Source organism: Eublepharis macularius, chromosome 5, assembly GCF_028583425.1.
Source record: "Eublepharis macularius isolate TG4126 chromosome 5, MPM_Emac_v1.0, whole genome shotgun sequence".
NCBI lineage: Eukaryota > Metazoa > Chordata > Lepidosauria > Squamata > Eublepharidae > Eublepharis > Eublepharis macularius.
In genome coordinates, this window is record NC_072794.1 from 26,323,669 (window position 1) to 26,612,026 (window position 288,358).

The 288,358-nt window shown below is 43.0% G+C and overlaps 5 protein-coding genes across 6 annotated transcripts; 2 read left to right on the forward strand and 3 right to left on the reverse strand.

Moving 5' to 3' along the window:
• Nucleotides 1–32,663: 32,663 nt before the first annotated feature.
• CEP350 (centrosomal protein 350) lies at nt 32,664–131,297 on the reverse strand. 2 transcript variants are annotated; one of them, XM_054979579.1, is made up of 39 exons: nt 131,115–131,297; nt 119,396–119,481; nt 118,578–118,621; nt 116,950–117,064; nt 110,229–110,352; nt 107,821–108,428; nt 106,009–106,119; nt 104,022–104,138; nt 103,265–103,411; nt 99,155–99,795; nt 96,947–97,068; nt 93,469–94,469; nt 91,348–91,501; nt 90,500–90,657; nt 87,991–88,180; nt 85,883–86,079; nt 85,456–85,619; nt 84,623–84,733; nt 82,882–83,022; nt 82,065–82,201; nt 75,638–75,754; nt 72,135–72,301; nt 68,168–68,361; nt 66,211–66,395; nt 64,481–64,568; nt 60,785–60,931; nt 60,146–60,297; nt 55,744–55,866; nt 52,920–53,116; nt 51,875–52,089; nt 48,034–48,178; nt 47,203–47,363; nt 45,881–46,017; nt 44,872–44,954; nt 41,389–43,361; nt 40,059–40,460; nt 39,383–39,529; nt 37,959–38,081; nt 32,664–36,769 (listed from the first exon to the last, which is right to left on the reverse strand). In XM_054979579.1, exons 2-39 carry the CDS (start codon nt 119,466–119,468, stop codon nt 36,605–36,607), a joined length of 9,276 nt encoding a protein of 3,091 aa, XP_054835554.1. In that variant the 5' UTR covers nt 119,469–119,481; nt 131,115–131,297; the 3' UTR covers nt 32,664–36,604. The 2 variants fall into 2 exon arrangements, with proteins under 2 accessions (XP_054835554.1, XP_054835555.1); XM_054979580.1 differs by lacking the exon at nt 55,744–55,866.
• An 8,909-nt stretch (nt 131,298–140,206) lies between these two features.
• TOR1AIP1 (torsin 1A interacting protein 1) lies at nt 140,207–155,439 on the reverse strand. The gene is made up of 10 exons (XM_054980333.1): nt 155,433–155,439; nt 154,359–154,844; nt 151,242–151,310; nt 150,432–150,506; nt 149,223–149,267; nt 148,315–148,416; nt 146,341–146,376; nt 144,982–145,044; nt 142,357–143,141; nt 140,207–140,468 (listed from the first exon to the last, which is right to left on the reverse strand). Exons 1-10 carry the CDS (start codon nt 155,437–155,439, stop codon nt 140,454–140,456), a joined length of 1,683 nt encoding a protein of 560 aa, XP_054836308.1. The 3' UTR covers nt 140,207–140,453.
• Nucleotides 155,440–162,269: 6,830 nt separating this feature from the next.
• LOC129331099 (torsin-1A-interacting protein 2-like) lies at nt 162,270–177,020 on the forward strand. Its single transcript, XM_054981444.1, has 5 exons — nt 162,270–162,497; nt 163,347–163,519; nt 165,618–166,175; nt 168,971–169,102; nt 171,244–177,020. The coding sequence occupies exons 2-5, from the start codon at nt 163,486–163,488 to the stop codon at nt 172,026–172,028; spliced, it is 1,509 nt and encodes a 502-aa protein (XP_054837419.1). The 5' UTR covers nt 162,270–162,497; nt 163,347–163,485; the 3' UTR covers nt 172,029–177,020.
• Nucleotides 177,021–192,506: 15,486 nt separating this feature from the next.
• LOC129330299 (ADAMTS-like protein 2) lies at nt 192,507–224,788 on the forward strand. Its single transcript, XM_054980334.1, has 18 exons — nt 192,507–192,593; nt 195,883–196,025; nt 200,192–200,267; nt 201,844–201,946; nt 204,157–204,302; nt 205,360–205,483; nt 206,068–206,148; nt 207,036–207,211; nt 207,721–208,141; nt 210,605–211,028; nt 212,253–212,359; nt 216,622–216,748; nt 217,297–217,510; nt 217,819–217,974; nt 218,717–218,887; nt 221,672–221,848; nt 222,140–222,284; nt 224,670–224,788. Exons 1-18 carry the CDS (start codon nt 192,507–192,509, stop codon nt 224,786–224,788), a joined length of 2,997 nt encoding a protein of 998 aa, XP_054836309.1.
• An 11,204-nt stretch (nt 224,789–235,992) lies between these two features.
• Nucleotides 235,993–240,361, reverse strand: FAM163A (family with sequence similarity 163 member A). Its single transcript, XM_054979299.1, has 2 exons — nt 240,269–240,361; nt 235,993–236,394 (listed from the first exon to the last, which is right to left on the reverse strand). The coding sequence occupies exons 1-2, from the start codon at nt 240,359–240,361 to the stop codon at nt 235,993–235,995; spliced, it is 495 nt and encodes a 164-aa protein (XP_054835274.1).
• Nucleotides 240,362–288,358: the final 47,997 nt, after the last annotated feature.

Genomic DNA, 288,358 nt, shown 5'->3' on the forward strand with positions numbered 1-288,358 from the left:
CCTGGCTGATACTTAGGTCTCTGGTGGAAACCTGTATCAGCTGAGCAAGACCAATCAATGATAACGTGATCTTTATTATTGATTGTGTTGTGTGAAATTTTAATAACAACAACAACAATAATAATAATCGATTTATAGCCCTCCCTTTGCATATTCCATGCAGGGCAGCCTTAGGGATTGTGGATCCTGTAAAAAATCTAGGATAGGGCCCCAGAATCACTTCTGCCCCACTGACTGCAGGGTCCGAGCATAAGTCCCATGTATGAGTGGCTGCTGTTGCCCAGCAAACTGCACCCTCTGCAAAGCCCGGGCAGCTGCCCCATTGGTAGAGACCCCTTGGTTAAGATCGCACCTGCTCTTGTGGTGCTAGAGTAGTTGTTGACAACGGGATCAGCTCGTCCACAAAGGAAGGTCCAGTTGCTAATGATGACTATAGCGCAATATCCAACCTGGACACAGCCCAGGTTAGAGCTCAGTGATGCAAGCCACATGGAGCAGACTTTGAAGACTGGTCAGAAAACTCAGCAAAATGCAACAGCCAGGTTGGTTGCCTGCAGAGGCTGCAGGGAACATAACCTGGCTGCCGAGGCTGGGTGTCAAAGCACTGGCACTTACGTTCAGAGCCCTTGTCGTGGGTGTCTATAGGACCATTTGCTCCCCTATGAACTTGTTCACCACTAAGAACTTCAGAGGGCTAGCCCATGTAGTACATTTTTATACCACCCTTCCTCCAGGGAGCTCCAGGAGGCATACATGGTCTTCTCCCAATTTTACCCTCATAACAACCCTGTGAGGTAGGTTAGGACAAGAGGCAGTTCTGTGCTCCACTGGAGAGGGAGTCTTCTCAGTTGTGACAACTTGCCTTTGAGACTGTCTGTCTGCACTAGGCAGACACATCCCTGTTTTCCCACACATTTTCAGAAAGTTAACTAGAGGGGGAAGTGTTGCTTTTAATGCTTGCTATTTTAGTCTCTGATTTTTTAATTATTTTTTATTATAGTTTTCAGATTCTGCCACAGGAAATGAGTTTTGCTGCCACCAGCAATTTTAATTTTATTTTACTACTTATATTGTTAATGATGCAGACTCCATAATGTTTGTATCTTTAATGTTTGCAGACTCCATATCACCGATTTTATCTAAATCAGAGACAATGGTGGCATTGCATGTTGGCACCTGTAGTGTCTGAAAAACCTCCTTACAGTGATTGCCAACCCGCCTGGAGAGCTCCCAGGATTACAAACGGGGGCGGGGGGTCTGGCCGCAGCCAGCCAGCCCCGTGCCGCTGCCACCACCACACGCCCCCAACTGGGTGCAGCAGCCACGAGCCGCTGCCAGGGCGGTGTGCGGAGCGCGGAGCAGCCTCTGCCCGCCACCCCAGCCATCCGCCGGCGAATGCCCCCGGCTTGCACTGCGCGATGATGTCATCGCGCAGGAGGGTTGCCGCAAGCGCCAGAAACCCTGGCACCGGCAGTGTGTCTGTGGTGTCTGAACTCCAGGTAGTTGCTGGAGATCTGCTTCCATTATGACTGAACTCCATATGACTGGCATTATTTCTCTTGGAGAAAATGGTGTCATTGAAGGTCAGTGCTTGTGGCTTTGAAGCCCCTTCTTACTGTGGTTGCCAACCCTTCTAGAGATCTCCACAAATTACAGGTAATCTACAATTGACAGATTTTAACATAGAGGCTTTTGAGGTCGGCCTCTCTGAAACTATACTCCACTTAGATACCACATTACAATTGTGGGCAACGCACCTAGAGATCTAACTTCAAACTACAAACGTTAATTATCTTAAACACAATGGTGGATTTGGAGTGTGGCCTCTGTAATTATACTCCAATGAGGACCCTCATTCTTAAGGCTGCCAACACCTCCATGTCACACCTGGAGATCTTCTTCCCTTTCAACTGACCTCCAGATGACCGATTTTACCTAAATTGGAGACAATAGTGAGGGTGGGGTAAAAGCATTTCAGATAGATAAATCTGCCACAGTAGTCATCTCATGCACAGGCATTTGTAGCCCAGGCACTCTAAAATAAAAATAAAGCAAAAGTCCAGTTTTTATGGTCCCTGGTAAATCTGCATAGGATTAGGCTCCCTAGCTACAATCCTAGATGCATTTACTGGACATTAGGCCCTCCTGAACCCAATGAAACTGTTCCAAGAAAATGTACACGGTTGGGCAACATAATCTGCACTCCTGCCAAACACAGTAGCAGGGTGTTCTTTACACTGTCCAGTTTATGCCCTTTCAGATATGGTAAGATAATAACTCAGTGGTGAAAGACCATGGCTTTGTTCTTCATTTAACATTTATCCACTTCAGTCCCTGGCAGCTTCAGTTAGTCTAAACTCACAAGTAGACATCGGCACGAACCAAAAAAATTTAATGACTCTGCGGTTTGTGGTTCAGTGCTGACAACAATGCCGAGGTCGTAAACCACAACGAACATTTTCCGTTGCCGAAACGGTTCGCGATTCATGGGGCGCAGAATGGCCCCCTTGGCACTTAGAGAGCCCATATTCCCGGGGAATGTTTTGCAGGCTCTCCTACATCCATCACCCAAGTTTGGACAAGATTGCAAAAGGGATCTTGGAATTATACCCTCTCCAGTCCAAGGCCCCCAGGAAACTCCCACTCAATACAATTAGAGCCATCGGTTGATGTTGGCCCAGTGTACAGAAGGTGGGTGTTGATGGTGGCTGCCGGGCCTGGCGGGCAGGGGGAGGCGGCAGTGAGCCGCCTCCCCCCAAGGGGTGGGGGGTCTGGCCGCTCGCAGGCAGCACCCCCCATATACCCGCCCGCAAGGCCAAAGAGGAGCGCGCTGGTATTCCCAGCGAGGGCAGGAACATGGGTGATGAAGGCAGCCACTGGGCCTGGCGGGCATGGGGAGGCAGCGACGAGCTGCCTCCCCTCAGGGGGCAGGGGGTCTGGCTGCTTGCCGGCAGCACCCCACATGTGCCCACCCGCCAGGCCAAAGAGGAGCGCGCTGGTATTCCCGGCGTGGGTGGGAGAGGACATGACATTCGGACGGGGGCCTGATCCCCCAGCAACTGCGGGTCCTCACCTCAGGGTCCCACTAAGGAAAATTTCGACAGCAGCCAACAGTATCCACCTTCCTGCCTTGCCAGAAAGGATGGGAGGGAGAGGACATGTCATCGTGAGGAGGGGGAGGGGAAGATCCCTCTGCAATTGCGGGTCCTCACCTGAGGGTCCCACTGAGGAACAGTGTGGTGGCAGCAGCAAACAGTACCCACCTTCCTGCCTTGCCGGAAAGGATGGGAGGGAGAGGACTTGTCATGTGGGGAATAAGTGGGAAGATCCCCCTGCAAATGCCAGGCCAAAGAGGAGCATGCTGGTATTCCCGGCATGGGCAGGAGAGGACATGTCATTCGGACCAGGGGCCTGATCCCCCAGCCACCGTGTGTCCTCACCCGAGGGTCCCACTGAGGAACACTGCGGCAGCAGCCACTTCCACCTCGAGGTTCTAAGCGGAGCTGTCCCAGACCCCGAGGGGACACGAGCGCAGCCTGCCGGAGTGCTCTGTTCCCACCAGTGTCACCCTCAGTGCAAAATGACCCTCCCACTGACCCCCGCGCAGAAGAGCTGTTCGCCCCCTTTCTCCCCCCCCCCAATGGATGTTTCACTGGGTGAGGCGGGAGACAGGCTCGGGTGGTGTTTCTTCAGGTGCCAAGTCAGGGCCGTCGAAGACAGGTGCTTCAGGTTTTTGCCCCTGTGCACCAGGACATCACAGGCATGGCACCGCACAACACGGGGGTCATCAGGAAGGGGCTGAAACATCGACCGCTAACTGTCCCAGGGGAAGGAGGACGAACAGTTACAGGCTGCACTGTGGGGCTGGACATGGACGATGGGGTAAGGGGTGGACTGCAGGCGGGGACACCACCAAGAGTTTGGGATGGGGGTGGGAGGGATCTTTCATAACACACATATCATTCCTCCAGGGATCCATCACCCACCCACCCCTCCTCAAAATGTTGAGAGAGATTCTCTCTCCCCTGCGGAAAGACCTCTTTGACCTCCTCCACAGCCCACACAGGTGAATTGGGGGGAGCAGGAGGACTCTCTGCGGCTCCCGAGCCACACTCAATACTGCTTTCCACAACTGAACCAGGAGGACTGCCGTCGCACTTCACCCCACAACCACCCTTGGCAGCCAACACAAGAGGAAGGCTCATTGTGCCACCAAACTAGAATTAAGGAGGACAGGAAAGGAGATGGCTCTGTGTGCCCTCCACTGCAGTGCCCACTGAGCTTGGCCCCAGGGCCTGGCAGCAGCCCTGGAACCAGAGGGAGGGTGGGACTAGAGCCCTAGCCCACCACTCCCACAGACCTAAACAGATCAGATAACAGTAATGCTGTGTGAGCCTTCAGCTGAGGTGCCCACTGAGCTTGGCCCCAGGGCCTGGCAGCAGCACTGGAACCAGAGGCTGGGACTACACCCCTAGCCCAGCAGCACACCCACAAGCCTGACCACCAGATCAGGCAGTGATAATACTGTGAGCCCTCAGCCGAGGTGCCCACTAAGCTTGGCCCCAGGGCCTGGCAGCAGCCCTGGAACCAGAGGAGATAGATCCCTATCCCCCAAATCCAAGCTGAATTATACTCTCAGTCTCTCTTCCCAAAGGCTAGCAAGTGGCAAGCAAGATCTCTGTCCCACTCCACTGCTCACTGAAAGTGAAACCCAGCCTGGGAGCCCACGGCTATTTATAAGCACAGGTCCCATTGAGCAATGCAGGAGGTCTGTGTTTGACCGTCAGAGCTGCCTATCAGGGTTTGCAGGGATGAGATTGGAATGCCCATGGCTACAGAACACCCCCTTCCCCTTTCCTCCCCTGGGTGTCTTCTCCCAACTTGTAACCGCTTTGCAGCTCCATGGTTGGAAGGAAGTCCTGCCGATCAAGGTAAGCTGGGCTTCCATTCGGGTTTCCAGGGCGACAGAAGGAACGCAGACACAGTTCAGGCATTCCCCCGGCTCCGTTTCCAGGGGAATTGATTGCTGGCGTCTGACTGTCTGGCTTCCCGAACCGTGGCCAAAAGCACCGAACCAGGCTTCTTCCAAATGCTGGTTCGTTGGACAAGGACAATCACGAACTGCAGGATTGCGATTGCCAATTTTGTCGGTTTTTGAAGTTCATAATGCGGTTCATGCCCATCTCTACTCACAAGCCTGAGAAAAATCTTTGCAGGGTGTCTTGGAAAACCGCTACCTTGTAACAGTAGGCTATATGGACCTGTGGCCTGACTCCAGCTGCACCCACAGAGCAGCGTTCACATTGGCAATGGAGATTTCCCTAAGCTTTCTTTGCCCCCAGAGCCACCATTCCTCACCAGCTTCACTGGCCGACTTTAGTGCTAAATTCTAGCTATATATCAATTACTGGTTTTAAGAGCAAGATTCAAGCCCAGTTAAACCTTAGTTGGACTCTAAGGTGTAACTGAACTCAAATCTTGCTCTTCTACTGCAGGCCAACATGGCTACCCACTTGAAACTTACTAATTTTGTTATAGTGTCAGGTCAATAATATGGTGGGATCGGGGCTTTTTTTCAGCTGGAACGCAGTGGAACGGAGTTCCGGATCCTCTTGAAAATGGTCACATGGCTGGTGGCTCCACCCCCTGATCTCCAGACAGAGGGGAGTTTAGATTGCCCTCCATGCTGCTCGGTGGCGCGGAGGGCAATCTAAACTCCCCTCTGTCTGGAGATCAGGGGGTGGGGCCACCGGCCATGTGACCATTTTCTCTGAGGGCAACCCACTGAGTTTCACCACCTCTTTTCCCAAAAAAAAAAAAAAAGCCCTGAGTGGGATAATTGACATATCACTGTGGTGGAATTCTTGGGGGTTAGCTATCACTGCCAGTGCCAACAGGAATTTTCCTATTGTCACAAAACAATTTGGCACTTACCTCACTAGGATTCTTGGCTGGAAGTTCAAAGGAGGAAAATGGATTTAAGGAGCTAGGATCTGAGCCTGAGTATAAACCCACCCAAGCTTGCACTGATAACAGGTTAAACTGACAGACATGAAATTGGTTTGGTTTTTAAAGTGAAGAACGAAGCTTATCTCAGAAAAAAAACCCCATGGCTTGAGGTAAATATTAACATCTAACCAGAAGTTGTGGGGCAATAGGTTTTTCGCAGCACATGCCTCAGGAAAAAATGCTCCCTCAGGTATGTTTATAACATATCAAATCAACACAACACTCTGCTCCAACTAAATTACACTCTAGTACCAGCAAAATGCTGCTGGCATGTGGCAACACCTCAATTTGCTAGACAACAAAACTTAACCAAAGATCTGATATCTTCTCAGATCTGTAATTCACACTCGTGTTAGACTAATCCAGGGTTCCTGGAGGTGATGCCCATGGGCACCTGCCAAACTGGTCAGAAAGTAGGCGGGGCCTTTGTAAGGCAGGCCTTGTTAGCGACTGCCCTCATTCAAATGAAAGTGTTTTTCCATGAATGCAATAACAGCAGCAATCACTGTAAGATGAGGAGAACGAGTAAACATCCAGATTGGCAGTTCCATTTCCTTCAGACTTCCCTTCCTTTTAATTTCCCCTTGTTTCTCTCCCTTCCTTCCCCTGGTTTCTTTTATTCCCCTTCCTTCCCCTGGTTTCTTTTATTCCCCTTCTGAGACTCTTTTGCAAAGTGAAGAGGGAGGTATTGCATTTGGCTCCGCCTGCTGAAGCGGACATTTGGGGTTTGGCTCCTCCTCCTGCAACAACCATTTTGAGGTGGTGCTCCCCATCCCCTGTCAGAATTCCAAACGTGCCCACAGGCTCAAAAAGGTTTGGGACCCCCAGGCTAACACTTTTCCCTCAGCCCTCAAAACCTGACTAAACTTGGCCCTGTCGGCTTGCCTTCTCCAGTACATTACTCCTACTGGCTGGTTCAGAGCACTGCTTTGCCTGGCTCCTGTGTCTCTGGGGGACATTTCTGTGCCTTACCTATCACAGTCTCTACATTTTAATATTATAATTCATATCACTGTAGTTTATTGATATAGCAATATAGCAATTACTGATGGCAGGGGGAAGGGGGCAAATGGCCATGGGAAATTGGGCAAGGAAAATGGCACAGATGGGGAACCTGCAAAAATGCACCCCTCCCCATTCACATGGTGTACAAAGTTACTTTGCTGTGATCTTTATCAAACCGGGTTTGGAAATAATCACAGCCAAGCAAGGCAAAACAAGAGATGTGGACAATTAGGGGATGGCATTGGGTAGAGTCTCCAACAAAAGATTCTCCACTCCCAACCGGAGCAAAATCTCTGAGCCAAGCTATAAGTGATGCCTGACACAGGTTGGACACTTGTCAGCTTCCCTCAAGTTTTGATTGGAAATGTAGGTGTCCTGGTCTTACAGCTTGGCTCTCCATTTAATTGAAGTTTACAAAACCCACCCACCCACCCTGCAGAGAGGAAGGGGGGCACCCGGCTAGAGCCCAGCACCTACACTCCCCTCCCGACCGTGTATTCTCCCTCCCATAGACTGCCGCTCTGTAAACTTCAATTAAATGGAGAGCCAAACTGCAAGACCAGGATGCCTACATTTCCCATCAAAACTTGAGGGAAGCTGACAAGTGTCCAACCTGTGTCAGGCGTCACTTGTAGCTTGGCTCTCTGTGTGGAAGCAACTAATGTATGGCAGCTTTGTATGTCCAGATTTGAGGAAAAGATTCACAGCAAAGTTTAAAGGACTGCTGTTGGATACTTTCATCATACTATAAAAAGTATATATAGAGCATTTGTTATCTTTTTTAAAATATCTAATAAATAACTATAGCAATGTTATTATGATCATTAATATTTTTGAAATAAAGGGATAGATTAAATTAGATATGGATGCCAAATTTAGTCTATTTAATTGCTTATAACTCAGTACGTGGGACCAATGTGTGCTCTGTTGCGGCGAATACTTGAATGGGCTCTGAAACACAGGCAGGAAGGAACATTGGTATGTCTACCACCATTATCACGCAATTTCACCTCCAATATGATTGACTTTGTATCAAAACACATGCAGTGTTTTGTTTGCAAGATTCACCGGGCAATCCTAAGTAAACGACAGCATTCTAAGTCCATTGACTTCAAGGGATTTAGAAAGGTGACCCTTCACTTAGTATTGGTCTGTATAGCACATCCTTGGAATCACTCCTTCTGCTCTGCAAGTTGGGGGCGACGTACTAGGAATACATTCCATTGACTATTCCAAGGCTCTTTCCCCTTGATTATGACTCAACATTCATTGTGGAGCAGAATCTTCATATTGTCAATACATACTGGTGCTAACTCATAGCTAGGATTAAACCCCGAGCCACATCCTGCAAAGGTCCTTCCCTAACCATGTGGGAAAAGATCTCCTGAATCTGCCCTAGAATTGTGTTGACCTTATGCAATGGCATGTCGTCATAGCTAGGATGACTTAAGTACGTTCTGATGCAGCAAGGTCTCCAGAACTTTTTCCTGCTCTGCTGCTTGCACCTGCTGACGCCAATTAAGTCATCACCTCCTTGTAACCTAAAAAGCAGCTTCCTACAAGTTCACCCCCACCCTCGCTCCAAAAGGCTTAGTAATTCAGTTCCAGCATGAAGGGCCTTTACAGGGCAGAATGACAGAGTAGAGGGGATATACACATGGAACCCTTAGCCAATGCAACCAGGGGCAGCATAGTCTGCATGGAACCATGGGCATAGTACACTTGTGTTTCTGAAACTTTTCATCGTGGATCGGGAGAGGGGGATTTGGTCAAGGAGAACCGGTGGGAGATAATGGAATGCTTCATTCTTCCTGAAACCATCCGTTCTCCATTTTCTCCTAAATCAGGCTTATTTCTGGTCTAACAGCCCAATTAGGGGGGAAACTATAACCTTTCCCTTTCTGGGCCAATCTTTTGCTGATCGTTCTCCCAGCATTTGCAGGGACAGCCAGAGGGTTTGCTAAGGCTTAAAAGTGCATGCGCGCGCACGCACACACACTCCTTTCTAATTCTCTTTTTCAAATACTACAAGTATTGTTTCAGAGGCCATTTTGCTTATGTAAAGTGACCCAACTCTATGGACAATGACATTTGATTCTACTCCTTCAGTCATATCAGCGGTAACCCCATATTTCAGAAAAATGGTCACGCCAGTCCAGTGTGTTCATGTTTATGCTAGTTTTCAAATTTGCTGCTACCATACCTTATTGTATCTGGAGGAATTAGCCCTGTTAATCTGTAGTAGCAAAATAATAAAGAGTCCAGTAGCACCTTTAAGACTAACCAACTTTACTGTAGCATAAGCTTTCGAGAACTACAGTTCTCTTCGTCAGATGCATCTGACAAAGAGAGCTGTGGTTCTCTAAAGCTTATGCTGCAACAAAGTTGGTTAGTCTTAAAGGTGCTACTGGTCTCTACTATTTTCCTATTGTATCTGTTATCATTGAATGCCCTAACTGTTGATTGTATTTTATTTTTTCTCTGTGAATGTCATAGCTATTGATTATATTGTATTCACTTGCTGTATGTAATGCACCTTGGATCTCAGTGAGAAAGGCAGACTATAAATAAGCAACAATAACACCAACAATCAAGATGGTAAAGAGACCTGCAGCCCTTAAAGTAATTTGTTGATTGTATTAGGAGCTTTGATCAGGACTTAGGGGGACATCTTGGTAACAGATGGTCCGTCGGGCCAGTTAATAACCAAAAAGCAAAAAGAGTGTGTGTGTGTGTGGGGCAAACAGTTGGAGAGAGCCCCTCCCCAAGTCTGATGACTAGCTGATTCATACAAGCCAGCCAAACTCTTTTCTGAACCATCACCTTTACCCTCAGTATAACTTAAAAGGGAGCTTTCTGATTATCCAGGATGATGCTACCTAGGAACTGCATCCTCCTCCAGGCAAGTTCTGGCTAGGATGCCAAAGTAATAGTTGAGTCCAAGTCCTGCTTCAGATTTGTTAAATCGAAAAGAGTCCAGTAGCACCTTTAAGACTAACCAACTGTACTGTAGCATAAGCTCTCGAGAATCACAGTTCTCTTCGTCAGATGCGTCACGCATCTGACGAAGAGAACTGTGATTCTCGAAAGCTTATGCTACAGTAAAGTTGGTTAGTCTTAAAGGTGCTACTGGACTCTTTTCGATTTTGCTACTACAGACTAACACGGCTAACTCCTCTGGATCTTCAGATTTGTTCTCTCTCTAATAAAGTGAGTTTGGTTCAGAAATTCACGTGGGGCTCCTTACCAACTCAGATTTCTCTAAAGAGGATGCAACTTTCATTTAATGAAGGAGGATTTGGCTTTCCTGATCTTACTTTATATCATCGGACATACTCGTCAACTTGTACTAATTATTGAGGCTGCTCTGCCCAGGTGGCTTATCCATCTTGGGCTCTTTTGGAGGCTTCTTGTCGGGTTCTCCTCTTTAAATGGAGAGCATTCGGGTCTACTCATGCCAAAATGGGCCCTATTCTTCCAACAAGTTACGTTCAAGTTAGCCTTTATTGGCATCAAGTCACGTTCAAGTTAGCCTTTATTGGCATATATCAACAATTCAAGTTATCCACTTACAAAAAAAAACAAAATTAAAAGGATACTATATTGCAAATACATAAATACAATTATAGCTTATTTCTGTGATATCCTTTGATGCAACTTCAAAGTGGAATGGAGAAACTTAGCCACCTTCTCGGTGACATCAGGAAAGGAATCGTTCAACAGTCTATAGACTTTGAGTGAGAACAATTTGACCCATTTTCTCATGCTAAATTAACATCATAGACCAATCCAGATTTAAACTTCAAGAGGCAATCCTTTTTATGGAAGACTTGGACAGATAGGAGGATTTTTACTTTGGATCAACTGATAGGCTAAAATACTGAGTTTCTGTCATTTTCTCAGCTGAGGTCTAAATATGATTAATCAACTTTTGCTGAATAGCAATATTTATAACTACAACTGTTAATGGTATCCAAATATGGCCCTACAGCACTGAAAGTTTCAAAGTCTCCCCCACTTTGGGAAATTATTACTTGAATCTGTGCAAAAAAATTAAACCTGTGATATTTGTTTATAAATATTTGACGTTGGTTAATAAATACGAGATGCAGTGTCTCAGAAACAAATGGAGTAAGGAATTAGGTCATCCAATTTTACCAAAGGAATGGGATAAGGCCTTAAACGTTATACCTGCTACTTCTATGGATCTTAAGCTGCAACTTATTCAGCAAAAATATGTTTAGGGAATTCTAAACATCACAGCACCTTTTTAGCAATAGACTAAATACAGTGTCAAATTGCTGGCGCTGTAGCTTACAGGGTATGTTTCTTAAGCATACGCTTTGGACCTGTCCAGTTATATGATCTTTTGGGAAGGAAGTTATTACTTACATTAATTTTGTATTTTATCCACTGAGTTTTAGGATGTTTACGTATTTTTAATCTACCTGCCTGTAACCTGCCCCCTAACTGATGATCAGCCAAAATGGACCCTCTGTACTCTTACTGTAGCTAAAAGACTTAAATTACAGCACTGGGGAGACAGATGCCCACCATTCATAATTCACTGGATGGAGGATCTTACAACTCTTATCTATATACGAATGTTGGCATATAGATGACAACTGAAGATAGACATTTTTAGATATTTGGAAACCTTTTATGGATACTTATGTGTAGATTTCTCACTATTGTTGTCATATTTTTATTTATATTGTGTACGAGGCTTATTTTATCTCCCCCTTTTACTCTTATTTTCAGATTTTTTTTAAAAACCCTCTCCTGTAAGGTCATCCTAGTTGAGATCTAAACTTTAAAAAAAATGGTTCAGTAACCTGTTCAGTTACTTTAAACTGCTTCAGTTATGTTTCATCCTGACCAATGCTTTACATTCTTATGATGGTACGACAGTTTGAACAAAATGAACACTATGGTAAATATTTAACTTGAGAAACCCATTTTGAAGGACACTATTTGCATGCATTACTACTACATCCGGAACCACTCTATCTCATTTGACTACTGAGAGAACAGAACATATCCATTTCCAAATATTCTTTTCACATCCACTAGCTTAGCAGGAACAGAAATTACCATCCTGCATAAACGGTTGACCAACACCACGCAGCTGACTGGGCTCCAGTCCTACAGGACTGGAATATCATCTTGTTAAGTCTTTAAAAAGCTATGAAATTTCAGTTTATTTCAAGGGTATTTTCCCTAGCAATGAAAAAACAGTCAAGTATAAATATGTCACTATTTAAAATATATTTAGAATCAGTTTATAATACTGCATATAATTTTGGTCATCCTGGTACAAAACATAAAAAGGGGGGAAAGAATGGAAAGGATACAGAATATACACACACAAATATATGAAGCTCCCTTATACTGAATCAGACCATTGATCTATCAGGTAAATACGGTCTACCCAGACTGGCAGTCACTCTCCGGGGTCTCAGTTAGAGGTCTTTCACATCACCTACTGCCTGGTTCTTCTAACTGGAGATAACTGGGATTCAAACCTGGGACCTTCGACATGCAAAATGGAGGTCCTTTCACTGAGTCACAGCCCGTCCTCTGTTTTAAAAGGGGCAGAAAGGCTCCCACAATCATCAGGAACATGGAACACCATCCTACAGGAAATCCTTCTCAAGGCTTGATTGAAGGTATTTTGTTGATCCAAGCAAGGCAGGCCCATTTCTTTTGGGGCCCATGGGGCCCCCTGTGACTTTACTTCTGAGGACGTAAAGAAGGCACCGGTGATGTGGCTGAAGGAACCAGGTACAGTAGGCGTCAGCCAGAGAAAACATCTGAAAGGACACACAGAAAAGGTGACAGATGCCAGAGAAAAAGGCCACCAGAGGGCCTAAAACAAGAGGGGGTGTATGACATCGGCAGGAACAGGTGAAGATTAGAAGCAGCTGGTTTGAGGTGGTGCCAATGGGAACTTCTATTATCCAACCTCTGGACACCAATGCTAGGAGGCAACATCAAGTGGAGGCCTTAGCCTCTATGTTGTGTTTGTTGGCCCTCCATGGCAGCTGATTGGCTGTGCAAGACAGGATGCTACATAAAGTGGATTACTGGTCTGATCCAGCAGATCAGACAATGCAGTTATGATGAATATCTGCTCTTCTGCATGAAAATATTGGTCAACAACTGTTGTAATTTTGTGAGTATTCATCATTTACTTGTACCTGTCTAATAGTGAAATCCTTTAAAAAGTCATACCCTTCGAAACCCATCAAAGTCAATGCATATAGAAAGGTGTAACTGTTTGGCTGTTTCCACACGTCCTTATAGGGACGGCCCACTCATGGAATGCTGGCAGCGTTCCCCCATGATTACAGACATCTGTTTGCAAAACAGTTGCAGGTTGCTTGGTTTCTGTTTTTTCGGAGCCTTTTCTGGGAACACACTCTCTCTGGTCTTTTCTTTTGCTACAGGCTGATGGAGTGTTTCTTCTGCATTCCTGGGCATGTGAATGGTTAAAGCGCTCTGAGGAATTGTCTGACCACAGCCCAGCTCCTTCCTTGAAGCTCTCAGCAGGCAATTGCGCATGTGCAGAGCAAAAAAAGACATCTGAAAGGGAGGCCAGCGCCAATGACAAAAGTGCCCAACCTCCCCTCCCAAACTGCTTTTTCTAAGAACTGTGGAGGCCTCAAAGCACAAGGTAAGCACTTTTGGGGACTGTGTGTGGAGGCTGAGTTTACCGAGCGACTCAGCAAAAGCGAGCAACGGGTGAGAACAACCAGCTGTGTGGAAACAGCCTTTGTTAGGATTTGCACTGTAAAGGAGATAGCAATATCAAAATTAGAAGAACTTTTATTTTCTAGGTTTGGGATGTTAAAAGAAGATTACTGTAGTCTAAGAGAGCATCAGACTCACATCCATGGAAACTGATGCTTTAATGCATACGTGACTCCAGGTTGGGTTGTGGCATACATCTCTTACCCATTATTTCTCTGGATTAGCAAATGATATTGTTACCATTGCCTCATTGTTACCGTTGCCTCATTTCCAGATATTAATCATTTCCAGTTCTCTTCCCCATAACTGTAGTAATTAGTCTCAGGGCAAATTCAGGACTTCCCTCTGGTTTCCCCCTTCCTTCGCTTCTTTCCAGGTGTTGCAATCTTATATTCCCTTGCAGGAAGAGAAGAAAGCTAAAGCATGTACTGCGTAGGCCCAAAATGTGTAATTGTGGCCCAGATAAACGTCATGCTGCCAGCCTTACAAAGGGGCTTCCATAGATCCTGAATACTTCCAGAGGTTCCTGAGTCCACCACAAACACATCCAGCTTTTCAGCCCTGCTGATATTACCTCAGGGACATGGACATTTGTGAGATTTATTCAGCCCTTTGGTCAGAGGGCTAGATCCACATCACAGAATAACTGCAAAAGAGGGGTCACTTTCTCAGGTTTTAAAATAGTATGTCTGTAAGGCATCCATCCTAACTTCATGCTGCGAGGCTAACCCCAATATCCACTTCCCCAAGGCCATCCAGGGCAGCCTGACGTGCCATGAGCTGAAGGTACAACGACGAAAATGTCTGCACAGCAAATAGCGCTCAATCGCTTCTGGAAGGCTGCTAAGCCAATTATTGCTGGGGAAGGCAAAATTCCATTTGCCTGGCTGCAATCCAGTGCAGAGTTAGGCGAGTGCTGATACCAATTGGCAATTTGTACTTTGTCAGCTGCCTGGAGCAGCAGTATTAATGAGGCAGCCAACCCGTCTGGTCCCCTGGTTCTGGTCTCTTGTGCTAACCACACAGTAGGGCTAAAGGGATTAGGACTTGTAGAAAGTGGACTAAACTGCATGTTACCTGATTGGATCCTCCCAGCACATTTTTTAAAAAAGAAAATGCAGTTGTGGAGGGTTACCAGTGTGAAGCACCTTGGGGAAGGAATGGTTAGCACACTCTCAGACTGTTCTCATCCTCCAAGCTGCCACCAGCCCAAGTGGCTGCTTTGCCACAGACGAGGCAAAATATCTGCACCCACCATTTCCCCCCTTCCTTTCTTTAGTCTGCATGCCTGTCATTTTGATCAGATAACCGCACCTGCTTGTCATTAAAAGGAACACATCCAGTTACAGATCTTTCACGTAATGTGTTCATTTGGCTCTGGAGAGGAGGGTGGGGGGGCCCTCTGGCTTGGGGCTGCCTTGTTCACTTTTGCCATCCTGGGCAAGGCAGGAAGGAAATAGAGCAAAGTACCTTGGACTCAGTGGCTGCTGCTAATGAGGATATTGAATGCTTACGGCAGATGGATTACTGCACTGGATCTCAGCCCGGTTCAGACCTTGGCATCTGTACACTGTTCGCATTCTCCAGTCCCCAGCCTGCAAATTCAGAAGAGAGATAGGATAAATTAAAGCACTCTTAACTCTTGCCTATGTGGCAGGAGAGAGTCTCTGGATAAGAGATCATTTCAGGTGGGTAGCCATGTTGCTCTGTAATAGAAGAGTAAGATTTGGGTCCAGCAGCCCCTTAAAGAACAACTAGATTTCCAGGGCATGAGCTTTCGAGAGTCAGAGCTGCCTTCATCTTGGAGAATGAAGTTGTGGAGGGCTACTAATGTAAAGCACTCCAGGGAAGGAGAATTTATGGTTCTACCCTCTCAAAATGTGTGAGTGAGTGAGAGAGAGAGAGAGAGCGCACGAGAGAAAAAGCACACGTGTGGTGTGCAAACTCACTCAGCGAGATTTAGGGCAGAGGTCGAACTTGAACCTGGGTCATCCCCATCTTAATCTGGCTCTCTTAATAACACTCGATTTATATACCACCCTTCAGGACAACTTAATGCCCACTCAGAGCGGTTTACAAAGTAGGCCCCACAACAAAACACCCTGTGAGGTGCGTGGGGCTGAGAGAGCTCCAGAAAACTGTAACTAGCCCAAGGTCACCCAGCTGGCTTCAAGTGGAGGAGTGGGGAATCAAACCCAGTCTTCAGATTAGAGTCTCGCAGTCTTAACCACTACACCAAACTGGCTCTCGATCTCTTCACTATACTACTCTCGATCTCTTCATGCGAGCTTAAATGAGGACATTTCCTTGTGGAACTCACCGAGATTCTTATTTTTGGTTTGAGAATGGAAGAGAAGACATATCGGAGAGAAACCCAAGAATGAACTGTTGTGGATCCTAAAGCAAGGATATACACTGTTTATTAATCTTAAAGGGATGCCCAGATCTCTGTCTGGCACACTAGAACCACAAGGGACAGGACAGGAGCATCTAGTGGAGTTGCCACCAATTGCATAAAGTGCTGTCAAGTCACAGCTGACTTCAGGTGATGCCATAAGGATTTCAAGGCAAGAGACAAACAGAGGCGGCTTGCCATTGCCTGTCTCTGCATTAGTGACCCTGGAATTCTTTGGAGGTCTCCCATCCAATTACTAACCAAGGCTGCTCCTGCTTAGCTTCTAGGATCTGATGAAATCAGGCTAGCCTGGGCCATCTACACTGTGTTATATTTCAAACGTTGGCTAGCCTGATGTTTTGCGAATGAATGAACATTATGGCCGCCTCGTAATTACTTACAAGACATCCTATCCTCTGCCTCTGGCCATACAGAGCTTGGGCTGAGGTGCTAGTGGAGAGAAAGTCATCTGAAAGGAACATCCACTGCTTTAGGGAGTTTCGGCGGACAACAGTCTCACGGACAACTCAGCAATGTTGTACCTTCTCTGTGGGACACACCTAACGTTCTCTGGGGATGTGATTTTATGGAGAACTAGCCAGATCATCCACTGACTTTTTAATATACATAATATGTTTGATACTTGTTTTAAATGTCTGTTTATGTTCTTTTATCATCATTATTGTTACTGAATGATAAAATTTAGAATTCTAAGTGGACCATAAACATCTTTTTCAGAGAAGAATGTAGGTACTATAATGAAATAAAAAAAAGGAGTCCTAATATGATCATAAATCAGGCCCTGGTCCGGCATCCCCACCAGACTGCCTCTCTCCCTGTGTTCCTCCATGGCAGCTTCGCTCATCTGGACAGGGTCACCTGCAGGTGCCACCCTGCACATGGGCGAAATCAACAGCTGCGCGTACATGGGCTTTCTCTGTGGTGGCCCCTAGCCTGTGGAATGGCCTGCCTGAGGAGGTCAGGAACCCCGCCCCCCAACTCTCTGAGTTTTCTGCAAACTATGCAAAACTGAATTATTCAAAAGGGATTTTTACTCAGGTAGGAGGGCTACATTGTAGGGAGGGGGGCTCAGATGCTTCACTAAGGAGTTAGGAACCATAAACTTCACCACTATGTTGCCTTACGCCCTATATGGGCTCCTATGTGCTACCCGTGCTTCAAGTATGATCCTACTGGGTAGTTAGATGTTGTTTAATGTCAGTCCTAAAATAGTTTATGCTCAGAATCAGCATTTCTTCAACTCTGTATCGGATTCTTGCTAATGCTATGTCTTTGTAAACTTGTATTTATTTACCCTATGGCACTGTTTATGGAAATGTCCTTGATATTGATTGTATTAATCTCATACTATGTAATCTGCCTTGAGTCTCAGTTAGAAAGGCGGACTATAAATGACATGAATAGATAAAAAATAAAATAAAATTTTCCCTGAGTAGCTGATGGTGGGCTACCCTGAAGATATATGCCTTCTTCTAGAGTTCAGACGAGACATTTTGGCATGAGTTGATCCAGCTCTCACAGTCAAATGTGACCTGCAGGAACGTTCCCAAGCAGGCCAAGGCCTGCTTCAGACTGGGACCATGGCTTAAAGGGAATGGTTCTCCAGCCTTCCTCCCCTTGCGCTGTGGTCCTAATACATATCAGGCCCCAGCCTGGTTGAGCACTCCAATCTCTTTCAAGTCACATTTGACCATGAGATGATCAGAGTTGGGGCTGGAGAACTGAGGCCTGATTCATGTCAAAATATCTCATCTAATCTGAACCAAACCCTTCTACGCATGCCTGCTTCAGCAACTAATGCCACGTAAATTGGAGATGGGAGGCAGTAACTTGCACTAAAAGCTTGCGCATATTTTACATTTAACACACAGGAAATTTTCACGTTTTTGTTTTTTTAGTCTGGTAAATCACCCATCTCTTCAAAGGTGTGTGCTGATGACTATACGTAGACATCATGTGGTACATACCTAGCGACTTGTGGAAGTAGCATTTACGACTACTCAGTGGGACATCACCAGGCCTCCCACCCTGTGACATCACTGGAACTCACCCATGACATCATCAAACCCTGCCCAATGAATCTCAGGATGTAGAGTGATGGGGAATTGGCAACCCTCCCCCTCCCTCCCCAGTGTACTTACGCCTGCTGACTATAAAGTTTCTGTACACAGGATTCAGCTAAAGCAATAGTGTATTTTATATGACTTTGAAACTGGTTTACTGCTCAGCATTCTGGGAATTATAACAAAGAATTGAGAGGGGCTGTGGCTCAGTGGTGAAGCATCTCTTTGGCATGCAAATTCAATCCCGTGCATCTCCAATTAAAAAGATCTGGTACTGGGAACATGAAAAAAGGGTTGCCAACTGCTTAGAGAAAATTTTTTCAGTCCTTTTTAACAGAGGCTTAATACACCATTAGAAACTAAGTGATGTTATTTATTTCCATGCCATGGAAAGCTTCAGCAGCCCATTACCATTCATGAAGCCTGTATTCAAGGGGCAGGACATTTTTCTCCAAGCCAGTCAGCAACCATATGTGAAGGCCTCGACCTGAGAATCCAGCCCGTCAGTAACAGCAGACAATATGGGCAAATCCACATACCCTTGGTGCGTCCCGACGTTGCGCTAAATGTTTGCTAAACATTCGGAAGTATAGCGTCTTTCTAGTGTGATTTTAGAAATTGCGCTAGAAAGATGCTATACTTCCGAGTGTTTAGCGAACATTTAGTGCAATGCCGGGATGCTCCATGGACGTGTGGATTTGCCATACATATCATCTGTCTGACTCAGTATAAAACAGTTTCAGATTTAGAAAAGTGCTCTTTATGCGAGACTTTGGAGAGAGATCCTTTCCAGAGAACTACCATTGTGGAGGCTCCTTGTCTGCTAGCTATTTAGTTATATTATCTATCAAAATTGTGAAATGTTCCAAAATTGTATAAAGAGAGCCAGTTTGGTGTAGTCGTTAAGAGCGGCAGGACCCTAATCTGGAAAACCGGGTTTGATTCCCGGCTCCTGTACTTGAAGCCAGCTGGGTGACCTTGGGTCAGTCACAGCTGTCTCAGAGCTCTCTCAGCCCCACCTACCTCTGAGGGTGATTGTTGTGAGGATAATAATAACATACTTTGTAAACCTCCCTGAGTGGGCGTTAAGTTGCCCTGAAGGGCAGTATATAAATCGAATGTTGTTGTTGTTATTATTTGATGGAGGGCACAGGGCTTGTTTATGGTGACTAATATCATCACTGGATTGGCCCCTATTGCTTGCTTAGCGGACATCTGTCAGCAGCCTTTAGCCACTGTAGAAAAAAGGAAAGGCAGGCTATAACTAATAAATATATAAAATATCAATACCTCGCCTTTCAAAGGTTCTCAAGGTGGGTAGTATAGAAACAGATCTGAAAGTGATTCTCATTTATAGTAAGTGCGCACAGAATGTGGTCCTGCGGTCAATTGATGGCTGGAAAGAGCTGTCTAAATCCTTTTACTTGTTCCCTCTTGACGGAAAATGTCATTTTAATACAAAACATTAAGTAAAAGGGGAAAATGGATCAACTGCTACCAGATTTCTCTCCCGAGACACTGTCTGAGACGAAGCATTTGAAGCCCATGGCTTCTGTCTTACAAAAGAAATCCATTGGCTTAATGTGCGAGGTTTCGTGGGAAACAGGTTTCAAGCTCTTTATTAGGTCTTCAGCAGAATAAAGTTTTCTGCATCTGCTTGATGCTGGAAATGTGAGCAGGGCTTGAAATCAACGTTGCTTTTGCTTCTCCATTGTGTGTGGTACTTGGGTTAACAGGAATGTGCGCGGGATGAGGATTTTGGAAGGTCCGCTCCTTGACAGAGAGTGTCTTAGTTCATCTCGAGCACCATGCTCAGCAGCTTTGCTCATGTGCTGCAGCTGCTTATGCAGAGGGCCAGGCGGGTTATAAATTTCTAATCAGTAACAAACCACGAATTTAAGTGTGCATATTCTCAGTTCATGGAGAAGCTGCACGTGCTGCTGATGCCCAGCCAAGGGGCCCAGCCAGAGAACACCCCCCATATATTCCAGCTATACCCCCAAAACCCAGACTTTATGAATCCCTTGAAATCAGCAGCAACTGTGTGCAATTGGAGTAAAGGGGAAAAGTCCCAGTGACTTTCTTAACAGCCCCCAGGCACTTCCAAGCAGACAACAGAGGAAGAATTGGGTTTAACTGGAGGGGTTCATATCAGCCTCTTCCCCACCTGAAATTTGGGCAATTCTCCAGAATTAGATTCCTGATAGTCTCATAGAGCAATCCTATGCAGACTTACTCCAGTCTAAGCCCATTGATTTCTATGGGCGTAGACTGGAGTAACTCTGTTTAGGATTGCACTGTTCATGCAGTGCGGGATCTTGCAGGTAATCCAGATAAACCCTTCATCCTCCCAGAGACAGGCATCTGTCACTCCCTGTCTTTTGTTCACTTATCACTGTCCCACCTTATGACCAACACATTCCAGATCATGATCCTCTGTACTAGTTGACAGACCCATCCTGAACCTTCTCACTTTAAATCATCCAATAGAATTTAAAATATTTGGCTCCAACCCAATCCTGAGCAGGGAGAAACCTGATCTTAGCCCCTGTAGCATTTTTACAGTATAAATCCCCAATACTTGGCAGCAGTTTTTCTTGATTGCCCAGGTACTGCCCTTGTGTGACTCGGCACAGGCTCCTTGGAGACACGAGTTGGTCTCTGTCTCTACACTCCTCTCTTCCGTACTTCAGATCAGGTCTCTTCAGGATTTCCACACTCTACGGGACAGGTCACATGCTCTCCTCCTCCCCTTTGTTGATTGTTTAGGCGTTAGGTGTTAAATTTAGCATTTTTACTCTGTTTGTACGCACGCATGTGCATATGTGTGTGCACGTGCATGCACACACTTGCAGGCATATTTGGACTCTTGTGTGCCTCATTTTATTCCCCTGTTCTATTAGTTTCTCAATAAAGATTTTAATTTTATGCTGTCTTGCGCATGCTAGTTTCCAGGGATCTCTCCACTCTGATATGAGGTGCTGATCAGATCTGAGACAATGGTATACATAGGCATCGATCCCATAATTTGTCCAGTTACACGTGTGTCCATTCATGACAATGCTAAGAAGTTTAGTTTAGTTTATTCGGTGTTTAACCTGCCCTCCCCACAAGCGGGCTCAGGACAGGGTACAACAAGTAGTCAAGTAGCAGACACATGTAGACTGACACTCCCATGTTCAGAACATTAAAGCAACTTGGTTGCCAAGCCCAGAATCACTTGCAGTCATCCCCTGTTTTGCACCTGTGAATTCAGATGTGTCTTTTAAGTGGCTAACATTGGATACGTTGCATGGAGTCCTTTTTGTGTCCATGTAGTCAGCAGCATCTATTTGTGAAGTGATCAAATGGACTGATTATACAATTAGCAGAGTTCATGGGCAGAGGTTGAAGATACGCAGAGACATCCAAATAGTAAGTTTCAACCAGGGCTTTTTTTCTGGGAAAAGAGGTGGTGGAACTCAGTGGGTTGCCCTTGGAGTAAATGGTCACATGGCTGGTGGCCCTGCCCCCTGATCTCCAGACAGAGGGGAATTTAGATTGCCCTCCGCGCCGCTGAGTGGCGCGGAGGGCAATCTCAACTCCCCTCTGTCTGGAGATCAGGGGGCGGGGCCACCAACCATGTGATCATTTTCAAGAGGTTCCGGAACTCTGTTCCACCACGTTCCTGCTGAAAAAAAGCCCTGATTTCAACTAAAACTTACCAACAACTCTCCCCCTTTAACAAAGTGTTTTTTAACAATTGGAGGCAGCAGCAGCAGGCAGGTGCATCCCAGAGCTATGAGAAAGCATTCTCATCATACAAAGAGAGACATCTGAACAGTCCAGAGAACAATCCTGGATTGCTACCAGCCAGCAGGACGCAAACTGGTGAAGCAATTGAGCATAATGTTAAATCTACCTTTAAAATGTTTCTTGCAAAAATACTCCATCTGACACACACATTCGTAATGCATTTATCTAGTGTCACCAGCCATCCTAATCACAGGTCACTCCCCAAACATCCATAATTCTGTACTTGTAATCATCCTTATGTTTTTTTTTCTCCAAAGAGCACTTGAGAGAAACTTCATGACATACAAGCTGCTGAACTTAGTCATCTGTCAGCAAGTTCTCATTGGTGTCCTCCCAAGCTTTGATCCCTTCCTTATTGTAACCTTTGCTCACTAAGACATGTGCAATTCATACACTTTTTGTTGTCTGTTGAGAACTGCAATGGTCTTGTGCGCTCTAGTGGGCCACTGGAAGCCAATGAGAAACCATGAAACTCTCGGCCACAGACCAAGGGAGGACCTTAGTCACTGCTTCAACATCCCACTCCCTGCCAATGAACTCCCAGGACTCGTTAACTGTTGTTAATGCAGTTTCATCATGGCTTTTGTTATTGGCTGGGCCCATTTTCCATCTTGGTCTCCACCTAGCAATTCAGTACGACAGGTTCTGTGAGCTGTAGGAAAACAGGGCTCTTTAGCAGCAATTAAAATTCCAGAAGTTGATGAGAGGTTACAGCAGACTTCTTTGCCTCCTGCAGTGGCAACAGCTGCTCGACCAAAAATGAATGACGTGTGTCTAATGTACAGCTGGGCTCGTCTCCCAAACGATGCCTCTGGGGCATTCCAGAACTGTTCAATGTTGCAGGCAGAAAAATGCCAAACCTTGCGGAGAGACGAAACAACGGGCAGTGCTGCATGTTGCATGGATTTCTTTTGCAGTAGGAAGCAGCAATGTGTACGGAAGTGGCTAGCAAGGCAAGGGTGGCAAGGGTTCAAATGAGGTCAGGAAACTGTAGCAGACAAAAATCTGCTCACCGATATGATGGCCACAGCTTCCAATTCTCAGTGTTAAAAAAATCGCAGCTTTTCTAGGATATGGGCAGACGTGGTGATCAGAACAAAGAAAATTAGTGCTCCTTGTATATTATACGATATGCAGTTAATGCGCTCTTCCTTTGCATACACTTTCTCAATCTATTTCAGACCTAACATCTGATGTTTTTGAAATGGCTATATGAGGGAGCTACAACACCTCAGCTGTGTTTCCATCTACTTCCAGTTCACAGGTACAAAGCCTGGGTGTGGCCACAACCCAAAGAGCTCTCGGTCCTTGGCTCTTAGCCTATGGGCTGCAGCTTTAAAACCGGTTCAACGTTTTCTTGGGGGCAGGTGAGGAGTCAGATAGGGGCACTGAAGAGGAGACTCAGAGATGTGCTTGATGACCCTGTAAAAAAGGTCAGTTGTATTATGCTCCTCGTGTCGCTGATGGGAGGGGGGGGGGGTGCCACTAAGAAACAGAGGTGTGCCCATGGCCAGCTGACTGAGGAAAGTTTGAACCAATTGGCTCACAGCTCAGTCTCTTCACCATCACATGACCCCCCCCATTCCCCACTGCAACTCTACCTGTGCAAGGATAAAAAATAAATCTTGTATAAATCAGAGAATTTATCAGCTTAACCCTAGAAGACAAGGAGAGCTTTTCTGAATATGTGTAGAGGACATTACCACATGGTACAGGCACCCACTCCGAGAAAGACTTTGCTTCTTCCTCCAGAGTTGCCAGACATGCAGTTGACTTCCCACTATGGTCAGGAATTAGGATTAGCCACCAAAATCCATGTTTCTACTCTTCCTCCCATCCCACTGATTGCCCTGATGCAAGCAAGGCATTAGCCAGCTCCTACTATTTAGCAAGCACCTAACAGTCAGTATAGAATGAGAGCTGCCTCTAAGCCGCTGAGTCAGAAATATGACTGGGTGGAAACACAGAGAAACGTTGATCAGGGATGATGATATGGCACAAAAGTGGGCTACGTTTTCTCATTGGCCAGGGGAGTGTGGCGCTTAATGTGCCAAGCAGAGATTGCAGAGACCCAGGTTTGAATCCCCATTCTGAAGTTCACTGGGTGACCTTGGGACAGTCACTCTCAATCTAACCTATTTCACAGGGTTATTGTGAGAATGACAGATGCTTTGTCATTATGTTTTCTTCTTTACAAAAACCTCTTACAGGCCTTGACAAGAGGACCACGTATACAGAGATGCTCATGCATAATCAATGGCATTATTTTAGTGGCTGATATGTAAGAGAACTTTCCGGAAACCCAGATTTTTTTAACATGGTGCTCCCAGTAGGACATATGGTAAACTCATGGTCAAATTAATGTGTTTTGGAGGTCAGTCAAGTTTTCCGCTTGAGATTCTATAAGCTCTGACATTCTTTGAATATGCTTGGACTTCCTGTCTACATTTTTATCCTCTCATTAGTAGGACTTTCTGTCTACATTTTTATCCTCATATTAGTAGGACTGATCAAGATGTGAATTCTATGCAAACTGCTTTGGAACAATCACTTGAAATGCAAAGTATAACTGTTAAAGACAAGCCACTAATTAATAAATACACTTATGGAACTCACAACCACAAGATAAGATAATGGTTAGTTTAAATGGATTTTGAGGATAAACTCAGTACTTTCAAGTTATGCTGACCCCTGCTGGGACATTCAAAAGAAAAGACTAACAGGGATAGTTTGCCATTGTCTGCCTCTGTCAAATACAAACCGGAGAACAACACAAGCAATGAAAAATATATATAGTAATTTATGCAAAAGTGCAAAAGTGCAATTGTGTGCAAAACAGTTTACAAAAGTTACATGGACACAATAAGGAGGTCTGTCGCCAAGGATAATTACAAAAATTCAAACAATTACAATGGTAGGCTCAACTGGAGGTGGAGAGTGCAAACAGAGGAAAGAACAGTCCATACGTCTGTAGATGTAAACAGAAAGACATAACTAACCGACGGGCTTCAGCTTTCATTTTCAATTCCTGTTTCGGATCTTCTTCTTCCAGGGCTAGTATCTATGGGTATCCGTTGCCATCTCTCCTCACGCACCACAAACAGTTCTGAGCATTGAGTAATCGACAGATTACTCAATCTGTCAATCAAATGAAAGCTGAAGCCCGTCGGCTAGTTATGTCTTTCTGATTACATCTACAGACATATGGACTGTTCTTTCCTCTGTTTGCACTCTCCACCTCCAGTTGAGCCTATCATTGTAATTGTTTGAATTTTTGTAATTATCCTTGGCGACAGACCTCCTTATTGTGTCCATGTAACTTTTGTAAACTGTTTTGCACACAATTGCACTTTTGCACTTTTGCATAAATTACTATATTTTTCATTGCTTGTGTTGTTCTCCGGTTTGTATTTGACGTTTGCCTGTTTCTGGGGGCTTCCCTTTGGTTTTTATTGTCTGTCTCTGGACAGAGGCCCTGATCTTCCTTGGTGGTCTCCCATCCAGTTACTAACCAAGGCTGACCGTGCTTAGTTTCTGAGATCTAACAAGATGGGGCTAGCCTGGGCTACCCAGGTCAGGGCCATTAGCCATTGAAAAAAACATTGAACCTGAATTCAGAGATAGACTACTTCTGCAAAATATCAAGCAACAGAGAGGATATCCCTTTCATACCCTGTGAGTAGACCAAGACATCTGGCTGACTACTGATTTAAATAGATCTTCTGATGCTATAAGGCAATCTTCTGTATCTCTTGGAATATACACTTCAGTTTTGGGGGGGTTTTTTGGTCATACCTTGAATATGTTAAAATAAGGGAGGACAGCCAAGATGGTGGCGAGATAGCATTGCCTCTAAGCAGCTCTGAGGTTTTATTTATTTATACAGGGTTTAATTCCTTTAAAAAGAGTTCTATCAGCCTCAACTGGAATAATTGTTCCAAGAAGCAGAAGAGAGGTAAATTGCTTTGGGAGAGGAGGTAAGGGGGGATTTTCTATGCTTCCTTTCCTCTGCATCCCTTCCCCAAGAAACTGTCTTCAAAGTGGGGTGATGAGTAAGATAGAGGTTGAGGCAAGGAGGCTCAGAGAAGGTATGGGGAAGGTGAAAGGTAAAGGAAGTGAGAAGGGTTGGAATGGTTCACTCCAACCAGTTTGCAATATTATGTAGGTCTGTGCAACATGATAGTTTCATTTATCTTGAGGCTTTTGCCAACTTGGTGCTTAATGAAAGATAATGCACTGTAAGTTCACATATAAATACCAAAAATGAATTTGAGAAAAAGAAAAATGGAAGACAGAGAACAGCGAGCACAGACCAGTAGACAGGTGGATGATTATGGTGTTGTATGGTAGAACTTCTACCCAATGTCTGCCACAGATGGGATGGATGGCATTTAGAAAGTGATTAAACTCTGATTGTCTGATCTGTAAAATGGGTACAGAATTATCTACTTTGCTGGTTTATGACAAGGACACGGAACCTAAAGACTATTTAATAAAACAGTTTGACAAATCAATGGCCTACATAAAACAAGAAAATATATACTTGGGCAATCATTGGTGGATCTTCCGTAAATACTTTTGGCAATTTAGAAGTTGTCAGGTGGTTTTTAAAAGGCAAGACGGAACAAAAGATGAACAGGTGAATTAAGGCAATTAAAGTTTCAACATCCAAGAACTCCCTTAATTGGTTTGAACTTTACCAAGCCGTGGAAGCACTTTTCCACACACTGCTTTGAGGCTGGAATGGTTAGCCTCACTTTTCCAGTTAAGAAAGCTTAAAGAATTCTACTAATGTGATCTGACCAAAAAGTGGGCAGGTTCAAAGGCCACAGCTGGAGTGACAAAATACATTCCAGCTGCCAAAAGCTCCGGTCCTCAGAATCAAACTGGTTCTTTCCATTGTCATTGTAAGATATGGAATCCCTGAAGTCATTTTAAAGGAGAAGCGCCAATCACCCCTTGGTAATGAGATAACTTATAGTGCTGCCAAGACCATGCCTGAGAGGGCTCCTGTACCTCTTTGCACCACATGATCCCAGGATTGCGCAGAAAGTGAATGGTTTAATTCAGGGCTTTTGGGGGTGGGGAGAGGTGGTGGAACTCAGTGGTGGAACTCAGGACTGCGCAATGATGTCACTTTGGGTCAGCTGGAACGAGGGGGGGGAGTTTTTAAAAGTTTAAATCGCCCTCGGCGAAAATGGTCACATGGCCGGTGGCCCCGCCTCCTGATCTCCAGACAGAGGGGAGTTTAGATTGCCCTTGGTGCAGCGGTGTGGAGGGCAATCTAAACTCCCCTCTGTCTGGAGATCAGGGGGCGGGGCCACCAGCCATGTGACCATTTTCAAGAGGTTCCGGAACTTCGTTCCATCGCTTTCCAGCTGAAAAAAAGCCCTGTTTTTATTGAATCTTCCCAAGTAAATTACTATAGTTGCCATTGAATAGCTGGGTCTTGCAGTCTTCCACTATTGTTTTGCTTCCTTCTGCTATTCCCTCCTTCATGCCCAATGTTTTAATCATTTTTATGTCTTTATATGATTTTAAGCTCTGGGGGTAACTGTTTTAATGAAGTGTGTTGGTTGATTTTAATGGTTTTATATGTGATTTTTGCATGTATGTTTTATTTTGTTAACAGTCATGGGGGGGGCCCTACGGGGATGGAAAGGTAGGGTATAAATTTTGTTAAAATAAAATAAATTCTGTATCTCAGTTAGTAAAACTTTACTCTGTCACCCTTTTCCTCTTTTCTTTCCTAGGAGACATTTCATCATTCTGGGAACTGTGTATGCAGCAGACTCAAAATATCCCCTGGAGTTTATGTCCAGTTCTACACATGCAAGGACACTTTTCACATGCGTGCCCCAGCACAGGGGCTGATTTGGGTAACAACCTGGGGGTGTCCCTCCCCGCTTTCATACAAATTCTTAAATGCATATAAAAGTGGCTCTCTTGCTTTTAAATGTTTTTTAAAACGTTATTTGTAAGCGGACCCATTTTACAGTAGAAAGAAGGAATAAAATCTTAATAAAATAATGGATTACACATGAAAGCAGGGATCCTTTGGGGGTACTTCTGGAATGTTGAGAAAAAGAGGGTTCCATTGCAAAATGGCTGCCATGGGGTGGGAAGAATCTCAAAAGGGCAGGGCCAATTTCAAAATGTTAGGGGATTCCAAGAGAAGCATCCTCCTGTGACAGATGCAACTGTTCTTTCTAAATGACTATGGCACTCCCTGCAGATGCAAAGGGAATGCTCTCATATCTTCTGAAGGGAGAATAACTCTGAGGACTGGCTGTTTGCTTTGGGGAAGAAATGGACGCCACACCAGGAAACACTGCCAGCAGGGAGGACTATATTGGGGGAATCCCTGTCCTGCTGTACCTTCAACCCAAAGAATAAACACCATTTTGACTTTTAAATCAATGAATGGTAGGCTATCACACAACAACAGAATACAGCAGACAACGGGTAGAAGGAACCTCCATTAGTGGGCCATTGCGGCATTTTCCAGCAGAGATTATTGTGATGAAAATAGCAGGTACACTGTGTTAACACACATGCTCATTTTCCTCTGCTAAGAGTGGAAAATCCACTCCAATTACCAGGGCTTAACAAAGTGGGCAGGGGAGAAGCAGGGGGAGAACGGCAGAATCAGTGTTGAAGCTCCAGCATTTAAGATGCAAATTCTGCTGTGTAGGTAGCCCGAACAATCCTATACACAATTCAACACAAAATTTATTTTCTCCTACTTGGAAGTCTAAAATGACACTTGTCATGCTGTCCTCTCTCTTTCTCTGCCTGGCCATCTTTGGGTACTGAGGGAAGGCACCGCCGTGTCAGAATGCAGCAAGGAGTAGGTATAGCAGCTGGTCTACTGACTACTGTTGCTTAAAGTCCCCCTCAAGGGATCCAAGCAGCCACACTTTGCTCACAAATTACTTACCTGGCCAGGGAGGCACTAGTACTTTCATTGCCCATCCTGCTTATAGCCTAAGCAAAAGAGAAATGACAGGACGGGTGGAAACACATGGAATGGCATTTCCCCTTTCAAAGTGTTCAAAACCCAAGCTGAGCAGGGGCTTTAGGCCATTCCTGTCATTTCCTTAGAAAAAAGAAGCCATCTGGCTTTTTAGGAACCCCTTCCTCTGAGAGAAAATGGACATATGTGAGAGCTTCTACTAGCTAACAGTGGACTAGATACCATGCAAACCAGGTTTCTGTCTTCTTGGGTTTGGTAAAGTGGCCTGAGCAAAGACATAAGAATGAGTAAGTTTGTGGGTCGTCCATGCTTTGTGATTTCATTTTAGCCAAACAATGAGGAAAGGCATCCCCTCCCTCATGAATTGTGCTACTTTATATAACGTTCTGGGTGCTTCTTCTCTACAAGGAGCTACTTTTTGTTTCAGCAAGTGACTCCAAGTGCCATGCCTAATTACCAAAAAGGAACCCCAAAATTTGTCTGGGGAAGACCGTGTGGCCTCAGGCCTGAAGCCATCTAGTAGCTGCTGTTATAGAAAAGTAGTCCCTGCTAAATGGACTTGGACTGAGAGGTTTATGTTACTACACCTGAGACTTTAAAGGCAGTTTTAAAAAATCTACCAATGGCTGTTGACCATGACAGCCGAACAGAACCTCTATGTTTTGGTGTGGCATACCTGAAGATATTACATACTTGAGGGGATGTCTGTCACCTTCATGTCCTGCTGTTGCGTAAATTCTAAATGATCATTGTAATGATTTTAAGTAAATGTGTGCATGTGTCTTTAAATGCTTGGTGTGATATAGGTGAAGAGTGGGGGTGAAAGAGAGGGAAGAGTGAGTGATACGATTGGCTGATGACTGAGTGTGGGTGGAGTGAATACAGTTTTAGAATGAGAGTGGAGAGCAAAGTTTCAGTCAGAAGAAATCAGGCAAGCTGTGTGTAGCCTGAGTAACTTTAAGCACGTCTGTGAGAAATAGTGAGTCAGAGAAAGAGGCTGTGTATGAAGCCTTAGAAGATATGTGTGAATGAGTTTAAACCAAGTAACTTTAAGAACCAAGAACGACTTTTATGAAACCGATACGCTTCTTGAAAAAATAAGTTTATTTGGGTTTTGTTATATCCCCGAGTAGCTGTCATTGCTATATCCCATTCCTATCCTCAGGGCCACATAGAACCACGAAGGAGCCTGACGCTTAGGCACGTTACAAAAGGGAAAACTTAAATAAAATATCTTGGAATATAATATTCCTGGTGGCAGCAATCTACCCAGAGGGTGTAAGGGAAAGATTAAAGGCAAAATCTATCCTAGAGAAAGTAAGGGTCGTAACAATTATGTTCAAAGTCATGTATATTATTACTTTGTCTAATACCACAAACCAGAAGTTCCAAACATGAATTAAAAATGAGAGGAGAAAGAGGACAACCTTGCTCAGTACCTATTTCAAGGGGAAATGGTACAGAAAAAATACCATTGGTTTGTACCCTAAATCTAGATGAATACAAAATTCTAATCCAATTCAAAAATTCATGAAGGAAGCCAAATTTAGTAAGCATAGAGAGAATAAATTTCTAATGTATTTTGTCAAATGCTTTTTCAGCATCAAGCCAAAGTATAGCAGTTTGATCAGATCTCTTTCCGTTTAATGCAATCAGATCAGCCAATCTAAGATTATCAAATCCTTGCTTACTTTGTATAAATCCTACCTGATCTGCAAAATTATAATAATCTTTTGAAGTCTGATCTAGATGGGTAGCTGTGTTTGTCTGTAGCAGTAGAAAAGAGCAAGCGTTCAGCAGTTGTTTCCAAGAGCAAGAGTCCAATGGCCATTTTGGGCCCATTTTGGCCTGGATTGGGGCTGAAACAACTTTCAATAAATGAAGGCAGATTTAGTGTTCCAGATCTTAATGTTTATCATCAGGCATATTTGTTAGTGTGTACAAATTATTGGAATCCCTCCCCTCAATTGGAGTATCCATGTTGGGCTCTTTTGGAGGCTTCTTTTTTGGAACCACTTTTCAAATGGAATGCATTAGGGTCTTATTATGTTAAATTGGATTTTGTTCTTCCAACATTTTCTGCAGTTAGTGAAGTATGGCACATAATATCACAACAATATCAATTTGACACATTTTCACATGCTAAACTAACATTATGGTCAAATTCATAACATTTCTTACAGAAGGCTTGGACAGATAAGGGACTTTTACCTTTAGATCCATTGATAGGTAATGATGATGAGTTCTTGTCATTTGTCCAACTGAGGTCTAAATATGATTTGCCAACTTCTGCTTAATGGCAATATTTACAATTCCAAGTTTGTTGGTATCTAAATATGGTCCAGCAGCTTTGCGTGTTTCAGAATCTCCACCACTTTTGGAGAGTCTTATTGAATCAATATGGAAAACAATATTCATAATACTTGTATATAAATATTTGAGGTCGGTTAATAAATATGATACACAGAGCCTTAGAGATGAATGGGAGAATGATCTGGAACATCCAATTTTGCTAAAACAGTGGGATAAGGCTTTAAGTCAGTTTGGTGTAGTGGTTAAGAGTGATGGTACTCTAATCTGGAGAACCGGGTTTGATTCCCCACTCCTCCACTTGAAGCGAGCTGGGTGACCTTAGATCAGTCTCACAGCTTCTCAGAGCTCTCTCAGCCCACCCACCTCACACAATGACTGTTGTGGGGATAATAATAACATACTTTTTAAACCGCTCTGAGTGGGTGTTAAGTTACCCTGAAGGGCAGTATATAAATTGAATGTTATTATTATTATTATATTATTATTATTAAGACATATACCTGTTGCTACTATGGATCTTAAGTTATGACTTATTTGATTAATTATGTTTAGGGAATATTGGACACCATGATATCTTTTTACTAAAGATTTAAGCAGTGTCTAACTGTTGGCAGTGTAATTCATAAAATGCATCTCTTAAGCATATGCTTTGGACATGTTTAGTCATTCAGTCCTTTTGCGAGGAAGTTATTAGTCATTAATTTTGTGTTAGAAAACTCATTTATCTTTGAGGACATTAATGTACTGTTAAACTACTTGCCTGTCTTTCGGAATCTAACTGATGGTCAATGGAAATGGACTCTCCATACCCTTACAGTTACTAAAAGACTTATACTTTAACATTGGGAAGACACAGCCCACTTCCAGTACATCACCAGATTGAAGACCTTATAAACTTATCAACATTTGAACATATCGCATATAGAAGGCAATTGCATATGGACTTATTCTTAGATATTTGGAAATCTTTTATAGATACCTATGTATAGATTTGCTAATAGTGTTTTTGTAGCCAGCACTGTTTTCTTTTTTTTTCCCCTCTCCTGTTTTCTTTTTAAAAATTCTGTTTTGCAGTAATAAAAGATGATTAAAAAAGAAAAAAGAAGCGCTGCTGTTTGGTGTTCAGAGGGACTTGGGCTGACTGCTCTTGGGAACAGGATGCTAGACTAGCTAGATTTTGCTCTGAGCCAGCTAGGCCATTCTTATGTTAAGCAGTATTCTATATGTTTTCTAAAAGACAGATGAAAAAGAGACACATGCACAGAATTAACACCCTATGAGCCATTGCATATGATGTCAAGAACAGTGAGGAACTGCATAATTTATAAATCAATTTATTTACAGATTTTATTCTCTTAAAGTACATCTCAAATTAACAAAGATATTTACACTGGTGTACACAGGGACTACCCTGGTTATTTTACAGTTCATAATTACAAGAAAACCTTACACCCTGTAATCTAATGAGCCGTGCTACACAGGGGTGTGTGACTACTGGCTGAAATTTGCCAGGAAACCAGTTTGACAAAGTTATTCTCACACACACACACATGCGTGTGCGTGTGCACACACACATGGTGAGCAACAGAGTCTCTGCACAATACAGTACACAGGGAGGAGGAGTCTCCCCAAGACAGGTTTGCAAATGTGTATCAAAAGTCTCTGCAAAAAAATCAAGAAAAAGTCTTAATTACTCTGGTGTACTACAGTACAGTTTTTCAATCTCTCTTTTTTTGCATTTCTACATGTTAGAATTCAAATAAGTTTGTCAAGAGGTTCGCTTATCAATGTTAAGCATTTTTGTAAACAATAAAAAATCCTACAATTTACAAAGAACATCTTGTAAGTGTCAACTGTTTTTGCTGCTGGAAAATAAGCAATCAAGTCTCTTAAGGTAGCAAAAATGATTTGAAAAAGTCTGTGGTGCAGTTACTTCAATGGTCTCTGAACACTGTGCTACTGAATTTCTTTTGCGATAACACACTTTCATTCAAGTATTGCAAAAATGCTAAGGCCACGTTTTCAAAGAGCATCAAAGAGAACACAGTGGGTTCCCTCTCACCCTCCACCTACCCAATAGGCCACAGATTATGTTGCTATTATGTTGCTTCCTGAAAGGTAAGAGTATTTCAATGTCTACCTGGCACACTCCATCGGGAACCTTTTCTCATCAAGCCACTTTTGAAATAATTGGGAACTGTGCAAAAGCACAGTTGCGTTCCTGTCTAATGCCTACTCATTTTAAGAGGAGACTAGCCAGTAATGTTTCTCGGGGGACAGTGTTCTAAATCCGTAGATCAGAAACAATTGCTCTTTGTATTTGCATCACCCCTTTCTTTTGCATACATAGCACTGATGATCTTTTCCTGGAACTTGGAGTAGAACAATGGTGGTACAAATAATCTAGCTGGACTGTAAATAGTTTCTCACTTTTAGGCTCAGAAACACTATGTCTCCCCCGCCCCTATCATGATCTTCTCCAATGAGACTTCCACATTCACAAGTCTTGTCCATCCGTTTTAATCCAAGGCTCTCGTGTGCTCCCGTCAACAATCCATCCTGCTCTAGGATGAAAATGGGCAATGCCCCAAATCTCCACAGGCTTCCAGGTTAAAATTCTCTTTCTTGCTTGTTAGGTACAGGGATGGCTATTTGCACATCCTCATGCATGTGGAAGGTATTCTGAAAATATGACAGGCGTCTCATTCACTAACAAGCAAGCTCTTAAAATGGAGCTGACAAATCTCTGGGCAACCCAGGCATACGTTAACAGTTAACAAACACTGTATATTTTCACACAGATACAAACATGAGAAGCCTCTCTAAGGGTGGAGCTAAAGGTATCCTACTGCATTCTCACAACGTGTTTTTATACCCTGTGTCTGCAAAATGGATTAGAAGAATATCCCTCCTATCTGACTTCTGCACCATATAACCTGCAATAAGAATAATCCAGTACCTGTACAAAAACTTACGCAAGCTGTTTCTATGTAGGGCGTGAAGAATTCAACTGACCACCAATGTTGCGCTCACTCAAATCAGCTGGAATCAGTAATTTTACAAGAAAGATCTCTCCTGCACTTTCTATGCCTGGAGAGAACGAGACCGCTTTTCTGCAGAACCTTATGCTCAAGGAGACAGCATGCTGCTCACTTTAAAGCTACTATTGCTACTGTTACTGGTAACTTCAGGAATAGCAATATGCTATATACAGTTATCTGTTTAATAACTTGTTCCCTCTGCTTGGATATTCCCCCAATTCAAGCAAGTTGCACCAGGTTATTTACAACCAGGGCTAGCCCAGATTTAGTAAAATGTAAGACACTGTAATAAATGGCATTATGCCTGTTTTTAAAAAGCAGCTCTTCTTCAGGAGTTTTAAACATGCATGAGGTTCAATATGAAAAGATACTCTTAATTTGCAGCAGCAATTTGCTCCACCAGATTGATATTAAAAAAGGAAGGAAAGAAGTTGTTGGCACCTAGCTCTGACACAGTGAGGGGGGGAAATGTTCCCAGGTCAATGTGCTGGGTGTTCTTAAACGCATTAATTCCTCTCTGACTTTGTCCTTTAGCTTTTCTAGCCATTACAAGCCACCAAATGAGATATTAGCAATACCATACTAGAGATTATTTTAGTTTGGTAGGATGCCAACTGCTTTCTCTGCATTGCCCCTATTTGTGAGAACCTAACTTAGTATTATGTCATGATGCAAAAGGCAAATACATCACAAAAAGATTTCAAAGTAAAAGGCTAGGAAAGGAGTACTGGCAGACGGAAACTCAGCTGGAAGCCCAAGGAACTAAAGGAGAAGGGAAGAAAAAGTGCACAACTCTTCCCATGAACATCTCCTGGGTCAGATAGTCTTTGGAGTGCTTCCTTCCATGCTGGAGTTCAGAGTGCTGTGTCCAAACTAAGACAGAACAGGTGATTTTGAAAATACTCTGGTTCCATAGGTCATGTCAAGTAAACCAGATTTCAAATTAAGGCATCAGTGTTCAAGCCTAGGTTACCTGTGTTCATTTGCAGAAAAACAAGGAAGGCCGTCTGCTTGGCCTTCTCCGCATTGTGTCTGACAGTGGCTGTGTCCTAACTGAAGAACCAAAAGTGGGAAATATTGGGGAGGGGGATACGGACAAGAGGCTTCCATGATCTGTTTCAGGTGCTCTCTCTACAAGTCTGTGCACCTCTGCACATCTCTTTTCACCGCACAGTGGAAAACATGCACAACTCTTCACAGCCTTCTCTCTCAGAGATGGATTCCCCCCAACAAAGCCTCTGAATCTCTATGCTCATGGGACAGTGATGGTTGCCTAACACAGATACCCTTCCCAGATTCTAGCATTTTCAGTCATAAGATAGTGCAACCAGTGTAGCACTAGGCATGTATTTCAAACATACAAGTTATAAAATAAGTTAAAAGAAATTCCGCATGCATACAAAACAAACCCCGAGTCAAGCTCTCTTTGGTACACACACTCCTAGCCCTACCAAGTTCAAGTCATGGCTCTGCCAACATGTTACCCTAGGTGGGAAGCAAGGGAGGAAAGGGGTTAAGGGTCTACATGGAACAAGCACGGTTTTCCAATTCCTGCGTGTCCAGGGCCTGAGAAATCCTGAGTACACGCTTACTTAGGGGCAGCTGGTGGCCTATTGGGAGAACTAAAACACTGGAAAAGGAGGAACACTGGCCTCAGATTCATCTTTGGGCCAGCTTTTCATTCTGCCCAGAGGCAGCTGAAACAAATCTTTAGCCAAATCCAGAGCTCAAGACCCACATGCTTTGCTTGCATTGATCCAGCAACCATCTCTAGGTCCACATTTTGAGACTGAAAGATGAAAATGAAGGGAAGAATAGAACAAAACTGGGGGAGGGGAAGAAGGAGACCATTGCAGGTTTTGAATGCAGGATAAATCATCATGATGGTTAAGAAAGTTATTACTTACAAAACCAGGTTAGGACAGAAGTTATTTAAATAGAGAACAATGTTTACTGATGACTAAGTTTCCACTGCTGCCAGTGAATCTGATATGGAGTATCTGGGGCTCCAATCCAGCCTTTAACAAAATGCACAGCACAGTAGCTGTAAACAGACTGTTAAAGGATCAAATGGAGATAAAAACTTTTTCTGGAACAAACCCAGGGAGAAGTCTCTAAAAATCAAAGGTGGGAGGGGGAGATGTCACACCATCTTCTCTCTTCTCAGCCATGTTTAAGATCATATTATGCTCCAATAGCAGCACTGCTATGACAAAGGTACCCATCCTGGAGGTCACATGGGCAGTAACCTCTCTTGTTTCTCGTTGATCTGGTTAAGAACATCAATTGTCTCTCTGATTAAGGCCTCAAAAATCCCATCTGCCAGTTGCATCTTCACATATAGCTCATCTTCATCATAATTCACCCATTGAGCTTCCTCTTCATGCAGTTCCTGAACCTTAAAATTATAGAGAGAGGGAATAGGGGGGAAAGTCACTATGGTTAAATAGACGTTGCTTGGTATGCATTCTGATAATCAGCTATGGCTGCCTTTTCATTCTCTAGGACAAGACACAATGAAATAGGTGAACAACTTACCAAACAAATGAAATCAATTATTTCAACCAGAGATACAGTAATTGTAAATCAAGCTTTGAAAATGGTGATAGAATTCCCACTTATCAATAACACTTCCTTCCACTCCAGTATCTTAGCTCAGCTATAGCATTACCCACACCATGCTGAAATTGTATGACTTGACAACAGATAGAGAATTGTGATTTTAAGAGTTTGCTATCAGTTTTCTTCAAGTACCATTTATAATGTTCGAACAAACAAGGGCTACTGTGAGGTTCTGTCAAGTAACTCTCAAAGACTTCACTGCATGAGTCCAGGAACTGCATGAGTTAAAGCATTTTATCTGATAAGCTACTAGTTCATTCCCTATTACAATCCTTGCCAGGAATGGCAATTCTCTACAAGCACATAATGCATATACAATTCTAAGCCTAGCCCCAGAGTTCTCACCCCCCCTTCAAGAAACAGTTAGCTAAGTCTAATAAATGAGCAGCAGGACATAGCAGAGATGATATGTGAGAAACTCCAAGGCCATGAGGCATGGCTTCTCAGGCAAAGGAGAAACTGCAGGCTAAGAAAGAGATAACAGCAGGCTGTCACATTCCAGGCAGAGAACAGCTTCTAACATCAGAGTCACACAGAATCAGACAGACCTTGCAGAGTATGACAGGAGACATTCTGACAGCTACATAGCATGTTATATGTAGATTCCACAGCCAAGAAAGAGAAAGGTAACACACTCCTTTCCCCATTTCTAGTAGCAATCATTCTGTCCGTATTACTAAAAAACTGTCTTTGTTATTTGCTGGTCATGCTAAGACATTTCATATTCAGTGGTTACAAAGATTCCACTAAGTGCTTAAACATCTCCCACTGATGTGAATGGGACTTCAAGGAACTTAACTTTGGCAGGATCATGTCCATCCTTTGATAAAAAGTGAGGAACAGATTACTGGTAATTACAAACAGATGAACTGTACTTTTTTTTTGGCCCTAGACCTAACCAACATTTCCTGCAGGTACTTATTTCTGAGTATCAACTACAAGTTTTTTTTAAAAAATCTACTGACCAGTATATGATCCACTCTGTCACGTTTTTTACGTCCAAATTTGATCATTTTCTGCCAGTCCATTTTGTTGTTTGGCTCCTTTTTCAAATTTAACAGTTTTAGCACCTCGGTTGCTATGAAGCTCTAAAGTACAGTAGACAAGCACAAAAATAGAATTATGTGAATGAAGCATTTTCTATTCACAGCATACTCTCTAAAATAACTCTCATGTAGAAGGTCCTTATTTAAGGAATTAATGATCTAACACATGCCCAGGTAATATTTTCTAACCATTCTGAGAACACAACATCCACTATGAATATATGTATCCCAAGAGGTGCCAAGGTACTAGTTATCTCTGAGAGCTAAACCACACAAGATGAATTACATGATGCTCAAGTGACAGGAGATGCAATGTTAGCTGGGAAGCAAGTTTGATTTTCACCTCTCTCTACAGAGCTGGCAAAGAACGCTCCTCAGAGGGTTTGTTAATTTCACCTCTCTACAGAGCCTGCAAAGAGAGCTCTTCTGAGGGTTTGTTAATTTCGCCTCTCTACAGAGCCTGCAATGATCACTCTTCAGAGGGTTTGTTAATTTCCTCTTTGCTTCCCTGAAGGGTCTGTCAATTCTTAACAAACCCTCTAAAGAGCAATCTTTGCCTGCTCTGTAGAGAGGTGAAATTAACAAACCCTCTGAGGAGCAATCTAGCCGGCTCTGTACAGAGAGGTGAAATTCAGCCTACAGTTCAGGTTAACATTGCATCTCCCTTCACTTGAGGGTCATCATGTAATTCATTTCATGTGGTTTAGCTCTGAGTAGCTCTTCTCCTCAGAAACCTGAATACAAAGAATATGGAATACCTGGATGTCCCAATTCATTAATAAAATAACTAGTTAACTGCAGAAGTAACAATTTGTATACGTTTCAGTAGGTTCATTAAAAATGTTTCTGCTATCTCCCTAATTGCTACAGAAAACTGATTTAAGATTTTTTTTGCCTACTGGTATTATATTCCTCTCAGGTTGGCCAAAATATGGGAGGGGAGTCCTAACGTATGTTAGAAATGTAGTAGATGCAAGGAGACTCTTGTTCAAGAAAGGCCATTCCCAGGATGACTGCTCCATACTAATGAGGCTCTTCTACTCTTTCTATCTGCAGGAAGACGCAGGGAAACAGCACAGGCTAGTAAGCTCCAAGCTTATGGTACTTCATCTGCGATAAGTAAAGTGGAGCCCAGGGAGTGTTGTCACCCAGGAAGTTTCAGCAAGATCAGTAAGAATCTTCCTACATAAAGTCTACACCTGCAAGAAGAAACAGGGAGATAGGAGGGGTAGAGTGATAAACCACAGATTCTAGATGGGATAACCTGCACTTTCATATAACATTTTACAATCTGTGCATGAAGAATACCAAGTCACTGTTCATACCAACAGCTTCATTCCTACCTTGATTTCCTCAAGGTCACTTGGATCTTTTACTCGACGGAAGTAAGTCGAAGTTACCCTGCAGGGTTTCATCCATATGGGTTGGTTCAAATTTGGATCGTCTGCGAAGATTTCTCCAAAAATCTCTCTTGTTAAGTCAAACACAGCCTTATCAAAGAAAAGTAAAAAGGAATTTAAATTTAATTTTTGCTGATAATTTAGGATAGAAATATTCACCATGCAGACTAGAAATTACAATTCAGTCTGCATAGTGATTACATTGTTTCAGGGCCATGTTTCAATCAGTTTCTCTGATGAGGCACAGAGAATTTCAAGATTTCCTTTCTAAGCTCTCTCTCTCTCAGGCTTATTCTCTTTCACACTCACTTTTGTGAGGCTGGCCCAACATATGCAGCACTGTGACCTGTCATGGGGGGTGGGGGAGGAACAGAGCGGTCCTTGTTTTTCAAAGGAACATGTTTTTCCTCTGTTTGCACATGGGCCTGAAAGCACACTAACTTTCCCCACCCTTTACAGCTGTTTGTCCCCAAGGCCCAGGACATGTGAACACGAGTATAATTATGGTGTCCACCTCCACTATATTGGGGGATGATTCCAGTTCAGATTTCTTCCAGGAGACAGGAAGGTCCAGAATTCTTGACCTAGTGGATGAGAAGAGTGATCTCCAGAGCTATACCTGTTTATAGATTTGTCTGCTGATGGCTTCGATGTCATCCTCTTTAAGGGAATCACTTAGATCTCTGGGAAGGCCAGCAGCCTGGAGACCATGCCCCAGCTCTTTGCACTTCCATAGTTCCTCAGCCGCCTCGTGCACCAAGACCTCTACCTCTTCCGCAGTGTGTGGGACAGCTAAGGGCTCTTCACATGGCTTGGGGGGTACTTTGGGAGGCTCCGTCTTAGGCAGCACTGCTGATTCTTCAGCTTGCTTTGGAGGGAGTTTGCGAGAACTCAAGCCAAAATCTTCATCAAACCAATCCTGGTCATCTCCTAACACACTCAGGAACTCCCGGCTAAGCTCCAACTCTGCCAGCCTCTTGGCAAGCTCTTCCTGCCCACTGGCACCAAACACAGGGCTCTCCTGTGCCATAAGAAAAAGAAGGTTACTGTTTTGGAACATGCGTGTGGTATGCATCATATTTAAATAATCGCCAGAGTTCAACAGGCTGTGATAACAGGCAACATCACCCCACATTTCAACAGTAAGGGAAGCTGAAGAACAGAAGTGTTTGTTAAAGATATTTATGATGAAATTAGAGAAGAGCTCCATGACACATACAGAAAGAGAAAGCAGAAACTCTTTTTAATTTATTTTCTCACTTTCTGACAACACTTTTGAGGCATTGTGTATGTGGAGCAATTACATTAGGAAAGGTTACAGCGGCAGCATGTTGCCCTTGAGCTTGAGTGTGTGGACAGCATTCGCACAGTTACTGCTGCATCTGATTCTGCTGCAGTCAAAAGGAGGAATGTAGATGTGCCCACCACAGAAGAGCCGATTTTTTCTATTAACAGTGGTCTTTTACACACATTCAAAGGATAATATATAAGGATAATAATATACACGAAGAATAAGCAGAAATGCATTTGCTCCTGCTCAACGATCTTCTTTGCTTTTTAACTCTGCTGGCTGGCAAACAAAATAAGAGTCAGCAAATACATGGTATTTTGGTGCCAGCTCGCTCAACCAAACCATAAACCAAATGGTCAGATCTAAGAACTGAGAGGCCGCAGGAGGTTTCAGATGTCTTTCTCAAGCAGCAGCCCCTTATCCTGCATGGCAAGATGGTTCTGAAACAGCGCAGTCCCCAAAACAGTTTATGACATGGCTCATGGGTGTGTGTGTGACATGTGAGGTTCAGTGAAGTCAAAAATTGCACTGAGCCCAGGTCCCTTGGGCACTGAGGGGGAGGCCTGGCAACATTTTCTACTTCTCTGTATATACGTTTTATGGCTGAAGCAGCACCACAATAATTGTTTCTGGAACCATCTGAGGAAACGGTACTTACGGGTCTGGGACACAAGTCTGGAGAGGAAACTTCTTCTCCATCATCCAGTTGAGAACTTATTAAAATGCTCTGCAGGTCCCCAGCTGCCAACTTCTGCTCTTGGCCAGCAGCGAGTTCTTGATTACTACACTGAATTTTCTCATTCCTGACCTTTCTGATTTGCTGCAGCTGATTGACTGTGTCCTTCACAAATGCCTGCAGGAGGCTGTCTGTCAACAACCCAACTTTTTCCTGTTGATCTTTGGATTCTTCTTCCTCGTGGGATGGGAGCCTAAGCTGTGCTTCCAACTGGCTCCTTTCTTTTGTGAGTAAATCCAGGAGTGGAGTTGCAGACTTCTCCAACACTCTCGGGGAAAGGTTTTCTGACTTTTCAGTATATTCCTGCCAAGAAGGCTGCTGTTGCTTCCATTTTTCAGGGAAGATTCCATCCAGGGCCCCTTCAATAGCTGAAGTCTTGCTAACAGCATCAGAAATGGAGGCAGGCAAGAGCCTGTCATCATCTGCTGAGGACTTTAGAGAATTTACAACACTATGTTCTTCAGCAAGCACTTCTTCAACAGCAGCAACAGTTTGACTTTTTTGGACAGTGAGTTCTAAATGATCTCCAGCTGCTATGGAACCCTCTAAGGCAGATGTGCCTCTTTGTGATTTATCCTGGAGAGATTTCTCACTTTCAATTTTCCCCACAGTCTCCTCTTGCTCTTCTCTTGGACTCTGTCTGTCCTTCTGATCTACTTTGTGGTTGTGATCTAGCTGAATCCTGCAGAAAGAGTCCTCATTTATGTCCATGTGGCCACCAGAACTCTCGGAAATCCGTGAGATTTTTTGCGGAGGAGCAAAAATTCCATGTTTTTCTTTGCAAACAAAATATTTTATGCCATCATAAGTGCCATTATTCCTTCCTTCAGGCTTGTCTAATTCCACACCAGCCCAAAAACCTTTAGCAAAATTCGTCAGGCCTTTAAATCTCAGCGTCCCAGGCTGGACATTACTGACAAGAACTCTGTCACCAATGCTGAAATCCTGTAGAGAATTTTCCTCCTCTTCTATCTTGGAAGCCCAAAGTGATGTATCAACATGTGCTGATTCTTCCTCCACATCACTGCGCTCTTTACTTTTCATCTGTTCTGTTGGCGATTTCAGTATTAATAATCTTTCAGAATGAGCGCTAGAAGCCACAGACAGAGCTTTGACGCTGAGACATTCACTTATTTCCTCATCACTTCCAATACTTGCAGATTTGCTCCTGGGAGTCTTTGTATACCATGATTTTTCTCCCTGTGACCTACAGTCTTCTCCAAGAGAGGACGCAGATGTGTCAAAATCATCGTAGTATTCAGTATGAGGTACTTCATCATCTGACTTATGCTTTCTTGAGGATGACCTCTCAAAATCATTAGCATGCAGTGGCTCCTTGCACAGCTGCTCTGAAGGCAAGGTCTTATTTGGCTTACGAGAGGACTGACCTGATGCAGCACATTCATCATCCTTGTAACTTCCCTCCTGCTTTGGTATCTCCTTTCCATCTTGAACACGTACAACAGCCAAGCCAACCTCAGGATAAACACTTGTCTTTAGCGAGACTGGCGGGCAGCTCTTTTGCTCAGTGTCCAAAGCAGAAGCACCAGATCTTTCTGAAAACTTGTGAGTATCATCTGGCTCAGAGTCTTCTGATTTTACAGACTCGATGTCCTCTTGTACCACAGATCTGTTAGTGGAAACTGAAGTATCACAACTTGTCACATCTTCAAAAGTGTTCAATGATACATGGGATGTTTTGTTCAAGTCTCCTAAATCTTTGAAGACAGCCAAGGAGGGAAAACTATCCAGCATATCACCAGATTCTGCTCCAGCTTTTTGTGGGGCCTTGACGATCAGGGATGGAGTTTGGAAATGCTCCTCTGTCCGAATCTCTGCCTCATTAAATGTCTTGGTGTATGAAGAGACAGTTCTCTCAGAATGTGATACTGCATCTAGAGAGAGAGAACAAACACACTGAAATATTTAAATTATTTTACAGAATAATAGCTGCTATTTAATTTTAAGAATGACTGTGTTGCAATAGAAAACAGTAAGCCTCAATAGCAGGTCTAAATAACTGAGCAATCAACTGCATCAACCACAAGCAATATTAAATCAGTATTTTCACAGGTTTTTAAATGGGGTCAAAACACCAAAAGGAACATACCCAAATTTTCCCTGTAATCTGTGTAATTTCATATTTCATTATTTTAGGTTGCTTCCACATGATTACCCTGTTTTTCCCTTGTGGCTCAAGGCACCTTACAATTCCAAGATTAAAAACATAAAATCCCACTAAATCTCCCTTCTCCAAGAAAATGCCTACCACTTAAACCCCATTAAAAGTCCTTGGAAGTAAAATGGCCCTACATTGCCTTCTAAAGTTTTCTAAAGATGGTCTACGTCCCTCACCTGCTCAGGGAGCCCCCCTTCTGCAAGGTGGGAGCCACTACAGAGTAGGAACAGGCTTTAGTGGATGTCAAATGTGCTAGTAGATGTCAATGGGGGAACAACTAGAAGGCAGATCCCAGGAAACTACAGTTGGTACACAGGGATGCATGGGGACAAATTAGGGTTGCCAACAGGCCTGAAGAAAAATGTCCTGCCCCTTTAATAGAGGTTTAATGTGGGAACTGAGCAGCAGAAGCTTTTCACAGCATGGAGGTAAATAACATCACTGGGTAACATTATCCCATCAAGCCTCTATTAAAGAGACAGGACTGCCAGGTAGTCAGCAACTCTAAAAGCAATGGTCCTTTACATGCATACTTATGTTACCGGAAGTACCACGGGAAGGAGTCATAAAAAAAATGAGCATTGTATCCAAGGGCAGTGGCCAGTACCATAATGTAAAGGATCTGCTCTGAACCTTCCCTGTTGGAGACATAGCTAGATGGCTGACTCTTCCAATTCCAGTAAAAGGAATGGACTCCTGAAGCGGCAATTTTTTTTTCATGTAACAGCTTCTCAACGAATTACAGAAAAATGAAAAGGCAAAAGGAAACAGAGAGAAAAGTTAACTGACAAAATGGGATAAATGTTTAAAATTTACATTTTGATTGAACAAACAAAAAAAGGCTTCTTTCTTCATCTTGAGACAAGGGCTGCTGAAATTTCAGAAACTCATTGGGTTGTATCCTACCACTCTATTCAGCTAAAGAGAGCATACTTCGTTGGCACAAGGTGAATACCAGCAATGCAGGAATGACCTGCATTGGTGGGACAGGACATGCTGCCATTAGCTGCGTGGAGTAGCAGGATACAACCCAACATTGGTGAAAAATCAGTGTTAACTCTAAATAATTAATATAAATTAACATTTTTACTTTAGCTTTTAATGGTATTGAAATGTTCTTGTAAAGAAAGTGGAAGAATCTTTTTAGCTTGAGTAAGCCTGAAATTAACAGGCTCTAAACGTTCGTGAAGGATTTAGCTTTTGCAATTGCTTTCTTACTTACATACCGATATGCTCTGCAATGGACTCCAGTGACGCCCTGCAACGTTCAGAGTCCGTTAGTGACTTCCAGTTTTTTGATGTTTCAGATCTAGAGAAAAATCGGTGAAAAACTAGTCATTACAGATGCCAAAATGATACTGTAGTACAGTATACAGGAGGACATCAAGTGGAAGTACAAAAAACTGAGAAGGCTCCTTTTCCAATAGCTACTCGCAGTGCCATCCTAGGAGAATATAACTCTGCTTAGGATGGGACTGTTAACCTTTCAATGCTAGAAGTAGAGATGGCAGCTCTTCTAGCTGACCCAAAGAGTTGGTAGCAGAACAAGAACTGAAAACCAAGCCTTTTTTTATCAAACCAAACCTGCATTGTGTGTCTAAGGGCCCAACGGCATTCCAAGCTTCAGATATCTCAATCTTGCCATCCCCATCTAGAAAATATTCTAGAGTTGGTTTTTTGAGAGGCAGAGGTCTAGACACAAAGGATGCTATCTGACATAGTTTCTCCCTCCTGATTTTCTGGACTGCTGCCTCAATGTGGCCATAGGAAAGTTTCAGTTTGCAGTTGTATGTTAGTTTTCTCTCCCTCTGGAAGCAGGGGAACTCTTTTGAGATAATGGCACACACCTAGGGCTGAATCAGATCATACAGCCTTTGACCACCACCCTAGGCACGGTGGGCAGAGGAGACAAGAGCATGCCGTATCTCCCTATCCACTCCACTAGCACGCCTGCTCTATCTTGGATGCCACCGGCTATACAGAAGGGAACGTAACAGTCCTATGCACATAAGATCCACTGTGTTTAGATCCATTTCCCAGATAAAAAAATGAATCTATGCCTATGCATGTAGGGTATATTCAAATATCACACCCCCATCTAAAGGGCCAGTTGTGATGGAGGTGCAGAAGTCATGCCAGGTGGACATAATGTTGCTCTCCACCACGTCTAGAGGGGTGATGGGGGACCTTATCAGCCCCCAAGAAACAACACATTTAAGTATTCATTCCTTTTACCTATGGAGTGGAGGTGGTTTGATCTTTGGTTTCTCTGTAACAGAAGATGGAGTTTTAATTTGTGGTTTAGCTGTAGGTGTTGCCTCCAGATCTTGACTTAACTCTGCTTCAGTCTTCTTGATGAATTCATCATAAGTCTGATGTATTTAAAAAAAAATGTGAGAGGGTATAAGCTTCTGCTTTCTCAAAGTCTATCCCTGTGGGCAGCTCAGTTGCCTGTGGAAAAGGGCATTCTTGTAAACAGCTTCTGCGGCTTGATTTTTATTTCAAACCACTTTAAATGATGCATCTGAGTCTTGCTATATATCCTAACTCTAAGGAAGGGGATAATTTCTCTCTCCCTCCCTCCCTCTCTCTCTCACACACACACTATTGCAGACACTTGACTCTCATGGATCCAGGTGGGCCCAGTAATCTCCAGCATTCACTGTCTGGGAGACAGAAGGGGTTGCTGGGAGAAGAGAAATGCAGGGAAATTAAGGAACCACCAGAAAAGCAATGCATAGTATACACCCTATTCAGCTTTCAGCTACAGAGAAGAATTGTTATTCCACAAACTATTATTATTATTATTATTATTATTAATTATATTTATATCCCGCCCTCCTTGCAAGCAGGCTCAAGGCAGGTTACAACAGAAGATAAAATATTCAAGATAAAATCACAATAAATTAACACAGCTTTCTAATAAAACACTTGCTCACCGTATAAAAACCATATAACATCTGACAGAGGTGGAAGTGTGGCTTAACCATGTGTGGTCGCTCATATATGGGGGGGGGGGGTAGATGGTCAATACTCTCTACAGCCAGAGAGGAGACCAGGAGAGAGGCTCATTTGGTGGAAACCCTGATGGCCTCAACCATACGCCTGGCGGAACATCTCTGTCTTACAGGCCTGCCTGAAGGAGACAAGATCTTGGCGGGCCTGGGTGTCCTCAGACAGAGAGTTCCACCAGGTCGGGGCCAGGACCAAAAAGCCCTGGCCCTAGTTAAGGCCAATTGAGCCTCCCTGGAGCCAGGGACCACCAGTAGATGTTTACTGGCTGATCTCAGCACCCTCCGGGGATTATATGGGAAGAGACAGTCCCTCAGGTATGCTGGTCCCAGTCCATTTAGGCTTAACAGCTTAACTATATAAACAAAAGCTACCCAGTGTACCCAGTAAATACTCTCTAATGCTAACAAATTAATAGTTCATTGGAATGTGGATTTCAAAGGACACATGACAACACTGACCTCCTGTTACTAAGATGATCTCTCTTACAGAATTCCTCCCAGCCATTCAGCTCCTATTTAATGCCTCTTCCAAATGCTTCTTACCTCTAGCTGCTTGAGCAGGCTTGCCTCCTGGGCTTTCAGCCTCTCCTTGTGCCTCTTTTTTTGCTCCTTCTTCAGCTGGTAGACCACAGATTTTCTCTTCCGAAGCTCATCCTTCAGAGCTCGGATTCGGCTTTCAATGTCGCTTTGATCTGAGGTGGTTTCTGAGAAGAGAAGTTTGACTGTTTTAGAGAAAGGAACTTCCTTACATGCTGTGAAACATGAGAAAATCTCTTACTGGAACCCACGTTTTCTACTGAACCCACCACCAAATAATAACAACTCTTTGCTTATATACTGCTCTTCTGGACAGATTAGTGCCACACTCCAAGAGGTTAACAAAGACAGCATTATTATTATTCCCACAATACAGCTGAGAAGCTGGGGCTGAGAGTGGTGGCTTACCCAAGGCCACCTGCAGAATTCATGGCAATAGTGGGAGTTCAATCAGAAGAGTGCTGGCTCAGAGTCCAGCCACTTAACCATTATGCTACAGAAGCTATAAAAAACTTCTGATCTTCTGCTCCAATCACAGCAAAATTCAAGGACAGGCCTTTACTTATGTCCATCCCTTGTTGGCTTTCCCTGTTCCTCCCGACATTTGCTTGTGGTGTAAAACACCTAAATCCTATTAATACGAATGATGGACTGAAAGTGCAATTTAAACACTTGGGTATTGTTGATTTTTATCCAATTATGATCGTACCCCTTAACTTTCTCAAGACTGTGTCTTTTTAAACAGAATTGTTAATTTAGGCAATCCCATCATATAATGAGTATAATGTGCTAGCTGCCTACACACTTGAGCTAGACATCATGAAGTCTAATCCTTACCTGATTGGGTCATGGATAATGACTCGTCAGACCAACTATAGGATATGTCCTGGGATTTTACTGGTAAATGCTGCTGCCCTCCAGTTCTGTGGGTCCCTTTGCTGGACCCTTGCTTTGATAAGGAAGTGCTGCTTTTAGAAGGAGACTGTCCAAAGGGGGAAGAAAGGGTAATTTGCTTATAAATTTTATATTTTTGTCTTTTTAAAAAAAGCATGCATCACAACCTCACTTTCAGCATGCTAATTACAAATATGTAAAATATTCTTTTTTTCTTATTTCATTTATTTAGTCATTAATCTTATTAATCTTATGTAAAATATTCTGTGCTCATCAATCTCTCTAAGCAAACTGGTAATATTTGTGCATTTTTACAGGAGTTTCACCTGCAACTTTTTATTAGAATGGAATCACCTAAAATAGCTGAAGTTTCACTTTAGCAAGACTACTTGGTATGCTTTGGAGAAAATGTAGAAAGTTCAGAAGCAAGCTGAAACAACGTTTGGCTGTGAATTTGCTACTCTTGTGTGTTTTAAGTCTGAATGCTTTTCAGTTAGTAAACTGTGCGTTTACATGTCGTTAACTGGATTAGAATTTATGTCTTTGCAGCTTGGTCGAAACACTGTTCACCAGCCTGAGTTCAACAAGATAAGGCAGGAAAGAAAATTTTAAATAAAATACAAACAAATAGGGAAGAGGAAGAATGTAGAGAAGGGAATGTAGAGACAGAAGAACAAACCAAGCAGGAAGATGGAGGAGAATGAGAGTGACAGAGAAAAAGCAGAAGATCAGAGAAAATGAGAGTTAGAAAGGTTAGCAAAGTAGAATGGACTAGTGCTTGTCCAAATGTCACAGCCCCTCTACCCTGAAGATGATTCAAATCATCCTTTTGCAGTTATGCTCTCCTACAAATCCCCCTTCCTACCTTGCAAACAGTTCTGCCAGACTCATCCTCTTTTATTACACAAGAATCTTTTACACTCTATAAATATCTATTTATGCAAAGTATCTTACACAAACTCTTAGCTGACATTTTCAAGGCAGCCTACAATCAAGGTTCCATACAGGTCATTTAAAAAAAATAGCACTATTAAAATCACATTAAAACAGTAAAAACTCATTTTCAAGTAAAATTCAGTGGCCAGTCCCCTCCCCCATCATCAAAAGTCAGAACAGCAGAAAACAGTGAGGAGCCACCTCCAGGCAATGACTAGGTCACATCTTGAAACTGCATCATAGGACAATCATCACTCTTTTAAATTCCTCTTCTCACTTTCAGTCTTTCCTCTGACTTCTTCCTTACTACATTTTGATGTAGCACTTGTTCCCCTATTCATAAAAAGTCCAAAAAGCCACCCCCCCCCACTCTGTTTCCCTTTCCCCTATAGCCCAAATTTTCCTTTGGCCTGCAAATTCCTACATTATGCCACTTCCTCCCACTGCCTCAACTTTCTCTTCCCTCCAGGCTCCATCTCTTCTCCTGACCGACTACATTCTGGTTTTTGTACCCCACTGAAACAGCCCTTCAGGACAATCTCCTTAATGTCAAATCTAACCTGTCATCATCTCGTCTTTGATACAACCTTTCTACAACCTTTGCCCCAGATCGTCACTTCCTCTTGCTTGACTCTGTTCACCCTCTGGGCTTCCTCATCACCTTCTTACTTCTTCCTGCCTGTCCAACTGCTTCTTCAGCATTTCCAAAGGGAAACCTCTTCACTAGCTCTCTCTCCATCCTTGCTTTCTATTCTTCTTTTTCTAAACTGTTCCTGGGTGATCTCATCAAAACGTGTAGCATTCAGTACCAGCTCTACACGGATGAAACCCAGATCTGTCTTTCTACTCTTCAACTTTCTCCAGCCAGCTGTCCCAAGTCTCCAGGTGCTGTCCTATATTGCTCCTCGGACATCTCACTGCTGGCTCGAACTCATTATGTCCATATTTTCCCCCAAGTCCTCTCCTTGAACACTCCACATCCATTTCCAAGGTCCACCATCAACCTGGAGTTAAGCCTGGGCTATATTCTTGTCTCCTCTCTCACCTCTGTCCCCACATGCAGTCTGCCCCCAGGTCACACTGCTTCTCTTTACAGCGCTGGAAACAACACACAATACTCTAGGGATGTGCAGTTCGGTTTGGAATTCAGATTAAAATACTGAATTTTGGCTGCTTCAGTAAAATCTGGGTTCTCTGAATCAAAACCAGGCACCCTGAAAGCTTACAGAATTTTTCTAAAAATTCGGTAAAATCCGGTTATTATTTTCTATGGGAAAATCACTTTGGGGGTTATCCGGTGGGTGGGAGGGGTTTCATTTTTCAACCAAACTTCATCAAATTGGGAGGGAACCTATTCCTAACTGTCCTCTAAAGACCCCCAAAGTTTCATGAATATTGGACCCCCAGGGGCCAATTTTATGGGCCCCCAAAGAAGGTGCCTCCACCCACTCTCCATTATTCCAAGCACTAGGTTCAGCCAGTGGGGAATCACCACAGAACAAAATCAAGCAATACCCAGGCACAAACACAAGGCAGTCCCTTGTTTCAGCGTGCTTCTGTTGGGCTACATTGCAATAGTGTCCCTTGCTTCAGTTTGGTTTTGGTGGAATGGATGTGACTCTCTGATGGGATGTCGGTCCCCTTGCTTCACTTTGGTTCTAGGGGATTCCATTCCTGTGCTTCAGTTTGATTCTGTTGGGCTTTCTCTAGGATGAGCTCAGCTTGCATTTGGGAGTGTGCCTTGGTCATGGCAGCCCTGCCCAAGTGTGTTTCTGCAATGGGAGTCATCTTTCACTTTTTTCCTACAGGGACCAATGGAATGGCTGGGGGACCTTTGTTATGGGCCCATAGAATTGGACCCCAGTGTCCAATCTTCCTGAAACTTTGAGAGTCCTTAGGGACAGTCGGTAGTAGGTTCCCTAAAAATTTGGTGGTGGTTTCATAAAAATGCCACCCCCAGTCCCCTGGATAGCCGTCAGATATTTCCTTATGTGATAGTATTGTCTTTGGGGGCCCATAAAATTGGCCCCTGGGGGGTCCAATCGTTATGAAATGTTAGGGGTCTTTAGAGGACAGTTACAAGTAGGTTCTTTCCAAATTTGGTGAAATTCAATTGAAAAGTGACCCAACCGCCCGCCCCCAGCCCACCAGATAGCCCCAAGAGTGATCTTCCCTAGAAAACAATGGCTGAATTTTTCGGAAACAGCCAAACCAAATTAGAGAATCAATTCAGAATTCAGGAAATTCCAAAGTTATTGGATTGTGTAAAAAAATTCAGGTTTACCCAATTTTGGGGGGTGGACACCCCTGCATTACTACCTCTCTGTCCCATCAATCAGGGAATTTCTGCTTCACGCACTAGTCATCTCTCACCTTGATCACTGCAACTTTCTTCTCTCCAGCCTTATACCATCACACCTATTCAGCACTTTACCACCCAAATCATTCACTTCTCATGTTGGTCTGGCAAAGTAATGGCCCAGTTTAGATACTTACATTGGTTTATTGTTCCCTTCTGGACCCAACACAAACTCCCTGTTCTTACCTTTAAAACCCTCCATGGCCTTGCCCCTTTTTTATCTCTTGCACCCAGATACATCCCTGCCTGTGACCGTCACTCTTTTATTACCTTCATTCACCAAATGCCTCCTGCTCTATGCAATGACTTCGCCTTTTGTTGCCCCTTATGCCCGTAACTGCTTCCTGGAACATATGCATGTATGTTCTGCTGTTGTATAAAATATATAATCATAGCAAAATGCCTAACCCAACCCCACATTTCAAGAGCAGCGACTGGAAAACCTTGTTTCTGTGTGGGTTTTAGTACTGTGAAAGCAAGTTCACTCACAAGTTTTCCTGGTGAGGCAGCAGATTCAAGTTCCTGCGTATAAACCATTTCTTCTGTAAGTGTAGTGTGATCTGGGCTTCCCAGCAGTCCTTGGACCTGGGAGACCTTTGATGGGCCAGACTCAACAGCTAGATTGCCCAGTTCCTCTGGGACAGAGCTTTCACTGTTTAAGCGAGAGCAAGGTGGCACAGAAGAATCTTCTTCGCTGGCTGTTTCTAAAAGGAAATAGCAGACTATGGTCAATCAGGCAAGAACAACCTCCTCTTCTTGTGCATCTACAATGGTTCTGACTATGGCTTTTCCCCTTCTAAATTTAACCTCCATTCTTGGATAACACAGACCTAAGTTAATAACAAGTTAATAAAAAGTTACAACACATACACACACACACAGAGTATTTTGACTCAAATGCATTGGAGTACAAGTATGACTACACGTTAACTGTTCATAGCACAAAGGCATAAATATACAGCAATGGCTGTATATATAAAAGCACAGACCCCCAAATACTCATGCATTTTTTTATCTTCTATTTATTCAAACAAAACAAGAAAAGAGTTAACAGTAAGAAGTTACCCTACTCTTGATTTCAAATACTATGTAAACATAAGAGTGCTACTGTAGGGTTACAAGGGAGTTTTCACTACGTTAGGGCCATTTAAACCACTATCACAGATTTTTAATATTTTGCTTTTACTCATCCAGTGTAATACTGAATGGGAAACCATATTTTAGTGAATTTATGAAATTAACACATTGTATGAGGTAGCAAAGATGGGGGTTCATATATTTCAGAAGTTTTTGGCATAGGTAAATCATACCTTGTTTCCTTGGAAACAAGTGACACTGAGAACAACAGAATTTGGCTGCGGGAGCCATTTCTGAGTGGTGTGATCCCATGCAACGGGGTGCCATATACAAAAAAGAGCCACACGAGTAAGGTTAACTGCAGGATCTTTCCCATATAGCCAGCATCCCATTGGCAGAGAAAGTGCTGACCAGGGCCTTAGTCTCCCTCCCTCCCTCCCTCCCCCATTCTTTCTACCTTTCTGATCATTCTGGTCTCCTGCTGCCATTTTGTTTGCTTTCGTTTCGAGAAGTTCTTTGTCCCAAGCAGCCAGGGCCTGTTTCTCTATCTGACGTATCTCTGCTTCTTCAGCATCTAGACGGCGTTTCCACTGCAGCAGTTCTTCAGCATGTTGGCGCCGTTGCATTAGTTTTTGCTCTCGCTTTGTTAAGAACCTGGGAAAAACAAAATATTGAAAAATCATCTACCAACACCAAGAGCAGGATATCCTACCTGTTTTAAAGGTAAGACAAATGCAGTGAAAAGTATTTTTATTATTTCCATGAGCACCCATTGAATACAAGCAAGAGACATGAAAAAATACATTTGGGTGGCTATGACTGAGGTTAATGCACCCCCTTTTTCATGAAGTGAAATTGGTGAATATTAATAAAACTTATTTACTTCCCAGTCTGATCTCTCACGGGATCCCATGAGTACAAAACATAGAATGTCAAGACCCTAAGTTGTAGTAAGTCAAGATAAGAGAGGCCTAAAGCGAGCATGGTGACTACAAAACAACAACAACAACAAGGTGCTGTTCTCATCCAAGATTCCAAATAGTTAAACATTCAAGAGATTTTACTTACCAAAAACTATAATTTAGAAAAGTACATCAACCTTTCATCCATCCTAAGTGCAGTCCACTATTTAGGAAATCATTGTGTAACCCTCTGGGAAAGCAGTTGATGAAATGACATCTACCTGTCTCCATCAACCCATCACCTCCAACTTTCTTTCCACATACCCTAAGCTATAAGAGGTTAAAGTAACCAAAGACATTAGCTCTTTCCAAATATGTTACCACCATAAGAAAAGAGCTTTCTGATAGTAAAGAAATCAAAACAGATCAAGCCTAATGGTACAGTTGCAAAGTTGATACTATAAAAGGGAGAAAAAGCTCAGGGCATTTTGTTTTTGGAAGCAGGGGAAAAAAACCTGCAGCACTTCCTTATGGTGGTAAAATATAATAGTATATAACTGACAATTTGCCATCCTTTAATTTGACACCTGAGGTGGGCCTCTACCTAATAACAGGACAAGATGTGATAAATGGGACACGAGATATTGATTTCAAAAAGGTTATCAATATAGCCAAGGAGATATTTAAGGAACTCTGATTGTGGGCCTTGAGACAAAATGAAATCAATATATGACTGTTTTATTTAGCAGTGACTCCTGAAATGTCTAAGCAACATAACCAAAGTCCTCTGACAAAAGGAAGGCAGGGGGTGGAGGGGTGGGGAACAGATAGAATCTTGTCTCCTTTAATAGACTGATCACTACTTCCCCTTGAAGAAGCCTGAAAAAGAGAAGACCAAAGGGTTCCTAGATCCCTATAACATTTCTCCATGTGTCCCCAAAAAAGAATTCTCATTAAGATCTACTACAGGGTGAGGAAGCTGTCATCATTACCAATGCTAACTGGAAATTGATGGCTTGCCACAGTAGTTCTATATTGGATGAGCTTGGATGTGACTCATTAGAAACCAAGGGGCACACTTCCAAGGGCAGATTATTCCAGGAAGTACTCCTCTATAACCATATGGTACTGCTGGCTGGATTTAAGTGTTTCTGTGTTTAAAATGGAAGCCTCACTGGATGCCCCAAAGATGCATATAGACATCTGAACCCAGACACTGCAGTGGTGATAATTACTGGTGATCACTTACTTTGTTCATTTCTTATTGAAACCCTGTACATTACACTGGAAATGTAATTTCTCAGCCTGGTCTCCTTCATTACCTAAAGTAGTTAACATGCTGGAGACTTGGGACTGGATCTCTGGTTATATTTAGTAGAGTTTCAAAGCAGCCTGGGAGTATGTCTGTGGGAATTTGGATTTGAGCTGCAGTGCTGGGATGAGGGAAGTTTAACCCTTCCCTTGGCCTTTCCTAAGAAACACTGCCCTATCTGGGCTGCTAAAAAGACAGCTTGTCTTTTCCCACCTACCTGAGTTTAAGAGCAGCCTTGGGGAAAACAGCACAGGGGTAGTGGTGGTACAGATTAACCTACATCTTAGCTTCACAGGATCAACTCAAGTCCTTCTTTGTGGAGTTTGTCTTTTAAGCATCTCATCTAGTTGAACCCTACATACTAGTAGTAAGTACAATGACAAAAAACCATTTCCCCCCATTTTTGCTGTTTTTCAATATTAAAAAGATTTTTTCCCCAAGTGTACTTCTTACATATTTACAGGTTAACGCCACTTTTAATCTTCATCAGTAAATCAGTAGTTGGATTCCTATTCCAGGAATCAAGTAAAGTGGTCAAGTCTGCTGAAAAACACCTCACACAGCAACCTGCATAAAAGTACCAAGCCTGTATCCCAAATCAGTGTTTTGCACAAACTAAAATCTAAGATTCACTTTACTAACTTGGAAATGTGTGAAAAAACCTTCTATGACTTAAAATCATGCTAGGACATGCAAAACTTGACAAAATTCAGAAAATACAGTGACTGGAAAAAGAAAACTGCTTCACTGGATTATTAATCTGAAAATATTAATAATTAATCTGAAAAGATCAAGAGAAGCAGCTGAACAACATTTTGCAAATGAATTAAATTCAAAGCCTAAAAGTTCAGCTTCCGATACTGATGTTTGAATTAGTTAGCTAAGAGAGGTTGGAGGCTTCCAACTTCATTTGCACCAATACCTGATTTAAAATTGTAAAGTGGAGGGAAAGATTATTGGGGGACACACACACAAAAACACAACCTGATGAAGAGCCTCCTAATCACATAAAACTGAACAGAGCATGCTCGATCAAAGATTCTAGCACTGAAAAGGTGCAAAGTTACCTGACCAATTGGTTGTAGATATACAGCTGGAATTTGGGATGGAGGTTGGGAAAACAGACACTGAGAGAGGCCCAGTGGTGAGACGTAAAGACAGAGAAGAAGTAGTGAACAGGAGAGCAGTGTCTACAAAATAAGGAGGAAGAGTTTTAAGCCAAGATAGTAAGAAACAGGGAGAAAAGTGAGAGCGGGGGAGCATCTAGCACAGAAGCTTAAATGGGTTCCAAAATATCATCTGTTCACAAGTACAGATCTCCAAACGCAGCAGATCGTAACTGTGCATTAGCGACAAATAGTAATTCACTGTCAAAATCCTGTCATTTCCTATTCTGATAAACTTATCTCGCTTTTAATACAATTGGCGAAGAGCTTTTCTTGTCCTAAGAAGTATGCATTCATATACAATGCCATCTATCCATTTCAGTTCTGAATTTTAAAACTTTTGCTATTCTGGCCCTTTGAACAATGGTTCCAAAATATGTTCTAGACTCATTCACATAAATAAGAACTCTACTCCACTGTGTTAAATGAAACAAATTAGTTTCTCCTGAGGAAAAAAAGCTACAGCTCCCAGGACACTCTGTTGTTGACCTCAACAAAAAGAACAGATGAGGGAAAGAAACTGCTGAATTAGTTTATTAGGACACTTGATGCTGCTCATTTAGAGCTGATTACAATTATGGTCTTAGCAAGTCCACCAAGATTGCATGACACCGATTACTGTTGCTGTAAATGGTCATTTGACTTATCTTACATCACTCTGAGCTTTGCTTTGAAACATCACAGACTGTACCTCTTACATTTCATTACCTGTTGACTGTACTATTTACAACTGTTTTGCCTATATTATACCTATCACTCTCTGCCAATTGAGGATACTTCATGCTTCTGACAGTCTCTTGTCCATGAAAGCTTATGCCATAAATCTATTAGTCTTCAAGATGCCACAAGATGCTATTCTGGCTTTTCTCCGACAACCTAACATGGCAAATTAGCTTTACAACACATTGCACTACCTGGCTAAAAGCTGCAAGCATGATTTGGGAACACATCATGATCACTGGCACATGATACGCAGAATTCCTGAGCCACCTATACTGATGTAATACCTCTCCAAACATAAGCCTTTCACACTCCTTGCCACATAGGCAGGTAAAGGCTGGGAATCTAGCCTCCACTATAGCGGGCAGAGTCCTGACCCAAATCCTCATTAGGTCTCCTCTAGGGTATGCGCTTCGGGTTCCCAGTTCAGAAAAAAACCACAAACTGGGTCCAATTCATAAAGATTTGATATTTCCAAATCGGGGCCAGTATGATGTCCCCGATTCGGAAATACCGAATCAAAGCTTCCTGAAGCGATTCAGGTCGCTTTGGGGCCTTTTTAAAGGGCTCCCTTTCACCACCACCCCACTTACCTCGGACATCATGGCAGTGGTGGAAGCGGCAGCGTGGGCAGCAGAGGTGCTGGTTGTTGCCTTCCCCACTGCCCTGCTGGCCGTCACAGAGGCCAAAGCGGCAGTGCAGGCGACAGAAGCACCGGCTGCAGCCTTCCCTGCCACCCTGCTGACTGTGCTGTGGCGGTGGAGGCGCCTGCTCTGGCCTTCAGGAAAAGTAAGTGGGGTTGGGGGACGGGGGGCTCAGGGGGGAGGTCTCACTTTGGTATGCTGCAAATCATTACAAAGCAAACTGAAGCGATTCAAATAACCTGAACCCGGTTTTGGGTTATTCCGAATCTTTTTCCTGCTTCGGCTAAACCTGAAGCGGGAAAACCGAGTATTTACCCGGTGCACACCCCTAGTCCCCTCTCTTCTATTCCAGAGGCTCCACCAGACAGGCAGCCAGTTCCCTATATGTACCTCCCCTTACCCAGCTACAACCTTGAGGTACTGGGGAAAAATAAACTTTATTTACAAGATGAAACATAGGAGCAAATGGACTTTAAAATAATAAACAAACTGAGAATGTTTCAAAGTATTCAGAACAGATTTGTAATCAGCTATCTTTCTCTGCTGCCTTCCCTAAGCAGACTTAAAACCCTTCTCTGTCAGCAGCTCGTAACAGCCTCCTTTCCCACAAACTCTCATTGACCCAGCATTCCGCCCACTCCCATAAGCTGTCTCTCAGGAGAGGTGGAGCTTGAGTCAGTCCTGTCCATCAAACTGCCAAATATTGGTGGTTTTTACTCTTTTGGTTTCCACTCTGTAAATTTCAAGTATCGCTCTGCAAGAGCCATAGCTCCTTTGATACAAAACATCTGCATACCACACTGTTAGAAACTATATCCTGGTTGAGAAAACGTATTAGAAGGCAAAATCCAAGCTACTCATAGGCAGCATTTATTAAGATAAAGCAATACAAAGGATCTTTTATGTTCTTAGGAGATTCCATATTAGGAGACTGAATATACCAGGATCCCAAGGGGTTAATTCTTTGACAGAGCATGCTCCTGTTCACAAGCATACTACAGCACACTTTTCTTCTGCCTTTCTTTTTCTTTATGAAGAAATCACTCTTGATGCTTCCTTAGGTCAGGAAACCTACAAACACTTCTTTAACTGACAAAATTCATTATTTAGAACATTATATTGAGCCTCCTCAGAAGGGCTACATGTGACAATTATTCTTCAATATGTATTTATCTTTTTGGCATTTCACAAAAGACCTAGGTAACAATGCTTTATTAGCACTAATGCAAAACCTACACGCAGAGCAGGCTCAAGGTATTTTGTCATTTGAAAGCACACCAATTGCCCTCTCCTGCACTGTCACCAGTGAGGCCTAAACTGATGCAGCCACGTAGGTTAAGGAGAATACATTGCTCGTGACTATGAGCAAACTAAGTCAATGCCACCTCCTCATTATACTACTTCAAGTAGTCACGTGAGTGGCCTGGACAGAGAACTAGCCTCACCTAGACATGAAACTAGCGTCTGCATCCGGGACCCCTAACATGATGCTCACAGACACCTTCCTGGAACGCCTAGTGTTTTGAGAAAGTGGGTGGGACCAGGTGGGGCTTTTGTCCAGCAGTTTCTTGTTAGCCACTGAAAATCTCATAGGATAGGCAGATTTTTTTTAAAAGTTGCTTTGACAGCAGCTGCCATCATAGGACAAAGATCTTCACAGCTTGACAGAGAGCAAGCTGTGCATATTCTAGAAAATATTTTTAAACAATATGTTTATTTTCAAATCCATTCTGTCAAATAGAGCTTCTGCATAAAATCTTGAATTACTATTAGTATCACACATGAGCTTACTCCCTGACGTTTTGTGGTTAGCAGCCATGTGGATGCCTCCAGTACTCTGCGTCAGAATTCCAAAGGTGCCTGCAGGCTCAAAAAGTTTGGAGATCCCTAATCCACATGAATACAATGAGTTCATATGCCCTTTATTACAATGGTATATCCAACCATCCACAGACTTAATGGAATATGACTTTCTTGTTTTCCCCTCCTGCTGCAATCCATTAAGCACCCCAAAATTGTGTTCCTGAAGGGGTCAGTAGACCTTTAAGAATTGCATAGGGTGCAAAGTGAGGGGAGAGTGAATCTCTAGAAATTGTTGCCTTTACAACAAACAGAAATGCAATTCTATCAAGTGTACTGTGCGGTTGGAACTGTGCCTTCATAATCCTAGAAAACAGTACTGTAGAAGTAGTCGTTTTTCAAGAAACTGCATTTCTTTTCTTCTACTCTATGACAGGATCCAAACATGATCTGCATGCGTGCGTGCAGGGAGGACCCTCTCATTTCAGCTTACAACTGCAGTCCTAGCATGGCACTGACTACCTCTCCAGGCACTTCCCTAATTTTCAAGAACTGTTGGGCTGAGAAAGGACTGAAAGTTCCAGTGTATGTATGGGAAATCCTGGTGCATGTACCAAATGCAACTTTGGATCTTGGCTGTAATTTTGAAAGAATACAACAAAAAAAGTTTCCTATGCCACAAGAAGAGTCTGTAGTTGTCTGCTACAATTGCTGTCTGCCCGCTTGCCATTATGAGAAGAGTACTGCAATTCCCCATCAATGCAGAGATGTCTGTTATTATACAGGCCAGGATAAAATATTATTCAATTAAAATAATGGATCATCTGCAGTGCTCAATTCAAGAATTATGAATCAACCCCATATCGTATGATATGAATCAATCATTCTCTTCAAGGTTACAGACCTCATTTTGTTTGGGGACAACAAAATCACGTATAAAAGACCATCTCTTTCAGAGTTGTACTTCAATATCATTATATAAAAAGCTTTTCCTTTAACCTTTACAGGCATGTCTAGAAGGAAAGGCAACTTGTCATAGACAGTTTACACCTCTGAGCCACCACAGGGGCTGTCTCTGCAACTGTAGGAAGCAAAAGTAAATGCTGAAGAAAGGAATCTCAACCAATTAAAAAAGTTACTTCTCATCCATCCGGCTTCGCATTTTCTTTAATTTCTGCATGATGCTACTGGTCTCGCTGCTGGAAACAGAAGAAGGGCTACAGGTCTCTGCATCTGTTGGCAGCGGGCTGGAAGAATGAGTTTGTTTTGCATCATCTTCACTGCGAAGCTCCTGTGGAAATCAAGCAACATCAACAATGAGAGGCTGATTCATGGTGGTGACAATTAACCAACTGGAAGAATGCATAAGAAACAGAAACCTTAATTATTTTATGAAAAACTATAGTTTCACAGAGGTGAAGGAACACAATCTTCTGTTAACTGGAAAATATATGGAATTGTTCAATAAGTGTGACGCCTTGCAATCTTTCATACACCAATTATTCCCATGTAATTAATATCTGCATTAAACAACATGTTATCTAGGCTCACAAAGACCTCCAGCAGTCCCAGCAACAATAAACAGTGTCACTGTCATAGAGTTAATTTTGCTAAAAAGATAAGCGAGACAGTTTTCAAGTTTATTTATTTATAAAAATTTATAGCCCTCCTTTGTGTTCCAGGAAATGTTCATTTTTTTCATTTGAGAACTGCAGTGGCACAAAGAATATTAACAGGATACTTCCCAGAGGCAGGATTCCAGTTGCAGTGCACCTTACCAGCTTATTTTCCCCTGCAGATTTCAGTTTTTCTTGCAGTTTCATAGTAGTTTGGCGTATTCGCTCTATCTCTTCCTGCTGCTTAAGGATCAGTTGCCTCTCTTTCCGGGCAGCCTTATTAGCCTCCTGAAGACGCTTAATTTCTGCCTGTATGAGAAAGTACAATACAACAAAGCAAAAAAGGTAGTAATGTTCTCATCTTCACAGGTTTAATTCCACCTTCATTTCCACTTTCTCATATTTGTTCTTCATTCTGCTGCTCAGCAGATTCTTTTCCATCTTCTGCTCCTTTTATTTTCCTCTATCTTCTTTATTTTCTTGTATTCGCTACAAGTAGTACTCCACCAAAGCTTTTGCCAACAGTGAGGATGCTTTTCATCTCTGCAAGTTGCTTTGCAATATTGGGCTCAAAGCTGATTTACACTTTCCTTTTCAGTAGAGGCTCTTTGGTGCCTCAGAAGCAGCTTCTCTTAATGCTACACCTGTCATTGGAGACCCTTTCTGCTTCCTTGTCCTTCTTGATATCTCAGCCAGAAAGAGAGCGACTACTAAGAACAGCACTCCATTTCACTTCTGCTTTTGGGCTAACTAGCTGGTAAGAACCAATAAGTCTTTTCAAAAAATGAAATCAGATTTGCTACTAATTATATGCATACTTACTCAGAAATGTGTCCCACTGGGGTCAACAGTGCTTACTGCCATGCAATTGTATGCAGTATTGCAGCCTTGAACATATGAACCTGCCTAATACCACCATGGACCAGTTCTTCATCTAGCACAGCGCTGTCTACTCTGAGGGTTTTCTCTATGCAATGTTCCCAGCCTTTCTACCACAGATCCTTTTACCCATTTAAAGCATTTACGGAGATGCCAGTGTCTGAAACTGAGGGCTTTCTGTATGCACAGCTATGCAGAGAGAGGCAGGAGGTATGGCACTAGTAACTCTCCTAGTAACAGGTCCTTCCAAAAAGCAGCAGCTATATAGTGGTTTATGATAAAGCAGATGAGGTTCCATGATCGACACATGAGACATGAATCATAGATTGAAGATTATTGCTCTAGATTTAACTGTAGCCCCTCTCCTGATCTGAAAAAAGTATCTAAAAGTAAACTTGCTACCAAAAATGTATTAATCATTATGGTGAACAGTGCTGGAATAGAAATGACTCAACATGGCTAGACACTGGGTGTGTAAGTGTGCATGCTATTTTTCCCTTTACATTAGAAACAGACTGTATATTTGTGTGACGCCTCTCTTTGTCTGATCTGGAAGCTTCTCTTTGACTCCTCCTTCTCTTTCCATGCCTCTGTCCTCTCTCTCTCTCCTTATGGTCTTGCAAGAAGATTCTGTAGAGCTCTCTTGTGCCAGCTTGCAAGAGGCACACATATGCTCCTACTCACATGCAGCTGGATTAGCTGGCCACTTGTAATAGGAAATAGTGTTATTTATATCAGGTTTCTATGGGTTTTTTTCTGCTGCTGCAAAAATGCAAGTGAAAGTGAATCAGCTTCAATAAAAGTAAGTTTTATCTGTTGCAATATACTAGCTTGGACAGTGTTTCACCCCACGTGATTCCCCCCTTTTCTGACTGTGTAACTTCGGTACAACAACTAACAAATAACCAGAATTTACACAACAAATAACCAGAATTTACACAACTTGTTTTTAGAAAACTTGTCAGTCCTCTTCACTTCTGCAATACATTTTTTGGACAGGAACATTAAGTACTGTGCTGACCCATTTCTGGCAGCAAATACATTGTGTTTCTAACCAGTTCAAACACTGTACAGAATGTACATTTTGCTGTACAAATAAAACTCCAAACATAAAGGTTTTATGGATTGGTCTAATTTTTTTTCAAATTTTGCAGAAATGTTGCTTTCATCTAGGTATGCCAGCTGCAGCCAGCACCCTGCCAGGAGAAATTCAGTGGTGGGACAATTTTGTTTGGTGTCTTGTCAATCCACAACATTACTCCCTGAACAAAACCAGAAGTGAAAATCAACATGCCAGGTCGATGCTCTAGGAATCTCCAACTTTATGGTTAAAACACAGAGTTTAGGGTGAATCTTAGAGTGTCACCCTACCATGATGATGTCACTTTCAGTTTTGTGCTAGAAGTGACATTGCGTGTTGGCACGACATCAAAGAGCCCTTCTCATTTCCCCCTCCCACCAGCCTGTAAAGTGGTAGCAGGGAAGCAAGGAATAAGGGGCCAATGCCAGATCTCCTGCTACAGTTGGAAACCTGCCCCCCATCATAACTTGAACTTGTAAAAATTATGATGACAAAAAAGTTAAAATGTGTAAGGTCAAACCAGTCAGATTTACAAAAATAACCATAGCTTAGAAGTAAATATAATATCATACATTCAGTAATTTAAGGAGGTTGGAAGACAGTGAACACTAAAGCCAGCAAGTTTACAGAATTGTTTCCCTGTTATTAACACAATATAAGAACTGATTAGTCTACAAGCTGTTTTATTCTTACAGGTAAAATCACAGTGGGACTAGACTTTATAGCTGACTGGACTTTATAGCTAGCTAGTAGAAAATAACACTTGGCACATACCCCCACCCCTCACTCAGACTCTTTAAGCCGCAAATGGAACAAAGATCCTAGCAGTTTAAAACATCTTGAAATGGGGGAAGCATATCTCCCATCCACAATTCTGCCTCCTTTCCCCAGTCTCATTCTTTACCAAGAGAAGAGATGAAATTACTCTTTCATGTGCTGTACCACTTAAGTGTTAGAATTGTACAATAGGGTAGCTGTGGGATGGTATGCATTTAGCCTAGAGCTCAGCACCTGAAGCCAACTGTGGCACACAGGGGGTATGATTTATTTCTCTTTCAGCTCTTCTCCCTTCCCAATCTGCAATTCCACTGGACTCCAACTGGTAGCTATGATATAATAATTGATGTGAATACTATACATTTTTTAAAACCTGTATATAATCCAGTAGCATCTAATAGGTTTTTTATACAGATATACATTATTGAAAAAGAACTAAGACTAACTGCTCTTTGCAGGCCTGCATATACTTAAAAGAAGGCTTTAGTTCTTCTTTGGCCCCTATCTAGAGCTCTTTCAATTGCTAATTTCACACCAGGTGGCATGAAGACACCAGCAGTGAAAACAAGCACCATGTAACTGTAGAAATGTGCAGCTCATGTTTCTCAGGCAAACCCCTCAGCATCTATCGGAGCTTCTTCAAGCACCACAAGCCTTTCAGCGCTCCTGATATGCCACACTTTGGGATCATACAGCAGAGGCTCAGTTTTGTTTCCCATATGGGCTCAAACAATCAGCAGCAGAATCTCAGTTCTACAGAATTTAGGCTTCAAACAGGGATGCCAAGTCTCCTGCCCTCAACTGGCTGTTCCTGCCACCACTCAGCTGGGTGGTGTGTGTGTGTGAGGTGACCACCAGCAACAACAAGTCATCACTTCCAGTTGCTTGCAACACCCTAGCACTCGGCCAAAACTCTATGGTTAGCCATAGTTTTGCCCAAATGCTAGAGCGTTACCGGTAACACAATAATGTCACTACTGGAAATGCCAGGAGGGACATCAATGAGAGTTTTGGCTGAGAGAGATGCTGGTATGTCACTGGTGAAGACGGCCTCCCTCCCGTGCATCTCCTGCTGGATGCCTTCCTCATGCTGGCAACTCTAGCTTCAAAGCAATTTTTACCTTTTCTTGCTGCAGTTTCAGAATCAAGCCACGTTGCTTCTTTCGGATAGGTGGCATCTTGTCATCTTCTCCTTTGTCTCTCAAACGCCTGGGAAAACCAACAGCAGAAGAGTCTCATATTTTCAACAGAATAACTTGCACCAGTTTTGCATTCTTACATTCCTTTACTGATAATAGAACAGTACCATAGCTTTCTCCCTCTTTGATGATCCCTGAAGTATTATCTGCCCATGATTTAACACTTTTATTTGAATGTGGAGTTTAAAAACCACTCAGACTGAAACTCCAGCTCTAAAATGGTACTCACAGCTCTAAAAGCACATAAAAACTCTGTGCAACAATGCCGTGTGCTGTGGTATCCAGTGCAAGTAAGTGTTTCATGTCCAACCAGCACTTTCTTGTATCTGCAGTAGACCTGTTCTAACAGATTACTACCAAAGATGGAAGGGATGGGGTTTGCAGTGATGTAGATATTCCACAATAAGGTGGCTGACAATTTAATCCTGCATTTAGTAAGCTTCCAGATGGATTGATTCAGTTGTATCTTGTCTTGCCCTTCCTTTCCTTTGTCCTCCCATTTACTTGCCAGGGAAAAGCTGGGTGCAATACCCCTTCTATGCAGCTGACAATATCAGCTGTTATTGGCAGCATACAAACAACATCTCATTGGAAGTAGAGCTCTTACACGACATCCTTCAGGGTTGGACTGCGTATCTATCTGCATTCATAGTAGCTCACAGGGTCAAAGCCTGGAGACTCTTTAAAAGTGGGATAGCCACCTTTATTTGGGTGTGTGTGTGAATTCTATCCCAGAAAGCAGCTGAGGAGCTGGAACTATGACAGGGAACTCCATGACTGATTGTCAGGATCTGTAAATTAATTACATCTATTAGATTTTTATCCCATCCTTCCTTCAAGGACCTCAGGATGCTGTACATGGTTCTCTTTCCTCCTCATTTTATCATCACGATTGTGCTTCCAGGTGTGTTTGCTCACCAAGTGAGCTTTGTGGCAGTGTAGGATTTGAACTTGGGTGTTTTAGGTCTTAGTCCAACACTCTAACCACTATTCTGCACTGGCTCCTAGTCATCATCTGGTAACATGGAGCTTCACAGACACCAAGCACATGCACTTGGAGGCCTTTATATCATCAACTAAGCGGGCTGTAGATGAACGCGTTTCCTAAAAGATTCCCTTCAAGAGTCAGATGGGCTCTTTCAAAATGTACACAATAGCAATATAATACAGTCATCTGAAATGCAGAAGGGAATTCATTGCTTCTTTTTCTTACAAATGAAAACCTGAGGCAAAACTTTTATTTGTATCTCAGTTGAATTTATGTGGCTCTTGCTTTACAAACTATTATCATATATCTAACAGTGATGGGTGGTCCTTTCCTGAGCAAATAAAAAACTCCCTTAACTAAGGTCCTGGACTACCATGAAAGAATGACCAAACAAGGAGCATTTCTTGCAGTTATAGGAAGTGATGTTCTACAGCAGGCTTGGTCATCTCGTAACACATGAACCAGCTCTGGTCCAAAGCAAAGGGCCTTGTTTCTGTGTGTGAATAAATTGTCATAAAAATTGCAAGCAAAAGGGGGAAAAAATGAAAGGCAGAGATTGACTGAGGGGCAGTGCATGACAGAACAGTTGAGGAGGGAGGGAGGAAAAGCGATTCCCCCCCCCCCCCACCAAGTCTCCCACTTCTGTCTTCCAAAATTTCCGTACTTTTTCTGGTGCTCTAGCCAGGCTAGCTCAGCCTTGGTCTTCTCTTTCAGTGCTTTCTCACGTAATCGGAGCAGTGAGGACTGATGAGCTGCCCGCATTTCTTCTTCTTTCATGTACTGCCGCACCATTTCCATTGTGAACTTGGAAAAACTGTCCTGACCTCCTGAGAATGGCAGGCTTAACTCCTGAAACAAGAACACAATTCAAAATATCAGTTCCCACAGGACAACCTGGAATCTCTTTATTTTTTCTGTAAGTTAGAGCAAGGGAAAATGGCTTGCATTAACCTATGTAACATTATTAGACAGGCATTTGATAAAATGCTCTCCCAACTCTGTAAAATGAGAAGCTGGTAAAAAGTCCATTCTCAGGCATTAGTGAGCATGTGTATGCTTTCAAAATGAAGTGTTTGTTGTTGATATTCCTGCTTTCTCTGAAAAACATATTCTAGTTGGCTAATGTGAAAGAAATACTGCTTTTGGGAAAGTTCTGCGGGGCGGGGGCATAAAGATTAGATTCTGTTCTATTCCACCATCACCACCTCCAATTTTATTTCTAGTGATGAAACTGTCTACCTCAGAAGTGACTTATTAAGCCTAATGCAATTTTCACTCAACAGAAAGAGCATATGTTAGGACAAATGTATAGACTCTTACTTCAATATGCTACATAAACAAAACAAGTTAAATTGTCCAGTAGCACCTTTAAGACTAACCAATTTTATTGTAGCATAAGCTTTCGAGTCTTAAAGGTGCTACTGGACTCTTTTTGATTTTGCTACCACAGACTAACACGGATAACTCCTCTGCAAGTTAAATTGTGTATCTTGAAATGGATTCAGAACTTTGGAGAAGCAGGAAAATTAATGGATGAAAGATATAAAATTCACCACGGGTCAATCACTGAGCGAAAATTGGAATAAAATGTTTTATCGATGGTATATTGCCCCAAAAGATATTGAAAGAAATGGTTAAGAAATATATAGGATTGTGGTGGAAGTTAAAGAAGCAGAAGGTCCTTTTTAATCACATGGGGTAGACTTGTAAAATAACAAAAATTTCTGGAAAGATATATATGCTGAGATACAGAAGATTCTAAAAACTGACTTTGCTATAAAACCTGAGACTATGTTGTTGGGTATTTTGCCAGATAATACTGAAAGGACACTACATGAATTGCTTAGATGTATGTTGATGGCAGCCAGAGTAGCAATGGCAACCAAATGGAAAGCAGAAGAATGTCCAAACTGGGAAGATAAAATTGAAGAATATGCTCTAACGGCCAAATTAATTAATTATATAAATAAAAACCCGATCAAAGGATTTTGAAATGAACTGGGTAGCTTATTATTCTTACTATAAACAAAGATGGGATATATATGTCATTTAATTTATCAGTTTAGTGTAATCAGTATTAATAAACTAAATATGATAAAATAACTTTATATTTAATCAGTTATAGAAGTAAAAAAAAACTATCATATCATTCAACAATATTTTAAATGTATCATCTGCTTTTTTTAACCCGTAATCATAAAATATAATGTCACTGTTAGAGTAATATTTTAATATATAATGTTAAATATTTTATAATTTGTAGTAGGTGATGATAAATATTTTTTTTTATTATAATCTAACCTGATTATACAGCTCAACAATATTGGCTGTTTTAAGAATGAGGCAATTAGGATGGGGAGAGGAAATACTGAATTTGTTTGTGTTGTAAAATGTAACATAGTTGTAATATGTATCTTTAATTTTCTTCTAACCTAAACTTTTTGGGGTTTTTTTTGGTATCCCCCTGTTGTTAAAAAATATATTTAAAAAAAAGCTTAATGCGATTTTTGCAAGTCTGTTTAACATGATATTCTTAACGAAATTCTCTGAAAACACCTGGCCATTTTAAACTTTCTGGAAGAGTCCCAAACATGAGAAGTCAACAAATATCAAGAACTTGCTTTGACAGGTGATAAGGAGGGCTTTCCAGGAGAAGCCTCCTCATCAGAATCATCACGGTGGCCTCGTTTCTTCAAGTTGATCCGGCGGTGACTCTCGGAAGGTAACAGGGACCGAAAGGACTTTTCTTCAATCTCATCTTCTGTCATGGACTCATCAAATTTCAGGGAATATTCTGTTGCAACAGAAGTTGAATCTGAAGAGGAAGCCAGCCAGAAAGATTTATTCTCAAGGGAAAAGCCTTCATGATAGAGACAAAAGCTACTTTGGGGGATTTTTGTTTCTATCATGAACCATGGTTTAATCAACAAGCCATGTATATCAGTGGTCTTTAACTCAATGGCTCAAACTGTAAAAGTGCAAGTATGAATCACTACTACACAGCGTAACACTAAATGAGCTGACCTGAGTGCAGATGGCAAAAGCCACACAGTGGGGCCACCCACAGATAATACAGGACCTCTACTAACTAGATGGGACTGCTCAGGCATGCAGAAAATCATACCAAAATAATTTTAAAAAGAGGAAAAAACAGTCTGATGAGACCCAAACGTTCTCCAGAAGGGATGGAATGTTGAGACTTTAGTTAAAGAAAAAGAAGTGAGGAGAGGAGAAGTCAGCCTGCTCAACCCCCCCCCCCCCAACGCCTTCTGGAATTTTCAGGAACAGGATTTTCAAATTATTTCCCTCCTGCAATTCCTTGCTGGATTTAATATCCAACTATTGGCTGTTGATTGATTCATTTTATTATTTATAAACAAGTTTTGCCTGACTTTCTGCCACCAAGGCAGCTAACAAATTTAAACCATACATATTAAAATCTCATCTTAAAAGCCACTAAAACCAACTCATAAATGCATCATTTAATTTAAAACCAGTAGAATAAATACAAAAGCTAAAAACAACAGTTAAAACCCTTGGAGAGGGTGGAGGGATCACTGAGGGAGAGCCAAGTGAAACAAAAAAGTCTTTGCCTGCTGGTGGAAGACAGGTACAGAAGACAGGGAAATCTCCCTAGGGAGAGTGTTAAAGTTTTGGTGCCACGACCAAGAAGGCCTTCTCCTCGGTTGCCACCCGCCTAATTTTGGAAGGCGAGGGCACCTGAAACTGGGCCTCCAAAGATGACCACAATGGTCAAGTAGGTTCATAAAGGAGTAGGCAGTCCTTCAGGCATGTTGTTCCCCAACCATACAGGGTTTTAAATGTCAGTGCCAGCACCTTGAATTATGTCTGAAAACAGATTGAGAGTCAGTGTAGACAGGCCAAGACTGGAGTGACAACCCATTCCAGTCAACACCCTGGCTGCAGCATTCTGCACCAACTGAAGTTTCCGAACACTTTCCAAGGTCATTTTCATGTAGACAGCAATCTAACTTACGTGTAACCAGAGCATGTAACACAGTGGCCAGATCTTCCCTGCCCAGGCAGGAAAACTAACCTGTCAAAACTAACCTGTAAAAGGCACTCCTGGCCACAGCTGCCACCTACTTACCCAGTACTAGGCTTCGGCCCCATAGCACCCCCAAACTATGGACCTGTTCCTTCAAGGGGAGTACAACACCATCCAGAACAGGTGACACCTTAAATCATAGGTCAGGCCTTTTGCTCACCAGTAGCACTTCTGTCTCGTTGGGATTAAGCTTCAATTTGTTAGCCCACATTTACTCCAAAACTGCCTTTAACCACCATTGCACGGTTTCTACACCCTCTCTGTGATCAGCTGGAAACACAGAGCTGGGTGTCATCAGTATATTGGTGACAACCCATCAAATATCTTCAGATGTCCTCAACTAGTGATTTCATGTAGACATTAAAAAGCATAGGGGACAGGCTGGAACCTTGTGGGATCCCCACTAGTCAAAAGGCTTGAGCAGCAGCCCCCCAGCACCACCTTCTAAAACCTACTCTCTAGGTAGAACTGGAACCACTGTACAACAGTGCCTCCCAGTCCCAGCCTGGAAAAGGTGGACCAGAAGGATATCATGACCAATGGTATCAAAATTCAATGAGAAGTCCAGGAGAATCAACTGACTGTCCATCTCCCAGCACAGGTCATCCACCAGGGCGACCAAGGCTGTTTCAGTCCCATTAGAAGGCCTACAACCAAAATGGAAAGGATCTAAACAATTTGCCTCATCCAGGAAAGTTTAAAGTTATCCAGTAACCACTCTTTCAATCACTTTGCTCAAGAATGTAACACTTGAGACTGGTTGATAGTTATTAACATCACCTGGATCCAGGGTAGGCTTCTTTAGAAGTGCGCACGTGACATCCTGTTTCAAGGCTGGTTTTGGGTCAAAGCCCATTCCTGCTTATTCCTTTCAGGTTTATCAAGGACACCACAAGATGAACAGGAGAGGCACAACCCACCCACCCCCACTGCATCCCTCAAGAGCACTTACAGCTTGACCTTTTATGTATTTATTCAGAAGTAAACCCTGCTGAGTTCAGGGGATTTTACTTCCAGGTAAGAAAACAAAAGATTTTGATGCAGCCTGACAACTTCAGTCCTCTGTGGTTCGGCATACCTTCATGTCTAGTTGTGTGTGTAAGCCAATATTCTCCCAGCTACTGCCTAGCATTATATTAGGGATCACTATATTCTGACCTATCCTGCACAGCTGTTGTGAGATTCAATGATGTAAATCAATGAAATGAGGCGCTGCAACCTGCCTGCATGGCATCCCTCACACCCCAAACCAAAAAAACCCAAACTTTACTCCTCAACCACACAACTGCCAACAAGAGACAAGAGTTTTTTCAAGATCCATAAGTATTTATTTATTTAATTTATTTAATTCAATTTATATTCCGCACTCCCCGCATCAGCAGGCTCAGGGCGGATTAGAAACGGTATAGTAATTTAAAATACATGTAACTTTAAAACCAATAAAACCACATAAATATTTAAAACACACAGCAGCATTCTCCAATAACCACCACCCAACCATCTCCAAAGTATTTAACAGGCTGGGTGGGTAGGGGGGCATGTTTTCCTCTAGTCGGCCGGTGGGGAGGCCCAACCAGCGTCAACCATACGCTCATGGAGTGAGAGATATTTAAAACCAATCACCTACCCACATTTTTCATCTCCTTCATCCTCCCTTGCAAGTCACTCACTTCTTATAGTTAACTAGCAAAATACCTATCCTCATTATGGAAAAGGCCATGGCTTGCAAGAAACAATATACAACACACCCATGCCCTTGCAGTAGAGATCAAGATATGTAGAGGCACTGATGGAAGGTAGGTTTTGATACCGTATTGTACCACTTTTCTCTTACAGGTGATGGTTGAAAGTATGGGAGAAAAATAGAAGGTGCCTAGTAAGGAAAATCATACGGTTTGGTGATAAGTGTCTTTCATGACCCAAAGATTTTTTGGGTTGTTGTTGGTGGGGAGCTGGTTTTGCCCAACCTCCCCAACAGTATTACCAATGAAAACGCATTCATTTTGTTGCATAAAACTTAATGAACGTTACCAAGAACCAAACCTGCATGTACTTGCACCTATCTGCCCTACCCTGAGTATGACAAACAGAAGGAACCTAAGATACAGCTTTTTATACTGATGGTACATGCATAACAACTATGTTTAAACATGCATTTAAAAAAAAACTCTACAGTGCTGTAGAGCCTAAATCAGTATTTTAAAGATGATGAGACAATACTTTCCAGAACAATGTGAGAACAACCTGCCAACCAACAGCTCACAGTCAGGGCCCAATGTAGCAAACCAAGTGATATGGTGTAAGATATCAGACGGCAGGTTTCCTAGCAGCTCAAATGTTGCCAAAAGGTCATTCAGGATTAGTTGCATATGCAGACATGCATGAAGCAGCCTGAGTGGTTGCTTGTTATATGTTTGGGCATGTTATATGTTTTCTGCATGATTCAGTCACAGCCACCATTGATCGAGGCAGAGACAGAACACAAATAGTCCTTTAGCAGCACTCATCTGAGTACTCACCTCTCTCATCTGGGATGGATGGAATGCTATTGCTCTGCAGGGAATCATTCACAGCTGTCAGACCCTCTTCCTCAATGGAGCTGTTTGGTTTTTCATGACGGGAAACTTTTTTGGCCTCCTTGGAATATGGAACAGATGGACTTTCCTGGCGACTGCTGCTGCTGCTGCTTCATAAAGAGGTATAACAGAAAGACAGAGATGAATTACTAGGATTGTAAAAGACAAGACTGAAGCAAGCCTTAGAATGATGGTCCAAAAATGCATCTATTTTTACCCCAACAGAGGGCTGTTTGTTTTCTCCTCGCAAGGACTCCATTAAAAACTGCCATTAATTTAAAGTTCTGAGAGTCTGTCAGATTGGCACTAAGACCTCAAAACATAAAGTAGCTTAACTAATGCAATACCCAATATAAGTTAGACAAACTGAAGCAGGGTGCGATTTGGCAGCTACATACCATGGCCTGCCAGATGCTTAAGCTCAGGCACAATTACCATACATGATGTGGGTAGCATCCCAAAATTATACAAAAACGCATTACATCCACAACTCATTGTGAACTTTTTCTGAGTAAAGCTCCATTAAACTGAATGGCTTAGATAATGTTATTAGGTACACAAATTCAGAGGTATTACTGAAAAGTTAGAAGGAAATAATTTGACAGGCTTTATGGAAGACACTGTGAGTGACTTGTTTGTTTTTGTCAATTTGTCATAGAACTTTATTTTGTCGCCTCTATTTGGCTCAGTTGTTCAAATAACCGAGTTTGCCTTGTTTGATAGTTGTGACTACGCTAGATACTGAGCATCAAACAGGATCAAGTCCAAAGTGCAATACCCATGAAAGTTCATGAAAAGAGTGTTAGAAACATTTGGCCAATTTAGTAGCTCAGACAATCTTAAACTGATGCTAATCAAACACTGGTTTCCTTGTTTACAATTATTAGAAGGAAAAACCCAACTTTATGTGGCTAACCAAGGGTATCCAACCCTTTTGAGCATGTGGGCACATTTGGAACTCTGATACAATGTGGAGGGCACAACCACAAAATGGCTGCTACAGCTTAACTTCAGTCACACCGTGAAGATCCTTGTGCTGTGGAAATAGCTTCTGCTAAGCAATGTTTTTAAACATTTCCATAGCCAATCAAATCTCCTACGGCTAATCAGAAGCCATGCTTGGTAAAAGCCCCACCTGGCCCTACCCACTTTCTAAAAACATTTGGCAGGCACCAGGAAAGGTGTTGGCAGGTGCAATGGTGCTCATGGGCTCCCTGTTGCAGACCCATGGGGTAAACTCAAGACAGACACTATCCATCACTGAAGACAGTGATAACAGAAACAGCTTTACTGATTCTCAGGTCTCAAGCATCAGATTAGAATTAAACCGGGGCACTGCAGTCCTGGTTTATTACTAACCACTACTCTCCTTTTACATCCACAAAAGTTTCACCAGAAAACAAATTACAAATCAAGCTGCTTAATTTGCGAAGCAAGCATTTCATGTAGTCACCTACTGGCACTGCTACATAGTCACAGTCCAGGCAAGCATTGAGAGTCCACAAACTGAGACTCTCATACATTTGCAGGAAGGGATTTTATTTATTTAAAACATTTCTATGTTCCATTTCCACCCAAATATTATATTTAAATGCTATTTAAATGCTATTTTAATGTGCCTCAATAAGGCACACAACAACACATCAAAATGTTAAAATAGCATTTAAAACATACAAGAAATACGGCAGCTAGGAAAACAAGAGAGAAAGTCACATGTGAAGGGTGTCATATTTTAACATGAAAATTTTTATACTTTACTATTTTGGCACTGATATCCATGAATTATGTTTTTTCTTCTTCTTTTAGGAATCTTTTAATTCACTGTGTTTTATAGTAATGGCCTTTGGCTATGCAAAATAAACATTTTTGTACCTTGTACTTTTACATATAAAATATTTAAACAAATAAATAAAAACAGACATACAACATAAAACACTACAATGAGGGAGGAGGGCCAGTAAGAGTGTGAATTTTCTTACACACATCCCTTCATATAGTTTACTGTGCTGGCTATACTTTGAGTTGTTGGAATTAGTCATGCTACAAATCTCAAATTATGCTCTAAAGGAATTGAGTTTACCCTACTTGTAATGCCTACTTTTTTTGACTTGATGCCAATACTCTCAAATTGCTGGTATGTTTATAATTTAAAGCAATTTTTGTTTGGATTGTACGTACAGTTTTTGGCACCAGCAGTCACCTGCATTCATTATCACACCAGGCCATTGAATAGTAGCTGCTGTTGTCATATGGGTGTGAAATAGGGAACATGCATCCTGGGGCGTGCTCCCAGACTGCGTGGTGCACTCCCACACTCTGCAGTGGGCTGATTTGGGCCCCAAACAGGCCTGATTCAGTCTGCTATGGAGTGCAAGAGCACTGCCAGGAGGGCCCTGGAGAGCTCCTCCACTTCACAGTGGGCCAATTTAGGCCCAAAACAGGCTGAAATTGACCTCCTGCGGAGTGTGGGAGCATTCCTCGGGGTGACATGAGGCCCTGTGCAATGACGTCACTTCACAGAATTGATGTCATCACACAGCCCAGGAGAGTCCACATGCAAAGACACCAACAGTGTTGAGTGCCAGGAGTCCCATCTCACACCCAGAGGGTGAGGAGACCTGGCAACCCTAGTGCGAAGTATCATGTTACATGAAGAAAGTGTTGTACAATTGTCTAGGCAACACAATACTTTCTCCTGCACATGAATTCCCAAATGGCAGTGAAATAACATGCATGTGCACAGAACACCTGATAAAAAGCAAGCATTGTAAGTGCTCAGGGATGATGCAGGATTTGTATCAAATTTTTGAGCAAAGGATAGTTCACACATCATTGGTTGGAATGTTCATAAGCATTACGTAACTATTCTCTCAGCTACTGAAAAGTTAAGAACTCATTTCTATCAACTCAAGCCAAAGCTCCCACAGCCAATCACAGCAGAGGTTTCAAAGATGGTAGGCTGTGCTTATCTCAAGGTTCTTGCCTTCATCAACTCTACCTGATTTGGGAGGTGGAAAGATTGCAAACAATCCCTAGGCTGAATCCTTCCATTCGATTCAGCAAAGGGGCAGTGCATTCCACCTGTGGAAGGTGTTTTCTACCTCTGCAAGAGTCTCTTGCATCAGCAGAAGGTTCCTTATTCCAAAGGAAAATGCCACCCTTATCTGAACAAAATTACAGGATATAGCCCAACATTCTTCTCTATATCCTGTACTTCATACTTCATTTGTCCCTTAACAGCCATAGAAAACACCCTGAAGGATTTTCACAGTTGGCTTTGACTTTGCCAAATGGTATATAGGTATGAAATTAAAAAAGAGAGAAGGATACAAATATAATCTCACAACCAGCTAGGGAAAGGCAATTTTAAAGCTAGTCAATGTTCCTTGTACTGAATATTGCCCTTTGCTGTATTTATAACCAACTCTTTAAATCTAGCTCCTCACCTCTGGTCATGAGCCTTTGATCTTGATGATTCTGAATAGCTATCAAATGAAGGAGGGTAATGGTGCTTTAAGTCACCCATCTCTTTATTTGGCAAAGGGGTAACAGATTCTGTTTTCCTATCAAAGAAAAATAAGCAAGTTTGAATGATCCAAACATCAAAAGGTAGCTCCAGCTGATTGATTTAGGTACATGAAGAAGAACTAAATCCTGAAAGTCAAGCTACTTAAAGTGAGATAAATGAATTTAAAACATTCAGTGAAATATTATAAGCAATATTTGAGGCCTAGAACCAATCCATCAAGAGGAAAATGTTAAGAATTTTTTTTTTAAATCTACTCATTGATTTTTCTTCAGAATTAAGGTCTTTTTCACATGGGTCTTTTCATTGGTTCTGATTTCTCTTTAGAGTGATGTATGCACAGTCAAAATATCCCAATTCAGTCTCCAAGCTGCTTCCCAGACTTTTGCATTCTGCATGAAGAAAGGCTGCATCTGCTGCAGAATCGATCTTTCCCCAGCTTTTCTCCCTACACACACACCCAAATTTTTATTTTCCAGAAAAGTCAAACTGTAACTTTTTTAGAGCGCAGAAAGCTTTCTTCAGAGCACGGCTTGGATTAATGGAGATCTGAAGCAGCCTCTAACTGGGGCTGTCTGAGACACTGTTTTTGTTGGAAAGTGGGGCGCCCAAACGCCCGTTTCCATCCCAACTTCAGGGAGAAGTTGGGCTTGAACGCTACGCATCCCTGAGAGAGTGTAGATCTTGGTGAAGGAGGGGGTTCTGAATAAAGGACTCCCACCATCACCTTGAGGTCCCCTCGAAGAAGGGAGAGCTAATAGCTCTGCAGTGCCTCAGGAGTCATTAAATTGGCATAAGATCGTCATAACCAAGCTTCAGTAACAACTTTTACCAAAGAATAAGCAAAGGAAACAACACAGACAACCCGCAGAATCGGCAAAGATAACCTAAGCTTTTAAACAATCTACCACGGATTTAAGAAGAAGGGCAGATACGTGGGGAGGCTCAAAACCGAGTCCCACGATGGCAGGAAAAAAAGGAGCGGACAGTAGAAGCAACGATAAGGATTGGGGGGGGGAAAGTGGCAGAGAACCATAAAGAGTTGATACAGAAGATGCAAGAAATGCTGGCAAAGGATTTTAAAAAGATGAGAGATGTTATTCAAGCTGATGTAGCTGCACTGGCAAAAAATATAGAGGGAGTAAAGGAGGACTTGCAAGCAACAACTAGGTAGAACAAAAGACAAATGATATAAAAGCAGAAATGAAACATGAAAACCAAGTGATTCAGACAAGAGTGGCAATGATGGAATGCAAGGCGACGGAGAGGCAGTTAAGATTTCGTGGCATCCAGGAATCTGAGACCCAAACTACACAAGAACAGATGACATATTGTCAGAATTTCTAGGGAAAGAAAAGGAAGAAATAACAGCACATATGGACTTGGCATACAGAATCAACTCGGCTTTTGCACAGCAGAGGAAGTTACCTAAAGATATAATCGTCCAACTAGTGACAAAGAGAATGAAGGAGGAGATTCTTAAAAAGCATTTTGAAAATCCTTTAATAAAAGAGGGCAGTAGAATCAAGATCATGAAAGAAGTGCCAAAACGGATTCTCCAAGAGAGAAAAAAATATAGGGAATTAACCCAGAAACTAAGAGATAAAGATATTAGATATAGATGGGAAATCCCAGAAGGACTAAGCTTTTACTACAAAGCCCTGAGAATTGTTATTAAATCAAAGGAGCAGATGGAAAAGTTTGTACAGGAACATGCAGAGGACTTTCCTGAATTACCAAAAATCTAACAATATGGAGTACAAATTAATATCGTGGAATGTAAATGGACTAAACTCACCCCAAAAGAGAAAAACAGTTTTTCATTGGCTAAAAAAGCAGAACTGCAATATAATATGCCTACAAGAGACACATATCAAAGATAAAGATATAAAATATTTAAAAAATAAATTGGGGAAAGAATATGTATCATCGTCCAAACAAAAGAAGAAAGGAGTAGTGATTTACATAAATGAGACTGTAGAATCAAAATTAATTTTTCAGGATCAAGAGGGAAGATACGTGACTGTAGAAGTAAATGCAAAAAAAATGTTGGTAATAGCCCTCTATGCGTCAAATGGAGCAAAAGACCAATTCTTTAAAGACTTATTGAACAAATTAGATCAGGATGTATTTGACCAGATGATATTGGTTGGAGATTTCAATGGTGTAGTGGATTTGCAACTAGATAAAAAATCCAAAACAACTGTCAAAAAATCAGGGAAGTTACCAAAGACTTTTTTTTTTACTTAGTTCAGCAAGAACAATTGGAAGACGTATGGAGAAAAGAAAATCCAAAAAGTTCAGAATTTACATACTACTCCACAAGGCATTTATCATTTTCACGTATTGATATGATTTGGGCGACTAAGGACTTGACTTTATTGACTAAAAAAGTGGAAATTTTTACCGAGGGTGAGTGCAGACCATAATCCAACATCATGGAAATGGGCAATGTGGCGGAGAAAATTTAAATGGAGATTAAATGAGGATTTATTACAAAATCAGGAAAATTTGAAGTATCTGAAAGAAGAAACTAAGCAATTTTTTTTTGACAAATAACAATAATGAAGTGTCGACACAGATGGTATGGGATGCATATAAAGCTGTAATAAGAGGAAATCTAACACTACTCAATAGTAAAGACAAGAAAAGAAAACAGGAGAAATGGCAAGAAATACAAGAAAAAATTCACAAAAAAGAACAACAATTAAAGAAAAGACCAGGGAAAAAGTCGATTATACAGGAAATTAAAATACTACAAGATCAAATAACAGCTATTAGTAATAAAGAGCTAGAATAGAAACTAAAGACATTAAAGCAGAAGGCTTTTGAAGGAGCAAATAAACCAGGAAAGTATCTAGCCTGGCAATTGAAAAAAAAGAAGGAAAAGAAAATTATTAATAGAATAATAGAGGATGGTATGGAATTGAAAGAGCATCATTCAATCAAGCGTGCATTTTTTAAATCTTATGCAAAGCTATTTCAAAAGAAAACAGTGAATTAACAAGATATAGATGGGTATTTGATGAATGCCCATCTACCAAGGATACCAGAAGAGATGAAACAAGGACTGAACGATCCAATAACAGAAGAAGAAGTCAAACAAGCAATTGAAGCAGCTAAGACTGGGAAAGCACCAGGACCAGATGGGATCACAGCTAAATTTTATAAAGTAATGAAGGAGGACCTAGTACCGATTTTAAAAAATATAATGAATGATATGTTTCAAGGAAAAGGCCTCCCAGATACGTGGAATGAAGCAAGTATCGCTCTGATCCCAAAAGAAAATCAAGACCTGACAGATGTTAAAAATTATAGACCTATATCGCTCATAAACAACGATTATAAAATAATGGCAAGAATATTAGCAGATAGACTTAAAATATGGCTTATGGAGTTCATAGAAGATCAGGCTGGATTCCTACCAAATAGACAACTAAAAGACAATCTGAGAATCGTGATAAATGCCACTGAATATTATGACAAATGCCCAGACAAGGAAGTTGGCCTTTTCTTTGCGGATGCAGAGAAGAAGGCCTTTGACAATTTGAACTGGAATTTTATGTTTGCGACTATGGAGAAGATGGATTTAGGAAATGAATTTATAGAAGCTGTGAAAACAATTTATAAACTACAAAGAGCAACAATTAGTGTTAATGATGACCTGACAGAAAACTTCGAAATAAGGAAAGGAACCAGACAAGGATATCCACTATCGCCCCTTTTGTTTGTGATGGTCTTAGAGGTATTATTGAGAAGGATTAGAGAAGATGACAGTATAAAAGGAATAAAAATAAAAGGATCTTCCTACAAATTGAGAGCTTTTGCAGATGATGTGATGTTTATAGTGGAAGATCCTGTACAAACCCTGCCAAGATTGTTGGATAAAATAAAAGAGTTTGGAGATTTGGCGGGCTTTTATATAAAAAAAAAGAAGTAAAAAATAATAACAAAAAATATGACCAAGAAGAAGCAGCAAGAATTAAGTGAATTAACAAACTGCAAACTGCAAAATCAAATATTTGGGGATAGAGCTCACGGCTAAGAATATAGATTTATTTAAGAATAATTATGAAAAGCTCTGGACTCAAATGGAAAGAGATATGATAAAATGGAATAAACTAAATCTGTCGTGGTTAGGTCGTATTGCTACAATTAAAATGAATGTATTGCCCAGAATGATGTTTTTAATGCAAACAATACCAATTGTGAAAGATAAAAAACAGTTTGAAAAATGGCAGAGGAAAATATCTGAGTTTGTTTGGGCAGCGAAGAAGCCAAGAGTAAAAATGAAAGTCTTATGTGATGCAAAGGAAAGAGGAGGAATGCAGTTACCTGACCTAAGACTTTATCACGAAGCGATATGTTTGGTGTGGATAAAAGAATGGGTGTCCTTGACCAATCATAAGTTATTAATGTTGGAAGGATATAATAAATTATTTGGATGGCATGCATATATGTGGTATGAAAAATATAAAATGGATGCAATGTTTCAGCACCACTACCTAAGAAGAAATTTATTGCTAACTTGGCTTAAATACAAGAAACTCATAGAAGAAAAGAAACCACTTTGGATTATACCAGCTGAAGTAATCAACCCAAATTTGGAATACCAGGGAAAGGAATGGCTTACCCTCAAAGAATTAACAATACTAGAAAAGGATGAGTTGAAGCTTAGACGAAATGAGGATTTGCCATTCAAATATGGCTGGTTACAATACAGGCAAATTAAAGACTTATTTGACTCAGATAAAAGGAAGATAGGCTTTAGAATTAAAAATTCGGACTTGGAAGTTATTCTTGGGAGATAATAATAAAGTAATATCTAAAATGTATAAGTTGTTATTGAAGTGGTTTACAGAAGATGAAACAGTAAAGGTTCAAATGGTAAAGTGGGCTATAAATTGTAATAAAGAAATAACCATGGAAGCATGGGAACAATTATGGAAAAGTACCCTAAAAATATCAACTTGTATTAGTATTAAAGAGAATGGATATAAAATGTTGTATAGATGGTATTTAACACCGAAAAAACTAGCCGTAGCTAACAAACAGTTATCAAAAAAATGTTGGAAATGTAAGGAGCATGAAGGTTCTTTGTTTCATATGTGGTGGACTTGCCAAAAGGCTAGAGACTTCTGGTCTAAAATATGTGCTGAAATGTCTTTGATATTACAATATAATGTTGCTAAAAATCCTGAAATGTTATTATTATCTTTACACTTAGAAGAGGTTAATAGAAAGGATAAGACATTGTTATATTATATGTTAGTAGCAGCAAGAATTCTATATGCTCAATATTGGAAAAAAGAAGAAATACCGAATGTTGAAGAATGGACAAGGAAGCTGTTGTACATGGCCGAAATGGATAAAATAACTAGAAATTTGAATGAGCAAGATCCAGAAACTTTTTTGGAGGATTGGAAGAAACTTAAGAAATATTTGGAAAAGAAATGCGATGTTAAATTGTGGTCTTTGGAGGGATTTTAAATTTTATATAAAAAGACTTTAACGAAAGAAAAACATATTAAGATCTTTACCATGGTAAAAATAATAGCAATATAGTGTAATAATAATAGCTATGAATAAACGGGGGGTTCGAGTGTCGTTGGAAGTCAACAAAGAAAAGGGGGAGGGGTATATATCTATGTAGAAGGGTTAATTTGGATAAGTTTAATGTATTAATCAATTATTGTATATTGCCTCATCCAAAAAAATTATTTAAAAAAAAGAAGAAAGCTTTCTTCAGAGCAAGGTCTGGTTCTTGCCCTACCTTTTGCCTTCCCCTTTATCCCTCTGCATTCTGATTGGCTGAACAGTAACCAGTCCAGTTTTTCCTCTGAATAAAAAAAACAATTAAGCAACAAGGTTGCAATGTTGGTGCCTTTAAAAAAAACAACCTTGCAATTGATGGGGAAAAACCTGCAATACAGCTTACACAAAAACTCTGTAAGAGCCTAAATTCCACTTCATATTTTAAAGTTTTCCTCTGTGTGTCCTGTACTTTTCACAGTCCATTCTATTTTGGCTTTTAATTGTTTTTAAACAACAAACCGTTGCAACTTTGATGCCTTAAAAACAAAAACAAAAAAAACCCTTGCAAGTTTCCTCTGCCAATCAACTAACAGAACTGATGTGTTCCCGAGAGAAAGGGCATTTTTCTAGCGGCGAAAAAATAATAAGACACCACTTCTATTCCACTCCCTCAAGTGTGGAATTACAGAGGCCTAAAATTGATCCAAACCTCATGGATCAAATATCCAGACAACCTGGTGTAAGTACACATGTCGTAAGAGAAAAAATAACATCATGTATTATCTCCAGAGCATAAATGTTTCATAAAATACCTGCTTGTATCAGAGTGAGATTTTAGTTTCTTTACGAAAGTTGAATGATGCTTTCGATCTTGATCCAACAGCATGGTAATCGGAGCTGCAGGAACACTGATTACATCTGAGATCTGGGCACGAGCTAGCTCTGTCATCTAAACAAAGGAAGACAGAGAGAAATAACTTTTACAAACATTGAACTGGCTTCTCATGAATTAGTCTTTGAGAATTCACGAACTATCCATTTTTGAATTCTACCTAGTGATATCAGACAACACCCTGCTCCAATGCTAGTCGTCATTTAAGAGAGATCTATACAAAATGATCATCATGTTATTTCAAGCATAACAGTCAATGAGCATGAGCAAGAGATTCTTCTAACAGTGTTTTCAAAATGCAGAAGTATTTTAAGTATTACATAGCTTCCACCATAGGAGTATAGTAAGAGGTGGTGTTTTTAGACTGGCCCCAGAAAATGACTTATGAAGTTGTGGGCAAGAGAATCTCTTTTCACACTTCAAAATGTCCTCAAGGGAAGTGTGTACCACCCCTTAACACTTCAAACTGACTGATCTTTCTTTTTCAGACATACTTTGTCCCAGACACATCAATACTTAGCACATTAAATAGCAGCATATTAATCATTGTAGGGAAAGCTTTTCACTCCATTCCCCACCCACCCCAAAGAGGGAACAGGCTTTGTTTTTCCAAGTTGCAGGAGCAGGGAAAAAGCTCCACAAAAAGCCATCTGATTGCCATAAGCCAGTGACTCTTAAGCATCAAGCTGTTTTAACGTGTGGCCATGCTCGCTGAGGATTTTGCAGCAAATTCTCACCTCGCGGATCTGCCGAGCAGCATCAGTGGTGAGAAGAGCTGCCTCCACCTGCTGAGCTGCTATCTTACTCGTAGTTTCTTGAAGAGCTTCAGCAGCGTCTTGCCGGGACTGCACCAGCTGCTGCAGTGATTCTGCATGGACCTAGAGAAGGGGAGCCAATAATCTTTTAAATGTTATTTGTTTGTACTGAAGTTGCTGAATTACCTGGCTCAATGAAACCTGAAGGGGGAGTGCAGCCCTCTACATGGGAGCAAGACCCAGTATAGCTGGACACTCAAACAAATTAACACACATTGTTGGGAGACACAGCAAAGAACAGGAGCAAGGGAAGAGTATCATATAGACTGGCATCCAGCAGTGTTTCCCAAACTTTTTTCCAAGGAAGAACCCCTAAATTAATTTTTCAAATCCTGAGGAACTCCAACCTAGAAAAACATTTACAGACTAGAAATAGTTGATGGCATAATTGAATTACTGCTAAATTATTGCCAAGAAAATTTATTTGTAAAGAACTCACACACACACACGAGGCATTTTTGTACTTTTTTAAAAAAAATATCAAATAAAATAAAGTTTACTAAACACCAAAATAAAGTCCACATCCAAGTCAATATAAGGTTTAGTTTCAGTGTACTATTTGGGCTTGTTTATTTTTGCACAAATGCTGATTTTTTCTAAAGGATCTGAGACCTTTTAGTGCTGTGCATCAGAAATATAGGGGAGCCATTGCTGGCTCTGACTGAAAAAATCATGGAGGATGGATGCTTCTGCAGGTCAGACACAGAGCTGGCCTAGTCCCTCAGTTAAACATGCCAAAAGGCAAGTCCAAAGACTCAGAACAGCCTAGAAGAGGGTAAAGAACAAAGAAGTAACAGACTAATCTGGCCTGTAGTAGATTAGAAATAGTATAAGTATCAATAGATACGTGTTGGCCCCCAACAGCAATATGAATCTAAGAATGGTAGAAATGTCCAACTAAATAAAGGTGAAGGTATATTTTAAAGATGGGAAGTATTGGTTAGGGTCTGACAGTAATGTATCTGAGAAAAACTAATAACTTTTTAATATTCTCATTTATGATTAAAAGAAGCAAGAATGTGTTAACACAGCATTTATATATACTTTTTAAAGTACAGATAACTTTGTCTGGTGTTTGATTCAAGTCCAGAAGCACCTTAAAGACCAATAAGATCTTCCAGGGTATAAGTTTTGGACAGTCAAGTCCCTTCATTAGACAGCCAAGAATGTCAGCCCTATCAGGTGGGACAGCCAGCTATTACTGGAAGAGGATTCTGAAAATGTATCATTATGGAGGTCTGTATTAATTATGAGCTTCTTCCTAGAAGGGGCTCCTTGCTTGTGACCTGCTTGCTTAGCTAAGACATTTTAGTAGGCTTTAGTAGTTGCTTTTCTTAAACTATCTATGTAAAATCAATGGATGGGTACTATACCCAAAACAAACCAAAACCATTGTTGAGGTGTGCCTAATTAATCTGATACAGAAAAGCTAACTAGATGCCTAAGGCTTCATCAGAGTCATTTGGAATACTGGGAAGACTCCATCCAGGTACCAAGATCTTGCACTCTTTAAAACAGAATCTCTTCTTCCTGAATCACCTACCAAAATTCTCCAGTTCTGTAACGTAAGAGGCCTCACACAGAAAATTCATTCTAATGGATTTCCCCACAATGTCCAAGCTCTACTTACATAGTCTTCACAGTTTTGGAAAGGTCATATTACCTGAGCTGCTTTCTGCCGTGCCTCTTCCAACTGCCTCTGACTTTCCAATGCCTCTTGCTCTGCTTTGAGCTTCAGAAGAGCCAACTCCCGCTCATGTCGCTGTTGCTGTGCCTACCCAGCAAAGAAATTAACACTTCAATCATTGAATCTGATTTACTGTTTAAAATGCTCAAGTATGTCACCTTCTTCAGCATCTTTTGATATTTAAATTTCACTGACTTCAAAACTTCCTCTCTAGTCATACAAATATATCTGTGGTGTGATGCAATTACATTAGTCACATGGGTACCAGGGGCTGCCAAGAAACAATATGGGGCTCTGTGGCAAAAGCTCCCTTGGGACCATCCTGCAAACCACCCAGACTCAACCCAAACATCATATGAAAACAAGTCACGTGAATTTCCCCTCTCCTTGGACACACAAGCAGGAGTAGAGCCCCGAAACTGTGTTCCACTAGTCTCCCTCACCTCAGTCAATAGTCTGGATGGGTACTTCTGAAAAATGTCATTGACTGATTTTTTTTTTTTTAAGAAACAGAAGAGCTCAAAAATATCCCTTGATAGCACACAAGCAACAGCTTCCTAATAAGTACTGAGTTATCTCTTTGCCAACCACAGCCAGCGGATTGCCATGTATTTAAAACATTCAATACAAAACATTTATATGGAAGTCAACCTGATCGTTATGTGGACTGAAAGAGAATATACACATATTCCTTCACTGGCACTCAAAGAAAATTTTGTTAGCCCAGCAGCAGCTACTCCTATGTGTGGTCAAGACACTTAGAGAATGCAACAACCAATTGAAACAGTAATAAGAACTTCATCAGTTACCTTTAGTATTTGAGCCAGTGAGACACTTTCCTGTTGTGCAAGTGAAATGCCCCGCACACGTTCTATATCTGACAGCTGCCGCACAGATTCCTCAATGGTACATAAGTAGTTTAGCTCGGCTGACATACGCTGGTGGAGACCAGCAGGGGAGAAACGCATGGGGCCTGTAAGACAAATACATGATACTAACATCCAAAGCTGTCTTACACCAAGTCAGAACATTGGTTCATATAGCTTAGTACTGTCTACTCTAACTGGCACTGGTTTTCTGGGTCTCAGACACAAAAAGTCTGCAAGGAAAGCAGATGTGACTATTGAACCACAGAGCCTTCCCCAGATAAGCACCTACAATCATGTGACCAAGTCAAGCTTTCACACACGCCAAGAGCATCATATTCTGCATAGTTTGCTTTTTTAGTCAGCTCACCATTCATAACACCTGGTCCATTCCTGTTGGTTCCAGAAAAAGCAAGGTTTGGTTTGGGTGCAGGAGTGATAGATGCTGGAGAGCTTGAAGAGGATCTGGTCTTTTCTGGAGCAGGATCTGGTTGTTTTGATCCACCTGGAGATTGAGGACAGCTTGCAGAGCTTGCAGTCCTTGGGGATCTTAACTTATCTGGAAGACTAATAGAAGAATAAAGACTTTTTTCTTCTGGTTTGATTTCTTCTAAGTCGAATCATTTCATCAGATAAACAGCAGAAGTCAAGAAATACTTCTTTAGACTACCACGCATTTCAATCCATATAAAATGTTAGTGATACTTGATAAGGCTTCATATAAAACGTGCTCTACAACAATTCAGAAACCTCTGATATCATCAAGCCATTTCACAAATAACTTTAACTAAATCATTTTAGATGTACATATAAAAATGTAATCTTTGAAACGCGTGTTTGCATTCAAACCAATGGATCACACGTGTAGTTATGCCCGAATGCACCTCTATAGATCTTTTAACACATTACCTTTTTAAAAACAAAACGTGGCAAACAGGAGTTGCAAATACAAGCGTCCTACAGGAACATGAGAGTGATTGTACCTCTGAACTGAGTTACACTCTGTAGCAATCCTAGACTTGCCATTGGCCAAAGGAGGACTGCTGACTTCTGAAATCCCAAAGGAGCCAGATTTTTGGTAATGATTTGTTTCAGCACAGCATGCAAATAAATAATATTCCGCTTCTGCTTTGTTGACATCAGTTTCTACCCCTTGACCTGTGATCAACCCACCTCTTCTGCTATACTCAAAAAGGCCTGGCAAGCTCACAGGCACAAAACCCATAGTGTGACTGCAAAAAAAGCCATGAACCACCAGGATATCCCTGACTTGTATCCACAGTATGAAACATGAGCCTCAATAATGTCTCCTCTAAGGTCCATGTGACTGCCCCTGGTACTTGAAGCCATACAACACCTCTGAGTTCCCCATGGGCAACTCGTGCCACAATCCTGATCTGAACTGTGCCCCTGCAGTGCTTCTGAACTGAGTTCCCACAGGGAAACTTGTAGCTGACATCCTACTACAAGTTTCCATGGTGATCATGTGATAAATGTAATGTGTAGTTTGGCCCTAAGAGAGAGAGTTTTCCTATAGTGAGGCGTTTTTGGACATGAAGCAAACATTTCTAAAATTCAGGGGTGTATTGGATATGAATGAAAAAAACTCATCTCTGAATGAAAAACCTCATCTCTGCAACATTCAGCATCCAGAATTATTCTCTAATTTCAAACAGAACGTTAAGATTTCTGTGGAAAAGGAGAAAATGCAAGCATGCTCCTAACTGGTCGTTGTAACATTTCTGAAAATATTCTACTGAAACTAACTTTATTCTGAAGAAGAAACTAGGAATCTGAGGGTGCAGTCACAATAATGCTCTCAAAACATACTACAGTTAGTTACATGGGGAAGTACTTCAGTTTTACACTATCTGAACTGCCAGCTCAGTTTCCTCCTTAACATTAGTAGGGCAAACAGCTTTGGAGTTGATGTACTTCACTGCTAAAAGTTCTGTTTGAGCATAGTGCTGCTATCATCCAGTCATGCCTTTCTTTCTCTATAAAGTTCAGTATTTCCCTAAGAGGAAGTCACTGGCTGAATAGTGAGATCAAGGCTCTACACATCATGGAGGTGACTTCTAAGGCTGCTTGCAGATGTGTCACTAACTCTATTACAATCCTTAGTTTAGATTCTGAGGCACGGGCCCGTATCTGTCACTTGGTTTTACTGTCTATAGAAACACTCTAGAAATAATATTTGTAGCATGTCCAAAATTCCAATAAATGCTAGAATTTATCTTCTGTGCCACAATATTTTGCTAGTCAGAGTACACTACAACAACACACCTTAGTGTTATCAAAAATAATGCACTTAAGAAGAGCTATACAAATGTCAAGTATTATTAGTATCAATTTAGCATTATTCATCAACATACCACTATCTATCTAGAGCAATCAAAAGATTAATAGAATATTACAGTGTGAAGATACCATTTGGCATTAACAGGCAACTGAAGCTCTGTAATCAGCTAACCTTACCTCATCATGGAATGGCCAGATAGCTCTTCTAATGTGTTGTCCGAATCTGGATTCTGCACTTGTTCTCTAGTAGACACTCCATTGCTAGACAATGAGTTCTTTGCCTGTGACAGTCTGTGGTCTGATTCTGCAAAAGTTTTGTTTTCTTCCCGCAAAGAGACATGAGAAACCCCCGTAAAAGATTCCAGCCCTGTAAGACACATTTGGGCAAAGATTTTTTTTAAATAAAAAATAATCAGTGAACATATCCTGGATGTTCTTAGGTTTCAAAGCTATGTAGAAGTTTCCCCACACAAAATCAAGGTTCCAATCCAGGAGAAATACTGTAAATGCAATGCAGGCCATTTCTCCTCAAGTAGATCCTCCTCTCCCAGCTGCAAGCAGGAACCACCACTAAAGGAAAAAAACTAACTGGTAAACCTCAACAATATACACAGGTCTGACATACTTTTTGGCTGATCTTTGTACACTGAAGAAGTATGGGCTAATCAAAGTGAAATATGTCATCAGCAGATTAACATGGTGAGACTTCAAATCAAGAGAGGGGCTGTGACTTAGCCACACAGCACCTGTTCTGGGGCCTGGGATAGTGTAGAAGCTATGAAAAAAGTGCTAAGAGGATCCAGGAAGAACATATAAGACCCTGTACAAGGACTGAGGTCGTTCTCTCCCAGGAGCTAGGCAGCAGAGAGGCTGCTATCAGCGGGAGATGATTTCCTCATTCAAGGACGATGACCTAGAGAAGTCTGGCATCACCGTCAATGTTAAGGAAATGTATTGTTTTCTAGCTGACTTCTTTCCAGGATAGTTTTACCCAGTGTGTTTCTAGTGCACTCTGTGTTAATCTTTTGCTGATCAGTAGAGACCCCCTCACCTCTGCAGGAGTATACCGTATACCCTGCAGCTGTGGACAAGTTTACATCGGGACCACAAAGAGTAGCATCCAGACAAGAATAAAAGAACATGAAAGACACTGCAGACTTGGACAACCTGAAAAATCAGCAGTGGCTGAACATAGCCTAACTCAAACAGGGCACAGTATCTTATTCCAGGACACCAAAATACTGGACAACACTTCCAACTACTTTGTCAGACTGCACAGGGAAGCCATTGAAATTCACAAGCATAAGCAAAACTTCAACAGGAAAGAAGAAACCTTAAGAATGAACAGAGCATGGATTCCAGTTCTGAAAAACACCAGGCTAACAAAACACTCTACACCCAACAATAGCCCTGCAGAGAAGATTAGCACATCAAGCCCCAATCCATATGCAAAAGAACCTCCTCAGGATACAGTGAAGCCTCCCTCCATTAGCATTCCACACCCTGGGAAACTCTTACAGGATCACTCAGCTCAACCCCACCCCTCCTGAGTAGATATAAATGACCTGCCAACATCTTTCCCACACTGTGACACTGAGAGATCTCTGTCTTTTGGTGCTACACCTCTGAAGATGCCAGCCATAGCTGCTGGCGAAACGTCAGGAACTACAATGCCAAGACCACGGCAACACAGCCCGGAAAACCCACAACAACCATCAATAATGACACACTTTGTAAACCACTCTGAGTGGGCATTAAGTTGTCCTGAAGGGCGGTATATAAATCGAATGTTGTTGTTATTAAATATCACCCAGTTTCCTGGCTCCTGTACAAGGGCAATGGGATCAAGCATATGCTGGTATTTTAAGTCAAGACCTTCCTGGAAAGAGTTGCAAATATTTTCAACTCTGGCTAGTCTTATTTCAGGCCTGGCTGGCTGCATTAGCTGCAGAGAGAAATGGATCTGGAGGTTAACAGCTCCCTATTGGGCATCAGCATCTGCAGCTGACACTGTGGAATATAAAACTGTGGACTGTTGTATCAAATGGAAGTTTTCCATCAGACAAAAGGGCACTTCCACTATGAAGAGAGGGCACAATAACTGTCCTCTCTTAACGCCAATTGCCACATTATGGCCAGCGCTGTTCCTAGGAGTTCTTGGATGCCTGGGATTAGGGCTTCAGGAGAGGCAATGGGCAGCAGCAGGAGACAAAGCAGTTACTCTCTCCATGCAGAGTTCTGCTCATGCTTACAAGGATCCAACACTGTTAGGCAATGTAGGACATGGCAAAAGTTTGAAGCAAAGCAGTCCAAACAGCATCAAAATGTCACAATGAAGGGAAGGAGCTCATTAAACTGCTACAAGATAATGTATGGAATTCCAGAAGGCTTTATGTTATTCTCTCCCCCTTTATGCAACATTTATATACAGCCAGAGGTATCAATAAGATAATGATGGTGACAATATCCTGTTATACGTTTATATCTAATCTACGAGCAAAGATCTCAGCTCCATCAGTGTCTAGAGAACACAGATGACAAGATGAAAATAAGGACAGGGTCTTCCCCACAATGCCTGGTACTATTCCAGCATGGTTCCCTGATCCATTCTAGCAGATGATGTCTGTACTTAAAACACCATGAACAGCCAATGAAGATATGCAATCATAATAAATGGCACACTTACTTTCCTTCTTCCCTCTTCTTTTAGAAGATGCAGATGAGCAAGAAGAACTGGCAGATGGAGATCCTGAGGAATGGTGGGTTAATTCTTTAGCTTGGATTTCATAAGGTGATTTCCTGCTGATAAACTCTTCCTTTAGGCTTGGGCTGCTGCTGCGAACACTATGACAGAACAAAAACATAAGCAGCATTTTTCAGCTACACCAGTCCACAACACAGTGACATTCAACTGGCTTTTTGAGGATGAACAAACCCAAGATCAATGACAACGACTCTCCATTACAACTTCTTAAGAAATTAATTTTGGAAATGCTGTATAAAGCAGTGCCAAGTTCAGTACTTTTACCAACCACGTAGGGAATTGCTGAAGATATACATTTGGACTGGATCCGCAAATGTTACTCTGTCATTAATTAAGCTTTAGTTGACTACTTTGTGGCTAAACATTAAAATGACACTGATTTTAAGGCATGTCACTATAACAGGATTCAACAGAAAATATAGATAGCCTTTACTTCTAACAACGCAACAGCATTTGTTCATTAATTGCAAGCTCATAGCTTTAAATACATTCAAGATGGTGCCTGTGTTTGAGTTTATGCAATGTACACATTTAAAATTTAACTGATTAATCTGCTGGTGAATAATCAGTTGCCAGTCCTAATTTAAACCATTTTAACAGATTAAGGAAATTTCAGAACATTTAAATAAATTTTTCTGATCCACACTCTGGGGCAGGTTCAGAATCAGATACACATATAACACTGCAGCACACAACCAAATACTCCTCAGTGCACATCACTTTAAATTAATTCTGTCCTTTTACTAGCTGTACTGTAAGGTTATATGTACCTGGGCTCAACAGCAGACTTTTTGTCTGTCACCGTTCCACTGCCCTGCAATGAGACAAAGTCATCCTCATATGAAATGACGCTAGCTGGAGGGCTCATTACTGGAAGTGAAGGTTGCTGGACTGGTGATCTTGGTCCTGACCATTCCTCAAATACTGTAAAAGAAAAAAAAAGTGAAAACCGTACACACATTTCAGAAAGATGTAACCATCTCAACCAAAGCTAAGAAGAGTTATTCCAGATGAGCAGAAATCCAAGATTACTGGTGTTTCCGTGCTTTTTACATGTCTGCACAAGACCTTGGGAAATATACTTTCTCTAGGAAATTAAATATTGAGAAGTGGTAAGACACATTTACTGAAAACAGTAAATGAATACAATGTAAAACAGTATGTGCCAACATTTAGTAAACACATTAATAGCAGCCGGATAAGAGGTTAAAATGCTGGATTAGGATTTAGATTGTTGTGGGAATAAAATGATGGGAAGACAGCCATGTAAGCCATCCTGAGGACTTTGGTGAGATAAAAATGCATACATAAAAATATGTCACTAGTTCAGAAAAAGCAGCTCGCCAGCTACACACTGAATTTACATTTGAAAAATTAATGTGCACAAAAACTAGTAAAAAAGGTTGGTTATCAATCATTTGTTCATGTTTATTGCATGACTCCTTAGCAGTAAATTGTAGCACTTTTAAGAAACAGGAAAATTCAGTAGATAATGCAATCTCTGAGAAAGAATGATCAACTGCCTTCTTAACAACGGCTGCTTCAGTCATATACATTAGAAGGAAAAGGAATTTTTATAAGACAATACACCAACGGTATCTGACAGCACCACACAGGTGAAACAGAATATACCATACCAATAAGCACAAATGTTGGAAATGCTGGTCAAGAAAATATGTCTACTAGTTAAACAATTCTGGGAAATGATACTTGGTGAAAATACTCAAATAACAGGATATGAAATCATAAAAGATCCAATATGTTTTTGTTTGGAACTTATATTAGGACATCTTCCTAATAAATAATATATATAATAATAAATAAATAATATATATATTATTTATTTTTTACTGCAGCAAGCACGTTAGTTGCACAGAGCTGAAAGAGTGCAAAATATTTTCATATAAGAACTTGGATAAACAAGGTGAAGGAGACAAGATTATCAAAAGGAACTGAATTAGATAACTGAATTAGATAAACTAAGGGACAGATAAGAGCCCCATGGTGCAGAGTGGTAAACTGCAGTGCTGCAGCCCAAGCTCTGCTCACGACCTGAGTTCAATCCTGGCGGAAGCCAGGTTCAGGTAACCAGCTCAAGGCTGACTCAGCCATCCATCCTTCCAAGGTCGGTAAAATGAGTACTGTTTCCTGGGGGTAAAGTGTAGATGACTGGGGAAGGCAATGGCAAACCACCCCATAACAAAAGTATGCCAAGAAAACGTTGTGACGTGACATCCTCCCATGGGTCAGTAATGACTCAGTGCTTGCACAGGGGGCTTTACCTTTAAGGGACAGATGAGTTGACTGAGGTTATATTTCTAAATGTTGGAAACTTTTTAATGATTTTTGGAGGAAGAGTTATATCTGTCTACTGATGACAGACTGGTAAATTTAGAACTGTATAAGTACCTGCAAGATTATATAGCTGGGATTATGCAAGCCCTCAGTAAGCATTTGTTTAATATTTATTATTACCATTACACCAGTTTGGTGTAGTGGTTAAGAGCGCGGGACTCTAATCTGGAGAACCAGGTTTGATTCCCCACTCCTCCATTTGAAGCCAGCTGGGTGACCTTGGGTCACCCACCTCACAGGGTGTTTTGTTAGGGGGATAATAACAACATACTTTGTTAACCGTTCTGAGTGGGTGTTAAATCATCCTGAAGGGCAGTATCTGAATTGAATGTTGTTGTTGCTGTTGTTGTTATTACTGCAAAATCATTCATTAACTATTATATATATCCTTATTTGAACTTCGCTACACTCGAGCAAACTAAACCTCCGGTTCTTCAAGTTATTTATTCAAGTTATTTATATTACAAAAAGCAGATATTCAGGCAGTTGAAATACCAGTGACAGCAATATATTTCTCCTTTATTTATTTTTCTTACCTTTCCCACATAACTGGTAAGATTTTGTAAAGATGTTGATGACACTATGTGGACTTCCTTTGGTCAGTTCTTCCCAAGGTCTTGAAACACTCCTCGTCTGTGTGGAAATGGGTAAATACTTTTCTGCTTCTTTCTGAAATTGTTCTATGGGCTCGTAGCCAGTTCTGTCTGCAATACAGAACTCTTTTTCCTTTAACATCTTGGCTGTCTTCAAAGGCAAGCACTCGTGCAGGTCTCCCTCCTCCTCAGACAAGAGGTGATCACTAAGAGGCCCCTCGCTTATTGAGTCTGCACTATATTCATGCAGAGCTACAACTTTACTTTCAGCCTTAGGAGAGCAGCCTGGCTTCCTGGATAGGTTTCCTACTATTCCTTCAGATCTCTGTTTGCATGGAAGACTGATAGCAGCAGTGTGAGGACTGATGGTCTCTGGGAGCTTTTTAAACTCACTAAGATTTCCCACTCCAGGAAGGTTATCATCAAAAGTTGTCTGGGACACACAGGTACTCAACATTTTCTGAAGCCTGGCTGAGAAAACATCATTCTCTTCTTTCACAGGGGGACTGCTGGCCTTTGCCCAGTAGCTATCACCCTGATTTCCTTGCACCAAATCGTCTCCAGAGTTCCACGCTGTTCCATAATTAATCCCAGTTCCAGCTAACTTCTTGGCTTCACTTTCAATTCTGCTTGACAAAGAAGCTGCTGTTGCTTTCAGAGCTTCAATACGGTCCAGTTTACTTTTATACTGACTAATGGTGGGCTGTATCGTAGATGTTGTAACTGGCTGAGATGTCAAAGGCATTGATCCCACAGATGTGTTGTGGCTCCTTCTGGTTGATAACAAATAGTCAAAGTCCTTTTGCAAGACACTCATGTGATCTAGAGACAAAAGTTGGGAAAAGAGACCTCCACTCAAGACAGCAGAAGGTTGTGGGCAAGGCAGCTGGGATTCTGAAGTCAGTCTATCTGTCTGAATCCATAAAGGCTCCAACAAATTATTCCTAGAAACGACAAGGTTGAATATTTGTAGGTTTGCAAGAACAGTCTAGGAAAACTTGACTATTAAATACTCACACATACAGACATCATTGCAGCCAATAAATCCAGTGATTTGAATTCAGTGATTTTTCCCTAATTCACTTTACGCATGAAGAGGAAGAGAGGAAGAGAGACAAATACAAGGTGTATTTGTCCCATCTTCAGTTCTCCATGTGTCACATCTGAATATGGAACTTATGCATAAAATCCAAACATATGAATGTTACCTGCAAATGCACTGCACTGTTCAGGCCATGTGTTGGATTTTACATTCATATGTCATATTAAAACATTACGGCCATAAATGGATATCTGGTGGGGCAGGCACATCCAGTGGGCAGGATGGGATCTCACTCTTCCGCACTGTGCAAACAAAGAAGACTGGGGAAAGCACTGTGCAATTTGGGCCTCAGTCTTTTAGGGAAAATGTACAAAAATGTACATTTGGATGCACATAATCATGTAAGAACATACAAAATCTTAACTATTATTTATTTTATTTAGAAAATGTGTATGCTGCCTCTCCAGACTTGCTTGAGCATGTCACAACTAAAGGCAGTAAAGCAAAATCAACCAAGCCAATATAAACAAGCACATAAAAAAACCAACAGAACAGTCTAAAATTGTATTTGATAAAACAGCCTTCGGGTTAGATGGAACTCCCTAATTATAAGCCTGGGTAAAGTATTTTGATCTGGCACCTAAAGGAAAGCAATGTAGGTTAGCCTCCAGGGGGAGAGCATTCCAAATCAAAGTGTCATCACCAAAAAAAAAACATATCTCTGGTCGCTGCATGACTCATTTCTACAGGTGGGGGAACAGAAAGTAGGGCTTGAGAAAGGGATCTTAACTGGGAGGCAGGACAATACTGGAAAAGGTGGCCCTTCAAGTTTTGATATTATATGAAGAGATTCTGAACACAGGGCTGTTATGACTCCACATTAACAACAATATTGCACCCAGGTTTCCTAATTCTGCACCAAGAAAATCTGAATTCTACAGTTCACCTAAACTCAGCAGAACTGCTTAATTTTATTATATAAAATGATTAAAATTATAATTTATCACCCACTTTTGCTAGTCATAGACAGACCAAGAAACCACGCAAGGCACCAAACCTTTGTTCCCATCAGCTGGAAATCACATGTAGCCACCGTTCTGGCTTCTGAGGTTTCAGCAGACATTACTCACAGACTTAAAGCATATAATCACAGTAAGTAAGTTAAAAATCTTGCTTTCTCATAAAAATTGAAAAATAGAGTTCTGAAGAAGCTGAATGATGTACCCAATAAAGTATAGTGGATTCTACACTCATGCAGAGTCCCTGCATATACCCAGCCTTGACTATGCAGAACAAAAATCCTTGAGGCCCCCAAACCACTTATCAGTGTTATGGCATGAAATCTTCTCGACACAGGATACTGAACTGCTACATATTCTAAACATTTCAATGAACTTGCAGGAAAATGCTAGTCACCTGTAATACAATAGCTTTTCCTAGCAATACCATAAAGGTGGTTGTTGTGGATTTTCTGGGCTGTACAGCTGTGGTCTTGGCATTGTAGTTCCTGACGTTTCGCCAGCAGCTGTGACTGGCATCTTCAGAGGTGTAGCACCAAAAGCCAGAGATCTCTCAGTGTCACAGTCACTGAGAGTGACTCTGGCCGTGAAAGCCTTCGACAATACATCAATACCATAAAGCTCTAAAGGTACCTTTCCTTTGGTAGCCTTTGAAAAAGACTCCTGCCTCGGGGTGTGCGATTCAGGATTCCGATTCCAATTGGGCCCGAATTGGAAAGATTCTGGATTCTTGAATTGGGCCCAGCATTGAGGGCCCAATTTGGAAATACTGAATCAAAGCTTTCCAAAGTGATTCGGATCGCTTTGGAAAACTTCGGGTCAAGCTGGAGCATTTGCAAACAGCCAGAAAAGTGATGTTTGCTTTCAAACTTCCTGCCCCGCCGCTTTTCACCCCCCATGGGACGGGGAGGAGGGTTCCCTCCTCCCCCTCCCATGGGGGGGAAAAAGCGGCAGGCCTGGAACTTCGAAAGCCACCCTTTATGTGCCTCTTGCAAGTAGTGCAGAAAGGGGCGCTTTGAAATTTGGCGCCGCTTGCTTCAGCTGACAGGCAGAGAAGGAGGCTCCCCCACTCCTCAGCAGAAGCAAGCATGGGAGGGAGAGGAGGGAATCTCCTCCTCTCCCTCACTAGATGGGAGGGGGAGGAGGGAACATCCTCATCCCCCTCCCATCGGATGAAATAAGCAGCAGGGAGGGAAGTCTGTCGGTATGCTCCAAATCTTTACAGAGCATACCAAAGCCGGTCAATAAGCGCAAGCCGCTTTGGAAATCACTTATTTCTGACTCTTTTTCCCGCTTCAGAAACTCTGAAGGGGGAAACTCGAATCTTTTTCTGTTGCACATTCCTACTCCTGCCCCTTACCTAACAAGTGTACGATGAGGTTCAGACAGAGACATGTCGCTACTGGAGGATGCACTAGGTGGACGCTCCTGTGCCTTGTTTTCCTTGTCAGATTCTCCGGATGGCTGATACCCAGGTTTGGGCTAGAAACAAGTGACAATATATTAATAAAATGGAAAAATTTTAAAATGCAACCAACTGTACAGAACAAGTCTAAAAGAAAACTGGCTGAGTCAGTTGGGTTTTTTAAGAGCCAGTGTTGAAAAATGGTTAGTGTCGGACTACGATCTGGGAGACCCAGGTTCAAATAACCAAGGTCACTGGATGACCTTGTGCCAGTCACGATCTCTCAGCCCAACCTACCTCACAGAGTTGCAGTGAGGATAAAAGGGAGCATGAGAGAATGTTGTAACCTGCTTTGGGTACCTACTGGGTAGAAAGGCAGGGTCTAAACAGCTAAACAAACAAGAATAATAAAATTCTAGCACTGGCCTTTTGTTTTGTAAACCCGCATCACTTCCCAATTTAGTCACAATGTCTGAACTTAGCCAAAAGTTACTTTAAATCACAGACTAGAGCTATTATATGAATTTAAACCACGATCATACAGAGAGACGTGGTGTCATAAAAGGGCAATAAGTTTCTGAAGCCACAGATTAGTACTGCGACATCCCACTGCTGCAATGAAAATTGCTCCTCTAGTCTAAACTACAAGGACGCTCAGCTACTTGATTAGGAAGATGAGAACAGAGTTGTTAGCTCAGCGGCAAAAAGCTTGTGCATTCTGCTTGCTGTCACTCAACTGGCAAGAAGAGTGAACTAGAGTTGATCTACAGACTAGAAGATAAAATCCAGTGTTATAAATACTAATTATGGCCTATTCCACACACTTGGCTTATTTTGGATTTTCTAAGCAGTGGATCCCCAAACTTTGGAATCGGTCTCGATATGGTTCTTCTGCATGTCTTCACTGCCTTTGCATTTTTACCACTGTCAGAACAGTTTATTTTGTTCTGTACATGCCTTAAATAACCAGGATTTTCAAGTGAGGGTGCTGTTGTCATTGGTGGCATCATCAGTGATGTTACAGCACACCCTTTTTAATTTTTTTGTGTAAGCATATAATGTTATATCAATATAAAGATCAAAAAGAATGCATGGAGAAGTCTTTGCATGGGGAAGTCTAAAAGGGGAGCAGCTCCACCACGCATATCTAAATCCCCCCCAGTCTAAACTGGAGACTCCTGCCCAGGCTGACTCATAACTGGGAGGCAGAGGCTGGCACCTGTGAGACAAACCAATCTCTGCTGGGATGGAGCCTTTTAAAAACAACAACTCTGGCACCAAAAGGGGCCACCTGCCCCCCTTGGGCTACCATGGCTTTTGCTATTTTTTTATTGTCATTTTCATAGCATTATATCGACCTAGCTTTGTAACAATACTTGCAGCAGATTCTCTGAATTCCCAGCTTTCATTTTTTAAAAGTCTCTATCCCCTTCCCTTACAGAGATACAAGGAAAAAGGCATCTCTCCACAACAGAACAAGCTAGAGACTTTTAAAAACAATGAAACCTGAGAAATCAGAGAATCTGCTGCATGTATTGTTACAACAGTAGGCTGATATAATGCTATGAAAATGATGTTAAAAAGAAGATAGAAAACAAACCCAGGGAGGGGGCAGGTGGGGGGAGCAGTGGTTTGAGGATAATAAACACAATCATCCAAAAGTGTGCGGGGGGGGGGGGTAAATGGGAGTGGGTAGGACAAACAAAACCGAAAACTGACTCAAAACTGGCTTTCAGAAAAAGAAGAGGGTAAAAGTGCTCACAAAAGAACCAGAAAAAAAGGGGGGGAATGTGAAGTGAAAATGAAAGGCAAAAAATATCAGCAGAATCAGGGGATAAATCAAAGCAATATGGTGCCAGAATCAATGGAAAAACCCAATGCAGAAAACCTCGGTCATTGGTTAATTCACATTATTTATAATGTAGAATTGTGCATGTCATCTTCCATGCATTTTTGAGACCTTTCCAAATTAGATACTAAGAGGAGGACTACCTGCTACTGCCACCCACCCTGTATGCTGTTTTGAAGGCAAAAAACCCAAAAATTCAGCTTGGCTACTAACTCACCATCTTCAAAAACTACTATTTCCCCCAGCAATTTCTGTATTGTTCTTTATTACTGTCATCCTACCCTCCCCCACCCCACCAATAATTATACCCGTACCTGCTGTATGAGTGGTGGCTGGGGTTCCTCCAGCAAGGCTTGATCCAGGAATAATTTGGAATAAGTCTCTTGTAGTTGCTTGGGGACTGGCTCAGGAGCCAATGCGTTCTTTGGCTTGTTAGCAAAAGCCTCCCTCTGTTTCTTGTACAGTTCTTGAAGTCTCTTGTTCTTCTGCTCTGTTGCCTCCTTCTGTGCTTTTTTCTGCTCGCTCTGCTTCTTTTTTCTCTCCTGCTGCTGTTTAACAATAAATTGGCGAACTTCATCTGTATCATAGTGGCGTTTCTTAGAGGTGACTTGAGGCTCTTCATTAGTGCCTAGTTTGTCTGGCTTTCTCTTGGTTGGGCTGTGGCCCCTGGCAAATGCAGCAGGCACTTCTGAATTCTGATTTTCTTCATTAACCTCTTGCTTTGTATTCTGAACCATAGAATCCAGTTGAAGGTCATCAAGAATCCCTCGGATCTCCACCGGCAAGAAGTCCTTATTTACATGGTCTTCTTTCTGTTTAGTATTCTGGAGAGCAACATCTCTCTTCCTAAAGCTATTTTCCCGTCTTATTTTACTCCAGGAACGTTTAGGACTCGAGCAGGGTTTTACGGTCACATCCTGCATGGGATCAGATTCTGTCTTCCCAATGTGAGATGCTGGACAGGAGGAAAAAGTGTGAGAAATATCTCACTTGGGATTACCTGAAGGCTGCGTAAGGAGGGCGAAAGCGCAAATATATTTTGTCTTACGACACAAGACAGGAAAACATATGAAAGCTGAAAGTACCATTTTTATTTAAGCTCCCACATAAAAAAGAAAGATATTTAATCCTTCAGTTTCTATACTTTAGAAATACAGGAAAGTTTTGAGGGATTCAAGCAACCCACTGGAAGGAAACCAGCTACAAAAGACAGTAATACATTTTAAAAGCTTCCAATTGGTGATAAATAAAAAAGAATGGGTTGCTAGAGCCTTTAGAAGTTGGGAATCATGGGGAAGAAACCACTGGGAAATTCTCCCTACCTTCAGTAAAACAGCACAAAACTTCAGTGGTTTAGTACTACAGCATCATTACTCTTATAAGGCTAAGGAAGCAAGAAGTTCCTCAAGGAGCTCCAAACTTGAGTAGTACATTACAGGATGGGTACATTTTTCACTCTTCCTATAGAGGGACTTGAACCAGCAGATTGCTGTTTCGCAGCCCAACCACTTAACCACTATGCTACAGCATTTACCTTTAGGGATGCATTTTTCCTAGTCTTGATCAAGCCTTAGAAATGTTACATTCAATCCCCACATAAAGAATTGAGAAATAATCTTGCTGAGGGCACAGACACAGTCATATTGGCTGCTTTGAAAAGGGAGGGGAGGGACAGCTATTTTAGTATTGGGGGAAGGGGGAACATAGATTGCAAACATCTCTTTCCCCCCTTCAAGTTCATGACATGGTGAAACATTGCTATAGAGAGAAGCAAGAGCTGGTTTACTTTTCTGGTGTTTACCCCCCCCCCTCCAGTCCTGCGCTTGCGTGGGACAGTGCAGGAGCACCAGCCTCTGAAATTAAAAGTACGCCGTAGAAAAGATCAGAAAAGACATGTTAGAATTGCACAAAGAAAAAAGTCTGGAAAGACCCTTAGTTGCTAGGTGATCCCTATACGGATGCCACAATAAATAAGATTTACAAAAAAGATCACTATGTATTACATCATGGGTCCTTTTGCTTTTAAAAGGGACCTCTGTCCACATTTGGACATATCTAATATAAAATCTTATAAACTAAACATTAAAATGCATTCAGGGTACATAGAACTCTGACGCACCTCACAAGACTACCTGCTAAGATCAACAGAGACTAGATCAGCTCTTAAAAATATCAACATCCATTGTAGGACAAGACATTGGCAACTGAGTGCTCAGAAGAATGGGGCCAAGGGCCCTACAAAGCAACATCCCAACAATACCAAGGAACCCAGGCCATAGCTGTGGAAGAAGGAGTAGAAAAGTAAACTGGGTAAGTAAGGGAGGTACAATAATTAGGCCTTATTTTTCATGTGTGAGAGAAAAAGTCTTTTCATCTCTGATAGTCCCTTGAGGAGAAATAAGGTTTATTTAGTTCTAGTGCCTCATGGTCACAAGTCATTTCACTTATTAAAAATGAACTAAACAACCTGATGCCAGCTGAGCCCAACAGTTACATTCGCAGCCCATTCCAGCATGCAGAGGGATGAGAAACCAAACTGTTAGACTTTAGTACTGCAATGTTTCAGAAGCCAACTCCCTGATTGAAAGCCTTGGGGAATTATTACCCAAGAGTCTACCACTATTTCAGGATACCTCAACACAGGGTCCATCTGTCCCGGAGTTCCAGTAGAAGGCAGGGCAGAGAGGTGCCTGCCTGGTAGACTGGAAAGCCAGATGGTTTTCGTTACAGGCTGATCTTACAGATTACACAAAACAACACAAATCAGCATGAGTCCCAGTGGAGTGGGCATCCTTTAGGGCTATGTCTTCGGCAAATGAGATCTTTTTAGCTATTCAGAATACCCTTTTCAGAGCATGAAAAGAACAAGTTAGACAAGCAGCAGTCTCAGAAAAGATGCACAAAATATCCTCGAGCCACAGACAAAACTCTTAGAAAGCTACTGGTTTACACAAAATGTGTAATAAAACCAGAAAAAGAAGAAAACAACACAAGCATTTTTTCCAAGTTTAATTGCTTAGTTGGGATTATGTAAGCCCTCAGTAAGCATTTGTTTAATATTTATTATTACCATTACACCAGTTTGGTGTAGCGGTTAAGAGCGCGGGACTCTAACCTGGAGAGCCAGGATTGATTCCCCACTCCTCCACTTGAAGACAGCTGGGTGACCTTGGGCTAGTCACAGCTCTCTGGAGCTCTCTCAGCCCCACCCATCTCACAGGGTGTTTTATTGTGGTGCTAATAATAGCATACTTTGTAAACCGCTCTAAGTGGGTGTTAAGTCATCCTGAAGGTTGATATAGAAATTTAATGTTATTGTTATTGTTAGACTTGCAGCCTGTCCTATCCAAGGGGCTGAGGCTGGGTAGTGGGGACAAAAATCAACAAAATCGAATTAAAATTTCATCTAATTAAATGAAGTTTCTCAAAACTTGTTAAACTCTGATCTTTTATATAATACATGAGACTTGTATCAGTCTGCCTCCCTGCTTTTCTTAGTGTTCCCTTAGATTTTCACTGCCACCAAAGGCTCTCGCCTTAATTCTCTCTCAGTTTTATCTACAGTATAAGAAGGCTTAGTTATATTTGATAGCATGATAGAACGGTCAGTGTGAGGGGATGACTGTGAGGTAAAAAGAGATTCTGTATTCTAGATAAAACAGATGTTTTACTTATAAGTACATAAACATAATGGTTTCAGGATAGTTCCAAAAGCATAATAGTTTAAATAAGATTACTGGCTTCCTAATTGCAAGATAAGTACAGATTTTCTAAACAAACCTAGCCATCAAGGCTTAATTCCCTCAGGTGTCACTTAGGCTACTACCATCTACCTGAAAGAACACACAGACTCCTCAGACTACAGCACCACGCAACCTCTGTCTCTCAGCATCTCTCGGTCTGAACAACTTTCCCTCAGCACCACTCTGTACCTGCAGTTCAATTTTACGGTACAGCTACCATCCAATCACGACACACTTTACTCACCCATATATAGCCCCCTATTTCTTCCCTCAGAGGCCTGCATTTAAACCTAGCAAACACACATTCCAAACCCTACATTAATTCACAGAAATAAAACCCTCAAAAATATTTACATGGCAAAACAATTACAATCCCATTTTAGAAAGCAGAGTCACTCCTCGCAGTACGTGTGAAGGGACTCACTGAATTAAGTCTGCCCTGTCTTAGGAAAAAGAAATACACATTATACTTGTATTTCCTCCAACAAAGATGCTGATATAGCAAAGGTCTGACAACATCTTTTAATTTTTTTGTAAATTGGTAATTTCTTCTAACTGGAAAACAGCAGTGAATTCATGAACTACTTTTTGCAGCACAAGGAGACTTTCCGCAGTTACCTGAGAAGCATACAATACAACACAGAAGTAGAAAAAGAGAATACCACATTTAACTCAACTTACCAGATTTAATCAACCTATCCCTCCCAGATCTATCAATGGAAGATGACTGTTTATCTTCTTGCTCTGTTTTAGGTCCTGGACCCAGAATCTTCTTTGCCAATCTTTGTCCATCCCGCCAGGATGACACATTTATTATATTGATATTTCCTAAATTTGAAAAAAATCAATAATGAGATTTATCGTCATCTTCCCATGCATCTTGGTTTATGAATTATTAGCAAGGTAAGCTAGAGCTGAAAGATACCTATAGTGACATCCTGCAGTGGTATTCTAGCCCAGTGATACTTATTCAGTGGCCTGGGAACCATATGTGAATTTTTGACATGTCACTTGTGACTCTTCTGAGCACTGTTTCCCAACGCAGCACCTGATCCACGTTCAAAGAAAGAAGGCAAGGCCCTTGTCTGGTGGAGCTTGTGAAAACAGGTGGTTTCCTTCTTGAAACTGCCTCTGGCCTCATGGCAGGGATGAAAGCAAATGTGGCTCTTTTGGTTGATGATAATTGAGAACATGGCTATCCATGAGCTGCAGAGTGAGTACACTGTTCAGTCTAAGCTCACTGAAATCAATCAGCTTGGACTGGAGTAACTCTGTATAGGATTGCATTTTTTGTCTTACAAGACAGAGGAGGAAATTAAGAGAAAGGATGAAATCTACCATAGTGGCTGATACAAAAAGAGGAAAAATGTCAACTGGACCTAGTTTAAAAAGAAAGTATAGGCCAAAGTGCTTGTTTAAAAGAAATACTTAAATTCACCTGGCTTGGAGTCAGGACCTGGTAGCTCTGTCACTTTCTGGACTTTGCGCACTGTTTTGGTTACTTTTCGCTCCTTACTTTTTTCAGCAGGTATGTCTTTCACAGCAGAATCTTCTTCTGGAAAACAGACCACATACACATAAACATGATTTACCACCCCATAGTGGGAAGCATGCTTTCCTAGATGATACTGTGACAGACAGGTGTCGTTCTGACAGAATGTTGGAGGGAAGCTGACAGCTGGTAGAGGAGTAACTAACAAAGAGGAGAGATTGAGTCTGGGAGTAAAGGAGAATGAGTTGGAAGCTAACTGGAAGAATGTTAGTTTCTAATGGAGAAGACTGGAAGGATGAGAAGGGTTAGGGATAAAGAGTTCAAGTAGTGAGAAGCAATGTATCAATTTACCTAGACCACTTTAGTGTTGTTTACAGTTTTAAATAAAAGTTAACCTCCATGTGTTTATCCCTAGTGACTGAGAGGAAATTGTCTCAGTGAAGAAACTACACATACACAAATCAATCAAGCCTCGACCTATATAAATATATAGTTATATGGTGGTAGTGTGAAAGGAGAAGCAATACTTAGTTAGTTCCTAACTCCAATAGCTTGGGGAAATATCTAGTTAAGAAGTTGCTAATAAGAGATTTAAGGTGGCCTATCTGGTGGTGTCTCAGAGAAAGAGTGGGGACCTGGTGTGTAAAAGGGTCAGGGCTCTCATCAAAGTAAACAGAGACAAGGGGCAAACCTGAGTCTGCTTAACCAACCTCCTTTCCTGCTTAAAGGAAAGGAGGTTGCATATACTAAACAAATGCCCCCTGTATACCAACAATTTAACATTTATTAGAATTCATTAGTGTGAGCTACGCTGCCAATTTGAATTAAATGCAAAAGTCCTATTCCCCATCTGTCAGACAGCCAGAAAATACTGCTATTATGTGTCCACTTCAAAGTGTGGCATTACGAAGATGTTCAACAACTCTTAGTTTTGCAGGTGTCTAATAATGAACTTAGGCCACGTAAATACTGTTGTGGCTGCACTGAAATGTCAAACAAACCACAAAACATCTATGACAAGAACAAACCGGTCCTCAGGCTCACATGTTTCTTTCCTTTTCTCCCCAACCAATCCCTCTCCAGTGAAGCACTAGAATTGTAAACTTGGAACACATTAATAAACCTCAATTTGTTGTGACATCCAAACCGGACAATTCAACAAACGATAGTTTGTTTCTTGTTGACAGAGTTACCAATTCCAAGCCAAGTGAAATTAGGTCTTACTTTAACACACTCACTTTGCCCTATGCTTTCTTTTCAGAGTTCAGTTTTAATTTTCTGTTCATTATAACAACATTCGATTTATATAACGCCCTTCAGGACAACTTAATGCCCACTCAGAGCGGTTTACAAAGTATGTCATTATTATCCCCACAACAAAACACCCTGTGAGGTGGGTGGGGCACAGAGAGCTCCAGAGAGCCGTGACTAGCCCAAGGTCACCCAGCTGGCTTCAAGTGGAGGAGTGGGGAATCAAACCAGGCTCTCCAGATTAGAGTCCAGCGCTCTTAACCACTACACCAAACTGGCTCCCAGTTATATCACTCACCATGGTAGATGTCATCCCTTCTCTTAAACAATCCCTGCTCTATCTTGAAAGATTAATTATTTAAAAGCTCTGGTTTGCCTTACCTATAAACAAAGATAAAATGGAGGATTGCTAGATATGTCACTAGTGGCTGTTTATTTAGGTAGTGTAAATGTACTAAATGTCATCCTGGCTGGATGGACAAAAAGATACTGGGTCAAGCATCTAAATTAAAACAACAGGATAACCAACCTTTATCCACTGAATATTTCCTGATTAGCAATTTTGGATCTGTGTAGGAGGGTAATTGGCAGGGAAAAGAGGAGAGAAAGCATGTAAGTCCATGGACTTGGTTCATCCTTGCCCCAAACCAACATCTGAACACAGACTAGATCGGCTACTTACCTAACTGGAGTTGCAAGTCTCGGCATAGCTCTCTGCTGAGACTGAGAAATTCTTCTTCACGCCATACCTTTCCATCTGGAGTACGAACCTTGACTTCTGATGGATTGAAACCTAACAGAATAGCATAGTTAAATTGAGCAGACCATTTTAAAAAACAAATTGGTTAACCAAAGAAGTTAACATTTTATCTGACTGAAGTTAACTATACGAGGAGAAAGTACCATCTTAAACATCTCATGCAAGCTAATTCAACACCCCATGTCCATAAATCCAGAGATCAAAATCTGTACTATATAAAAAGATGAATTCAGAAATTTCTGTATAGAAAAATCAACATTTATTATCAAAAATGAACATTTATTATCAGGTATCCAAAAATAAGGTGCAGGAGACATTGCAGGGAAAACTAAACCCCAAAGATATCAACGAAGCTTCAAAGTATTTAAGTGACTCCTATAGAACGAACATTATCTGCTGTACACATACAGCAAGCTAGCAACTTCAAATAAGCTACATAAGAAAAAATCTTTTGGGAGAAACATTTATTCCTATGACAATCACAGACAGCTTAAAATAACCCCAAAATAACTAAGAGCAAATAATTCAAGACTGTGACAAAATCTGTAGCAACCAGGGGTCATTTTGTAGAAAAAGATCTGGAGGAACTAATTAGAATGGCTCATTAGCATAACTCATTAGCATATGCCATTCCCCTTGCCATCACCAGAAGTGTGTCATTGGCATAACTGATTTGCATGTGCCACACCCCCTGACATCACCTATCCTGGCTGTTTTAGACCCAATCGTGGCCATTCAGGGCCAAAATTGGACCCAACATGGCAAAAGGGGGCTGAAAATGGCCGAAAAGGGGCCCAAAATGGGCAGGATCAGGCCGCTGCTGAATGCTCCAAATTTCTACGTAGCATACCGAAGCAATTTAAATACCCAAAGCCAAAGCGGTTGCCACTTCAGCTTTTGGGGCATTACAGATCATTTTCCTGCTTCAGTCAAAATTTTTTCCAAGTGCACACCCCTAGTTGGGAGCACAGCAAGATGAGAGGAAGCATGGACCAGCAGGGAATGACATTTTCCTTCTGACACAAATCCTTGCAGATTCCCTGCTTGTACATCCAAATACAAAATATGTGTATGGGTGGAAAATGAAAGTAGAGCTGGGAAAACAGAAACAATGATAAATGTTAAAATAGCAGAACTTGAGTCCAGTGGCACCTTAGAGACCAACAAGATTTTGAGAGACAGAGCTTCCTTTTTCAGATACAGATAGGAATAGAGATTCCTGAACCTTTATATCCCAGCCAAAAGGTGGGTGGGGTGTTACACGGGACGGCAACAAGACGTAAAGGTACAAGACAGCTTAATTAGACGGAAGGGGCATAGCAAAGGCAGATGCCAGGATGTCAAGGTACAATACAGCTTGATTAGAGCAGAAATTAGCATCTGTAGTGAGATAGGAATCCCAAGTCTCTATTCAGCCTTGGGCAGCGGGAAGTCCACTATTCTGAATTTGTGAATGAACTCCATTTCAGCAACCTCACACTGTAATTTCTCCTTGGCTATCCTCAAACAGAGAAACTCTTGAAAGCTTATACCCTGAAAATCTTGCTGGTCTCAAAGATGCCACTGGACTCAAATCCTGCTGTTCTACAGCAGCCCAACATGGCTACTCACCTAAAAATGTTAAAGTATTTCAACTGAGTAGGGTTCTAATCGCCACCCTAAGCATTGCAATAGAAGCCACTGACTTGATGTAACAAAATATATACACAAAGACTAGAGTCAGAGATTGGGTACCTTTATATGAGGGAGCAGGAGGTGCAGATGTCACTTTTCTGATTTTAGGTGTTACTGTATTCTCAGCAGGTGCAACAATTACTGGATGATCAACATAGTCCCGAAACTGTCCTTTGCTATTCAGTTCATCTGGAAGTTCCCACTGCTTCCTGATCCGTTCCTTCAGCTTCTCCAGCTTAGCATCATGCAGGCGACGCTTGAAGATATCTAGTCTGTGGACACTAGAGGTACTGGCAGAGGAAGCTGAAGATTCAGCCAACTGTGGGTCTTTCAATTCAGCATCTGAGACTGTGGTACTTAGAGAAGTTTTAGCATACTCATCTCTGGATCCCTCAGTTTTTTCCTCCTCTGATCTTGTGGGAGTTACAGCTTTAAAGAAAGAATCTGAGTTCTGCAAGGCATCAATTGCTGGTCGGTCATTCAAATAGCGAACAACAGTTTCATCTGCAGAAGATGGGCTTCTGGGATCTCTGATATGCAAATCAGTTTCACTTTTTTCACAGGCCATATGACTCATTCCTTCAGCCTTATTCGCTACTTCTTTATGCTTCACACTCTTCACCTCCCATCGGCAAGGGCTTTTATGAGATGGGGAGCACTGTGTATCCCTAGCAAGAGAGGCATATGGCACTCTAAAACAAATGTGGGAAGTTGTATGCAATGCAACTCTAATTAAGCTTTATTAGACATAAAAAAGTTACCTTGATCTTTTTAAATAAAGAGCCATTATTATTTAACAAGTATCCAATTTCTAAATGACGTCTTATTTGGCTGAATGTCTTACAATGCAATCTTCATCTTTAAGGGAAACTACAGAGCCCATATTACTCCCTGCTTAAAGTATCTTTAAAAATCTTTCCCCTTTAAAGGACATGTTAATGATTAGCTAGATTATGAAAAAGTAGTAAGCCAGGATAAGCAGTCCAACTTTCCCATTTCCCTCTATCTCTTTCCTTTGACTCTCAACATTTCATGCCTCCTATAGTATACTCAGTCCAAATTAGACTGGTTTGGGGTGGAGAGGGTGCCAGGATATTTTGGTTAATTTATAAAGTCATCTTTTTCTGTATACCAGGAAGCTCCCCATGTAGGATTACACCTGTAATACTACTGCTGCTAAGAGAAACAAGTCTCCTCAGCCTCCAGAATGAGATAAGGAAAAAATGGAGAACAGCAACAGAGATCTTCTCTTAGCAGCAACAAAAGAGATCTGATGGAGAAGTGCCCCTCCTCCTCTTGGTCATGTAATGGCTTTGGTGGGAAAGGGGGGAGGGGCAAAGGGGGGAGGGGCAATTTTAGTCTTCTAGAAAGCTCTGGAATCTTTTCTGTGGCGCACGAGCAGGAATCTTTCCGCAGCACAAGCACAGAACCCAATGTGGGACTGCACAGAAACCCCGATAATGAACAAAACTCTCCTGCTGGATTGCAACGCCTGACAGAGCTGGCATTTTTGCTGCCTTCTGGAAGCACCAGTTGTACAGACAGCAAGGATGTTGTTCCTCCTGTCTCCCTTTGAATGCCTGCTTAGAAGAGCAGAAAGACAGAGTTGAGGTCACTTGCACTGTATTCTTAAGCAGAGGTACAGCCTTCTAAGCTCAAAGACTTCAATGGACTCAGAATGGTGTAATTCTCCTTAGGATTGTACTGTCTTTTTTTTTTTACATTTATATTCAAGATTTTATATTCAATATTTTGAGTTACAGATTTAATAACTTGTCTATTTACGGATGATTGTTCTTAGTTGCCCTTAGTTTTCAGCTACATAATCAAAAAAGGCTTTCAATTTTTCCTGAAATTCTAGGATTGGCCTATTGTTTATATAAGATGTTAATTTGCCCATTGTCACCTATTTGTATAGTTTATTCGTCCGTTCTGTCAAATCTGGACAGGATTCGGACTTCCATTTTGCTGCATATACCTCTTGCTGCTGTCATATATTTAAATAATTCACTGTTTATTTTTATGATATCACTTGTTAATATCATAAAAAGCTCTGGTGTTTGGCTTGCCTTTCTTGTACCCTTTGATTTGCTGTCCATGGTCCTTTCTTTTCACAGGCAAGGTCATAAACTCTGCCTCCATTTTTCCTATCACACACCTGTTAGTTCAATGAGTCCCAAAGACTAAAGATTATTGCTCTACCTTGTCTGTGGACAGCATGGTTTTCTGCTTTCCTACTTGGCACAAACTACCCATTTTGCTATTAATAAGTACCAATAATATATATTTTAAATGAACAGATGCTAAAAAATTAAACCATCCTCAATATAAGAACACAATTAACACAAAGTTGGTCCAAGCAAGGGACTCTGTAACCAATTTGGGAGTTTGGTCAAAGAGAACATGAGGGCAAACACTATTTGGTTCCTTCAACATGGTGGCAAAAAAATTTTTTTGGCCATACAGACCTAAACGAAGTAAGAGGCTCACGAAATTCAACATGTCCGCTCTTTTTCACATTACTATCCAAAGTGGTAGCACGTAGAGGGCAGCGTGGAGACCTCTCCTTTTTTTGACTGGAAGACCTGCAGGCTGAAGTGAAAACCAAGAATCTAGGTATCGACAGTGCTCCAGCGATTCCATTATCACTTTAGGAAGTAAACCAGCACTCACTGACTCACAGAAATAGTCTCAAGCTTTCAGAAATAAGCAATTTGTGGAACCTAGGGAACTTTTTAATGTAAAATTTGCAAAAATTTGTATTAAAAGTATAAGAATTAGCATAACATAGCAATGCTAAAGACCCAGTTTTGTTGTCAGTTTTTTGAAACTCTGGAAGAATAGCTATTCTAAAAACAATAGGGGGGGGAAGAGTTTCCAGAAAAGATTTCAAATCTCTAAGAAAGCCTGGCTAAGTCAACCCAAAAGCTTAGCAGAAGCAATACATTTTTATTGCCCTCCTAAAAGGTCATAAGTGAAGGTGCCAGCCGCGCCTTATAGGGAAGACATCCCACAACTGTAGTGCTGCCACAAGAAAGGCCTTGACATGTTACCACCTGTCAAACCTGCAACAGAAGAGGAACATAAAGAATTGATCTCACAAGACGACCTCAGCATCTAGATAGGTTGATGATGGTGAGTTTCAGGCATCCTGGCCTCAAATAATTTAAGGGCTTTAAATGTCAAAACCAGAATTATGAATTGCATTGAGAAATAAATTAGCCAACTCAGCTGGATCAAAATTTGTGTAATATGTGACCACTGGTTAGCCTCACATATTTCAGGTAATTTTTGTTACAGCAGTCCAGTCAGCAAAGAATGTATTACTGCAGCCCAGGTAAATTTCCCTCTGAAGGGTGGCAGTTGGCATACTAGCCTGAACTAACAATACACACTCCTAGCCCCCACCCCGCCCCCACACATGGCCATCCAGAAGCAAGGCTGGGTTCAGAAGTACTCCCAAACTGTGAAACTGATTCTTCGGGTAATGTACAATGCTGTCAAAAACAGGTTGATTCCCAGCTCCTACACCCAATCACAAAGTAAATATGATGGCAAAGGAAGAAACAGCCTTGTGAGCCATTATACATAGTTCCACATGAAGATGCCTTATACTGACTCAGACCATTGATCTATCAAGGTGAGCACTGTAGACACAGACTGACAATGGCTCTCAAGGATGTCAAAGGGTTTTCGTATCACCTACTGCCTTGAAGTTACTGCCCTGGAGATTGAACTTGAGACCTTCTGCATGCTCTGAGCCACAGCCCCTCAGTTAACTGGAAGGCTTTAAGAGGAACCATTTATGCCACAGACAGAAGCATCAAAAAACAGAACTACTTCTGAGCTCTTCCTCCAAATAAAAAGAACAGGCCTAATGCCTGCTCTTCTTATAGCATACCTCTCAACGCTGTCTTCACTGAATAAGTACTCTGAAACAAGACAATCAGCTCCAAAAGAGGAGCAGGCATACAAACAATACCCATGGGCACGAAGAAAGGTACAAGCCAGGCTATAATCAATTCACTCCACAGCTCATACTGAGGGAAAATCTACAAAAAAATTCTAGAAGGCAGTGACAAAAGAATACAGAACTCAACTGACGCTAGGACTTCAAAAACTTCTGCATACCTGATGGACAGCTTTCCAAGAAGACGTTAAGAGCCCTGCTGAATCATAGCAACAGTCCATTTAATTCAGCATCCACAGTGGATATTCTGGAAGGCCCACAAGTACAGTCACAGAGGTCAAAGCCTCCTCACTGCCCCCCAACAACTGACATTGATGGAAATACCCACTATGATCTTGCTTAAACCCCTTTAACAGCCATGTCATCTAGCAGCATTCGCAACATCGTGTGGCATTGAATTCCATAAGTTAATTATGCATCATGTGAAGAATAATTGTTTTATGAAAAGTAGCACAAATCAATAAGGAACCAGTAAAAAAATTAACCAAATAAATTGAATAAACCATGTATATAAATTGAACGTTATTATTATACTAAATAGTACAAAAATATTATTATAAACAATAACAGTGTGGTTCAAATTATTAGTATCATACCATTGCATATAAAAATGAACAGTTTCCAAATATACAGTTATTATTGTATATTTATCACCATATGTATAGGACAAAACATGTTTCAGCCTAAGGCCTTCCTCAGCAGTATAATCTCATACAATGCACCCCATAAATACCACTCTTTCATACAAAGTGACTGTGTACTGGAGGAGTGGAAAGCAGCACAAGTTATACTGATTTTTAAGAAAAGATCCAGAGACCAGTAAGCCAACATCTTTTTCAGGTAAGTTATGAGAAACTGTGATTAAAAATAGAATTCCTACGGACACTGATGAACAAAGACTGCACAGTGAAAATCAGCATGGTTTCTGCAAAGGGAAGTCCTGCTTCACCAAGTTTTAGGCATTTTTCAACAAAGCTAACAAGCATGTGGTTAAGGGTAATCCAACAGTTATTATGTACTTGAACTTCTAAAATATTTTTATTATGGTCCTTAGCAGACTCTGGAGTAAACTTAGCAATTTGGGGAGGGGAGGGGCTCTCACATAAATTAAAAATTGGTTAAATGACCATAAGGAGAAATTTGGAATAGTCAGTCTTTGCAAAAGAAGCAGGCAAGCAGTGGAGTCCCACAAGGAGTGGTATTTAATTTGTTCATAAATGAATTGGGGGTGAGCAGTGTAGTGGCCAAGGGTGTCAAAGATACCAAATTATTCATGAAGACAATAATCAAAGCAGATTGGGAAGAGTTCCAGGAAGATCTCTCCAAATCTGGAGAGTGGGCAACATAATGGCAAATGAAGTTCACTGTAGGTAAGTGAAAGGTGATACACACCAGAGCAAAACCCCCTAACTTTAAATACCTATGTTGATGGGGTCTGAACTGTCAGAGACTGAGAGATATTGAGGATGAAGTGGACTACTCAATGAATTGTCATTTTGTCAACTCAGTGTGTAGCAGTGATGAATGAGGCAAATTCCATGAGGATGACTGTCAGAAAAGGAACTAGATCCAGAGGAGTTAGCCGTGTTAGTCTGTAGTAGCAAAATCAAAAAGAGTCCAGTAGCACCTTTAAGACTAACCAATTTTATTGTAGCATAAGCTTTCAAGAATCAAGTTCTCTTCGTCAGATGCATGATCAGGATTGGTCAAATACAGAAGAGGAGGGGAGAGAGGGGAGAAAGAAGGGGACATATATCACAAGGAGACAGAATGCAATTAGCGTGGAGGCAGTCAAAACATTCCTTTGCTTGGAAATGTAAACATCTCCTTTTGGTGTGCAGTCAGTTTGCCGTATTAGTTTGTAGCAGTGAAAGTATCCAATTCCTATGTAGTATAAGCCTTCGATGACCACAGCTCTCCCTGCCAGCTGCATCTGACAAAGATGCAGTTCTCTTTGTCAGATGCAGCTGGCAGGGAGAGCTGTGGTCATCGAAGGCTTATACTACATAGGAATTAGATACTTTCACTGCTACAAACTAATACGGCAAACTGACTGCACACCAAAAGGAGATGTTTACATTTCCAAGCAAAGGAATGTTTTGATTGCCTCCATGCTAATTGCATTCTGTCTCCTTGTGATATATGTCCCCTTCTTTCTCCCCTCTCTCCCCTCCTCTTCAGAAAAGGAACTGAAAACAAAAGTGCCAATATAGTATTATCCTTGTGTAGATCTATGATGTAGCTTCTTCAGGAATACTGTGTACAGTTCTGGTCACCATATCTCACAGCTGGAACAAGTGCAGAAGAGAGCAACCAAGACGATTAAAGGATTATAGTATCTCTTCTATAAGGACAGGCTAAAGAGTTTGGAAGTTTTCAGTTTAGAGAAGACAGTTAAGGTGAGTCATGATAGAGGTTTCAAACATTAGGCATGGGGTAGAGAAAATAAACTTTTTCTCCTCTTCCATACTACTACAGCTTAGGGGCATCTAATAAAGTCTATGGGCAAATAAATTCAGGATGAACAAAAGGAAGTACTTCTTCACTCAATGAGTAATTAAAGTCACCGGAATTCACTGCCAGTGGACAACGTGAGGACAATAGCATAAGTGACTTTAAAAGGGGATGAGTCAAATTCATGGAGAATATCCTAAGATGACTCACTGACGACTCACTTTTTATCCTTGCACATGTGAAGTGTGCCATGCATGAGCAGTACACCATGCATGCGCAGTACATGGGGATAAGAAGCGAGAGGGGGCAAAACAGTTTGCCTCCCCACCGCCTCCTCTGAGCCTTCACAGGCCTGGAAAGGCCCAGCGTGAAGGGGAGGAGAGGCTCATCAAGGCTGGGAAGGAGACCTGACGAGGCTTCCGAAAGAGGCATGCGGAGAGCCCCTCAGGAGGAGTCAGCAGGGCAGCGGCAGGAGGATTTTGCGGGGAGTCGGTGGGACAGCTCCATTGAAAAGCATTACAGCACAAAACAAGTTGCAAATAAAATGGGGAATGGATTTTCCATAAAGGTCTCTAGGCCAGAAAGACTGCTCTGGGACTGGTAGTAGTAGAAGCATTCCTGGACTGCAATGACAGGCACCATAATGGAATGACAGCCCCTAGGAGGAGCAGAAGTGTTCTTGGACTGGAATGACAGGTTGCAGAGTAGAACTGCTCCCGAGAATAGGCTTTCCCCTAAATCCACAGTGTGCACAGCAACAAAGCATTTTGTTTTGCTTTTCTATTGGCCTGCCGAGTGTCACTGTTTCATTGCCATAGCAGCGCCCTGCCCATCACTGTCAGCCCTTCCAATCATTGGGGACCACTTAAGAAGGGCTCTTACCACCACACCCAAAGGTGGAGGGAGGACAAATGGGGAGGAGGGAAGAAGCCAGCTGGAGGGGGAGGCAAGCAGAGGGAAGTGCGCGAGTGTGTGCATCTCTCTGTGTGTTAATCTTTGAAACGTTTCATCTTGGCAGCTGCCTACCGACTCCGTTTTCTAGAGCCTGTTGCATTTGTTCACATAACAGTCATTGTTTCTAGTAGTTACTGTGTTGACTAAAAGGAACTGCCACATCCAGAGGCAGTAAACCTCTGAATATTAAGGTCTTGGCCTCTATACCTTGTTCGTTGGCTGTCCAGGGCAACTGGTTGACCACTGTGTGAAACATTATGCTAGCCTAGATGTCCCACTGGTCTGATCCAGCAAGGCACTTATTCTCTTACTAGTAACAAAGCCTGTTGTGGGAAAAAATGGGCTCTAGAAAGTGGAGGGCAGGCAGACAGGCATTGCCTCCTCCTCCATGACTGATCCCAGCCGGTTGAAGGCAGGGGGCAGACATTGCCACCTGCTCTGCTCCTGATCCTGGCCGGGTGAAAGAGAGGCAGGCACTGCCAGCTGCTCTGCTACTGATCCCAGCTGGGTAAAGGGGGTGGGCACTGCCTCCTGCTCCACGCCCGATCCCAGCTGGGTGAAGGGTGGAGCAGGCACTGCCTCTTGCTCCATGCCTGATCCTGGTCGGGTGATGGTGGGAGGTGGGCATTGCCACCTGCTCTGTGCCTGATCCCAGGTGGGTGAAGGCTGGGTGTGGGCACTGCCGCCTTCTCCGTACCTGATCCCGGCCTGGGCTTCCCACCACGGCACATTCTTGGAGGGACAGGCTGCCTCTTCTGGGCTTCCCTCCACAGCAGTGGCCTCTGGAGGCGCACCAGGGTAGGAAGTGAAATGTCTGGAATATGGTTAGCCTTTTATATAGTAGGATGTTCCCAGGTCCCCTTCCTTAACTTACTCTCAGCTGCTATGAATATTCCATGCTTTTTGAAGCATTTTCAGTTCCTCATAAGGATGCAGGGTGTGAAGAAAACATGGTATTTTCAATATGCACAGTCATATTTTTCAGCATGCCAGAAGAATGTGTTGACTCTGTGTGGCCTCATTTTGCAGCTTTCATGCACAAGTCAGCCGCTTCACTATTAGATAAAGTAATACTGTTTTTTTCCAGTACTATCGGGCAATTTCCTCCTACCACTTCTGCTAGATTTGGGTCTTGATCCATTGTTCTTCACCACTGCCACCACATGCTATGGGGAAATTGCCCCAAAGCCTTGAAAAGCTCAGGAGCTGGACATGGCACCTCCGAAATCCCTAATTCTGATCTCTGCACTAAGGATCCCAATAGGGCTGGGGGGCGGCACTGATGAGGATCATAATGCTTACTTCACCTGTAACTCCAATAAAAGCCAGCCCAAGACCTCTCCCCTAGCAATTGGCAAAGGAGTCAATCATGGGGAGACAAAGCTTTGGAAATCTCAAATATTCCAAGATTCTATAAGCTCTCAGAGGCTTGGGCAAGCCAGTTTACCATCGTCCTAATTGGTTTCTTTGATTCTCAATACACATTCTTATTTTTCTGCCTACTCGGGACATTACTATTAGATACAATTATAATAATGACAAAAAGGAAAGAACAGGAAAGAACCATCTGAAATGATCTTTTATTCTTGTTTTTCAGGCTGCTTCTGAGTATCACTGATCAGCACCCAAACAGAATTCCCCAAAGAAAATGTTTCATAGATGGGCTTCCTGTTACAAGATATCATGATTCATGATGGAAGTTTTGGCTCCCACAACAAACCATTTAATCTGCATGAAAGGCATAGATTCAAAGTGCTAACTGCCTACAAACCCTTCTGTGAGGAAGGATTCTTCAACTCTGTAATACATACCTTTTCTACTTATTTTCCTTGTAGTACTGGCAGATGGCTTCTTGGTATCCATGACAGAATCTAAGACAGCTGTGCTGGTAGGAGTGACTTCCAATTTGTTTTCAATGTGTCGCAGCTAAGGTTTTTAAGATATATATTTAATACAATTAAAGTTAGTAAAACACGCATATTAAAACTCTTCTTGCATTCAGCAGATAAACCACAGCTTATAAATTGTGTAATTTGTACCAGGGACGACTGCAAAATTCTCGAGCAAAATAGAACAGAATTGGGCTGAGAATTCTTCAGCCAGCCTTTGTACAATCTAGTAGTCTCACAGCACAGACTGACATTTACATCAAGATCAAGCCACTTGTAATGCAGAGAGATTTCTCCTGTGGGTTTTTAAAATCTTCCGTACAGCTGAAGATGGGGAGAAACAGGACGGGACTGAACTGGGTTAGGGAGACAGTTTGAAGAATGTGAGCATTGGGGATGGACTTCTAAATCTTTAATCTCTTCCTCTCTCCCTTCCACCCTGCTTCAATTCCTGCCCCTTTCCCCTGTGCTCCATCCATTTCTTTGAGATTTTTCTCTCAGCCTGGCTCAGATATTGAAACCAAACCAGGCTAAGAAAAAAAGGGCTCAAAACACTGAATGTAAGACATGGGAAAGGAGCACAGCTACCCGTCAACATACTTTGCTTTTGTGATGTCAAAAGCAGGGGCTCATTTATAAAATATAGGAGGATCTCCCAGAGACACACCAACTTCATGCAGAAGACAGAGGAATTACTGGTAGTTCGACAAGCCTGCCCTCATTTGATCTTAAGTAGACCAGAAAAGTGCTGGCATTGCTTTCCTGCTACATGTGTTGCCTTCCCTATTTTCATTTATATATCATCGTGCTAACTGTACTCATGGACTGGCCTTTTGCCCCTCAGCAAGTGATAATTTTCATTGTCTATGAAATGGGGACCCTTGTCTGTCTATATACCTGAAATGTGGCAGAAGGATCTCTTTGGATGAGGAGGATACTCCTGGAAAATGCCATCCAAATTAGACTGGGAGAGGTAGCTACAGGTGAAAACATGCTTTGGAAATGAAAACCAAAATTGAGTAACTACAGCCAAATTAATTTGTACCAACCCCCCCCCCCCCTGAAAATGATATCCCTGTTGTTCACAGCTTCAGTTCAACACCTCATCCAATGAAACACAAGTATTTTTGGTATGGCATCTTTACACTGAGAGATGTGGCGTATGTTGAAAGCTGCACCCCTTTCTACCACCAAGGGCAGTTCCTGCTTCAACACCATCAGTCCAAATAAGGACACTTATTCATGACTGATTAAGAGAACGGCAAGGCAGTGGACTGAGGTGTTAGAAGCTAAAGGGAGAGAAAAGTGTTAACATGACATTGAGTGTGTGCATGTGCATATAAAGGCATGCATGTATGGGTACGCTTTTCATGTGTTACCTGCACCTCACAAATGCTGGAAGAGACAAACCTGAACTTCCTACTGCTCTCAAATGCCCCCAAATCACTAAAAAAATTATCACTTTTCTTTTAATAAGTTTAGAACTATGGAGAAAGAGTGTAATCAATAAAACTATCAGGGACTTCACGTATTTTAGTGCTAAAACTTACCGCTGCTTTTGTCTGTGAAAAGGCATCCCATGCTGTGGTTAGGTCTGCAGAAAGAATTCCAAACAAGTTCCCTCTTAATTCAAAGATTACCTCCATGACAAACACTTTGTCAATAATTTTGAATAGCCTATACCAGCTAATATGAATTTATTTGTTAAATGGATTTTTGATTATTTTTCATCTGAATAGGATACTAAAATTGCCTTTTTCCCAAGCATAAAGGCCATCAAAAACTTGTGCTTTTTACATGGGTAAATTACACTTTTGTAAGTTACTGCAAATGCTGTCGGGCACTTATCCCCATCAAAACGCACTTTAAAAAGAAAACAGTATATAAAGCAGAAGCTCCTCAATCTTAAAACAGTCCAGCTAATTTTAAAAAGATGCTTATAAAAAGTTCTTAAATAGTCAATCAAAATACGTGCTTCTGCTAGAAGGCTTTAATGTCTCATAGCGCTGACGCGAATAAACAAATACTGGAAATGACTTGTTTTCTCCTCGTAGAAGATGCAGACAGCTTTAAAAAGGGGGTTGTCACAAACCACAGAACTGCAATTAAAAGCTATGCCATTCCCTTGTGATAGAATTGCAGCATTAATACCAACTTGTGTAATCTTTTACTGAAAAGTTTGCAAAAACCAACCTGAAAGGAAATAAAGCCAGCATCCTGTGTTCTGACAGCTATCCCAACACAAATCTGGAAGCCACTGTTCCATACACAGCAAGCTGAGTGAACCAGACACATGCCATGCTGCCAATGTTTAAAGTATCTGGCAAAGCAGTTTATAAATTCAGAACACAACAAAAGAAACCCATACCTCTGATGGAATCCCTGTTGAGGGAGGACCTTGGGTTTTGTAAAGGCACCTCATTTTGTTTGCTGCTCCACATCTTGCCAGTTCACCTATAAAACACACAAAAATTTACTTGGGGGGACGGGTCAAATAAAATCAGAGCATATAAGTACAGCAAAGATGAAAAAACTAACTAGATTTAATCCTGCAAAATGGGTTCAGTTCCAGTGAAGTTCAACATAGTAGATACAAAGTGCAACATAAAATGACAAATTTCCTACCAAACTAGACCAAGATCTATCCAAACCATCATCCCATTCCTAAAAGCAGCATTGATGCAGCTAAAATCTCAGCCATGTAGTTCAGGATTATGATTCCAAACCTCCATTTATCCCCAGCATCTAGTATTCAGAACAACGGAGGTTCCTTTTATCTAGAATGGATCATATAGCTATCCCCCATGAATTTATCTGACCATTTAATTTCTTGCTTTCTTATAAAATAAACAAGAATGCTACACTCTGGAATGTCCTTTGATTATTCTAACGTTTTACCTGCAAAGAAAGTTCGAGCTAATTATAAGAAAGATGTCCAGTCAGGCCCTAAACTCCTGTTAAGAGTGACTGAACTTTGGTTCAGGCAGTAAGTTATTGCAGGCCTGGTTCTGGTCTATCTAGAAAAAATGTGCCAGTTTGTTAATTCTGAACACCTGCAGGCCAGTGCCAGTTCCCTGGAGATTCAGCCTGGAGAGACTGCCTCTCACAGCTCATATCTTCACTCCCCAATTTCACATGGCTAGCAACACCAATTAAGTAAGTGAGCCCTGACTGGCTCTTGGTTGATAGGGTGACGTTGGCAGTCCTGAAAAGATGGCTGCCTACCTCACTCTTCTCCCATCATATGAGAGAGAAGACTGGTTCGATGCCTCTTGTCATCAATATGCCTCATGTCGCATGGCATGGAGATGGACTCCTTTACTAAATCAACGGGTGTGAACCTACTAGCTAAGAAGCTACATTAGAGAAGCTCAAGTAAGCCAGCTTTAAATGTTTTTAGACAGACATCAGTTAGCTAGCAATAGAAAGGTTTATTTGTTTTCTTGTCCATTGTCCATTGTCTGAATTTGAGTGCTTTATGCTCAGAAACACTCTCTGTAACTTTGTAATCAATAAACTAAAGATATTTTATTCAAGCCTATGTCTGGAGTCACAAGTTGCACAACCTCAGGGAACCCAGAGACTGCAAAGTCTCACAAAATTAAATAAGCAGCTTCCTTCCTTCTGCCTAAGGGATTTGGTGTGGCTCTTTTCAGTGCCCAGAATAAGAGTTTGGGAGTAGCCGCCAAGTTTGGGAGTAGCTGCCCTGAGCCCATCTGTGGGGAGGGCGGGGTATAAATTGAATAAAATAAATAAATAAATAGTACCTGGTTCATACACTAATCTATAAACTAAGCATCTAAAGATTTATAGTTCATGTCTACAGAAATATATTCACATGGACGCCATCACATTTTGATCATATAATTATCCTTGGTGACCAAAAGACAAATGAACAGAGTAGTATATCCTAGTGGTTAAGTAGCTGGGCTATGATGCAGCACATCACAGGTTTGAATTGCACGACTGCCAAGAACTCACCAAGTGGCCTTGGGCAAGCCATCCCCAGCTGCACTGTGGGGATAATAACGCTGACTTTGTTCACCACGCTGAGTGGGCAGTAATCTCTCCAGAACAATGGTATACAAATGAACTGTTATTACAGAACCAAACATTAAGATGAAAACAGCACTTAAGCATTCCAAATTTTGTAGCATACCTGTCATATTTCCAAACAGCCCAATTATTCCTGCCAAAACATTTGTGTACATTAAAAACCTGATATAGTATTAGAATATTCCATACATCTAATCCTGGAGAAAGGCATAACTGGTCCAAAAAGAAATGCTAAATATTACCATTACTGCTGATAATGATTACAATGTGTGTATGTTTTAAATGGAGACTGTGACGAACAAGAGCAAGGGACGTATCAAATGAACTTTTAAACAGAGTTCACCGTAGAAAGTAGTCCGCAAAGTCTAATTTAGCCAAGTGGGGGAGAACCAACACACTGCAGCACTGGCAGCCACTTCTGGAGGAGTCACAAAACACTGAATTCATTGTCTTGCATCTCCTCCTTTAATGTTAACCCAGATGCAAAGCTTGGGATCATACCACAATCGCTATCTACAGGGCATTTAAGAGCAACCTGACAAATAGTGTCTTCTAAATTGCAGAAATGTAGGAAGCTTTAAAAAATATTACTTAAAGGCAAGGAAAGAATATTCAAGAACTTTAAATGGTCCAGTATCACATACTGTTCAGATCACTTATCAAAGGAGAATTTTGCAATGAGCAGAAATCGGTAAGTACTTGATTGACTGAACTTTTTGCCCTATCACATTTACAATGGAAAACGCTATCGAGCAGGTAGCAGGATAGATATGGAAGAGTGAAGCTGAAGTCAAAGCTCTGGTCACAATCTCAAAAAAAATGTAAGAGTGCCATGCAAGGTGAGTACAGTCTACTAGTACACCAACATGCTATCAAACAGTAAATTAATGTTTCAGTACTTTTCATTGGTATAGCAATTGTTAAATTGCTCTCATTTCCCCAGTAAGTACTGAAAAAAATAAAACAAAACATTACTGGCATCCTCTCCAAATGTACATATATCTATGAAATTATCAGCCCTAAAACTGTAGAAGGTTCTTCTAAAAATACCAGGCTGCTATATACCAAAAGACCACTGGCTTATCTACCCAAGTATTTCTTATTTATAACCACCAGCTACTCTCCAAGGTCTCAGACAGACCCTGTTAGCCAAGAGCTGACCTAAACATGACCGTGGCAGGCCCAAGTTTGACTACTGTGACTATGTGAAAGGGATCTTGGGGTAAGAGTGGACTGTAAACTGAATATGAGCAGTCAGTGTGATGTGGTGGCAAAAAAGGCTAATTCAATCCTGGGTTGTATCAAAGGGGCCATAACATCGAAATCGCAGGAGGTCATAGCCCCTCTCTATACTGCCTTGGTCAGGCCACACCTTGAGTATTGTGTGCAGTTCTGGAGGCCTCACTTCAAAAAGGATGTGGACAAAATCGAGAGGGTGCAGAGGAGAGCGACGAGGATGATCAGGGGTCTGGAGACTGAGCCCTACGAGGAAAGGCTGAGGGCCTTGGGAATGTTTAGTTTGGAGAAGAGGAGGTTGAGGGGGGACATGATTGCTCTCTTTAAATATTTGAAAGGCTGCCATTGTAGGAGGGCAGGGAGCTGTTCCAGTTGGCAGCAGAGGGTAGGACGCGAAGCAATGGGCTAAAACTACATGCACAAAGGTACCGACTGGATATTAGGAAAAACTTTTTCACCGTCAGAGTAGTCCAAAAGTGGAATCAGCTGCCTAGGGAGGTGGTGAGCTCTCCCTCACTGGCAGTTTTCAAGAAGAGGCTGGATGAATACTTGTCAGAGATGCTTTAGGCTGATCCTGCACTGGGCAGGGGGTTGGACTAGATGGTCTGTATGGCCCCTTCCAACTCTATGATTCTATGACTATCTATCAGTTGTGAGTCTGATTTTAACAACAGAAGTAGGTGAGGAGTGCTAAACCCTCAAATAGGTGAGGAGTGCTAAATCCTCCTCTTCTGTAGCCCTCTCCAAGCTTCATTCCTTCTAGGCTTGAACTATCTGAACTGAGCTGACAACAAGCTTGTCCGAGCAGCTCAGCTCAGATACTGCAAGCCTAGAAGGAATAAAGTTTGGAGAGGTAAGCTATATATATCCATATATCCTCAAACATCTGAAGTACTCAACAGAAAGGTCTAAAGTACACCCAGAAGAGTGAAGCATGTTTATTGTTGGATGATGAAAGTAAGTATCCAAAGATCAGAGGGCATCAAAAGTCATAAAAATGGTTCTAAGCACTTTGCAATTTAAACAAAACCTGAGAAACTATGCAATGGAATAAGAACCACTCTCTTGGTAAAAATGATCAATTTTTTACTCTCTTCCTTTAAACGTTTGTAAGCTCATTCTCCAGACTTCATCCCTACCCTTAGCAGGCTGCAGTTAGGTTGGCAGCAAGGAACAATATGGCTGAGAAATGCTGGAGAATCTCAGCCTTAAAGTATACTGCACTCTCTTGTTCTAAAAGTTTACGTTCCAGACAAGCCTTTCTTGCTTAACTAGCTGGAGATTAGGCCTGTCCCTTAGGGAAGTCAGGAGAGCAGCGAGATCTCAGTAACAGAAGGGGTTTGGAAAAGCTGTTGACTGAATTGCATCCTCACTGCATCTCAAACTGCTAGTGATGCAGGTCACAACAGATCTGAACAAAATGGCAAGCAAACAAATCACAGTAACCTACTGAATTCTCCATATATCAAAAATCAGGAGCAACAAGGAGCTGTCCTCAGACCACAGAAAATAGCTCAAACAAATGACATTGTGTAGATGTAATAGTAGCATAGAAAAATGTTCCCATTACTGCCACAAAAAATCACCATTAACCTGTGTTTTGCATTGGTTATGAATTTTCCTCCACTTATGCTTTGGTTGTCTACTTGTTTCATTTCCCGTAACTGCTCAGTAAACTAAGTAGCAAAATAAGTTATGGAAAACATCAGAGGATGTCTAGGGGCAGTTGTGTCAATCATCCAAGTCATCTCCAAATAACATCACATTTGCACAAATTTGTTTCTTTTTAATAGACCTATTTAGTGTCACAGGAAATCAAACAAACCTGATTTATTCCCATATCTCTTTTCTGGTGGCAGAATGCACCACTTGTTTGTTTATTTAAAAATTATAATCCATACTTCCAGTACTGAAGACAGTTTATGATCAGTCGTAAAACAATTTCAGTATCGGAGAGAACTAAAACACAAACTGAGACTCAGCCAGTCAATAAAAACCTGCAAGCCACTTGGTGCCTTTTGGACTAGCTGATCAAATGATACGGTTAGTAAGGGCTACTGTTGAAACTGAGATGCCCCATTGACCTCTGTGGATGATAGCTAAATTCTGTTGAAATAAATTAATGGACAGCCTCATCCATAGTTATATGGGTATACTAAATTAATGCCAACAGTTGTCAATGACTTTGGGATTTTTTAAAAAATGTATGCAATGTAGGGGATATTCACGCTGTATTCATCGTTAATTTTTCTTAGGTATTGTTCCAATAAAAATAATTTCTAGACAAAGCTTTGAAATTGTGTCAATGTAACTTTTAAGCCACCACCCTCCCCCACAATCAAAAATTCTACTGAGATATAAAATATAGAGTACTTTTTAAAAGTTTGTTTATTCAATATAAAATAAACATGTTGCATCAGATCATGCCCTATTTAAGTCACTGGAAATTTTTCCAGAAAACCTGCATTTATAGATTTATATATTGCTTTTCTAACAAGCCCATCACTGCTCCACACGTCACATTCTTTAATCATATCTATGATCACCGATAGTGTTGGAAAGTATTTTGGTATGATTTTGCTTAAAGGGAAAAAAATCTTTAAAGGAAGGATATTGTCTACTTATAACCATTGTAAGTATGCTTGTTTTTCAGTCAAAAAATTTAATTTTTATTAATAAGTAATGCTAGTTGACAAAACTGCTCAGTCAGTTTGCATCATTAGAAAATCCTAAATTTTGTTACAACAAGGAGAAGAAAGAGGAATAAGAGAGAGGAAACAAGGAAAAAGAGTTATGGTTGAGAAAGTACATTCTCAAAACCACTTGATGTGGATTAGTTGCACTTTAACACCATATATCTGCCTGTAATCAAAGTAGTTATAAAGCAGAAGAAAACATAGGTGGGGTGGGCAGGTGCTTCATCTCATGTGCATGTGCAGGAATTCAGCAGGTATTATTTAACCATGTTGTAATACCATCACACCGTGCATTCCCCCGCTTGTGTGCGCGCGCTCTCTCTCTCCCTCTAACTAAATAGTTTTTGAGGAGGCATGGAAACACTACAGGTAAGTTACACAGAAAGGAGAATTCAACATGGGCTTGCAATGTCTGACAGACACCCTATGTTGAATATCATATATCATTCCATTCACAGAAATCTTGTTACCTGAGATTTTTGTACTTACTACCTCCAAAGATTCAAGCTTTTCTTCAGTTTTGAGTTCATTTCCCCACCACACAACAGTTAAATGTAAGTCCATTTTGTGATTTAGCTTTAGCACCAAAAAATTAGTTTCTAAATGGAAATTAGTATATTAATATTACTTTCCATAAAGAAAAAGTGAGCTCCCTCAGCTAAAGCAACATGAAAAGGCATAGGTCTCGTGGACAAAAGTCCCAGCTTACAGACTGTTGACAACCAGAGGCACTGAAAAAGTTTCCACATCATCTCCAGCAGAACAGTTTTTAAATTCATTTAGAAACCCCAACTGGGCAAGACCAAAGTCTGTGAACATGCAAAAGATTCTCAAAGAAACACAAATATTGCCTAAGACAAATTCAAGCAACATACCCCCTCCCTTTTGCTGAAGGCACAGCTGAATGACTCGTGAACCTTGTTAATCATAAGAATCTTTGCTTTTAGAAAATTTTAATGTAGATACGAAGTCTTATGTCAGTCTGGGAGGGGAGATGAAAGGAACTTGTCCTCATCAGGAATATTCTTGGCTTCTTCCCTCAGTTTTCATGTTTTAGAAAATAAGCCTTTAACCTTTTCACTTATGGAGAGGAGAAAATATGCATCAATACCACCCCTCATCTAACTGTTCACTAAGACATTATCTATACTTTCTTGCCAGAACACTGGAGTGATCAAAGTGCTGGAATGAACTACAAGCACTTGTATACTTCTCACTTATTCAGTTTTATTAAAGTGCAATAAAACAAAACGTAAGACTATTTGTATTGAGCGTTCTGTTTTACATTGATCTATGGTGCTCCACAGTACAATGCCTCATGTCACCCAGCCCATACACCCCAGCATATCTGCCATGATTGTGTTTATGCATAATGCTCTGTTCCTCTGAGAATGTGTAAAGGGAACTTAGTTGCTAGTGTTAACTGTTTATCTTGCAGGTGTTTTGCTTTCGCTTTTCCGGCTGGCTTGAGAACGTGGCCTTGGAGTGCTGGAGGGAGCCAGTCCTCCCTGAGAACTGTGATGAACTCATTCCTCCCTGTTCCCTTCTCTCCCAGGCCTGGACCCTTCCCACCAAAACTCTAACAGTCTCCCATTCCCAGGGGCGGGAACGTTCCCCTATAATTAACACTGCTCACCCACCTTGCGTCACTTCTGCCAATGACCCTGTCTGAGTACCTTGATACTGATATCTCTCTTTAATAAAGTAACTTTAACTCTTACACCTGAGTGTCTGCAGTGAAGTGCTTGAGGGATTTATCTGGCAAGACCTGACAGTCTGTGGCTACAGAAACTGATGCAATCATGCAATGAAAACTCTTTTTGTTTAAAGTATTTTGGCTCAGTCAAGGTACTTCTTAGTGCAAGCGTCCTGTTGTCCTGACACATTCCTTTCTAACAAAAGAGACCCCACAACATCAATATTTTCTTAATAAAGTCTTTAACATTTTGTTTATACTGTCTCTCCTCATTTGATTCTTGGATACATAACCAAGAGCGCCTCTCACACAACTCCTTCCTGTCCCAAGTAGTACTCTGCTTGGACTGTCAGCTATCCAGATGCTTTGAAGCAACCCAGATGATTTTCCCACAAAGAAACTTATAAGGATAGGTGATATATCCCTCTGCTTCCCCCCACCCCCATCTTTCCAATTTACACACCAAACAAGTGTGTGTGGGTGTTGGCATACTTACATTTGTTGGGGCATTTTAGTATTTGCTGCTATATATGTACTCCAGAATTGTTTGAGCTACTTTAACATAGTTTGAATGGAATAAAGTAACTCTTTTCCTACTATATCCAGATGTCAACTTTCTGTCCAAACTTACTCTGGATCCCTGTCACTTAATCATAGATCCCTAAAAATAGAATGAGGTCTAGATTTGGTCCTGTTTCTCTCTAGTTGGGTCTTAAAATGACAGCCAAAGCTCCAGCTAGGATATGAGTGAGAGAGAGTACTAGATAGATTTCTTCCCCATGCTCAGCTATTGTTGTGCAACTCTGGGTCCTGGGAGGAAGATGAGCTTATTCACATAACACATGTATCTTATATATACACATGGCCCTGACCTCAATGATTCACGAGCCTGATCTTGTCAGATCTCAGAAGCTAAGCAGGGTCAGCCTTAGTAACTGAATGGGAGACTGCCAACGAAGACCAGGGTTGCAGAGGCAGGTTCTTGCCATGAAATATCCCACCAGGGTCACCATAAGTCAGCTATGACTTGAGGGCACTCTTCATCAATATATATATACATACATGCTAACAACAGGCTCCAAAACAGCACACACAGCTTGAAACTGAGCAGACTTAAAATATACATGACCTGCTCATACCCTGGGCCATACGTGATCAGAAGAAGCCAGAAAATTGTGAAAATGTGCCAAGAACAGCTACCCAGCCAGCCACCATGCTAAACACCACCATAGCAAAAAAAAAAATTCAGTGTGATCATATAAAGTAATGGACTCAAGAGGAAAATGGGCATTGCCAACAAGGGGTTAGATCCAGACACAGTTTTCTCACCTAGTCTTCTGTCTTACTACAGCCCCTGTCTCACATGGCATTTGTCCATGTAGGCTGCATGATCCTCAGAACTGTCTTTTTGATGCTCAATGGCTGGAACCAACCCAATACATAAGTTGATTTTCAAACTTATTTGCGAAATCAAATCCCCCCATAGCATGCATTCTTACTACTGGGAGCTGGAACAGTGTAGTGTTTAAGAGTGCCACTATTGTCTCAACCTCAGTAGGTATCTGCAACATAAACAAAATGCTAACCTGGGGGAAGGGTTTGGGTGTTTAATAAGAATTACGGTGATAAGAAGACTGTGATTCAAATACGCACAAAAACATCAATATATTAATGCTATTATTCAATCACACGTTAATTCATCTGTAACAACCACCGCCACCTTACACATCTCAACTTACAGTTATTATATAGCATCAGAATCAGATACTTCTCATGTACATATAAATTTAAAGAACAGGAAATAACCCTTAATTCATTTTCTTAGGTGGCTGGAGACATCTGAAGATCAGTAACAGAAGTAAATATCTACACTGCGGGACAGCAGACTAGGAAGCGCTGTCCATAGACAATCCTTGCTCAGACTGTTAGTTCAAGATTTAGACAGGAGAGCAGAGAACACTTTAGAGGTATTGAGAACAATCCTAGGCAGGTCTACTCAAATGTAAGTCCCATATTATTCTATAGGACCTACTCTCAGGAAAGCACTCTTGGGATTGCAGCCATTGTGTTTCAACTGAACAACTTCTATTATTTTCTAGTATGGGAATTTTTACAAGACAGAAATGCAAGCCTGTCCGTTGTGAATGCTCTGCAGTGCACTGGCTAATGAGCTAAATTCAGATCTCTGTTGAAGCAGCATTTTTACTTATACTGCAGCCCTAGGCAAGTCAATAGTCCCCCAAAAGCCTTATAGTTCAGAGGTGAAGGTATAAAAATTATAAGGCTTTCCGCACATTATGAGAAGAGTAAGAAAAACACAGTAGGTGCTAAGAATGAAAATACTTGATTTTTTTTTGAACTGCAAATATGCTTTTCATCCTGAGCCTGTTGCTACATATTTGTAGCAACTGCAATGTTTTATTGTATTTATTGCTAATAATTTTGATTGGCTCATGCCTTAAATTAAGCAATTTAAGGCTGCAGTGCTACACACACTGAATTCACTGAAAGCCATTTCTAAAAAACATGAGGAGGATTGCACTACATACACTCTTTTGCATGCTTATTAGGAAATTAGCCCCATTGGTACTAACTTTTGGCAAACATGCAAAGGATTGCACTGGCCCACTACTATCAATGGAACAGCATACAGCCAGAGGTACAGTCTAATAATGCTAACTGTGATCACTGATGTCACTTATTTGGAGTTTAATGGGCCTTACTCAGAAAGAGGGTGCAGAGAGTTGCAGCCTTAGAAGTGCTTCACTTTGAAGCATGCCCTTATCACAACTTAAGTGTGCATTTGGGGCGGGGGGTATATTAAGACCTGCATTTGGGGCGGGGGGGGGGGTATATTCCTCAGCAAAAGTGTCAAACACGCCAATCACTCTATGTGTAAGTTTTACAAAAACAAAACATAGTTTATAAACTGATCCCAGTTAACTGATCAGTAATAAAGTTACTTCCATAAATTTTTGAAACATCATTATTTCCTGTCTCTCAACAGTGTTGTTTTCAATGTTTTCACACTTACAGTTATTTCTTATATACATACATATGTTTTTAAAAGACAGAGAATGTAAGTGTAGCGATTAGCATGTCAGACAAGGATCAGGGAGACCCAGTTTCAAATGGCTACTTGGCATGAAACTTAGTGGGTGATCTTGACCCAGACACTCTTTCAGCCTAACCTACCTCACAGGGTTGTTGCAAGTATAAAATGGAGATGAGGAGAACCATGTTCACAGCCCTGAGACTCCTTGCCATAGGACTGGGTAACATTGGTCCAATCACTCTTCCTCTACCTAACCTATTCCACGAGTTCACATGAGGATAAGACAGAGGATTGGAGAGTCATGGATCGGATCTGCTGGAGTATTTCTGTAGATGCTTTTCTGCCTGCAGAATGCAACTTTCTCACCTCTGTCCTCACACGGCCACCCAAAATACTCCTTCATTTCACAGAGATGCTCCAGGGGATCCAAGCCCACGTTTGCTTTCCTAAGCCCACTTGCCACAAAGTTCAGTAGGTGACATTGGGCCAGCCACATCTCTGAATCTAACCTACCCCACAAGGCTGTTGTAGCATAGTGGTTAAGTGGTTGGGAGAGACTCAGCTCTCTGTTGGTTTGAATCCCATTACTGCCATTAGCTCAGCAGATGGCTCTGGGTAAGCCACTCTTCTCAGCCCCAGCTTCCCAACTCTATTGGGGAGATAATGATACACTCGCAGCTCTGAGTAGGGCACTAATCTATCTAGAAGAGCAGTATATAAGTGAACTGTTGTCGTTACTGTGGAATAGAGGAAGGGAAAATGTAAGAATTCCTTGAAGGACAAGACAACAAAAATGCACTAAATAAAAAGGCCAATAAGAGTAATGGGTTTTCAAAAAGAAGGAAAAAAGTTATCCATGAGGAAGCATTAAATCATGGCACCGTGGAACAGAGAACGAATTATATTTATAAAAGATATATACAAGATTCTTTCACTGTTCCTGACCATCATAATGGAAACCTATTTTTTCCTCTGGATTTGAGTCCAGAGACCACCAAGATTTTCAGGGAGCTTCTGAGAGTCAAAGCTCCCTTCTCCCTACATGTAGGCATTGGGCAATCCACAGCCAAAGAGAACAGTCCCTTTAAACTAGAAGGAAGCGACTGACAGCCCAGGCTGAGCTGCGGGAGGGAGGGGGGCCAAGGCCAGCTAGGAAGGACGAGGCCGAGCCCGGCCGAGGAAAGGAAGCGACCCGAGACCCACCGACCCTCGTTCGCCTTCCACCTCCCTGAAGGTCCCGCCGCCCCTTCTTCCTGCCTTCCCTCCTCCCTCGACTGCTGGTCTGCCTCCCAGCCCGTCCCCGTCGGCGGCTGCTCGGCCGGCTGAGTGACCGACGGACCCGCCTCACCTGCCCTATCGTCGCCTCCGTTCTTTCCTCCTCCTTCCGGGCGGAGGCGCCCGGCTCATCCCGTAAGCCGGCGGGGTCGTCGAACGCTGAGGGAAGCAGGAGAGGCGGCGGCGGCGGCGGCGACTCCGGACTGTCGTTTCAGCGGCCGCGGCAATACCGCCATCCCGGCGCCATTACCGGCCAACTGACACAGAGGCGGAAGGGGGGGAGAGGAGGGAAGGGGAGGGCAGCGGCGGCGGCGCGCGGCAGGGCGGGAACCGCTTTAGGAAACCTCGCGAGGAACGGGGCGTGAAGTCTTCGACCTTCCCAAGATGGCTGAGGGAAGGATTGGGGGGGGGGGGGTAGGGCCTCTGACGCCATCTTGAAAGCGGCAAAGTACTTGCTCCACCCGCCACCTTAGACAGTTGAGGCAAAGCCGAGCTCGGCAGGTCTGGGAAGCTAAGCAGGGTAAGCCTTGGTTAGTAATTGGATGGGAGACCTGTAGACGGCCAGGGTTGCAGCCAATGGCAAATCACCTCTGTTATTCTCTTGCCTTGAAAATCCTCGCAGGAGTCTCCATAAATCAGCTATGACTTGACGGCGCTTTCCTCCACCACCACCAAGAAATTTGGTACGCTGCATGGGAAGCTTGGCTAGCCCTATTAACAGTCAATATCTTGTGCGTCTGTTTGTAATAGGGTTGCCAGCTCCGGGTTAGGAAATTCCTGGAGATTTGGCAGGGGTGGGGGCGGGGGCGAGCATAGACAGGGCAGGGCTTGAGGAGGGAAGGGGCTTTAGTGAGGTATAGTGCCATATTCACTCTTCAAGGCAGCCATTTTCTCCAGGGATCTGATCTCTGAGGCCTGGAGATCAGTTGTAATTCTGGGAGATCTCCAGCCACTACCTGGAGGCTGGCAACTCTAGTTTGTAAGAGTCCAACATACATTCACTTGCTAAATGAAACTAGGGACCAGCACCCTGGATAAATGTGTGTGTGCAATCACATGTTCAAGTTGTACATGTGTAGGACTTAAGAATGTGTAGGACTTAAGAATAAGAATTACTCAAGACACATAGAAAAAGGTTTGCCAACTCCAGCTTAGGAAATGCATGAAGATTTTGAGGTTGGAGCCTGGGGAAGACAGGGTTTGGGGAGGAGAGTGACCTCAATTGGCTAGAACCCTGTAGAAACCACTCTCCAAAACAGCCATTACTCCAGGGCAAATGGTCTCTGCAGTCTCGAGATCAGCTGCATATAAAAGAAAAAGCAACTGCACTGTACACAGATGGTCCCTGCGTTCACTGTAATTTGTAAACAGGGCTAGTGGCTCCAGCCATTTTTTGGACAATTTGCTATCTATCTTTTGTGGAGCTGCTCACAAGGTAGCATATATCAAACAGCACTCCTGCCTTGGAAATTAACAAGAGTCTAGTAGCAAATGAACACCGTTGGTTTCTTAAGCCTTCCAAGGATACTAACTGCACATTTCTAAGTCTTGGTGAAGTTTAGGAGGGTTTGTCACTCAATTAAATCACTGCTAGTCCATATTTCAGTTGATTTATCAAGGCATACATAGCTTACAAAATACTATTTTACAAATAAACTTTAATGAACATAATTCTTATGTTCTCTGTGAAAAGAAACAGAAGCAGGAACGAGTACTGTAATGACTACAGCTCACTAAACATTAAAAAAAATAGACTAAGATCCACACTACATTCTCAGAGAGGACAGCTACTTTCTGGCTGAGGCATCCATCCATATACATAGATCAGATACCATCATTGCAGGCGTGCAAGGAATTCCAGGAAAGACAGCAGAGGAGGGCTACAAGAACTTCTGGCACGCTTCCTCTAAGAAAGGAATCTGCCCCATGATGTAAAATGCATGCAAGCTGTACAGCATTAATAGCTCTTAGAGAAATATCTAATAATGTGAGTTCAGGATAAGTTATAATTTCTCTTTAGAAAACAACCAGGCACTTAATAGACTAGCAAATATAATAGCTTCAACAGCATCACAGGTATTCTATGGCATATGGCGAAGGGGAAATATGGGGGCTTTCACAAAACTAATCCCGTTTTAATTGTTTATGCAGAGGCAAAATTTCTGTGCCAAATTAACTGGTAATCTGCATGAAGAAAAACTCATTTCTGCAATTGGTGTATATTACATAGAGGTGCATACACCTTGTTTCGTCTGACTTATTTTATTTACATTAATTATAGTCCATGTTTCTCACTGATGCTCAAGTTGAACTACACTTGGACTACACAGTGTAAATCAATACAATCAACATCTTAATTCTCCACCTAATCTGGAGAACCGGGTTTGATTCCCCACTCCTCCACTTGAAGCCAGCAGGGTGATCTTGGGTCAGTCTCAGCTCTCCAGCGCTCTCTCAGCCCCACCCACCTCACAGGGTGTTTATTGTTGTGAAGATAATAATGACATACTTTTAAACCGCTCTGAGTGGGTGTTAAGTCATCCTGAAGGGCGGTATATAAATTGTTATTAGATGTTGATTGTATTGAGCACCGTGACCATTCCCATGCTTCCGGTACAACCATGGAAAGCATGCAATTAAAAACTGATGCGCCGGTCTGAGGGTAGAAGAGTAGGCAAGCTTTCACGTCACACTGAGCTATTTGAAGCAGCATGAAAAGCACAAAAGGAAACTTCCAGCTACTGTGAACACAAAGGTTTGCAAATTATTAAAAGGAAACCTGCACAATAACTTCAAGAAAAGGGTTTAAAATTAATTGCTGTGCCCCCATTTAAGAGGATAGATTCTAATGCAAGCATCTGTTGACTGAAGAATCGTGTATGTGTTTCAAGTGCCAAGCAGTTCAGTTCAACAACCAGTGACCCTTCTGTTACACGCTACAGCAAGTGGCACCATTAGGGCTGAATAAATAGCCAAGGAGGAGTAAAGTATTTGGCTGGGAAACAAAATAGTAAGTAATACGTTTGGATGCCCATTGTCGTTAGTGAGATGCAGATACAGATTCACAGTGAAATCCTGAACAGAGTTACTCCAGTCTATGCCCATTGAAATCAATAGGCTTAGACTGGAGTAACTCTGCTTAGGATTTCACTGTAGCTGTACCGATGCCGGTTTTAGCAGAACATAACAGTACCACAAACTTCTGGGTGGACCTTTAAGCAGCTTTGCCCAGCATTAGTTTCTCTTGAAGTTTATGGGGAAATTATCCCCAAAGAAGCAACATGCCAGCGCGGGAACCCTTAGGGACAAGAGTCACGGTCTTAGGCCCAATTCACAGCTTAGTGCGTCCCTGCAAGAGCTGCTTCCTGTGGTCTAGTTCCAAAATGTGCCAGCAGCACGCATACGTTGGAACTGTACAGTGGGCTGAACCATATGGTTCCTTCCCTACCATTTCTCTTTGTTTGAAAAGAATCTTGGCACCGTGCCCCTGTCCATATCATTTGGAGCCAGGAAGGAGTCATGGCCCAGTGAAAGAAGCATCTTGGCATGGAGGAGATCCCAGGTTAAATCTCTGGCATCTCCAGTTAAAAGACAGTAAGGATGAAAGACCTCTTCCCGAGCCTCGGGAAAGCTGCTGACAGTCACAGTAGACAGAACCGACCTTGACAGTAGACAGTCAAGGGTCTCCGATTCAGAACATGGCAGGTTCCCTTATGCTCCTGTGTACCAGCGCAGCATAGGATCAGAATACAACAAAGTGACTCCTATGCGGTGACAGTAGAGCATGAATTTGGGTTTTATTTCACTAAGACTATTTTAATGAAGGTGTTGTAATTTTTAGCCAAATGATAGAGGATAACTGTAGAGGATAGAGCAATCACTGTACTGAGTTTTTACCTGCTTGTGAGTAGCAGAACTTCCTGCAGAACTTAAAAAGCTGTACAGCTTCGGTCCGAGTGACTCTACCATTTTAAACACACAGAAAAAACTCTACACAACTGTTAATTGTTTAAGGGAAGCAGCAAAGCGCATTAAGCATGATGTGAGCATGTTATGGCATCAGAACCGCTAGCGCACCATTGTAACAAAATGTTAGTACAATCTTTAGTTGAACTACACAAACAAATCTCATTACTTTCCTACAAGATGGATGGATTCAGTTGCGGAGTAGCAACCAAAACTCTTAGTACATGAGATTTTCTTTATAGGGTGCACGGGCTGGATCTCTGAGTTTGGAAGGGAAATTGTCTTATTGAAAGAGAGAAAAACACACATTCATAAGCAATGCTAACAACAATCGCAGTGCCTTCAAACTCCTGCAAAATCAAAACAGATTCCTCTCAAAAATTTACCATTTAAACTGTTGGTCACACCATATTTTCTGTAGCACTATATGTCAATTAAAACTAGAGTTTGAATATACCTACCTCCTTAATTCATCATCAATTTTCTGCAGAACATTTTCCTTCTTTTTCATCCATATCCTCTATAGCATTAACCCCAGTCTACTACTCGCTTTCCACTCCTATTAGAGCAGGACCAAATAAAATAGCAAATCCCCCTTTCCCTCAGCTAGTTTCATCCAGTGTTTTCTCCTTTAAAATGGAGGCTTGTAGGCAAAACATAAGATAATCCTCTGCAAAACTGTGAAAAGTCAGATTATTTTTTTCCCAAGGCAACCTTTTATAAAGTTTAGTATTTTAGAAACTCAAAAGGGTTTTACCTGCTGGAAACAAGCAAAGACAGAAAAGCAAGGAAGAATCCACTATGCTTGCACCCTAGACATTGCAGAGAACTTCAGCCAAGCCTGCAAATTTAGTATTACGACTGGACAGTCCTAAATACTAGAAAATGCTGGCAGGGCAAGAGTAAGGAGCTCTACGTGCTGAGGTCTATCATTTTACATGTCAAAGGATTGTGGCTGGGCAAGGGGCAATGGAAAGTTTTCTACGCCATAGTATTCTTGCACACTCCTCCTAAAAATAGATCGGCAGCTGGGTGTTTTAGCTGAAACCAAAGATGATCCAGTGGCCAGGGTTAAAGGAAGCCTGCTGGTATTTTGGGAAGGCTGGCCTCCACCTGTTGAGGCCAGAGCAAGGGTCACCATAAAGTCACAAAGCCATATGTGATGGCCAAGTGCTCAAGGAAACTGCAGGAAGAGAACCAATGCCAAAGATGCATGACACCAGCAAGAGGTTAAAATCCAAGTGCTCATCTGCTTTTCTACTTGGTTTAAAAGGTTAAAGAGCTTACATGCCAAGAGAGGGGAGGAAAATTATGCTACAAGGGCCCTAATTTAACACGATGTATACAGAAAGAGGGGCAATGCAACTGAGATGTGTACTTCTGGGAGTGCCAGGGCTTTTTTTCAGCTGGAACGCAGTGGAACGGAGTTCCGGAACCTCTTGAAAATGGTCACATGGCTGGAGGCCCCGCCCCCTGATCTCCAGACAGAGGGGAGTTTAGATTGCCCTCTGCGCCGCTCAGTGGTGCAGAGGGCAATCTAAACTCCCCTCTGTCTGGAGATCAGGGGGCGGGGCCTCCAGCCATGTGACCATTTTCTCCAAGGGCAACCCACTGAGTTCCACCACCGCTTTTCCCAGAAAAAAAGCCCTGGGGAGTGCTGCATAGTTGTACCCATCAGACTGCCTTTCTCCTGGATAAAATTAGTTTTTATATTCTGCTTGACAAACTGTGCTCAGAATACCCAAAGTTCCACACTTAAGCCCAGCACATAAGTGATGCAGCAAAAGGTCTCTAGACATTATTCCAACACAGAAGACACAACTCATGCAGTTTCTCTGGGTAGTTCTTTCTACCCCCATCTTTCACACAGTGAAGTTAGGAGGCTCAAACTTTGTGCTTTATTCAGGATCAAGTACTTTGTGCAACAGGTAGAGAGGGAAGAGATCAAGCATGGGTAAACTCTTGAGAAGTGTGTGAAAGCTCAGTGGGGTCCTCAGAGCGCTACCTCCCCTCTAGTTGCTCAGCAAGCTCATACCTATGTAAGTAGGAAAAAAATCTCTTACGGGTTCACACCTGTGTCAAGGCCTCCCCCACTCCCACCTTTCCTTTCACAGCTAGTTATAAAGTATATTTTGTTTTTCTTCCAAGGGCTCATAGGAGTTATGTCTGCCAACCACAGAAATGGACCAAGTACAATTCTATACTGATCTGAAGGTGTCCTGCTATATTTGGGCCCACATATAGGTAAGTAACACGATTCCCTGCTGGACGAATGGATAAAATACACAGCATAAAAGTTCCATTCTGAGAACAGCAAGGATTTTAAGATTTCCAAGCAGAATTACTTGTGCAGGGAATTGTAAAGAACAGGCACAACATATCCATATTTCTGTTCTGGGTAACTTCCCACACTTCTTCCTGAAAAGGATCCGATATTTTGAGCAAGACTCAAATATCGATATCCGATATTTTGAGCAAGACTCTGTACAAGAGTGAACAGGTACTAGAGACTAAGGGAAGTTTCATTACTGTTAACGTTAGGGAAATACTATGGGTAGATTTTGCTTTCACATCCAGGAACCTAACTGCTGTTGGAAAGGTATTTTGCCTAGTCAAATTAGCTAACCAAATCAGAAGTGGGGCAGGTGTCCATTGATGTCACTTATGGATTGTCACTATTCTGAGCTACCTATATTTGGCACCAACTATAGGGTAATTCAGGTTGCTTACTTCTGTACTATTCTGAGGGCACCATAATCCGGACTAAGGTTAAAACATTGGAGGTTGGCGTATGTTAAGCACTCCTTCTCTAGAATTTATTCTCAAAAACTAGTAAGCATAAGTATTCGTGGTTACTAGTGATGGTGGTTTAGGGTCAGAGAACCATCCCCACCACACATGGCTCCCTTAACCAACAGAGGATTGCACTGGCCCACTGCCTCTGTGCTTCCAGGGAATATCTCTGGCCACAACCTAGTGGGTGGGAGAACAAGAACATTTGATTTATATAATGCCCTTCAGGACAACTTAACACCCACTCCTACCTCACCCTGTGAAGTAGGAGGGGCTGAGAGAGCTGTGATTGACTCCAGGTTGCCTAGCTGGCTTCAAGTGGAGGAGTGGAGAATCAAATGATGGGCATGAACCAGGAAAAAACCGAATGCGGTTCGTGGTTCATCGCATTTCACGAACCATGAACTTTCACAAACCTTCCCCAGTCTGCAAACCAGTTTGTTTGGTTCGTGAAAACGTCACATCCAGGTCAGCAAATCATCACTTCTGGGCCAGTAGAAGGTCACTTCCAGATCAGCAGGAGGTCTGCAGAAAGTCCATCCCATTGCCTAGGAAACTGATTGATGCCAGGCTTTCTGCAGTCACGAACTAAAAAACAAACCAAATGAACCAGCCTAAAGTTCATGGCAGTTCATCAGAAATGGGCTCTGGTAAACTGCCGGTTCATGAACCACGAACCGACCTGTTTCGTCATGAACTTTGGTTCGTATTTCAGTTCGTGCCCATCTCTAAATTAAACTTGGCTCTCCAGATTAGAGTCCTGCTACTCTCAACCACTACACCAAACTGGCTCTGAATACCTGAAGGGAAATAAGCAGCAAGCCATAGCCTTCCTTAATTTTTTACAAACCAGCTCAGCTTTCCTCAACTCCAAAGCCATTTCATTGAGTGCCCATGAGTTCTTGTATTGTGAGAAAGGGAGAAAAATACTTGTCTACCTTCTCTATCCCATGCATAATCTTGCAAACCTCTTATCATGATTGATAGCTTGAATGAGCACCCAATAGTATAAAACACAAGAAATTTGCAGTAGAGCAGTTTACATTCAGGATCCAACAATGAAATTTTCTTTTTTAAAATCCTACTTTGCATACAGAACCTTATTTCTACATTGTTTCCAAACCTGAAAAGGCCTAGGTACCCACTCCACAGACTTGTACACAAAAGTATTTTTATAAGAACCACAGAGATCACAGTTCAAAGTACTATGATTGCAAAAACTACTGCTAGCCTTGTTTGGCAGTTTCACACAACACATTTCTCCCACCTCAGTGTGTTTCTGTGCATGTCTAAGGATGAGTTAGGATTTCTAGAAGCTGCGTGTTATGTACAAACTGGCAAAATGCTGTTATCTTCCTTAGGAAAACTTTAAGATCAACTGAGCTTTTTTGTTCTACCTGCAAAGTTTCTTTAGACGCTGAAAAGCATTGCAGGTGTAGCAGCATACTTCTCATGACAGTAACAATAAGCAGCAGCTGACCCATGTACTAGCAATATTCTTTTGACTTGTGCCTGGACAGAAATAACTTGAGCTACCCAGGTCGAAAATCCCACAGCATGAGCACTATGTTCCCCTATAGCTTTTTAATGGCATTGTAATCCAATATTCTGTCCAATATGTTGAACTTATTTGTTCAAGTTGTACAGTCACTTATATTCCAAATTCCCAAGTATAGCCCCACTATCCACATCAAAACAGGCAGCCAGCCAAAAGCAGTGTTCCACGCACACAGAAAATCCCAGCTTTACACAAAAAATCCAAAAAAAGAGTACGGTTCCATTTTCATTATGCCCCATTATTTACATGCATTAAATTTTGTACGTGTGTGTGTGTGTGCGTGCGTGCATGCTTATACAGCTGTCCTTGAAGATTGCTTTACAACTGCAACTACTCCAGAAAGCAGCATTTAGCTATCAATTTTGGGGCTAAACTTAAGCTGCGAGCATTTACCTTTCAAACCCTATATGACAAGCCTAGAATACTTGAATGCCCCCCTCCCACCATGTACTTTGTCTGATAGTTTCATCTTCTATCAAGGGAGTTCCTCTAAATCATGGAACCCATTGCCCAGCAACATCTGCTAGATTTGGGACCTTGGCCCTTTTAAACAGGCTTTAGAGACTTTGTACAAGCTCTTAACAATTACCATGCCCACTTTTTTCTTGCTTATCACACAGACCCCGCCCCAAAGAACAGTAATACTGAAAAGACATGCCATACAATTTGTAAATAAAAGGGAAGCATGGCAAATCTTCTTGCTTGTCAAGACCAGCTGTCTTTTGAGAACTGGGCACCATCATTGCTGTACCATTGAAGTAACTATTTGTTAGCTGCCTTAGGGTTTTCTTTTACAAAAGTGGCGAGCAGAGTATTAACATGAAAAATTATATAGCAAGCAACCTTACTACTATAAAACTACATTTATTTAATGGTTATTAAAATAACTTTTTCAAGTCAGCTGTTCGCTTCAAATGATACATCAGCAATTCAGCATTATTAAAAAGCATTTTTCCGGCATGATTATGACAGGTTTAAAATCTTCTTGTATATATAAAACCATTCATATTTCCATATGCTGCTACCATGGGCTGCTACCACACCCTGATAAAACAGTCTTCAGTGTCTAAGTGGTAAGGTCCAGAGCTCAGATCTTCAAAATGTGAAGGCCTGTTTAAATGTAATCAGAGAAAGCATTTTTATTGGCTATCAGTAAGGAATGTGCAGATAGACTACATGCAAACAACCTCAAGCTAAGAAAAATTCTTCTGAATATAACCATGAGTTTTTCCAGTGTTTGAAACAGATTGAAGTTTTTTTTTTTTTTACTATTAAGCCACATTTACAGCAACCAAATGTAGGGATAAAGAATATCGGGTTGGAGAGCTTTCAAAACGAACGTTAACTGCTCTGACGACGTTTCCAAAATGCAAAGAGCAGCTTTTATAAGCTCCTGAAAATGAAGTAAAATTTGAATATCAAGACTGAACAGCCAAGAAACACAGTCCTAAGGTTTCGTATTACAATTCACATTAAAGTATGTACATTCACATAAGGTTGAAAGCTGATACAGTCTGTGGATACTGCAATGCTGCTTTTAAATGAGGCTCAAAATCTGTTCACTCCATACATCTCTTTTTAATCAGACTAGTAGCAATACGGAAAGCGGCAGGTTTTCAGAAAAAAGCAACAAAAACAAGGAGCAGTGAATCTGGAGGCTTGGCTTCTGCAATAACTAACTCACTCCAACGCAAGCTGACGGTTACAACCAGGGGATCCCTTCCATTAACACTTTCCTCTGGTACAAGGAACCTCCCCGCAACACAAGAGGCTTAAAGATCTTTTTGTTACAGGGAAAAGCACCTTGCAGCAGAGGAAAGCATCACTGCTAACAAAAAGGATCCACAGGCTCCAACCTTCTGCGCTCATCTGAAATAATCTTTGAAGTGTGGTTTTTATCAGCCTTACATATGATGAATTTTGAGAACTAGGGATCTTGTTTTAAAATACACTTAAGCGCTTGTTTTTTTAGCCAACCCTTAATAAAAGTGGGGCACACCCAGGCACTAATTTTCACTTTTAAATAGGGAATGTGAGAAACATAAAACGCTGAATCTCTTTTCTATCTGGATCACCTGTACTGACCAGTCACTTAGACTTTCAATAGCCCAAACAGAGACTAAAGCATGCTGCACTTCTGGTTCTTTTTAGTCCAAAAGTATCAGAACTCTGCACTCAAATCTCAGGCCCTAATGTCTCTACAAGCAGAGTCAAGAGAAAGTCAATCTATCCCTATTGGCTATAGAGATACTGAACAACTGCACTCTAGCTTCAATGGTTAGATTGGTTGGTTAAATTAATTGTCATAACTCAAAATAAGCTAACCACATCAGGGTCAAAACAAACTATTATGGTATCTGCAATTACAGGAAGCACAGTCAATTCAGACTGTGGGAAAAATGAAATAAGACAATGTTCTTAGATACATGAAGCTTTGATTTTGTGGTGTCTTTCAGTCCGTTGCAAGCAGGGAAAGGAGATAGACAAGAACACACGGCTGGCTCTATTAGCCTTCATTATTTTGCTGAGCCTAGTTATATTATCCTTCAAAAGACCTTTGAAGTGATCCAGTCACATAGAAGCAATCTCACCCATAGCTGAAGCCATCTTGCTTTCAAGAATTCTTTCTCTCCACTGAAAAACTACACGCTTTCTAATTACAGGAATGACAACTCACCAGACTCACAGGCATGTATCCTATCACCCAGCTGAGCAAAGTGGGAAGGGAGCCTTCCTCCAACTTCCACGGCTCTCTGCTGACGGAAGAGCCACATTTAAAACAGAGGAAGGCTTCAAATGTTAAGCTGTGGAAGGACACATGCCACAATCTAGGAGTTCTTTACATGTAACTTCCAGCTCCTTTTGAATGAAATAAACACTATTTTGACTTTGAAACTGGCCATTTAGGAGTTCAGATACATGCGCTGACAACACTCTTCCTACTCAGGCAGAAACAGATGCTTATCTGTATTTCTTTCTCCTTGCTTTTTTATTTCACCTGCAAGCAGTTCTCCTGAGGGAGGGTGTTTTCAGGCCACACAGGCAAGACCACGTGTGATATGCGACTCCACAGCCCACTGAGTTTGTCTGTGTCCATATGGTTATAAGAACTTGGCATGTGTGAATTGGTAAACTTAGCAGAGAGGAAATCTTTCACTTTCTCCTCAACTTCCAACAGGGTGAGGCTCTTCCCTAGAGACTCCTCCTCTAGCAGAACAGTTAAGAGTAGAGCAACATCTTTAAATGCTGCATTTTCATGGTCGCAGTACTTGTAAAATATCAAGGTGGAACCTGCGGGCAGTGACTCGAACCGATGCACCACTGCTGCCTTCTTGCCTCCCAAGAACCCGGAACTCAGCTCCTCGTCTACAGCAAATTTTACCACATCACTGTCCAGTGTGGCTTTGCCAGCCCCATCAATTCTGATTGTAGCAGTGCTCTGAGAAGAGGAGAAGGCATCTGCAATCTGGTTGCTTAAACACTTTAGGGCATCTTCAGCTTCTTTTGCAGCAGCGAGCAATAAGATAGCAGGCTCCAAATGAGGCTGTGACGAGTTGAGGCGTTTCTCAAAGGTGGTTTGGATTCTCTTCCAAAGCCTGCTGTCCTGACTAGGGTAACTGCTCATGAGCTTTTTCATCTGGGTCTGGAATGCCTGCACGACGTGGTCAATTTCCGGGGTATGGGCTGATGGATGAAAAATATACCATCCACCAGCAGCAATGCAAGCGCCCACACACACCAGAATCCATAAAACAGAGTGTCCCTCAGACTGTACACTAGAACCTACACAAAGTGATGGGAAGGAAGAACAGAGAAGACATATAGATTAGTAGTAGCAGATTAGTAGCAGCATTATTTCAACACACGAGGACTTGCGCAATCATGAAAAATCAGACTGCCTCAGAGAAAAACAGCAACATATAAGAGCTAGTAGTTAGTTATTCTAGCTCATTAGTAAAGTTTTACAGTAAAACAATTTACACACACTACAATAAGCCTTCGAAACTAAAATACAACAATTCTGAAAATCCAATGGAATATTTATTTGAAGACACGCACCCTGTTTAAGCAGCCAGATTTAAAGCCAATTTGACAATGAAATGCTGTCAAGTAGTAAATTTGTGTTGGCTGAGAATAACTTAAATGCTAAACTCCTCCAGACTCAACTGGTTCCTTACACTGACTTTTGTTTAAATTGTATTTTTTATTAAATTTTCAAACTTTTACAAACTTCAATAAACCATCAACATTAACAGACAGTTATCGCAAAAAACAACAACCATTTAGTACAAAAGTACGTATCCTAGTTTAATTTCCAAAATATAAGAAAAGGAAGGAAAAAGGCGGGGGGGGGGGGAGGTATAACATGCTGTACTGCTATTACATAAGACAAAGTAGTTTCACAAATATGCCAAGGAAAAGTATAGGTCTTCTTTCGCTTTTCCTTTCATTTTAACGTCATTGTTCATTAAAAAAATCAAAAACTGGGAACCATTGTTCTGAAAGATATGATTTGTAATGAGGATTTTCACGTTGGGCAATTTGATCAGAGATCTTATTCATGATAAAGTGATCCCAAATGTGGGAATGCCAATCGGACACCGTAGGAAGACTTTTTTGATTCCATTTGGAAGCTATTACTAATTTTGCAATAGCAATTAGAGAGAGGACCAGATTTCGCTTAGGTCCCTTTCACTGATTTGATTACATTTGTTGGCTGGAAGAAGGGGTAATTTTAATGAGTATCAAGAGAGAGATGCCATCTATCCAATAGCTTCCTTCTATTCATAACTACTAAAAACCTCTTGCTCAGGGGAAAAAATGAGAAAAGTGCTTTCATGATCTTTAATCTTGAGCTTCTTCAGTGTTACCCAGGGTTCTGATCCAGTTTTTATCAGGCAGGACACTGTAATTCCTACTGTGTTTTACTAATCCAGGTATGTGTTTTTAGTGAGTCTTCAGTTTTCTCTGAATTCTACGCTAGCTCCAAAAAGTTCAGGCCCAAAGAAATGAGAAATAATGCAGAACTGATCATCTCCTCATGTTATGAAGAACAAGAAGATCTATTTCTAAGAACAATGCCATCCTTTTTATTGAAAACTAAAGTTTCCAGAGACTGTCTGACTGTATCAGATATGCTGGTGTTTTGAAGAGTACGATTTGCATATCTTGTGCTTTCCCTTTTTCATGCAGTCTTGGTTACATTCCGCTGCTCCTGCACTGGGTTGCCAGACTGAATTGATCTGAAAAACTCCTAGCAAACTTCACCTAGTATGTTTTTCTTCTCACAAGCAGTTTAGGATGGCATACATAGTTCTTGCGTCCTTTTTAATCCTCAGAACAACTGTGTGTGGTAGTTTAGAATGAGCGAGAAAATGTGTGCATGACTAACCCAAGGCCTCTCAGAGAGCTTTAAAGCTGAGCAGAGATCTACAGTAGAATTTCCCTGTTCCTAGTATAAAATACTTCTCACTTTACCGCACTGCTATCTAAGCAAGCAGACGCACCTGTGCAGTTACGATCAACTTCAAGCTTGTGAAACACTAGAGAATCTGATTGATGTCTGGCTGTATGAACAGACCTGGACCCACATACAGAGTCAGTATGGGTATTAAAATCTTACTTTTAGTAGCAGCTTTAGAACGCTTCTTCAATATGCTGGCTTGAACTGGAGGCTCACCTTCATCTGAAAGGAAGTCACAGTACAAATACTTTTGGAGTTTTAATCTCTAGAACAAGCTGCCAATGGTGATCAATTAGTAAATTTAGATACAATTACAGTAATTTAACAAGCTCCCTAGAAAAGCTCTGGAATCTCCAACTTCTTAAGTTTTCAAAAGGAGACTGGCTTCTGTTAAATATACATTCTTTAGAACAGGATACACTGCCTTAAAATGTGACAGTCATATCTTGTATACAGAAATAGGTTAGTAAATTACAGAAATGGCATGTATCCTACCAGTCCACTTGGCAAAATCTGAAACAGTCCTCCAACCTAAGGAACCAGTGAAATGCCACTTGGAAGAAGGCTTCAAGCTTTGCCAAGCAGAATGGTAATATAAATACCAGGGATTCCTTCGACTAAGTTATTGTGAGGAGGGATTCTGTTTTCCAAACTGAGAAAACAAGGCCAAGTAGATATTCAATCTGCAGGGGTTTAATGCTTTCGGAAATATGTCTGAAGAATAAAATCTTGGAACAAAACAAAGTGAGCTAGTTTTGGGTGCCTTCCGTAAGATACCTGGAGTTACAGTGACAGTCTCATCAGTAAATTAAAGCAGATTTGACTTGTGTATTATTTATGTAAATCTAATTCCAATTGCTTAATTTAAATAAATAGTTCCCTGTGCAAGAAGTAGGTTTGGAATACACACTGCACAAGATGCCAAAGGCCTGGCCAGATGGTCTTCGGCAGAGTCTGGTTGACCGTCCATCAATAGATAAAGCTGAGTGTCATCAGTGTACAGGTGACAACCCAACTTGAAACTCTGCACCAGCTGGGTGAAGAGGCACATACAGATGTTGAATAACATCGGGGGGAATATCACCCCCTGCGGCACCCCACACACGAAGGGGTGGCGGGGCGATAACTAGCACCACCCTCTGTCCCCTGCCGTAGAGGAAGGGAATCAGACACTGCAAGGCCCCCATGGATTCCCATGTCAGCAAGGTGGTAGGTCAACAAATCATGGTCAACAGTGTCAAACGCTGCTGTGAGATCTAACAGTATCAGCAGCGCTGGCCCGCCTGGATCCAGATGCCTGTGGAGATTATCTGTGAGGACAACCAATACCATCTCCGTCCCATGGCCAGGGCAGAAGCCAGACTGGAATGGGTCCAGGATAGAGAAGTCATCCAGAAAAACTTGTAGTTGCTCCACCACTAAGTGTCAAATACTAACGCTGTAACGTAAAAAGCAAGCATATTTTCTTATGAGCAGGCATACATACACATGCACACAGAGTAGAAATCATATACTTACTCGGTATTCTCGTTCTCAAGGTTGTCTTTTGATATTCTATTAAAAGAAAGATGGTAAGAAAAAAATGAACACATTAGATTCATGGTGAACAACTGTCTTTCTATTTCTAACTAGGATAGTCACATGCATGGGTAAAACAGAGGACTGGTAGCTACCAAGGAGTTGGTAGAGCAGATCTTTCCTTGTCTTCTCCCACTAGCCTGAATTTTGCCCTGAGAAAGCTCTCCAAGGATCTGGGGGAACCCTCATGAACAAAGTGCACGACAGTACAGGAGGCCAGAGTAAGGATCCTTTGAATTTTCAGAATAAGCAGCAGATTGCTGACAGAAGGAAATGATGGGGAAGAATCCACTCTGCCAATCCTTTTTGCAGGCTTTTTTTTACAAGAGCCAATCTAGACAGTCTCATGCAATGCACCCAGGGCCAACAGTTGTGTATTCCCATCCACAGCATAATGGGAATGTGGCCCACATCAGATGCCTCAGAAGCATCCAGCCTAATGTTGTGGCCAGGAAAATTCTACACTTAATATATGGACAAGTTCAGGGATTCCTAAACGAAGTGGATTGTTTGGAATCAATCCAATATGATTTCTAGTCTGTCACGAAACTGACAAGGTCTTGGTCATCCTGATTGATGATCTGCACCAGGAGATAGATGGGGGAGTACAATCCTGTTAATTCTCCTGGACTTCTTGGTGGCTTTTGATACCATTGATCATGCCATCTTTCTGGACCACCTTTCAAGGCTGAGACTGGGAAGTATGGTTGGGCAATTGCTTCTGTCCTACCTTGAAGGTAGGTTTCAGAGTGTGATGCTGGGGGACTGCTGTTCTGCCCCTTGGTCTCTTACTTATGGGGTTCCATAAAGTTTTAACTTGTCATCCATGCTTTTCAACATCTATGTAAAGTCACTAGGAGAGGTGATCTGGAGATCTGGGTTGAGTTGGCACCAAAACGTGGATGACACTCAGCTCTATCTTGCTCTTCCAGTTGATTCCAGAGAGGGTGTGGAAATCATGAATAAGTGCCTGGAAGCAGTTTTGGAATGGATGAGGACGTATAACTTAATACCGACAAAATGGAGATGCTGCTGTTGGGGGGAAGGTTTGATCCAAGAAAAGGGGTATTTCCTGTTCTAGAGGGGGTTGCACTCCCCCTAAAGGAGCAGTTTCGTAGCCTGGAGATGCTGCTGTACCCAAGCCTCCTGTTGGATGAATAGATGGCTGTGATAACCAGGGGCGTGTTTCACTTGGGCAGGAAAGAACTTGCCACTGTGTAACATCTAGATTAGATTACTGCAATGCACTGTAGGTGGAGCTGCCCTTGAAGACTGTCCAGAAGATGCAACTGGTACAGAATGCTGCACCCATAGTGTTGACTGAGTGGGCTACAAGGACGGTATCATTCCAGTCTTGTTCCATCTATATTGCCTCCCAATTTGCTTCTGGGCCCATGTATTGCGGGTGCGGGTATTGACATTTAAAGTCCTATATGGCTTGTGACCAGCATATTTTAAGGACTGCCTTCTCACATATAAACCTACGTGGCCACCCTAATCATCTTTTGGAGGCCTTGCTTCAGGTGCCCCCATCATTTGAGGCTAAACAGGTGACAATCTGAAAATGGGTCTTCTCAGTCATGGCACCAAGGCTTAGGGACTCCTTACCCAAGAAGATTCACCTGTCTCCCTCTATCATTGTCTTCCACCAGTATGTGAAGACTTTATTTCATTTGGTGTTCTCCCAGTGAACTCTTATCGGCCCTCCCTCATTGTGTATAGGTCTATATTTTACAATATTTATATATACATTTCAAATATTAATGTTTAAAATATCTGAATATTGGTTCACTCCCTTGGGGACCCTATCTAGGTGGAAGGGTAGCATATAAACATTTTACAAAAATAAAATAAATATTTCCATATGCAACTGGTACTATACAATGAAAAAACCACAAATAGGTCAATTATTACCTTTTATTAACTGGTGTCTCTGAGTTGTTTGATAATTATTAGTAGTATTTTTAACGTCTGATTTGCTCTCATTCTCATCTTCCTCTTTAGCTGGTGCTCCTTCTGAAAAGATAAAGGTTTAAAAACATAATTCTAGTGCAGTAAGCAATGTATTTTAGTTAGTCTCAGCTTTAGCTTTCAGCTTCAGTCAGTCATATTATGGTATCTAATAGTAAATTTGGTGGCTTGTGCCAATCTTGTAAGGAGCCAAGACCTGACCCTTGATAGGCATAGTATAGTTTTCCCGCATACTAGTAGGATACTAGTATGGAGTTGGAATGGAGTTTCGGAACCTCTTGAAAATGGTCACATGGCTGGTGGCTTTGCCCCCTGATCTCCAGACAGAGGGGTCGAGCGGCGCAGACGGCAATCTAAACTCCCCTCTGTCTGGAGATAAGGGGCGGGGCCACCAGCCATGTGACCATTTTCTCCGAGGGCAACCCACTGAGTTCCACCACCTCTTTTCCCAGAAAAAAAGCCCTGGCTTAGATTATCATGGAGACTGAGATTTTAAGAAAGTGGAGTGGCATTTCCAAATGTTCCACTGTAAGTCCAGCTAATTTTCAATGCCTATACATTGAAGTCAATTAGAACTCGATGTAACTAAGAAAAATAGTTACAATAAACTGTTTTGTACTTCAAGGAACTTTCTAAAAATTGCAATAAAAATACATATGAAGGCAATTAAACTAAGCTATGACTTGTTCCTGTTTCTAATGGTACCTCTCCATCACCACCGCATGTTGTTTTGCGGCCACTGGAACAATGCAGGATTTAATTATTAATGTTCACAGGAAACTATACTCAATGAAAGTCATAAATGCCCTCTGAACTACAGTGGATAATATCCAAAAGGAAAGTGATCCAACCTGATTTGTTCAGTGTAGAGTCCTTGCCTTGATCATAATAATATCCTATGAGGACAGGAAATATTGCTGAAGTTATTAAGCCAATACAGGAAATCAAAAAGCAAAAGGCAGACTGTTCTCTATGGGGCAGCTCTAGCTTCTATCTTCAAATAAACTTTAATCCCACTCCACAACCCTTTGGAAGTTTAAGTACAAGCCTCTTATAACTATAAATAAAAGTAAAAAATAATAGCTGGGGAGCAGGGCATTCCTTGAGCTGGAACGCCCCGGAATGGTGTTCTGGCACCTCTTTAAAATACCCCGTGACTGGTGTCATGTGGGTATTTTTAAAATGGCTTACTTTGGGCCCAGATTGGGCTGCTGCTGGGTGGGGGAGGGTTTCCCCGCCCAGCAGCGGCTTGTTCCAGGTTGACTCGGGCCCAATCTGGGCTGTTACTGGCCCATTTGGGGCCGATTTAAGGGCTCGAAATGGCCCATATCAGGCCGACTTGGGCTCGATCCAGGCCATTTCTGGCCCATTTGGGCCCATCTAGGGCCTGAAATGGCCTGGATCGGGGCCGAAGCGGGTTCTCCCACCTGGCAGTGGCCCATTTCAGGCCGGCTCCAGCCCAATTCATCCCAGATAAGGTTAAATTCGGCCCTGATCGGGACTGAAATGTCCAGGATTGGGCCTCTTCCTGGCAAGGGAACACTCCCTTGCCTGGCAGCAGCCCAATCCATTTCAGGCCTGTTCTGGTCCAATTTGGGCCCAAAACGGCCCGGATTTGGCTGCTGCTGGGCAGGGGAGTGTGCCCCTGTGGCGCAGAGTCCCGTTCTAGGCCAATTCAGGCCCAAATTTAACCTTGTCCAGGCTGAATTGGGCCTCCCCATGGAGCACGGGAGTGCTCCCGGGGTAGCCATGGCCTGCATGATGACGTCACTTCCTGGAAGTGACATCATCACGCAGACCCAGGATCGCGAGCATGCTGCATGTGCACACATGAAGTGAGAGACGCACCACCTTCTCCTGGGAGTTGCCCCGGGTGAGAGTTCCTCCACCTCTTTCCCCAGAAAAAAGCCTTGCTGGGGAGCAATTATAGTTGCACCAAGAGACTAAATTCATCTTTCTCAATGCTCAAATCCATATTAAGTAGTGTACACATTCAAGCCTTGTGCTAGAACACTAGCCATCCCTGAGAGATTTGATCTGCTGTGGACATTTATATTTACCTATTCTTCCACTTCTTCTAATAGATGGTCGAGTAAGTTCAGAGTCATCTGCAATTCCTAAAATGCTTGTGTGACCTAACAAAGAAAACAAAGCAGAAATCCAAGGCGTTCAGTCATGAAGTACATCCACTAGTACTGCCCACATTCCTCCATAACAGAAAGAAAAATGGATCTAACATAACCAGAAGACTTGAACAGACTATGTAACACTCATAGTGCAGACAGGATAGATCATTTACCCATCCACTGAAGTATTAAAGACCCACTGGCACACACGCCACACTGTGTAGATAGCACGATTGCCTATCCCTCATCATATCATACATAGTGACAAGCCAAAACTTTCATATTTGGTCAGTTATTTTATTCCATAGAGCTGTAACTTTTGCTAACCAGAAGCAATTTCTTCCTATCAGCCTGGGTACATGGCAACAATCAAAAACCAAATAGTACAAACCAAAAGCATTCATTATCTATGGACTTCTAAAGTTTTTTTCTCACTTCCTCCTCATGCTGCAGGTCACTGAACCCCTTGAAGTTCTGTTCCTAGGTTACATGGACCCTCAGAAACAGTGGGAGTATGAGAGGGGGAAGCAGCAGAAATCCCCACCCCCTCTTTCACAAATGGAAATGCCTTTTCATCCAAGGACTGCATGGCTGAATACAGGCCATTCATACCAAGGCAATACCATTCCGCCAAGCACAACTATTATTGTGAATAGCTGTACCGAGATCTGGTACAGTATACGTTATACACAATGATATAAAGCCTTTTCGATAATGTATTTCATTTAATACATCTACAGTTACCTGCTTGTAAATGTGTTCGGCCATTTGAGCTTTTACTAGTTCTTTGGTGTCTGGTTGGGGAAGAGTCATCTGCAAGATATGTGGGGGAAATTCTTTAGACACATTAAGCATACAACTCTACAGCTTAAAACAATGATTCCAGAACCATAAACCAAGTAAAAATAGTGATTAAATTCCTCTAAGTTCCATGAACAGAACCTAGTCTCTGTCCCATAATTTACCTCTCCTTAACAACAATACTTTAAAACCTTTTTGAAGTACAAGCATTTTCCTTCCCTTCTTCCATTGCCACCAGACAATTAGCTGTATATGTGGTTTTTAATTCTGCGTTCAGAAAAGTCATATGACAATGGGGAAGAGGAACTGAAATGAAACTTAGTTAGTTGCCAGTTGCATTATATTAACAGTATGTTAGATCCTAAAGACTGTTAAAGCTTCAGTCCTACACACTTAGCTTGAAGCTAACCCCAGTGAACACTGCAGGATTATTTCTGACTAACCTGAGTTGCATGGTTTAGAACACAGTGACAAAATGGGACATGTTAGGGGTCTTTTTGCAAAGAATTCTAATAATAAGCCAAAACTTTTTGGTTTAAAAGGCCCCATCTCTTTATTGCTGAAAGTTCTACAAAGAATATCATTTTGGAGCTCAAGGGAATCCCTAGCTTGAGGAAGTCACCTAACACCGAAATCTTTCTTAGTAAACACCTACTAAACATTTCTTTGAAGTTTCTGATAAAGTATGACAAGTACAATTAATTTTTCCAAGGTAAATCAGACATAACCTGTGTGCCAGCTTGTTCTTCTCTGTAACCCTTGCTTGTGGCTTAGACTAGAATAACTCTGTTTAGGACTGCACTGTAAGATCTGTTAGGACATTAAGACCTGTAGCAGCCCAAACACAGTTTTTTTCAGTGATAGGAGATCTTGCTTACTTGACTTCAGATTATTTTAAGTTGTGTTATTTAGGAGACTGGTTTTGGGTTTTGTTTTGCTTTTAACAGACAGCTGGGGCTGACGATGGGAGATGGAATTTTTCTGTTGGTATTTGCATTTTGTTGGTAATATTTTGTTCTTTGATTTATTCTGTTGGTATGAAATTATGGGTAAATAAATACATATTAATATATTTTGTTGTTAATCAACATAACTCCATTTTGCAGAGAAGAAGAGTTATTTTATAATGTTCAGATATGCTGTATGAATAACTAAAGAGATGAAACAGCACTGAAGACTGTCTTCAGAACAGCTAGACATTTCAAAGCCGGAGGAAAGGGCTCCAGTCCTCAGGACAGTACAGTACCCACGTGAAAGTAACTGCCTGAAGGACTCATGCCTATTGTTTTAACTTTTAGTTCTATGGCTTTCTATGATGTAAACAACACAGTATTTACCCAAAATGAAGGCTAGGTTCTTATCCAGGCCAGTCATCAAGAAAGAGATGGTCACCTTACATTTCCATTCCAGTTACAATAATAAAAAATGCATACAAATTTGAGGGGGGGGGGAGGGAGAGTCAATCTTACATTCAGGATTTTCTTCCTTTTGGGTACCAGTATTATTGACAAGTAAAAGAGTGTCATATGCTTATACTCTTCTATGCATTCTACCTCACATTGCTTTTATCCACAATGCAAATGCTTTAGCCTGGTTGCTTAAAACATCTGGATTCAATTTCTCTGAACCTCACAATGGCTGTGGCACATTAGTGAGGAATTGTGTGAGGGAGGAGAGCAAAGAACTGCATCCAGTTGGTAAGTGGAATAGATGCCTTTTGTTCTTTTCTATAATCATAAATCTAATGAAGGTGCCAGGCTCAATGTAGTCCTCTGAGACATACTTTCCCTTCCATCACTGAGAGACGGAAGTGGTATCAGTCTGTAGATATTAGAAAAACCTAGAAAACAGCACCATCATTTTTCAGAAATAAAGTACTTTTCATTCATAGGGTCACCCATAGGTCGGAGACGACTGGTCAGCACATAACACAAAGTACTTTTTAAATAACTTAGAAAAATTTTAAGGAGAACATGAATCATAATATTTAATAAAACTTCTGTCAGTAGGAACATGGGATACGAAAACTAATAAAATAGATAGTTTTGATGATCTCTGGAACCTTTAAGCAAGGGTTTTTATTTATAAATTGCCAAACGGCCACTCCAAAAACAAATCTGTTTTTGAAGCTTAGTTGTTTTGCTTACCTAGTGGGCTCCTTTCTCCATTTCACAGATATTCCTGTTTTACTGGAATTCTGACTAGAGGACTCAAATTTACATCAGAGACATCAAGTCAAAGGTTGCAGAGCTGGGCAATACCTTTGAGCTTTTGCAGAAAGAACTCAGCCAGTAATGTATTATTTTTTATGCAGTGCAGCCAATGTACATAGAGTACCAAAAAGAGACCCCTTGCCCCAATACAGGACACAAAATTTCCACAAGACAGAGAAAGAAAGACAAGGATAAAAAGGGGGAGAATGCACATTTGTTCTAGTCACATGCGTCCATGCTCAGTTTCAGCAGGATGCAGAATACACAGAGCCACTCCATGTCTTTTTTTTTTTTAATTTTTTAATTGATGCATCACTTATTACATTTCAATACAGTCATAGTTCTCCTATGATACATCTTTCACTCCATGTCCAGCTAAACTACTGGTCCACCCAGCCCAGGATTGCCTACTCAGACTAGCAGTGGTTCTCCAGCAGAGATCTTGCACATCACCGGCTACCTGACCCTCTCAAGCCTAACCTACTTCAGAGGGATGTTGTGAAGATGAGCACCTTGTGGATAAAAAGTCCTAGAAAACATGAAGTGTGTTTGTGCTGAATATATTCTTATGCTCACATACATATCATGTAAGCATCACAGTACTATAAAATCATATGCCTATCCTATAAGGTATATAGCAAATAATGTTGGGTCGGCATATAGTAGCTGAATCCTACGGATAATTTCTCAGTTCAAGCCCACTGAATTGAACAGGCTTAGACTATCATAACTCCGTCTGACTGTACAAGACCACTGTACAAGACTCCACCCCGGGCCAGCCATTCCCCCTCCGCCCAGCCTACCTCACAAGGCTGTTGTGAGAATAAGGGCGTGGAGAACTCTTTACCTTCCGAAGAACTGGCCGAGTCCAGCCGTCGACGCCGCACCTCATCCCCCTCCGCCGCCGGCTCCTCCATCCTGAACGGCGTCGGGGGATACCGCCGGGTAGAGCGCAGGCTGTACGGCGCCACCCGCGGCGCTTCCTCGCTCGGCTCCGCTTCTCCTTCTTCCGCTTCTGCCCTCATCCCGTCCCTCCTCTGCCTCCTCCTCACCGGCCTGCCGCTCCCCTCGGCCGAGAGCTCCAACACTTCCTCGCTGAACCTCACTTCCCGACGCGGCGGGCGGGGGCGGCTTCCTCCTCCATCGTAATACGGGGTCGAAGGGCGCTGCCGGACGCTGCTGCGGAGGCCGCTGCCGCCATTTTGGGAGGCGGTTTTCCTCAGCGGCGCCCTCGGCGTCACGTGAGCGAAGAGCCCGCTCTCCCCCCTCCCTTCGCCTTCCTCTCCCCCCTGCCGCTGGGCCTCTGAGGCGGCCGCCAGCCTCTCGCCTCGGGCTCAGCCCCACTGAGGGACCGGGGGGGGTGGGGAGCAGTGCCTTCTCTGCGGGGTGAGGGAGCTTCTCCTCACTAGCACAAAGCAGCGCTTTGAACAAGTTCTGTCTCTAAGCTTGACTCCTTTGGGGCATACTCAACCACACACCCTTTTGTATCTCTGCTCTAGCTCAACCCCACTGAGCAAGTCTGGGGGTGGAGGGGAGCAATACCTTGTCTGTGAGGTGAGGAAGCTTCGCCACCCTTTGCCTGGCAAGCACAAAGCAGCTCTTTAGAACAAGTTCCGTCTCTAAGGGTATCTTATACAATCATACACTCTTTTATATCCTTCGAGAAACAAGCCAACAACAACGCGCATGCAAATAAATACCTCTCTCGCTCTTGCCAATGACCTTCTTTTCTTCCCTTGCTCTTTCTCTTACTTTCTCTCCTCCTGCTCCCCTTCCAGCGCAGAAACACCCCCCACCCCCAACACACACCAAATTTCCCCCTCTTGGTAAAAAGCTTAATCTGACCCTCTGCTAGAGGTTAACTTTTGACAGGCAGCTGCTCCCCCCTGGGGCTGTAGCCCTTGCCAGCCCTGCCTCCTACCATCCATCTACTGTAGCTGAGAGAAACGCAAACAAACGAGAAGGAGGGCTGGGTGGAAAAGAAAAAGCATCACACCAGCTGAAAGGGGCCGGTCTCCTCCTAAACCCTGTTTTTAATCCTGGAATAATCAGCGAATGGGAGAGGCCCGGCCCAGCAGCTCTTTATAGGTCACCAGTAGGGGAGAAATATTTAAAGCGCTCTTCAGTGACTGCCACAAGCCCTAGGAATATCCCAAGCCAAAAGTAAACGCCTTAAAATCCCTATGTTCTGGATTAGTAGCTCTGTGAATTGCAAATGTGCTGGGGCTGTAGCAAAATAAAACAAAAATCTAGTGGCATCTTAACCAATTAACATTTATTCCAGCATGGGTTTTTGTGAGTCAGATGCATTGAAGTGTACAAAACTTCTTAGCAAATGCCACTGGGGTGAACGTGGAGACCCCCCACCTGTAGGGTGGCCAACTCTAGCTTGGGCATTTTCTGAAGATTTGGGGGTGGCACCTGAGGCTATTTTTTCCAGGAGAACTAGTTTAGTTTAGAGACCAGTTGTAATTGCAGGACTCCTTGCTCCATTATCTGCCCACCACCCCCATTAATCTGTTACAAACTAAGGTTGGTTTCTGTAGACTATGCAGTGAAATAGTAGGCATGTTTACTCAGAACAGACGCCGGTTCCACTGGGTTCAATGGAACATACTCTTAAGTAAGTGCATGTAACTGAATAGTTGCACAGTACACAAAAACCCTGCAAGGCTTTCTGTGTTCAGTTTTAAATATTTTCACTTTGTTTCTTGTTTCCAACTTCTTTGTTTCCTCAGCTACATTTTCCAGCCAAGGTTAGTAAATTTACTGAAAGCTGAAATTCAAACCCAAATTCCGGCAAACTAAGCTACAAAGATGAAAGCGTTGCCAATTTTGATTTTCCACTGTTGGCTTTAAATTCTAGATTTGTTACAAAAATTATTAGTGTAGAGTAATTATATTGAAAGTGAATGACAATTATCAGAAAAATGTTTTGTTAGCTGTCTTGGGACCTTGAAAGACAGGCTTGGAATAAATATTTTAATGTAAATAAATGTATATAAGATGTCATAAACTGCTCAGACTGAAACAATCACTGATTATACAAACCACCTTTAGTCTCAGCAAGAAAGGTGGACTATAAATAGTGTAAAATAAAAATAAAATAATTATATTTCTTTATAATGCCTGTTTTCTTTCTCACATATGGATTTCAGCCCAAAGTCTTAGTTTGAACTGTAGATGGCCTTCTCTCTACTTCCTCATTTCCACTTGCAAGCTGAGAGCCAGTTTGGTGTAGTGGTTAAGAGTGTGGAACTCTAATCTGGAAAACCACCTCTGATTTCCCACTCCTCTGCTTATAGCTAGCTGGGTGACCTTGGGTCAGTCACAGATAGGGTTGCCAGCTCCAAGTTGGGAAATTCCTGGAGATTTGGGGGGGGGGGGTGAAACCTGGAGAAAGTGGGGTTTGGGGACGGAAAGGACCTTGGCATGGCATAATTCCATACAGCCCAACCCCAAAAGTAGCCATTTTCTCCAGGTGAATTGATCTCTGTGGCCTAGAGACCAGTTGTAATTCCATGAGATCTCCAGCCATTACCTGAAGGCTGGCAACCCTAGTCACAGCTTCTAGGAGCTCTCTCAGCCCCACCCACCTCACAGGGTGTTTTGTTGTGGGGATAATAATAAAATACTTTGTTAACCGCTGAGTGGGCATTGTCTTGAAGGGCGGTCTATAAATTTAATAATAATAATAATAATAATAATAATAATAATATTTTATATTTGTGCATGAAAAGGAGCAATAGGAAACTGTATTAATGTTAAAAACAAATTTTAATTAGCAAAGCAAATCACGTGTTTGAAAATTCATGGGAAAAGTTGTTTGTTTTAATATTTTAAATACCACAGTACAAATTAGACTTTAATATGTATGGTTAAGGGCTTAGGAAGACCCAAGAGAATTTTCTTTGCAACTCTTCATGATATGTGAGTATGAATGCATTAAGTAAGCTTGGAACTTCTGTTCTCCAGGGTTCCTAATGATCCTTTCCAAAATGCTGATATTTCCATTGCAAGTAACTTTGAACATCTAATCTACTTTTATCTGTTTGGAATGCCCCTTTTGCCTTATGAATAAGTTATTGTATTGAATTTCCCGTTCATGTTTCCTAACACAGTTCTTGTCTGATTTATTGGACTGTCTGGAAAACACTTGCCCCTGTTGCATCAAGTTATAATTTAGGAGTCAAGTATCTCATTCTGGATATACAAAAAAGAAAAGAAAAAAGGATACTGTAGGCAGGCCTGTAGCTACAGGGTTCTCCAGATTCCCCGGCACTCCTTTCGCCACTCCAATAAATGTTGCACTACTGCCAGCAAGCTTAAACTGTGCTTGGAAATGATGGCATCATTGCCATGTGGGTTGGGCTGTGATTGTGGGAGGAGGTGCACTAGACATTGCTGTCCCCCTCCACACCATACCCAGTTGGCATTGACCTTGCATCTGGGACTTTGCCCTATGTGGTGGAAGGAATGGAACATGATGTTGTGTATGCTGTTTTCAGAGCAGGCACTTTAATCAAGTTAGTGACTAGTCTTAGCCTTGTATAACCAACTCAGCTCAGGCTCCCTCTTCATGCATCTGATGAAGTGGGTTCTGGCCCAGAATACAGATCAATCTGTGAGTATAGAGAGCCGATGTGGTTAGTGTCAGCTAGTTTAGGAGGACCAGGGAGACCTGAATTTAAATGCTCACTCTGCCATGAAGCTCAGTGTGTGACCTTAAGCACTGAGAGAGCGACCAGCTTAAGGTCACCCTGTGTTCTCCTTCTGTGTGGTACAATGGAGAAAAGGAGAACCTTTTTCAGAGAAAGAGTGGGATAAAAATGTGATAGATATGTAGGCAGGCAGGTGGGGAGAAGTTCCCTTCTCTGTGTTTGTGTAAGGCAGGGAGATTATAGGGTGAAAGGATCCTATGTGTGTTTTCATGAGGGTTGTCTTTGTGAGAGGCTGCGTATGTATCAATGTGGGAGCAGCGGGTAGAGTGGGCACAAATGGTGCATGTTGAGAATTCTTTTGTTTAAAACAAATAATTTCTGGCAACAGCTCTGAATTTAGGTCCTTTTATTTATTTTTGGCCAATGAAATCTGGAATGCAGAAGTAATGGGACGTGCTGGGGGCCAACATCGGTTTTTTCGTGACATTCCGGATGACAGTAAGCGGTGTGGAAATGTCCCTACTTCATTTGCCCCCTCCTAGTCTTCAGCTTTATTATTTACTAACTTCATTTTTATCCCACCTTCTTCCCCATAATTCTCCTCCCTTCCACTTTATCTTCACCATAACCTTGTGAGGTAGATAAGAATGTGAGAGTGACTGGCCAAAGGTCACCTAGCAAGTTTCCATAACAGAGTGGGGACTTGAAACTGGGTCTTCCAGACTGTAGTCTACTACTGTAACCACTATACCGCATTGGCTAGCAGTTTTCCCTCCATCCCACCCCCTAACAATTTCTCTCTGGGAAAGGAGTGATCAAGTTGCAAATGTCATGTGGTAGTAAGTCATTCAAGTCAGTTCTGTTGTGGCCACTTCTAAAGTATTTTTATATATGAATTTATAGTATGAGCTGAATGTGCTAGAATAATAAATACGATAAACAGAATAATAAATACAATGATAAATTCTTCTAGGTAAAGACTCTTCTTGAAATTCTCAATCCTTGAAGGAATACACAGTGGGTGAGAGGATCAAAGGGTTATAGTGATGCTGGAATGAGCCTAATGGGCCTTGCCAGCTTGGAGTATCTCATTTCGTATTCTGCTTCCTCAAAGGCTCATAATATCCACTGTAATTAATTATAAATAAACACCTCTAATATACATTGTCACCAGATGTCTGATAAATCCAATTAAACATAAAAATATATACTTACAAATCCAACAAGTACAGTTCACACATCGCCCAGTTGGGGTGCCTTGAGGAGATGTACTTGGAAACCTCTAATTATAATGCAACACTAATTATTCCTACAGATAGTACTTAAAGGAACAGGAACCTATATTTATAGGAAACAAGAATATTCTATTTCATTATTTTAACCATTTGGAAATACAGTATTGAGTCTGAAGATCCATGCTGATTCTGTTTGCGATAATTTTCTGCGGATGTCAATACTACATGATGACTTAATAACACTTAAAACAGAAAATTTAAAATCCCTGCAGCCAGAGTGAAATTGTGTGAAATGAGAAACTAAAGGTGCATCAATAGTCTTATTTTTAATCCTAGAGACATGTTCCTGAATTCTTACTTTCAAGGGTCTAGACGGGTCTTACTTTCAAGGGTCTACATATCATTTAGGGCACCCACGCTGAATAACATATACCACATTGGAGGTTATGCAAGTGGAAAAATCAGAATCACATAAAGGCTTGTTAGTTTTGGGGTTAATGATGGATGATGCTCTCACAGATAAGTTACAAACACTGCAATAGCCACATGGGAAGTGCCCGCTGGGATGTTTTGATGTGTATCACCTGGCAAGCTGGCAAAGCCCATTAAGCTCATTCCAGCATCACTATAATGCTTTGATCCTCTCACCCATTGTGTAGTCCTTCCAGGATTGAGAATTTCAAGAAGAGTCTTTACCTAGAAGAAACAAATATATACGGTTCATGATTATTATCATTGAAAGATGGTTGAACTTACATGGTATTTACCTACTGGATTTATCTTCACCGATTGGACTGTGCAATATTGGATTCAAATCATTCATCTCATTGTTCATTGTAATAGGAAGGATTTTGGATGCAGTCCAGATTAACATTGTAGTTATTGTATTTATCATTGTATTTATTATTCCATTTATTGTGTTTATTATTGTTCTAGCACATTCAGCACATTGCACTTTCTAAATACTACAAATTGATATATAAAAATTATTCAGCATTGTTTATTCTTATGATACTTCAGGAAGTATCTTTGTACATCTTGGTCCCAGAGGTCGCCCCTTTCTTTTTCTGTGGCCACTGCTAAGCCTGGCCAAGTTGTGCAAAAGCAAATCATGTGGAAGCTGCTGCTGGACACAGGCAAATTGTTTGGCATCAAGTTGTAACAACTGGATGAATTATGCAACTTGCACGGTAGTGAACTACCCGGGCCTAGCCCCAAAGAGTCTTTTCTCTGAGACTGGAGGCAAGTGAGAAGGGAGGCCACAACTGCCCTGGAAAAGGCTCTGCCCCTCCATGAGTGAAACCAAAGTTTGAAGGCTGGCAATATTGTTGTGGCTGCTCTTGCAAACTATTTCCCCCAGGCCATTGAGATCTCAGAGGGCATTCATTTCTTAAAGGTATAGGCACTGCTTCTATTATTTGAGGGGTGGAGATTAAACACCTCTCCATTTAAAAAAATTATTTCAGAATTTTCTACAAAGCTGTGGCCTTTCTCAGATTTGTAGAAAAAGCTGTCTTGTATATTCATTGCTCCAGTCTTAAATATCCACAGAAAAGCCTTCAATGAGAATTAGATATATTGATGTTGACAGGATATTTATGTTCCAAATAAGATGAGGCTGTTGAAAAACCACAGAGATTGCTAAATAGCTCTCAGAAATGGTTTTCTTAATATTAAAATTATTCAACAAGCAGCCACAAACTCCATCATTGGTTTATTCAGTTACATTAATGTAATTAATGTAATATAATTAATTAATTATGGTACAATCCAACCCAATATGAAGTATTTTCCCCATATATTTCAGTGGGAGTAGTAAGATGCTCGATTCCTTCCTGTTGAAATCAGTGAGTAGAGAGTGGCTTAACTGTGACTGGATCGTGTGCAGTTATTATTATTTTTAATTAAATAATTTTTTGCATCCTCAAAGCAGCAAACAAAATAACAACAAAAATGGAAGTGAGGGATGATTGTGGGGCGGAAATGCTTCCTGGATGTTGCTGGCCTCCATTCCATGAATCTCTGTTCCTCTCATGGCAAAACAACAAAACTCTGGCGTATTTCTTCAAACGTTTCTCTCTCTCTCCCTTTCGTAGCTTCTGTGAGTTGCTAGAATGGCTGCACACATGTCATAGGAGCTTTCTTCAAAAAAGGCATAAATACTTTGACCCTGCAACCAAAGCAGACTGTATATAGCTGATCTTTGCACTAGAGATACCATGTTGTTAAAAATTCCAAAAGGGTAGATCTCACTTTGTACGTTTCATGTCCCTTTGACCCAGCTGTTCACATTATTTTCATAACTTCATATAAATCTAACGAAGACCTGCTTCCATGCATGTGATGAAGACGACTCCAGGCTGCAAAAATTTATGCTGGAATAAAATCTTGTTAGTCTACCACAAGATTCCTATTTATCTGTGTGAAGCGACAGAAAACATGGCCAAAAGTTCCAAGTTGAAGAGAACATCGCTCAACTCTAGGATTGCCAACTTCCAGGTAGTGGCTGGAGATCTCCTGGAATTACAACTGATCTCCAGGCCAGAGATCAGTTCCCCTGGAGAAAATGGATGATGCTTTGGAGGGTGGACTCTATGGCATTATGCCCCCATTTTAAATGGGCCATTTAGCTCCCTCCCCTCTCTATGCTCGACCCTCAAAATCTCCAGGAATTTCTCAGCCTCAAGCTATCTCCGACTAGGTATTGCCTCCTGGTTTCGTACTAAAAACTGATGCCCCTTTTACTCATAAACGGGCATTGTAGGGGGAACTACACATCCCAGCATTCCATTGAGAAGCCTTCTACTTCGGGATCAAAGATCATTTTGACGTCGCAAGGAACTGAGGGCACGGGTGGGTGGTTGTGCCTGCGAGTTTTGCTTCTAGTGGAGAAACTGGAGGGATACTCTGGGAGGACTGGAAAACTGTGGATCGAATTAGGATGTTGAAATCTCTATGCAAAAAAGCAACGAAGAGGAACGGGAACATGAGAAAGGTCTGCCTGAACTAACTTTCTGCGAAGGGGAAAAAAAGGGATTTTTCTTTCACTTTTATTTCCTGATCAAACAGAGGACAATCGGTCGGGAGGAGGTAAGAGAGAGAGATTTGGCTTGTCCTGACACTGGTGTTCATATTAAGGAATTAGAGTCCAAATTTAGCACTGTGTTCCCGGAGAAGGAATTGAGTTACAGCATATAAAATGATCCTTTCACTTTTCCTTATGCATAAGATGTTTTTTCTGTGTTTAATAGAAATCTTCCTCTGTAGACTTACGTTAAGTTTATCCGAATGTAAATATGCTTAAAAGAAAAAAAAGCTTAAGGATTGATACAGGGAAAAGGCCACTGTAACTGTTCTCACAAGTCCACTAACAGTGCAATCCTATGGTGAGTTACTCCAGTTTAAGCACATTGGAGTCAATGGACTTAGAACTGAATAATGCACCATAGGGTTGCACTGTAAGTGATATTTTTTTTGTAAGGAATTGCAATTGTAGGGTGTGTTTGTAAGCGAGAGAGAACCCAGGAATTAGCATCAAGGAAACCATATTAAGATATACCTGCTACTTGTAACTGACAAATCTAGGCCACTGCCTGCTTCTTTCCTGAGAATTTTGTTGAAAATAATCCTTTGTTTCCCTCCTCCTAACAATATTTCCTTATACTCAGAGGGAAATTTCTTTCAGTCTGCAAACACTGAGCAACTTACTTTTGCAGTATTTTAAAGTTCAACATTTTTCATATAGATCCATACCTAATTCATTTATTTAGCATGTCACATATGGGTTCCTAAAGCTCTTGTTGAGATATACAACTGTGAATGGGAGCAAAAACTGGTATTAAAAATTTGGGAAGAAAAATCATGACTGTTTATTTAGAAAGAACTCTTGTCTTATTTAAAGAGCCATTTCGGACATTGACTGTAGTTTGTTTCTTTTAGTTGGATCTGTATGTATAAATATTCCAAGACCAAAGGGGGATGCTATGTGCAAACCTTCTGCAACCTGCCCAGCCTTTCAGAATTTATGTAATTCCCAAACTGAAACCAAATAAACTAGGAAATCGAAACTCAGGAGAAGATGTCAGAAGAGCTTACACTCACTGCTCAAGGAGGTATGTTTGGATAACACACATGTTGCAAACTGACTTGTGCAAAAGGGGTGGGGGGAATCTCTATCCAAAAAAAACCCCCTAACAAATGTGTAGAAGGAAAGAAGATTTTAGTTCAGCAGAATCAAATCTTACCTTTGTATTTAATGAGCATCAGATGGTAGATATTTATGAAGTCCTAGACAGCAAAACAGTCTTCCTCTGCTGAACATCTCACTATTCTATTAAAGATGTAGGGTCATTTTTCCAGTTTGGAATAACAATATCCATGAGCTCAAGTAGGAATATAAGGAATGAGCATGTTCTTAGTTTACTTTAGCCCCGGGATCGGCATAACTGGTTAAAGCCATACATTTATTTATTTTATAACCTTCCTTTCTCCCTAATGAGGATCCAATCTCTCTTCCCTTTTATCCTTACAACAGCCCTTTGAGGAAGGTTAGGCTAGAGAGTGTGGCTGGCTCACAGTCCCCCAGTAAGCTTCCATGGCAAAGTAGGGATTTGAAACTGGGTCTCCCAGAACCTAGTCTGACACTTTAACCACTACGCCACTCAGTATTGGGGGGGGGAGGGGTTGCCTCTCTGAATCCTCAGGACCTTGGTCTTCACTACCTTCAAGCTAATTTTTGTGAAGGTGGAGACTAGTAGAAATTTCTGATAGGAAGAAAGTAGAGTGGGAAGAGTTGGAGAGAGAACGCCAGTCAGCTGCAAAATTCACGTTGTCACCGACCCCCATTCATTCTCAGTACAATCCTATACAGAGGACTGCACTGTAAGTCTCATGGCATGAAATGGGATAAAACCACCAGGAGCTCATTGGATTAATGTGATGGGTGCTGAGCTGACTAATGGCAAAACCCAATGGGGACAGACTGTGCTCTGTGGTAGAGCTTTGCATGCAGAAGGTCCCAAGTTCAGTTCCTAGCACCTCCAGTTAAAAGGATCAGGTAGCAGATGATGTGAAAGGCCTCTGGGTGGCTTCTGCCAGCCGAAGCAGAAACTCTACTGATTTTGATAGACCAATGGCCTGACTCAGGATAAGACAGCTTAAATAAGGGCCATGGTTCAAGCATCTGCCTTGCATGCGGAAGATCCCAGGTTCAATCCCCAGCTACTCCAGTTCAAAGGATGAAGTGATAGGCTACATGAAGATCTTTTACCTGAGACTCTAGAGCAGCGATGGCAAACCTATGGCACGCGTGCCGCAGCTGGCATGCAGAGCCCTCTCTGTCGGCACACGAGCCAAGTCCCTGATTGCTAGGTCCAGGGCTCATTTGGAGGGGGAATGCCTGCAACGGCGTTCCAGTAGCTCTGAGCAGAGATCACATGGGTTTTGGCCCTGCCCTCATGATTCCTTTTCCTCAAGGCTGCCTCCCTGCTGCCCGTCTCTTTAGCAGCAGGAAGTGGAGGCAGCAGCGAGGCTGCTGGGGCTGGCTTTCTAAAGAAGAGTAAGCTGCTTTGATTTAACTTGCTTTACTTTCAGTCATGGCTCTTGAGTGAGTGAGAGAGTGCTTGCAAGCAGGGCTGCTGGTCTAAAGAAGGGCAAACTGCTTTGATTTAACTTGTTTTACTTTCAGTTGTGGCTCTTGAGAGAGGGAGAGGGGGAGAGAGAGAGTGCTTGCAAGCAGGGTTGCTGGTCTAAAGAAGGGCAAACTGCTTTGATTTAACTTGCTTTACTTTCAGTCGTGGCTCCTGAGTGAGTGAGTGAGAGAGAGAGAGAAGTTAATTAGTTAGGACAACAGTATGAGTTGTTTTTTCTTAACTAAAACCTCAGTATTCAGGTTTAATTGCAGTGCTGGCGCTTTGAAATAAATAAGTTGGTTCTGTGTTGCAGTTTGGGCACTCGGGCTCAAAAAGGTTCGCCATCACTGCTGCCAATCAAAGTAGAAGATACTGATCTTGATAGACGAATGTTTTGAGAAGTTTTATGCAGGTTTATCCACAGGGCCCGTTTGAAACAGCAACTTGTAAGCATTTACTCTCTGCATTACTGGACCTCCTCAACACGTGACTATAATTCAATTCTTAAGCACATAATTCTTTTGAAGCTTATTTAAAATGATTTTGAAGCCAACCATTTGACATGTTGGTCCTTTTTCAGGTTATCCTGAAGACCAGGAGCTGATGTCACAGAAGAGGATGACTTTCCCACCCCCAGATAGTGACATAAATAATGCCCCCCCAAATGAAACTCAGGAAACCAGCCCGGTGGACTCAGCTAAAGATACAGACACATTGAGTCTTCTCTACCATGAATCAAATAGTTTGACTGAGAATTCCTGTAGGGCAGATGAAGAAGATTCTGTAAAGGAAACACCCGTGGATTCTGATGGAATTTTGGTGACCAGAGAGACCAGTGACCACCCAGAATGCAACACAGAGCTTCTGCCTTATCCAGAAGACTTACCTGATAATTCTGTAGAGAAAGATACAGTAGATTCTTTAGATGAAAGAACTGGACATTCCCAGGATTCTCCCATGGAAGAGACAAACAGCTTATCCCAAACCACCCCTGAAGAACAAGTGAGCCCCGTGAGTCAGCCCAGCCAGAATGCCTCTGAGCATCCTGAAGAATCAAAAGAGGATATGCTGGAAGAGGAAACGGAGAAATTAATTCAAATCCTTGAAGGCACAGAGAAAAAGAGATCCTTGATGGAAGGTGAGGCGATACTTTTCCTTGATAAGGAAGCTCAATAAACTATTCAGCCTTTTTAAAAGAAGTATTGTACTCATCTTATATAGCTGCTAACACACAAGGAGTACGTCGATCTTAAATTTGGCAACAAAGAGCCCAAGTCAGGTCTAGTGAATTTTAATTATGCGCTTGGAATTAGGTATGCAAATTAGAGTTGTTGTGTAAAATGGAGTCCAACTATGGGATTTGTAAAAGATGGTGTTGTATTGAATGTTTGATCCTTGGGTCTTTATTATGAAGTAAAGGAGGAGATAAGGGTCCATAAATTTAAACTGGAAATAAATGTTTCAAACTGGAAGCTAAGGGGATAGGAGTGGAAGGAAAGACATGACTGTCAGTGACCGCTGGGTGCGCCATCAGTTTCTGTGCATACATTTTTTTTCTCCTCAGGTTTTTGTCCGCTACCATAAGAACCAAAACAAAATGGATTAAAGCTTTCCTTTTCCACCCTTAACAGGAAATTGAATGTTCTCTGTTTTAATTGGTGCTCTGCCATACGATGTGTAGTCCTACAGATTTCTAGAACTTTACATGAAGGGCTAAATTACACTGGATAATGGCAAGCTCCTTCCAAGGTGATTTCTCAGAATTGATCCATATGGAATGACTGAGACCCGGTCTGCACATGCGGCAGGATGAGGTGGTAGGATAAACTGTTCCACTTTAGGCTGCAGGTGGGGAACAGTCCCATTTTGAACATTCCCCACATGAAAAATTACTGAGAGTATAAATTATTGGTGAGACAGGTTTTTGCTGGGCTTTTCTCGTGCTGTGCTCGTCTTTCACTCACAGCAACTTCTTAAGGGGGTGGGATGTGTTTCTTTGAGAAATTGTATTATTCCATGCAGTGTTAAGTGGTACAGCCCATTATAACATCTCAAAACTCTGCTGCTGAATTGCCACCTCATTCTGGTGCACGTCCAGACCAGGCATGGGTGTGTCCTTTGTTTGTCAGGCCACTTATCTGGCCTCATAGCTACAGAAGAGAAACACAGATGAGGCCTGGGCGGTTGGGGCTGTTGATTACCTTGCTGCTTAGCCATTTATCTCCTGCCAAGTCCCGGTTGCAATGCTTGAATAGATTTTGCTTAGCTATTTGGATCTTGCAGGACTCCGTTTTTACAAATAAGACGTCCCTCCGTTGTCTGCTTCTTCCTCCCAGAATGCAAGTGCTGGAATATCATCCCTACAGCAATCGAACTATTAGCATCTAACACCAAAGCCTGGCAAGGCAAGATCTTAAGATCTTGACCTGTCAAATCTGCTTTATTTCCTCCTTCATTTTGACATTTTGTAATATTTACAGCAAAATTGGCCTGATGTTATCCTGATGAAAAGTTCTGAAGCTTGCATGCCATGCTGGTTAGCCATAATAAAAGGTATGCATTCAAAATTTTGTAAGCACAGTATAGGTCTACTCTTGCTCCAACCTCTATCAACGAATACTTTTTAGCTACAGAGGCCATCTTCAGGCCTAATCCTCGAAGCCTGTGCATTTAGCAAGAGAAGATGACGGACTATGCAATCCTAAAAACAGTTTCCTGTGAGTAAGCCGCACTGAATAGACCCGAGTAAAATTGTACACCTTATTGAATTCAATGGGACTTCTTCCTAGGTATATGAGTGTAAGGAAGCTGGATCCTAAACATGTTTACTGTGAAGTAAGACCTCCTGCGTTCAGCACTGTTGCTCCAAGCTAATCATGTCTAAGATAGTAGCCTTCAGACCAATTCTAAGCAGGTTTGTTCAGAGGAGAATCTCACTGAATTCAGTAGGGCTTATTTCCAAGTCATCAAGCTCACCTTGCAGTCCGAGTGTCACTGACCAGGAAATTAGTCCGTTGAACTCAGCGGGACTAAATTCTGAGTAAACTTGCTTAGAATCTGGCTTTAGGTTGGGATTGTTTGAGGAAATTTCTTCAGAATGAAAATGTATCCTCTGCAGTAGAGGTGAAGCAGTTCAGATACAGAGGGCAAAGTATGTGTTTGCATCACTTGTTATAATAATCGCTCTGTGGGAAGGCTTCACCTGACAGAAATCTTTGTTCCACCCAGTCATTAAAGTTACAGGAATTCTATCTTCTCTTGTGGCTGGCCACCCTAATTTACACCAGATGATCACACTGCTTGACTCACTCTTGCTTGCTACTAGTCCACAAACGTTTTCAGTAGCTCACTTGCCTGCATATATCTAAGAGTCTCTCTACACAAAACATCTTACATGAGTAGGATCAAGTGAAAGATCTTATATTTGTTCTCCCATTGTGGATACACATGCACCGCTAAGGAGGCAGAGAACAGTGGAATTTAAGACCACACAGAAAGTAAGTCACTTGAGCGTCCCTGTCTAAGATGTCTTGTACAGAGAGACTCTTTGTTAGTCTTTTCTCGTCTAAAAGAGAACCAGTTTATGAAAACTTTTTTGCCAGGTCACCTGGAACTGATTCTTTCTTACCTCAGGATATTTACCAGCCTAGTTTGACACACTCAGTTTGTCATTTACTGTATCCCCAAATTAGTTATCTTTATTCGCATTATTTCTCACTCAGACTCAAGGTGGGTTACACAGTGTGAGCCAATATGATCAATGGCTGGGATATCCAATAAAGGGTTTGGACAGCAGAAATTTGAAAGTAAGCAGAAATACCTTCCTTCTACATGCCATCTGTATGTTGATGAAGCCTGATCACTACCCTCCTTAATTTCAGTAACTAGATGAGTTATTTCCAGGAATGCTGATGTGCTTTTTCTCAAATGCAGGGCAGACTGTAAGCGGATCACAGACTGAACCCTCTCCAGAAGATACCGGCCAGTGTCTTTCACAAGAAGGATGGAAGCAGAGCAGAGTGCAAGAATGGCTGCAGAGTCATTGCCGACCTTTTCAAAGCAGTGGTGAGAACAACCTTGGTCTCTGCAGAACTGATCAAAATAAGCAAAGGACTGGCAAAAAGAAAAAAAGATAAACAATTACATGATTTGCCTGGAAACTGCTAGTTCAAGTCCTTGCACTATTTGAAATGTCGTTCTGATTGTGAGCGTCCAAAGCTTAGTATCCACCATTAGTTATTCAAATTTATTATGGTCAGTTGACCTGCAATGACAATAAAAGGAAAGGATCACAAATACAAACCACAATTCCTATCTACACAAGAGATCTAGTTAAAACTATATTCATACTCTGCAGATAATATATCCTAAAAAATAGAGCTATCTTCAGTCTCTCCTTTTGTTAAAAACTTCCGCTTGTTTATAGTCAAAAAGCAGTATTTTGCTACTGCCGAGGTTACAGTCTTCTTAGTGTCTTCCAGCAAATATTTCAGCAGCACAATAACTGCTTAGTTAGAAGTTACTACTTCAGCAAACAACTGCCGTAATTAGATCAGGAACATAAAAGAAGCAGAGTAACAAAAATAAGCCACCTCTTGGCTGCTGGAGAAAATAATATAGGCACCCTGTACGTTTTGTTCAGAAAGTGTAAAAGGAGTTTGTTTTTTTAATAATTTTTTTTATTTTTAATTTCTAACATAGAAAACTACAAAAAACTACAAAAATATAAAGGAAAAAAGGGGACTGGGGAAAAGGAAAGAGCAACATATAAACAGAAAACACACACTACATCTACATGTCTTGTATTCCCTTCATACTGCAATTTTTCTTTAAAGTTAACTTTCTAATATGCTATCAGATTGGTAGATCTTATAAAATACAGACTACATTCAGGATCAGGTCTTCTCCCCTGCCCCCCCGCGTCTCGGTCTCAGTTCTCTCTGCGCAGCTACAATAGCTGCGCTCGCTCCCTCCTCCCCCCCACTCTCCCCTTCAGACTTTGGACTTTCTTCTTGCTGAAACTCCTGATGGTTAAACAAAAAGTCCCTCAGCTGTACTTCCGATGTTATCTTGTAGGTTTGATCCTTGTATCTGAACCAGATGCCTTCCGGAAACAACCGGAAGTTTATGAGTGGCTATTTCCCGTGAGAAAATGGCAATGGAGGAAGTAGCTAAAGTTTCACATTTTCCTCCCTCCATTTTTCTCCTTTATAAAGTAATTATATTTGCACCCTCCCTTTTTAAATAAACACAGAAGAAATCATAGTTGAACCCTAGGAAATGGTCCAATAAAAGATAGCCATTTTGTGTTTTTTAAAAAAATATTCAAAGATACAAAAATACAAAAGAAAATTTGCCAGTGTGTGGTAGAAAGTGCTGTCAAGTTGTAGCTGACTTATGGCAACCCCATAGCGTTTTCAAGGCAAGAGATGAACAGAGCTGGCCTGCCTCCATGTAGCAACCCTGGACTTTCTTGGTGGTCTCCTATCCAAGTACTTACGAGCGCCAGCCCAGCTTAGCTTCCAAGATCTGATGAGATCAGGCTAGCCATTAGATTGAATATATTATCTCAGTCCATTCACATAATTATGCATATAATAGATTATCTGTTTCCATCCAGCAAACTCTGCAAACTTTTTGAATGCATAAAAGAGGAGATAAATTCAATCATACAAAACAGAGTTTGGCATTTTCCATTTGAATATGGCCATTCAGTTTGTATTCAGAGGGCACTGGAAGAAAAAGCTCAGCTCCAGTTTACTGAGCTGTATAACTTTTCATTTTACATCCACTACCTTGAGAAATCAGTTGTAAGGAGTTTAAATGGGCTCAATTTGGAAAGGGAGCAAGAGGGAGATGTTACAGATAAGGAGGGAGCCTTTTGGCACACACAACAACCTTTGTGCTGTCACAAAGTATGTTTATGAGTGTTTATTCCTGCCCCTTTGCACTGATGCTTTGCAAATGGTCCTGAAGAAACAGGAATGTAAAGGAATGAGCTCAGTTCATCCTATGAGGCCTCCTTCACATTTTGAAGATCATGAGACATTTCTTAAACCATTATGGTATGAGGTATTTTCAGTACAAGATTAAACATGCATGTGTCGTGACCCCCATTGCTATGCTTGTGTTTCAGTTTCCAGGTTGGGACAATAAACTGAATCGTGTTTTTTTGTCTCCACTCCATTCCCCTCCTTCCCACTTAGGCCTTGTCTACTTACTGGCAGTTGGTGTGGCTTTGGTTGCCATTTTCATAAGCTGCAGCGGCTACTACACTTCTCGCCCGCAAAACGTGCCAAAAAACCCAGCTGTGGAGGCCTTCTTGAAAAGGTTTGATCCCCTAAAGAACAGCTTCCCAGGTCAAAGGCCTTACCTGTGGGGGCGGGTACAGAAAGTCCTTCAGAAGCACCTCAATACGTCCCACCACACCGAACCAGCCATCTTAATCTTCACCGCTGCCCAGGAAGGCAAATCAACCTTGAAGTGCCTCAGCATCCAGATTGCCAGTGCTTATTCCTCATCTCTCCAGGGCAGCACAATCCAGGTAGATGGAGCTTCTAAATCCACTCTGAGCAGTGACATTGCTAAATTGGAAGTCGATGAGGAGCTGAGCAGTGGTTTCCATGGAGATGGGAAGACAGCAGTGGTACATCAGTTTGAATCCCTGCCCGCTGGTTCCACCTTGATTTTTTACAAGTACTGTGACCACGAGAGTGCAGCTTTCAAAGATGTGGCACTGATTTTAACTGTTCTTCTGGAGGATGACAAATTGGAAGCTAATGTTGGCATGCAGAGTGTGGAAGAGAAAGTACGAGACTTCCTCTGGGCCAAGTTTACCAACACAGACACTCCCAGCTCCTACAATAGCATGGACACAGATAAGCTGAGTGGGCTGTGGAGCCGCATATCCCACCTTGTCCTGCCAGTTCTTCCAGTACAAGCTATAGAGGATGCTGGCTGCCCTTTGCAAACGAGACTACAAGGTGAATAAGGTGGACTTCAAGGGGAAGCTAGGAAAATCTGAGGGGTTTGCACCAACCAGGAAGCCTTTTTAAAGAGGCTATAAGCCACACAGCAGCATTAAAGTTGTGAGCTTATATTAGACCAGTTATGCATTTGGGGTGTCTGTTTTGATCTTTCTGAACATTAGAGAAGAAATAAGCAGGACCTTCCATGGCTTACTTTTATGACTGTTTTGCTATTTATGTCGCAATCAAAGAGTATTTTTAAAAAATTATGTAGAGGAAAGCAGGTGATACTTTGCACATTGTATATCCAGAAAGTCTTTGCTGCTGAAGGAAAATGGAGAGAGTACTAAAACACGCTATTTTATATTCATTCCAGCCTTGCAGATGCCTTGTCAATCTAAAAGTAATAAATCACGCATCTGTGGCAAGCCATGACAATTCAAAGGCTGTCTGCACTGCGGAGTTGAGCACATCATAGGGTGTTTAAAGTGGAAATTAAGTTTAATGTAGCACAGGAGAAACCTTAACAGCTCTGACTATTGATTCCAGCTGCTATGTTGACAACCAAGGGAGCAGGATAGGCTAAGCATAAGGCATGCGTGGCTTGTGGGAATAGGAAGCACCAAGTTAGCACAAAGGTACGTTCTCCTAAGTCTCATGCAGATGGACTCTTGGCACACTGCAAAACTCTGGCTTTCTTAACTTCGACGTAGGAAATGGATCTACCGTGTGCTTGCTGAGTGAGCTAGGCTTTTGCTTGCTTTGGCAGCACGTGTACTAAAATTGAAGTGAGCCAGGTTGAAGAGCAGGTTAACCCTGTATGTGCTAGAACACATTTGTTAATGAATGATAGTGAGGGAGATGATTTCACCAGAAACAGATAGGGGTGTGATAACCCAGTGATGACGCTGGCACGTAATTGAAGTACAGATGGGAGCATCACATCAGGGAGGTCACATAACATCAATATATGCCAGTGACCCACATGTTCAGGCAGATCTTGAGCATGTGAAGCTGGGTAGAATCTTAATGGAAGAATGCATTGTTAAATGAGAGGCAAAGCCAATCTGGGATGTGGCAGGCAAACCCAGGAAGCAGGAAAGGGGAGATGATAATGAGTGTGGGGATGTGGAATGGAGAGAGATGATAGAAAAGGACTGTGAATATAGCTGGAGTGTGTCATTGTCTAAAGGGAATCTCTCAGGACAAATCCTCTCCAAAGTAGGCAGTGACAAATTGTCTGTGAACAGAGATGTTATTTTTTTGTTGTTAGGACTTTTGTGTCAGAATCTGATCCCTCTGTCTACATGCAGTGTGCTGGTGGGTTACTGTAGTTTGGACTTAACAGCCACAGCCACTACTCAGCATGACAATAATTCCCGTGCATTTTCCATGGAACCCCTGCACATTGCTGTCAGTTCATGTGTGGCCTGGTTAGGCCTCTCAGCCCTTGCTCTTATGCCACACAGACTGAGAGTACAACTTACTCCAGCCAGTGTGGTAGAGCAGTTAGAATGTCAGACTTGGATCTGAGAGTCTTAGGTCTGAATTGTCACTCTGCTGTGGACGCTTGCTGGGTGATCTTGAGCCAGTTGTACACTCAGCTTAACCTACCTCACAGGATTGTTGTGAGGATAAAATAGAAGAGGGGAGAACAATGGCCATTTCCACACATCCTTAAAGGGATGGCCCACTCCCCGAACACTGGCATCTTTTCCCCTTGACTCCCTTTTCTCCAGACCCTGGGAAAGTCCCAGAAAAGGTGCCGAAAAAGCGGAAGCCATACAGTCTGCAACTGTTTTGAAAATGGAGATGTCTGGAGTCAAGGGGAAAAAGCTGCCAGCATTCGGTGAGTGGGCTATCCCTTTCAGGACGTGTGGAAACGGCCAATGTAAGCTGATTTGTGTCCTCATTGGGGGGGAGGCGAGGTATAAATGAAGTAAATAAATAATAAAACATACTCAATACTCAAAACAAATAATAAAACATACTCAATCCTCCCCTGAGTTTCTTTCAGGGAAGGCTGATCCCCGTTACTAATCTGTCATAGAGGCCTAGCTGAAAAAATTCTAAGGAATCCATAGTTTGAAAGCCACTACTTCAAAGGAAGCAAAGAAGTAAAGAAAGATTACAGCTGTTTTCACACAGGGAAACCCTCACAGTAAACAGAAGCATTCAGAAACCTTCATGCCCAATTAAGTCACAATTCTACTAGCTCTAATCCCACCCCCACCCCCATTGAGACCTAATTTTCTTCCACTCAGAGGGGAAACCACTCAGAGGTGGCTATGGTGGAGTGGCCTCTGGATGCTCCGTTCTATCCTCTGCCATAGTATGGACAGAGGCAGAGATCAGCTCTGCTTTAAAATGTCACAGGGAAGCTCACTGCCACACACCATTTTCATCACTTCTGAGCTTTCGTAAAGGTTATCATAGAGAAAAGAGGGAAGAGTGGGAGGTGGGGTCAGCGGCGGCAGATAGTAAAACGAGGAGGCATATGGGCACTGTTTCCGCCTCCTCCTGCCCCATTTGCAGCTGCTGCCATGGGGGGGTGAGTGTTTTTGCACCCCTGTCAAGATGCAGGCAGGGTAAAATCAAGAGAATGGAGGGCCTGTATTTAAAACAAATGAGGGCAAGTAAAATGATATATAAAAATACAGGATTTGAGAGGCAATACATTTAAAGTAAGGTTATGATGGTGAAAGATTTTAAAAGATATTTAAAACAGAAAAAATAACAAAAGATAATTATTCAGACTGTTTATTAGGATGCCTGTTAAAAATGAAATAGAAAAAGCAGGAAAAGAAATAGAAAAAGAGAAATAGGAAAAAATCCTATTAAGAAAAATGAATTACACAGTATCTCAGAAAGAAATAACAGGAGGATTCATACAGTACTACAAGAAACTGAATTATCAAGTCAAACTATTAAAGATATTTTAGGAGCAGGCTCTCCCAGTAATATACAGGACTATTGGAGGTCCAATAACAGGGGAAGTATGGCTGGCATTAGTAATTTATTCTGTTACAAATAATTCTTCTGACTTTACCATTAATGAATGTACGTAGAATTAACTGTATACTGCTAAAAAGTTGGGCCGAGATTAAGCTAAATATAGTAACGAAATCAGGTAAAGGCCATTTCTGAATAGATTCTTGCCATCCCGTTTCACTGTTCTCCCAGGGAATTTTTTTCTGTTCAAGGTTGAAATCAATTACGTACCCTAGTCATGGACTCAGAAAAAGGACATTTGTTGCTTTGAGATGATAACTGGTTACCCCGGATTGATTTTGTGGAGTTTACTAATTAACCCCAATGAAATTTATTTGAATTTGACAACAAGAATATGAATGTTTAACAATACACACTGTATACCACATCTGCTGCAAACACACACATAAATTATTATGACTCACGGTGTATGTTTGTACCCATAAGCGTGTCTGGTAACCAATGACAACTGTATTTTGTTTATAAAATGAAAAAGTGACAGTTCTGTTAAAAACAGAACAAATAATTTTAGCTTAGTCACTAGTGAAACTTAGCTGGTGTAGTTTGTACCCCAATAGTTAACTTTGTACCCCAATAGTTAACATGAGCTGTGTTACAAAGTTACCTCAGTGTGAAAATTCAGGTTTTTCTGTGATAAAGGAAGAAATAAACAATAATTAATTTTTCTTTGGGATGGCCATTAATTTTTAAATTTTTGTAAGGAAAGTGCTCCTGAAGAATGTAATCCAAGACAAGGATTATCAGTACATAACTGATGGGTAAAATAGATCATTATCCTGTAACACGGGGAGGCTGGTTAATATTATACACACATATATACTGTCAATCCTTGAGTGATCTTTGCTATTTATAGATGAAGAGATTTGATCAGATGGACTGGCTTTATCACAATTTTTAGATGCATTTTACACAGGGTATGGTTTCAGAACCCTACTGCAAAAATTATTACAGATTTTAACTTACATGAAAATGTTTGTCTTTTTTGAGGCATAAAACAGGGCTGCCCGAGTGATACAATTTTATTCTGTGGTCTTTGAATCACTGGCCATAATCATGTGCGAGGCAGTAGTGACATTTCTGGAATTGCAGATACACTAAAAATCCTTTTAATCAGATGATATAGATTTAATTAACAGTCTAAAGCATCGGGGTTACAGGCAGTTATATGTATTACAAATACTTGACTCTATCAGGTAAATTTGGGGAAAAAAGCACACCATGAATGACTGCAAAAAAGAATGAAAACCACTTCTTCCAAATTCTTTAATGCACCGAAGGGAGTTTATGTCCGGATTGCAGATTCCTTTAATGAGATTTTAAATATTAATTTGAGGCAATCGTAGAAAAATGCTAAATACAGGATAGGTTGAGATTGAAGGTATAATTGGTTGGACATTTTGTCATCTATTTCCCAGGTATACAAATGTGGCTCATACAGGAATAATCTGACTTTGAGAAATGAGTAGCCAAAACAAATACAGCTAAGGCAACAGCCTAAGCAATGACAACTCTTTCCTTGGTTGGAGCACAGGGTGAGGATGAAAAATAGCGAGGGAGTGCTTAGAAGGGCTATCCGAGTATCTCTGGCCTTGGTTATGGGCAGAATAAGGACTGAGTCCATAGCCCGATGCACACAATACTGTGAAAACGTACATTCTGCATAAATTCGTAGATCTGTCTGTAATAGTAGGTCTTTTCAGGAGCTACATGCACATATATCAGGAGCCCACCACCATAATATAACCCTACTCAATATGCATAGTCACCACATTACGTAAAGAGGGGCAATGCACATCTGACCACAGGATTGATCATGTATCATGTACCAAAAGTGTATTCATATGCAAAATATGGGTGTTGCTCTCTTCACACAAAAGAGTAACTGTGTGTATAAGGACAGGAGCATCATTGGTAGCATGTGCTCCTGACATGTACCCTTACAGGCCACCCAGTATGCATGGATGTAACATCAGAAAAGGCCTAAACAGTTAATGTAAATTCAATGGTTGTTGTGGGTTTTCCGGGCTGTATTGCCGTGGTCTTGGCATTGTAGTTCCTGACGTTTCGCCAGCAGCTGTGGCTGGCATCTTCAGAGGTGTAGCACCAAAAGACAGTGATCTCTCAGTGTCACAGTCGAACACCTCTACGGGGAGGAAACATTCCAACAGACCCGGAGATTGGAAACACTTCGGAACAAGAAAGCACATCTACTCTGTTCTTTAACCTTTCTCCTATGCTGCAGGGACACAAGAACCATTCCATCTTTTCTCACTGTGACACTGAGAGATCTCTGTCTTTTGGTGCTACACCTCTGAAGATGCCAGCCACAGCTGCTGGCGAAACGTCAGGAACTACAATGCCAAGACCACAGCAATACAGCCCGGAAAACCCACAACAACCATCGTTCTTCGGCCGTGAAAGCCTTCGACAATACAATGTAAATTCGCTTTAAAAATAAGACAGAAAATGGTACCTAGATAAATATGGGGTTTTAAATTGCATCTTCTGCTGTGCTCATGTTGAATGAGATGTAAGAAACACTCAACACATATACAGAGAAAAATCATGTGTACTCTGAACATGTATTGTACACGTATTCACTGTAACGGGTGTACAGGGCTTATGTCATCACAAAGGAAAGATATGATCCAGCTTTCTGTTTTCTTCCAGCAATTTTGAAGAATGTGCCTTTCTCATCAGCCGCTGTTGATTATTTTAAGGGGGGAAACATCTCCGGTGGTTATGAGATTAGATTACATGTTGTGCCATTAATACCCCTACCACTCTGAAGCTGGAACAAAGTGTTACGGAGTTCGTGTGGTTGCTGCTGCAAGTAGCAGCTTTGAGTCTCCTCTCAATGTCGTCTTCTACAAAACACGTGCCATGACATTTTATGAGATTTTCTCATCCACACAAACATCTACTGATGAAGTTGGATGAATCCTGTTGATGTCACACGTTTTGTAGTAAGAGGCATTATCTGGGGAGCGTAGAGGGCGTATTGCTGCTGTTTGCAGTGGCAGCCACACTTCCTCCACAATGCCTACTTTCCTGCCGAAGTTTAGTGATGAATGCAGGTTAATGTTTTGTACCTGCCTACTTTAGCCACTGGCATCAGGTTTCTTCCCATGTCATTTTAAAAACTAACATTTCAAACATATTTTGAAAACCCAAAGAGGCCACTTTGCTTAGCAGAAACATATACCTACATTATTCCTGATCTTGCCACTGCTGGCCTCTTGTGCCTTGATTTCTGTGGCTCTGTTCCCCCATCTGTGAAATGGGTCTGGAACTATTAAGCTACAACTCAACAGTTCTCCACCAGCAACTTCAGAAAACATATTTCTCCCACTTGTTTCTGTAACATCTTTAAATTGCAAATATTAAGGGTTTTTCTTTACTTGTTTCATAATTTCAAAATAAAATCTGTTGTCCCTGGTTTTTTGTTTGTTTGTGTGTTTTGGGTTTTTGTTGTTGTTGCTGTTTTATCATGCTGTATTCTGGAAGGGTACCAGAACCTGACTTTTGATTTCCTCTCTTGTGAAAGCCTTCTTACTAACCTTGAAGCTGATAGAATTATATTTTTTCTTTCATGTTAATAAATATGGATAGGTTTACTGTTACCAATTTCACAGATATATTTCACTTGCTCAAAGCTTGAGTCACACTACACCATACTTTTTTAAACAAGTTAGATCCGAATTGTAGTTTATCGAGAAGTTTGGCCCTCTGAAGGTGCTAATTCAACAGACAACTCGAAGAGTGTGTTCTATTTCCCTGGAAGTGCCAAGCCTTTTCTGGGGAATGTGATAAAACCAGCTGTTTCCTCTAAATACTTGAAATGGATTTTCACAAGCTTACCCCAGTAATTTGTATACTACTTTTGAACATTTTATTTATTTTGTTTATTTAAAATTTGTATTCTACCCTCCCCGTGAGCGGGCTCAGGGCGGATAACAATGGAGGTTCCGTTTAGTCATCACAGCTAGTAAGTCATAAATGGATCTGTCCTCTATGGATTAATATAAATAATCCCTTTTAAAACTATGTACCCCAGATGCCATTATCACATTCTGTGGTAATAAATTCTGTATCCATAAATATGCCAATAACTAATTTGAGTCTTCCTTTCTGTCCTGAATATACTGCACGTCTATTTTAGTGGGCACTCATGAGATCTAATATTTTGGAAGAGGCAGAAAGAATTATGGTGGTGTTTTTTTTAAAAAAGTGCCTATATATAAAGGATCCAGAGGAGTTAGCCATGTTAGTCTGTAGTTGCAAAATAGTAAAGAGTCCAGTAGCACCTTTAAGACTAACCAACTTTATTGTAGCATAAGCTTTCGAGAACCACAGCTCTCTTCATCAGATGCATATCTAAAGGATGCACCGATTTTCACCAATTCCTCCTCAGGACTTGGAAAAGCACCCCTCCAAAGATGCTAATACTCAGTAGTAGCAAGTACCATCACAAAAAAATCCCTTAAAAGTTCTATCTATTTTCTCCACATCACAAACAATAAAACTCTTGTGTGTATCCCCCTTCTCTTTTTTCCTGAACTGAAAAGCCTCAAATATTTTAGCATTTCCTTGTGGGGAAGATACTACCACACCCTGATCATTTTGGTTTCTCTCTCCTGCATTTTCCCCCAATGTTACAATATTCTTTTTGAGATATAGTGCCCAGAACTGTACACAGTATTCCAAGCATGGCAGCACTGTAGATTTCTCTAAAGATTCTACAATACTGGATGTTTCATTTTCATTCCTGTCTTAGTAACCCTCCTACCCTGGAACTTTCCTTTATCATTGCTACTGCTGCCTACTAGATTGATGTTTTCATTGGGGTCTCTTTCATGACCCCAAGATCTCTGTTTTACCACAGTGTGCATCCCTTTACCCTTACATTTTTATGCTTATTTACACTGAACCTTGTTTGTTACTCTGTTACCCGCTCATCCAGCTCAGAGAGATCCGTTTTGCATTCTGCTTAAGTGTTCACCATTCTGAAGACTGGGTGTAGCTGTCCCCTTATCCTAAGATTGCTAAATTTACTCTGAGCCTTTGGTGAGGGACTTTATCAAAGGCTTTTGGGGGAAGTTCAGGTACTTAATATCTGCCAGATCAATTCTACTCATACGTTTGCTGACGCTCTCAAAGAACTCTCCAAAGCAGGACTTTGAATTCTACCTTTAGAAGCTGCATAAAAGGGGAAAGAGAGCCTTGCGTGTGCAGTTTCAAAGACACCTATTGTCCATACTAAGGATTTTGGCATCATTAAGAATTACAGTTTCTGTGTTCCAGGATACCCAGAGCACAAAATCTAGTCTCTTTCCTCACTGTCTGAGATCTCCTTGCTTGCATTAACAGTTCACACATGAGAACAGAGACTGACAAAGTCAGATATAACTGGCCAGGCAAGGAAGCAATCTAATGCCAAACAGACTTTGCATGCGCTCTCTATGACCTCTGCTGTTGCTCTAAAGTCCATTTCCATATTTCCCAGGCAACTGAAATCTACAATGTGCATGTATGCACTAAGCATTTTCCAGTTTTTTAACATACGGCACACCAAAGAGGCAGAGAAGTTGCCAACCATACAGTTCACCAGGAGCTGCGAATACTTAAGACGGGGGCCACAATCTGCTCATGTGCTGTGCAGGTCTCAAAAAACAGGCTGAGAATTAGGTATAAATTTTAAAAAATAAGTTGTTGCACATGTACATGCATACCACCAGAGGGCATTCCATGCCTCCCCTTAAAAATGCCTCTCTCTAAACGAATGAAGAGGGACAACCTGCAAATTGTGTGCGTAGGTCACATTACTGTGCCACATCGGCACACACACACTGTGTTTCAAACATCCTGAAAAGCTAAGATGTTTAACTGAGAAAATGTTTTATTTCTATCAAAACATGTTTTTTGCACTATATAATCTTTACCCTAAGAGTATTCACAGCACTTTAAAACAAGAAGACAGAGGGGCAGATTCAGTTACTAGGTTGCAGGGGAGACCGTAAAATCTGAGGGTGATTCCTTATGGGCGGTTCCCAGGTTTTTTTGGGGGGGGGGCCTTGGGCAGAGAGTGCTCAACCCCCTTTCCGTGCCCACTACTAGTCCTCCCATCCGCATGCCCCCACATGCCTGTGCATCCTTCCTTTGCCCACTCACAAGCTCTCCCACCACCAGCTGCCCACGCTGCCTGCTTGCCCTTTCTCTGATGGTGCTGGGTGCATCTAGGAGTGCCGCTGCCATGGCCACCAGGAACATAGATGTTTTGTGCACCACCCACATGCCCTTCTCCAGCAGCACTAGGCAGCATATGCAGCTGGAAGTCAAGGTGACAAAACACACACAAGCAAGCAGTGGAAGGGTGTGAGTGCCAGCATGAGAATCTTCAAAGCAACTTTCTTTTTATATACACCTGCTCCCCCTTACACGCACATGAATCAAATGTATGTTTTGAACCAATCTTAGGAACCAGCATACATTTGCGCATTTTTTTTTATATGTCCACAGGAGCCAGTGAGGTGTACTTGTTAAGAGTGCCAAACTAGGATCTGGGAACCCAGTTTCGAATCACCACTCTGCCATGGAAGTTCACTCAGTAACCTTGGCCCTGTTAATCCTTCTCAGCTTAATCTACTTCATGAGGTTGTTGTGTGAGGATAAAATGGAGAAAGATGATGTTGTAAGCCATTTTTTAGAAAAAAAGTGGAATATAAATATGTATCTTTTAAAAGGGGGGCAGAAAAATGCAAGGAATGAGGGGCTGGACAACTTCCTTTTCCCTCCCTCATACTATCTTTCTTCTTGACCTGCTGCCACATTTGCTTCCCAATCCAAATGTCTGATGTAGTGGTTAACAATTTGGTGTAGAATGATTGGCCTCTAATCTGAAGAACTGGGTTTGATTCCCCACTCCTTCACTTGAAGCCAGCTGGGTAACCCTGGGTCAGTCACAGCTCTCTGTGCTTTCTCATCCCCACTCACCTCACAGGGTGATTGGGGTGAGGTTAATAATAATACACTGTGTAAATTGCTCTGAGTGGGCGTTAAGTTGTCGTGAAGGGTGGTATATAAATCGCATGTTGTTGTTATTATTATTATAATACGTAAGCTGCTTTCATGTATGTATCACATGCTGGACCTGGAAGCCTAGATCACATGTGTACCTCAGTGCTCTTTTTTTTAATAGACAACTGTTAAGGGATTTTTAAAGGACCTCTCACCTAACACCCTGTGCGTGAGCGCAACTGAAGCTGAACACGCACACAAAAGGCAAATTTCACTTGGTGGCAGATTCTTTCTCCCTGGCTTCTGGAATTAAAACTACAGGTTCCCTCAGTCTTGCAGTGAGGAGAGAAAGTTCCTTTTAACTAGGGGTGTGAATGGGGGAAAAATTTGGTTTTCCTGCTTTGGAAATGGTTGGTAATACCCTGAAAGCTGAAGCAGCAAGCTGCCCACATGTAGTCTTCCCGTCATTTCCACTGCCTGTGCCACCTCCTCTGCCACCACAGTGGCCAGCTGGGTGGTGAGGAAGGCCGGAGCAGGTACTTCTGCCACCCGCACCACCTCCTCTGCTGCCACAGCAGTCAGCTGGGTGGTGGGGAAGGCCAGAGCCGCCGCTGTTGCCGCTGGGAAGGCACAGGTAAGTAGGATGGTGGGAGGGAGCCCTTTCAACTGGCCTGTGGGGGAGGCATTCCTCTGTGGGCCAGTTGAAGCCCAGGAAAAGCCCGAAGCTTCCCGAAGCGAACCAAATCACTTCAAGAACCTTTGATTCAGAGTTTCCAAATCTTTACGGATCAGGTCTGATTTGAGCATTTTCCCCAAACTGGATACCTGAAGCGCACATCTCTACTTTTAACTATAAACATTTTCTTTTGTTTTCACTTTCTAACTAAAATATTAACCTTGACAGTGTTATTTCCCAGAAGAATTTCGAACCCATGACAAAATTATGACTCCAGCATTGAAATGTTTATATTACAGTAAGATCTGATTGTCCCGTCGATCAGAACTGTTGGGTGCCATGTATCCTGGGGAATGTATTATTTGTTCTAACCTTTGATCTTTTTTTTCTGTAAACAATCAGAGCTGAATGGTATATAAGGCCCTCCAATGCTACTGGTTTTTACACATCTCCTCCTAACGGAGAATGTGTCTGGGGTTATTCCATGTAAGAAATAACCCCTCCTTTTTTTCTAAACTGAAAAGCCCCATATCCTGTTGTTTGATCCCATCTACCTATATTCAGATATACTGCCTCTGAATATGAAGGTTCTACCCAGCTACAATGGCTAATAACCATTGATGACTCATCCTCCATGACTTTGTATAATCCTTTTTTTAAAGCCATTGACCATCACCCAATGTGTAGAACAATGTGAAAACTTGCACAAGACACTTCAAAGTCACCAATAGATCATAACCGCCTCACCTTTTCAGAATACCAGGGGGAAGCAAAGCTGGCAAGCCATTTTTCACCCTGCTGCCCTGGCTTATTCAGCAATAATGCTCCCGAGCAGCTGCCTGTTCTAAGCCGCAGAACAAAGGAACGTATGGAAGGCACACAGGGAAGTGCCATTAATCAACCTGACACAGATGCCTTTTAAAGTGCACGACGTGTCGTGTCGCCATCTGAGTTGCGCTTTGTATTCTGGACCGTTTCCTAAGACCACACATGCCGAACCCATCAACCTTTGCAGGTCAGCCGTCTAATCCAATAATGATTTTCCCATCTGCTGTTTGGGGCTGTGGGTGACTGGTCTAAATTTCCTACAAAATGCACAGAACAGAAAGAAAGAAACTAAGAAAGAAAGAACTCCGTCCCGCTCTGCAGCATGCCTGCTGCATGCAGTTTCCACAGGCTCCTGAAATGGGAGAAACAGACGTTCGTACGATTATGGTAAAAAGTTTATCATGACCAGCTACCTTAAACCTTGTGGGCATGTTCCTCCCCAAGTGTCTGCTCTTAGCACTATCTTTAGACCTGGAAATAATGTCTATGCAAAGGATTTGCACTTGTTCAGTTCTCAGTGGGTACTAATAGAATCTGGTCCGAAGGCAAGCAGCACAGAGTAGGTCTTCAAAAAGTCAAAGTAAAGCCAATCTCTCCACTGGGACCAGGCCCATCAGAGAGCCATACAGTGGAATCAGAGAAGTGTTTTTGGAGTGGGAAAATTGGGGTTTTGGACTGTTATTTCTCAACGTATCCAACCTGACAGGGTTTTTGGGAGGGTAAAATGGGAATAAACCTCTGTACGCTGCTGGCCCTGAGGTCCTTGGAGGAAGGGAGGATACAAATGGAGCTGCTGTCAAGAAGGATAAAAATGGAGAAATGGAAGCAGGTGTGGTATCAGAAGTATCAGGAATTAATTTACGCTTTAATGTTGAGGGTTTTTTCAGTTCACAAGGTAGGGATATTGACTGATAGCAGAAGGCCTCTCAATGGTTGAGCCCTCCCTCCTGCCCTTGCACCTTGGAGCAATATAAAAGAATAAAACTATTTTTCCCCACAGCACCATTGTTGTTTGTTTGTTAGCTGTTTCCTTGTGGCATCCTTCTTGTCCTGTATACAGCTTTGCAACCTTGTGCCTATCAGTACTTCCTTTGGTGCCTGCCGAAGTTTTTAGAAAGTGGGTGGGGTTATTGTAAGGCAGGGCTTTTTAATGGCTGTTCTCATTCAAATGAAAGATGTTTCCACAGCGGCATAGTGAGGAGGGAGGTACTGCATTTGGCTCCACCTCCTACAGCAGCCATTTTGGTATGTGACTCTGCAACCTCTGGTAGCCATTTTTGGGTGGTACTTACCACTCCCTAGGGTTGCCAGGTCCACCCAGGGTGCAGAGGGGTGTAGCAGGCTTTTAATGTGTGTTGTTTTTAATCTACATGAATTTTTTAAATTGTATTTTTAATATGTTGTTATCCGCCCTGAGCCCGCTTGCGGGGAGGACGGAATACAAATCTGAAACAAACAAACAAATAAAATGCTGAAAGAACGGGTAATGCCGGGGTCCGATGCTCTAAAAACTAGCCCCAAACAGTGGGGCGTCAGTCACAACCTATTGTATCCGCTTCACACTGGAAATGATGTCATTTTCCAACACTGTACACGGGCACATTTGCTTTTTGAGAACCTGTCTCAGACACGGCTCTGCCATTTCCAGGTGCCTTTTCCCCCTGCCATCCAGGTGAATGATAGTGGGGACACAAGCTTGCTGAGGATGGGGGATCCTGCCACCCCCTCCAAAGATGCCCACAGGCTCAAAATGGTTGGAACCCCCTGGCCTAATCCTAATCATTCATGGGGTACTGAATGACTCCGAGGGAGAGAAATGATTCAGACCCTCCTGCTTCTGTCTCTTTCCCCTCTGCCAGCCAGCAAAAGATGTTTTTGACCAATTCTGGTGTGCAACTTATTTCACCACAGAGGGCTCGCGTTTATTCTCGTGCATTTCAAGCACTCAAATTCGTTCACATACTTTAGCTCAGTACAACAAACTCTGTCAGTGCTATGAGCTCTCCACTGGTTTCTAAGCTGAGGCACATTGCGGCTTGCCTATGGCTACTTAACAAAGATTAGACAAGGAATTTTCCAGTTCTCTCATCCGATGTATGCTTACATAGAAGCAAGTCTTGACTGTAATCAGTGAGACTTATTCCAAATTAAGTGTGCACAGATTTTAATCTCAAAAGCAAACTATCCGTTACATAGTAGATCTGTGATCAGGTCTCTTTTATTTTTTAATGCTTCTAATCAGCCATCAGGAGGGAAAATTGAATCAAACCCACGGTGCTGTGGGAGGGAGTTTGACCCTCCCTCCCCAGTTTGGTTTTCCGTATCAAAATGCCCCTTCCAAAGCTACCCTTAGCCATGGCGGGGAACATTTGGTTGCCTGGAGTTCTCCCGTAATTACAACTGATCTCCAGACCTCCCTTCCCCTTCTACCCCCAAATCTCCAGGAATTTCCTATCCCTGAGTTGGCAACACTGGGGGGGAAGGAAAGCTAGACAGCAGCTATGTGATTTCAATGAAGGAAACCACATGGGATAAAAGAGTTAATCCCCCCCCCCCGCTTCTCCAGTCAGCAATATGCCTCTGGTCCAATTATCCCAACCCAGCTGCTTTGAAGCCTTGGAAACAAATGAGGATATCTGATCGCTCACATAATATATATAGTATATCATTCTGTGATAAAATGTCAAAATTCTATGTTCAGGACATGTTTTGCATGAACCTGCTCAATGAGTCTACTGCACTAGGACTATCTTAAGAAGGCAAATAAGATGACTTTGCATATATAAAAATGACTGAAACCCCTCAAGGAGCTTCGAAAGGTTCTGTTCCTGCTTCCCTCGGAGCAAAATTTGTATTGCCTACATGCACATTTTTCCTTTTTTCCATGAAATACACCCAGCCATGGCTCTACTGGTCACTTCCTTTTCTTCCTTTCGGTACTGGAGAAATTGTTCTATGCTTGCTATATAAGATCTGGAAACTGCATCTCCTGAAGGATGCAAAGAACAGAAAGGCAAAGTGGGTGCAAGGAAAGGGAGAATGGAAAGTTAAAATCGCTACAAAAGGAAGACATTCTCCCAAGCCGTATATTAAAATGAGAGACCTTGTGCTTTGAATGCCAAGAATGATGGACCCGAAGAATTTTAAAGCTCCCTTTTAAATTCCCCAATGTTGCTTACCAGATCCCAATGTTTATGGTCCTGGGGCATTGCTTTTTGAAGACTTTTTACATCTGTGAATATGCGGATAGGAAAGGAAATCCCATCAGGCATAGAGAAAAAAGTTCCCTTCCAGGCCTTTCAGGGCTGCAGTTAGCAGATATAAATGTGCCCCCCACCCCCAGCTACAACAATGCACCTTTGCAACTTTTCCAGCAAAGTTCAGGTGGTAGAGTTGGCTTCTCAGCTTTGATTTTTTAAATTTTTAAAAAACATTTATTAAAATTGTCTTTAACTTCTTATAAACAATGATAACATTAAAGATAAATGACATTAAAGATAACAATAAAGCCAGCTGCTGCAAGTTACAATATTAACATTCCTGTGTTATATCTCTGTTGAGTCAATAACTCAGTTCGATTATCTGCATGGATTCTTTCGATGTTACATGAGATTGAAAGCTTTATTTTGTTGTCGATTGTTCAGGGAGATAAGATGTATCATGATGAACCAAACAACTGAATAAGTTGTTTGCGCATGTCATTGGTTGTTGTGTAAGGCCTAAGGATGTATAATCATGAGTGTTCATAGATTTGAAATTTTCATAACATCATGGTTTAGTACACTGGATTTTTTGGTTGTTCTGTATGTCATTCTTGGCTATATGTTCAATGAAGGGGAGCCTTTTTTCTGTAAAATCCATTGTTCTGGGGTATATTTCAGCTTGAAGGAGGCCATCAGTGATTTTCTCTGTAATGCAGTAGTCCCATTTTGGGTACCAATTTGCTAGTGTAGGAGGTTTCTATGATTTCCATTTTAAAGCTATTGCAGTTTTCGCTGCCACCAAGAGCTCAGCTTTGATAAGCAAGCTAATTAAACTTTGGCCGTTTCCACACTACTCACCTTCAATTGGAACGCCGTGGAACGTTGTGAAAAAAACGCGGAAGATAGCATTTTCTCGTGAGAGTTTTGTGCGACATCGTGCAAAAGTCGCGCGAGAAAATGCTATCTTCCAGGTTTTGTTCACAACGTTCTGCGGCGTTCTGATTGAAGGTGAGTAGTGTGGAAACGGCCCATCTATTTTATAAGTTGTTGGGTTTGGGAGATTTCTGAGCTAGGGGTGTATTGGAGTTTCCTTACAGGAAGCTTCCCTAGTTTTTTGCCTGTCTGTTAAAAATCCCCCTTGGCCTGTCCCAAGTAAAACAAAACAAACAAAATCTGAAATGCTGGTTGATCTCAGGATAAAAATGGCAAGGACATTTTTTCTGGGATGCACCTAAAATAAACATGTCTATCAGATCTATATTCTCCCAAAGAACTCTGTGTAGCATACATCGGGATTTCCCCCATTCTACCTTCAAAACAACACTGCCCATTTGCTTTGCCTGAGAGAGAACCGATACTAGCAAGTCATGGTTCATTGGAGGCTTGAGCCCAACTCTCCCTGCTCCAAAACAAACAACAGTCAATCCACTACACCCAGCAGCTATGTATTTTGGCCAGCCAGACTCCTTATATCCTCCTGTCTCAGACTTGCACAAAAAATGGACTCAGGCAGTTTATCAGTCTCAGGAGAGGCCTTGGTGTGTTACAAACTATATAGGCTTGCTGGCTTTTTTGACCACAAAGTTCAGTATTTGCAGCATTCAATTTTATTGGTAAAGGCAATGGTAGTCCCCTGTGCAAGCACTGAGTCATTACTGACCCATGGGGGGACGTCGCATCACGGCAATTTCTTGGCAGACTTTTGTTACGGGATGGTTTGCCTTCCCCAGTCATCTACACTTTACCCCCAGGAAACTGGGTACTCATTTTTCCGACCTCGGAAGCATGGAAGGCTGAGTCAACCTTGCGCTGGCTACCTGCACCCGACTTCTGCCAAGACTGAGCTCAGGTCGTGAGCAGAGCTTGGGCTGCAGTACTGCGGCTAACCACTCTGCGCCATGGGGCTTTTTTGACCACAAAGTTTGGTATTTGCAGCATTCAATTTTATTGGAAAGAACATAAAATAATCAGTGGTTGTGGGCAAGTGTGGACAGTTGCCTTCTCCAGATAGGGAAAGAGATCCATTCCACTATTCATAGATTTAAAGTCTTATAGCTGAGACTCTAAAAAGCTACCATTGGGTTCATCAATGGAGAAAAGACTGGAAAAGGCCCTACATTAATACATTCATAAATATTGTTATGTGTGCAAAGCAAGGGTCACAGCTCAGTGGAAGACCATCTGCTTGGTATGCCGAAGGTCCCAGGTTCGGTCTGGCATCTCCGTATGAAAGGATCAGGTAGTAGATGATGAGAACTCTGTTTGAGATCCTGGAGAACTGCTGGTGGTCCACAGGGCTGACCTTGATGGACCGACAGTGATTCAGTATAGGGTAGGTTCATGTTAAGGTTCCCTCACAACACTGGCATGGGTAGGTTCAGAAGAACATCTGTGTGCCCTCTACTCCTAACCAAGCATCTTCCTGCCCCATGAACCCACAGGCTCCAGAAAACATTCCACGACTGCATCCTGTGGAAACAGTAACAGGAAAGAGAAATTAGCAAAAGTCTTAGAGGATAGCCAAGCCAGGTAAGGTGGGAGGAGAATGTTCTGCTCCCTAGGTGGGAGACAAGTGCCTGCTATTTGCAGGGTCTCCAACAGCTGTGGTTCTCAAGTCACAGTCCAAAGTCACAATCCAGAGTCAGATAACATAATCCAAAGGCAGTCCAAAGATCAGGCAACAAGGCCCCAAGAATCCACCAGCAAGCTGGTCAGACAATTGGTAGGCTAAGCAACAAAGCTACAGACAAGTTGACTCCACCCTGGCTCCAGCCTCACTGTAGCCTTATAGAGAGATTCCCCTACAGATGAAGCTGGATTCCTCACTAAGTTCCTTTCTACAAGCTGAGTCATCTCCCAGCTAAGTCATCTCCTCTTCTCCTAAGGGTTATAGGGCCCAGACCCTGCAGTGATTTAGTAGTCTCTCCTGATACTTCCTTAGCAGGGGGAAGGCTTCGGGCTGCCAAGCGCACACTCCTGCACCTAGTCCAGGCCTCTCCCCTAGTCCTTCACCTTCTCTGCTCCTGGGATCCTTTGGGAGACTGTGGCTGGTCTGGCAGTGGGAACGCCCATGCTGGGTCTCCAAGCTTGAGGAACCTGCTGACTTAGGAGCTGGTGCTGGCTCAGGGTCCCTTTGGGGGACCCCTGAGGGTCCCACTTGGCAGGAGGGGTCTGCCAGGGTGGAGCTTGGGGGCACCTTGTCTTCCTCTTCATCTTCCCATGTAGGTAGGTCCATGACAGAGAACCAAGAATACCATCAGTGAAGTATAGTAGCTACAGTGATGGACTAGGATCTGGTCAACACTGACATTTAAGGAGCCTGGTTGTTTGGGACCCAAGTCCAGCAGAGAGACGGTGGTACAGAACCTATTATGAGGTATAGCTCAAGGAGCTAAAAATGCTGAAGTCTTTCGGGTCTCAACCAATGGCTCTGAAACCTTCCTTCAGCACACTTTTGCCCTCCTTGAGACTTCTATGCTCACTTGATGCCCTAAGAGTGCATTCATGCAATGCAGAGCTCTTCAGTTTCCATTGAAAACAAATCCATCTTCCTTCTCTTTGGAGAAATGCACCTTCAAACATGCATTTCAACTAAGGCATACACATTCCTGCTTTTAAAAGGAATAGACAGATACATGGAGAAGAGGTCTATCAATGGCTCCTTATATAGAGGCAGGAAATCTCTGAAGACCAGTGCTAGGTGGCAACATCAGAGGAAAGCCTTAGCCTCTGTGCTCTGTTGGCCCTTCAGGGCAACTGGTGTTAAACAGGATGTTGGACTAGATGGATCACGGCCCTGATCCAGCAGGGCTTTTTGTATGTTCTTATGTCCTATAAGACAGTACTTCTCAACCTTTCGTATCTTGCATCCCACCAATCACTCTATCAAATAACCCAGGACCCACCATGATAGAAACAAAAAGCCTACTTTCTCCCAAGAAGTATATTTATAGACTTACAGGCATTCTATTATGACTGCTAGCATGTCAAAATATCATGAATGGATAAAACGAGGCAGGTTGGGTCAGCAGAAGTGGGCATGTCTCCCTTGCAAGTGCCCATCAGGTTGAGGGGGAGAGAGTTCTTAGTAATTTTTATGAACTCACCTAGACTACTTCTGCATCCTGCTGGTTAAGAACTACCGACATAAGTAATGTTAGCCATATTCCGAAATGCTTGCAAGAAGAAAATCATTATCTCCTATCCGACTATTGAGCCATTAGAATGGAACCGTCTTCCTTTCCCGGTTTCTGGCTTTGCATAATTGATATAAACTTTACTTTTCAGTCTGGCACTGGTTTAACCTGCGGCTGTTTGCCAGTGAGACTTTTGACCTACACCAGGAGGGATAACGTTGTAGTTATTTTTCATTGTTGCTTTATTGATTTTTTAATTCAGTGTTTTATGGATTTTGTTTACTTTGCTGTAGCTTCTATTCCAGTAAGTTTAATGAGATGCAAGATCTAATCCCAGATCTCCAATGTCTTGTTTAGCTTGGCTCTTCGTAGCAAAAAACCCCCAACAACCCAGTACAGGTGCCAGTGGTGTACCCCACACTCACCTTTTATAATTTTTTTCTTTCTTTCTGCTGTGTATATATTCTGGTGACCAAGGTTTCACTTCATGCATATGACAAAGTTGGCCCCAGCCCACAACAGCTTATGCCTCTACAAATCTGTTAGTGTTAAATGTGCCGCAAGACTTTTTGTTAGTGCTTCTGAAATCCAGGACTATAAATTCACTGTGAACTGCTGTTTAGAGTTCCCTAGTGGTCTATCAGTAAATGAGAGGTACTGAAAACTGCAACACAGTAGAAAGACAAACATGTAAAATTTCATGTGACACAATCTTTTTTTTTTAAACTCCTGGCAGGTTTTCTGCACATTCAACTGACCCAAATATGGAACGTATAGTCCTGATCTCTGCCCTTCACTTACACCCCTCTTAATCAGGATTTGAGTCCAGTGGCATGTTAGAGACACACAAGATTTTTAGGATGTAAGCTTTTGAGAGTCAAAGTATATCTGAAGAAGGGAGCTCTGACTCTCAAAAGTTTATACCCCAAAAAACTTGTAGGTTGCCACTGGACTGAAATCCTACCCCTTTTCATCAGTATTCTACCACTTCATCTTGATCACAGCTGTGCCACACTATCCCCTCTCCATGCCCCTTCACTACCTGTATAATGTGCATTTACGCTCAGGTCCACGTGTAACCCCGTGTTAGGACAGGTAAGCCCTTAGAATTAAGCCTGCCAGGAGGAAGACCCCCGCTGAAGAAAAGCTGCGTCCACCTCGGAGAGTTAGCCCGCTTTGACCCCCTAAGCAGTCCGCCCGCCCTTTCAGTCTGTTTTTGGAAAGCCTCCCTCACCCTCAGGGCCAGGTTCCCGCTCTCTCCCCTTTCCTGCCTCAGGAGGGGCAGGCGGCCTGTGCTGTGGGAAGGGTCCCGCTCAGGCCGGCTGCTTTTGTCTCCTTTGATGAGGGAGGCCGGCGGCACCTCGCTCCGGGCAGACGCGGCCGCCCCCCTCCGCCCGCGCCCCCGGCCGCGTGTTTGGGTGGCTCAGGTCGCCTTGTCAATCACAGCCCGCCCGGGAGCCGCAGGGTTGCGCCGCGCTCCCGCCGCCACCCAACAGGTTGGAAAGTCATTAATTACTTACTCGGCCATGCAGGTTTGCGCTCAGGCGGCTGCTTTTGCTGCCGCCGCCGGGGCTTCAGTGCTCTCGCTGCCGCCTTCTCGCGCCTGTCCATGGAGCATTAGAGCGCACCATGGCCGCGCCTCCCGCCTTCTCCGGCCGCCGGCCCCTTGCCCCGCCGGCGCTGCTCCTGCTGCTGGCTTGTGCCCTGCGCGCTAAGGTAAGGAAGCAGGCGGTGGCGGGTGGGAAAGAAAGCGCGGGCCTTTGGCGGCTTCCGAGCGCCCGGTTGTGCTCCCGAGAGCGTCCCGTAAAGGCGCCTTTACACGCCTGGCTTTGCGGGGATCAACGCATCCGGAGGTGGCCACTTACGCCTTTGCCTTGGGGGACCGAATGCTAGGCAGGCGCTTTGGTGCTTCGTTCCCCCCGACGTCCGCTGAAAAGGCTGGCGCGTATCGAAGCCAGACGTGCGCTGGAAGATCCGTGTCTAGAGCTCCCATCGATAAAAAATAAATTAATTAAAAGATCGCAGGGAGTTCGACACGGATCTCTCAGAGCACGTTTGTTTATCGCCCTCCCCCCTCCCCGCCTGGTATCCAGAACTAAGCAGGAAGAATAGAATGGATGAAGTTTTGAAGATCGCCACTATTTAGTTTCCCCAAAGGAGATCAGAAAAGGAAACTGCTTTTAAGTCTCCTTCTTAAATAATTTTCCTCTTCTCTCCCTTCTTGATGATAACCCAACCCAATGTTCCTTTACTTTAAGGCGTTCTCACACAATGTGCATTAAAACACTTTGGAGCTTCTAGGGCTAGTGGGGGCATATCTGTCAATGCTGTTAATACCCGATAGAAAAAAGAAAAGCAAACATGCAGGGTAAGGAATTGCATTTGAATTTTCAGCTTAGGAAATGCAATATCCAGTTTGTCTGAAAACTATCCATTAAAACTTGTGGTGAGACTTTGGAAAGATATTGTCTGGAAGGTCTAATGTCCTGATCCTAAATATAAGTAAGGTCAACATGAATAATTAGGTGGCCCAGGACACTTTAGCCACTGTGGTGTACTGGAGTCAGAACTCTGGAGCAGGATTTGGGAGACCCAGGTTCAAATCCCCTCTCTGCTATAGAAGCTTCTTGGATGACTATGGACCAATTACACTCAGCCTAACCTACTTCATAGTCAGGGCTTTTTTTCAGCTGCAATGCGCGGAAAGGAGTTCCAGAATCTCTTGAAAATGGTCACATGGCTGGTGGCCCTGCCCCCTGATCTCCAGACAGAGGGGAGTTTAGATTGCCCTCTGTGCCAGGGGGTGGGGCCACCAGCCATGTGACCATTTTCTCCTAGGGCAACCCACTGAGTTCCACCACCTCTTTTCCCAGAAAAAAAAGCCCTACTCATAGTGTTATTGTGAGAACACTGTAAACTAGTTTAGGATGCATTGGGGGGGGGGGGAAGGTGGGACAAATAAATGAAGTAAATAAATAGAATGATTGGACTGTTCACATCACCTGCATGGCTCTATTAGGACATTATGTGGACATTGCAGCCATTATTCACCTGTGGAATTGCCATTGCAGCCTAAGAGGATCTTATACAATGTTGCCAAAGATGTCGGGCCGCTGGATTGTGCACACAGATGTTACTAGTTATTCTCCATCATCCTCTGTGTCCTTGGCAAAGGATCCTGTCTTGGATGGAGTGGTACAAGAACATTATATGGCGGGTAAGGATAATTCACATACTGGATCATTCATGTGAATTTTCCTCACTGCCCCATGATATTTAGACCACTAGAACAAGAGTAGGCAGCCCCCAACAACGGCACACTCAACCATTTTCCTTGGCACCACACATCGCCAGCCCAAGTCAACAAGGCCAGGTCCTGGGACACTGGCAGCAACGTGGAGGCCAACTATGTGGGATAAGATGAGGCCTGCTAGGGCGTTCCAGACCTATGCAGCTTCTTCTGGGGGCAAAGCAGGCCCCTGTTTCCCCTCTCCTTTGTTGATGGCACACCAGCATCTTCACATGGTCTGTGTTTTTGGAGCACTCAGGCCGAAATGGTTGCCTACCCCGCCCCCAACCTCTCCAAATGTAAGCCATCATAGTTCATAAGAGTCGGCCATGTTGGGCTGGGATGAATCAAATGTCAGATATTTTCCTCTTGCTGTACATATTAAACTCAATTATAAATATCTTATCCGGGAAAAAGATTTTTTAAAAAAACAATGCCTCAGTTTCCATTTGTAAACAGAACTGCTAGCCTAGCTCTCCCCCATCCTTCCTGTTCCCATTTTAACATAGGTGGGCAAGTGCGGGCCATTCATTTGGTGAGGGAAGCCGAGAGATACCTTCTGACCTGAGAGAGAAGCTCTAATTAGAGCTGTGTGCTCTTTAATAACACTTCTCTCCCTGCAGCTGTAACTCGCCCCTGCTCAAACCCTTCTCTTTATTACAGAACACCCATTCAGAGGCAGGCACCACCTCTGTCATTATAAATAGAGGAGGGGAAAAAAAGTTAACTTCAATCGTCTCCCCCCCCCCTACAAGCCTCCCAGATTTTATGGGTCACCAATCCCATTGTGTTCCTGATTCTCAGAAGCTTATGAAGCAACTCTTTGCCATTTCCTCAATGAAAATCACCCAGGGGACACATTCCCCCTTCTAATAGATGACTGTGCCTTCCCAAACAAGACCAGGCCAGACCTCTCTTTTCTGTTTCCCCAAACCTGAGATTTTTTCCCCCTGAAAATTGAGAAGGCGCACTTCACTCCTGTGTCCCAAAAAGGATGTGCCGTGTTCAGATCTTGCCATCCTACGCACATTCCATGAGGATGCAGCACAACTATTTGTCTTCAGTATAATTTCAGGTGGGTAGCTGTGTAGGTCTGTGGTAGAAAGAGCATGATTCAGCTCTGGTAGCATCTTAAAGACCAGCTAGATTTCCAGGGTGTGTTCTTTTGAGAGTCAAAGCTCCCTTTGTCCGACTTCACTCTTGAGAGCTCATACGCTGGAAATCTAGCTGGTCTTTAAGATGCGACCAGAGCCAAATTTTGCTCCTGTCCTCAGGATAAGTTAATCCACTCTATTTCTCCTTTCCTGCATTTTATCCTAACAACTACCCAGCAAGGAAGGCGGGGTTGAGAGAGAGAGAGAGAGAGAGAGAGGCCCAAGTCATCCAGTGAACTTCATGGCAGACTCTAGATTTGAATGTGATTCTCCTCGCTCCCGGTCCAACACTCTAACCCCATCACTACACTAGCACTTTCATGCAGATTCTTGCATTCTACAGTATTTAGCTAAAGCAGCTTCACTTGAGTAGGCATGTTCAAGTTGTGCATTTCAGCCTGAACCAGATAACAATTGGGTTTTTCCCTGCAGAATTTAGTGTGTGTGTGTGTGGGGTGGGGGGTGGGGTTGGTACAGCTATAAGGGTGGCATGGTAAAGAGAAAGCAAGTTAACAGGAGTGGGCCTGGGGTTCTTAAGCTAACCATTCCCTGTTTCTGTCAGGACAGTAGTGAGGCAGTGGATGGAGGTGGGACCTGGAACGAAGAGGTGACTAAGTGGTGGGGGGAATGGAGCTCTTGGTCCACTTGCTCCCGTACCTGCGGAGGGGGTGTGATGTCCCGCGAGAGGCACTGTTTGCAGCAGCGGTAAGTAACTGAGCCGAACCCATTGACATTTTTCTATAGCTAACCCATAGAAGCTTAGCTGGCGGAGTGTCTGTGTTCTACCATCGGTTGGGTGCTGAGTGACCTTGCGCCAGTCACACACACTCAGCCTAACCTACCTCACAGGGTTGTTGTGAGGATAAAATAGAGGCGAGAATGACGCAAGCCACTTTGGGTCCCTATGGAGGAGAAAGGCAGGGTATACATGAAGTAAATAAATAAATAAAATCATCTCTGTAAAGAAACAAGCAATTTGTACCTCCTCCGTTTTATTAAAGAGCAAAAGTCAGAATGACACAGAGGAGTAGCCATGGGGTTGGGCTAGCTCTCTTGGCTCCACCTCTGAATTTTCAGGGGGGATTTTCCCCACAAAACAAAAACAGTAACTGGCATCCTAAGCGGACTTAAACCCACATCTAAGTCGTCAAAGTTGTTGGCACCATTTGTCTCTAAGAATTCTAACCTTTTTGACTTAATGCAGAGAGGAACAAAGATTCAGTCAGTATTTTACTCAGTTGCTTGTTAAAAAGCAAATCTTCTTTATCCCACTGTTCTATCCATGATTCAAAGGCGCTGGAAATATTGAGAAACGCATAATTGTTGAGCAATTTTAAGAGAGTATCTAAAATAATGTGCATGGAATATATGGCATTGTTACCTTTTAAGATGTATTATGATCATACTTTTACTCTGCTGTTTCTCCCTTTGCCCTCCCCCCCTATGTTCAGGAGAAAGGTGGGCTCAAATTTAATAACTTGCAGTGAAATCCTAAGAAGAGAGAGAAATCCTAAGAAGAGAGAACTTTGCTTAGGATTTCACTGTAAATGTGGTGTTTATACATGCAAGTCACTTTGCAGGAATCTCTTATTGATTTTATGGATAAAGTATATGAATCACCTTTTCACCTAAAAGGCACCCGAAGGAACGTACAGTTTCTCAGTCATCAAGGTATGAACACACTTATATGAGTCCACCACTAACCTAATCCTTTGAGAGAAAGTTTGAACTTCAGAATGACACTACTGTCATATATCTACTGCATCCTTGCGAACAGGTCCACGAGAAATTACTAAAGCCACAAACATTTTCACTTGATTTATTTATGGATTAGAAGAAAACTGGCTTATTGTCCAGCTTCCTTGCCTTGGGGATATTCTTACTCGCTAAACAACCAAATCAATAACTATTAAGCCTGCCCTACTATCAGGGTGGTTCATTTTTATTCCACCATTCCTCCAACGTGCTCAAGGGATAGCATACACGGCTCTCCTTTCAACATTTTATATTCACAACAATCTTGTCAAGTAGATTGACTGGTCCAAGGTTACCTAATACATTTTATTACAGTATAGGGATTTGAACCAGGGCCGATTCCAGACGGCCAGAAATAGCGTTTTGCCCGCGCTATTAATCGCTTACCGGCCATGCGGGTATTTTCGCCTCCATCCGACTTGTCCCGTCGGAGCACTATACTCCGAGCCAGCCTCTTGGGGTTAACGCTTGCATCCCCCCTCAAAATGCTGTCCAGCTCTCTGAAGTACGGACAGGTTGTTGGCGCGTTCCCTGAACGGCCGTTGTGGGCCATAACCTTTTTGTACTCCAGCCGCATGGTTTTGGTCTTGGTGCGGCACTCTGTAGCCGACCGCTTGTGGCCCCGCTCAGCCATCTGCATCGAGATTTTTTGGAAGTAGTCCATGTTCCTGTGGGTGCTTCGGAGAGCTTCCTGTATCTTTTCTTCCCCCCAGAAGTGTAGCAGATCCACAATCTCTCTATGCCGCCAGGACACCCCCCGCTTCCCAGCCACATCCCCTCCACCGGCCATACTGCCCCCGACAAGGCGATATTGCTCTAGCACAAGCGTGTGTGACTGTGCTCGAGTGCTGTGGTTTCTCAGCCACCGAGATTCCCCCCACCCGCCCGATCACCCGTCCAATCGGCACGCAAGTCTGCGGGGCAAAGGTCAGCGACACTTCCCAGGGTTAGATTCTCTGGCAGACAAAATGCCGGCCGGTAATGAACGCTCAGTTCGCATTTCATGAGGGATGCAGTAATGCAATTGCACGTATGCGCAAAATGATTCGAAAAACCACGCACCATGATCATGATTATACTTTTGCGCATTGGTGTAAATTCATGCCCGCAGACGCGCGATTGCGCAAATCGCTCCTGCATTTTAAAAAAAAAAATGGCGATATTGTGGCCGGCTGGCCGGCCGGCCGGAAAAAGGGGAGTTCCTCTTCCCCCATGATGGATCGCCATGCTGCGGCAAAACCCGCCATGGCGTGTTCCCACTGTCCGCTTATATAGCGCAACGGAGTGCCATGAACCGCAGGTAAGCAGGGACGGCAACTTGCGGGTTTTAACGGGTCTTCCCGCTTCAAAAGCGAAATCACTCGCTTTAATTTTGCCTATCTGGAATCGGCCTAGGTCTCTCATATCCTAGTCTGACATGCTAACTATCTACCGCATTACAATGACCAAAACAGCACCAAAACAACACCATACTTCTCCTGCTTCGAACTTGTCAAAAAAGGAGGAAAATTAGGCACTTGAATTCTAAACATTTAGGCAAAGCTGCTATTACCATTTCAGGAAAATCAAGGGGGGAAAGTTAAAATCCAAGTAGCAGAAATTCTTTCTTCTCTCCACTGTTTCCAGTTTAATTGCCTCTTCATTTCTTGGTCTGCGTCCCTACTGTTTTTTTGACATCATTGTATTGCCTGGTCCCCGCTGACTTCAATGTTCACCCCCCTCTGAGAGGTACAACAACTAACATCCTGAGTTGCTTCCTTGACTGAACGATGACAACAGGGGCTTTGGATTTTGTTCTCATGAATTCTCTCATCCTCAGCCCACCCACCCCAATTCCCCTCTGCTTGGTCCACAAGGGTGATTCGGAAGCCCCTACCCTCCGCTCCAAAGAGCTGAATGTGACTCCTGGAGAGGCACCTCTTAACCTGCTACTCCAGATCCTGCCCAGCTAATGAGAGCTGGCATCCAAGCACTCCCCATGCTTCTCCTCCCTTCACAACCCCCCCCCCAACTCCTTTCTATTCTGCATGAATGCACTTCTGAGCAGAGGAAGCTGAAACAAGCCCCCCCTCCTTTCCTCTTCCGTCAAAAGGAAAGGGGGGAGGTAAATCCCCTTCGCCTTTTATGTGGGCTGGCTGGCTGCATAATTAAGGTCCGGATATGCTGAGGTGCCTTCCGTCTGGAGATGGCAGTGATTCTCAAACACCCTTGGAAATAAACTGCACCATTCACAAAGCACACATGCGACTGTCTCTTTTTAAAAAGCAAAAATAGTTCTGGTACCCCGTCTTAAAAGACAAATTTTACATATGCATAAAGTATGCAAAGCGTTGTAACAGGAGGAGTTAAAGTTTTGACCATCAAAACCCCAACAAGCCTATGCCAGCCCACCTTCACACACACACACACCCATATAAATTTAGGTCTGGAAAGTGCAGCTTATAAATCTTCTAAATAAATACATATCACCCTGTCTTTCAACACAGAGGAAATGGCTTTCTCACTTCAGATCCATTTAATATGTATATTAAGAGGGAGTCTTCTCACACCAAATCAGATCAGAGAGCTAGGCCCACTTGTTTGTTGGGATGGAAAGCTGAGCTCTTCTGGACTCTAGCTTGTGCCATATGTCTTAAAGGAAAGCTGACAGGCAGTATTTCCTTTCTAAAACGAGTGAACTTCTGTTCACATCTGTCTAGATAACACACTCTTTTTGCTTTGGAAGCCTCAAGTTTCTTTTGATCCGAAAAGCATGAGGAAATGCTGAGGAAAAGACAACTGCTGAGGAAAAGACACATTGCACATGTTCAGAGGAACCCTTGTTTACCAGAATTATTCAAAGACTGAGCTCTGAAGGCAGAATTCAGGGCTTAGGCTTTGCACATTCTGACAGATGAAGTCCTGAGATAAAAGAAACTCTTGACATCTAACTCAGTGTTGGAAAGGAATGCTTTTATGTATGGTATTGCTGGAAAGCTCACAGAGAAAGACAACTAGTTATACAGGATGTGGTGACAGGGTTTCATGCTGTCTGTAGAGAGGGAGCTCGTGGGCCTCTGGAGCAGAACTTCTTGGAAGACATTCCATCCATAAACATATTCTTCTTTACATTGTAGGCTACAAGTATCTCAGGGGACCAATAGTACCATGTGTCTGGGCCAGTCCAAGCACTACCAGTTGTGCCAACAGCAGGTAAGATTTGTTCTCAGAGACTGAATGTGAAGAATTATCTGCTCTCTCTGGATTGCTTCAAGAAAGAAGTAAAATAGAGTTCAGCTAGTGGTTAGTTATTATCTGAAAGAGAGGGATATGCAATACTACCACCACCCCATCCAACTTCTACCCTTCCCCCTCACCAGCTACCACTTCTCTCAGCTTCTGGCTCCACATTCTGGTGCTGCTTCAAATTACTGCTTGTTTCGTTACACTGCTTTATTTCCCCAGAAGCCATTTTGGGTTGCTATGGCAACCCAAAGTGCCTCCTGAACTCTGTTTTTTTTAATCCCCATTGATTGTACACAAACATCATTGTTTTGTGATGTTTTAATTCCCAAATTATTGTTTTGTTTTAAATTATATTTAAAATGTACACAAACATCATTGTTTTGTGATGTTTTAATTCCCAAATCATTGTTTTGTTTTAAATTATATTTTTCTGGCTTCCCTCTGTTTGTAGAATCTATATTTTAGCAATGGCAGGCCTCAGTGCGCAGGCTTTTTAATCTACCTGGGGACCAGCCCCTGCCTGCCGTATATAAGGGTAAAGCAGAATTTGCATATTTGGGTTTTGATAATACAAAGTAGGAGCTGCCAAGAAGCAACCCAGAGGTGCTGCTTGCCCCTATACACCTTTACACCAGTGTAACAGGAAGGCAAACCAAAAACGGGAGCAGAGTCCTTTGGACAGAAATAAATGTCCATAGAACATCTTTTTCAGGAGGCAACATTCTCCGTATTTCTCTTATTCAATGCAAGGGAATACGGGCCAGTCCATTATTTCTCAAAACTTTTAAAGCTCATTTCAATCATGCACTACCCACAAAGATCATTGGCTCTGAGGTGGAAAAGTATTAATTATTTTTAGCAGGAGTACTTATGCCCACTTTGCCCCTCCCATCACTCCAACTCTTGTCCAGCAACATTCAGTTTCTGGGTCCACCTGAGGCCCTGTTGTACCGAACCTGCTGTGGGAGCTCTGTACTGAAACTTAATTTTGAGACATTTCAGATCCCAGTTTATATGGGGACCATATTGGGGCACCGTCCACAGTGTTTTCCCCTTCCTGAAACAGCCCCTTGAGCCATTACTTGCCTTGTCAGTAGAACTTTACTTCTAGAGCATCAGAAGATGTGCGTTTCCCCAACAGGACAAATAGCAGCTCCCATTGGAGGAATGTCTAAGCTCTCTCTTCCCCTGTGCCACAGTCCTGAATTGGGTGCCCACGTATCTCAAGTGTGCCTACTTCCCTTCCAGAGGGACTCTCCCCACATTTTTTGATTGCATTTTAAGTTTCTACCCCATTTTCCAACCTACGGCTTCACTTCTCAGAATGGGGATTCATCAAAGAGAAGCAGCAGCAATTTAACCCACATTACAGAAAAGAAATATTTTAATGTATTTCCTTTTTTAATCCTCCAAGGCATTACATGTGTTCTCCACCCATCTTAGTCTTCACAATGGCCTTGTAGTGTAGGTTGGGCTGAGAGAGAGAAGAACCCAGGAGAAGAAAGAGATTCAGATGATAAGCTTAGCTTTCTTTTCTTTCCAGCTTTGCCCTGCCAACGCAGCCAGTTTCAAACAGCATCAGTGTGCCAGTTTCAACGCCAAGGCCTTTGGGAAGCACTATTATCACTGGATGCCACTTTATCCAGGTTTGTCTTTGCTAAATTGCTCTGCAGAAGCTGTTGCTCAAGGGACAAGGCCAGGACAGCTCCTGCGAAACCTTGTGGAGATTAATGTCACGAGGGTAGCCAAGCCACTCTGTCGCAGCAGAGCCTTAACAAGTGTTCTGGTACTTCAAACAGGTTCACTGCGGCTTATACTCCAGTCCATTTCACCAGATAGGACTAGGAGTGACCCAGGATCTTGGGTGGGGAGGAATCTGTGCTTTCCTTGTGCTGCCCCAAGTACTCATTTTTTGGCTTGGCCAGAGAACCAGCCGTGCTTCCCCTCCACCTCACCAGAATGCAATTGAATTCCTAGTTTCAGATGTCTTAAGACAAATTCCACATTGTTACGAGTTCCTGGACAAATTGGAATATTTTTTTTCTTCCTGCAAACCAGGAAGTTTTCAATTGCACTGTCAAACCCCCCAGGGCCAGTGTCTGCTTCTCCACCGCAGTATTCAGTTTCCCTCCAACCTCACCCCTGACAGTCACACACTAATGAGGTAGCTACAATACCATTTAAGTTGCATAACTTCCAGCAGCCAAATCCTGGGTTTAAACAGCCTCATTATGGCCAGAAGATCCACTTGCCAATCATCATCCACCTGGATTCTGTCAGGCCTCCATGCTATCTCCTAGGCATGGATCTCCTGTCCTGGGCCCCCAACCTTCTCGTCGTCTTGCTTTCATCTTTTATCTACTTCCTTTCTGCCACACCCATTTCCTGGCTGTCTTGGCCTGTGCTTGAGTAGAACTTTACTCTTGAAGAGATGGGGGGGGACCAAGACATAGTAAAATGGTATCTTGCTGCATAATTAGAAGTGACATCACTGTAGGGTTGCTGTTCCCCCAGTGCGGGTGGAGGTCCCTTGCTTCCAGACTCTTCCTCCACCATGATTCATCTGGCTGGCGGGGGAAAAGGCATGGGAATGGGCACAGTGCAACAACATCACTTCCCAGAGTGAAGTCATCATGCTGCACTGGGAGCACATGAGTGCTTTGCATGTGCGAAGATACCACCTCTGTCATTATAAATAGGGTAAGGGGACCCAGGGTAAGGGGACCTGGAAACCCTACATTACTGTATCATGAGATGTGCTAGAATTTTCCTGAATCTCTGTGGTAAAAACCATAGAGTTTTAGGGGGATCTTAGAGGGTCCTATGTGCACTGACATCACTTCCAGTCATGCAGCTGACAATGGCATCATGGGATACCGTTTCTGCCCCCCCTTCTCCTTTCCACACTGCTCTGATGAGGGGTGGCAGGGGACCAACGCAGAGGCTGGGAGGTTGCCCACCCTATGTGGAGGCCTTTACTCCCAAGGAGGCTAATTCTGGCAGTTATCCACCGTTCCAGCCCCTTGGTCTCTCTTGGGGCACATTTAGTATATCATATTTATGGTTTTCTATAAGCAACACTGATAATATACCTAGTACTTGAAAGAGAGTTGCCAACTATGCTACCTTAGTTAATCTTAATTTTAATTAAGTTAATCTTAATTTTTTTGCTAACCTCCAAGGTAGGACTTGGAGTTATTCCAGAATTATAACTGATCTCCAGAAATGGTGGCTTCAGAGAGCAAACTCAATGGTATTACATCCTCTTTGAGCTCCCTCCCCAAGTACCACCCACAGGTCTCCAGGAATTTCCTAAACAAGACTTGGTAACTCTGTCTGAGAAGTGGGAGGGGGAGTTTAAATTAGAAAACAACTTTCATAGGAATGACATTATTTGGACAGAAAGTCTCATACAGTCACAAGAGGATTACCGGTATATTTGGATACTGAGTTCGTAACACAGAAAACTCTGAACTCTTTAATATTTTACTGTCAATAAGCACATTATATCCTCTTAGTTGTTGCCAAAATTATTCACATTTAAAAAATAAACATGTCCTTGAAAATAGAGTGTATATTTGTCTTTAGTACACACCTGTAGTATGTGCATTCCCTTCCCTCTTCTTGAGTCAACAAGATCTGTTAAGTGGAATTGTTCTTGGTTGAATGGCAAGATGTTTCTGTTTTATACCTTTTAGCAACAGCATCTGCTTTATGCCCTTTATCATCAGCTTGCAGGTAACTCCAGTAGAATCCACTGATTCTGTAGAGGAGGGGAGCTTTGGTCTCACATCCTTCTTCCCCTAAACTGCCTCACATCTTTCCCCGTCTCAGTTTCTCCTGTATTCTGCTGTAGATGATTACACCAGCATCTCCAACAAGCCATGTGACCTCCAGTGCACCACGAGGGGTGGAGAGAGACAGCTGATGGCACGAGCCCAGGATGGCACTTCATGCAAAGACAGAACCCACCAAGGGGTCTGCATCTCTGGGAAGTGTGAGGTAACATGAAGGAACCAACAACTGATTCCATGGCCCACGTATGACCTGTAGTGGGTTTGCCTTTGATGTCCATCAATGCTAGGTTGCTGTTAATGCTGGGAAACTCCTCTCGCCCCCCCATTTCTCTCCAGTGGGGACTGAAAGTGGTGAGAGCCAATTTGGTGTAGTGGTTAAGAGCGTGGGACTCTAATCTGGCGAACCGGGTTTGATTCCCCACTCCTGCACTTGAAGCCAGCTGGGTGACCGTGGGTTAGTCATAGCTCTCTCAGAGCTCTCTCAGCCCCACCCACCTCACAGGGTGTTTTGTTGTGGGGATAATAACAACATACTTTGTAAACCGCTCTGAGTGAGTGTTAAGTCATCCTGAAAAGTGGTATATAAATCGAATGTTATTATTATAATATTATTATTTTCCTCCATTTTATCCTCACAACAACCCTGTGAGGTAGGTTAGGCTGAGAGTGTATGGCTGGCTGAAGGTCACCTAACAAGCTCCCATGGCAGAGTGGGGATTCGAACCTGGTCTCCCAGATTCTAGTCCTGCGCTTTAAGCACTATACCACACTAGCTGTCTAAAATCCCTGGCCAGGGCTGCAGCATGGTAAGAGAATCAGGTGAGACATGCTGGCTTAGATCGAAAGGTCTATCATGTCCATCTTATGTCTATCATGTCCGTCTTATTTCCATCACTGGCCAGCTAGAGGCTTCCAGGAAGCCCACAGATGGACACCACCCCTCTCTTGCTGTTTGATATTTCTCAAGTAACTGGTGTTTAGAGGTATACACCCTCTATACGTGGAAGTTCCATTTTGCAATCATGGCTCCTATCCACTGATGGACATAGTCTCCTTGGTGAATTTATCCAACCCTTTTTAAAAACCTTCTCAACCCAAAGCCATAAGCAAATTTCTCAAATGAATTAGTAGGTCATGCTTTTCTACCACCCCGCAGTGTCACCGAGTGCCCCTGAGTTTGAGCAGGCTTTGTTGATGCAGTTCATAGGGAAACTCTGAGCTTCAGACTTTAAGCTTGCATCCTTGCCTCCTCCTCTGTCCAGCCAATAGGATGTGACGGCAGCCTCTATTCTTCTCAGACGATGGATCGGTGCCGGGTGTGTGGAGGAGATGGAAGCACTTGCTACCGAGTCTCGGGCAGTTTCCGAAAGGGGATCTCACAGTTAGGTACATTCTATTAACAACGTTGAGTTATTTCTGCATCTGTGTCTTGGTATGACCAGTGACACTCAAAACAGGGCTACAAGAAGGACTCTCTCCAAAACCGCCTTTCTTACTTCCTAACCTGATTTGAAGTGAAAGCCAAAACTGAACTTGCAGCATGGCATGAAATGTTAAGGATGAAGAAGATCTGAGCTCTGCCGACCTCCCCAAGCGGTCTGAAGCCAGAACCTACTTCAGAATGTATGCAATAAAGCCCCAACAGTCATTTCTTGTAAGGGAAGTGTACACTACAGAAAAGGGGCAGGCAAGGAATGGATTAAGCGTGTGCGTAAGATCCACATTACAGGGAAATGTGTGTGTGCATGTACATGTGCTTGTGCACTTAATCCTTTCCTTTTCTGTCAGTTTTCTGTAATGTATGGATGTGCTTAAACTCTTGCAACATCCTCTGGTTTGCCTCTCCTTTATATTTGCAAACACACCTATCTAGAACGAAAGAAACTGAAACCAGGAAACTGCTTTGCAAAGGTATGTCCCCATCTTATTTGGGTTTTCTGATTTTTGTTTGTTTGATTCCCCTTTCTCAGGATATGTATTTATCACTAACATCCCGGCTGGTGCTACAGACATTCTTATTATCGAGCGAAGGAAAACGGAAAACATCCTGGGTAAGCAGTGGAAAAGAAATTAGGGCAAATTTGTCCCTAAAGTGGAAAGGAGAGAGCTTTGCCTAGTTAACAATCGGGTAGGAGCATTCACAATACTACACTGTTATCTCTGGACCAGTCCACTCTGAGAAAGCATTGTCCTTCTGAGTCTGGCTACTGGGATAGCAAAGAAGCTCGAGGTATTTATTTATTACTTATTTATGTCCTTTATAGTCCACCTTTCTCACTGAGACTCAAGGCGGATTACATAGTATTGCAGTTACGGAGTTTTAAAAATCAAGAGCTTTTAAGCACCATGGATTAATTGCTTTTGAAGGTGCTCTGTTTTATGGAACATTTCTACTCTTATCAGTTTCCCAGTTCAAACATATTTCTAGCAAAAAAATGGCAGGAGAGGAAAGAGTTACAGTTTCTTCAGCAATAAGTAATGTGTCTCCAGTGGGACAAACAGCAGTTCCTGGGGCTTTATTATGTCAGGAAAATGGTGCAGGGAGTCAGGCTTAAGCCTCCTTTCCCCGCACAGCGTGATCCCAACTCTAATCAAGCCTACACATGCCTGGGAAACACAGAAATCCCAAAGCACACTGGATCAAAAGTCCTCATTGCTGCCATGAGAACTTTGTCGTTGGTAAATCAGCCCCCTACAGTGTGTGCAGCTTCCCACAGCTCTTTGCATGGCAGGGAAGGAAGAAAAGGGGCTCAAAGGATCCTTTACCAGAATCTTAACTCACCTGGGAGAAACAACCAATAGGCCTAGTAAGGAGATGCTGGGAGCTGGGTGGTGGCAAGCTTCTCATGCTCAATTGATTCCTTGTGCCCCTAGTTGGCCATCCCTTGATAAACATCATTGAAGATGCTTCTTTGAGTCTCATTTTCCTTCTCACTAGCACTAGCTGATGAATCCGGGCACTTCTTCATCAATGGGAACTCTGCCATCGACAACCCACAGAACTTCAGAGTGGCAGGAACTGTGTTCAAGTACCGTCGGCCTCCCAACCTCCACTCTGACGGCCTGGAGTATATTATTGCCCAGGGGCCCACCAATCAGTCTCTGAATGCCATGGTAGGTAAGAGAATCTGTAAGATCTGATCATTTCATTTCTTGCCCTCTTTGGCGAGCCCCAAAACTGCAGACAGAAAGTCAAGGGTAACCAAATACCTGACCCGTAACCTGGGTAGCAGTAAAGAGTTCAGGTTGCACTGGCCTCCAGTGAATCGAAGACGATTAAATCCCTGGTTCGGTTGGTTTGCTTGATCAGTTTGTGCATTTCCACGCCAGGCTGCTAAGGCAGGCTGAGCAGGACAGTAAATCTAACAAGAGCCTGAGCAGTCCAGAAGGTCAATATTTCCTGACTCCAAAGTCAGTCTTGGATTGAACCATCTATACTGGGAACTTTTAGGAGAGCAGACAGCTTTGGATGGGGACGAAGTGGCATCTTCAGAAAAGTCTTAGTGGGAGAATCTTAATCTGGTAGGGGTTAAGCTAGATCCTAACACTGCGGCATCTCATGCAGAAACATTAGTTCCAGCAGATTAAAGATGTGTTGTTTTCTCTTTCCTTGTTGAATGCAGTACTATAACTTTAATGGGAAAATGCCCCACATAACATATGACTACACTGTGCCAAGGACACTCTCGCCAACTCTTCAGACTATCCCTCCAGCCATCAAGAGGCCTCTTTACCTTCATCTATCGGAGTCTGGCCACAACCACCAAGAAGCAATCCCATCCATTTCCCAAGATTTCAATGCCACTTGGATCTCTCTTGCATCAGATGACCTCGGGGAACGTTTCCCACAAGGGGAAGAGCATGGCGGCATGGCCTTCAGTAGGCAGAACTTCTTTCCCAGTAACTCCACGACGCCAGGCAGTGACTGGGGCTGGAAACATGGGGAAGAGGGGGAAAGTTTTAACTTCCAGGTTGAACGACTCTATCACACTAATGGAGCTGATGAAGCTGAAGAAGTGGTAGGAGGCAGAGAAACAGATTTAGGTGAGTGTATTTTTTGCTGATTAATTTTCTTAAGCATGGGCAACATTGAGCACCTTCCAGTTGCACATTAAGCCACATTTGCTACACTCTACATCTAGACAATTCAGTACCTTCACTCAAATTATGCATATAGTTTTAGCTGGGTAGCCATGTTAGTCTTCAGTAGAAAGGCAGGATTTGAATCCAGTGGCACCTTAGAGAGCAACAAGCAGCCATCCTGATTTATGCCATGCTTTATTCCTAGGCTCGCAGGCAAGCTTTGTTTTTGTGTGGGGTGGTGGTCATTGGGAAATTGGAATTTTCTTTGTCAAGGAGTAGGGAATTAACAAGGGGCCTGGTGTGGATAAATGAAGAGCAATACAAGTCTTATGGACAAATGGGGGACATGAAGGAAGCAAGTAGCATTTATGGCTGAAATATTATTGTATGCATTTGAATGTAAAAATTCAAAAGTTGTGATTTGGTTCCAAAATCCAATTAATAGGAATCCTTGGCCATTTTCACACATCTTACTGGCTACACAAAATCGTGCAAAACTCCTGGAACGACGGCATCTTCCTGCCGCAATTTCCCATCATGACTCCACATCATGCGCTACAAACCGGAGTCATGACAGGAAATTGCGCCAAGAAGACACTGTTGTTCCAGGAGAGTTGAGTTTTCTCATTCCGTATGGGCGTTAACTATCTTAGTGAAACTTGGAACTTTCCAGTCTCTCTTACTAAAACCTGAGAATAAATTTTTGTTAGTCTTTAAAGTGTCACGTGACTCCCGTTTATTTTTGTACGCACACCTGTTCACTAAAATTGGACATTAAGCCTAAACTGTCAACATTTACTCCATAATGCTGAAAAGTTAATTGAAATACAGATATTACAAATCATGCATGCTCACCTTACCAATCTGAGAAACTGAGTTTGCATTTTGCATTCTTAATGGACTATTTTGTGAATTCTGATGTGTTTTTCCTGGACTTCAGTTGCTCCTTTTCAAACCTTTCTCCTCAACAATTTTTTAAAACAACATTCTTATTTAGCCGCTTTCTGATATTAGATTACATGGAAGCAGTGGACCTGCGAAGCCTGGGGGGCGGGGGGGGGGGGAATCTCATTTCCCTTTTATCTCTCTACCTACACTACTTTCTCTTTCCTTCTCCCTTGTAGCCCCCATAGTCTTCCCTCACACCCATCCAGCAAATTCCCTTTATCTGTTCCCCTAGTCTTCTGTTTTCATTCTTTCTTCCCTCCTTCTCTGGCAGCATCTCACTGTTTTAGTCTTTCCTGCTCACCAAACTACATCTTGCTGTTCTCCTCCTCTTCAACTTCTCCTTCTGTCCCTGTTTCCTTCTCTTCCTACCATCTTTTCCCTTTTTTGATCTCTCCCTGACCTTGACTGACAAAAATCAAAGCTTGGAAGGCTTGGCAATATTATTGCAATTGAACAGCAACTCCCCAAACAACCACCAACATCTCAGAACATAGACTGATTCCGCACACGTTGGATAATGCACTTTCAATGCACTCTATCAATCGTTTGAGGTGGATTTTTTGTTCCGCATACGAAAAAAACCATTCCAAATGATCTACAAAGAGGATTGGAAGTACATTATCCAATGTGTGCGGAATCAGCCATAGTCTTGTGAGATCTCAGTAGCTATCCACCTGATAAAGCTACAGATACTGCTTCTATTGTTTTGTTTTTTTCAAAACTCCCCAATATATTTTTTATTCAAGATTTCAGGTTGTTCTGCAAAGCTGAAGCGTCCTTTCCCTACTTCTCCCTGGCCCTTTTGTGTAGATTTTTTTGATCGGCACTTGGGGGGGGGGGTCTGGTTCAGAATTAGATGATGGAATTGCCAATATATTGAAAAGAGCAAGAGTTCAGTAGCACTTACAAGACTAACAACATTTGTGGTAGGGTATGAGCTTTCATGAGTCACACTCACTTCTTCAGATACCCTAAGCTGTGACTCACGAAAGCTTATACCCTGCCACAAATTTTGTTAGTCTTATAGGTGCTACTGGACTCTTGCTATTTTCTGCTGCTACAGACAGACTAACATGGCTACCCATCTTGATCCATATTGACTCACACACGAAGAGCTGCTGCACCATAGTGGTTAAGAGGCTGGACTGTGAATCAGCACTCTGCTAGTTCGACTCCCGCTGCTGTGCTGACAAAAGTTCAGCAGGTGGCCTTGGGTAAGCCACTCCTCTCAGCCCAGCTCCCCAGCTGTACTATAGGGAAAATAATAACACTGACTTTGTTCACCACTCTGCATGTGCCACTAACAGTGGCACACTGTTGTTGTTATTAAGAATGACCACGGAAATATATGTTGTCAAATTAGTATTAGTTCCACTTCTTCTTTTAGGTAAAAATACTTTTAGGTGGAAAGGTGATCAGTTGAGATTGTTTAGTGATGGGAACACCTCTGGCTCACAGCCATCTGTTTTCTTTTAGCCCTCAGACTCAACCAGATCACAATCAGCACAGCTGTGCCTCATGGGGCAGCCAGGCCCGATCTCCTAGAAACTGGCAGGATTGGGCCATCCAGGCTGCGTCTCTTCAAGAAACTGTGCCTTCAGGACCCACAAAATGCTGCTTTTTGCAGGGAATTGCACTACCTAGTGGTACGGCTGGGACGGAAGAACTCAACAGCGGGGTTTTGGAATGACCCCTTGGTAGAATGGCCGGAAGGACTGCGCAAACAACCAGCAAACAAGAACTTTCTAGAGAGCACGGATGCCGCGGCATACGCGGTAGATGAGGCAACCAATGACACTGTGATGGTGACATCTTCCAAACCGAGTTCCAAGTCCAGCCTTGAGAGGGGCTTTGCGAATAAACCCCTGTCAGAACTTCTGCAGTCTCCTGATACCGAAAGGTATGTTGAAAAAAGATTCTGAAGTAGGTTCTTCAGTCACCGTGGAAGACCAGTTTCCCCTTAGTTTTTCATAGTTCAGATTAAATCCAGGCTTTCCCCTTCTTCGTGTTCCAGGCAGATAAGTACTGGACATGTATTTATCCTTCTGAGTACATACCTTCTTCAGGGATTTATTTATTTGTAGCAGAAACTGTCTCAGCCCACTGAATAGGAATTAGTGGCCTAAAGCATCACTTCCTTAACTTCGTTGCCACGCTGCAGGCTGTTGAAGAATAACATCAGTGGACCTGTTACAGTAATACAGATTAGAGCGCATTATACTAAAGCGGTACACTTGTATTCCCGTGAACTTTCTGAACTCTGCATGAACTCTGTTGTGTGTTTTTTCTCACTTCAATCAGTCAATTTATTTTGATACTTGTTGTATAACTGACACAGGGGAACAAACATTTTTGACAGCTAATTAAAAATAGTGGACAGTATCCAGATTAATGTCCTCCAATCACAAACCAGTGCTGATCTACAAACTTAACTCTTCCTGTCATTTTTCAGAGATTTATAGTTTTATTTTGCAAGTTGGATATAACGTCACTTTTTGGATAATTGGAATGTTATACAATAGAAAATATGAATATTTAATTAAGCATTAAACCAATTATAGTTTATCCGTGCTATTACAAGAAAAAGATCTTAGATTTTTGCATAAGATAACCTATAAAAATTGCCAACTCAGATAATATGTCAGAATTTTGACTAGAAGAGATCTCATGAGGACCTAGGTGAGAATTTTACCATTGTTACGGAAAACCTAATTCTTACTGCTTTTCCGTATTCCATCTTTGTAGGATTTATATTAATAATCATACACGTTTTGATACCTTGCTTCTTTAGAAAGACTAGAGTGTATTTCAATAAAAGGAAGAAATAAACTCTAGAAGGACTCCGCGTGTCTTGATGGGGAAAAGTTTTGCAAGAAGAACCCCATAAATAATTTTGTACTGATAAGCAGTCTTGTATAAAAGCAAGTTCTGTTTTGCGGGTCTTAACTAAGTGCTGAAAGCTGTCCAAGAGTAAAGATAAATCTGTAGTCTGAGACAGTGGAGGCATTAGTTAGACTCGGATAAAAGTCCATTATAGACCCTTCCTACCCCCCTTAGTAACCAAGAATGGCTAGCAAAACCTCTACTGGCCATTGCAGATAGTTCATCCGTGTTTCTTCTGCAGCAATGACTTTGAACTGAACCCCCTGGGCCATGATGACATCAGCCTGGCTGACATGTACCGATGGAAAGTCTCGGCCTATGCTCCTTGCAGCTCCACATGTACATCAGGTAATTTTGCTTGTGATGCTATATTGGTGGGAATGGGTGGCTTCAGAAACTAAAAATGCTTCCATATGTCCAGTTTTATAGTGAAGAACCACTGTAGAAACAGGTATCAGCACACTGGCATGGCAGGCTTTGGTTTACAATAATGCATTCACTGCCTGTATGTTCATTCCATCTTTATACATGTTCATTCCATCTTTATACACAGTATCCTGAAACCCCACTTTATGCCGAGCCAGACCACTGGTTCATTTAGCCCCCCTCTTGTCTGCTGTGGCTGGCAACAGCTCTTGAGGTCTTCGGCAAAGGGTGTTACCTTGGCCATCAACTTGATTGATGGTCCTCTCCCATTCTAGGCCAGTCTGTACATCCATATGCACCCTTCAGGTTAGATTTTTAGTATGTTCTCTAGCTGCCCAGGAACATCTCACTTGCTGCAGTTCACGCATGCTTTATTATTACTGGCTTGCATCCTCCCACACTGCTCAGCCACATTGAACACCTTCCTCTGAACCAAGGAGGCTTTCTCCAAGTTGTAGGATGCAAGCTATGATTATTTAAATATATAGTGGTGGTAGTGGAGGCTATCCTCAAGTCATAGCTGACTTACGGCAACCCCTGGTGGGGTTTTCATAGCAAGTAGCCAACAGAGGGGGTTTGCCACTGCCTGTCTCTGCAACCTTAGTCTCCATTGGTGGACTCCCAGCCAATTACTAACCAAGGCAAATCCTGCTTAGCTTCTGAGACCTGACAAGATCAGGCTCACTTGGGCTATCCAGGTCAGGGCAAACATATAGTATACAGGCCTTATTCTTAATACATATTCTGGCCTTGACTATTTGTGTGGCATAGCTTGTTACCAGAACTGCGTTTTATAATGGGGAAATTAGCTTTAGCAGTCTGGAACTAAAATTAGCGCGGATCTAACCAATGTTTACGGAGGTCCCGATTCCAGACACTCTAGTGATAAAGAGGCAGATTACAAATAGGTTCAATAAACACGTATATTTACTAATAGTGTGGCGTAAGCCTAAACTTGCACATACACAAGTGGACAAGGGAGACCCGATAGATATTGTTTATCTTGACTTCCAGAAAGCTTTTGACAAAGTTCCTCATCAAAGGCTCCTAAGTAAGCTCAGTAGCTATGGGATAAAGGGCCAAGTCCTCTTGTGGATCGAAAACTGGCTAATTAATAGGAAACAGAGAGTGAGCATAAACGGGCACTTCTCACAGTGGAGGGTGGTGAGCAGTGGGGTGCCACAGGGGTCGGTATTGGGTCCAATGCTTTTTAACTTGTTTATTAATGATTTGGAATTGGGATTAAGCAGTGAAGTGGCTAAATTTGCAGATGACACGAAATTGTTCAGGGTGGTGAAAGCCAGAGAGGATTGTGAGGCACTCCAAAGGGATCTGTCGAGGCTAGAAGAGTGGGCATCCATGTGGCAAATGAGGTTCAATGTAGCCAAGTGCAAAGTAATGCACATTGGAACCAAAAATCCAAAATATAAATACAAGTTGATGGGGTCTGAACTGGCGGAGACTGACCAAGAGAGAGATCTTGGAGTCATGATAGATAACTCACTAAAAACGTCAGCACAGTGTGCGACTGCCATAAAAAAAGCTAATGCTATGCTAGGGGTTATTAGGAAAGGGATTGAAAACAAATCAGCCGGTATCATAATGCCTCTGTATAAATCGATGGTGAGGCCTCATTTGGAGTACTGTGTACAGTTCTGGTCGCCACACCTTAAAAAAGATATCATAGCACTGGAAAAAGTACAGAGAAGGGCAACTAAAATGATTAAAGGGTTGGAACACTTTCCCTATGAGGAAAGATTGAGGCGCTTGGGGCTCTTTAGCCTGGAGAAAAGACGACTGAGGGGAGACATGATAGAGGTTTACAAGATAATGCACGGGTTAGAGAAGGTCGAGAAAGATGTGTTTTTCTCCCTTTCTCACAATACAAGAACTCGTGGGCACTCTATGAAATTATTGAGCAGTCGGGTTAGAACAGATAGAAGAAAATACTACTTTACACAAAGGGTGATAAACACATGGAATTCGTTGCCACAGGAGGTGGTGGCAGCTACAAGCATTGCCAGCTTCAAGAGGGGACTGGACAAATATATGGAGCAGAGGTCCATCAGTGGCTATTAGCCACAGGAGATAGATGGTATTCTCTTTGTGGGGAGGTGGTGCTCTGTTGTCTTGGTGCTGGAAGGAAGGCAGTGGGAGGGCTTCTGGTGTCCTGGCCTCACTGACAGTCCTTTAGATGGCACTGGATTTCTAGCCACTGTGTGTGACAGAATGTTGGACTGGATGGGCCACTGGCCTGATCCAACATGGCTTTGCTTATGTTCTTATGTTCTTATGTTCTTACACACAAAAGAGCATACAAGGACTAGGAAATGCAGAGTAAGAAATATAGAGACGGTCGCTTGAGCAGGCACCCACGATGATAAGGGAAATACTCATAATCCTGAAGTGGAGCAGAGACACGACAGCGAGGTGGTCCAATGCCAGCAATGGATCCACGGACAGACAGCAAGGGGTCTGGATAGGAATGGCGTACACACCATGTGGTCTGAAGGACCAGCTTAAATACCCCAAAACGTACCCTGGGGCTGGTGCTGTACTTGGTGGTTCTCACAGATTAAAACAAAGGTTTTAATGGGTCACTGAATGGCTTAGATGGGCCACTTTAGGAATCTGATTGTGTTAAGTGACAACTCAGGAAGAGGGGACAAAGGAGGGAGGGGGAAATCCGACTGGGCTGAATGGATGTTCCAGCAGACAGGGCTTGTCCTGATGTCATCAGCTCTGGAATGCGGAGGTTTCTTTGAGATGCATTCTCTAAGTGCTTGGGATGGTCAGCACTTAGCTTCTTCTCCGGGGCGGCTCCTAAGATATGCAGAGCGGGGCGAGGTTCTCTCGCTGCGGACGTGGTGTGTCCGCTTCGCCGAAATGGCTTCCCAAAGCAGGCTTCTTCTCTCGGTCTTCTAGCTGCCTAAGAACATGGTCGCCGGCAGGGCATGGCGGAGGCTGGTTTACAGGTTGCCCGGTAGCGAGGGCAAGCTCGGGGACCGGCCCGCGGGAGGCTCCAGGCGGGAACTGACCAGGGAGCACCTAGCCAGGCTCGCTGGAGGTTTCCCCGGCAGGTGCCCGGCTGCTAGCAGCGGCTTGGGCCCAGATGAGGCAGGCTTCCATGGAGGCAGGGGGAACAGCACGTAAAACACAGTCCATAGCAGGGAACAGGCACGGTCCGTGGCAGATGGCAATGCAGGCACGGGGCACACTTGCAATAAAGTCCAAACACACACTGAGAGGTCCAGATATAGGTCTGGGCAGGGTTGCCCAGGAAGAAAGTCCTTTGTGGAGTTATCCAGACATGGAGTCAGGCAACTAACACAGTCTATTGCAGCAGCAACGTAATCAACAAGCAGGCAGGAAACTGACACGTGTATTAGAACACACACGTGCAAAGCAATCTTTGTGTAGCAGTAAAGCAGCAATGCAGGAAACTTTAACACAGTCCATGGCAGGCCTTAAAGCAGGAGAGGGGGCCTACTTGGCAACAAGCTACTCAGAACCACAAGGAAGTCAAGAGAGAGGGAAACTGAATTACTTGCACTTCCTGTCACTATGCTACTAGATCTTCTTTGCCTAAAGGTAAAGGCAAAAAGTTGTGTGTTCTCCTAATGCAGGGACAAAATGTGCAACTCCTTGTTGGAGGGAATGTGCCCCTTCCCTATTCAAATGATACCTGGAAGCACAGGAAAGGTGGTGTGAGGAAGGCTGCCACACTTTTATCATTCTGTAGAACCTGTAAAATGGAATTCTTCATGAGGACTTTTTTTTTTAAAGGGACAAATGCATGTCGCTTACGGCACTGTTTATTATATACATTATCTTGGTCTTTCTGCATTGTTTTCCCATTTAGCTAATCCAGTCTTTGCATTTCTTATACGTCATCTCTTATGCTGTTTTTATTGCGCTATTTTCTAACTTTGTAAACCCATCTTAATTACATTGTTCATTGCATGTCTTATACTATTTCTATCCCATTGTTTTTAAATTTTATGATCTGCCTTGAGTCTTAGCAAGAAAGGTGGATTACAAAATAAAGGAAGTACTTACGGGGTAAGTGAGCTCTTACATTTTTGCTGCTTCCTTGGAAGAGTCTGAGCAGCTGTCAGTGGAATAACTCTTTAGTTCGGACATGGAATGCATTTTGACTGAAACACTTTTGGGTGTCCACATAGGGATCAGTACCTCTTATGCCCTGTGTATCCGCTATGATGGTGTAGAAGTGGAAGAAACATACTGTGATGCCCTGACCCGTCCAGAGCCCACCCACGAGTTTTGTGCTGGTAGAGACTGCCAGCCCCGGTGAGTGGAATGAGCTGGTTTCTGGGTCTTTATCCAGAAACTGTTTTAATACTAAATGAGAATTATCAGGCCTATGGCTTGAGGCTGTACAAAGATAGTTGCTGTGTTAATATTTTTTAATGTCCTTTTATTAATTATTTGCTTATTGTATATATTTTTATCCCACTCTCAGAGGAGCTTTAGACTTAGTACATAGTTCTCTTCTCTGTTTTACCCTCACAATAATCCTCTGATGTTGGTTAGCCTTGGACAGATTGGCGGGAAAAGCTGTGGAAACTGGAAAGGATGGCAGGATATTTTTTAAAAAGAGTGTGTTATATTTGAAAGGGGACAAAAGCGGTATTTAATTAGTGGACCAAAAGTCGGCTTTCAGAGACACATTTTACTCTTGAGTGTGAGTAGAATAAAGATGCTCATGCAGCTGAGGGAAGGCCCCCATGTTAAGGTACTAGTCCATATCTTGTCTTGGATAATTCCACTGCTCCATCCTTCAAGCTACCTAAAGCTAAGCTGTGTTTTGTCTTCTTGTGTCCTGCTCCCTCATGGAGGTGGGAGACCAGCCGGTGGAGTGAGTGTTCCAGGACCTGCAGCGAAGGCTATCAGTACCGAACGGTGCGCTGCTGGAAGATGCTGGCTCCTGGCTTTGATAGCTCTGTTTATGATGACCTGTGTGAGTCAGCTGGGCTGACCAGGCCCATGGAAAGGAAATTGTGTGTGAACAAGCCCTGCGGGCCACAGTGGGAGCTGTCAGAATGGTCTGAGGTATGTGGTTTTTTGGCAGGGTTCAGAAAAAAGGTGAGCCACACCACAGGGAGTGGGAGAATGGTGAAATAAGTGGCAACCACGGCCAGGTTTATGTATGAATTGGCCCTAAGTTAACATGAAGTACTCCCCATTAGTCACCTCAGGAAGATTAGCTCTGTTTCCTGAGCAGAATGGAGTGAAATGGTGATCCTGTACAATTCATGACAGAAATGCCTTGCCCATAATATAAAAAAAATCTTTTCTCGCTCCCTTTCTCCCTCCCTTTCCCCCCCATTGAGGCTTCTTTTCTGTTTTTGCCTTAACAGTGTTCCGCTCGGTGTGGCAGCCCAGGGACCATGAAGAGGGAGGTGCGTTGCTCTGTGGAGCCACATTTATGCAATGAGTCGCTGAAGCCTGTCAGTGAGAAGGAATGCTCAGGCCCCCCCTGTGACCGACACTGGACTGCATCTGACTGGGGACCAGTGAGTCCAGATGTTTTGTGATCCCCCTTTTTAAGGGAAAAACTGAACTGGGGGGGTGGAGGCTAAAAAAGGTTACAAGTTTGACATTTATGGAAACTCATACCCACTTCTAAAATCTGGTATATAAAAGTCAGTTCCCAAATTTTTTCTGTCACACTCTTGTTTAAGCATACCCAGTCGGTCCAATCGGACAATACGCTATGTCTATAACAGACTCTACCCCTATATTTTCAGAAATTAGCCTAAAATCCTGAGGTCTAAATGCAGCCTCCTCACACACATAATTTTTGTGTGTGCTGTCAAGTTGCTTCCAACTTATGGTGACCCTATGAATGAATGACCTCCAAGACATCCTAGCATTGACAGTCTTCCTCAGGTCCTGCAAACTGAAAGCCGTGGCCCCCTTGATTGAGTCCATTTATCCCATATTGGGGCCCCCTCTTTTCCTGCTCCGCTCAACTTTTCCAAGCATTGTCGTCTTTTCCAGTGAGTATTACCTTTCTTCTCATGATGTGACCAAAGTACAAGAGCTTCAGCTTAATATTTTAGCTTCCAGGGAGAATTGAAGAAGCCATATTCTGCACCTGGGCCCAGATGCCAAGTAGCTGCAGGGAATTCAAAAAGTCTTACCACTTGTTAAAATCCTTCCATTTATGTTCCGATCGGCTGATGACCCTGCTATCCTATTAGAGACTGCTGTATTATCCACTGTTACCTCAAAAGGCCCTTTTGTTTCTCCAAGTGCTCAGGTTTGTGCGGTGAGGGACGGATGAACCGCTTCATTGCGTGCCGCAACTTGGAGGGGAAGATGATCTCAGACTCCCAGTGCGATCCTGACACCAAACCTCTGGCAATTTATCCCTGTGGAGATAAGAACTGTCCTGCACATTGGGTTGAGCAGGAATGGAATCCAGTAAGTTTACTCCATTTGTGCTGTCTAGCAGGAGAATTGAACTTTTCACTCTCAGAAATAAATAAATAAAGTGTACTGAATCATACAGTGGGTATATTTCTTAACTATCGTATGCTGCTTTTAATACTTTGCCTTCCCCTGCTCCTGGCCCATGCTTTTCTCCTATAAAGTGCCAGGGGACTTAAATCAGGTGCCTGGCACTAGGGCCCAGGCATCTTAGACATTACATTTTTTTAACAAGTCAGGTCTTGGGCTCTCTTGACCCAACCAACACCTCCCTAGAACATTGCAAGGTCAGGAAAACAGTGCGGGGGGGGGGGAGCTGAACCCCCTTCCTCTGTCGTTCAATCTTGAGCTGAATCAGGCCCCGGTAACAGTTTAAAAATCAGTTTCCCACAGCTGTTTTCTGGCTGTGGAGAAAACAAGTCAGGTCAGGAGGACCTGCTCCTGACTTAGGCCGATTCCAGATGGCCAGAAATTGCGGTTTTTCTGCGGAAATAATCGCTTACCGGCCACACGTTCACTTTCATCTCCATCCGCTTTGTCTCGCAGCGTGCCGTGCCATCCCGCTTCCGGATGTTCGCACGGCCAACTGAGGTACCCGGGATTGGTTGTTTCCTCCCCGTCACAGTTGACGTCGGGGGCCTTCATTGGTTCGCATTTCAGTTTTTTAAAAAAATTTTTTTACGCGTTTTGCGCAAATGCGCAAATGTGCAGGTATGCGAATACGCAGCGTCAACTTTTGTGCATTTGTGCATTTGTGCACATTTGCGCAGTTCAATGTGCACAAACGTGCAACTGCGCAAATGGTGCCCAGTTTTTTTAAAAAAAATTAAGGGCATATTGTTGCCGGCCGGCCGGCAAAGGAAGGAGGGAAAGGGGAGGGCCTCTCCACGGCGACGAAGCGTCCAGAAGTGTGCAAACCCGCAATACGGCATTCACACCGTCCGCTTCTGGAGCGCAACACAGCGCCATGAACCGGAGGTAAGCAGGGACGGGACATTATGGGTTTTTACGAGTGAGGTCGCTGGAAAAGCGAAAGCACTCGCTTTATTTGTGCCCGTCTGGAATCGGCCTTAATGTTTTTAAAAATTAACGTTTTGTTAACTCTCTGTTTGACCATGGCAGCTGCAAGCAGAAGTAACTGCTGGTCAGATTTGGGTTCCTGCTACACCATCACTGCAGATGTGTGTGTGGGGGGGGGGGGGACGACTGCTCAGCAGGGATCAGGTGACACAAGGAACCAATCCGATCCCTTGTGTATCTATAAAGAAGCTAGCACTGGCCTGGCTTTTCAGATGCCTGCTGAGCTGCTCATTGTCCGCCGTGTTTCTAAGCTACCAGCCTGTTTTGTGACAGTGAAGCCTCCTGTGTTTTGTGACAGTGAACACAAAACAAGGAAGCTGTGTGTGGAAACTACTGTGGGATACAGCAGGAGGCCCCTTTTGTTGGAGTGTTGAAATCAGCGGCTGCTTGGCTGTTCTTCTTTTCTAGCTTGTCAGTGTGCTAGCAGGCTAGTAGACAGAGACGGTGATGTCTCTTCTGTGGACTAACTTCAAGATAGATCAATCTTTATTTTAATACTTCTTGTGTTAGTGGGTAGCTTTTGGTGGGGAGGGGGCAGGGGTTTGTAAAAAAAAAGAAAGAAAAGAAACATCAATACGAACAATAAGTTGGACAGAAAAAAACCACATACATCTCCAGTATATTGAATGGGATGAGAAATGTAATAATAAATAAAAACATACTTTCAGCAGAAAAGGTAAACGTAACCCTTCCTAACCTTCCATTTCAACAATGCTGTCCTCTGTTGTGGAGGCAGTGTGCTGCAGTGGAGTGCATTTCTCCTGTGATAGGTGCGTTCTGCCCAAGCGAGACGCGACATCTTGCCATGAGAAGCATCTGGGACTGGAAGGACACTCTACAGTGGGGGGACAGTACTGCAGAATCCTAGCCAATGAAAATGGGAGCTGATGAGTGTCAAACAAGTTTTATAAAAAATTGAAAAGTAATATAGCAAAAAGCCCAGAACTGTTATTATTGGGGTTAAATATGGAAAATGTGAATGTTAAGGATAGAGTCCTGGTTTATTACATAGCGGTGGCTGCAAGACTACTGTATGCTCAATATTGGAGACAGGAGGAGCTACCAGAAATTCAAGATTGGATTCAGAAATTGCTGCACATGGTGGAAATGGACAAATTAACAAGGAAATTGAAAGAACGAAATCCAAGGGAATTTGTGGAAGATTGGGGTAATTTTAAAAAATATTTAGAAAAGAAATGGGACGTGAAAGATCAGTTGTGGTCTCTTGATAACTACTGAGAGATTTAGAAATATAAGATAAAACTTTTGCCTTAAACAATAGGGGAAAAGCAACCTAGACTAGAGTTAGTTATTAGGGGATAAGGGGTCAGAGTGCTGTTGGGAGTCAACAAGGGAAAAGGGGAGGGGGTGGGATAACATATATTAAGAAAAGGGGTATATTTGTTTTAAAATGTTTTTGAAATGTATGTGAACCCATCCAATAAAAATTTTCAAAAAAACCCCGTAAGTTTTATAAAAAATAACTTTTTAACTCCCAGTTATTTTACAGCTTGCCTTCTGTTTCCTCTTGCAGTACACCCATCCAAACACAGTATATCTTGGGGGGAGTTCCTGAATAAACACAGCCTTGCAGGTTTAAAAAAAAATCCCACCATAACTAAATTTGTATTTTTGCCCAGCATAATCCATTCTTTCTAGAGTGAGTGGATAATCAATACCTCACATTGTGTATTCCAGTGCAACGCCACGTGTGGCCGAGGAGTCAAGACACGGACTGTGGTGTGCGCAGGGCTGGAGCATGGTGTATACAGAGAATATCCAGACAAGCATTGTGATGCCTTTCCAAAGCCAGAAGTACAAGCACCCTGTTTCGAGAGGCCCTGTTCCACATGGTTTTCCACCTCCTGGTCCCAGGTAGAGCAAGAGACCATTATCTGCAAGGGGTGGTGGTAAAACTAGACATTTTCGGGTCCGAGCAAGCCTTGTGCACTATGCTCAACTTTATATAACCAAAGCAAAATAATGAAATCAGTCTCATGAACAGTGTTATGGGGAAGAACACTCCATCTTTATGGATGCTGCCAGGGATCTCCCTGTATGTGCTCCCTCTGTTGCTTTTTCACTTTGAAACTTACATCTTCATTGACTACTCAACAGAATGTTTGGTGGGTGTGTGGGGGGGCTCTTCTTTTCATCCTTCCACAGTGCAGCAAGACCTGTGGCACTGGCTTGCGGGTCCGAGAGGTAAAATGCTACCAAGGAGAAGTTCTAGGACAAGGCTGTGATTCATCTTCCAAGCCTGAAGCCAAGCAGATTTGCCAGCTACAGCTGTGTCCTACCGATGCTCCAGGTAAAGAAGAGTATTTCTTCTGGGACATTATTCTGATCCTAGAACTTGAGGGAGAAGATGTCATTGTCATGCATTAGGACACTTGGTGGTTTTATGGTGAGGAATAATGATTGGCTGAGGTGCCATAATATCACAGAAGAAGAGGCAAGCAGACAGCTAAGTTGTCCAGAGCAGACAGAAGGTCCTTCTGTCCTAGGGAAGGTTTTTTTAAAAAAAAGTAAAGGTGGTCCCCTGTGTAAGCACCGAGGTATTACAGACCCATGGGGGACGTCGCATCATGATGTTTTCTTGGCAGACTTTTTTACGGGGTGGTTTGCCATTGCCTTCCCCAGTCATCTACACTTTACCCCCAGGAAACTGGGTACTCATTTTATCGACTGCATCACGGGGCTCTTCCTAGGAAGAGGGAGACTAAAGAAACAAGGACATTGTAAAAGTGGAGGCAGTAAAAAGACGGGTGTGGTTAGATGGTGTGTGCATATACAGATGCTTCCCCCAAACCTCCTAATTGTGGCTGCTGATCACCGCCACTCCAACAATCAGGCAGGTGGGACACGTTACCTTTTTGGTTTTGAAACTGAAAGCTTTACCTTCCCAAGGCCTTAGCTTTCCAGTTTCCAGGTTTGTTCCGGTTGTACCCAGGCTCAAGTCATGAATTCCAGACTTAGCTTAATTAAAATATATTTTATTAGCTTTAAGGAGTGTTGCAAAGCTTAAAGCACTCAGACACGGGCAACAGACATAAAACAAAGAAACTTTACTGTTGTTATTTTAAAAGCTGCCTATTTGAAAACTTAAGAGCTTGTTACCTTTAAGCATCTCTGATTGGCATCCATTAGTTGTTCATCTTACCCATCTATTAGAGTGCGTGCCTCTTCTATGCCTAGTTGATCTGGCCCAGACCAAAGTGGAAAGAATAGGGAAGGGTCCAAGGTATACTGAGAAACCATCTTTTCGAGAACTCAGGGCCAAGCTACAAGTGACAAAGTGATCAAGTGGAGCACAAGTGAACAGGGAGGGATACACGTGAGTCTGTTCACTTGCCATTCAAGTGTCATTCGTCACTTGTAGCTTGGCCCTTAGTGTATCACCCAGCAACTCAAGAGCCAATCAGGACGAAGCTGCTAATTAGCATTACAGCTGTGAGAAAATCTAAGGAGGACAGACTGAGCTTCTCTGAGACAGGCTCTCAAGGTTGAATCACTTGGGAACTCAGAGACCGGTTTGCAGGTGGTGTTGATTAACTTAGCCGGCACATTTTAGGTTAGGCCAGAGTCTGCTATTACTCACAACGCTGAACCAAAGTTAAGCCGTTTTTACCAGAATCCTGGCCTTAACTGGCAACTTCCATACAGTGTGGTCCTAAGGAATGAGAGACGAAAGGAGAAGAGAAGAGGAAAAAATATGTGGTGGGAAGGTTAACTGGGGGAACAAGGGAACATATTGGTTAGGAACTGTAAAAGTAAGAGAGGCTGTAGTTCATGCATTGATTTCAAATCAGCAGCTAAACTTCAAAATAAAATCCGCTGAAGCCTGCTAGTATTCTTGTGATAGATAGGTAGCTGTGTTAGTCTGTCTGTAGCAGTAGAAAGGAGCAAGAGTCCAGTAGCACCTATAAGACTAACAACATTTGTTACCCTACCCTACTACCAATTTTGTTAGACTTATAGGTGCTGCAGTATTCTTGTGAGACATCAAGGCAAGAGTTTGGCCAAGGGATCTTGCAATGTTTCAAGTATTGGTGAGGGAGCAGACATCCTAGTAGTAGTAGTAGTAGTAGTAGTAGTAGTAGTAGTAATAGTAGTTTGCTGCCTATTCGTGTTTTCATTTTTGAGCATTCATAGCACTTCAGATACATTATCTTTTTTGAAATAATTGCACCTCTGTAAGGTAGGTCAGTATTATTCCCCTTTTGCAGGTGATGTGGACTCAGAGGGGGTAGTCTGCCTAAAGCCTCCTAATACCAGAGGAGAAATTGAACCTGGAGAGTTCCCACTTTAGAGTTTAGTCTTTGTGGGGCATGCAAGAAGAGCATCCATATGTGATTTGTGAGCGTCATGAGAAAGTCTGATAGCAAAAGAGCATGTGGGCAAGGGGAGACAAACCCTGCCAGTGCCATTCCTTCATCTCAGCAGTAGCTGCTCACGGTATTTTGCTTCCAACCTGATCTTCTTCCAGTACTGTAGTCAGACTGGGAGAAACATGCTCCAAACAACAGAGTGTGGCAAGGTCAGGGGAGGGAGGGTGCAGGGTTTCCTGGCCCTCATCCACACGCTTAGTTTTCTGACATCCCTCCTCATTTCGCTTGTGAATACATACACGTGGGGTCTGCGGGGATGTCCACTGTGGCCCTCGGTTCACACCTCTTGCCATGTTTCCCTCCAGATGAAGACTGTGAAGACAAAGCCTCAGCAAACTGTGTGCTGGTCCTGAAAGTGAAGCTGTGTTCCCACTGGTACTACCGGAAGGCCTGCTGTAGATCTTGTAGGAGTAAGGCAATCTGATTGCCTCCCTCTGACTTTTATTTTACATTTCCTGCCAGAAACAGGGAGCAAATCACCCCCTAAGAAACGGAGTGGGACTGAAATCCACATTCTGCCCCAGCAGCCAAACTGTCGGCTTCCATGAGAAAAATACCTAGCTACTCCAGTCTTTCAGGTGACACCCAGAAAGACCCTGTTTGTGAGTTTTTTTCAAAACAGGTCGTGCCACACGGCTGGTCTTGGAACTCAACTTCACCTTGCCAGGCACAGGCGTTTTGCCACACTGAAAGAAACAGCACAATTCCTACTGCCCCCAAATCCTGGACTGCTAACTTGTTCTTGAGTTATCAGAGCCATGTTGAACCAGCTGGCTGGCCCCTACAGACGTCCACATCCCATTCCCTCTGCTCCGCAAGGTGAACTCTGACCTCTGGAGACAAATACTGCTACTTGGCATTTATATAGTGCTTTGGAGTGTTCCAAGCACTTCTCGTGTGTTGTCCTGTATGGTAGGTCATTCTTATCGTTTCGATATGGCCGATAAAGGACCCGAAGCTGAGAGAAAGTGAGGTAACTTAACAAGTTCATGGATCCAGAAGAAACGGGGGGCCAAGGTTTCGGCGGGGGTGTTGTTGAACTGAAACTGCGCAGCCAGTTCTTGCGAGCCATGTTGTATCCATGCACAGCCTATGCCATTCTTGTGGCGTTCAGAAGAAACATGAAGGCCAGGATGAATGTCCTGTACAAGGGAGGACAACCCACCTCGTTGCTTAAGAACATGGCAACTTCTTTTTTCAGCTGTGTCCAGGATGCTGTTTGGAACGCAGGAAGGTGTTTGGAAGGAAGTTGAGGGCGGGGGTGGCTGTGTGAAACCAATGATCTCAATAAATGTAGCTCCTTGCCTGTGTTTAACAGCTTTTCATCTATAAGATCACTTTTTAAAAAAGTATCACTTTCAAATAAAGACAGTGAAATAAACACTTGGGTTGCCACAAAGTGAAGCGATTCATGGGTGAATGGAAGGGTCTGGGCAAGTGACCAAGCCACAGATAGCAAGCTGTGGCATGTGGGATCTACAGGCATAATAGGGGTAGGGCTCGGATCAGCAGTCTAGCAATGCTTAGGTCCCAGTACAAAGCTCTAATTAGAAGAAATTAAAACATGCTAAATGTCTCTGGAATGAGTTAGATCGCGCCGTAGCTGAAAGAAATGACTCGCGATTTTGGGACTTGGTTGCATTCAAAAGAAGTTCCCTCTACTGCCATATTGATTCATTTATTCCAGGCCACGTCTGGTCTTCTTACTTTAATAAAGTTTTTGGGCCTCAATATCCCCAACCAGAGGAGACTTGGACTTGCCAACAGGTTGTACATCAGGATTCTCTGGTCCTGCCAGAATGGGCACCGGTTTCCAAAGCTGAAATTAGAGGACTAATTGCCTCATTACCCACTGGTAAATCTCCAGGTGAGGATATGTTACCACTCTGTACTCTTAGAACATTTTGGTTTGGGGTGTTTGTAACCAGGGCTTTTTTTTCTGGGAAAAGAGGTGGTGGAACTCAACGGTTTGCCCTTGGAGAAAATGGTCACATGGCTGGTGCCCCCGCCCCCTGATCTCCAGACAGAGGGGAGTTTAGATTGCCCTCCGCGCTGCTCAGCGGCACGGAGAGCAATCTAAACTCCCCTCTGTCTGGAGATCAGGGGGCAGGGGCACCAGCCATGTGACCATTTTCAAGAGGTTCCGGAACTCAGTTCCACTGTGTTCCTGCTGAAAAAAAGCCCTGTTTGTAACACTTCTAGCCCCACAGAGGGGCAAGGGGCATGTGAAATTGAGGCTGCCCTATCTAAAGCATCAGGTAACAAGGCCAGAAGGACCAGCTTAGGAGGGCTGCAGCTCTGTTTTCTAGGCATCAGTAGGATAGGTTGTTGGGAGAAAGAGGGGGAGCCACATGAGGAAGCAACCCGCTTGCCTGTGCTCGAAGATATGGAAAAGCCAAGTTCCGTATTAGGGTTTCCTTGCATCATTGCCTCACTGTTTTGGAGCATTGTGTGTCTTTTTTTAAAAAAATGATTGTCTCCATTACAGATCGAGGGACTAATTATGTGTTGTACTGTCTATGGGTCTGCTCTGTGTCCTGTCAAGTAGATGTGTGCTGGGAGTTCCCTGCTGGAACTTAGATTCTCAGGCATATGGGGGTCCCGTTCAGATTGGAACCATGGAAGATGCCCTCCGCCCTTCCTTGATCTGAAATGGTGACAGAGAGTTGCTGTTTGCCCCATTGGAAAAACTTACGTGTAGTCCACATTTTCCTGGGTAGGTTGAGTAGTAATTCATCAGGGGAACTTCATGATGGGAAATTGTGTGTGAGAGGGGTGGGGAAGGCTTAAACCTTTTCTCCCCACAAGCTAGGGTTCTGATAAAAATCAGACCTCCCGCATACACCTGAGTTTCAGCAGAAAACACCCAGAACACATCTGCTGGACAGGACAGGGCAGATTTGTAAACTGTAGAACATGAAGTTAGGCCCTGAACTTATTCCTGCACCCCCTCCCCCCCAAAGACATCCCCTCAGCAGGCCACCCAATTGACCACTCCCAAGGAACTGATGAGTGGGAGAAAAAATGGCTGCCACATAGTGATACTCCAGGAATTTCCCCTAGTCTCTATAGTAAAGATAATACAGACTGGAGAAGGCAGCCTGGAAGTGACATCACATCTGCCCCATGTTACCTTCACCACATGCAGACACCCTTCAATCTCAGCATTTGCTGAAACGGTTGTGGGAATCCTACCTCCCGCACTGGAGGTCTGCTCAGGAGGCAGCATGCTTCCACTTCCCAGTACTAATTACACATCAGATCAATTAACTAAAAAAAAAAAGGAGGCTAGATGATCTCTCTCCCAAACTCTCTTTTCCCGTCCCTCTCATCTCTGCCATTTGGGCAAAACATGCTACTGTAGAAGCAATGAGGGAATGTGTGGGCCTTTTGTACAAGACGGAACATTAAAGCATTCTTTGATGAATCATACAGAACCTCCTCTAATGGGCCAGCCAGTCTTGCTTCCAGCACAGTTTTACATACCTTTGTCCACATTGACTATTTCAACGAATAAGTTAATGCTAATTTTGATCATCCCAAATCAGCTGGTCCTGTGTTGTACCATATCTTTTTTTTTTTTAAAGAAAAAAACCTACAGTTTGATGTTCGCTTTAGCAGTTCTTAGTAATGTTAATGGCTGCTGATCTGTTTGGGTTGGTAGTGCTTTGACATGTGTGCCGTTTCAGGAGGAAAGATGTGGACGTGTTTGGCAGGTATTCAAATTGTTTGGTGCCGAACCAAACAAACTCAAATGATCAGCCCTTGTCTGATCATCATAGGCTGATTCCACACACGTTGGATAATGCACTTTCAATGCACTTTATCAATCGTTTGAGGTGAATTTTTTGTTCCGCACACACAAAACTCCGTTCCAAATTATCTATAAAGAGGATTGGAAGTGCATTATCCACCGTGTGCGGAATCACTCATAGTTGAACAAAGCAAGTTAAATTGTGGAACGTGTTTAGTGCAACGTTCACGGCATCTCTACGCAGAACACACACAGTTTCAGACTGCTTGTGAGTTTAGGGTCTCCAGCCATAGGCAAGAATATTTCTGTTTTAAGCTCTAAAGTTCATGACAGACATTAATGTAAGGCATCAAACACCCATTTTAGTATTTCAAAGTCTGTATTTATTTCTTTATAACTTCCAATCTGGTTCTATAGCTGAGTGACAAATAAGAGATGTTCAAATCAAATGACAGACCTGAAGTATAAAGATGAAAACAACAATGGTAACAGATCAAGCCTTCCCTCTCCTATTCACAGTGCTTCACCTGCCAACTGATGCCTTCCTGTTTAACGTTTTACCCCTGGTGCTCTCCTCCTGCTACGGAGCCAGTGCAGTTTTCTTCCAGAGACGAGGAGGGGGAGAATCAGCACCTTGAACAGAAAAGTCTCCGCTTTGGCTTGGAACAAAAAGAGGGGCAGGAAGTGGGTTTCCAGTGTCTGTACTCTAAGGTGTACAAAGAAGAGACCTACAGTGACTGCAGCCCAGTATCTTAATACTCCAGTGTAGTTTGATTCTGCACACATTGGATGATGCACTTTCGCAATTGTTTTGAAGTGAATTTTTTGTTTCACGCATGAAAAATTCCGTTCCAAATGATCTCTAAAGAGGATTGGAAGTGCATTATCCAATGTGTGCGGAATCAACAAGTGTCAAGGGCAGCAAAAGGCAGAGCAATGCATGCTGGGATATTCTGGTCCCTCCCCTCAGGAGACACCCCTTTCTGTTTGGGAGGATGGCATTTATGAAGGTGGCACTGTGGGATATTACCTTTACAGAAGTCTGACCTTGAGGAAAAATTTTGGATTCAAGATGGATAGTTATAGCAGGCCCCATATTGTGAAATTGTAATTTGGTGAATCTGGACCTACACTAAACTACCAGTTGATTTTTGAAATAGTCATTGGAAATGGAAATCAAGCTTCCCCAGTGGTACTTTGGTAGTGGATGGATGCTAATCTGGAAGATCCAGCAATAGTTCTGAGTATAATAAAACCACATTTTTAAAAAGTGCCTCATTCAAACCATTTCAGGCTATGTCTGTCCTTGTCAACCAGCCTAAGGGCCTAACTATGTTATTACACATTTTGGCAAGTCAGGTCCAGGTTCCTTGGCTCTAACTCACTTCCCCCATAGTCAAACAGCAGCTTTGGGGGTGAAAATCAGCTCAGGACAGCAGCACAGGGGGAGGAGTGGCTCCTGCCTCTCCCCATGCCATCTTCCTGAGCAGAAATGGGGAGTAAACCAGAGTGTTTTCGTTCCCTGGAGCTGTTTTTGCTTGGGATGATGATGGGGTGGAAGCCCCTTCTCCCTCTCAAACCATAGTTCTGAGCTGAATTGGACCCTTGTAGACTTTAAAAAATCCCTTTCCCCACAGCTGCTGAATTGCCAAAATTAATAGTGTGTAGTTTGACCCTAAATGGTCAGATGACACCATTCAAATTGAGAGGCCTCACGGTCCTGCTCTGTTCCCCATTTGTGGTGTGCAACCACTGGCCTCAGATGATATCGCCATCCACCAGTGGCCAGATGTGCATTATGAAGAGCATTCACATCTGACTGTACACACGGATCTACTTTCTGGATTGGGGCAACTACCTTGCTTCTTCCAAATGGAGTTTAAATGTGGGTGAAACAGAAACAAAAATAATCACTACAGCAATCACTGCTGGAACAAAATCAGATGTAAGCAAGGAAGAACAATAAGGGTGCATCGCTCTTCAGATATTCCCCCTGGCACATTTGTCATAAACCACTGAACTGAACTTACTATCCAATATTAATCAATTCAACCCCACTGGACACACAATGTAGAATGAAGTTAGTTGGGAACAAATCCCAGGGAAATCAATGAGACAGAAATGTGGAACAGCCGTTTTTACACAGTACGCCAAATAAGACGGGAACTCAAGTTACAGCAGCGTCGCAAGGACCTATATAGTGCCTTTTCCTGTGCCAGTAGGTTTACTTAATAGTCCTGACCCTGCAGCTTGTCCCCCATCCTTCCAGAAACTCAGGGCCAAGCTACAAGTGACGTCTGACATAGGTTGGACACTTGTCAGCTTCCCTCAAGTTTTGATGGGAAATGTAGGCATCCTGGTCTTGCAGCTTGGCTCTCCGACTGCTGTCCAATGGACTTTTCAACTGTCACGTGTCCAACATTCCACCAAGCTGCCTACATTTCCCATCAAAACTTGAGGGAAGCTGACAAGTGTCCAACCTGTGTAATTCGTCACTTGTAGTTTGGCACTGAGGTAATGCCGGTGTGAGGAGATGCTACAGAACAGGCACTGCTTGTGTAGTCCAAAGTTTCACATGGTACCATATTGGCAAAAGTAGAAACCACCACCCACCCCACACACATAACAGCTCCCATGCCATTGCCACAACCTTGTGAGATTAGTAGTGACTTTAGATCAATCATGAAATCACACTAGTATAGAAAAAGAGACATGAAATATATTCTTTGTGTATATTTTAAAGTAACTGGTCCCTGCCTGGGCCCCTTCTTGGGCCTTTCTGGTTGCACACCGGAAAAGGAGAACTTTTGGCCTTCAGGAAGTATAGATAAATGGACATTCCTTAGACCCATCTGCAGAAACGGAGATAAGAAAGAGTGAGGGTGGAATGACCATATATGGGGAAGCTGATAACAAGAAGGTATGAACAGGGATAGAATTGCAGATGTCCTGTTGTGAGACTAAGTTTGAAAAACAAACAATAGCCAATCCAAAGATGTGAAAGAAGTCAGATGCTTTGCCTTAAGTGTGACTTTCGTTCAACCGTTTCTTCCCAATTACTACGTGAATGAAGGGTTATTTATTTAAAATATTTCTATACTCAGAGCCCCAGGCAGCCAACAAAATAAACTGGAAAACTAGCAGTAGAAAAGAGCATGAGTCCAGTAGCACCTACAAGACTAACATAATTTGTGGTAAGACTAACATAATTTGTGGTATCTGAAGAAGCTGAGTATGTGGGGGCTCTTTCTCCCCCACCTCCTTCTCTTCTTTGTTTGTTATATAGAAAGACCATGTTGGGAAGTGGGAATGGAAGATGGCAGGCACAGCTCCTTACTCTGTGCTAAATCAAACTATCACCAAATTCAATTGTCAACCACCAGTCCCTTACATTCTATATCTGTTGCCCCTAGGTTAGCAACCCAGGGGAGAAGGAAGTGTTAACTGATAATGGGACATATCTGGCATTTCTGCTTCCAGTTTTCCAGTTTACCAAGCCACAAAATATTACAAGGAATAGCTGCCATATTCTTGAGCTGCATGGAATTAGCAGGTTTATATTCCATTCTCAAAATGTGGTCAGATAAATTTAGGGTTGCCAACTCCAGTTTGGGAAATTCCTAGAAATCTGAGGACAGAGCCTGGGGATAACATAGACACCACCCTCTGAAGCTGCCATAGTATCTAGGGGAACAGATTTCTGTAGCCCAGAAATGTAATTCCTGCAGATCTCCAGCCCCCACCCCCCCGGGAGGCTGGCAGCCTTAGATAAATTGCTACCCAGTTCCCTATTCTATCATACCCAGCAAAAGGCCCATCATGTTGGTGTATAGGGAGGGCTCATATTTTACAACTACCAAAGGCAGAGCCTGTTCAAGATTCTCTGGCATCCTAAGCAAGGTATACCCAGCCACTTCTTCACTGGCCATGTTGAGACAACTCATCCAGGAATAACATGGACCCTGGAAAAATGTCCCTTGTCCTCCATGCTGCTGATGCCTGAGACCAAATAGCACCTGCAGTGCATTAGCACCGTCCATCCTCATTGTGTTGCCCAAAGGAATAGCTTGTGTGGCTTGGTGGGACAACTGTTTCTGTCCCAGGGCAGCAGTGTCTGGTGTTAGTAATGTCCCCCCTCCCTGCTGAGTGTCCCGGATTACAGTTTATTCTGTACTCCGCACATGGAAGGGGCTGAGAACGGAGTCATACGCTGCCTGCACAGCCAAATTCCAAGTTCTGTTGCTTGATCACACTACAGAAAGAACTCAAGAACAGGCTCAACGCAATGACCGCAACAGCCCTGCCTGCGTTGCTGGGGGCAGATGCTTCTTTCATTGTGCACGTGGAGCTGCTACAGAATTAGCTTGCCGGGGGATAAGAAAATCCTGGAGCTTGCTAGCCAAGCACTTCTCCCTAAGCATCTTACATTTGTATTTGGCGCTGCAGGGGGGGGGGGATCACTTTCTCCCAGTTTCTGGACTGATCTCAAAGCATCAGAATGGCAAACAGCAAAAGGTGGTCCACAGTGACCAGCAACAGGTCTCATCTTTTTGTTGTGTTCATTTTATTACTTCGCTCCAGGGAAGAACCTTGAAGGAATACAGCTGTTAATATTCCTCATTATTTCTCCTGCTTGCCTCAGGCAATGGTAATTCCTAGAATATTGAATTCCCCTCGTGCCAAGCATGGTTTAAATGGCTGTTGGGTTTCCCTTCGCATCTGCTTCTGTCCTCTGATCACCAAATATCTCCCAACCAACAAAATCAAGCCCCTCAGCCCTTTCTGCTCCACTCCTCCAGCAGCGTTGCTAAGAGAAGGGAGGCCCATAATGTAGAAAGAGAAAGCAGGATATTTCCTCCCCATACCGGAGGAAGAGAGGGAGGAAGGATATAGGGCAACACAACAAACCAGTCTTGGTAAGGATAACAGCAGCAATGAAGCAGAGATAAACTACTCTGTCCCCAGGGCATCCCTTCCCCACACTTCCTTGAAGACTTGAAGGCCAAGGAAGACTTGCTACACATTACAGTGAATAACTGTGAATTCTTGTATATTTGCACACAAGAGTGCAAAAGGAATCAGATCTCATATGGAAGTTTGTGAGTCTCATACACATACAAGGATTATCATACAATGTATGATAATGCTTGTATATGTATGAGATCCCAGATAGGGGTGAGGGATCTCCCACTCCCACCCTCCACCCCCACTCACCTGGCTGGCAGGGGGGAAGGCGGGGAACAGGCCTCCTGTGTGTACTCCTGGGGTGCTGCAGCAACATAACTCCCAGGAGTGACGTCATCACACCACCCCGAGAGCACGTGCATGCTTTGCAGCTGGCCAGTTTTGGCCCCAAACGGTCTGAATTGGGGGTGTTTGGGGCCAAAATTGGCTGACTGTGAAGATTGTGTGCACTTCCGGGCCTGCACGATGACTTCACTTCCTGGGATTGATGTCATTGCGCCGCTCCAGAAGTGCACACGAAGAGTGACAAAAAGGTGAGTGCTAGGTCCCCCCTCCCACCAGAAGGGTAAGGGGATCTGGCAACCCTATCATACATCGAGCAATGCTTCACCAGGCCAATGGATTCTAAGACAGTTCCTGAATTGCATAACGGAATGCTCCACTAATAAAAATTGCCACACCACCAGGGTTTTTTTTCAGGGGGAACGCAGGGGAACGGAGTTCCGGAACCTCTTGAAAATGGTCACATGGCTGGTGGCCACGACCCCTGATCTCCAGACAGAAGGGAGTTGAGATTGCCCTCTGCGCCGCTCAGCGGCGCGGAGGGCCATCTAAACTACCCTCTGTCTGGAGATCAGGGGGCAGGGCCACCAGCCATGTGACCATTTTCTCCGAGGGCAACCCACTGAGTTCCGCCACCTCTTTCCCCAGAAAAAAAGCCCTGCACACCACAAAACTGATTTTCTGTGGTCAAGGAGGAAGAGAACTGTGGTTCTCAAAAGCTTATGCTACAGTAAAGTTGGTTAGTCTTAAAGGTGCTACTGGACTCTTTATTATTGTATATGTGGTAGCATTTATATGTGGCATAGCTTTTACTCTGACAGGTTAGTTCTGCATAAACGAGAATATTTGTGTTTCATGGTAGAATGTTCTTGCAATCCTCCACTGGCAACTGGAAATGGTACACGGTGCCATCCTAAGTAGAGTTGCACCCTCTAAGTAGATTGTAGTGAATGGTCTCAGAATGCTTTAAATCTGCTTAGGATGGCACTAACAATCAAGGACATTTTGCCACCGAATAACTATTTGTCTAGATAGATTTTTACATGGATGTTCTTCATAGAACTGGAGCGATCTAGTGGATTGAGGCAGAGGGATGAGATGGAATAGTTTCAGCTTGCTTAAAATGTCGTTGTAAATAATGGAAGCTTTTGAAAAATCAAATACTGACTTGCACAGGGGCTCAGTGTGCTGAATTTATTTAGAATTTGTGACCAGACTGAGATTATAACATATATTCTTTCTCAGGGAAGAATCCCATTAGTATAACATTTATATTTAGGGTAAGGCCCAATCCAGAGGGAAAGTGGGTCATTTGTGCTTGCTCAACTGGATAGGCCAAAATGGCTGTAGGATTTGGCAGAGAGAGGCCTTCCGTGCAAAGCTGGGGCCGTTTGGCCTTTTACCATACTCCTTGGAAGATCGAACCATTAAGTATTCCCATACAGATACAGTACTTGACATCAGCAAAGGGTGAAGTTGCAAGTGATACCAAGCAAATTCATAAAGCAATATCGCACATGCCCAATTCTAAACTCTTCATTTAAAACTGACAATAATTATCTTGCAAACTTGGTATTAGCTATGAACACTCGATTTCTGCTGGGGCCTTCTTTACCTTATGAAACCGAGAGTGTAGTCTTCACTACTGAGACTTGGTTTAGAAGAAAGTATCTTGCCCAGTTTTCTTAAAAAGGATATCATTAGGCAGCCCTCTAGAACATGAGGGAAGGGGGGTGGGTGGGAGAAGAGACCAAATAAAGTTCTAGCTCTTTCTAGTGGTGCAGTTTTTATATTTTGGAATTCATTCTTAAGGAAGCTTGTGAGATTAAAGTATTCAAGAGAACAGGATCTTTTTTTTGCAACAGACGAGCCATCACTTACTATTCTGAACCAGCCTGACATGTCACTAGACCTCATCTCCTAGTTTTTCTCTCTCCTCGCCTTTAACTTTTGCATAACTTTGTTTCCGTGTGCACGCAAGTATGTGTTTGTGTGCATGTATGTGGACTAAACAGAGAACGGCTGCCCTAGTTTACATTCTAACACAGATGAGAGCATTCAGTTGTAATTATTATACTACAAGGATAATCAATCCCTTCCTCTGTTGCCCTACCCACCCTCCAGCCACTTCCCGTGAACAAACATGAGCTCAGCAAGGCTCTAGTGCCATAATAACCATCACCAGGAATAGCAGTTCCCAAGAAACGATGTGTTGAAGGATTTTAGTGCGAATTCACATTACCCATCAAGGAAGGTCAGTGGGTATTGCTTTGGAGAGAGTGACGAGAAGGCTTTGCCAAGTGTAGACACTGAAGATGCTGGGGACAGGGGAATGGGCTTGCAAGAGTCTTTAAATACAGGTTAGCTTTTACTGTACATAGCCCTCCTTGGACAAGACCCTTGTATGGATACAGCAAGATCAGTTGCAAATCCAAAAATGGCCAAGTTCAGCCTCTGGTTAAAAGTTCCCTTCTTTTCCTTAAATAAGAACCTTGCTGATTAAGAACAATGTTGGGTCTTGATTGAACTCATTTCATATTCTTGGAAGGTTTCCATAGCAAACCCACAAAATGAAAATCCCCATCACCCTAGGGGATCCCACGGAAGCACCCTGTGATAAAGAATGATCATACTTCTGTACTAAAAGCCCTCGGGTTTGGAAAGGTCTCATGTATGATGCAGTGGTGGGTCACCGGGTAACTCTGGAGGCTCGCCATTTTGATGGGCATCCCCATTTCCTTGCAGCATGTAGGCATGTAGGTGATCCTCTCACCCCCGTTCCGCACCATGTCAGCGGTCCGTATGTAAAAGGGGGAGCTATAGGGGGAACAGGTTGGGCAATAGTTCCGATTGCCCTGTTTGTTAAGCTCATGGGGTGGAAAGGAGAAGTTGCCTTGGCCGTCCATGATACGAGAGTTGCAAGCATTGCACATGGCATAGTGTGAGTGAGAGGGAAAGTCAGCCTCCTCTTCCTCCTCTTCCTCCTCCTCTTCCTCTTCATCGGATTCATCTTTCTTGCAGCAATAATACTAAAACAAGAACAAAAGACCTGCTGTTAGCAAACCTAGAAGTGTGTTCTACAAACACAGGCCGAATCCACACTTCCTTTTTGTTTCCGCACCTTTTTCGCAAGCGGTGCGCTGTTCATGCAGATACTCACATGCTTTCCCATTCCGCGTGTTCCCCGCCATCACTGCGCCACAATTGCGCCTTCCTTCCAAACCACGTGAAAGTGGCGGAAATCCGTTTTCTCCCTGCCTTTTTTTTTTTTTTTGCACAGTGCAGAAAGGTCGGTATACCGGTAAACCAACTGTAGTGAGCAGCAGTTTGTGCGGGAAAAGAAACGGTCACTGGAGCATGTGCATGTCACACGGGGACCGTTTCCCTACTGTGTCCTGCCATTTTTAAGAGCGCAAGGAGCCAAGCCGAGCAATCCTGTATTTCCCACAATGATCGTCTCTAGTAAATGGTAGGTGCGGAAAACAAATATATTCCTGAAAGCTTAGGACGCAGGTGGGAGATTCTACCATGTGCAAAAGACAGAATGCATCATCTCATGGTGTCGCGTGGCTGTGCTGCGAAGCATGCCAACCACAATCTGAGCCATCATCACAAATATCACACTCTGAGCATCCATGTTGTTAACTACTAAAAGCAGAAAACCAGTCTGAGCAGCAGAATTTCCGGACAATGCCTTTAATGTGACAATCTAATTTCAAATTTGCCCGCCATATCAACCAGCCAATTGTTAGAAAGTGGTCTGTGACGAGCAAAAAATGAGCCAATCAAAGATGAGGGGGAGGGTACATTGCCATTTCTTAAAAGTTGGAATATCAGTATACCGGAAAATTGACCTTTTTTTAGGGAAGTGACGTGCGCCATCAATTCTGACGGCGGAGGATGGAACCGCCCACTGTAACGCTTTACTCAGTGGCGTGTGGAGACATGATTGCGCCATGAAGACGCACTGAAAGGGTCAATGTGATGATGCACAGCATGGTAGCGGAATGAACCCGATTGCCACGACTGCGCAAGATAAACGGATGGTGAGTGAGTGTGGATTCAGCCACAAATACAATAATTTTGGTTTGGATCCAGTGATAGATTTTCACTAAAGGAAGGGTGGGGCATTTTGGCTAATTCCCATGATTCCTAATTCACCACTTCTGCTGTTCTTTAAACAAGTTTAAGGAGCATTTCAGGCTGCAGCAGTACAGGGGAAGAAAGGAAGAACTGATTTGCTGGCAGAAATTCCTTCCTTTAGGGGAAATTACAGCTGGATCCAACATTAATATTTGGTATCTGAGCAGAGGCTAAGTAACACAGTTAAAAACAATGACTTGTATCAAACCACCCCAAAACTTTGCATAGCAGGACTTTCCCACTCCCCCCTACTGCTACAGCCCATTGAGGTGGCTGAAATTTTGTGAAAACTGGAAATGGTATCACTCTCTAGGAATCATTGTAAACTCTATGATTTTACCTTAGAGTTTCCAGAGATTCCTAGAGAAGTGTGACATCACTTCTGGGGTTTCCCTGGAAGTGACATCACACTGTCTCTGATGGCCATTCCACATGTCCCTGCCCCACCCCAGTCTCCCACTGGTTGCCTGGTTGGGCCTGGCAACCCGATGAATGGATGAAAGAAAGCACTTCTACAATATCTCTTTAGCAGTGTTCACAGAACTTCATATACAATAATATTATACATTATGTCAGTAGCTTTACAACTACCCTGTAAAGTTGGCTAGGATTACATGACACATAAGTCTTCCTCAGGTCCTGTTCACTAGATATGCCCTGGGAATTTCATGCTGAAGCTTAAATCCTAGGTGTGCAGGAGCCCAATTAGGATCAAGTGTCTGGTACTTGAGGAGGGGTGCCACATCTCCGACCCACACCACTTTCTCAATTTGAAATGGCCACAAGCAGCTTCTGTTTGCCCCACTGGGGAAACCTATGCCTACTGATGGATTACATTTAAGTTTCCCCAGGGAAATGGCTTCCTGGGGCCATTTCAGATCAGAAAAATGGCAGAGGAGAAAAGGCTTAAGCTGCTGTCCCTATCTGAATCAGGCTCCCATACTCCTGAGAATTTAATATGAACATGGAACTCCCAGTGCATGCCTGGTCAACAGGAGCCAGGGTTGAACTTTAAACAAAATATCCTCTAGAGAGGCTCAAACCCTTGCCATTTTAGCTTACACCCTGTTCACCAGTATTGAACAGGGAGCCAATTTTTTTGATGAATGCCATTTGTTCATCAACCTGTTCTGACTGTTCAAACAGGTTGCTTCATTCTAAGTGTAGTATAGAGCAACTGGCTTTTTGTTCATGCCCAATTCTGTTTTACTCCCTTCCCCTTCTTGCTGTGCTCCTCATGGCAGGTAATAGTTTAAATAGACAGTTAAAACAGTCACAAATCATATAAAACTGTCATAACTAGAAATGGGCATAAACAGCAATACGAACAAAAAAAAAGCCACGAACAGCCCAATCTGCTGTTCGAGAACAAGCTGTTCGTGAGGCACCATTCTAAACAAACAGGTGGTCATTGCAAGCCTCGTTCGTTGCTGTTCGGCTTGCTGTTCGTCAAGCCAGACAGTCTGGCACCTGCAATCAATTCCCTTGGCAACTTAGGCAGGGATTGTCTGAACTCTGTCTGAACTCCTGTTGTTGCCCTGGAAACCCCAATCTAAGCCCAAATTAGCTTGATAGGCAGGTCTTCCTTTCAAGTGCGGAGCTCCACATTTGTTACAAGGGAGCAAAGATCGGGGGGAGGGGGGCTCCTAGCTCTGGCTTTGCAGACAGTGGAGAGGAAGAGACAGTTGCTGTTAGCATTTTGATAGAGAGAGTGCATTGGAGCTTGAATTTTCTTTGTGTGTGGTGGGATAGGGATCTACCCCTTCATGTTCCAGGGCTGCTGCCAGGTTCTGGGGCCAAGATATTATTTATTATTGGTACCTTTCCTGCTGCCTGCTCAGGTAAGGTTTCTGGGAGTGGTGCGGTAGGGATCTACTCCTTCAAGTTCCAGGGCTGCTGCCAGGGTCTGGGCCAAGCTATTATTTATTATTGGTACCTTTCCTGCTGCCTGCTCAGGTAAGGTTTCTGGGAGTAGTGTGGTAGGGATCTTGACTTGGATGATGGCTGGAGGAGAGCCTGCTGGCCCCCACGAACAGCCAACCACAAACATGTTCATGAACAGGGCCATGTTCGTGGTTGTTCATGAGTCCCTGTTTGTGGATGGCAACGAACAATGAACATCATGTTTGTTTGTTTTTTCTTTTCGTGCCCATCTCTGGTCATAACTAAATGCTTCGTTTAAAAAAATCCTACCATTCAGTGTTCCTCTCAGCAGTGACACTAATATTTGCTGGCCTGCTTGGATCAGCAGCATTTTCACGCATGCACAGTTTTGCAAAAGAACAACGCAAGCAAGGCATTCAGTGCTAAAGTGAACAGGCCCAGAGACTGGCTCACGTCTGATCATCACAGTCGAACAAGGTAAGTTCCACAGTCAAACACATTCAACGTGAAATATGTGGAGTCTTACTATCATGTAGTTAGGCCCTTACCATTCCCATGTTGCATATGGGCATGAGGGGAGGGGTCACAGCTTATCTAGGGCCTCCTGATGATTCCGTGGCTGCAGTGATGCTTTGTTCAGGGACTCCAGTGCTCATGGCCCAGGCCTAGCCTCTCTATTATGCCTGCTCCTTTATATAGTGGGACGTCTAAGGCAAACGAGCGGGCAGGACTTTTTGTTAGGGATCTCCACAATCTTTTCATTGTCTGGGCCCTTTGCTACAAGATCTGCCATCCAGGATATCACTGGGATTCGTGAGAACTGCAGCTGCCCTTTGAGGCAGAAGGAAACAGTCCCATTGCAGAACAACCCCTTACCTGTAGCCTACAGTAGCAGAGAACAGCAATAATACACAGCAAGATAACTGTTGCTAGTATTCCGCCAGTGATCACAACAGTTCCTGCTGTCATCCGCCCGATTCTCCATCAAACTCTGGAAAACAGCAAAAAGGGTGAGTGAAACTTCAGGTCTTTAGAAATGCACACGCCCCACAGCTACAGCTCTGGGCCTGCAAGTTCAACTGCTGCACCTCCCCGTCCATATTTTAAATAAGACATTAAAAACCCGTTAAAATGGGGTTTTTAGTCCGGTTACTAGTTTGCCCGGTTAGTCTATGCAATAATTTTTAAAATTTATTATTTATATATTTATTTTATTCGATTTATATTCCGCACCCCCTGCATCAGCATGCTCAAAAAACTTCATTTGATGAATCAGTCAGTGTCCGATTTAAATGGAGGATCTGAAAGATGAGGACATCCTTTGTTTGTTTCCTTGTTAATATGCAAGAACCTCTGTGAGGGAAGGAAAGGGGTTAAAGCCGACCCTTACTTCTGAAAATGGATGACAGCTTTAACAAACGAGGAGTTTTGTGAGACCTAACTAGATTTTAGCCTGGCACGAGCTTCCATGGACTACAGCCTGCTTCATCCAATGCATATGGTGGGACCTCACTCGGCAGATCATGAAGAGCAAAAAAGAGGGTAGACTGCAAGGCCATGTACATTATCCTCCAGTATCCCCAAAAGATCAGCTGATGCCGCACACGTTGGATAATGCACTTCCAATCCTCTTTAGAGATAGTTTGGAACTGAATTTTCCAAGTGTGAAACAAAAAATCCACTTCCAATTGATAGCTAAAGTGCATTATCCAACGTGTGCGGAATCATCCATGTGGAAGATTGTGCCCAAATCCCTCTTTTAATACTACTGATAAAGGTTTTGGAGTGCTATCCTCATTCTACATCTTGCACTGCAGTCAAAATTGCTCAGCTTCATGATGTAGCTAAGTTACTGTGCCATCTACGGGGCCACATCATTAGGTGAGAGAAAAGCAATGCATGTCACAAAGCTCTGACTTTTTAGAAAATTTAGAAGCAGGCTTTGGAGGCTGTGATTTTCAGCCAACTTTTTTTTGCTGAGAGTGGGGAGGAGAAGAAACTGTTAACCCTTTCCCTGTGGTCATTTCTTCATCTTAAAAATAAGCTCTCCAAGCCTCCTTCTCTCTATGTGGACCCAGATTCTCATAAATATGCCCCTGGAATACTGTAGGAAAAAGTTGCTGGTGTGTGTATGATTTTGAATGGAAAATTTTTCGGGGGGGGGGGCATTAAACAGCCTCTTCAAAAAATCAGTCTTTCAAGGCTGCTTTTCATTTGTTTTTAAAGTGGAGCTGCATGCCGTTCTTGTACTCTGAAGTTTGTCTATGAACAGGTACTGCCTTTGAGAAAGTACACAGAACCATGACATTCTTTGCTTGATCACTAGGTGGCAGTAGCACACCATCACATCAATCCCCACTCCCATCTAAGGACCAGCCTTATTTAAGCATAATATTTCCAGAGGTCCAGCTGTGTTAGTCTGTTGCAGCATAGGGCCAAACTACAAGTGACGAATGACACAGATTGGACGCTTGTCAGCTTCCCTCAAGTTTTGACGGGAAATGTAGGCAGCTTGGCGGAATGTTGGACAAGTGACGGTTGAAAAGTCCATTGGACAGCAGTCAGAGAGCCAAGCTGCAAGACCAGGATGCCTACATTTCCCATCAAAACTTGAGGGAAGCTGACAAGTGTCCAACGTGTGTCATTCGTCACTTGTAGCTTGGCCCATAGACAAACAGGACAGGAGTCTCGTAGCATTAACAAAACTAACAAGATTTTATGTCCTCAACTAGAGTTCACTGTTTATTTTGTGCTTGTTTGGGGAGTTAGGTTGCCAGCCTCCACATGAGTACTGGAAATTTCCTGGAATTACAACTAATCTCCAGACAACGGAGATCAGTTCCTCTGAAGAAAATGGCTGCTTTGGAGGGTTGACTCTATGGCACTATACCCTGCCAAGGTACCTCCCCTCCACAAACCCTGCCCTCTCCAGGCTCCACCCCCCAAATCTCTAGGGATTTCTCAGCTCAGAGTTGGCAACCCTGTTGGGGTGTTAATCTGGGAAATGAACCCCCCCCCCCCGAAAATATATCATTCTGCATCTGCATAGGGCCAAACTAGATGACACTTGTGACGCAAGTTGGGTCAGGGATCCCCCGAGAGAGCCAGCATGGTACAGCAGCTACAGCATTGTTCTCAGATCTAGGGGACTCAGGTTCAAATCCCCGCTCTGCCAGGGAAGCTTGCTGGGTGACCTTAGGCCAGTCATATGCTCTCAGCCTAACCTGCCTCAGAGGGTTGTTGTGAGGAATAACTGGAGGAGAGGAGAACTATGTAAGCTGCTTGGGGTCCTCACTAAAGAGAAATGTGAGATATAAATGAAGTAAAATAAAATAACTGGCTTTCACAAGTAACATCCAGGAACTGACATTCTTAAGCACTCTGGGTCCCAAATGAACTCAGGAGAGCAGCATGGGGGGGGGGGGGGCTTTGGCCTTCCTGCCCAGTCTGTTTTCCTGAGCCAAAATATCCATGGGTAGCCCTCTTTGCCCCACTGAGGCCTCCACATGTACTCACTGTAGCACATGGCACCCCACAGTGGGGAAAACAGCCCCCTGTGGCTGCTTCAACTCAGGAAAACAGCCCGGGGAAGTAAAGCCGAAACCTTCCCCCCCAGCACCATGCTTCTGAGCTGAATTGGGCCCCAGAGCACGGGACCGTTCGTTCCCCAATGATATGCCTGACTTTAAGTTGGATCGAGGAATCCCGACCTCATGTTAAAATCTTGACTCCCCCCAATTTGTCCTTGTGACATGAAGGCTGTAGAAGATTAAGAATGCTTACGTTCAGTGAAGGGTGCGTTGGACCTGCAAGAGAGAGCAGAGAAGCAAGACGACAGTTAAACAGCTCTTGTTTTTTATGCTGTAGAATCTCTTAGCAGCAGCAGGAAGTGGGCAACCATTCAAGATATGGCACTTTACAGAGTAAGATGGCGGGCATGGGGGGGCGGAGACAGACAGACAGGGCTCTGCCCCAAGGACTTTACAGTCTACACCTAGACATTGAGAGGATGGAAGAGTGATAATGGATGATGAATAGCAAACGGAACTAGGCCGCGTTTCAATTTTAAACAAGGGCCGATTCCAGATGACTAACCTTAAGGCGCTTCATGCCGTCCTCTTCCGGATTGCGACGGGGAAAATGCGAAATATCGCGTTTCCTCGCGCGAGTTTTGCACGTCATCACGCAAAACTCACGCGAGGAAACGCGATATTTCGCATTTTCCCCGTCGCGATCCAGAAGAGGGCGGCATGAAGCGTCTTAAGGTTAGTCATCTGGAATCGGCCAAGGACTGAGCAGTGCAAGGGCTGATATCTTGTGCAAAAGGGTTGCTCTTGAGGGATTTCAAGCAAGAGAGGGATTTCAAGCAAGCACCATTTGGTTGTTGGAAGCACATTCCACTTATAGGTAGCAAGGGAGAATAGAAAGAGACATTTTAGGGAGCAGGAGATGTGAAGACGGTAGCGCTGTAGAAACAAAAGTCATGCACGAGGCTGTAACTGGGATTTAAAGACAGAGAGGGAAAAGGTCACAGGCAAATGTTTAAAAGGAAAGCTTAAGAAATTTAGGCTGCTTCGCTCAGAACATTTTTTAAAAACATTATTAAATTTTTATATCACATACAATATAACAAATACAAAAATAGGCACATGTGATAAAAGTTTTAAAATTTCTTATGTAACATCCTAATAAGTAACATCGTAACATCGAAATAACCATATCCCCCCTTATATTATCTGAAGTCGTTCCCAACTTGAAGATATAATTTCTTGGTCATTTAAATAGCGTGCCACAGGAGCCCATGTATTTTCATACACTTGAGGGGAGAAATTTATCTTAGTCTCAAAAAAGAGTTATTTGCAATTCTACCCATAACATAGTTGTACCAAAGTTTCTCTTGCCACAGCAAGATGGTGGTGGTGGGGGGGAGGTGATTTCCATCTAGCAGCTGTAGTGAGTCTGGCAGTAGCTACCAATAAGGAGATCAAATTCTTCTCCTATTTAGAGACAGAAGAAGAGGGCCAACGATCTAACAACCCAGAACATGATGGTAAACCTACATTTGCTACCAAGTGTGCCGCAGCCACTGAGCTACAGGCAAGCCCTGCTCTCTGCGGAACCCGCCTTCATAATGAGTATTAGTGAGCAGGCATTTGTCACATTCATCCCTTGCATTTTTAGGCACACATCTCTTTCAAGTACACCTCTAAAATGTGGTAAGCAGTCCCTTTATGTCGGATGCTCATGCAGATCCGGCTTGGGATATTCCTAGAGTTTTGGGGGTGGAGCCTAGGGTGAGCTAGGCTGCAAGCTTGTCTTTGCATCCAGATTTTCAAATAAGACAATTCTGTACTCAGTGCCTCATGAGAGCCAGTTTGGTGTAGCAGTTAAGAGCAGCAGGACTCTAATCTGGAGAACTAGGTTTGATTCCCCACTCCTTCACTTGAAGGGTCAGTCACAGCTCTCTCAGAGCTCTCTCAGCCCCACCCACCTCACAGGGTGATTGTTGTGGGGATAATAATAACATGCATCATAAACCGCACTGAGTGGGCATTCAGTTGTCCTGATGGGCAGTATATAAATTGAATTATTATTATTGTTGTTGTTGTAGTTGGTATTGTTATTGTCGTTGTTGTTGTTATTCTGCTGTTTCTGCACCTGCACAGAATTGCCGCATTCACACAGCCCTAAGTGTGAGGTTTTACTTCTCTGCAGCCTCTTTAGTACTTTATATTCCATTTCCCAGGAATATAAAGTAAATAAATGAATTGATTGAAGGGGCAAGAGAATGCTTTGCATTTACTCTTCAGAATGGATTCTCAGCGCCTGTGCAGATACGATGCAGGGCCATGGCCGTTTCCAGACGGCTTACTTGCCTCTGGAACGTTGCGCCATGTTGCAGGGAAAACGCGAAATATCGCGTTTTCTCGCGCGAGTTTTGCGCGACGTCGCACAAAACTCATGCGAGAAAACGCAATATTTCACGTTTTCCCCGCAACATGGCGCAACGTTCAGGAGGCAGGTAAGCCGTCTGGAAACGTCCCATGACTCAGTGGTGGAGCATTTGCTTGGCATGCCGAAATTCCCAGGTTCATACCCTGGAATCTCTAGTCGAAAGGGTCACGTGACAGGTGATGGGAAGGTTGTTTCCTCTGAGACCCTGGAGAGCAGCTGCCAATCTGAGTAGACCATTCTGACCTGGACAAACCAAAGGTCTGACTTGGTATGAAACGTCTTTATGTGTTCCCCGCTTAGTGCAAAGGGCATGTTAGAATTGGCTCTAATGATCAATTGTATTGGATTCGGCATAAAATAAGCAGCCAGCCAAATACTTACTCCGAAACTGTCCCAAGCAGCACGTGTGTCACATGGGCCTGAAACGTGAATACTGGTACCAGAAGCTCCACATGGTCACAGAGAGCTCGGTTTGCCCCTAAGGAGGAAGAAAGCACAAATGGAAAATTCAGCACTCCTTTTGCCCACAGGGATCGGAAACAAGGGTTGCCAAAGAGCCATTTTTCTCGTGCTTTTTTGTTTGTTAATTGCTTTGGGCCCAATTTCCAGAAATGTTTTGTCGCCGAGAATCCTCAGTGTGTAGAGCACTGAGTGTCTTCCTGGCAGTTAGTGCACAAAGGCATTGTTTGTTTGTTTGTATTATTTATAGTTTGCCTCTCTCACTGAGATGCAAGGCAGATTACACTGAGTCCGTCAATACGGTCAACGGCTGGGACGTTCGATAAACAATCTAACAGTATGGATCACAGAAATTTGAAAATCAAGCGTGATTTCGAATACAGAGCTGAAAACAATGTTAAAACAAAACATAAGAAATTTGACATAACATATTAAACAATACGAAACTACCCAGTAGGAGCATACTTACAGCAACAGAAAATATACAGTAGTAGAGTCTACAGTTCATACCCCTTCCTCAAACATCTCTCTAAGCTATCTCCTTCCAGGACAGCCCTATTGCCTATTTTACAAAGCCCTTTTGAATAATTCACTTTTGCACACTTTGTAGGAGCTTTCATGGCATCTTCAGGCAGGCCATTCCACAAGGTGGGGGCAGCGACAAAGAGTGTGTATGTACAGGAAGTTCTTGATTTTGCCCACCTGCAGGGTGGTCCCTTCAGAAGGTAATGCTCACATGAGGTAAGCTTGAATTGAGTTTGCTAACTGATGGGTAGCCAATGGAGTGACTGCATGCACCCCCTAGCTCCTAATAATAATCAACCTGCAGCATCTGTAGCAACTGGAGTCTCTGAGTTAACTTTGAGGGGACACCTCTGTAGAATTCTAGTCCACATGTTCACTAAGGAGCCTCTGCTTGGCACATGTGCGTATAACTAGTATGTTGCCAAAGGACTATGTGCACCCTTCTGAGAAGCTGATGGAGGTGATGGCTAGTTTTGTGTAGTGGTTAAGAGCATGGGACTCTAATTGGGAGAACTGGGTTTGATCCCCCACTCCTCTACTTAAAGCCAGCTGGGTGACCTTGGTCAGTCACACCTTCTAGGAGCTCTCTCAGCCCCACCCACCTCACAGGGTGTTTTGTTGTGGGGATAATAATAACATACTTTGTAAACTGCTCTGAGTGGGTGTTAAGTTGTCCTGAAGGGTGGTACATAAATCAAATGTTGTTGTTGTTATTGTTAGTATGCCATCCAGGGTGTACATTCTTCACAGGGGGTGCAAAACAAAACAGTCAAGCCATCATTGAGGCCAACTGACAGAGAGCAAGTGCTCAGATTTGTTTACCTGCTCCTGCTTGGACAGACTCCCCTCCCCAGCTAGTCCCACAGTGAAGGAGAAAATTGGGGCATGTATATCCCCCCTCAGCAGGAAGGAGAAGGAGGAAGGTTCATGCAAATATTATCTTTCCTCCTCATTAGCAACTATAGAGGAACTTTGGATTCACCTGCAATTGAGGGAGATGGGCTTTGATTCTTTTTGAGCTTTTCAAGGGAAGATTCATCAACTGGGAGCCGTCGTACAAACAGTTTGTTCTCCTCCAGTGCAAAGATATGAGTACTTTCCCGTAATACTAAAAATTGTGAAATTTTGTAACTGGGAAAAGGGATTGTTTTCAACTTTCACCTCTTTTGCATGCCAGTCTGGTGCAGTGTTTAGAGTGTCAGACTAGGATCTGGGAGAACCAGGTTAGATTCCCTACTCTACCACAGAAGCCTGCCTGGTGACCTCAGCTTAATCACCCACTCAGCCTAACCTACCTCACCAGGACTGTTAATATGGTGGAGGGGAGAACAATTCATGCGGCTTTCGGTCCCCATTGGGAAGAACGCCGTGTAAAAATGAAGTTAAATAAATAAAACAAATGTTGAATTTCAGAATGCTATATTGAACATTATTGCATGAGTGTAATGGGAACCTATTGGCTAGTGCCTGTAACGTCACTGGTGATGAACAGTATCTTCTTTCTCCCCATATCCAAGTAGTTTCATTAACTGTTTTAAAAGTTTGCAAAAAATAATCTTGCTCAGTATTTTGGCAGGACTTTCACAGCAGAATTTCCCAGTATATAGTGTCCTAGATTCTCAAATCTTTCTTCCTTCCTATTTCAGCCCATTCCTCACCCTGAACCTTCTCTCAAAGAATAGTGATTTTTTTGGTACACTCCCATGTTTTTGCACCCTTTTTTGAATAGCCCAGGTGAGCCTGATCTCGTCAGAAGCTAAGCAGAGTCGACCTTGGTTAATAATTGGATGGGAGAACTCCAACAAAGACCTGGGTTGCAGAGGCAGGCGATGGCAAACCACCTCTGATAGTCTCCTGCCATGAAAACCCTGCCGGGGTTGGCATAAGTCAGCTATGACTTGAGAGCACCCCCCCAACACACACACACACCCGTGCTCTTGCACAATTTCCATTCATTTCAAAGGAGCATCCTTGGGAAAACTTCCCAGCGGATTGCACCCTAAGTCATTTTGTTGTCAGTGGAACAGGTTTTCATGCAAGTCTGAGCTATTTTAGGGACCAGCCTGGCATGCATCCCATCAATACTGGAATGGTTTGGAGCTAAAAGGGGAGAGGAGAAATCAAGGTAATTGCTTACATTTCTAGGATGACTGATGCAGTCCCAAGACAGTGCATTTATTCCCTGGTACTAGAAAAGTTGGCCCTGGATGGGGCTGTCACATTTAATTAACACCACCTGTCTCTTGTTGAGTAACACCTCCTTCAATAGCACGCTCGTAAACCGAACGGCTGCAAGTGTCCTCTGATGTCAGATGCCATCGGATACAATGAAAGCCTCCCTCACAGTTTATTTATTACCTGGAGAAACTGTACAAAGTGGCAACCCAGATAAGGGAGGAAGCAAATTGGACCCTCGTCTTCACTCACTGTACATGCAGCACATTTTGGGATGGAACTATTAGGGCTCAGGGGTCATTTTGTAGAAAAAGAGTGGGAGGAACTCATTAGCATAACTCATTAGCATAACTCATTAGCATATGCCACGCCCCTTGGCATCCCCAGAAGTGTGTCATTAGCATCAGAACAGACAGGGGTGTGCACTTCCCGCAATGACCAGAAACAAAAATTAGCATGACAGATTTGCATATGCCACACATCCTGACATCACCTATCCTGGCTGTTTTGGACCCAATCCTGGCCATTCAAGGCTGAAATTGGGCCCAAAATGGCAAAAGGGGGCTGAAAAAGGCCAAAAAGGGGCCCAAAATGGTCAGGATCGGGCTGCTGCTGAGCGGGAGAGTGATCCACCACCCATCAGAGGCCCGATCTGTGCCGTTTGGGCCACAATCCAGGCAGAAATGGGTCCAAAATGGCTGAGAGTCAGGTGTGCGGGGCCACCTGACATGTGACCTCTTTGGGGAACTGCCGGAACTGCGTTCCTGCGCATTCCCCCTTGAAATGAGCCCTGTTTGGGCTCATCCAGGAATTCCCCATCACACCAGAGATATCTACAAGAAGAAAATCCCTCTCCTGAGCTGCATTCATCAAGCCAAATAATGGATAGGACTTAACTAATAAAAACTCCCTTCCCCCCTGCCCAGGTCATGTAACAAAAATAGACATTTTAAAATTTGACAACTCAGAGCTCCTTCATATATTACATCCAGGATATACTTTTTAGAAAAAGTCAGGTCTGTCTCCTAAAAACATTAAGTATGAATGTGCCGAACAAGTATTCAAAATGATACATTTCATGGCAAAATAGTTATCAGCTATGCTATTCTAGAATGCCTCCTGTTCCAATGGGAAGGAGGAAAGACAGGAATGGCTCTTTGACATCAGCACGATGATGTCTGCATAGCGCGATTTCCCATTTAATGGCGCGATGATGTCAGAAATCGTGCCATTAAATGGGAGATCATGCTATGAAGACATCATCATGCCATGAGTTTTGTGAAATTTTCCAGAGATTTTAGGCGTGCGAAAATGGCCATAGTTTGTTTAGTCCTCCCAAAGGCTGAAGACCTTTTCCTCCTCCCAACATCCAGAACTTCCTAACGCTCAATAATAAGTGATTTTTCAGTCTTCATAAATCTTACATACTGCAGTGTGTCAGATTGTTTTATGTGTTTGGATTGTAACGCTTTTGGCCATAGACAATAAACTCTACTACTACTACTACTACTACTACTACTACTACATACAATAGTGTAACACTATGATATAAATAATACATTGTATGTTACCTAGTTTCGTCTACATTTGACAGATCTGCCAAAAGTTCTTAATCTCACTCTAACCTCTGATGAAGAATGCTACAAAAACTTTGAAATAAAGAGTTAAGAAGAAAGATAACGGTACTTTCAATAGTAATCCTTTGGTCATTTCAAAATAAGGGCTGGTTCCCAAGCCAACAAAGTGCAGTCCTCAGTAGAGTAACAACTATTGTTAGCAGTCAAGCCATACCCTCATGCTAATAAGGAAGCTTATAAATATGGACATATCATAACAAGCCTTTTCACCATTAGAGATGGGCACGAACAGCAATACGAACAAAAAAAAGCCATGAACATCCCAATCAGCTGTTTGCGAACAAGCTGTTCGTGAGGCCCCATTCTAAATGAACAGGTGGTTGTTACAAGCCTTGACCCCAGCCTTGAGCTTTGTCTCTAAGACTAACTAAGACTACCCCTGGTAATCCATATAGTAAGACACAGAAGGAAATTCTTTCTGTCCATTCCATACAATTCAGGATATAATACTCCTCTAAACAGTCCTCTTTCCCCATTACCTTTTTTCTAAACTAAAACTTCCTCAGTGCTTAATCTTTTTTTAATAGGGAAGGTGTTCCAATAACCTCTTAAGCTTTTTGATTGCCCTTCTTGTAGCTTTTCTGGATCTATACCATTGTATTTAAGATGGGTGACCAAAACTGTATGCAGGATTCAAAATTTAGATATGACCAGATTATTAGAAAAGTATAATCAAAAAGAGTCCAGTAGCACCTTTAAGACTAACCAATTTTATTGTAGCATAAGCTTTCGAGAATCAAGTTCTCTTCATCAGATGCATGATACAGAGACTGGTCAAATATAGAAGAGGAGGGAGAGAAGGGGAGGAGAGAGAAGAGGCAATTAGGGGGGGAAAGGGGAGGGTGCAACCAAAACATTCCTTTGCTAATATATCTCCTTTTGGTGTGTGGATCAGTTGGCTTCAAAGGAGTTTGCCCTGTTAGTTTGTAGCAGCCAAACAGCTAGACCATCCAATTCCAATGCAGTACGAGCCTTTGATAACCACAGCTCTCCTTGCCAGATGCATCTGACAAAGAGAAAAGTATGATGGCCTTTGCCGGGGCTTTTTTTTCAGCAGGAACACAGTGAAATGGAGTTCCGGCACCTCTTGAAAATACTCTGCAATAGTGCATGAAAATAATATTATTTCAAAGAATCCCATGTGTTTCTTCCTCATTTCCCTTTTGAGAGTTCCACCACCTCTTTTCCCAGAAAAAAACCCCTTGGCCTTTGCTATAGCTCTTTGGACACCCTTTGCCTAATAACTATCAATAACTCAATATTGAACCAGAGGAGTTAGCCGTGTTAGTCTGTAGTAGCAAAATCAAAAAGAGTCCAGTAGCACCTTTAAGACTAACCAATTTTATTGTAGCATAAGCTTTCGAGAATCACATTCTCTTCGTCAGAGAACGTGATTCTCGAAAGCTTATGATACAATAAAATTGGTTAGTCTTAAAGGTGCTACTGGACCCTTTTTGATTTCAATATTGAACTTCTCTTTTACAATAGGTCCACATATATAATTCCAATGTGATTTTGCTGCCTAAATCTTGCAATGAAAGTTAGAATAGTCTCACCGGTAACCAAAGGATTGTGAACATTTAAAGTTATTTATTTATTTGGTGTATATGCCACCTGTCCAGATATGCTGCTCAAGGAGGCCTATGGAATAAAACACGATAAAATAATAAAACATGAGAATCCTTTTTAAAAAGCAAAAAGCTATTGAAGACCCAGCCACAACAGAAAAAGAGCAGCCAGAACCCACAACCTGCACCTTCAATTAACGCATGTGAGTTTGCGTTTACTCCAGTTCTATTCCAAGATCATTTTGAGTTTAACATACAAACATAAAAGTGACCTGCAGGGTCAGGCCAGCATCCATCTAATCTGGCAAATGAAGTGGCAATCCTAACAATACTTTCCTGGAAGTAAGCCCCATTGACTAAAACAGGACTGACTTCTGAGTAGCCCTCAGGATTGTTTCCTAAATATCCTTAAAGGGTGATGTATCTACCTACGAGCCAAACTGTCATTCCATCTCCTCAGGATTTCTGGGAAATGAAGTTCTGTGACATTAGTGAGAGGTACTGAACAGAGTTCCCAGCACACTGCAACTCCCAGAATTCTTTGGGAAAAGGCATCGCACTGATCTCAAATGGATGCCTTTGCAGCATTGATATACTCTGCAACTCTCCTGAGGTCTCTCGAATGTCCCCCTCCCCCTTCCATCTCGGAGAGCTACAATTTGGGATTCCTGTGGCTGCTTAGCTGACTGGCATTGTCTGTAAGACAGCAACCCCACAATACCCTCCTTTCAGTTACCCACACCTGGTTCCAATTAGCAATAGGGGAGCTGACAGGGAAAGGAGCAGTTGGGATGTTCAGCTCCCATCCCAGCTTTGGTTGCCACAGCAACTCGTCCCGGTCTCTCTTGTGAAGTAGAAGTCCCAAAATTAGCTCCCAGTGTACAAGAGGCCGCTTCCTTCAAGAAACCAGAGCCCAGGTATCACAAGACAGTTCTATTCTTATCCTCCCTTTCGAGCAAGGAGGTGACCTGCGTGTTTGGCTGCAGAAGAAGTAGCTTTGGGGAGAGAGCAAAGCCCTTCCCTCGTTCATTGCTGGCTCTTTTTCAAATTCAAGCAGGCTTCTGACTTCCTTGTGGCTGCGATCTCTTCCACAGAAAGTCTAGTGCCTGGAGAAGATGCCATGTTTCCTCACACCAGGCCTGTCTTGGCAGTGATGTAATGTGAAGGGGTAAGCAAATGGGAGCATCGTATTGATGACCAGTCTAACCAGTGTAGGATTATTGCTAGTACATTACAAGTGTGTCACTGTTAATGACATTGGGACAGCCATTGCTAGGTCCTCATGCCATTACACAGTACTTTCAGAGGAAATCTGATGCACAGCCCAAATCTGTGGGAACGAAAGCATTCTTTAATCAGCTGACATTTTCAGAAAAGAACAAATGCACGCACTCGCCTTCTCATCCCCACAGCAAAAAAAGTTATCAAGGCACCAGCCACTCGCACACACTCCACTAATCCACTCACGGATACTGAGGTTAATCATTTGTGGCATGTTAATGGCCTCAAAGAAAAAAATCCCCAGCTCTGCTCCAGTTTATGAATCTTCTCGGAGAAAATTCTTACTGTTCATAGACAACTAGGCAAATAGCTATTAAATAAACTCACCTCAAACAATAAAAAATACCAGGGCAACTTTAAAAAGTCCAAAACATTGTTAGAAACATCTTCAGTCTTCTAATTCCACAAATATACATGCAGTCAATTAATATATATTAAATGACAGGATACTCTCAGAAGCCATTCTTGGAGTCCTCCTGATGACAACAGTTTCTTTTTCTTTGCCAGCTACGCTCTAGCACTTGTCAAAAAGATTCCGTAGCACTTACGATGCTGTCTGATTATTGAATGTTTCCACCCCAACCCCGCAGCAAGTGTATAGCCTGCACAACTGCGGGAATTTGCTTCAAAATGTGCCAGCGCAGTGGAAAGTGACGATCGCGAAGAGTTGCTGACTTACAGCGTAATCCTAAATTTGAGTCCAGTAGGCGCCTTAAAGGCCAACATTTTTCTTCCAGTGTAATCCTAAACACAGTTAGGAAGTCAATTGTTAGGAAGTCAACAGTTGTAAGTCAATTGCAGTCATTGGACTGACAGTGCAATCCTAACCAGAGTTACTCCAGTCTAAGCCTATTGATTTTGATGGGCTTAGACTGGAGAAACTCAGTTTAGGATCGCACTGTTAGAAAAGTATAACTCTGTTTAGGATCATAGATCCAGAGGAGTTAGCCGTGTTAGTCTGTAGTAGCAAAATCAAAAAGAGTCCAGTAGCACCTTTAAGACTAACCAATTTTATTGTAGCATAAGCTTTCGAGAATCAAGTTCTCTTCTTCAGATGCATGATCCGAACTGGTATATGTCCCTTCTTTCTCCCCTCTCTCCCCTCCTCTTCTGTATCTGCCCAGTTTTGATCAGGCATCTGAAGAAGAGAACTTGATTCTCGAAAGCTTATGCTACAATAAAATTGGTTAGTCTTAAAGGTGCTACTGGACTCTTTTTGATTCTGTTTAGGATTGCTCTGTTAATTACATTGCAGTCTGCTGGGTGCAAATTAGATTTGATGATGTCCCCGAGGCTCCTGGGAGGGAGCACCAAAATTAGAAAAACCCCAAAATCTGAAAATACAAAAATCAGTGGTTCATTATTACTGACAATTCCCACCCCCATCCAAGTGCTAATTTGAAACCACACAAGTCCCTGTAAGGCTGAGAGCAGCAAGAAAACAAGATTGGTTTTATATTAATGAAGCTGGAGAATAATTTGAGATCATGCACTAGATAGCAAGTCAATACAAGCCAAATTGGGTACTCCTGGCTCCACACAAAGGAGTAACCATATCAAAACTTTAGGCTGCTTGTATAACTCCAGGCGGAAGATAGAGCCAAGCTACAAGTGACACCTGACACAGGTTGGATACTTATCAACTTCCCTCAAGTTTTGATGGGAAATGTAGGCATTCTGGTCTTGCAGCTGTAATGGAGAGCCAAGCGGTAAAACCAGGATGCCTACATTTCCCATCAAAACCTGTGGTAAGCTGACAAGTGTCCAACCTGTGTAAGGCGTCACTTGTAGCTTGGCTCATAGACTCTCCATTGTTTAGTAAGGTCAGCTGGGGAACTTGTTCTTCTTGCACAATTAGATTGCTCCTTTTCTTTTACAAGCTTCAGGCCGAGATATGGCCTTCCTATACACTGGAGATTCCAACTGCACACAAGACTTAAGAGAGCACTAGGAAATTTACAGGAGAACTCTAGAGGAGTCAACGGCATGCAGAGCAATTCCAGAGTATTTGGTGCTGCTGCACGTATGTGGGGTGGTGGTGGTGGTGGTGAGAAAGCTGGGACTCTACAAGCAGCCCACAGAAATGCTCAAGTGCATCTAAGGCAATATTGTAAAGAATATCCTGTGAACTGTTGTTGCATCCTGAGAAAACTCAGCCTGCGCATAACTCAGTGCGCATATTTTAGATCCTCCTGGAATACGAGTTTCATGGTGCCTGCTTTTTTAAAAAGAAAATGTATTTAAACTATTTTTTTATCCTGCTTCTTTGCAGTACAAAGTGACTTATGAATTAAAAAATGCTATATCAACAGCCAATAAAATCACAGTTATACAACCCCCCCTTCAAGTCAATAAAAATTCAAAACACAAAAGCCAAACCAGCAAATCACCCAAAGGGAGTGAAAACTTCATTAACTGACAAGCCTCTTGCATCTGAACAGCCTCCCAGTTTCTTAAGTAAATTCCACCATCCAATTTTTCACAATCCAGCATTTGATAAATTTCAAATACAGTTTCTACATACCCAAGACCGGCTGGAATAATACCGCCTTACAAAGCTTCATACTTCTGCATACCTCCTCTGGCAAGGCTTTCCATGGAGTGACGACCAGCACAAAGATGCCCATAGCCCTATCAGAAGACAAGCACACTTCCCAGAAGGAGAAGATCACTAGAAGAGCTGCTGTAGCACAGTGGTTAAGTGGTACGGCTGCGAATCAGCACTCTACTGGTTTGAATCCCGCTACTGCCATGAGCTCAGCGGGTGGCCTTGGGTAAGCCACTCCTCTCAGCCCCAGCTCCCCAGCTGTATTGTGGGGATAATAATAACACTAACTTGTTCAGCCCTCTGGGTGAGGCACTAATCTGTCTAGAAGAGCAGTATTTGCGCGCAGTTGTTGTTGTTATTAAGATGGCATTGTGCCAATTGTAACCAGCACATATATTAAGAAAGATGGTTCCTCAAGTATGTGGGCCATAAGAACATAAGAAGAGCCCACCGGGTTAGACCAGAGGTCCTCAAGTCTGGCAGCTTGTTCCACAGAGTGGCCAACCTGTGGTTCCATCCAGATCATGAATGATCAAGCCAAAACCCGTGAAATGAAACCAGAAATAAACTGGAAGCCAGTGAAGTTACTGTAAGATCAGTGTTATGATGAGTATAACACCATCCACTAAAAAAAAGACGTGCTGTACCAGCTCTAGCTTGCATGTTACTTTCAAAGGCAGCCCTACGTAGAGCAACTTACAGCACTCTTGCCTTTTGTGTAGCTTCTGGAATGGCTTTGTGAACCATGAGCTCTGATTTGTAGGTTGCTTTCAGTGTGGCCAACCCCCCAAGTTTGCACAGTCCTATGCATGGCCGAGCCAGCCTCGACACGGAGTTTAATCTAAACCTCAGGAAATCCACAAGGAGATCTAAATGGCAGAGACAGCAAATCCGTCAGACAAGACAGCAATTGGGTGAGAAGGTGCCAAATCACCCCTCTGGTTAATTATCTTGCAGGGAGTTCTTTCCCCGCTTGTCCTAGCCTCAGTGAAAGCTTGGCCCTGAGGCATGCTCTGCAGATGGCTGACAGCCACAGCTGGATCCATTCAATTCCAGTCTGAGCTGGATTGTGCACAGTCCCTGACGAGTGAAGAGGGGCTTGCCAGCGCTCACAGCTGCTCAGCCAAAAGGCTAAGGCCTTGGGCTGAAGCCAACCCTTTCATCTCCTCTCTGTTGAGCCTTGGGTTTTTTTTTAAGCCCTTCTGCAAATGTTTTCCTCTCTTTCTGTCCAGATGAAGTAAAAAGGATTATTCCAGCTTGAAGGAGTCAAGGACAGTTTTAGAGTCATCGTGCCCAAGGCCTCCACACGAGACACACCTGCTCCGAAGTCTGATTTTAGGCCTCAAGAGGAGAGGCCAGGGAAGCCAGCCATATTCTGTGTTTAAAAATAGGTTCTGCAGCGCTTGAAGAGGGAAGTGGGGCTTTAGCAAAACCTGTTATTAAAATAGATGCCTACATGGGACAGCTGGTTGCCTTTGCACTGATAAATTAGCACTGGCTGTGGCCTGGAAATGATCCTACTCTGGCATGGTTTTGTGCTTCCCCAGGACCTTTCTTCATGGTCAATCTGAAAGATTTCTCAACCACGTTTTAGTGTTTGTGAAATACTCTCTCAAGACTATCCTCAGTGCTAGTAGCCCCCTGTTACAGGCAGAGTTGCTCTTTCATGATCCCTTTCCCCACATTCTACAGTTCCTCCTTTCCGGGTGATGTCATTGCGCAGGTGCAGGAGCACACACATCCTTTGCAATGGGCTGATCTGAGCTTCAAACAGGCCCAATTTGGCCTGTTTGGGGTCCAAATTGGCATGCTGCAAAGCATGCACATGATCTTGGGGCGGTGCAATGATGTCACTGCTGGGAGTGATGTCATTACACCGCACACCAGGCCTGTTCCTGTGCCCTTCTCCCCTACTGGTCAGGTGAGTGCTGGCAGAGGGGAGGTGGAGGGTGAAAGCGAGGAATCCCCTGCCCCCACCGGGGGAATGGGATCTCTAGCCCAGACACACAAAGAACTGCAGAATTGATCAACTCATGCATTACTGAGTGTCCCAAGTAAAGGCATGTTCTGTTCAAGCTTTTGTTCTTAGCAAGGGAACAAAGAGGTGAAAACACGCAGTCTAGGTACTTCTTAAACAATGTTTGATTTAGGACCTGCTGGCTTTTCTTGAAGTTGCAGTAAGTTAGAATTCATCATTATCTTAGATCTCCGGGTTGGGACACCTCCACCGTTCCCTACCTCATGGGCAAGAAAGAGTCCCTAGCTGAGAGCTTAGAGCTAAAACAGACAAGACACCTGACTCATGGACATGTGTCAGTTTCCCACAAGTTTCCATGGGAAGTATAGTGAGAAAGAATCTCTGCCAAGGAGAAGAGGGAGAGAATCCCTCTTCTCCCTGGCAGAGGTTCTTTCTCACTACACTTCCTGTGGAACATTGCAGGAAACTGTTGTGCGTCCTCCACACATCAGGTATCTTGTCAGTTTTGGCTCTTAGTCCAACATGGCTTGTGCCTGTCCAAATAAATGCCCCAAATGGAAGAGAGACCCCTTCTTCATGTTCTGTGAATGAGAAATCTTTCCCACCTGGGTATCATTTGAATCTTCCTGTTCCTAAAGGAAGTTTACTTTCTAGCCATCTGGCTGTTAGCAGTCTCTGTTTCCTTTTGGTGTAATCTGGCAGCAGAGTGTGAATTAGTAGCCCTTGTCCTGTGTTGGCCAGTGCTATTAGCATAACGAAGAGCTGGGCTGCTCAGTGCTGGGAGCTTGCTGAATTGCAACTGATAACAAAGCTCAAGACTATGTATGCACTTGCACTGAATCGAGACATTGGCTTCCTGTCTCATTACCAATGCTAATTTCTCCACACCCACTACCCCTCTGCATACCCCACCCTATTCAATCATGCCTGCTATTGTCATTCACCAGCCATTGTCATTCAGCATCTGAAATCACTCCACTCTCCAAGATATAAGGACAGATGGACTCACATTCTAGCTGTACCTGAAGAAGTGAGCTGTGATTCATGAAAGCTCATACCCTACCTCAAATTTTATTAGACTTATAGGTGCTGCTGGACTCTTGCGCTTTTCCACTGCTACAGACAGACTAACGTGGCTACCCATCTTGATCGGGCTCCTATTAAGGCATAATTAATATATGATGGACATTAGGCCTTTAAAGATTTCATTCCTCCAAATGAAGTCACTCAAAATACTAAAAGCCACCTCAATTCTTTTCCTTTCAACGTAAAACACTTTCTCTTTCAAACCTAACAGAAGAAACAAATCTTTAAGAAGAGCTACTCTTCCCTCAAAGCACTTTCTAATATATTAAATCCTCAAGTAGGTTTCCTTCTGTCTTCTTTACAAAAGTCTTCTGTGGGCACGCCTTATTCTTGTTTTTCTTAGCAATCTTCTAGCAATGGAATCACGTTGAGCATGGGGGTTCCACGCATCTTCCCTCCCTCCACATTTTCCCCTCTGCTATATTGGTTCATTTTCTTACAGGCATGCCTTTAAAAAACACAGATTTTTTGAGAGAGGGTGCTGTCAAAATTGGTGGCATCACAGCACCCCCCCTTTTTTTTTGATTGCACAAGACCTAAAAGAGGTACTTGGCATGCACATGTGTGGGCATTGCTATATTGTCCCTGTGGACAAATGTGGAAAAATGTGCCTCACTCAAAGATTCACACCAATATGTGGATGTTTGGAGCTACAAACTGATTTTCAAACGTTCTGTTGACAAAGAGCAAGCAAACAAAGAGGAGTCAATTGCACCCCCCTCCAATTAATTGTTTCCAAGTTGCTTGTGTTGCCAAGTAGGCCCCCTCTCCAGCTTTAAGGCCTGCCATGGACTGTGCCAGAGTTTCCTGCGTTGCTGCTTTACTGCCACACCAAGATTGTGTGTGCTCCAATACACGTGTCAGTTTCCTGCCTGCTTGTTAATTACCTTGCTGCTGCAATAGACTGTGTTAGTTTCCTGACTCCATGTCTGGATGACTCCACAAAGGACTTTCCTCCTGGGCAGCCCTGCCCAGACCTGTATCTGGACCTCCCAGTGCGTGTTTGGACTTTATTGCACATGTGCCCCGTGCCTGCATTGCCATCCACCACGGACCGCAACTGTTCCCTGCTATGGACTGTGTTTTACGTGCTGTTCCCCCTGCCTCCATGGAAGCCTGCCTCATCTGGGCCCAAGCCGCTGTTAGCAGCAGAGTGCCTGCCGGGGAAACCTCCAGCGAGCCTGGCCAGGCGCTCCCTGGTCAGTTCCCACCTGGGGCCTCCCATGTGCCGGTCCCCGAGCTTGCCCTCGCTACCGGGCAGCCTACCAACCATGCCCAGCCGGCAACCATGTTCTTAGACAGCCAGAAGACCAAGAGAAGAAGCCTGCTTTGGGAAGCCATTTTGGAGAAGCGGACACACCATGTCTGCAGCAAGAGAACCTCACCCCGCTCTACATATCTTAGGAGCCGCCCCAGAGAAGAAGCTAAGTGCTGACCATCCCAAGCACTTAAAGAATGCATCTCAAAGAAACCTCCGCATTCCAGAGCTGATGACATCAGGGCAAGCCCTGTCTGCTGGAACATCCTTTCAACACGCTCGGATCTCCCCCTCCCTCCTTTGTCCCCTCTTCCTGAGGTGTCACTATAACACAATCAGATTCCTAAAGTGGCCCATCCAAGACATTCAGTAACCCATTAAAGCCTTTGTTTTAATCCGTGAGAACCACCAAGTACAGCACCAGCCAGGGTACATTTTGGGGTATTTAAGCTGGTCCCTCAGACCGCATGGTGCTCGTGCCATTCCTATCCAGACCCCCTTGCTGTATGTCTGTGGATCCAGTGCTGGCATTGGACCACCTTGCTGCCGTGTCTCTGCTCCGCTTCAGGATTGTAAATATCGCCCTTATCATCGTGGGTACCTGCTCATGCGACCGTCTCTGTACTTCTTACTCTGCATTTCCCAGTTCTTGTATGCTTTCTTGGATGTATGTGCAAGTTCAGTCTTACGCCACACTATTAGTAAAGACACGTGTTTATTGAATCTATTTGTAGTCTGCCTCTTTATCACTAGAGTGTCTGGAATCGGGACCTCCGTAAACATTGGTTAGATCTGCGCTAATTTTAGTTCCAGACTGCTGAGCTAATTTCCCCATTTAAAAAGAGCAGTTCTGGTAACACTCGGTACTTAATATTTAGCTGTGTAAATGTATCTGGCAGGCTGAGAACAATGAAGGAGGGTAGCAAAGGCAACTCTGCAATGTTATTTTTTTTAAATATTTTTTTAAAAAAATCAACTTGCCTACAGTATGTAATGAAAAATACCTTCTTTCTGAAGGGGGGGGAAGGGGGCATTGTTGGAATACGTCAAGAAAGTTGAGCACTATGGCAAAGAGTGAAGGCTGAGTGCCCAGAAAGAGCCATGCATGTTCCTGTGCCATCTGAAAGTGCAAGGAAACAAATGGAAACAGCAAAAAATAAATTGCCAATACAGTAGAAAGTGAGCACAGGGCAGGGTTGCCCCACACTCATGGTCCAGTCAGCAGAAAATGGGCAGGAAGTGGAAGGAGCTAAGAAAAGCACAGGAAACATTTCACATGCAAACATGACTCAAGTTTGATTGCTAGGAAAGATCAGGGCAAAAGTATTCTCCAAAGAACCAAGAAATAAATGGGGAAAATGTGAAATGAAAACTAATGGCTCCGGGGAATGTGTGGGAGACATGGGATAAATTGAAGCAGTAAGGGACCAGAACTGATGCAATAACACCATAAGGAAAAGCCCCAAGTCTTTGAACAAACGGATCTGTAAAGGGAACAGCTGCCAGGTCAGAGGCGTGTGTGCAGCACTTCACTCCTGCAAGAAGGGAAAGGTTACCCAGCTTGCCTTGTTTTTCAAGCCCTGTTTGCTTCCCTCTTGGAGCAAACCAATGACAGGGAATGAAGAAACGCTAACATGACAAGGCTGGATTACATGGAGGTTGATGGAACCCTATCACTTTAGAAGAGCAGCTGGCTGTGCACAAATCTGAAAATATGCTGCTTCAGTGTTGTCTTTGGAAGTGGCTTCACATCTCTTTCTGTCTTCCTGTCTTAGATACTCTTGACGATAAGCTGAAGAAGGTAAGGTCAGGAGCTTGGGATGGGACTGGGGTCATGGGGGTGCATGGCATCACACATGCCATAATGTCACTTCCTAGGAAACCCAGAAGTGATGTCATATCACTCTAGGGCGTCTAGGAAACCACAAGGTTTCTGGCAATTCCTAGAGCTACGTGATGTTGTGTCTGGGTTCTCCTAGGAAGTGACATCACACCACTCATGAGGCCAATTTTTAATTTTTTCTCCCGTTGCCTCTTGGAACAGCAGCAGATGACAATGGTTGCTGGTGGGAGGCATTGCAACCCTAGAAGGAAGACATTAAAGTGGTGGCAGGAGGTGGTGGAGAACATGAGACCTGTTTTCCTTCATTTCTGGATCCATAGCAGCATCTTCTCCACCCACACACCAAACTGGATTATAGATGAAAATTGTTCAGTAGGGGAAGAGGTATGGCTCAGTAGCAGAACATTAGCTTTGCATGCAGAAGGTCCCAGGTTCAATTCTCTACATCTCCAGGTAAAAGAATTGGGTAATAGGTGATATAAAAGACCTCTGCCAGAGACCCTGGAGAGCCACTGCCAATCTGAGTAGACCGTACCAACCCTGATAGACCAATGATCTGATTCAGTATAAGGCAGCCTCATGTGTTCAGTTGGCCTTATGCTTTCTCAACAGTGTGCTGTCCTAGAAGATGTGAGAAGGCCCCCTATCATTAGTTTTGCCAGGCCTCTGCTCTCAATCCCCAAGAGCTTTTGGAGGTGGGGAACAGGGAGGGGAAGCATCCATTGATACAAAGCTGAAGTTGGTTCCCAGGTCCCAGGTCCTAATTCACAGCAATGTCTAATACAAGGTTCTTGGAGGCAGGCCACATAGGAGGCCTTAGCTCAGGAACCAGAGACTGGATCAGCACCAGCACATGTCCTCTTGTAGGGGACAGTCTCTGGAGTTCAGGGGTGTGTGATTTGGGGTGATCCAAAGATTGTTTTGGGGTGCAGAGGGCTAATATTTTCACCACTTCCTTATTCAAAGCCATGTCTAATACAGGGTGCTTGGAGGATGGCCACATTCGAGGCCTTAGGTCCAGAACCAGAGACTGGATCAGCACCAGCACATGTCCTCTTGTAGGGGACAGTCTCTGCTATACAGGGTTGTGTGATTTGAGGTCAGCCAATTTCTTTTTCTCCCACAGCAGCTGCCCCCTTTTCTGCTTATTGATTTGTTCTGGGAGCACTCTACTTTGAAGCTGTTAACTCAAGAACTGGGTTTTGTAGGATGACCCACTATAGGTCCACTTAGAGGGCTGAGTCTGCTGAATCTGGAGGTGTCTGATATGTGCCCCTACAACCTTTATTTTGGGGTGCAGAGCTTTTCAGTTTCCCTATAATATTTTTCTTTGGCTTTGCGAATAAAGAACTAGGAAATGCAAAGAAGGAACTGGGAACTGGGAACCTTCAGCTTCGTTCCACTGATGTGAATTTCAATCAATGCTTCAGGTAAAACCTGGACAGACGTTGCTTCCCCTTCCCCACTGCTCTATTGAGCAAATGCAGGAGACATGATAGCACTGGTAGGAGGGCTCCTACTACAAGGGGGTTTATAGCAACCCCGCCTACAATGGCCTGCTTCCATAAGCAATGCACAGCTGTGCGATTCACAAATGACTTTGGCAAGTGACCAAGGATTATGGGGGGACTACTTGCTGGAGGAGCAGTTTAATTATTAAGGATATTGTTTGTTGAATTTTGGTTGGTTTTTTGGCTTTAATTGTTTTGTTGCCTGCTGAGCAGGCCTTGAGCCGCCAAAATGGTGGGAAAGGTGGGATGTAGCTATTTTAATAAATAAATAATATTCTCTCAATTATATTTTAAACTAAGACACAGGAACACCCTTGTGGGTCTGAAAAAGCTACTGTGAGTAGTGCAGGGAGCAGCAATTTGTTGGGCAATCAAAGCCAAATTCCTAAAATGGGGAAGGATGGACAACAGAAACTTTGCCAACAACTGAGGGCTTAAGTACATGAGACACTGTTCCCAGATCCATCCCAGAGTCTTCCCCAGATCCTATCAAGCCAGTGCAAGCAGGGAATTCCCAGCTGAAATGGGGACCACAACATGCCGGGCAAGGAGGTTTTCGCTTTCCCTCTTGCTATTTTCTCAGTCTGAAATGGGCCTGGGGTGAGGCTGTTTGGTCAGGTGGGGACACTTATGTATACTTTTTAAGTTTTTTTATTTTCAATATCTAACATAAAAAACTACAGAAGACTACAAAAGTATAGAGGGGAAGGGAAAGAAAAAAAAAGGGAAAGGGAAAACTGGGAGACGGGAAACTCAACATACAAACAACAAACACTACACTACATGTCTTGTATTCCCTTCATACTGCAATTTTTCTTAAGAGTTAACTTTCTAATATGCTATCAGATTGGTAGGTCTTATACAATACAGATTATATTCAGGATCAGAACTTCTCCCCCCCCCCCTTGCGTCTCGGTCTTAATTCTCTCTGCGCAGCTGGAGCAGCTGCGCCCGCTCTTTCCTCCCCCCCACTTTCCCCTTCAGACTTCGAACTTTCTTCCTGCTGAAACTCCTGATGATTGAACAAAAAGTCTGTCAGCTGCACGTCCGATGTAATCTTGTAGGTTTGATCTTTATATCTGAACCAGACGCCTTCTGGGAACAACCACTTATATTTTATATCACATTTCCTCAAGAAAGCCGCAAGTCCCTTATACTTGAATCTTCTTTTACGAGCCAAAAATGGAACATCCTTCAATATTTTAACCTTATTGCCCAAATAATCCAAGTCCACATTATACGAATTGCCTAAGATGGTGTCCCGAGTCTTCTTAGATGAAAAGTCAATAATAATCTCGCGAGGCAGCTGCCACTTCATTGCATACTTTGAAGATGTCCGCCGGACTTCCAAAATATCGTTTTTTATCTCTTCTTTAGTTGCCTTTGCGAATGGCGCCAAAAGTCCAGACACCAAATCTTTTAAATTTTCACTTTGCTCTTCTTTTACATTTTGAAGACGCAATACCGTTTGGGCACGGTCCACTTGTAATCCTATTATTTGATTCTCCAAAAGCTTCACTTCCTTACTTGTTGCTTTCATGAGTACTGCGTTCTCGTGCGCAGACTGCTCTGCTCCGGTCGCTGTTTCTTTAATGGCTTTCACCTCGCTCTCCACTGAATCAACCTTTTGCCCCATTTCATTCAGTTTCGCGACAAAGGGCTGCACAGCATCGAAAACTGCTCGTCTCACCAGCTCTTCCAACGTTTCCCCCTTCCCCTGTAATGTCACCATCACCGATTTACTCATTGCTGGGCTCTGCTTTCTCGTCGCCATCTTAGGGGGGGGGGCGCCAACTAAGTTCCAAAACTCGGTGCAGGGGAAGAAGTCTGCGCCTTTTTAGCTTCAATTCCCACCGATCCTTCGCATACGCTTAAAAATCAGAAGGGATTCGCTTACTTACAGGTCTTCACCTTAAATCTGCTTATTGCTGTTCTCCATGGCCCGGCAGCACACGCGGTGCTGCGCAAGTCTGCCGGCCTCCGTTGGAGCAAGCGGGCAATTTACCCCCTGCATTACTTCCAGAGGGTTCTTCCCGCGGCGCCCCGGATCCAGGCTCCCTCCCTGGGAGTCCTGGAGGTTAACCCTCGAGGGTCAACCGCCCAGTCAGCCTGCTCAGACAGTTCCCCCCGGACCTGCGGAGAGGAACGTCCAACATGGCCGAGAAAACGAAACCGAAATCGGGACACTTATGTATACTGATGGGCTATGCATAAAAGTAGTGGCTTTCCCAGGGCCATTTCAAGCCAGAAGAATGGGAATACTTAAGCTCCCTCTCCCCACATGCTGTGGACACAGTCCAAATCGAGCCCCATGCATTTCAGAACTGACGTTTCAGCCAGGAACTCCCAGCACATGTCCGCCTGACAGGACTTGGGGTAGACTCAGGCATGGACCAGGGAACAGTGTTTCATGTAGTCTGGCCCCAAATTGGAAATTATTATGAACTCAGGCCTGGTACTCTCTCCATCAGTGATGCTCAGTGGCTTGGGAGCTCTTCTGAGCATGGCTCCCTGGGGCACCCACCCATGAATTTCAGAATTGTTAGTAATTTCCTAAGTAATCAGAATAATTCTACCATGACCATGGGCCCAAGATAAAACTGTTTTATTTTAAAAACACAACACAACTTGTCCATGATGATTATAATTGAGGTTTTGCAGACAGACAGGGTCAACATCTGCAGGCGAATGAGGTGGCAGAATCAAGTCTACCACTGCTGAATTCTAACAAGACGCCCAGTAATGGCAAAAGACACTCCTGCATGCCCGGAGGTACACTAGTTATTATAATGAATGGTTATATTATCATTATATATTATTGTTTGTGCATGCTTACAGTGTCTCTCAGGATGTCCAGTGGTCTTCGTAGCTTTTTTGGTTGATTGGAGTCATGAATGTGGCTCTCTGTGATCCACAGAGTACCATTGCTTTACATAAAAATCAGTGAAATCCTAAGCAGATCCAGAGGAGTTAGCCATGTTAGTCTGCAGTAGTGAAATAGCAAAGAGTTCAGTAGCACCTTTAAGACAAATCAACTTTATTGTAGCATAAGCTTTAGAGAGCCACAGCTCTCTTCGTCAGAGTGTCTTTCTCCACTACTGGGAGTCTTGTTAGAATTCAGCAGTGGTAGACTTGATTCTGCCACCTTGTTAGACTGGAGTGACTCTGCTTAGGGTCCTTTTCTCACTTGCTGTTTAAACCGCCATTTATGAGCATTTGCCTTCATAGCAGTGGCTTCGACATGGCACTCCCACGTTCCACACTGTCCGAGGCAGTTTCGATTTCGATTTGGCATCTTGTTTTTCATTTTAGATGGGCTTTGAAGCCTTGGTGCAGTTTTGGGCTTTTGCTGCTTTGCAATTCACATCACACTTTTTAAAAAGCTTTCCACATGCGTAGTAACATTGCAATGTTGGAACCCATCCCCCCCTGCTTTTAGTGATTGGGCTGTCCCCTGCCCACTGGAGAGGCAATTGGTGGCAGAGTTCTTGGGGAAAGCATGTACCACTCTCATTTATTTTTTTTAGAAGCCAAGCCAGGAAAGGGTTAAAATGCTGCTGCTTCTTTCCCTCCCTGCTGCCTTGATTTGCAAATAGGACACACTGGGAGGGAGGGGAAAGCAGTCATTTAACCCTTACCTGGCTTTTAAAGCCAGGAGAAATGTGGAGTAACATTACAATACTTTCATAGCTTTGGGGAAAGGAATAAAAGAGTGTGCTGATACCACTGAGGGAGGAAGGAGAAAGCAGCCATTTAACAGCAGCAAGGCTAGGAATTGTTCCTGGCTTTGGAAAAAAAATAAGAGAGTGCATGCATACCTGGGAGGAAGGAGGCCAACAGAGAAGCAGCCTTATGACCCTTACCTGGCTTTACGTTAAAAATGGCAGAAAAGGAGTTCAGAGAGCTGAGGGGGGTGGGAGTAGTTAATTCTGCACAGACCAATTATACGCCCGGGGAAAAGGAGAGGGGGGAGAAGAGAAGCAGAAGGGGCGACTAGAGTTCACACTGACATTAATTGCACCAGCCGTGACTTGGCAGTGGCTTCAAAATAACATCATGATATGTCCACGGGGGAAAAATCGAGGACACCGCAGACAAACATCGGTACTGCATCCTATGACTACCTTGCAAGTGTGAAACTCCTGCAAACATGGGAAGCAGAACAGATACTGAAATGCTTTAAAGTCCGATTGTGAAAAGGGCCTAAGATTCCTCTGAATTGTGAGGATGGGCAAAAGCTGTCTCGTTCTTGCATGGAATGGGAACCTAATGAGCTCAAACCCATGCAAGTTCATCTCAGTGCTTCTCAGCTGGAAACCATGCACAAGTAAGCTGCGTTTCTACGCCTTTCAACGGAGAACAATGCATAATAACATGAGGTTTTGAACTAACATGTAAAGCAACATTTCAGAAAGTCTTGGAGAAAACTCCCTGGCTGTTTTGGTGGATAAGTGTCCCACAGATGTGATGTCACTTTTCATCAAGGCCGAAAGATGCATGGAAACAATGTACTGTTTTACATCCATGGGTGGGAAGGAAATGTCACTTTTTGCTTATTCGGCACATACGCACAGCTCACTCTTCCTTTCCCTATCATCTGTAAAACGGGAGTGATTTCACATGCAAGGCTGCTGAGAGAAAGATAAGGGGTGCAAAAAGCACAAACCCTTGCTTACTAACAACGTGACACAAATAAACAAAAGGCCAGGAAGAAGAAAGAACAACTAATGTGGTTTAAATGTAAACTGCAGCCTCCCATTTACATAAGAGGATGGGGTAGAAGAGATGCCCATTAGATTACCAGCCCACAAATGGCTTTAATAATAAGGCTGGATAATTGCAAGCAGTTGGGAGGAAGCGGCATAGAGTGACCTTTGCCGACTTCCCTCGAGTGAGCAATGTCCACGAACAGACGGTGATTTATGAAGCCAGGAGCTCTTTGCATCCAGAAAACTTCATTTCACGGGAGCCATGATTTGATTTAGAGTTCTGAGAACAGTGTGCAATTATCCCAAGGTTCAGAGTGAGCAAACAGGCAGGCAGTAGTGAAATTGCTCAGAAGGGGAGGTGGGAGGAAAGAGCCCATTGCCAGGCAAATATATCCTGGGCACGAAAACAACCAGGACCACAAACAAACACGCATTGAACAATGGCACAGAATTTAGGGGAATGTATCCTGCACCGTGACACTCTGATTTGAATGCCATGCTCTGTTTAGCAAAGGGAAGCTACCCCAAATGACCTTGTTGTGTCTGTCTCTCCCCACCCCCCCACTTCCACTACAATGCTTACCTAGCATGGGGTTAGGCTTGCTAACCTCCAGGTGGGGAGTAAAGATTTCCTGGAATTCTAACCAATCTCCAGACAACAGATATGAGTTCCCCTGCAGAAAGCAGCTGTTTTGGCGGGTGGACTCAATTGCGTTATACCCCACTGAGGTCTGTCCTCTTCTCAAACCCTGCCTTCACCAGGATCCACCCCTAAATCTCCAGTAATTTCCCAACCCAGAGTTGGCAACTGTGATGGTTAGAGTGTAGGACTAGTACAGGAAGACCAGGGTACAAATCTTAGCTTAGCTATGAAGTTCACCTTCGGCCAGTCACTCTCTCAGCCTCTTCCCGGGGTCCCCAACCTTGCTGAACTGTGAGCAGTTTTGGAATTTGAAGAACAGGTAGTAGGTACTGCAATAAAAGGGGTGCCACAAGAGTTGGGGCCAATTCCAAAATGGTGAGAGGTCCCCCAAAATGTTAGGAGCATGTTTGGCAGGTGAAGCTGGCTCCATATGGCACTCCAAGGTGATGCCCCTTGAGCTCTTCTGAAGCACTTCGTTCTCCCGTGAAGTGGAGGATGGCTGGAACTGGGGAAGAGATGGTTTGAGGAAGAAGCAAGCGGGCATCAGGAAACACACTGGCAGGTACCATAGTGCTCAAGCATACCAGACTGGAGATGGCTGGCCTAATCTATCTCACAGGATGGATGTCAAGTGGAAGAAGGGAGAATTATGCCCAGGAGGGCAGCTCTTTCTAAGAATAACGAGATGAAAAGGTCTTTCCTTTTCCATGTTACCATGTTGGTGAATTTTTCCTCCCCAATGCCCTTGGCTATGGCTGGGCAGGAGAAGAGAAACTCAGGTTGTCTCATCCCTGTGTCCGATCATCCCCCACTCTCCCATAACATGTGAGAATGCTTACTATGGCTACTTTCACACAGACACTGAACAGCACTTTCAATGTGTCAGGGCTTGCCCGGTATCCCAAAGCATGTCACTGCATCACTCATTGTGTATGAGTTAAAGTTACTTTATTTATAAGTATACCAGTATCGAGATAGCTGTACAGGGAGGAAAGCAGAAGCATTCCACAGTCTTTAGGTCTTTCAGACAGTTGGTGCAGTCTCTGCTAGACTTCAAGGTCACTCTCCAGACTGGCCAGGGACCGTTACTAAAACATCTGCAAGATAAGCAATTAAGTGTTCTCTCCCAGCTCAGGGGTACCTTCGTATACTCTCAGAGGATAACACCCAGAACACGGGCAGAACAGAACATCACTGAAACAGGAATCAAACATAACCATGACAGATATGCTGGGGCTTATCTGACACAATGCGCTTCGCGCCTAGTGTAAAATGGGAAAATCCACTTGCTAACAATTGCTAAAGTACATTGAAAGTGGATTGACAGTGCCTTATTCAGTGTGTGTGAAAGCAGCTTGTGTGACATGACATTATCCCATTGTTAGTTTCTCTGTTACTGTTAGCCCTTCCGGAATTACTGCTAGCTGCAGCCAATAATGTAAAGGTTACAGATGAGAAACGCACAACATGAAGACAGCACAAGCATTAAAGTTGGGAGGGAAGCAACCCAGGGCTCCCAGTTTTGCTGGCATCCCCCATGACATATATAATGTCATGTGTAGTCCTGCTTCCTAATGAAATAAATGGGAGGAACTTCAGGACCTTGGGGCCGAACAAATCCAATCCAATGAAATATTGGTTGGTGGGAAGGCTGCTCTAAGCAGAGGAATTAATGGCCTATGTTGAGCACGCATGCACGCATGCACACACGGCAGTGTATTCTTTTACCTTTCATTGTCATGATGAATAGTTTGCCCTGCTCCTTGAGGACATGCAGCGCCAGTCAGTGTAGGAAAGTTTGTGTGGGTGGTTTACAAACAGCTTTTCTGCCACACACTGGACCACAAGGACAGGGTTTTTTCCTACCAAAAAAATACAGCTTGTTCTTTCATCACAGGGGGAAAAAAAAGAATTGTGTGGGTGGAGGGACAAAGAATATTTGCAGCAACAGAGACTGGATAATGACCCTTGCATTGCTCACTGAGAGGCATACAATGGTAATGAGATGAGCACTTTGGAGTTACATAACTTACCTTTGCCAGGCAGTTTCGCCTGCCCTTGAGTCTCGTTACCAAGCGACATTAGTCAATATTCTGGATCCAGGCTTGAAGGATGCTACCTTTTGATTATAGATAATGGATCTAATCCACCGGGAATGGCTCCTGCGTGAGAGTCCCGCTGAAATTAATTGGGCTGTGGCATTGCACGCTGCTCATTCATTTCAATGCCGGGGTGCGGGAAGCGTATTTATTTATTTACATTGGATTCTAAAATTTCTCCCCCTTTTCCTCACCTATCTGCAGGCTCTTTGGCAGCCTACAAACAATTGAAACTATCCACATTATATTTACAGAATAAAAGCATGAATGCAGACAGAACAGCAAGGAAAAATCTTTGATATTGTTCAAAATTGGTGGTGGTGGTAGGGAGTGCCGTCAAGTCATAGCTGACCTATGCCAACCCCTGCTGGGTTTTCAAGGCAAGAGATGTTCAGGGGTAGTTTGCCATGACCTGCCTCTGCATAGCGACCCTGGTCTTCATTGGAAGTCTCCCATCCAATTCCTAACCAAGGCTGACCCTGCTTAGCTTCTGAGATCTGATGAGATCAGGCATGCCTGGGCTATCCAGGTCAGGGTTTTTTAAAATCAATTTTTAATTAAATATCATGATATTATACAAATATATGCAATGCAATTCTATGCATAGAGCACACACAGAGCACCATCCAGGTGTCACTCCACTCATAGCCTTCCAGTCATAAAGAAGGACATTTGGATAGTGTATTAATTAAAGTGCATCGACAGCCACCTGTCAAAAGAGACATCCCTCCTGAGCCAGAAGAGTTCATTGTTCTCTAAATGCTCCAGCAATCTGGATTGAGAAAAAGAAATTGAGAGAAAGAATGGATAAATTATGATTCGAATATTCCTACCGGCATTATTTGGTTCCAATAATTGGGATGTTCCCATGTCCTCTTACCCTTCTGTTATTGCTTGGAATATATACTTGAACCAAAAGCCTTTGTCTGGCCAGGGCTTTTTTTCAGCTGGAATGCGGTGGAACGGAGTTCCGGCACCTCTTGAAAATCGTCACATGGCCAGTGGCCCTGCCCCCTGATCTCCAGACAGAGGGGAGTTAAGATTGCCTTCTGTGCAACTGCATGGAGGGCAATCTCAACTCCCCTCCATCTGGAGGTTGAGAGCGGGGCCACCGGCCATGTGACCATTTTCACCAAGGGCGATTTAAACTTTTAAATACTCCCCCCTTGTTCCAGCTGACTCAAAGTGATGTCATTGTGCAGTCCTGAGTTCCACCACTGAGTTCCACCACCTCTTCCCCCCCACAAAAAAGCCCTGTGTCTGGCTCTATCCAAAAAGTGCTCGTTTCACATTTCATGCACTCCCTACCCTTAAATGCATGCCATCAGTCTCTCCAGCCTTCCTTCAAAAGACATCACGAGCTAAGTATTTGCAAACAGAGCTTTCAGAAATGGACTAACAACCCAATCCCACGCACATTTACTCAGAAGCAAAAGCTGGCTGCATTATTGATTGGTTTAAAGGTCTTTCTAAATTGGCACAATCTCCATTTCAAAGCAAGGTGGCTCACAACAATCTTTAACATATATGACAATAAAGCCCCAGTATCAAAGAACAGTTAACAGCAGTAGGTTGCTTACAGAGCAACCCAAAGTAGAGTCATATCCTTCTAAGCCTACTGACTTCAATGGATTTAACATGGTGTAACTCTACTCAGGGCTGCACTGTTTGTTCCCTATAAAAACAACAGCTGACGGCAAAATAGCATTTTGGACCATAAACACAGAGCAGAGAAAAGACACCAATATCAGGACTAGGAACTACTAAATTATTTGTAGCTATGGAATTGGATTTTATTGGATTTTATTAACATGTGGATGACACCCAGCTCTCTATCTCACCATCCAAATTCCCCTGGTGAGGCAGTAGAGGTCTCAAGTTACCGCCTGAATGCTGTGAACAAATGGCTGAAAGGAAACAAACTCCCCACTTTCAACAGGGTTCAGTTGATCCTTGCAGGCATTATACTGGTATTATACTGGATCCAGCATTCATACTAGAGAAACAAGCTAATGCAGCTGCAATAAAAGCCTTCTTCCAACTCAGTCTAGCCCAGAAGATGGCCCTCTTCCTTGACATGGCCAATCTGGCCACCACGGTAACACTGTGGGCCAAACTACAAGTGATGAATGACACGGCTTCGACACTTGTCAGCTTCCCTCAAGTTTTGATGGGAAATGTAGGCAACTTGGCGGAATGTTGGACAAGTGACAGTTGAAAAGTCCATTGGACAGCAGTCGGAGAGCCAAGCTGCAAGACCAGGATGCCTACATTTTCCCATCAAAACTTGAGGGAAGCTGACAAGTGTCCCACCTGTGTCATTCGTCACTTGTAGCTTGGCCGTGAGACTAGAATACTGTTATGTACTCTACATAAGTCTCTCCTTGAAGTTAGTTTGAAGACTCAAGTTCATTCAGAAAACCACAGCTCAGTAATTTATGGAGAGCTAGTCAGAGCATGCATATTACTCCCATTTTGTAGCCGCTCCATTGAGTTACTGGGCTCAATTCAAGTTTTTGGCTATCGCATACCAAATCCGTCATAGCTTTTGTTACTCATACCTGCAGGACTGCCTCTTTCCTTATGCTCCACCAAGGCAGCTTAGCTTATCTGAACAGGGCATTCTGCAGGTGCCACCCTACAAATAGATAAAATCAACAACTGCCTATGCGCATACATTCTCTATGGGACACTCTACACATTACTTATTTTATGAGTTCTCCATGGAACAAACCTATGCTCTGTACAGACACACGTCAGCTCTGAGGATTGGCTTCTTTAGGGAAAAAAGAGTGCAAACGGGCTTAAAACTCTGCCACCAGGGAGGAAGAGCTCCAGCCTTTCTCCCAAGTATTTTCCCCTGTGCCAAAACAGTGCAGAGGGGAGACATTTTCCCATTTCCGCTGCTCTGTGTGGAGGTATTGTGTGCATGTATGGCAGCAGAAAGGGGAAATCTCGCTCCCACATGCACGGGGGAAACCCTCTTTCCCCTTCAGAGCAGCATCATATTAGTCCACATGGGTCCTGCAGCCCTGGGAATAAACTTCCTCTGCTTCAGACAGGACAGATAGGGTGAGGGGAATATGGGAAATATTTGTGAACCGTGTACTTGAGATCATGGAATCCAGCCCAATACAGGGAATGTGAATTTCAAATGTGGATGTTTAATTAAATTTTTATTTGTGCAAAATGTTCAATAATGATAGCAAAGTGGCAAATAATTCATATGCATATTTTTATTCAGAGAAGGCATAGGGATTTTTTCAAATATCTCTTTTGTTTGTACCAAAACAGTTAACTCAGTTAAATATCATCAAAATACCACTTACACAGAGATAGAAGACTCTAATCTCCATTGTGCCCTTTATCCAACTCTGCACTGATCAAACTAAACAGAGCTAAAATTCATTCCATAATAAGCAATTAAAGGAAGCACAAAGTCTATAGTGAAAAATAATCTGAACATTCAGTTGGCAGATCAAAAAAGCACAATTTGTTCTGGCCACAAATAAGAAGTGAGTCGATCATGTCTCATAAAAGAATGAGAATCCTTGCAGTATTTTCACAGGTAGAGGAAACCTTTGGGAAGGAAGGCAGCTCGGAATAACCCAATCTCATCTCAGAAGATAAGCAAAGTCAATATTGGATGGGACACCACCAAGGAAGACTCTGCCACAGAAGGCCATGGCAAAATACCTCTGCTTCTCAGTTGCCTTGAGAGCCGCCATAAGCCGGTTGTGACTCAATGGCAAGTGTGTACGTACATAGAAGACCTCCTTTAGCAAGCCTGGCTGCAGGTGCCTTGGTGGTCTTGATAGTGATCCTGCCCAAGTCAAACCTGTCCTGTCTAGGTGCACAGATGGTCCACAAGGTATTCCAAAGTTGTGTCCGCTTCAACTTTGATCAGTGGTTTACAGGGTCAAACAGAAAGCCTGTCTAGTGAATTGGCATCCCTCGTCATTAATGAATATTATTATTAAATGATACATATTAAACGGATCCTTTTAAGTAGAGATGCCACAGATTGAACTTGAGACCTTCTGCATGCAAGGCAGATGCTCTACTAGTAAGCCATGGCTCCTTTGTCTTAAAATACACTATGTTGTCTACTGACAGCATTTGGGGAGTCTGTCCTTCCTTCCTTCCTTTCTCTAAATGCCACTGACTGAACTGTGTTCCTGGACAGCTGCACTGACTGTGATGGATATAGATTTGGAGGTTTTTTATATACTTATTTTTATATACTAAACCTATGCTTTTTCAGTATTACATGCTCTGCACTTTTTCTATGCTCAGGAGCCAAAGTAGTACTTGTAATGTAACCTGTAAGAATTTGACACTTGAAACAAGAAGACTTGAAACTCTGTAAGAACTGATATACTGCTTTTAGGGCTGCACTTATATTATTCTATAGATTCCAGTAGAAATCAGTACCAGAGAGCCTTTTGTAGAAAACTGATTTGACCCAGCAAGCTGGTTTTTTGGCCACCTGTGGTATTATCTTCCTTAAAGCTGAGAAGAAACTGGGGAAAAGGGCACGAATAGGAAAACATCCCTTCCTATCCACCAGAGTGAGACTCATTGGCGCCCTTGAAAGTATTACGCCAAGAAGAAAGTAGGTAAAAGGTTAGACAGTGTCCTTCCAAAATGAGGGCAGAGGAAAAAAAAACTGTGAAGACTGGAATTCCCCCAAATAGAGGGGCCAGCCCAGAATTGCATCTTCAAATCAGAACTGACCCTAGATATGTTACGAGCCAATAAGATATCAAATATTAGAATACTGTAATATTGTTATGATTATCTGAAAGTATTAACTGCCTGTATTTCTATTGTAATTTTGATGAGCTCCGGACACAAGGAGACCACCTACTCCTGTGAAAATGGGCTCCTCCATTGTTTAAATTAAACAATCATATATTGCTTCATTCTACAGGACTCCGTGGTGTGTGTGTCTCTTATTGTGATTGGTGAGAAGGACACCTAAGGCACAAGTTTGTGCATAACAACTGTTCTGTAGAATGAAAAAATTGTTGGCCTTCTAGCAAGCACCAGACACACTTTGCATCCCAGAAGTGGACAGCATTTCTAGGCATTGCTAAGCAACCTACAATGCAGTCCTATGGAGTGTTACTCCAATCTAAACCCATTGACTTCAATACATAGACTGGTGTAACTCTCCATAGGATTGCACAGTTAGTGTTTTTTGTCCCCTTTCTGCATCTCAGATAGTAGAACAAATGCTTGGGCATTGAATGAAATGCATCAGCAGCCATGCAACAGGTTGGGCAAAATGTGACCTGTTCATAATCTGTATGGCTTATTCCTGTTCCTTATTAATAAAGAGGAAATGTGTTCCTCTTTAATTAATAAAGAGGAAATGTGTTCTATGTCCCAACCAAGCATAAGCAGTTTGGCCTCCAATTTCCAAAATTTGTGTTCAACATAAAAGGGTTTTTGGGGACAGCTGAACAATTAGTAGGTGATTTTTTTTTGTAGAACTATAATGCACACTGTATATATAATTTGTTCCGCTATACTCACTCTGAGAATAGAAAACACTGCAGGGACATAATTGTCATGATGCATGATCAGCCTGTTTGCTGACTCTTTATCTAATAATACAAAAAGAGTGACTAGACAACAATAATTATATTATGTTCACAACAAGCCCCTTGACATTAGACTTGCTTGCTCCCCGAACACCAGCATGATTCAAAAGACTCCATTGGTGGGTACAAACTAAGGTTTCAAACAGAGCTTTGGCAAATGTTAGGATATTTGGGGGGGGGCAGTGCCTGGGGACAGTGGAGTTTGGGGAGGTTGTGATTTCACTTCTGTGTGACACTGTAATAGGGATGCATGATGTTCCCCTGGTTGGGCCAGGGCATCCCCCACCCCAAGCTCCTGCTGCCTGCCACTGCTCCAAGAGGCAGCAGGGGGGATTTTAAAAACCTGGTAGTGTTGCATGTGCCATTAAATCACTTTCGGGAAGTGATGGCAGGTAGCTCTAGGAATTTCTGGAAACGGTGTGACTGTGCCACACAGTTTCTGGCAATTGCTAGAGCTACCTGCCTTCACTTTCAGATTTCCCCCAGACCTGATGTCATCATGCCCATGATGCTGCCCCCAATCCTCCCACCAGTTCCCAGGCTCAGCCTAGGATTCCTACAGCTGTAGATTGCCTTCCCTAGTCCCCATGGTCTTTCCAAAGAAACAAATTCCTAGAACGTCACTATGTGGAAGCCATCTTTTTCTCCTGCTCTTCAATTCTTTGGATGCCAGTATCTGGAGCTGCGCAGGTTAATGGGAGATCTAGGCCAAACACCAATCATAGAGAGAGCTAGACAGACCTTTTGGTGCTTCCTGTCACTATGTGCAAATTAAGACTATCAGGTCTCATGGTCTAATCTGATGTTTCAAAGCTTTCTTTGTAGGGTCTCTAGGGCAGCATTTAAATCTCACCCAGAAGAACAAGTGAGGCAAACCATTTCTGACCAGACTCATCCTTCAGTGTTAGGTCCCTTTTAAAACTTCACTCTCATCTTCTCCCTCCCACCCCAACACATTCTTATAGGATATTTTTCTCTTTTTCTCCAGATGTAACAGAGGGATAGACCCTTGTTCAGATGGCAACAAATACATACTGAAAACAAAAGGAAAAGTAGGGACAAGGATCCTGCACAGGAAATCCAGGAGAAAGGATGCCCAGGCTTCACAGACTGAAGGTCTAACCAGACAAATGTACAGTTATGGAAATTCATATGTGTTGCTGTACCTGGTTGCTGGCAGTGAGGGTGCTATTGAGAAACACCACCCTGCCATTGCCTGACTGTATGACATAAATGCCCTACTCACTACCTCACTGTAAGGCAGATTTTCCCTCCAAAACTGATAAAGTTGCTTGCTGTGGCTGGGTAGCCCCCAGTAGCATGTCTCTGAGAGTACTTTAAAGTTCTGTTTGTCCCATACTTCACACATATATGTTTTTGGCTTACATCCTAGCCCAAATGCATAGAATGGGAGAAGTAGGAGCCCACATCTTCTTTAAAATAAAATGGCACTAGAAGCTGAGTAAAGTTCAAAAGGAAACAGCAAGTTTATTAAATTAGCAGGGTTGCTATATAGGTAGGCAGTGAAAGAATAACATGTAAATTTTGATTGTAGAACAGAATACTTAAAAATATTAGGCACAATAATCTTCTTATAGCTTAGTTTCAAATATTTACACTTCCTAAAAGTGAGAGTGTAGTTTCAGACTTAGGTTACATTAACAAGGTTTCTTCATAGATTTCACTTTACACCTTAGGTGTTCTTACTTCAACACAACATCCCTTCCCCTTTACATCAGACCCAGGGTCCTCCTCAGAGCCAAAAAAACCCCCTTTTTAGACACTGAGCAGGAATTATTCTTCATCAAAAGACATAACCCTGTTCACTAGACTAAAGGGGCATTTCTTTTCTCTACCTACTTCCTCTGCCAACAACCCCCACCCCCCGTTCTATCTTGTCTGTGTAAATCAGTGCTGGCATTCAAACTTAAGAACTTTATCTAAAAGTCTCCTTTCAACTTAAAGCTGTCCCAGTTAGGGCAAATGTTTCCTTTTTCCTTGTACAGTTACTAGTCTGATCCTCATTATCAGACCCCAGAATTCAACTGCTTGCACAATTCTGTCAGTACCAAAGGTTACCTTCTCACTGGCCAATCACAGAGAGAGGGGAGCAGCATGTCAATCATTTTCCCTTCAGGCAGTGTTTTTAAACATTTTACCTTCCTCTCCTTGGGTGCTGCTTTCATTAAAGGCCCATTCCATCATAACCTCTGATAAATATATTGCCTTTTCTTTTAACCGCCCCCCCTTTGATGCTTCCCCCCAAGCTTCCTTATATTGTGTTGGCAATGTGGGTCAAGGAGATGATGGGTGTACTTCACTTGGTACAACAGAACATCTTCAACTGGCCCAGAACAAATGATGGCCCTGATGGACTTTGAGTTGACCCAGCAGGGCAATTCTTATGTTCTTAAATGTACTTACCAGCCCCAGGAGACTTCAGAACAGTGTCTAGGTGATAATGAGTATTTTAATTTGATTTATAGAGGGCCACCAGTCTGACTGCTAATTGCATGATGCAAAGGGTTTTTTGTCCGCCTTAAGAGTCTGAGAATTAATTAAAACAATAGCCTATAAGGATTAAAAAAAACAGAGAAAGAGTAGACAATCCTGGGCAGAGGATAGAAATAGTGTTAACGTCCACGGGGGCCAGTTGGTGCAGAGATACATTTGTTTAATTGATGCTGCACTCTGATGTGAAGTTATGTTCTAAAAAGTGACTCTGTAAATTAATAACTCCATGATGTTCTATATTTATTCTCTTTCAATGACGTCCATGCCAAAATGCGCACCGCACTGCAAGTCAATACAGGCTTTTGCCAACAGATGTGGCCCCAGCAGCACAATTTACAATTGCTTTAGGGAGTTCAGCTCAAATCTTACTCTTCCACAGTATATCCCTTGAAGAGTTACATCCTTCTAAGACCACTAATATCAGTGGACTTGGGAAAGGTGTAACTCTGCTTAGGGTGCTGGTGTCAGTACACTAAAAAGCACCAGGAAGGTCCAGAGTCCAGTCAACTGGAATGTTAATTCCTTGTTAGGTCAAATACTGCCAACTGATTTTGTTGGATTATTTGTACTCCTCCCCGCTAGAATCTGCTTAAGGAGGCTAACAAAAAGCAACAAAAATACCAGTTTAGATCAATATATAAATACAACAGATGTTTTAAAAAATTCAATACAAACTTATCTCCACCAGTAAATCATCCAGTTTAAACATTAAAGCCAGCAACTGATAAAATCAGCAACATCAAATGAACACAGGCATGGGTTACCAATCTCAAGCTGGGGCATGGAATTCTCCTGGAATGACATCTGATCTTTAAACTACAGAGCTCGGTCCCCTTAGGGGAAATGGCAACTCCAGAGGGCAGACTTTACATTATCACATCTTTGCTGAGCTCGCTCCCCAAACTCCACCCCCCAGGTATCACCCCCGAAATCGCCAGGAATTCCACAAGCCAGCGTTAACAATGCTAAAGCAGGCTATAAAAACATCCTATAAAATCCTCAAGCAAACCAGGGGAAAGGTCAGATGAAAACATATCATTTATTGTGATCTCATATTTCTTAATATTACACAGACAAGAATGTTCTTGTGTAAATGGCAGTCCACTGTTGTCAGGGCTGGCGTCAGCACACGATAAGGCAGGGCAGCTGCCAGGGCCCATAGCTTCTGGTGGGGCGCATTGCTATTGACCTCTGATGCTTGCACTCACCCCTTCTACCACCAACTTCTGAGAGCTAAGCTACAAGTGACGCCTGACACAGGTTGGACACTTGTCAGTTTCCCTCAAGTTTTGATGGGAGATGTAGGCGTTCTGGTCTTGCAGCTTGGCTCTCCACTTAATTGAAGCTTACAGAGCGGCAATCTATGGGAGGGAGAACATGCGGTCGGGAGGGGAGTGCAGGCATTGGGCTCTCACCGGGTGCCCCCCTTCCCCTCCGCTGGGTGCGTGTGTGTGGGGGGAGGGGTTCTGTAAACTTCAATTAAATGGAGAGCCAAGCTGTAAGACCAGGATGCCTACATTTCCCATCAAAACTTGAGGGAAGCTGACAAGTGTCCAACCTGTGTCAGGCGTCACTTGTAGCTTGGCTCTGAGTGTTCTGTCAGCTCAGCTCCCAGCTGCAGATGCTGCTGGAGAAGGGCATGTGGGTGATGCACAAAGCAGCAGCATTACAGGTGGCTGTGGCAGTGGCGATCCAAGCTGCACCCACCACCCAGCATCACTGGGGAAAGGGTGTGCAGGTAGCGTGGGCAGCTGTCACTCTAGGTGGTGGAAAAGATTGCAAGTGTGCAAAAGAAGGACACACAGGCAGGTCGGGCATGTGAGTGGAAGGGCAAGAAGGGAAGCCTAGTAGTGGACTGGGGGGGTCCTCAGCACTCCCTGCCCAGGGACCCCCAAACCCTGGAACTGACCCTATCCATTGTGATCACGAAGTCATCCAACAATGGCAGGAATAGAAGCCCCGGCCCCCTTGCTGTACAGCCCTTTAGAAGCGAAGGTCGTAAATGGGACTGAAACAATGTTGGTTGTCCTGCTGGATGACCTATGCCAGGAGATGGACACAAGGAGTATGATTCTGTTGATTCTCCTGGACCTCTCAGCAGTTTTCGATACCATCAGTCACGGTATCCCTTCTGAACCACCTTCCATTCTGTGCTGGTTTTGGTCCTACCTGGTATTTGGGCTGCCCTTGAAGAGTGTTCGGAAGCTACAATTAGTACAGAATGCTGCAGTCAAAACGCAGACCATATCACTCCAGTATTGTTCCATCTACAATGGCTTTCAATTTGCTTCCATGCCCAATTCAAGGTTCAAAGGTATTGGCCTTTAAAGCCATATACAGTTTGGTGCCAGCATACCTTAAGGACCAGCCACTACCATATGAGCCTCCCCATACGAGCCTGCCATATGAGCCTCCCTGACCATTACCTGGCCATCCCACCATCTGAGGTTAGACAGGTGACAATGCAAAACCAAGCCTCTTTACTTGTGCTAGTAAAATGGTGGGATTCTCCTATTGCTGTCTTCTGCAAGTGGGTGAAGACCTTTCTGTTTTGTTTGGTGTTCCTTCATCTATGAATTCTAGGATATCCTTCTGCATGCTCCATGTGCTCTCCTCTGTTCCCATCTGCACTGCTCCTGGGTCAGACTGTGGAGTGCATGCAGAAAGAACTTGCTCCTCCCTGCCTCACATGGTGACCTCAAAAAAAAAAGAGGTCTGGGGAGGGTTGCCATCCTCCAGATGGGGCCTGGAGATCTTGTGGAATTACAACTGATCTCCAGACAACAGAGATCAATTTCTCCGGTGAAAATGGCTGCTCTGAAGGGTGGACTCTATGGTATTATACCCTGCTGGGTCCCACCCCAAGCTCCACCCTGAAATCTCTAGGAATTTCCCTACCCTAGGGGAGCTTCTTTGGCCCATCACTCATAATCTTCTGCAGTGAGCCAAATAGTTCATTCCCCAGATTGTTTCTATTTGGAGTAACAATGCAGAGGCAGAGGCCTGAAGCTTCTACACATTCACCACGGCCCAATATGAAGAAAAAACAGCACATGTGGGAAAGGAGGACAAGACAGAAATCATGTACAGCTGTGATCAGGTCCATATGGGTTTGTGGTCCCCACCCTATGAACTCCATCTTGTAGAAACCAACCCTAAGTGGTGTTTCCATTGCTGGCACATAGCCTCTTCATTTACATATTTCATTCATCTGATGTAGAGTCTTGCCTACAAAAACTTACGACACAATCTGTTGTTAAAGCACCGCACGTCACTGCTGCTTTCGCAGCAACTGTCTGTCATTTGTGAAGCTCTGAATCAAACTCCAATTCACCATGACGTCCAAATGCAGGCATCTGGGCTGTTCGGGGTTTGTTTGCTCGTTTCAAATCAAGATTCTCTTCCATGGTTTAATTCCTGTATAGCATCCCCGTTTGCGGAAAACTCAGATTTGCCCAAGTGCCTGCTTTTGAGCATGAAGGCAAACTGGAGCTGGTATCAAGGCTTCCTAAACTATACAACTGTACTCCATGCACAAAGGAAAAGAGGGATGGGGAATATATGACATTTTTCTATTCCTTACAGTCGAAACAGTCGGTAAACTTCCAGCCACACATTTAGTGAGAGCATCTTGGGTCAGGTTCCAGTTGGCCTTCCTTGGTCCAGCTCTCACTGAAGAAAATGGGAGCAGCGCTGTCAGTGTTGCAATATTGCATCAGTTGTTCTTTGCTGTTGAATTTGGGAAACTTGAGCCATAATTTCTTAGGGGAAATGGACAAGATACAAAGCCTCCTGGCAGACGCACCCCCAGAGGAAATGCAGCAGAGTGGCTGAGGTGGGAGAGCCCTGAGCTTGGCATGCCATGTCCACTGGCTGCCCCCAAGAATGAAGAAGAGCCACAGTTATTATTTTCAGCGCCATTTAATTTATAATGTACCATTCACACAATTCCTCCCCATCCCCAGCTCTGCATAACCATTAATACTACTTAAACAGAAGACATTGAAAAGAGAAAGGAGTCACCAGCACAGGTACCAGGCCCTGCAACAGACCCAGATGCCAGCTCTGCCCCTATATCTACCCAGGGAATACAATTACAGGGCCCAATGGCATCAACTACACTGTCTCTGGCTCTTACAGCTGCTCATCCTCCAATCTGATATATGCCCTCATGTGCCAACAACCCTCTGCTCTGTACATTGGACAAACCAGCCAACCTCTACGCAAAAGAATAAATGGACACAAATCTGACATTAGAAATGGAAACGTCCAAAAACCAGTGGGGGAACACTTCAATCTACCAGGACATTCCACCAAAGACTTAAAGGTTGCTGTGGTTCAATTTAAACCTTTCAAAAACAAAATCCAACGGGAGGCTGCTGAATTGGAATTCATATGCAAATTTGACTCTGTCAAGCGGGGACTGAATAGAGACTATGAATGGTTATCACATTACCACAGGTAACAGATTCTCTTTACAGAGGCGTGATCTGGGGGAGCCCAGTGACGCCTGGTGTGAGCTTTCGGGGACCACAGTTCTCTTTGTCAGATGCAACTGGCAGGGAGAGCTGTGGTTACCGAAGGCTTATACTACATAGGAATTGGATACCTTCACTGCTACAAACTGACTGCACACCAAAAGGAAATGTTTACATTTCCAAGCAAAGGAATGTTTTGATTGCCTCTATGCTAATTGCATTCTGCCTTCTTGTGATTTATGCTCCCCTCCTTCCCTCTCTTTCCCCCTCCTCTTCTGTATCTGCCCAGTTTTGATCAGGCATCTGATGAAGAGAACTTGATTCTCGAAAGCTTATGCTATAATAAAATTGGTTAGTCTTAAAGGTGCTACTGGACTCTTTTTGATTTTGCTACTACAGACTAACACGGCTAACTCCTCTGGATCACAGAAAGGAAAGGTTGCTAAACAGCAATATGACATAAATTTAGGGTTCCTGAGACAGTCTCAGCATATGGTGAGAGATTTGGGGGACAGTATCTGGGAAGTAAGAGTTTGGGGAGGATGTGAAGTCACTTCCAGGTGACTCTCTAGGCTGCTTACTCTAGTCTATGATGTTCCAGTTCCTCAGGGCAGGTAACTTTCCACCCTGGGCAGGTAAATGGGAGGCCTAGGTAAATTACAATTTTTAGATGTGTTGTTAAGATTTGTCTATGTGACTATAAAAAGAAATCGTAAAGTATAAATAAAACAAACAGGAATTTGAAATGCAATTGTTGTTCATGTACAGTCATCCAAGATTGTCTAAAGCTGTGGTGCCAGTGGACAGCATGGCATTCACCAGTATATTTCCTGGTGTTCACTTGCTTCTTAAATCTTGGAGATAAAATCCAAGAAGCCTTGAATGGAACAGAAAACAAGGGAGAGCTTCAGGCCACTCCCTACCAGCCGACTGCCTAGCAAACCACTCAGCTTATCCTGGGAAAGTACATCACAGCCATTGCTTGACCATAGATGCAAACTATCTTATATCTCTGGACTTGGCAACTCCTCCCTGTAGCCATACAAGGAGCAAAGCTTCCCCCTTCTTCGGAGACTGGAACAAAGATGCATCTCTTTCCCATGGTTCTGGGGAGATGTTTCTGTTCCCCACGGGGATTCTGCTCCCCATTTCCAGTCATTCTGTGGCCATATGCACTATCCCGGTCGCAAGTGACTACACACTCAACAAGGTTGTATGCTCCTGGACCCTGCAGAAACCCATGGTTTGTTGTGTGAAACAGGCTGATACACTATCGGTTGCAGATAAGCATTGATCAATCAACTTGGGACAACACAGTGGCCACAGGCAGAACTGTCATAGATGGTTCGTGAATCATGTTGTTGTCTTTGTTAGCATTCATACACAGAGAAAGACCTACACAAATAAGACACATACAAGGCACAGTTCAGGAGGAGCAAGAAGCAAGAGTCTAGGACTTAGCCTTTCTTGTGTCCCTCCATTCCCCCTTTTCTACTTAAATGTCACCATTAATGTAGCCATCATTTTACAGAAAACGAGGAGGAAAGAAAGAGAGAAGCGCAAAAAATTTACAGAAGTCTGACAGTGATTACAGAATGGAGGGGGGAGGGATTGGAAAAAACAAAGAGAGGTGAGAGTGAGAAAATACTTATCCTTTGGACTCTGTTGCAACTGGGGTTGAGCCGGAACTACAAAAAATGATTTGCTTTGAGGATGGAACTAGAGAAGGTCTGAAGGAGACAAACTTATCAGTAACACATACCTTTCACTTCTCATATCATTCCAGCGCCTAGGCAGAAGCAACAGCAAATAACTGCTTGGTAAACCCCCAGCCTGCATTCTTGGTTCCTGGAACAAATGTTTCATGGGTGGTTCAGCCCTGGACAGGCAGATGCATGCACACTTAATGGGCTTCTCCCTGCTTTTTGCACCTGTACCCCTGCCCAGAGATCTTCTACGATAGAAGTAGCAGAACTTGAACTGTCCTGAAGTTCTGCCCTTCTTGGAAATTCCCATTCCCTCCCAATATATATTTTAAAAATAAAGAGAACTAGTCCGACTTTCATCTTGGATTATTGGACATCATATACTGCTGACTCTTTGAATATACAGATATGGAATATTTCTTATGCTGACGCGTGTTTGTTTAATTTTAAAACGTTATTTTTCTTAGAAAATACTTCACACCAAAGATTCAATCCAAATGGAAGTTCTGCATGAAGCCCATTAAAATGAAAGGGAACTACATAAACAAACACTGCTGAGTTTCTGTTCAGTTTGTCATTTCCATGGGGCTGGCTTGCCACAAAGGAATTTCCTGGTGGATTATGTATGAAGCTATAACAAAACTGCAAGGGAGTCTTGTCTTGCGGCACCTTAAAAACTGTCAGAGAGTACACTTCCATAGCTCACTTCATCAGTTACATGAACTGTGCGGCAGGTGCTTCTACACAGGGACAGGGAAAATAGTGGTAAACTTTGCAATCAAAAAGCAGTGCAGTGCACGAGGTACAGGCTATCATGCTTCTATGCAAAGATGCAGAGATAAAGCAAGATGAGCATAGGGAATCCATTCTGTTGGAAGAGGAGGATCCAGAGCTGTCCCTCTTCTCAGGTTTCAGAGGGGAACAAACCAAAGAGTTAGAAAGATAGAGAAGTCAGGGCACTCTGTTTACTATTGTTTACTGATCTGACTGTCCTTTAATATGCAGATTGCTATTCTCAGGATTTCCTCCTCCCTCTTCCTCCCTCTCCCTCCTTCTCTTTCTGGATTTGTTCCAGGCAACACCTCTCTCCTTCTCCCTCCATCTTGGCAGCATGGATGCAGGCCTTGCCCTGCCATCCATGCCCATCGTTAGACTAGACAGGAAGTTAGGATCTATCTCTCCTCCTTTTCTATCAGAGTATGGAATTCCTTCAATAAAGAACTCTTATTTCTTTTCTAAATATAAACCAAGTGTATGCTTTTATTATTTTCATTCCTGCACACACACCAGCCAGCAGAACAAGCTCACACCCACCTCTTCCTATGCCACATGATAAACTCTGCTAATGGCCCAAATATGAAATCCTTTAATTAGGTTTCTGGGGCCTACATAACAATTTATTTATCACATTCACAGTAGCAGTAAGGAGGCAATAATCTACTGAGCTTTGCTAAACAAATTTAACATCTAGGTTTGAATAGATAGGAAGGTTCTCTCACTCTGTGGTGTATTTATTGTATATATGTATATATTTGTGTGATTTAGTTTGTTCCTATTAAATGGAGCTCTTGTTCCAGGTTTCCAGTTTTGCATGTTAGCTAAAGTTGTTAGTTGTTGAAGAGGTCTTCTTGTAAATAAACTGCTGTTGTTTTGAGCCAGCTTGTCGCAGCTGAATGGACCTGAGAACTGGTGCCTGAGTGAATACACTCTAACCTAGGAACCCACAGCTGAAGGGGAGCATTACACACTTGTCATAGATCATAGAATTGTATGGTTGGAAGGGACAACCACGATCATCTAGTCCAACCTCTTGCATAATGCAGGAAATTCACAAATACCTCCCCTCCTACCCCTAGTGATGTTAAATTTTGTTTTAGTTGCAAGAGGATCACTGACTAACCCTCTGGAATTGGTTGTTCAAATTCTGTAACAAATGATCTGAACTTGGAGGGGGGGGGATGTGCATGGATTCTTTCAATGTGCCTTTCTGCCATCCAGAGTCAGTTCTCGGGTTTTGATCCATTGATTATCAGAAAGTCTCTAGAAGAAAATGCCTCCTAGCTACAAAAGCAGGTAGGAGGCTGTTTTTGATGCTATGCTGGCCAAACCACTGAAATGACTCTCTCTGCAACAGCTTAATAAGAAAAGTGTTGATGCACCAGCCACCAGCAGCATGGAAGGTGATTAGCACCCCTTCTTACATCCACACCAACGTCACTGTGTCCAAGCTCAGCGGCAGTGGCATAGGCCTAAAAGAGCATGTCAGTCACCCGCCATGCAGCTGACACTTAATGCATCAGCACCTTCCTTAACAGGAGGCAGAGGAGCAAGCCCAGAAGGCGAAACACCTACCTTGCTTGGGGTGACAAAATATCTGATATTGTCCCTGCCTTTGGTCAATGTTGTAACTCTAAGTCCGACACAAAAGCATTCTGCTTCTCATGGCTGTTCACCTTTTAAGTTTTCCTGGAGCTTGGAAACTGTACCCCCTGCCCAATTCTGTAGAGTACTGGTTGATGTAATCTTGCTACCAAGAAAAGACCACTATGAAAACTAAACAGGCTTTATCTTTCATTCTCCTCACACGGAGAAGAAGCTCTTAAACTAAACTCCCTGAAGACTTCATAAGAATACAGCTGGCAACGAGATGGGCTGTTGTTTTCTTTTTCAACTCCAGTAACCTCTTTTTATTGCAAATTGGCAGTAATCGGGAATATTAAATAAACAAGCTGGCTGACATCATCGGAGCCTGCCTCCATCCCGTTCTTTCACTGGTCCCTTCCGCCTCAGGACTCCCTTGCCAGTTCCAACTTCACTCGCTCTTCATGCTCGCTTAATTCAATGAAATGTCTGTCTGTCAAATTAGACCAGCTTCTGTCTTACTAGAATCTTCTAAAAGGCCTAATTGGAAAAATAGCAAGGGGGGCTGCTACCTTTTCAAAACAAACAGCACTGAAGTACAGCCCACCCCTCCCCCAACACACACACACACACACACACACACACACACAAACCCATCTGGATGGCTTAAAGATGGAGTGAGCTTTATTTCAGCACATATACTGCCAAGTGAAATTCATCGGTTCTTTAATATGTAGCATCATTCAGATAAAATGGGGGGGGGGGGACATGCATGTACGCTGCTTTGTTTGTATTGCCTGAAATTTCATCTGAATGCGTGAGTGGACTGTGCAGCAAAGCTTTGTATCTGAGACTAATATGACAGCGACATCTGCGTGGTTCAATTCACAGTGCTTCATTTAGATACACAAGCCATATCACAGAGGCTGCAATGATCATAAGTGGACAGGGCTGGTTCCAGGTTTTGGTGGGTCCTGGCCAAAGCATGGCCTGTCTGCCACTGTGCCCCCCTATATTCTTCCC

Excerpts from the sequence above, each read along its gene's own strand:
- CEP350 (XM_054979579.1), bottom strand. The coding sequence starts at position 119,468 with ATGTGGAGCAGCAAACAAAATGAGGTGCCTTTACAAAACCCAAGGTCC. Across the intron at positions 82,202-82,881 it reads CTGCTCGGCAGATCCGCGAG|ATGACAGAGCTAGCTCGTGC; the intron begins GTGAGAATTTGC and ends TCCTTTGTTTAG. Across the intron at positions 72,302-75,637 it reads TCAAAGGCTCATGACCAGAG|CAGCAGCAGCAGCAGTCGCC; the intron begins GTGAGGAGCTAG and ends CTCTTTATGAAG.
- TOR1AIP1 (XM_054980333.1), bottom strand. Across the intron at positions 151,311-154,358 it reads CTCGGCCAGTTCTTCGGAAG|ATGACTCTTCCCCAACCAGA; the intron begins GTAAAGAGTTCT and ends CATATCTTGCAG. Across the intron at positions 150,507-151,241 it reads CCGAACACATTTACAAGCAG|GTCACACAAGCATTTTAGGA; the intron begins GTAACTGTAGAT and ends TTTCTTTGTTAG.
- LOC129331099 (XM_054981444.1), top strand. The coding sequence starts at position 163,486 with ATGTCAGAAGAGCTTACACTCACTGCTCAAGGAG. Across the intron at positions 166,176-168,970 it reads AAAGAGATCCTTGATGGAAG|GGCAGACTGTAAGCGGATCA; the intron begins GTGAGGCGATAC and ends TCTCAAATGCAG. Across the intron at positions 169,103-171,243 it reads CCGACCTTTTCAAAGCAGTG|GCCTTGTCTACTTACTGGCA; the intron begins GTGAGAACAACC and ends CTTCCCACTTAG.
- LOC129330299 (XM_054980334.1), top strand. The coding sequence starts at position 192,507 with ATGGCCGCGCCTCCCGCCTTCTCCGGCCGCCGGCCCCTTGCCCCGCCG. Across the intron at positions 200,268-201,843 it reads ACCAGTTGTGCCAACAGCAG|CTTTGCCCTGCCAACGCAGC; the intron begins GTAAGATTTGTT and ends TTTTCTTTCCAG. Across the intron at positions 222,285-224,669 it reads GTGTCCTACCGATGCTCCAG|ATGAAGACTGTGAAGACAAA; the intron begins GTAAAGAAGAGT and ends GTTTCCCTCCAG.
- FAM163A (XM_054979299.1), bottom strand. The coding sequence starts at position 240,361 with ATGACAGCAGGAACTGTTGTGATCACTGGCGGAATACTAGCAACAGTT. Across the intron at positions 236,395-240,268 it reads TCTGCTACTGTAGGCTACAG|TATTATTGCTGCAAGAAAGA; the intron begins GTAAGGGGTTGT and ends TTCTTGTTTTAG.